Consider the following 277,021-nt stretch of genomic DNA (forward strand, 5'->3'; position numbering starts at 1 on the left):
ATTGGAAAGAAAATAGAAAAATCATTACTACAAACATTTGCAGGGGACATTGCATACGCTTAATGAACAGGAGCCGCCAGAGCAGGGGGGAGGAAAGCGTTTCCAGCCAGCTGGGCGAAGGCGCTCGTGTGCCTGCACAGGGAGCCCGAGGGCCCCGTCCCAGAGAGCAGGAACTCTGCGAGGGATCGCGGCACGCAGGCAGCGAAACGCGGTCCCAGGGCGCTGCTGTACCTGAACAGGCTGCTGCAACCTCTGCACATGCAAGTGGGGGAACAGGAGATGCTATGGAGATCATCATCCTCCTGCCCATCGCCTGCTGCAGCCCTCCTCAGAACGACGTCTCTGTTTCTGCGTGTTGAAGATGTTGAAAACAGGGAGACGGTTTAGAGAAGAGTCTTGAGCCTGATTTAAGGCCTGAAGGCAGAGGGATGGAGATCTAGTTACCCTCGCAGAGACAACTAAAGGTTGAGCTGATGCGCTCGATAAGTCTCCCCACGAGAGAGAGGAAATATTGAATAGACGCTTCTTTGGCTGAGCAGGCAATGACATAAAGAGGCCGGTGCCTGGAAACTGAAATTAAACAAATTGGCTCTTAAATGTTTCCTGTTTTATTCTGGAATCATCGGAACAACTTAACAAGCCTGCGATTGATTCTCTATTGCCAGCGATGGTGAACCAAGCTTGAAAGCCGTTGTGCAGCTGGTCCTATTGGGCCTGAAAGCAGGGAACTGATTTTATTTGGTTCCATAACCAAAAACTCCACGCAGACCCGACGCCTGTGCTCGGAGCCGGCTGGGCCGGTGGCCACGGTGCGTGGGGCTGGCATGCACGAACAGCTTATGCAAAATGATCTGAAAGCGTATTCACGAGCTTGACTGCTGCCCGCCCCGGTACCTTCCTGCCGCCGTGCCCGCTTACCAGATGCTTAATCTGATTAAAAACAAGTCTGTCACTCTCCTGTGGCTGCTGTGAATCTGTCACAGCAAATCCTGTTGCAGTGTGCAACTGAACAACACGTGCCCGGTTTCTGCACTTTTCCCCTGCTGAACTTCAGAAACGGTTTCAGTTCTCGCTGCTGGAAGGCCTGGGGGGAGTTCAAGGGGGTTTGCGTAGTCTCTGCCCGGGCCAGCCCCCTTTACCAGCACGGGCACAAACTGCAGCACTGAGGTAGGAGGCAGGAGACCCAGGTCCTCGCTGTGGCTCTGCAGGAGACTCCGTGCACCAGTCCTTGCGTTTCCTCGGGTGCATCAGTTCACCTTCTGCGCACCTTCACTGTGCCGTGACAGTAATGATGTACATCTGCCCATGAACATGCAATGAAAAACACAGCAGAAATGTGAAGGGTCCCTGCCGGGTCCCTGCATAACCTAGCTCCATTCTGCACCCGAAAACCAGCAAAGTTGCCGAGGGATCATAATGACAAGCAAAACTTTAGCAAGTTTTACACCTGGTGAAACAAGGGATGGTGTCCAGAAGGTCGGGGTGAGAAGTGGGAAAGCGGCAGGGACCCAGCCAGGTGCTGTAACTCAAAGTCGTTCTGCTAACGAACAAATAGCTAATGAGGCTGGGAGTGTGGCAGAGAATTAGGGGGAAAGGGAGGCTCTCCCCTTTGCAAGGAGTTAATTAGAGCCTGAAGGATGGAGAAATGTTTTGGATTGTTTCTGCATCAGAGAATAGGAGGTGCCATGCGGCTGGGTCTGGCTGGGGCGAGCGCTGAAACCTGCAGCACTGCTGGGGCTGAGCCTGGAGGCTGCGGGAAGCGGAGGCTCCTTGTCGTTTCTGTGCTGCAGGTGAGCTGGGCTGGGTGTGCGGCATGCTGGGGTGGCACCGTCCTGCACCGGGAACCTGCCTGGCTCCTGAAAAGTGATGCATGTTCCTGGCTGAGGGTGCAGACCTGGGGGTGGAAAGCCCCACGTGGGGACTGCAAGGACAGTGAACCTGCGCTCACTGCCGTAGCAGCTGCCTGCAAGGTAGCTCCAGTGCAAATCCCCGGATTTGCTCCGGGAACAGGCAGGATAAGCACAGCGTGTGGCTGATGCATTGCAGGGACAGGTAGCGCCATTGCCGGCGAGCGCCAGCTCCCTCCCCTTCCCTCCACGCTGCCGGGGCCGCTGGCGCGCGAGGCCGCTCGTCCTGGGAAAGGCGAGCGGAGCCGGGCCGGCACGAGCGGGCGGAGGGGCACGCGGCGCGTTTAGCCGTGCCATCTGGCGGCCGCAGTGCCAAGTGCCGCGGGAAGCGCCGCGGTGGAGCGGGGCGACCTGGGCTGGGGCCAGGGCAGGCGCCGGCATCACCTTGCCCCGCCGCCGGCCCCACGGGGTGCCCGCCGGGCTTGGCAGGACAGATCCGTGTGGAGGTGCCGCGTTGCCCGCCTGCAGCCCGCGGGAGCTGGGCTCCCTGCCGGCCCCCTCGCTTGCCATGCGTGCCGGCTGGCTTGGCGGGGGTGACGGTGCCGGACCCCGGGATGGTTCCCCGGCTGCCCTGCACCCCTGCTTCATCGGGCAGCTGCAGGAGAAGCTGCTGCACCTCCAGAGCATCCCTGGCCTCGCACCCTCCCGGGGATGGAGGGAGCAGAGTCCGGCCCCCCCCCCCCCCACTGCCGCCAGCTGCCCCGAGCTGCCCGGGGTGCAGTGGCGAGCGGCCGCACTCTCCCCACGGATGCAGGAAAGCCCCTGCTGTGGATGTGCTTCCCGCTGTGGATGTGTCCATCCGGGGGCCGAGCGGCTCTGCAGCCGGCCGCTCTCCCGCAGCAGCGCCCTCCCAGCCAGTCGAGCAGTCTGCCCGGCTCCCTCCCCTGCCTCTGCTAGGGCTCTCCGCAAATCCCTGCCCCCTTGCAGCGTTAATGACTTAGCAGCGTAATTATCCCGGCAGGCTCTGCACACGGCAGGAGCGGGGCTCACCACCGAGGAGCAGCGGAGGTGTGCGGGCAGCTCGGGGCTGCCGCTGCGCCGCTCGTGAAGCCCTCAGGGTTGCTCAGGCACCGGTGCAGCCTGCGGTGCCCTTGCTGCAGATAATCCTGCCTAAGCAGCTAACGCGGGGCTGATCGTCCTGTAACTGGGAAGCATTTGCCCCACGCTGGGTGGGGAGCTAAGTAGCTCAGCTCGCGAGAGCCGTGTCCTGCTGCAGCCGCCTGCGTTGCCTGCCCTGGTTAGAGTTTCACCTGCCGGTCGGGCTCGTTTTCCCTGCTCAAACCAAGTCCCGGGGCTCTTGCATCTCCTTAAACCATTCCTTCGTAGCAGACGCATGAGCGCGTCATCCTTTCCCAAATCTGCTAGTATAGAGACAGGGGAAAAACCATTTCCCCGTGATGGCAAGTAACTAATTCTTTGCTTCTCAAGACTTGGTTATTACATTTTTAGCCCTTCTCTAATTAAGAATTCAGAAGGACAGAAGCCCAAGCTCCCTCTTGGCAGCTCTGCTCCTGCAAGAACCTGCAATACGAATAATAACGCAATGCCCTTGTTCCCCAGGCTAATCCTGCCGGCGCTGGGGATTATGGCCTGGGCGCCTCGGCAGACAGTGTGGGGCGATCCAGCGCCGCGGTCCGGCACCGTCGCGCACCAAGACGCGCCCGAGCTCAGAGCGCCCTGGCTCAGGGGCTGCAGGTCCCAAACTTCGCCTCGGTACCCCACCACGTGGCATCAACGGCTCGTCCGGCCCAGGCTCGGGGGCCCGGCGGGGCAGAGCGGCCAGCGCGCTGCTCCGGGGCTGCCCCGGCGCCGCCCTCCCCAGCCGCTCGAGCCCCCCTCGCCCCGGGACGAGGCCTCCTCGCTGTTTTATTTAGCTCCGTGGCTGTTCCTGCAAGTGTCACATTTAACACCTCATCGAGTCTTTAATTGTTTGTTCGCTGCTGCTTCGCTAGTAAGATGCAATATGAGTTTAATTAGAGAGCAGAAAGTGGCGCACTCCTTGTTCGGAGCCCCAAGTTCAGGGAAGTTTTTAGAGCTGCCTTTGCTCCTTGTGCTTGACGCGGGATGGCCCCGGGAAGAGGCTCCGGACTGAGAGCCGCCCCAGGTGTGGACCACGCGGACAGCAGCACCCCGGACCTGGAGCTCTGCAAACCTGGCAGCTGGGGAGCACAAGCCCGCTTGAGACTTCAGCTTAGAGCAGATAGTGGTGTGTGCCTGCAGCAGTGGCCTGGAGTAGCATGAGCGTGGTGTTCACTCTGAAGCCTAATGAGGGAAAATGTGGAGGGCTATTCCATCTGCATGCGTCACAATGCCACGTGCTCAGGGAAGTGAAGGGGCAGCTTTAGCCTGGATGTGCAGGATGGAAAAAGCCAAATGTTCCCTGACTTGCTCTGAGTGCAGCTAAGGGGAGACGGGGAATGCTGCCTGGAAACGGTGTCCTGCACTGGGGACCGGTGGCAGCCAGGCAGGCACGAAGGAGGCATGTAGGGACCGTGAAGGAGGACAAGCTCGGAGATTTTGCACAAGCCTGGTATAACTTGAGCATGATGGGCTTGTTTGCTGGGAGGTGTTTTTTCTATAGGAAATACTCAAGTGTCTAAAATTTTCCATTGTATTACTGACAAAACTGAAATACAAAAGCATGAAACACAACGTTTCACCCACTGCTTCTGTCTGTCCTGCAGCCGTGTCGTGGGGAACCTCTTCCCTGTCCTGCCGCGTGCTGGCGGCATGCCAGGAAGGAGCACCTGGGAAGTGGCTTTCGTTGGAAAGCCCCAGAAATGTTGGGTTATGCAGGTGAAGCCCGGCTCGCCAACGAAGTGCCCCAGATGGGAAGTGGGGTCTGCCGGGGAGCAGAGGCACAGGCAAGGAGAAAGAACCGGCCTTGCACCTCCTTCTGCGCCCCCGTTGCCTGGGGCCGAGTGCCGTCCCTGCCAGGGGGGACCTCTGGGCAGGGTGCTTTTCCAGGGTGGAGGGTGCTTTTCCAGGGTGGAGGGTGCTTTCCTGGGGATGCAGGGTGCTTTTCCAGGGCGGAGGGTGCTTTCCCGGGGTGCAGGGTGCTGGTGCAGGGCTGGGGTGCCGTGCACAGGGCTGGGCGCCTGCAGCACAGCGCAGCTCCCTCTCCGGCTGTTCGCACAGGGGCTGGAAGTGCTCTGGGTTGCAGCATGGAAATTGCCAGTCAAATGCAGAGTATTAAAGTCGGACACAGGGTGAGGAGGGATGCTTGTACCTGAAAATGCTTTGTACCTGTAGGGATGGCAAATGTCTTCAAAAGTCTGCAGCTGTGATTTTTTCAGGGGAAGTTTTGCTGTTGTTGTGTCTATCATGTGGCAAATATTGCCTGTGACAGCAGGGACCCCTGGCCTGCACTGGATCACACCAATGTATAAAATACATTGGAGCGGTAATGCATTCAGGGAGGCTTGTAAAACACTGCAGCTTTTCTCAGAAATGCCTAAAAATAACGTTTGGTTACCAAATCGCTGCTGCATATGCACCAGGCGAGCCTTTCCGCGATGCTCGGGAAGCAGCGGCAGAGCTCGCGTCCCTGCGGCGAGGCCCGAGCGCACCCAGCCGCCCCGTGCTGGCGTGCGGTCCAGTGGTGCTGGCTTTCCCAGGGAAACAAGCCGCGGCTTCGAGCGCAGCAGCGGGAATATTGGTTAGAAGAGGCAGAGCAGGTCTTTCTGCCCCGTCCAACCCCTTGGCGGCGGTGAGGATGAGGAGGTCTGCAGACCCCGCGGGAACGCGCCCGGCGCCACACACGCTGCTGCGGGGACATTGCCTCCCCAGGCTCGTCCCCCCTGCGCGGGGCTAAAACCAGTTAAAAAGCCCCAATCTAGGGAAAAGGTGGACGGAGGCGCAGGGAGGCAGCCTGGCTCCGGGGACCGGCTGCAAGGGGGCCGGTGCACCAGAGCAGCCCCCTCCTTTTGCCGCATCCACCCCGAGAGCGCAGGAGCCCCGGGGCCGTCGCGGTGGCGCGGCGGGGGCTGCGCTGAGCCGAGCCGCGCGCCTCGGTTACCCGAAAGAAGCTGCGGGTCCCTGGGTCAGCGAGGAGATCTGTGGAGAAAGCAAATCCACGGAGCCCTTGAGCTGGGGGCGAGACAATTATCCCGGTAATCTGGTTATCGCTGCCCTTGGCAGCCTGCGGCGCGGTGCAGAGCCCTGCCTGGCTGTGCGGCACGAGCGAGGGCGAAGTGGCACACGCGGCGCCGGGAAAGCCCGTCGAGGTGCCCGAGCCTTCTCTCCAGGGCTGTCCAGCCGGCAGGTCTGCCGCCGTGCTGCAATCCCCACTGCAAAGCCTGATTGCCGGAGCTGCCGCCCGGGCTGCGAGGCCGCCGCGGCGCGGGAGCTGCAGGCGCTGCAGTCGCTGCGGGCGCTGCAGTCGCAGTCCCTGGCTGCCTGGGGGCTCCAAGGGGCTCGGTGGCCTCGGGGCAGCTCCTTGCAAATGCAGGTCCCCCCGTGCAAGCACCGCTGCCGTGCTCGAGGCTGCTCATCTCCCAGCTCCCTTCCAGGAGGCAAATGGCCCCAAACAGGCGTCATTTGGTGAAATACGAGCAGGCGACTCTTTTCCCCCCCATTCTTCAGGCGAAGATGCGGACACCCAGGCCTTGCGCAAGGAGGAGCGCGGAGCCGTGCCAGCAGCCCTCCCCGCGTGCTCCGCGAGCGAGAGATGCTGGCATAAATTACCACGTTGTCATCCCCGGCGCTGCGATTCCCAGAGAATAGCTTCGCGGTTCAAAGGGCTGCTGAAATAATTTTGCACAGCATAATAACAGTTCTTAAGCGCCCCATTTAAAAAAAAAAAAAAAAAAAAAAAAGCCGGCAAATGCAAGATTTGCGCAGTGTGGATGACTCGCTGGCACCAGGGTCACGCGCAGCCAGCCCCTTTCTGACACCCAGTCGAGCGAGCTTGGTTGCAAGTGACAAATTAGCCTAATGAACTCGCAGCATCTTCGTTCTGGTGAGGAGCCCTGATTTATACCTCCCTCTCCCCTGCAGCGCTTCACGCAAATGTCACTTCTCCGTCTGCTCAGCTCTGGCGCCGTTGGCTGGGTGCTGGCAGCGGGAGCCAGGCTCAGCAGCACCCGCGGTGGCGCGGCGAGAGCTGGTCAGAGGGATGGCAGCGCTCGCGGGCCCGGCGCAGCCGTCGCAGCAATGCAAACATGGGCTGAGCCGCTGGCCCGGCGAGCACGTGTCGCCCTGCCCAGCCACCTGCACCAACAGTTTTTATTTTAACCACTAGATGGGAGAAAACTTTGCCTCCGTAAGGAGCCCCTGCAGCCGGGCATGCCACGGCAGCTCCTGGAGCATCCTGAGTTTCCTCCTTTAGCCAGTTATTTCAGGCTCCTGCGTGATGAAAGCCGAGCCCCGCTGGGGCGACGGCCGCGCGCCCGGCGCTGTTGCACGCGTCGCCGCACCGTTTCCAAGACAGTGATGCCAGCCACGGCGCCGGCTGCGCACCGCTCCTGGCCACCGGGAACGATCTTGCGCGGGCAGCAGGGAAGTCTCCGGCTTGCGGCGAGGTGGAGAAGTGCCCGCGCGGCTGAGCAAGGGCCGGGGCCGGGCCGCGGCTGCCTACTCCCACCCCGCAAGCTGCCTGGGCAGAGCTGGTGCCTTGGGTTCGGGGTTTTTTTTTTGCACCAGCGTGCAAACGCCCCCGCAGCCCCGCTGCGCTCCAGCTGCCACCGGTGCCCTGAGCATCCCAAGCTCTGTGGCGGGGTGTCCCTGCCCCTCTCCTGCTTGGCATCCCCAAAGCTTTAACACGCTGCGCGGCTGCACCGAGCGGCAGCCCCTTGCGCGCTCCGGGAGGGCGACGAGCTCGGAACATCCTCCGGGTTCCTTCAGCAAAGGAGTCGATGGGCATCTCCTACCAGCGTTTAAGTTTTGCGAAGCCTTTAAGCACTCTCGAGCAGCGGGTGAAATTGCTGCGGGTTGCCTCGATGGCACCGCGTTCACTAGCGCAGCGCAGACCCGGCGTAAAGGGCCCTTTGGGGCCGCTGAGCGCACGTCGCGCTGGAAAGGCTGGTAAGCCGAGCTGCTCGTGTCTGGGACTCGCATGTCCGTAAGCAGCGGGTTGTTCCTCGCTGGGGCTCTGTTCTGGGCACTTAAGCGTCTACATCTTTGCATGTACGTTATTTGCATTTTTACATAATATTATGAGATGCCTTGCAAAAGAGGTAGGAGGTTGCTTCTCACTCCACCATGTTTGTGGAGGATCTCTCTCTACAGTGACTTTCCTGGTTTCTTGGCTATTGAATTGGTAACGTTCAAACTGAAGTACCTGGTAGGTTTCCAGAACCATTTTCTTTTTGAACCCAGTAACTCCTGATGGATTCGTAACACATGTGGAAATGAGGCATTTCCCAAGTAAATCACCTGGCGAATCTGCGTTCATCCTAGCGTTTATTTGCAGGCGTCGTGTGTATTACAGATTCAAAGTCAGCAGTGAGTAGGGGTGCCCTCTGCTGCGGTCTGCTCATCAGCTGCCGGCTTCAGGAGCCGATAAACCAAGCCGTGGGCATGCCGAGGGTTACACAGCCGGCAGCGGCGAAGGAGGAGGGAAACCCGTGTGCAAAGAGGAGGAACGGCCGCACGGGGCTGCCTGCGGCTGCAGCACGCTTGGAGCGTCTGGCCGGCGTCCCCACAAACGCTTCGTGCCGGCTCCTTCGCAAGGAGGCTGCTCGTCCCTGCAGAGCAGCCCCGTCGGGAAGCTGCAGCCTTCCGCATTCGCGTTTGCAGCCCGGGGGAGCCGGACTGGAGGAGCCCGGTGGGCAGAGACCGGGGACCCCGGGGGCAGCCTGCGCCGCCACCGCCCGGCCGGGTGCTCGTCCCCAGCAGTGACAGCAGGAGGGCAGGGGGTGGCCCCGAGCCTCAGCAGGGCAAGGCCTGTTCCCATTCCCGGTCCCATTCCCGTTCCCGCCAAGCAGGGCGCTGGGAGCAGCGCTGCCTCCGGGAGGAGCTGCTGCCTGCGGATCTGCTCTGGCTGATTGAGCCCAGGAGCCGGGTTCCAGCTCTGCCCTGCAGCCGCCTCTGTCAGGCAGGGTTAAACGCATGATGCTAGCGAGGTGAATCCTGTCTGCCAGAATGAGGAACTGGATGGGGCCAATTAGCAGAGAACTGTCTGTGCAATAAAGTGCTGAGTCCATCTCTCATGATACTCGTGTATCGGAGAGAGCATTGCTTACCAGCCCGTGGCACTGACGTTTTGTGTGAACATAAGAGAGATCTCCTTACGCTTTGAACATCTCCCCTCTGTCCTCCCATCACCCTAGCAATATTGCCGAGGACACAAAGGGTAGAGCTTTGGAGCAGTGCTGAGGAATCTGATAAAATCAAGGGCGCGCTCGAGAGCAGCTCTAAATGAGGGTGCATCTCGGATCAGGTTGCTTTGTCCTGGCCTCAAATGAGCCGGTGCAGTACCAACTCCACCAAGGCACCAGCGTGCCTTGGAAGTAAATGCAAATTTATTGTTCCAGATCCCTCAAAATTTGCTGCTGAACTAAGAATTGACAAACTTTTCTTCGCTTTGCTCTATAAATTGTTTTGCTTTGCTCCCTGCTCCCAAACAGCCATGCTTTTGCACCTGCAGAACTGCGCTCTGCGCCCTCGGTTCTCTCTGCTCAGCCTAATCCTGGCTCAGGCACGGGCATGGTAAACAGAACGAAGCATCTGCAAGATGAACCAGAATCTCCTTTATATTGCACGTGAAGCATTTTGAAAGTTTACCTGGTGTATATCTTTTGCAGCTAAATCTTGCTTTTATAACCAAGGCACCCGTTCTCTGAGTGGTTTAAGTGGTGGTTTAACTTCCTTAACCTAGGATGGGACTTTCCAGCTTGCATATGTGATTTAGGAGCCCATGTCCATGGACTCAACTTTGAATACAGCTTGTGGTAACTGCTTTTGGAAACGCCACTAACCTTGTGCAGGCCAACGTACTCTGCGTCCTTTATAAGAACTGACGTTTGCTGTGTGCGCACTAGCACGGCAACTGGGATGTAAGCGAGCTCTCCGGAGGCAGGAAACGAGCACCCACTTTCGGGATTGCGAGTGAAGGTGAGCCTGGCCGTCAGCAGCACGGGACAGCGCTGCGTCCCGGGAAAACACACTCTAATGACACCAGCGTCAACGCCTGTCCTGTTTCTTCTGCCACTTCGGAGCCCCGGGCTGGCGCCGCTGAGCCCGTCTGTGCAAAACTGCCTGTTCTGCTTCCAGCTGCAGACCAAGGAAATGAGGTTGTCGCTAGATGTACAACCTGCCATTTTCGGGCTCGGTGCTGTCAGGTTTCGAGCTCATCACGCACCGTCTCAGTGGTGACTTAGCGGCGTCGTGCCGCCTGCCCGGGAGCAGCACCGCGGCGCGGCTCAGCCCCAGTGCAGCTGTTTGCAACGCCGCCGTTTGCTCAGGGGTGTCGCGTGCCGGCAACGGGTGGGAAGCAGCCTGGTGACCAGCCCGTGCGGGCTGCGTCTCGAGGGTGCCTCACCCCGACCCGCCAGGCAAGGCGGGTGCCCCCCAGGCCGGCCCCGACGGGAGCATCTGCACACAGCGCTGGGAACGTGCTAGCGTTACTGAGCAAGTGTGTCAGCCCGTGGATATCGAGCCATCTGGCACCCCATCTCCTATACCCCCGCTCGAGCTGGAGGTACAGAGTGACAAATTATTTCTCCTACCCAAGCTTGAAAGAGGGAGGAGACTGTGCAGGAACTGAATTGATTAGAAAGACGCCGGCGTATGAAAGATCGCCTGCCGTCAGTGGAGCCAACACGAGCCCAGCTAATGCAAGAGGTTGAAGCACTGGCTAAAACCACCAAGCGCCATGTTTCACCCAGCTGGTCCTTTCGGCATGGGAATAACGGCATGTGTGTTCCCCGGAGAGCCGATACCCGGCAGCAGCAATTGCACCCACCCGGATAACGATAGCAGGACGCGTGGGAGCAAGCGGACCCCGGCATTGCGGTGCAGCCTCCGGGGAGCCTCCGTCCTTCACCACAGCCCTGCCCTGCTCCGCAAGAGCGGCTGCAGCCCGCGCTCCCCAGAGTGCTGCCCTTCTCCCCCTCCATCCCCTTCCTCGAGTCCTTGCGAGGTTTGTCGGACAAGGAAAATGCAGGTACGCTGGCGGCCCCCATGCTGAGTTATTCTGAGTGCGTGCATTGGTGCCAGGGTGGACGATCTGTGGGCACGCTGTCTGCACGGGGGTACCACCATTTCCCCGTGTACGTGTCTGGAGCTTGGCAGAGCGGGCCCTGGCCTTCCCCTATTGCCACAAATAATTATGTTTAGGCTCAAGCCTTGGCTTCGAGCAGGAAGCCCATAGGAACTGCCTCAATGTTTATTAAACACTTAAACGGAGAGAGAAGCAGCCATTGCAATTAAAATACTTGGAAACTATGGGAAACCTTAACTCTGGAAGAACTCCCTGTCTCAGCACAGCCCCCAGGAGCGGGGCTGGCTCTTCATGTGCAGCTTCTCCTCAGGAGAAGTGATGAACGCTTCATCTCTCCCTCCCCAAACCAGACAGATCACACTGCAAACGTCTCAGAATCGATCGAAGCATACATCAAACACATAAAAAACGCCTCCCTTTGTTTTTGGAAGTTAAAGTTTCCGTAACTGCTCTAGCCTTGGAAATTTTCAGCTATTCTTTCCATTATCCTCCATACCGTCTAAGTGGAGTCCAAGCTAAATATCACACATCCAGGGGGTGCAGCCTAGCTGTCTCATCCGGTATCAACTCCAGGTTAGCCAAAGGCCGTGTCCCTTTGGGGCTGTCAGCATCACCGGTACGTGGCAGCGCGCTCCAGGCCGCGTGGGGCCCTGGGGGGGGGGGGGCCGGCAGGTCTCACCCCTCATCCTCTGCTCGCAGAGAGGAGCGAGCCCCCGTATCGGCTCCCTCCTGTGCAGCACTAGTCCCTCCCGACCTGCTGGGGCGTTGGGGCTTGCTAACAGGGAGACCCTGTCTTGCATGCGGCTCTGCTGCCAGCCCTGCTGCCCACGCGTTTTCACAGGTGCGTTCCTCCTTTCCTGCACGTTTGCCCAGGGTGGAAATTACTGGCAGTGCCGGCGTCCAAGTTGTCACTTGATCCGGGATCTTGCAAGCTTCCATGACGGATCTTTCCTTGTGTGCCTGCCCAGTTGGATAAGCGGCAGGTCCTGTCTGTCCGTCCCTGCCAGAGAAGTGGGCAGCACCGTCCAGAGCGCAATCTCCGCAACGCGGAGCAGGGAGAGAGCTCGACCCTGCAGCCACCGCCGGCACTGCCCGCTTTGCCACGGCGGCCGCCTGCCTGACCTGACACTAGCCTGCACGGCAAAGAGGGGCGAAAAGTGTCTTGGTGTCTCTTCGCCAGGGTTATTCGGGACGTGGGCTCAGCGGGCAGGGTGCGCAGGCCCGGCGTGGGGCATGCCCATGGCTGCGTGCTTGGAGCCATCGGTTCCCCTCGAGCAGAGGAGGCTGCTGGGGCGAGACGGGATGCGGGAACCGAGTGCCCAGGCTGGGAGCGGAGGAGAGAGAGCCCTGGCCTAGGGGACCGCTGGAAGGGCGGGCGGGCACGGGCACAGAGCGGCAGCGGGCGGCCACCCCGCAGGTGGGCTTGCAGAGCTGCTCCGTGCCCGCCCCGACACCCCGATCCGGCGTGTCCCCCTGCAGCACCCAGCCACGAGCGCCCCCGAGGTGCCCACGCCGGCCAGCCCTCCGCTGCCTGCCAGTGTTAGCACCCTTCCCAGATTCCAGACCATTCCCCGCTGTTACCATGGCAACCTGTGACCTCACTAAATTCCTTGGAGTTCTTCCACCATTTTCAGCCGAAACAAAGCTAATTAACACCGTTTTCCTGACTCCCTCCCGATCCGCAGAGGCTTGGTCTCACTCGGGGCTTGGGGCCTGGCTCCTCTCCGCTCCAGGCAGGCAGCGGGCTCATTCGCAGGGCATCCCTCAGCTCTCGCACGTGCCCATCACTGTGGCCTCTGACCAACTCCCTGCATGGGGCAGGACCCGGCAGCTGCAGACCCTGCAGGTGGGGAGCGCCGGGCCCCTTTCTCCGCCCTGCGGAGAAGGTACAGGCTGTGCGCGGGACCCAGCCAGGCTGAAGGCCATGAGCGGGGATGTCCCATGGTCGGCACCAAGCGCTGGGCCAGGCACAGAGGGAACCTCCCAGGGACAGCAGGGCTGTGGGGGCCCAAGGCAGGAAGGGGATGCCCGGGGCGGCTGGGTGTGCCTGGCCCCTGCACCGCACCGTGCCAAACCAGCGTGGCTGGGAGGTCCCAGCCAGCCCAGGAGTCCCGCCAGGCCCAGGATCTGGCCTGGCCCGGGGGTCCCACTTGGGCTGGGGGTCGTGCCTGGTTCAGGGGTCCCATCTGGCCTGGGGGTCACACTCAGCCTGGGCTCCTGCTTGGCTCAGGGGTCCCTCCTGGCATGGGAGACCTGCTCGACCCAGCAGTCCCGCTCAGTCCAGGGTCTCCCCCAGCCCAGGGGTCCTGCTTAGCCCCGGGTCTCTCCAAGCCTGGTGGTCCTGCTCATCCTGGGGTTCTGCTCGGCCTGGGGGGGTCCCACTCAGCCCGGGGTCCTGCCTGGTGCAGGGGTCCCACTTGGCCCGGGGGTCCTGCTTGGCCCGGGGGTCCCTCTCCTCCCGGGGGTCCCGCTTGGCCCGGGATCCTGCTTGTCCCGGGATCCCTCTCGGCCCGGGGGTCCCCCCGGCTCCCGGAGTGGGCGAGCGGCGCTCGGCGGCAGCCGCGGGGCCGCGTGTCGGCGAGCGGCAGCGCCGACCCCGCCGGCCGCGCGGTGCGGAGCCGCCGCCGCCGCTCGCCGCGGCCCGAGGGGGCGGCCCGGAGGGGGGGGGGAGAGGGTGGCTCGGGGGGGGGGGCGGCCCCGGGGAGCGCGGCGGGGGCCGCCCCCGCAGCCGGCGGCACGGCGAGCCCCGCCGCGGCGCGGTGCGGCGCGGGGCCGGTGCTGACGGGCGCCCGGTGCCGCCGTCCGCGGTGCCGGTATTGGCTCCGGCGGGGCGGCATCACATGACTCGCCGCCGGCGGGGGACGGGGCTCCCGGCCGGCGCCGCTTCCCCGGCAGAGCCGCCGCCGCCGCCGCCGCCGCCGCGCCGCGGGCTCCGCGGGAGGCGAGCGCTGCGCGGGCAGCACCGCGGCGGGCTCGGCCGCGGCATGAGCGGCCGCCGCCGGCTCTCCGGGGGCAGCGGGCGCTGCTGATGCGGGCGCGGGGGCTGCGGCTGCTCGCCAGGTTCCCGCCCGCCGGCTCCCCGGCGGGGACCATGTGAGGCGCTGGCGGTGCCCACCACGATGCAGAAAGGGATGCGGCTCAATGACGGGCACGTCACCTACCTGGGGCTGCTGGCGAAGAAGGACGGCGCCAGGAAGGGCTATCTGAGCAAGAGGAGCTCCGACAACACAAAATGGCACACCAAGTGGTTCGCGCTGCTGCAGAACATGCTCTTCTACTTCGAGACCGACTCCAGCTCCAGGCCCTCCGGGCTCTACCTGCTCGAGGGCTGCGTCTGCGACCGGGCACCCTCTCCCAAGCCCTCCCTCTCGGCCAAGGACTCCCTGGAGAAGCAGGTGGGTGGGACGGGGGCCCGCCGCGCGCAGGGGGGATGCCCTGGCCCCGCTCGGCGCCCCCGCGGCCAGGGGGGCTCCGGCCGAGGGGGCGCCCGCAGCCCCTTTCCCCGCCGCTCGCGGGGTCTCGCTGCAGCCCTGCCCGCCGCCGGCACCTGCCCCACGCGTGACCGGGCGCCAGGGCGAGCCGGGGCCGCGCCGGGAGGATGCCGCGGCCCCGGAGGGGCGATGCCCCCGCCCGCCGGCACCGGGGGGGGGGGTCGCCGTGCCGGCCCGTGCGGCGCGCTCCCCACGCACCCCGCGGCGGCGAGCTCGTTAATTAGCGGGGAGCCGGGCACTGCCCGGGGAGCCCCCCCTTCCCCCCGCGTCCCCATCACGGCTAATTAGCCGCGGTTAATTAGGCGGCTCGCTGCGGCGCGGGGGCGCCCCCCGGCGGCCGCGGGCCGCGCTGTTCCGCAGCGGAGCCCGGCGCCCCACGCGTGTCCGCGGCGCAGCGCCGCGGCCCGGCCGGTTTTGCCCCGCGAGGGTTTGGGGGAGGCGGCCCGGCGCGGAGGGGGCCGCCGGGCCGCAGCTCTCCCCGGCTCCGGCGGGGTGGCCCCGACTGCGCTGCGGCTCGCAAGTTCGGGTTCAGAATTTCACATCTTGATGCAAAGTCCATAAAAACGTGTTTGCGCGTGTGGACACGGGGGTGGGAGCCTTCCCCTCCACGGTAACAGGCTCAAACTCGGGCCCCGGTGTTTATGAAAATGCTGGCAGGGAAATGCGAATCCCCAAACACCGTGCAACGCCTGTAGCTTTGGAAATGGATATACCGGGCGCAGCACAGGGGGAGGCGCAGAGCCTTGTTTTTACACGCATTTCACCCAGGTCCTGCTTCTTGCCCATGCCATTTTGTGCTTCGGTCACAGGCACGGCTGGAAGAGCAGCACATCTGGCTGCCCAGGTCGTGGGGAGAGCAGAGCCAAGGGCTCCACATGCCACATGCAGCGTTTTACTTGTCTGCAGTGTTTATCGCCAGATGCTAATATCTGCAGGTGGAAATAGCACTGAAATATCAAAGGCGTTAGGAGGCCCTTGAAGAACGCAAATGCCCCTGGACCGAGCAGCAGGGAAGGAAATGCGTAACAGGCCTCCAAGCAGGTTTCTGTCACCTGCATGCACCTTTGAGAAGTGTGCGGGGTGGCACCGAGCAGCATTGCATGAAATGCTAGAAACCTCTGGCCAGTCTGTCTAGGTGTCATTTGCTGGAGTTTTGGGTGCATCTAAAAGCTCAGGCAATACAGATATGTATGCCAGGCGACAGTGGGATAGGAAGGACAGGTTTTCAGCCTGGGAATGCAAATAAATCTCTGCCCATCACTGCTGTAGTTTCCAAAATCACCTCCAGTCTAATGAACGTAGACAGGAGCTGGCTTATTGCAGCTGAATTTGCCCCTCAAATGCTGCGCTTTGAGTGCAGCAGCACGCCAAGCTGAATGCCCGTGCCCGAGAAGGTACAGTAAAGCCCGTGGTGAGGATGAGCGAGGGTTGTTTTCTCATTGTTCAAAGCCCAGGCTGCCTGCTTGTAGGAGTCACCACACATTTTGGGTCCAGCTCTGCAGCTCTTGCATAATTTTTGCCTAAGCAGAACTCGCCGTGAAATGCTTGTGAGCACTGTCTGAAGGACTGCAGGACAGGACCCCAGCAAGACTGGTTGGAGTCAAGTGACCCGTTATAAGGATATAAGCCACTTTTATTTAATTGTCTCTGGCTAGCCACGGCACGCTCAGCTCTCCAAAAAGCCCTGCTACGATAGCAAGGCAGGGCAATACCACCAGGATCACTGGACCGTTTCACTATGGAGATTGAAATACCATTTTTTTTGCAACAGCTGTGCCTTCTAGCAGTCCTCATCTTGCACTGGAGCAGCCTCCTGTGTACTACACGGTCCGCTTACCCGAGCAACCCCAGGTGCGTGTCTGCATGGGTGGGGGCACACCGGTGTCCGGTGCCCTCAGATACATGCCTTGAGAGAGCAGCGCAATACACGCTGCTCGGCGTTCCTCGCTGGTCTTAAATCGAGCTCGCTAGCCCCATTCCCACTCTTCGTGTTGAGATCGGAGGAATTTTACATCGCGTAAACATTAAGGGGAAGGTGTCACAGTCTCTTCTGATTTCCAAATGCACCTGGAAGAATGATCCTCAGTGTAAATGAGGGATTGCTATCACAATGCAGTAAGATCCTGCCAGATCTGCCTTCACGCTAAATATTTACAAGGCCACTGATCTGCACTGATTTACAAAGGTTTAGCGTCTGGCTCATAATTTTGTAATTCATTGGGACAAATTTAAATGAAAGTGCTCAAGCACTTGAATGCCCACTGCTTTGCAAACTAATTAATTGCATACCAGATGAGATAAGCAGCAGAATATTTATGGTGCAGATCTGCAACACAGTCTGTTCAGGACAGTGAAAGCAAGAAAATGGCTAGCGAAGCCTGCAGGTTTCTGAAAGAAAGGTGTCACAGTTCTGCAAAACAGATGTAACGTTTTCTTCCAACTCACCTGGTACAGAGCCATGTTTAGCATCGCCGCTCTTTGAAAGGAAGGTTCTGAGGAAATTTCTAGCATTGCCACTGATCACCATTAATTGTTTTCTGAGAACATTTATCCATCTAGACAGTTATAGCTCAATGAGGACAGTATTCCCTTCAGCAGAGGAGTTTCAGATTTAGATTCCTTCTTAACTGGAGTAAAACCTGAAAGGTTTCAAATTCTCCACAAAGGAGAAATTTTTAAAAACAAGTCTTTCAAAAAAACCCCTCTTTTTTAAAGTTCAAATATTTTGCTTTGTCGTGGGTTTCTTTGCTAGGAATGCAGTGTATTTGTAGCATACGGCATATATGAGACTGAGGGAACAAAGTTATTTGAAAAACTGAAACACTGAACGGGGGATTTGGACACCTCTGGAAACTTTCTTTTCCGTTTATGTTCTGCTTTTCCCCAAATCAAATGCTCTTCCGATCAGTTTGATTTTGCAGCCTATTTTAATTTGCGGTGGGGCTTCAGCCCGTGGCCCGGCCGGGCGGATGCCGCAGGTGCTGCGCGCGGGGGGCGAGCGGCGGAGGGAGGCTCTGCTCCTGCGCGGGGACGCGGGGCTGGCGCGGGGGCACGGGCAGAGCTCCGCCGCCAGCCGCGTCCCGGCCGCCGGCTCGGCGCAGGTCTGCCGTGCCGGGTGCTCCGGCCGCTGGTTTTGTGGGCGCGGGAGCCCCAGCGGGCAGCGGCCCCCGAGCGCAGCTTTGCCCTCTGATCCCTTCCCCGGGCTCGGCGCTGGTGCAAATTGAGGTCTGCGCAGGCGCAGAACCCGTCGGGCTTCTCCCCTCTGGGGCCGTCGCCGAGCCCCGCCGCGGTGGGGGATCTCCTCTCAGTGCCCGCGTGGGGCAGCGGGAATCGCTGCTGGCCTCGCCGCGCAGATCCCGATCGAAGGCGGATTTCCAGGCCTGTGCCCAAGTGCATGAGTTATTCTTAACCGCCGGCGCTCTGTGTCTGAGACGAGAGCCAACATGATGCTGAGTCAAGTGGTAGCACTGAGCAAAACCCTTGACTTGAAACTCAGAAGCACTCTGAAGCGACGAGTCTTTTTTTTCCCCACAAAGCCCAGGCTGCTTTTGTGAACACGATAACTGCAGATTTTTTTTCCTCGTCTCTGAAGCTTTAGCCAGTGATAGGCATAACATTTATTGTCTGTGCTCTCGGGGAGGCAGTGGAGACTCAAGGAAACATTTTGGGATACGATGCAAAGCTGAAGATGGGCTGGTCGGTGGGTCGCAGTGCTTGGCCCTGGTTTCCCAGGCTGATGGCTGCAGGGCTTGGAGAAACTGCTCCCACTGCTGGTGGGCATCCAGCCCGGATCCTGCTCGTGCTCCCTGCGTGGGAGCATCTCCCTGCGGGGCCGGTGCGGGACGCAGGTGCGGGAGCCGGCGTGTCCCTGCACAGCAGAGCTCGTGCACGCAGGACTGTGAATCTTGTGGTAGCAGCCAGGTTTCTGCCCAAAACGTGCTGTGCTCGCGGAGGCGCCATGTTCTTCATTTTCTAGAAAACTGTGTGTTGTCTTTGGGGGCATCTGAGCACGCTGCTGGCAGATTCCCCTCTTCCTCTTCGTGTTCTGCTTATCCAGATCTTGACATGACGAGATCTGTGCGACCGATCGCGACGAAGCGGTGTCGCTCGGAGCCCGAGCACCCGACACCTGCCGCTTCGGTCGCTGGCTGTGTCACAGGATGGAAAACTTCCCCGACTTTGTCATGCAAATCCAAATAAGGAGATTTGGGGAAATCATGGCCTTCTTACGGGTGTTCTGTGAGCAAAGAAGCTAAAGTCTTTGCGTAAATTGTTCCCTCGGCAGTAAACATGACGCAGCTGATGGGGACGATGAAGCCCGTTGCCAGCTGAGAGCCAAGCCTGAAGCCCCGTTTATTGCCCCTGTAACTCGGCGGCAGTAGGGACCTCTGGGGGCGGTGCGGCCTGGAGCAGCGCTCGCAGGGCTAAGTAGAGCAAGGTATGTTAAACACACTAATCCCCACTAGTGTTCAGGGCTGTGGTTTTTTTTAAAATGTTCACAGGTAGTTTTTTTAAAAGGCTCAGATCCACCATAATTGATGCCTCCCTTTTGTCCATCACCAGAAATGCAGATTCCCAGTCTTTGCACGGCTGCCCTTGTCTATGGATGTCGTTCCAGGTATAGGTTGCTGTTGGATGGTCAATAGTAAGTATTTAGATGTCCCAAGCACCAGAGAGGTGCTTCTGTTAACCGCTTTTCTGAGATTCTGCAGATCCAGAGTCCTTAAAGTTAAACATGGATGTCTCAAGGTCAGATACTTAATCTCCAATTTCCGAAGTTTCTGCAGCTGGATGCTTCATTAATGCTTAATTTGGGGTAGGGAGAATATTATCAGATAAGCTGTCAGGTTGTTGGACTGTTGAGAAAAAGTGTAGCGTTTTTGCATCAAAACCCTTAGTTGAAGTAATTACAAAATATTTGTTGGAATATTTGGGTTGCCAAAGCTTGGCAGTCAATGAGCTTGGTTTCTGATAAATGAAAAAGGCTGAGTGTTTTCATGTATGAGAGATGAACAAAAGCCTGAAAAATGAAACAGCATTCAAAAGTCAAGAGAGACTTTTCTCAAAATGAATTATTTGGGGAAAAATTTATGGACCATTTCTGACTAAGAGATCTCTTGGCTTAAAGAATGCTGTTTGGCTCTTCCCATCAGCTTAATTCCCCTTGATTTGTTCATTTGGGTCTCTGCCTTGACAGCCTGCCCATTTTTCTGTTGGAACTTTATAACCTTTAAATTAAAACTTTTTCTAGGCTCCGGTACTTTTAGCCAGGCTTTCTGCAAGGAGATGAATGTGGCAGTAGCTCAGCCTTCACACCAGGAGCACTGGAAACCTAAATGTGTCCACGGGAAATCTGAATTTTTGAACATAAATCGCAATTTGTGAACTTAAACCTACGCCACCCGCAAATTCACATATTTTCCACTAGTTTTTGAGGTTTAAACCTGATGCCAGGCCTTTCCTTTTCATCAGACGTTCTTATCCAACAGATTTGTGGAACTGGCCGAAGTAGTAGGGTGAAAGAAAAACCTTCCTCCCCGTAGAACCCCATCAGCTGGGGAGGCTGAGATCAAGTTTCTCAGCTGCACACGCACAGTTTGCAGCTTTCCTGCGAATACGGAGACGCTGTAGCAACGGCAATATCCACATGCAAAGTTTGGCGGAGGTGTGGATGTCAAACATAGCCGGGTTTACGAGATGGGTGCGACACCGTCTCCTTCATTAACTACTGTGGGGAATAGCAGGAACGCAGCGTTTTGGGGTGGCGCGGGGTCCCCTGCGTGCCCGGCTCGCGGCAGGGGCGAGCGCCGCGCTTCCCGCTTGCCGGGGCGCGGGGAGGCTCTCGCCTGGCGTTCCCGTTCATGGGAGCCCGCGGCCGGGCGTCTCCCCGCACGTGGGAACGGGGGATCGCAGCCCCTCGGACGTGGCTTGTGCTCAGCTCTAGAGCCCAGCTGCGAGCGATGTTGGGGCACGTCCCGAGGCAGAGGAGAGAGACTGCTGCCCCTGGGATTTCTTACCGTCGTCCGTAAGCAAACGAGCTGCCAGCCGCTCCCGTCCTCCCGTCCGAGCCACAGGTCCTGCCTCGCCAGTGCACGCGGTATTTAGGTCAATGAAGTTAAAGGCTGCCGTTGCCGGCTGTGGATTTTGAGGCTCGTCCACCCAAAGCGGGGAAGTTCTCCTGCCTCGCGCTTCGTGGCCGTCAGGAGCAGCGGCTGGGGTGCAGCGGGGCGGCGGAGCAGAGCCGCTGCCCACGCCGCAGCGAGGGGTTGCGGCTTGCTGCTCCTGCGCGGCCGTCCTGGCTGGGGGGGTTTCCGCAGCCGCTGAGGTCGGGGCCAGGGACAGACCCCCGGAGCCTGCAGCCCCCACCACCTCGGCAGAGGCCCCGAAGGGCCGGGCGGGCACACGGGGGGGCTGTCGGGTTGCAGCTGGTAGTTAAAGCTGTGCTCGCGCTCGAGGTGCCGACGTCAGCCGGGATCCCCGGCCGCTTTGCAGCCGGAGCCTCCGTGCTTGGGCACCGCTGCAGCCGGGCAAGCGAGAGCAACGGGTCCTGGTCCCACGAGCGGTGGTCTCCCCGAGGCGGTGGAGCGTCTCGTAGCTCGGGGAGCTCCCTTTTGGGTGGCTCGCCGGATGCACGGCGTGATCGCTCTGGTCCTCGCGCGGGGCCGCGAGCGCGGGCGTTCGCTAGCCGGAGCGTCTGCAAACGGGCCCCGGATAGGTGCGCCACTCCCTTGCGTGCGCAGCTCGGTGCAGGGGCGCTGGAAGCGGGTTGGGAGGAAACCCTGGCCGAGGGGAGCGGCGGGGCCGTGCCGTGCAGTGCCGTGCCGGGAAGCGGGGCCGGGCTGGGCTGCGGCAGCGGCGCAGCCGGGGAGCGTTGGAGGGAGGCTGCTGGCGCGGCGCGCTGTAAATCAAGCGGAGAGCAAGCCTGCGTTTGGACGCGGAGCCCTGCTGGAGCTCACCTGGAATGCTTAAACACCTCTGCGGACGCGCGCCGGGGCACACTGTCCTTGCAGAGAACCAGGGCGCCGTGTCCCAGAACTGCCGCAAGGAAAGGAAATATCCCAGCAGGAGCCCGGTGCAGGAGCCCCCCAGTGCCGCGGCAAACCCGCGCTCTCCGTAATGATCGCGTTGCCTTGCATTTGAGAAGTGGAGGATGGAGGAGCCCGGGTGTCCCTGCCCCCAGGGCTGGGAATGCCGGTGCTGAGCGGACATGGGCATGGAGATGTGCACAGCTGGGACGGGCCCGCTCGCGCCGCCCCCGTGCTGTGGGGGGGGACGCCAGGCTGCCGGGCTTGTGGCTGAGCCCCACGGAGAGCCAGAGCGGGGGTCGCAGGGTGGGCTCCAGGGAGGCACCGCGTCTACCAGAACCTGCCGGAGCCGTGAGCCACGGCATCTCGGGGTTGGCGGGGACCCATGTCTTGGCGTGTACAGCAGGGACCCATGTCTTGGGGTTGGTGAGGACCCACATCTTGGGGTCAGCAGGGACCTGTGTCTTGGGATCTACAGGGATCCTCAATTCAGGGTCAGCAGGGACCCATGTCTTAGGGTAAACAGGGAACCAAGTTTTGGGGTCAGCAAGGACCTACATCTTGGGGTCAGCAGGGACCCATGTCTTGGGGTCTACAGGGATGCTCAGCTCGGGGTCAGTGGGGACCCATGTCTTGGGGTCAGCAGGGACCCATGTCTTGGGGTCTACAGGGATGCTCAGCTCAGGGTCAGTGGGAACCCACGTCTCTGGGTCAGTGGGGACCTGTGTCGGCTCCCTGCTGGGTCGGCTCCCGGGGAGCTGTGTCTCCTGGAGCCCGGCTGGCCGCTGGAGCAGGACACCTCCCACTGGGCCCCCGGCGCTGCCCCCGTGCAGGGTGGCGGCGCAAAGAGGGAGAGCCGCGGGGCTGGAGGCAGAGGGGCTTTTCCTCCCCCCAGGAACGCCGGCACCCAGCGGGTCCGTGGCGCCCCGCGGCCCCGTCCCTCGGCGCGGCCCTCCGACCCGGCGTCGCGGGTGTCGAGGAGGTTTTCGTGCCGCGGCACCTCGCGCGGCAGAAGGGCAGAGCCGTCGGCGGCGCTGGCAGCGGCAGCCGGGGGACATCAGCCACGAGGGAGGACATTTCCGTGGAGATAGTCCCTGCACATTAATCACTCGCGTAGTCTCCTTCATTAATTCAAAGTCGATGGTTGAGGTTCTGGAAGCAGAAATAGCTCCCGAGCAGCGTTTTGCTATTGTACTCCCTTGTCTCGGTAAAAATAGCCAAACTGATGCTGTGGTTTTTTCTTAAACAGGAAAAGCGATAGAGCAAAAGGGGTTTCGAGAGGGGGGTGCCAGGGTCCCCACGGGCGCCTGGCCGGTCCCGTGCTGGCGGTGCCTGCGAGCTGCCCTCGGAGCCGGCCCGCAGCAGCTTCGCTCTGGCCGTGGCCGTGGGAGCCGTGGCCGGGAGAGCCGGCTCCGATTTATCCCCCCAAGGGGGTTTCTGCTGCGACCGCAGCCTCTGACAGCAGCGGCGCGGCCGGACAGGGCCGTTTGCGCCGCGGGACGGGGCTGCGGCTCGGCTCCGCGCGCGTGCGGCGGCTGCGGTTAGCAGGGCTGTGCCAGCGCCCGGCGGTCTCGCTTGCTGGTGTCGTCTGCAAGCACGAGGACGCAGGGGCCCCGCTCGGAGACCGGTGCTTGAGATCCGCAGGGGAGCTCCGCAGACACCGAGTGCAAGCTCCAATTTTTATGCTTTTATGTCGATTATCAATTTAAAAGCTTGACGGGGGAGAAGAAGTGCAAACAGAGACCCGGAGCTGGAAAATCGTGGAGAACCAGGGCGCATCTCGCAGGCTTCAGGCATCGCCGGCTTTGGTAGCTGCCCGCCGCGATGCCCAACTCCTCCTGCGGCGCAGGAGCCAGGGCGCTGGGAAAACGGGATAGCGGTCACAGAGCCGGCACTGCCCTTGGTGCAAGCGCGAAGGGGCTGGGGCCGTTTCCTGTTGGTTTGGCTTTTTTTTTTTTTAATTTTCACCTTGCAACCTTAAGCGTTTCCTTGCCGTTCTTTTGGGCAGAATTGCTAATCTGCTGGGCGTTTCCTGAAATAACGTTTCCGCAGCGCAGGGGGGGGATGCGTGCGTCGCAGCGCCTGGGCGTCCGGCGGCCGCGGGTTGGCAGCAGCGGAGGGAGGGCTGGGAAACGCCGCGGAACGAGGGGCTTCGGGAGCCGCGTCTGCTGAGCTCCTCCGAGGGAGGAGAGAGAGGTGGTTTGGTTAAGGGGCGCGAGTGCCTGCGTGGCCATGGGTTAACGAGGCCTTTGAAGGAGTGGAGAAGGGCGCGAGAAGCAGCGGGCTGAAGCGGCGCAGATAATTCGCGCTCAGCTGTGCAGTGGCGGGGGATGCTGGAGGTCGGGGGGATGCTGGAGGTCGGGGGGACGATCCTGCCCCTCTCCGCCTCCGGTCGGGAGCTCCCGGCGCCGCTGTGGATGGAGGCGCTCCCACGGCGGGATGGGGGGCTTCACCCCATCCCTGGCCTCCAGGACCGCGGCCCCAGCGCGGGCAGAGCCCCAGGAGCCATTCCCGGGCTGTCGCGGCTGATGTGTCAGCGTGGTAACGGAGCAGGATCGTAATTTAGGAGGAGATAAAAGCTGGTGGGAGTTTTATTATTCAAATATAGGATAACTTCCTCCTCCCGAATGCGCCGCGCTTCCTGCGTATTCTATGGGGATAAATCGGAGCGACACAGTGAGCTGTGACGCGTGTGCGCTCCCGGGACCTCGCTTTTACTTGCGTACGGGGCTGCCTGTGGGCGCCGGGCCATCGTCCCCGGTGTCCCCGGCCTCGGGCTCTGCGCCGCGGCAGCGCTTAAGCTGCGTTTTGCAAAGCCTTTAGGAGGGAGCAGCAAAGCAGAAGCCTTCCCAGAGCAGCCGTCCGCTCAGGGCACGCTGCTAAGAAGGATGGGTTTTACGCCGGTCCTGGTGTGATCTTGCTCAGCCTGGCTGTGCCGTGCTTCCAGGTTAAAATTAGACCAGCCGGGAACCATCTGGGAAAATACTTCTTGTCAGAAAAGGCCGGTCTGTCGGGAAGGTGCTTTGGATGGAGCGGCAGCGGAGAGCAGCGGCGCGGGGGCCGCGGGAGCGGGGCCGTTCTGGCCATCCCGGCGCCGGGGGGCTCCGGCAGCCCTCGCCGTGCTCTCAGCCCCGTTTCGGAGCGGAACGGAAACGGGCCCCAAACCTCTGCAATGTCCTGGTTTTCCAGATGGCCCTAGGCGAAGTCAGAGCGCTCTAAAGCGAGCAAAGCGGATGCGTTACGGCCCCGGGCTGGGCGCGCTGCCCCGCGCGGGTGATGCCGCCCCGGTCCGGGGTCGCTCGCCGGGAGCCCTGGGGATGGGGCTGGCGTGAGCACGCGGCCGCGTTTCCAGGCGGCTCCGGGGCGTCTCGCAAAGAGCCGGTACGTGGATGTGCTCCAAGACCGGCGTGTCCGGAAGGGCCGGAGCGGGAGCAGCCTTCGTCCCCCCCCCGGCAGGTTGCTGTTTGGAGGGACCAGCGCAGGCGGAGATGCCTCTTCGCTCGGGGCCGTGCTCAACTCGACGGGAGAGGGGAGGCTGGTGGCACGACGCGCCTTTGCCAGCGGCTTTCTGCCTGGTCCGGCTGTTCGCGGCGGTGTCTGACATTGCAGCGTTTCACCCGTTTCCTAGGAGACGAGAGGGAAGCGCAGGAACGGCACAAACCCCCAGCCGGTGCCGGCTGCCACCGCGATTACAATTAGCACAAATACTGCAAATGTCAAGGGAGGCTAAATATAGCCCCCGCGCCGCGCGGCCCCGCGCCGGGAATCCGCAGCACCCCCAGCGCCCCCGCCGGGGACGAGGTTCCCGTGGGACCGGCCAGGGCGGCTCCGCGCTCCCGGCCCCCGCAGCGGCCTCCTGCCCCGACGTTCCTCCGAAAAACGGGGTTTGCCCAGGGAGTCTCGGCTCCGCGCCTCTATTCCCGTCCTCGCTCGCGGCCTCTGCAGCCAAGGCAGCTCTTCCCCCAGGCCCTCGGCACCGGGATGCTCCGGGTGCTCCTGAAGCCGCGTTTCGGCACGCTTTGGTACCGCTTGGGCTATTTCCGATGGCGAGCGAGTGAGTGACGCTGCGTCGCGTTTGCTCCTGCAGCATTACTTCACCGTGAACTTCAACCACGAGAACCAGAAGACGCTGGAACTGAGGACGGAGGACGCCAAGGACTGCGACGAGTGGGTCGCCGCCATCGCCCACGCCAGGTATCGCCCTCCGCGGGGCAGCGCCGGGGGGTCCCGCGGCCGCCGGAGCCGGGGGCAGGGAGCGGGTCCCGCGTCCCCGCGTTTCTCGCCGGGCGCTGCGGGTCCCACGAGAGGCCGTGGCCAACCCCCCCCCCCCCATGTCCTGTGCAAGTTTCGTCCAAAACAACAAAAACAGTCAGAAACAGCCTTTCAAAGCTCGTGTTTTCCCATGCGGAAATGTTCGCGCAGCCCCATGCACGCTGGCGGGAGCGTCCCAGCGGCAGCAGCTCCCACCGCCGGGAGAAGCTCCCGGGCTGGAGCACGGCGGTGGGGGCGCGCGAACGTTGCACGGGGGAAACCGGCTCAATGAAACCCGCTGCAGGCCCTGGGCACGAGCAGGCGTTGGTGGGACGACCTGTGCTGCAGGTGTCCTGCTGCTCGCTAAACTCTTGCGAGGGGATAGGCGAGAAAAATTCGGCCTTTCTATTTTTTTTAAGCATCCTGCCAGTTCCTGAAAATTTGTGTTCGGTTTCTGTTTTAATCCTCACGTGCCATCCGAGCCCTTTCCAAATCGATCGGGTCCGAGTCGCGTTACGGCCGTTCCTGAGCTCCCCGAGCCGCCAACGGGTTCCGGGTGCCCCGAGCGCGCAGGGGGCTTCGGAGCGCGGGGGGTTTGTGGGACGAGGCGCCGGCGGAACTCGGGGAGCGCCGAGCTCGGGGACAGCGGGGCCGAAGCGCGCTGACGGCGCCGCCGGCCGAACAGTTACAGGAATCTGGCTACGGAGCACGAAGCTTTGATGCAGAAGTACCTCCATTTACTTCAGATCGTGGAAACGGAGAAAACTGTTGCCAAGCAACTTAGACAACAGATTGAGGATGGGGAAATCGAGATCGAGCGCCTGAAAGCGGAGGTAAAGAGCGCGACTTGGCGCCGCTGATGCCCAGAGGCCACGGGCGAGGGGCTGGCGGCGCCGCGGCGGGAGGGCGCCCGCGCCGGCACAGGCCGCGCACCCTGCGCACGGGGGACGTTCGGTCTGCACATGGGGCTCCTGGGCTGCACTGCAAAGGGGGGGGTGAGGGCATCGTGAAGAGGCTTCGCTTTATCCCGTTTCTGGCAGAATTTAAGGTTTCCCGCGTGCAAACCGCGGCCGCGAGCAGCCGGTGCTGGGGCGCAGCTCGCGCGGGCTCCCCGGGTCCCGCAGCGTTTTGCACCGCGGTGCGGGGGGCTCGTGCGGGGCTCAGGCGCTGGCTGGGAAGCGCTGCCGCCGCCGGGACGGGGCCAAGGGCGGACGGCGTGCCGCCACCTCGCTTTGGGGGGTTTTGGCCGCTGCGGGGCTTTTGGGGCCAGGACCGGCTCCTGGAGCCCGGCGTTTTCTGCGGTCTGGGGTTTCTGCAGCCGTTTGGTGTGAGAGGTGGCGGCAGGTGGGTTTTGTGCCCTTCAGAGCTTTCTGAGGCACCGCGCGTTTTTCCATCTCAAATCGGGACTGAAAATTCCCACAAACGGCAAACTGAGGAGAGAGGGGCCATGGGGGCAGGAGCCGCTCGCAATATTTCGGTTTCATAGCTCCCTATTTTAACCTTCTGAATTAAACAAAAAAAAGGGCACGTTAATACCAAATTCAGCCCAAGAGTCAGGCTAGCGGTGAGCTGCGAGGTTTGCTCCTCTGGGTCTCCCCAGGCTGAAGGACGCTTTCCGGAAGGGCTCGGTGCTGCCGACCGACCGCTCTCCGGCCGAGCGGCATCGCCCCAAAACTTCTCCAGGCCCCCGGGGCCCGCTGGCAGCGTGAGCCGTACTGTGCCGGCTCGTTCGGGTTATTAGACAAAAATACAGTTGTTTCCCTGTTCCGCTACGGTGCGTGCTGTGAGCTGACCTGATTACATCCCTTTTCTGCTCTTAATCCACCCTGGGTCAAATTTTCCAATCACGCTTCTCCACCGGGATTAAGGCATCGGTGCTGCCTATTGACATTTTTCCCATCAAGGGAGAAGGGGAGACGTGTGCCAACCTGAAACCGGCTCAGGGAGCCGGGATTAAAAATGCTTGGCAACCGCTAATCTAGGGACTGGCAAGGAGTTGCAGTTAATTAGCATTTTCCTGCGCTCAAATACATTTGACTTCACCTTGAGTTGTTGTTTTTTTTTTTTTTTTTTACTCTTCTGCATTCTTTGAAGTAGAGATCAAATAATCAGCTTCTCTTTTAAAGTACAAATTTTGATTACTCGATTTAAAAAAAACAAAAACAAAGAAAACATAGAACAATACAAACAAAAAAATCCCCAAACCCAGTCCTTTTCCCCTGCTGCCTATTTATCAGCCACTGTCGAAGCCTCACTCCCGGCCCTGAGAAGAGTCGTTCCCAGCCATTAATTGATAGGGAATCTGCAATAATTTCATTTAGTCTTTAATAAGCTGTGTTTGACAAGCCCTAATCGTTAATTAATGAGGGCCTCGCGGCTGGCGCCGCGGGGTGGGGGCACGGAGCCACGACCGCGACTCCGCACCCATGCGCGCTCCCGGCTCCCGGCTCCGTGCTCCCGGCTCCGCAGGAAAGGTGGGTGCTGAGCGCCGCTGAAACGCAGCGATCGCATTGACCCCAAGCGTTTTCTACCTCGTTATTTCAGGGTGGGAAGAAAAAAAAAAGTGTTTTTTTCATTACAGTTTGGAAGAGAGACATTTCATAGAAAATGCTGAGAATTTTGTGGAAATAATTTCTCGTTTGCGGGCTGTGACCGTGCAATAGGAGCAGTTTCTACCTCTGTCCGCCTTTTCCAGGCAATCATGCCTTGGCCTCATTTATTTTTCTTTCCTTTCCAATAGTTCAGATACCAAAGAAAACAGCACGCACTTTACTTGTATTACAATTATTATTGCTTTCAATTCCCAGCTTAACTTAAAAGCAGGGTTCACTGACTGAAAAATGTCTTAATTAAAACCTTCCTTTTTTTTTCTTCCCTTCTCTCCAAAGCTGGACTTTTTTTTCCCCAGGAAAATACTCTTTGCGAGTTGTTTTTATTATTTTCTATCAAATCAAAGTTCACACTTTTCCTGTTTTTTTTTTTTTCCAAATAGTACATTTTCTTTTTTCCCCTTTCTTCCCCTTTCCTGTAGCTTTTGAAATGGTTAAAGTAGGGCAGAGGGAGAGAGAAGGAAGTGAGCAGAGGAGGGAGGAAAAAGGACAAGCGCGGTGCAGGGAGAATTCAGATGCTTCATACGGAAAGGATTCAATCACACCTGCGCTGGAAAGCTAAAGTTTGTCCCTGTCTGCAAGTGTAGGGTATAAACGACTTCAGATTTTCCTGCTGTTTTCTTTCCAACTCATTTTTTAATCAACTCACACGTGCAGACTCTTAGAAAATAGTGGTGTGGCTTGCATTTGGTACCGGCAGGATTTCTGGCTATAACTATTAATTCTGTGTTTCCCGTGGGGTGCTCAGGGAGCGTGCTGAGCACCGGGGGTACGGAAAAGTCGAGGGTTAACTGATATTTCCGATACAATTTTTTTTTATTATTTGGTTCATCTAGTGATGTCTCCTTAAAGACAGAATCGGCACAATATGTGGTTATACGTGTAATTTAATACGGAACAGGCACCGTTTTTCAGTGCTGTACGGGAACGTGCTCTGTGTCTGCAGATCGCCGCCCTGCTCAAGGACAACGAGCGCATCCAGTCGGGCCAGAGCAGCGCGCCCAGCGACGACGACAGCGACATCAAGAAGATCAAAAAGGTTTGTCGTAGGCAAGACCGGGGCCGAGAGCGAGCGCTTGCCCCAGGGAGCCCGGCGTGACCGTCTGCCCTAACGCTCGTTTCGAGAACGAGACGTGGTCCTTGTTACGCTGGTGGAGTGGTTTTTTGGGTGGGGGGGGGGCTACTTGGGGAGTTATCTCCGCTTGCAGATTTTTTGCAAGAAAACGTGCTCTGCAAAACTAAAAATCTTTGTTTGCTGTACGGGCTCCTCCGGGTCCTCCCTGCTTTCCCCCGCTGGCCGAGGCATCTTTGCCCGTGCCAGCTCGCACACGAACGGTGCCTCTTACATCTCGCTTTTCCAAAGGTTGTTGTTAAGACTTTTGTTTTCAAGAAGAAAACACACCACCCAGGCAGAATTCCCTGCAGGGAGCAATAGACCCCGTGAGATCCTGCGAGGAAATCTTCTCAGAATGAACCGTTCTCTGGGAGAACAAATCGTGCTTCGTGCCAGACGCTGTTTGCTCTAATATTCCTAAAGCTACCAGCAGAAAATTAGCTGAGCATGACAAGTGCCCGGTGCAGCCCAGGCTGTGCTGCGGCTGCTGCTGATTTATGTGAGCAAGGATTGGATGTTTTTTTTTTTCTAGCTATCTTAATATATCTCTGTCCGTTACTGTCCGGGTGTTTGGGTGCGCCAGGTAATTGGCGGATGGATGGCCAGGCTTAAGCACCAGCATTTTCATGCCCTCGCGGTCCTGCTGGCAGGAAAGTGCCCGGAATTGTGCTGTGCAGCGGGGAGGTCAGAAGTTAATGCAGGAGCCTTTCTTCTCGTAGGAGACTTGCTTTCATCTCTGTAAAAGGGAAAAGAGGACGCTGTCTGCAATAAGAAAGTGCATTTAAATGAGTTATTGTTCGTTTCCCAGCCAGGAGGATTCAGGGAAGTACAACTAGCAGAAACCGTTACGCACGCTTCAGCACGGAGCCGGTGAAACCTCATTAGACGTTGCTGCCTCGCAGATGCAATGCAGCGGAGGCTCCTCGGCAATACCGTGAACCGACGAGCTGCGCGGTCTCTGCACCGTGCCGGGCGCCGAGCGCCAGCCCGGCTCGTCGGCCCAATCCCCTAACGAGGTCGTTAATCTCTCCGCAGGTGCAGAGCTTCTTGCGCGGCTGGCTGTGCCGGCGGAAGTGGAAGACGATCATCCAGGACTACATCAGGTCGCCCCACGCTGACAGCATGCGCAAGAGGAACCAGGTGGTGTTCAGCATGCTGGAGGCCGAGGCCGAGTACGTCCAGCAGCTGCACATCCTGGTCAACAACTTCCTGCGGCCCCTGCGCATGGCCGCCAGCTCCAAGAAGCCGCCCATCACGCACGACGACGTCAGCAGCATCTTCCTCAACAGGTGAGCGCGTGCGGGGCTGCTGCGCTCGGCGCCGGCGGCGAGCGGGGAGCAGGCAAGCGCCGCGGGAAGCGCCCCGGGTCCCGGGCTCTCCGTGTCGCTCCGTCCCACTTCCTTCCGCTGGCAAGGCGACGCGCCGTTCCCTTCCCACGTGCGCAGCCGTCGACAGAGGTTCTCCATCCCTGTGGGCCGGGGTGGCCCACTGCATGCATAGCACCGGTACGCGGTGCCTCGGGGTGCATCGCCTGCGCGGGAGCGTTGCAGGGCAGAGCCGGCTGCCGTGGCCCCGGGTGCACGGCGCTGCACCGCCGCGGGGTGCAGGACCCATTGCTGCATGGGAGCGTCGCGGGGCAGAGCTGGCGGCTGTGGCCCTGGGTGCACAGCGCTGCACTGCTGCAGGGCGCAGGACCCATTGCTGCATGGGAGCGTCGCGGGGCAGAGCTGGTGGCTGTGGCCCTGGGTGCAGGGCGCTGCACTGCTGCAGGGTGCAGGACCCATTGCTGCATGGGAGCGTCACGGGGCAGAGCCGGCTGCCGCAGCCCTGGGTGCACAGTGCTGCACCGCCGCGGGGTGCAGGACCCATTGCTGCATGGGAGCGTCGCGGGGCAGAGCTGGCTGCCGCAGCGCTGGGTGCACAGCGCTGCACTGCTGCAGGGCGCAGGACCCATTGCTGCATGGGAGCGTCGCGGGGCAGAGCTGGCGGCCGCGGCCCCGGATGCACGGTGCTGCACCGCCGTGGGGTGCAGGACTCATCACCACGCGGCGGTGCAGCTCCTGCCCTGGCCTCTGCCCGCAGCGCGCCGGTGCAAGCGTGCCACGGGCCGGCTTTCGGCGCTCCGCCGGCCCCGCAGGTCCTTGTGCAAAGCGTTTGGCCAATCCTTACTGCGCTGGCCCAAACAGCATGCGTCTGGCATCAGAGGACAGCAAAGAGCAATGCAAATAGGCGTCTGCAGGGTCCCAAAGCGTTTGCCGGGGTCTGAAAAATCCCTGTAAAGACGCCGGGGGAGCAGACGGAGCGGGAGCAGGGAGGGCAGCACGGCCGCCTGCGCCGGGGCGGCAGCAGCGATGGGCAGGTCTTGAGCGCGCCGGGAGCACGAGGGCACGGGAGGCCCCGAGCCGCCTGGCCGGGGGAACGCGGCGGTGATTTATCGACTGCTGGAAATTAAACAAATCCATTTGCCTTGCTGTCGGCAAACGGAGGTGAGCGGCAGTTAGCAGCAAAAGCCATAAATTCCCCTGAGGGAGGAGATGCTGAAGGGGAAAGCACGGTTGGTTTCCAGCCTGCAGCGAGGGGGAACGGGGACTTGCAAAGCGGCCGGCGCTGGGCGCCGAGGAGCTGGTGGTGCCTTGCCAGCCTTCGCGGAGGAGGACGGGGCCGGTGGGCGATGGCTCTTCCGCAGGCGGCGAGGCGGCGCTGGGATTTAGGGGCTGGAAGCCTGGAGGAGAGGAGCTGGTGCGAGCCTGCGGGTTTAGCGGTGAGGCAGGGCATCGCTGGCGGGCATCGCGCCCGGAGCGGCGCAGCGGAGGAACGGCCGGAGCTCGGCCCCGTGCCAACCCCCCCCCGGCCCCACGCTGGCGGCCGGTCCTTGCCGCACGGGTTTCCGCCGCTCCAGGCCCAAAGCGGGGAGACGTGGGCAGGAAAAGCAGCTCCCTCTGGGGGCTTGTGCGCCCGTGGGGCGGCGCGGTGCCTCCCTCTGCTCCTCTGCCCTCCGCTCCCTGCGCGTCCCCCGCGGAGCCGCTCGGCATCCTTCCCGTGCCGGACTCTCCCCGGCCCGTCCGCGGGCTCTCCTCCGCGCTCCTCGGCTCTCCTCCCCCTCTGAGGGGATAATCCGATTCATTTGTTCATGATTTGCTTCTTGTTCATCTGCCTTTTCACCCCCTGGTTTTTCTTTTCAGTGAAACAATCATGTTTTTGCACCAAATCTTTTACCAAGGCCTGAAAGCAAGAATATCCAGCTGGCCGACGCTTGTGCTGGGTGAGTGCGCGACACCTCTCCGTTGCATTTCGTTCTCCGCCCTCTGCTCAAAATCCTGCCCGTGCTGTTCCTCCTGATGCCGCTTTGCAGGCCTCCTTGCTGGTCGGCTGCAGCCACGGCACGCGTTGCGCTGTGCGTCGCCGCCAGCCTCTGCGAGGCTGAGCCACGTCGCTCGCAGATGCAAGGACCTGACCGAAAAAAGAGAGGGAGAAAAACAATTCCCCGGGTGTCCTAACTCTGCACGTTAGCGAAGGGAATGGACCCTGCCGTGCGCCCGGGAAACCGTTCTGGTGCTAAAGAGCATCGATACGTTGCGAGGCAGATCCTGCTTCGACTGATCCCTAAATCTTAAGGAGATTTCTGCTGGAGGAACGTGTGCTGAACGCAGACGCGGCACGCGCAGGCCCCCGGTGTGCCCAGCTTGTCCCTGCGGGAGCCGAGCTCCAAGCCGGGGGTCTCGGGAGCAGCGAGGGTCGGGCGTCCCGCGGAGCCGGGGACAGCCCCGAGCGGTGCGGACGCGGGGCTCGTACGGCCGCCCCGGCGGGAGAGGGAGGTCTCCGACCCGCGCCCTAACCTCCGCGCCGCGGCCTGTCTGCTCGCAGCCGACCTCTTTGACATCCTGCTGCCCATGCTGAACATCTACCAGGAGTTCGTGAGGAACCACCAGTACAGCCTGCAGATCCTGGCGCACTGCAAGCAGAACCGCGACTTCGACAAGCTGCTGAAGCACTACGAGGCCAAGCCGGACTGCGAGGAGAGGACCCTGGAGACCTTCCTCACCTACCCCATGTTCCAGGTGATCGCCACCCTCCCGGCGTTGGACCCTCCCCCCCCCCCCCCGCACCCCGGGATGCAAACCGGAGCGTGGGCTCCGAGGGAGGGAGCAAGCCTGCATCCCTGCGGGAGGCTGGGAGGCGAAGACCCCGCACGGCGCCTGCGCTCCCGGTGGTCCTGCTCCGGCCGCTGCCGGGCTCGGTTTCCGAATGCAACCTCTTAACGAAGCTGCTGGTTGCGGGTGGCTGGTGGCTCCCGGCACCCACGGTGCCGCCCCGAAGGAGCTGTGGCGGGGGGACGCGGTTGTCCCAGCACGGGCGGGATGGAGATGGGGCACAGCAGGGTCCCGGGCAAAACCTGGGACCGTTCCCACTCTTCAGCGCGTTTGAGCACGAGGCCTGGAGCTCCTGGAGCCTCCCCGGCCGGCGACGGGGCCACCGGGCTGGTGGTGCCCCGTGCCACCCGCGTCCCCGCGTTCCCGCGCCGCAGCTGACGCCCGGCTCTCCGCCGGCCGTGGCGCAGATCCCCAGGTACATCCTGACGCTGCACGAGCTGCTGGCTCACACCCCGCACGAGCACGTGGAGAGGAACAGCCTGGATTACGCCAAGTCCAAGCTGGAGGAGCTGTCCAGGTGAGACGGCGGCCGAACGCGGCACGGGCTGCGGAGGCTCCAAAAGCCCTTTTTCCTCGTGAAAACGTGTTGCTTGGCGCTGGCGCGGCAGCCCCGTGGGCAGGGTCGGAGCCCGTCCTGCCGCCGCTCCGGCTCTAAGCACGGCCCCCCCGCACCGCCGTCCCGGAGATGAGCCCTCGGGGGCCATCCGAGATTCCCCGTTTCCGGTGCTTTCTCCATCAGACCAAGAAACGAGGCAGAGTGTCTGTGAGGGAGCAAAGTTCACCGAGGCTCCTCAGCCCCGAGACCGTTCGCGAGAAGAATCCCCTCCTTCCTCTGTTCCCCGAGGAGCAGGGACATGGGAGGTGTTTTGGTGAAAAGGGGGAATTTATCCACCTGGAATCCACGTTCTGTGATTTCCCAGCAAGCATGGAAATGCGAGACGCATATGCGTCTCAATGCTTAGAAACCTAGGAGCGTAGTCCAGCCTGATTTGCAGGTTATCCGCTGAGCTCCAGCATGTCCCGTTATTTATACGGATGAATACTGTAATTCTCTTGATATTCCTTCATTTTCAATCTTGCCCAATGCAGCGCCTCCAGCGTGTCAGAGGGGATCTGCTGGGAAGGCTCCTGCAGATTTCCTGCAGGCTCCAATTTTCTCTCCCCGCTCCTTTAGGATAATGCACGACGAAGTGAGCGAGACGGAAAATATTCGAAAAAACCTGGCGATAGAGAGGATGATTATCGAAGGGTGCGAAATCCTGCTGGACACCAGCCAGACCTTTGTAAGACAAGGTGCGGTGCTCGTGCCGATGGCTCTCCCCGCCGGGCCCCGGGAGCGCGGCATCGTCCCCCCCCCCCCCCCCGCCGCGAGGGCTTGGGACGCCCCGCGGCAGCGCGGCCGGATCCGGGACGGGTGCTGCTCTCTCGCAGGGTCGCTCATCCAGGTGCCGATGTCGGAGAAGGGGAAGATCACGCGGGGGCGGCTGGGGTCCCTGTCGCTGAGGAAGGAGGGCGAGAGGCAGTGCTTCCTCTTCTCCAAGCACCTCATCATCTGCACCCGCGGCTCCGGGGGCAAGCTGCACTTGACCAAGGTGCGGGGGGCGCGGGGCGCGCGGGGAGCCGGGAGCCTCTCCCGGGGTCTGCGCCTTCCCCGCTCCAGGGCGTTAGGTAATCCCTTCGAACCTCCGGGTTTAATTCGGGCTGCCTTCCGAAAGGCAATCCGATTCTGAAGGTAATCGACGGTTTTGGCCGTTTTCGAGCTTTCTCGCCTTAATTCGGGGCTGAAACTCGCCCCCTGAGCTCACCTCCATTTGTCAGCTGCTGTTTATGTGCCCCGTGGGCCTGAAAAACGTGCCGGGCTCTGTTATTATTCGCCTGCGAATCCCGCGGTGCCGCTTGCCCTCGCCTGGCCGCCGGCGCCTGCCGGTGTCGGAGCGCAAAGCGGCGGGCGGGCGAATTCGTCCCCGGTGGCCCGGGCGCCCTGTCGCCGCCGCGCGGCGCTGCGAGTCACGTGCAAGCCCAGAAGCTGCAAGGTCTCGATAAAAGACGCGATCCCGGTCTGCAGCAGAAACGTTGACGATCTCTTCAGCGAGAAACTTAAATTACAGCGCAGATTTGTACGTAACGCTCACGGTCTTCTCCAGTCCGTTCCCAAGACTCACGCTTTTGTTGGTGGAAGTTTTGCGGTTAATTGAGCAAGAATCTTAGAGAAATTGCTCATTACTGGCATTAAATTACCAGTTGGAAAAATTACGGTCCATGGCGAGGAGTCGATAATTACAACAACAGACTTTGGGGAAATTTAATTTAAAGCTCATATTAAATAATTTATAAACAAATTAGTCGATCGGTTATACAAGGGAAATTGCAATATCCTGGCACTTAGTAACTGCTTTTCCGCCCGTCGGAGCGCCGGCTGCGCTGCCGGGGGCGCGTGCAGCAGCGCCAAACCCTCGCAGAGAGTCGCCCCCTTCCCGCACATGGGAACGGGAGCCGGCGCGGGAACGGGAGCCGGTATGGGAATGGGAGCTGGTGCGGCCGTGGGCACCTGTGGTCGGGCCGTGGTGGCCTGGCTGGAGGAGCCGGGAGGCTGCATCCTTCCTCCTCCTCCTCCTCCTCCTGGGTGCGCGCGGGGTGCACGCGTTGGTGCATGTTTGGGGCTTGCCTTTCCGCCGCCGTGACCCCGGCTCCCGTCCCCCCAGAACGGCGTCATCTCCCTCATCGACTGCACCCTGATAGAGGAGCAGGAGAGCACCGACGAGGACGGTAGGTGCCGCGGGCGTTAGCAAACACCTGCAGCGCGGTCGTGCCGCTGCCGCCAGGGCGAAATCGGAGGTGGGGGAGCGCGGCGCTGGCGCGCGAAGCAGACAGGTGCCGGAGGGGGGGTGTCGCGTTGCAGGTTGCGCCTGCAAGCGGACCGAGGCCGCCGGAGCGGGCGAAGTCCGCGGCCAGCGCGAGTCGGCACCCTCGCGGTCACTGCAAGCTCGCCGGGCTGCGCGGCGGCTCGGGCATCCCGGGCGGCCGGCGTTTCCGTAGCCTGCTCCTTCCCGTCTCCCTGCTGGTTTTGAGAGCCGCGTCTCCGTGGCTGGAGGCAGCAGCCGTATCTCGTGCCTGGGGACCGATCACAGCGAGGCCACGCTGCGGGCATTTTCTGTAACTGATGCTGCGTCCTCGTTGGAAACTCTTGCAATTAATCCGTAGGGCATAAAAGCAACGGCAGAACAGCTCACGGAGCCAATTCAAATACCAAATAGATTCAAGGAAGTCATGATCTACTGGCTGGATTTAATTAAGTAAATTATTTACTGTGAGCAAAACAGATGCACATCTGTGCAAATAAAATCTTCCTCAGGCAGCCGGCGAATGTCACGCAGCGCAGTGCTAACAAGCTGAAAAAGGCTGGGATGCAGGACGTTTTTCAGCCAGTCCTGCTTCGTTACAGCTTTTGTTGCAAAAAAGTGCAGGTTCCTGTTTTTTGTCCTCATTGAAAGTTTTTGAGCAAAAATAATCCGGAGCCGGCTTCTCCCCAGCATGAGCTGGGTGCTCCGGTGCGTGGAGCTGCTGCGGTCCTGGCAGTGCCGCTGCTCCGCTCTTGCCGTGGGCATGCCCCAGGCTTTGCCCTGCAAACCTGTCGTGTCCTTGCCACGAACAACCTGCAAAACGCGACAAGCTCATTAAACCCAAACTCAAAGCTCTTCCAGGGGAGGAGGCGGGTGGGAAAATCTTTTCAGAATCACTGTGCCTGTTTTTTCTGTTCCAAAGCAAAAGCATCCGGGCAAGATATAGACCACCTTGATTTCAAAATTGTGGTGGAGCCAAAAGATTCCTCGTCCTTTACGGTTATCCTGGTGGCGTCGTCCAGGCAGGAGAAGGCTGCGTGGACCAGCGACATCAGCCAGGTAGGACGGACGGATGGACGGAGCGGCGGGCGGCCGGAGCAGAGGTCTGCCCCCTCCGAGCTCCGTACACGTATATATTACATAGGAAGGACGTAAATGGTCGCCGGTGGGCAGAGGGGGTGCAAGCGGGCACCCGCGTGGGGCGAGCAAGCGGCGAAGCGGGGGGGAGCGGGGCAGCGCTCCTGCGCGTGGCCGGGCTCCGGAGGTGATCCAGCAGCGCGGGCTCGGAGGAAGGCTCAGGACGGGAAAGGACGGGAGCGGCTTTCTGGGAGCTCCTTTGCGTCTGCCGGCATGCGTTTAGTTGGAGCCGGGACAGGGATTGGAGGAGCTGGGAGAGCGAGCGGCGCCGGGCGGCAGTTTCACCGGGAAGCGGGGACGGGAGAGCAGTTATGGAAGTTCCCTCCGTCTTGGCGTAGAAGCTCTCGCCTCTCCCAGCGGGGCGCTTGCAGCCTCGGTCTCCGGTCGGACGGGCAGGGCAGATGCCCTCAGCGAGAATGCGTCCTGTCCGGATGGGACCGAGAGCCGTGCGGAGAGCAGCTCCCGGCGCCCCGAGCCGAGGCCGCCGGCGTGCCGCCCCTGCCCGGAAGGACGGGCCGGTCGCGCGCAGCCGGCCTCCCCCCCCCCGACCCCCATCCCTTGCGTTCCCAGTGCGTGGATAACATTCGCTGCAACGGCCTCATGATGAACGCCTTCGAGGAGAACTCCAAGGTCACCGTTCCCCAGATGATCAAGTAAGTGCTGCCGCCCCGGTGCCGGCGCGGGCTCTGCCCCAAGCGCCGTGGAGCCGGCTTCCCCCCGACCCCGCGCGACTCCCGCCGGCCCCGAGCGCCCAAACCTTGCTCGCATCGCTGCCCCCGCCTCCGTTCCCGAGCGGCGGGAGGAGGGAAGCGGGAAGGGGAGACTGGAAAGGGGGGGAGCGCGAAGCCCCGGGGCTGGGCTGCCCCGGCCCAGGGAAGGATGCGGCCGGGCTGGGAGCGGCGGCATCGCTGCGGCCGGGTCGTATCGCCACCAGGATGCTGCCGCGGGGCTGGTTTCCAAACACGGGGAGAAGCATCTTTGTGCACGGATGTCCCCCGGGACACGGGTGGAGGGGGGAACGGGATCGGTCTGTCACGTCACATCTTTTCCACAAACACCTGCCTGTCGAGCACGGGGGATATTTCCACCCGTTCAGGGGTGCTGATTTCCTCGCTTTCCCCGCACATGTTCCCCCTGGGCTTTGCGCCGGGGCGGCTCCATACGAAGCAGCCTCCTGCAGCGCGGAGGAGCCTCTGCCCCTTCCCTGGTCCCCGCAGGCGTTTCGGGGGAAGCCGCTCGTACTGAGCGGCGCTCGCTTTCGTTCCAGGCTGGAACCACAGATGTCTTGTTTCTCTGCAGGTCTGATGCCAGCTTGTATTGTGATGATGTTGACATTAGGTTCAGTAAAACGATGAATTCCTGCAAGGTGCTGCAGATCCGCTATGCAAGCGTGGAGCGGCTCTTGGAGAGGCTGACGGACCTGCGGTTCCTGAGCATTGACTTTCTGAACACGTTTCTGCACTCGTACCGCGTGTTCACCACCGCCCTGGTCGTCCTCGACAAGCTCATCACGATCTACAAGAAGCCGATCAGCGCCATCCCCGCACGGTGAGGCTGCGCCCGGGGCCGCGGGCTTTGCGCTGGGCTGGGAGCTGCTGCTCTGCTCTCCGGCTCCGTGTCCTGTCCTGCGTCGGACCTGCGTTTCCCCCCCACCTCCCCGGCCCCTGGTGCCCCCAAGTTGCTTCCCTGGCCCCCCCCCCCCCGAGTTGTGATACTAGCGCACAGCCGAGCTCGGGGGCCGGGGCGGCAGAGGCTGGCCCGGTGGCATGATGCCTGCTCCTGGCTCCCCAACCCTTGCTGGAGCGGCACGGGATGCCTCGGAGAGCCGGAGCCGGCGCAGAAGCGAGGGACCTCTGCAATCCCCGCCGCAGAGCGGCCGATAACTCGCCCCCGCTTCTGCCTCCCCGCCAAGGTCCCTGGAGCTCCTCTTTGCGAACAGCCAGAACAGCAAGCTGCTCTACGGCGAGCCGCCCAAGTCCCCGAGGGCCAACCGCAAGTTCTCCTCTCCGCCGCCGCTCTCCATCAGCAAGTCCTCGTCGCCCAGCAGGAGGAGGAAGCTCTCCCTGAACATCCCCATCATCACGGGCGGGAAGGCGCTGGACCTCGCTGCGCTCAGCTGCTCCTCCAACGGCTATGCAAGCATGTACTCTTCCATGGCGCCCTTCAGTAAGACCACGCTGGACATAAACAAACTGTACGTGTCCAGTAACTATCCCAATAAAATCACCGACGAGGGAGAAGCGGCCTCGGACAAGCAGGAGGAGTCGCCGGTGAACAAGCAAAGTAAGCCGCTGCGGGGCTGAGCGTCTCGGCGGGTTGCGGTCGGTGCCGCCGCCGAGGGTGCCGGGATGCGCGGGCTGGGGGGGGGGTCCGGCACGCTGCCCTGCGGGACGGCACGCGCGGGTGATCCCGAGCCCCGGGGAGAAAGCAGCACCCGGTGCCATGCCGGGGGAGCGGGGTGTCGCTCCGCGGGGCGCCCCTCTGCTTTCCGCCCGCGCCGGCGTGCCCGACGCCACCGCGAGCATGCAAAAGGACGCGGTTTGCACGCCTGCCGCAGCCCCGCGGCGCAGAGCCAGGGGATCTCCGAGCCTCGCCGCAGCCTGGCCTGGCCCTTCCAGCGCCCGGGACTGCAACTGTGCTTTCCCGCGGCACCGGTGAGCCGAGAGCTGGCCGGAGGGGCCGTCCGGCTCCAGGGGTTTGCACTGCGAGCGGTCGCGCTGGCAGTGCCCTGTGCCCGGCTGCAGGCAGTGCCCACTCCTGCCCGTCCCCAGCCCTTCCCCACGGCCAGGCATGTGCACGGATCCCTGGAAATCCCGGGAATCAGCCCTGCCCGTGTCCCTGCTCGCAGCCGCCCTGCTCCTGGCTGTGCAGGGACGTTCAGCGCTGCCGCCTGCTCCGTGGGCGCTTCCTGGTCCTTGGAGGCCAGAGCACGGCTCTGGATGCGGCTTGGGCGCCACTAGCCGGATTTCCAGTCTTCGGCAAGAGCAGGAGCACGCTGCAGCCGCCCTGCTGTCCCGGGAGCAGCCTTGTCCTGCCCTCGCTGCAGGTCCTGCCGTGCACCTTCCGCGTGCCGGGGACCCCCCTGCATGTGCAAAGCCTCTCAGGAAGGGGTGACCCGCTCCGGGAGGTGGCCCGGGAGCGGGCAGGGGATGGAGAAACCGGCGGCGTTTGGACACAGCGGGCCCCGTTGCTGCTGGTCTGTGCCAGAGCCGTGCAGCGCGTGGCTTTTCCCAGCCGGCGCGTGCTGCCTGGCCGGCAGGATGGTCCCTCCGGCTGCTCCGGGCGCCGCTTCACTCCGCCGTTTGCGTCTGCTCCTGCTCTCGCCAGCGCCGGAGCCTCCGGCTTCGGGCGAGCGGCAGGAGCGCAGGCAGCACCCGCTTCCCCCGGGTAGTGCGGTACCTGAAGGCTGAACAGGTGATAATAATAATAATAAAAAAAGTAATGGCAGGGCACGATTCTTGCATGTCCGCTTGGAGTAGGCTGCGATCCCAGCTTTGGGGAAATGTGGAAGAGCTAAAACGTGGCTACAAAATGCACTTTTCCAGTGGCGATTTTAAACCGGTTCCTTGTTTCTCGCAGGTTCAGATGTGTCTGTTCGGGAAGAGTCTGACACCGACCCGAACCAGAGCGATGAAGCAGAAGCCGAAACCTCCCCAACAAAATCTCCGACTACTCCGAAGTCCGTCAAGTGCAAAAATTCATCAGGTATCCGGTGCTCCGGAGCGCCTCCGGCTCCGGCGTTGTTCCCAGAGCGGCGCCCTTCGAGCCTGTCGGCGTAGCGCTGCCGCGACAGGCGGGTTTAAAACCGAAGCACGTGCGAAAAGGAGCAGGGTTTTGCCCTTTATTTTCCTCCGGGGGGACGGGGAAAATAGCAAACTCCTCCAGGGCTTTATTGCAGAGCTGCTGTGCGGTTCCTCGCGCCGCCGTCCGAGTCCTGCGGGACAGGATGGGACGGGTCGGGGGGCCACGCTCCGTGTTAACCCGCGGCGAGGGGAGCGAGCCGGCCGGGGTGATGCCCCCTTCTCGCCTCCCGCAGATTTCTCCTTGTTCTCCTACAACAACGGCGTCGTCGTCACGTCCTGCCGAGAGCTGGACGGCAGCCGCAGCGCCCTGTCGGCCGCCTCCGCCTTCGCCATCGCCACGGCCGGCGCCAACGAGGGCACCCCCACCAAGGAGAAGTACCGGCGGATGTCGCTCGCCAGCGCAGGTGGGACGCGCTGCCCGCAGCCCCCGTCTCCCCGGCGCGCGGCCGCTCTTCTCCTCCCCGTCAGCAGCCGGCGGCGCCCGCGGGGCTCCCGCAGCCGGGCGCCGGTGCAGCGGCGGGCGCTGAGCGCGGCACTGCCGCTGCTCCGTGCGTGCGTGCGGGCACCGGGGTGCCGAGCCCCCGCCATGCGGGCGGCTCGGGGCTCCTTGGGAAGGCCGTCGGCATCCCCGAGCAGCTCCCGCGGGAGCCCCGGCCGTGCTATGCACCCTGTGACACTTGCAGGCTTTCCGACCGACCAGCGCAACGGCGACAAGGAGTTCGTGATTCGGAGAGCGGCCACCAACAGGGTCCTCAACGTGCTGCGGCACTGGGTCTCCAAGCACTCGCAGGTGTGCGTGGGTGCGTGCGGGAGCCGCGGGAACCGGCCACCGCCGAGGCTGGAGCGGTGCCAGGGTGGGAGCCACTCCCGCGGGAGCGTCCCCTCGGCCGCAGGCGCCGGGGATCTCCTGCCGGCGTGGATTCGGCCGAGCTCTTTGCGGCTCAGCCAGGCTCCAGCTGGAAGCCCAATTTAGCAGTTTTTTTAATTAAGCAAATGAGCGGTCGCAGGGAGGAGATGGACTCTGCCGCGCCGGGGAGCCAGGGTCTCCTCACGCTAGGTGATCTGATTGCAATGCTCACGCATTCGGCGTGCAAGCCAGGACCGCTGGGACCCACGGTCATTTCTGCAGCGGTGTGCATGGCCCTGGGAATGGCAGATTGCCGAGTTTTATTCCTGTTAGGAGCCGCGCTGCATGTCGGCAACGTTCCCCCGCGCTGCCCGCGGCGCAGGTGGAGCAAGTGCCCCGGTGCAACACGAGCGCGGTGCCCGGCCGGCCGCCTGCAACGAGCATGGAGCCTCCGCAGAGACGTGTGCGGCTGGGGCTCGGTGGGAACACGCAGCCCCCGGCCGGGTTCCCTGCTCCACCGGCAGCACGAACGGGCTCATCCGTCGTGTCGGGGTTTTAAACAGGCCGCGAGCGGAGCTGCTGGAAATGCACGATAACGTGAGTAACGTGGATTAAAACTGTGAGTGCCCATTTTGGCAGGACTTTGAAACCAATGAAGAGCTGAAGTTCAGGGTGATCAGCTTCCTGGAAGAGGTCATTCACGATCCCGAGCTCCTAACGCAGGAGCGGAAAGCGGCGGCCAACATTATCAGGTAAAGGGCTGTTGGTGCGCGTGGGATTTTCCCGGACACCGCGCCAGGCTCTTGGCTGCGCCCGGCTCTCGCCCGGGATTAAAGCAGGCGCGAAATCTCTCCGATGAGTTTACTGGCCGTTAGGGCCCACGGTTCGGGAAGCAGGTGCCTGTGCAGGGCTGCGTGGCCTGGCCGGGCTGCGTGCGCTCGCCCCTCACCGCAGCGTCGGGGCGGCACACGCGGGGCCGGCTGTGGCCGCCGTGCAAGGGTTTTTTTTCTCTCTCTTTAAAACTTAATGGTGTTTCTTCCACGCTATGAGCTCCTGATATGGGAAAAAAGTGCGAGGATGCTGCAACCCTCCTGGCACATGCAAATCTCTTGCTTTCCCACCTAAAGCAGCTCTGTCTTTTCCTGCCGTAGGACTCTGACGCAGGAGGATCCGGGAGACAACCAGATCACCCTGGAGGAGGTAGTGCAGATGGTAAATACCCCTGCCCTTCGTTCGCCTCTCTGGGGCGCTTGTCGCGGTGGCGGGGGAATAAGCGAGCCGCTGGCGGGGTGCGTCTAGAAACGCCGGGGCAGCACCGCGCGGCGGCAGCTTTCCATGTTCAACAAGCTACGTCTGCTCCCAGGAAAACACGAGAGCCGCTGCAGGTGGAGCCAGTGCAGCTGAAATAACAGCGGTTCTGCCACCAGGTTCCCGAGGCCTTTCAGTTCCCTCATTTTTCCAGTCGGTTATCACTGGCACTGGAAAATCCCTCCGAAGAGCGGGATGCAGATGAGGGGTTCGCGGTCTGCCGCTTGATTTGAGCAGCCGAGCGTTGCTAAAAGCGGCAGAGAAGGGAAGCGCCCTGCAGGCGGAGGGGTAGCGAGGGCGCGCGCGGGGTTTTGGGGCAGCAGGTCCCCGGCCACTAGCCACGGGCAAGCGCCGCGCCAGGGGGGGATGCTCGCCTGGGGGGATGCTCACCCTCCACTGCAGAGCGGAGCCGGACCTGTGCGCGGGATGCACCCGGCTCTGCTCCCCAGCAGCCCCTCTGCCCCTGGCCCGGGGGGGGCTGAAGCAGCCTCTTTGCTCGGGCTCTGCCGGGCTGGTAATGTGGCACCGGGAGGAGGCGATGCTCAGGGAGGAGGCGATGCTCCAGGAGGTTGCAATGCTCGTCCTGAGGGTGAAGAGCCCCCACCCCGGCCAGGAAAGGGGGTTGCCCATCCTGGCATCGCCCGCTCTGCCACCGCGAGCCCCCCCGTGCCCTGCCATCCAGGAGCACGCACACACACACGCACGGCCGGGAGAAGCCGTAAAGCGGCAGCTCGTGCCGGAGCGCGACGTTCCCCAGCCAAGCAGGGACTCGCGGGTGCAGCGTGCTCCGTCGGTGCTCCCCGCAGGCTGCGCTGGGACGGGCAGGAGCAGCGCGAGGAGGGGGTTCGGCATCTCCGCTCCACCTGGGATTCCCTGGTGCTTTATTAATTAAACGGATGCGGAGCGAAAAGGCAGCGGCTAGAGAAACCAGCGTGCCTGGATCTGTTTCAGAGCTGACACCTAATTACTGAAATGGGAAAGATTAGCTAATTTTCTGTTCGTGCATGCACACAGATGATAACGTAATTAAAACCGTCGGGTCCTCGGCGCTTTGTGAAGGCGCCAGGTCTCAGGCTCCCCGCCGGCATCGGGGGACCCAGCGCGGCGCGGCGGCCCCGGGCGCGATGGGCTCGGCAGCCGGCCTCCCCGGCACGGCTCCCGCGGCCCGAGCGGAGGTGTCGCGTTCCCGTCGCCAGCTCTGCCCCGGCTGCTCCCCGCAGCAGAGCTGTTACGCTTTGCGGATTGCTTGGTAACGGCGATGACTTTGGCTTTATTTTTATGTGTATGAGATGTAAAAAACAAAAACAAACACAAAACAAAACAAAACCAAACAAAACAAACAAAAGAACAAAGCAAACAAACAAAAAATATCAAAACCACCCCCCCAAAAAAAACCCAAAACCAAAAAAAAAAACCCCCCAAAAAACAAAAAAAAACCCCCAAACTTTCTATGCTCTTAACTAACGAGCCCTAAACCCTGCCGGTGTCCTTTAGGCCGAGGGAGTCAAAGCCGAACCGTTCGAGAACCACTCGGCTCTGGAAATAGCGGAGCAGCTGACGTTGCTGGATCACCTGGTCTTTAAGAAGATCCCCTACGAGTAAGTGCAATGCCGCCGGAGCCTGGGCCCCTTCCCGGCCGTGCGGGCTCCGGCGCTGAGCCGCTCCGGCGTCGCCCCCGCGGTCGCCCTGGGCTCGGCCAACAACCCCCGGGCGAGGTTTGGCAACCGGCCCCGTGGTTTGTCCGCGGGCACGTCCGGTTCAGGGGGCGCCTTGCCCGCGCGCTGCCCCCCCCCACGGCTTCCTAAGCCGAATCCGCCGCGGCTGCACGAGGACGGAGAACTTGGCGGCTGCAGAGCAGTCGGCAACGGATGTTGAACTGGATATTGTCGCTTGCAGGGAGTTTTTTGGGCAAGGCTGGATGAAGCTGGAAAAGAACGAAAGGACCCCTTACATCATGAAAAACACGAAACACTTCAATGACGTAAGTGCAGCCGCAGGCAGGGACAGGGAGAGGGGCCGGGGCACGGCCAGCGCCGCCGCGGCCGCAGCCGCCCCGGGTCAGCCGCCGCTTGGGCTTTGCCAACGGTGTTTCACGCGCTTCTCTGCTGAACATTTTAATGCTGCTTTGGGGAAATGCAAAGCGCCAGCAGACAGAGCTGGTGCGGATAAACCTGCTCCTTCCCAGAGCTATTGCAGCAAAGGGAATTTTTAAAAAATTATTTGAGGATGGAAAGTATGCGCCTAGCTCCTGAAGGCGTTATGCAGACGTGCTCCTACCATGCGGACGGCACCTGTTATCTTCCCCAAGGTCAGTAACTTGATAGCGTCCGAAATCCTGCGGAACGAGGAGATCAACGCCAGGGTGAGCGCCATAGAGAAGTGGGTGGCGGTGGCGGACATCTGCAGGTGCCTGCACAACTACAACGCGGTGCTGGAGATCACCTCCTCCCTGAACCGCAGCGCGATCTTCCGCCTGAAGAAAACGTGGCTCAAGGTCTCCAAGCAGGTAGGGTCGCGGGGACCGGACCCCTTGGAGGAGGCCGGCACAAGGGCGGCTCGGAAGGCCACGTGTGGATGGCGTGCGGATGATGCAAGAAACATGCACTGAAAAAGCAGTTAGAAAATGGAAAAAAGACTTCTATAGGTCTTTTGTGGGAGGGAGATGGTTTGCAAATCGTCCAGGTCCTGCATTGCTGTCAGGTTTATTCACCCTAAAGGCTGGATGTGCAGCAAAAGAAACTCTGAAGAGAGACTGTTGCCACACACACACACACACACACACACACACACACACGCTATTCTTTAAACTTGGCTTTGGGGCTATTCGGACCAATTATGGACAAGCAAGATTAGTTCATGCGTTGATTTATCTGGCACAGAAATAGCTCGTATCCGCGCAGTAGCAGAGCCTAGCGGTGGGTCCGAGGGCTGCTGCAGCCGGAATGGCTGTGCGGGCTCCTCGCTGAACCTAAACACAGGTGGTTTGGTGCGGTTGGGTTTTTTTTCCTTCTCTCTGCAAAGTGATAAACCTCTAAATTAAAGCAGACACTGGGCAAAGGGGAAGGTGGGAGGCAGGGGAAGGAAACCAGTCTGCAGATGATCTTTTGACGTGCTGGAGGAGGTTGGCTCGTAAGCGCTCGCCCAGCTCCTGCGGGCATCCCCAGGAGCCGCGCCGACCTCTGGGCAGAATTTGCACCCGCAGAGCATCCGAGCGCAGGGCAGGAGGCGTCGCGGGCTGGTGGCAAGCGGCGCCAGCAGCCGGGGTGCGAATCGGGGTGCGAAAGGGAGCAAAAGCCCCTTTGCTGCTGCAGCCGTGTGCAGGGACCTCTGCTCAGCACCCGAAATGCAGCGCATCCCGCCCCTGTGCAGGGACCTCTGCTCAGCACCCGAAATGCAGCGCATCCCGCCCCTGTGCAGGGACCTCTGCTCAGCACCCGAAATGCAGCGCATCCCGCCCCTGTGCAGGGACCTCTGCTCAGCACCCGAAATGCAGCGCATCCCGCCCCTGTGCAGGGACCTCTGCTCAGCACCCGAAATGCAGCGCATCCTGCCCCTGTGCAGGGACCTCTGCTCAGCACCCGAAATGCAGCGCATCCTGCCCCTGTGCAGGGACCTCTGCTCAGCACCCGAAATGCAGCGCATCCCGCCCCTGTGCAGGGACCTCTGCTCAGCACCCGAAATGCAGCGCATCCCGCCCCTGTGCAGGGACCTCTGCTCAGCACCCGAAATGCAGTGCATCCCGCCCCCGTGCAGGGACCTCTGCTCAGCACCCGAAATGCAGCGCATCCCGCCCCTGTGCAGGGACCTCTGCTCAGCACCCGAAATGCAGCGCATCCCGCCCCTGTGCAGGGACCTCTGCTCAGCACCCGAAATGCAGCACATCCTGCCCCTGTGCAGGGACCTCTGCTCAGCACCCGAAATGCAGCGCATCCCGCCCCTGTGCAGGGACCTCTGCTCAGCACCCGAAATGCAGTGCATCCTGCCCCTGTGCAGGGACCTCTGCTCAGCACCCGAAATGCAGCGCATCCCGCCCCTGTGCAGGGACCTCTGCTCAGCACCCGAAATGCAGCGCATCCTGCCCCTGTGCAGGGACCTCTGCTCAGCACCCGAAATGCAGCGCATCCCGCCCCTGTGCAGGGACCTCTGCTCAGCACCCGAAATGCAGCGCATCCCGCCCACGTGTGGGGAGCTGCATGCAGGACCCGAAACACGGTGCATCCTACCTGTGTGTGGGACCCAGGTGCACGAGGTGGTGTTTGCAGGACTGGTCGGCTCCGCTGCTCCTCCGGCTTTTGCAGGAGCAGCGATGATTCCGGGCGGGAGGGCTGGATGAGGGGCGGCCGCCAGGGCTGCCCCAGCCGAAGGACTCGCCAGGCCCTTCCGCGTCAGAGGCTTTGCAAGCTCCACACCCCGCCTGGGAGCAGGGCCGTGATTTTCTTTTTTCTCCCCCGGTGCCTTCTCCTAACGACGCTTTGCTCTGGGTTTCTTGCAGACGAAGGCTCTGATCGACAAGCTGCAAAAGCTGGTGTCCTCCGAGGGCAGGTTCAAGAACCTGCGGGAAGCGCTGAAGAAGTAAGCGAGGGCCGGTGCCGTCCCGCAGTGGCTGCGGGGAGGCAGCGCTCCGAGGGGCAGCTGCCCGGCGCCGGCAGCGCCCGCCACGTCCCGTCCCGTCCCGGTAGCGAGGGGAAAGCCAGGCCGGGCGGGTGCCGGGGCTTTGGCCGCGGGATCCTCGCCGGAGCCCGTGTCGATGTGGTTCTTGGTTCAGGCCGATGGTTTTCAAAGCAATCCTGAGGAAGGAACTAATCCCGTGAGCAGCGGGGTGTAAGGATGTGAACAAAAGGGGCTCTAAAGGAGGGAAATTGCTGCCGGACACCGGTAAACTTCCCGCTCCTCTGGCAGCTCCGTAGCGTCAGACCCAAAGCAAACCCTCCCGATGGTTCCCCAGTCCGAGCGCCGCGTGGTACCAGGCTGAGCGCCTTACGCGCGGCTCAGACCTCCTGGGAGTTGCTGCTGTGCGCCTGCGGCGGCGCTGGGCTCTGGGTTTCAGCGCCGTCGCTTTGCAGAGGCTGTTGGAGAGGAGGCTCTGAAAGGTCTTTCTCGCCCGCCGGCAGCCCGCGGGGCCGCGCGCACGTCCTGCACGCGGGGACGGCGTCTGCGGCACGTGGCCCAGGAGGACACAAGCTGCAGCCCGGGGAGCGGCTCTTCTCCTAGAGCCTCTGCACGCTGGCAGGGAACAGTCCAGTTTTCCTAATTGCAGAGTCCAACCCGCCTCCCTCCCCTCGAAAACCCCCGGCGAGCTCCAAGCAACGCCTCTTTCTTGCTTTCTCTCTGCCCCGCTGCTGCAGTTGCGACCCGCCTTGCGTCCCTTACCTGGGCATGTACCTGACCGACCTGGCGTTCATCGAGGAGGGGACGCCGAATTACACTGAGGACGGGCTGGTGAACTTCTCCAAGATGAGGATGGTGAGTTCCTGAGCGCCGCGGGTTGCCCAACTCTTGCTACCGGCTGCACGAGAGCCGCGTTCCCGCTCTGAGCCTGGGGGATCCCGGCGCCCCGTCGAAACCTGCCACTGTTCCGCCAAGGTCCGCGGCGGCTTCGGTTTATGCCGCGTTGCAGCCGGCCCCTACGCGGCCTGTGAAGTTGGTGCTCCAAAACCCCTGGGGCACAGACCAAACTTGACGCAGGGAGCTCCAGGCTCGCCCCGGGCCTCCCCGGAGGAGGTGGCCCCTTGCCGGAGCTGCGCAGGGGTGGCCGTGCCGCGGTTCGGAGACGCAGACGGGGCGCTGGAGCCGCTGCTCGCTCCGAGCCGCCCGCCCCGGCGCGAGGACGTTGCGACGGTGGCGGTGGCTGTGCCGTAAATAGCATCTTTTGTTTGATCCCCGGGCAGATTTCGCACATCATCAGAGAGATCCGCCAGTTCCAGCAAACCTCCTACAAGATCGAGCACCAGGCGAAGGTAGGGCCCGCTCGCGGGAGCCAGGCTGCCTGCTCCGGTGCTCCGCTTGGGCTGCGGCGTCCCGGCCCCGGATTTCTGACCCCTCCACGGCGCTGGGGGCAGGGACGGAGCCGGGCTGGCGTGGGAGATGCCCCCCTGGCCCAGTGCCCGGCCGTGCAAGCCAAAGCAAGGAGGAGACGGCGTTGCTGGCACGGCCGGATAATCCGGCTGCCATTCCTGCGCCGGCAGCAGACCGGTGGGGGGGGGGGGGGGGCGAGCGCTGGAGCATCGTCCCCGTGCTGCAGAGTGCAAGGGGGGAGCAGCCTGCGGCGGTGTCCCCGAGCGCCGGCGGAGAGCTGCCCGCCGCCTTGCCCGGGGCGGAGGGGACGCTGTGCACCACCTTCCCTGCAAACCTCAGCCGAGGATGCCGCGGTTTTGCGCAGCGAGTGCGCCGGCCGGGGACTCGCCGCCGAGGTTTCCGTCGTGCCGGAGGACAGCTCCGGGGCCCGAGTGGAGCCCGGGCTCCGCTTTTGCCTGTGGGTGAACAAGAAATCGCACGTTTCCCCATCCATTCCCCTTCCATCAGGACGGGTACGGAGCGGCGGCGGCTCTCCGAGATCGCTGCCCTGCGCCGCATCCGCCCTCAGCCTCGCACTCGCGGAGGAGCGCGGGCTGCAACGGGATGCACTGCCGCAACCAGAGAGCCTTTGCCGAAGAGCGTCCGTCGGGGTGCAGGAAACCGCAGCCGTCCTCGGCCGGCTTCCCGGCGTTTGCCCCGCAGGACAAACCAAACGCATGCCGGCCGCGGATGCAGCGGACGTCCCGGGCGTCCCCGTGTGGTGTCGGTCCTGCCCACGCCAAGGACCAGCCCGGCCCTTCGCGAGGACCTTCCCTGGGGAGGAGGAGAGCGCTGTGCCGGGGCAGCCCCACGTCCCCGGCCGACCACGTCCCCCACCCACGCAGCCCAGCGCCGGATGGCCTCGGCCTTGGGGCGGCCCCACACGTGTGATGAGATGGAAGGTCTCAGCCGCCCTCGCACTTCCTCTTCCGCGGTGCCACGCGGAAAGCAGAGCTCTCCTCGCGTTGCGGGCTGGGGGCAGGATTCCCCCAGGAGCTCCAAACTCGCCTCCAAACAGTTCTTCTCTCACAGGCGCGTGTCGAACCTGCCGGATGCTCCGGGCAGCCGCGTTACTAGCGGCTCCGAGAGCAGGCGCCTGCTCTTCCTGGCGCTCTCCCGCTGTCCCTGCCCGCCTCTGCCCCCCGCTCCAGCGCGGCCAGGCCGAGCTGCGCCCGCTCTCGTGCCCCACCGCCTCCCTGTGGCTTTGCTGCCGCAGGGCTGCTCGCCCTGGCGCTTCCCGGCGAGCACGGCTCCGGGGCGGAGATGCCCCTCCGCTGCCACCCTCCCTCCTCTGCTCCGGGCTGGCGTCACGCTGCAGCCTCTTCCCAGCAGGAGCACCGGTAAAATCCTGCTCCTCCATGGCCAGAACGCGCGGGAAGAAGATAAATGCCTGCGAAAGCACCGCGCCACTGAGAAATGGGCCTGGAAACAGCCAATTGCAGGCGTAACGGGGAAGAACGACGCGCTGCCGCGCACGGCTGCATTTAGCCTTATTTCCCTGGAAAGGCAGGATAAAACCACCCAAAAGCTCTTGAAGAGGCTCGTTACTGCTTTGGGCAGAGGCCGCAGCCGGAGGTTGGGGCTGGAATGCGGTTTGCTGAGCGCGTCGCGGCCGGCGGCTGCTCCCGAAGCGCAGGTGCCCGCGCCACGACGTGCCGCCCTGGCCGGACCCGCTGCAGGTCTGCGGCCGCTCGAGCGGAAAGCTCATCCGCTCCCAGGGCACAGGGTCAATCTGATGCATCCTGTGCCGCCGTGGAGCTTCGGTTTTGCCCCCCTAGAGCAGGGAATGGCAGCACGGGAGTAACGGCCTGAGAGCAGCACCGGCTCCGTGCCCACCTCTGCAGTTCGGCCGGGCTCCTCTTCCCCCTGTTACAGTCACGCTGCTGAGAACCGCTCTGAAAGCGGCTTGAAACGGGACAGCGAGGACGGGGGTCGCTCGCGTGGTTTAGGACGAGAGATGCCCCGGTGGGCGATGGGCCGAGGCGCTGGCCCGGGAGGCGAAGGCTGCCGGCAGGCAATGCTGTGAACGACCCAAACGGGCATCTGGAAAAAAAATCTCCCGGGAAGTGTTAGCTCATGTCGTTGCGATGAATGCGAGCAGCTTTCCTGACTCCGCAGCAGCATTCCTGCAGGACGAGGAACGTACATTCCCCACCAAAAGGATGATAACTTAATTAGCAGGATTTTGTGTTCTCACAGGAGAGAGCTTTGCGGCTGATAAAACAGTAACAGAGAGGAAAACTAGGCAAGAAAAACAGAAGAGCAACCGAGTACTATGCGAAAATTTGCAATCTTTGGATGAGATAAGCATGTGCAATTGCTGTGTCCGTTGACAGGAACTGCAGGCACTTCTCCACGGTTCAGCTATTACGCTCTCCTTGCTGCCAGAGGCTTCATCGTTTCCTAATTTCAGCGTTTATCATTGGCTTCAAAGAGAAGCAAAGGTGAGTCCTCACTGTTAACGCTTTGACTCTGTAATTTTTCCAGGTGACGCAGTATTTGTTGGACCAGTCGTTTGTGATGGACGAGGAAACTCTCTACGAAGCTTCTCTGCGAATAGAACCCAAACTGCCCTCCTGAGCCCGGGCCGGAGGCCGGCGGATGCTGCTGTACACACGCTATATCATACTGTACATACCTGTTCGTTTATGTTGGGCGCCCTAGAGTGACTTCCAAGTATGTGCTCCTCCAAGAAAACCGAACCTCTCGTTATTAGACCACAGTAGAACTTGCATAGAATTTCCTGCATTGTTTAAGGTTTCATGCATAGACGACACTTTAGCTGGAGTCCCGGTTTCTTTCAACTGATGTTATTTTTGTCATTTGTTCTCGAGGGGCGGGGGCTGGGGACAGCTGGGGTAGCAGGATTTACCCAAACCGTGTGCACAGCGCGAATCACTTTCCCTCCCCCCCCCGCCCGCGGCACTCCGGTGTCCGGCACGCAGTACGTGTGCCGCTTCAGCATGTTCCATGTACTTGCCACAACCGAACCACCCGCGTTCTGGGGTCAAGCAAATAAAGAAATGTATTTCCGCTTGACTATAATGTCGTATGAAACAACTTTTGCTCACAAGGATGATATCAACAGTTATGTCACCGGTCAAACTTTGTAAAGCAGTAGAACAGTATAAATTAAAGTTTACCCCGTTGTATGAAGCTGCCCTCTCTTTCTGTGCCACCAAACCCTCTGTTCTGGTAGCACCACGTGGGCCGGGTAAGAGAACGGCCGACGATGCGCTCTACCCGTGCGAGGAAAGACTGCTGCGTGTGAACTGCGCAGCTCCTATCTCTGTTGCTGCCCGGAGTTCACTGTAAGTAGGGAAAATGAAAATGTATCTTTTACTATTTTAGCTGCATAATGCTCATTGCAAGCTTCTGTTGATATGCTATAAATCTGTATACCTTGTGACGACTATTAGTAACATGATGTAGAATTAGAAAAAAATGACCAAGTGTTTTTATTACATATACTGTAATCCTGTCTAACCACCTTCTAGCAGGAATATAGTAATGTAGTGCTTATTCTGTGAATATTACCATGTATTTTTTACATTGTACAGTATATAAACACAGTTTAACTTTAAAGTGGCAGGCATGCTCCACTATAACGAACAGAAAACTTTTGCTGTAAGCAATACCTTGTGGTATGAGAATTCTATTTCAAGCCCTAAAATATTTCAACTTACAGCTTGTTTGGAAAAATATTTCCATTTTTGTAAAAATATATGTTTCCTGATTACCTCTTGCTAATAAATCTATTCTATCTCAGGGTGAACAAGGACTTGTGACATTTTTATCAACCTGACTTAAGTGATTATAAATGTCGGCTCTGCAGATGCTCTTATCTTAGATGTTTTGGGTCTTGGGGACAAATCAGGGCCTGGACGCTCGCTCTTCTTGGGTTGCTCGTACTGCCGGCAGGGTCTGGGTTCGGGGAATGGGTCGCTGTGTCTCCGCTAAGCGGAGGGCGAAACTCTGAGCGTTTTCAATGTCAGGTGCAACGGTGGCAGGTGCAATGGTGGCGTTTGAGGGATCCCGCAACCACCCGCAAAGCGCGAGCGGAACCGGAGCTCAGCTGTGCCGGGGGGGGGGCTTGCTGCCGAGAGGCGGAACAGGCTGTTTCGGCAAACCCGGCTGTTCCAAAAAGACGCGTTTCGATACATTTCTGATACATTGGCAGAAGCGTTCTTTCCTCGGGGCCGCCTTGCCGCTCGTCTGCTTCCGCCGGGGCGCGCTGCGGTGCGGTGCGGTGCGGTGCGGTGCGGCGCGGTGCGGGCAGGCGGCAGCTGCCTGCGCGCTGCCTGCGCGCCGCCCGCCCGGGGCGCGGGGCCGGGGGAGGGCGCAGGGCGCGGCGCCGCCGCCGCAGGGCTGGTCCGGGCCCCGGGACCGCCCCGGTGCCGCCCCGGCGCGGCGCGGCTCGGTTCGGCTCGGCTCGGCTCGGCGCGGCTCGGACATGCGCTGGGCCCTGCTGCTGGCCGCGGCCGCGCTGCTGGCGCCCGCCGCCGCCGCGGCTCCCGCCGCCCGAGGTAAGGGGCAGCGGGACGGGGCGGCTCGGATCGGATCGGCGCGGTGCGGGGCCCTGCCCGAGCTCCGGTCCTGCGGCTCCGGCCCGCCCGGGAGGCGGCGGGGCCGGGCCGGGGCGGCCGCTGACATATCCCCCCTCTCTCCCCGCAGAGGAGCAGCTCTTCAAGGCCTGGATGCTGCAGGTAAAGCTCCGCTCGCCGCCGGGGCCGGGGCCTCCCCGCCGGGCCGGGGAGCGAGTGTGCGGCCCCGCGGTGCGGCGGAGCATCCCGGGGCTCCGGGGCGGCTCGGTGCCTGCGAGGGCGCGGGGCTCCCGCCGGGGCGCCGGGATTTCGGTGTGGATCTGCGCGGGGAATGTTTGGGGGGGGGGGGGGAGGAAGTTGCCGGCGGTGGGGTTTGTGCCATGCACCGGCTAGCAGTGATGAAGCAGGTCGCCGCGATGCCGGTGCCGCCGCCGCCGGGCCCCTGCTCCCCACCGGGAGCTCGGCGCGGTTCCCCCGCCCCGGGAGAGCGCTCAGCCTGCGTGTGCTGCGTGTGCTCTGGGCCCGTCCCCAAACCCCAGCGGGGTTTGGGCTGAAGCCAGAGGATTTCAGCTGCAGCCGCGGTTCTCCGCTCTCTTGAGCGTTTGCCGAGCGCAAGGACCGCGGCGGTGGAAGTTTGAATTGCGCAATTAGGCCATAGGCAAGTCGGGGGCTGGGAAGAGCTGGTGCCCTGGCTGGGGGAAGCGGGTTTTGGGAGGCGCCCCGGGGCGAAAAGCTGATGGGATTAAACTGTGCCTTGGGGATTTCTCTGAACTGCTCCTATATACGTTTGGATTTTTTTTTTTTTTTTTGGGGGGGGGGGAAATCCTGCCTAGTTTCAGTATGATGCAGCAGTTGCTGCTTTTTCACTTCTGTTTTGTCAGTGTCTTTCACTGTTGTATCTGTCTTGCTAGAATAACAAGAAGTATGGTTTGGAGGAGTATTACCACAGGCTGCAGATCTTCGTCGACAATAAAAGGCAAATCGATAAACACAATGCTGGGAATCACACGTTTGAAAGTAGGAACTAATTTTTTTTTTAATTTGCCAGTCTGATCTTTTGGTTTTGTTCTGACTCAGTTCCTCAGTGAGTAAAGCGTTTTTTTTCTCCTTTTTTAGTGGGTCTGAACCAATTTTCAGATATGACGTTCGCAGAATTTAAAAAAATGTACCTGTGGAGTGAACCTCAGGTAAATCTTTGTCTGCCTCCCTCGTGAGCATTGCAGACTCCGCGTGTGCTGAGGGCAGGGAGGCCACTTATCCAAGAGGACTTTAGACCCCGAGCTACCAGTCTGGCGGGCGCCGTGTAGGATTCTGCACCACGTTGTACCCACGCGTAGGTCAGCATCCGACTGCTCCTGCCCTGCCATAAACACCCTTTCCTAAGCCAGACCGTGGCGGTGGCCATGCTGGGTCGGACCAAAGGTCCATCGGGGAAGTGCCCTGTCCCCCCGGCCGTGGCCGTAGTGGATGCATGGGAGAGAGTAAACGAGAGGTGAATTCCCTCCCCGTGCCGTGCCTTTCCAGCTTTCAGCCGTCCCTGGCTCTTGATGAATTGTCCTCTGGCATCTGCTTTTAGTTTTGCAGGTTTGTCTATGTTTTTATGGCTAGACATCCTGACTGTCCTGGGCTTTGGGATTGCATTGAGCAACTCCATCATCCTCAGGCTTTAGCATGGGTCGTTAATGCTTGTCCTGGGTCTACCCGGTGCTTTGCAGACCTGCTATAGTGGCTGGTTTGTGGCAGCCCAGGGCGGCACGCAGGACACGGTGCTGCCTCCGCCCCAGGGAGAGCGGTCGCCTTCAGGCCGCCCCCCCCAGCCCGCGCAGCTGCTTATCACAACCCTCTCGCCTGGCTTGCAGAACTGCTCCGCCACGAAGGGGAACTTCCTGCGCAGCTCCGGGCCGTATCCTGACTCTATTGACTGGAGGAAGAAGGGGAATTACGTGACTCCTGTGAAAAACCAGGTAAGGCGCTCGTCTCCTCTGCAGCGCAGCCTCCTCGGCTGGCTGCTGCATCCCGGCGGGACGGGAGAGGATAAGGCTCCGAGGGTGCAGAGTGGCAAGGGGCGAGCCGTGTCCGGGCCTGGTTTGGCGCTGGGGGGTCTGCGTGCCCGCGGAGGAAGCGGGACCTCCCAGGAGGTGGCCGGGCAGCGCCGGGCTCGGGGGGGAAGCGGGCGCCCGCAGGGACCGGAGGAGGCTGAGGGACCCAGAGGATGCAGCTGAGCCGCAGGTGGGAAGGAAAGCGCCGCACCGGAGGCGGGCTGCTGCCGGCTCTGCGGGCTGCGCGCGTCCTGCCGCGGCCTTCGAGGAGGCTGGCGGAGCTCCGCTGCACGCCGCGGACCGGTTCCTCTCCGATTCCTGACTCAGGGCCCCTGCGGGAGCTGCTGGACCTTTTCTACCACGGGCTGCCTGGAGTCCACTATTGCTATAGCCACAGGAAAGCTCCTCTCTCTGGTAAGGGATTTTCCTCGCTGGCCTCTCAGGGTGCCTCTGCCGCCGCGCGCTCGCGGGGCTCTGGGTGTCCCGTTGCCCCAGGCTCGGGCAGAGCCCTGGGGGCAGGAGGAGAAGGAGGCCGGAGGGGCTGAGCGTCGCAGGCTGGCAAATCCCTGCCGCCGTGAGCAGGCGTCGTTAGAGCCCTGCCTGTCGCTGCCACCCAGCGTGCGAACGGCCTCCGGGAACTCCTTGCTGCCAAACGGATTCCTAAAAGCAAAATGCTGCGATGCTCTTTACTAACAGACTTTCACAATGATTTATGTTCTTGAAGAACCAGAAAGGGAGGGGCCATTTACATGACTTGCCAGGATATCTGAGGTTTGGGTATAAATGTTAAAAATAGACTTGACCTTTTGAAGGGGATCTCACTCCTGTTCGTGTGGGTGTGAGGCAACCTCCAACCAAACTTGGGAGGAACGCGTCTTGCAGACAGAGCGTGCTGTAACTGCCTGCTCCGAGTTAACTGCGTCTTCCTCGGATACCTTTCCTCGGGGAGGAGCGATATGGATCTGTTCAGTCCCATGATTCCTAATTGCACAAGGTGAACGGCCGTTTGTACGGACGAGACCGGCACCCCGTGTTGTACTGTCTGCCACGCGCGTTGTATTCCGTCTCTCGTATCCTGAATGCAGTTGTTTGAATACGTACTGACTCAAAAACTTTTCTGTAGGCGGAACAGCAATTAGTTGATTGCGCTCAGGCTTTTAACAACCACGGCTGCAGTGGGTAAGTGATATAAAGTAGTGAAGTCTAGAAGTAAGAATAGCTTATGCTCCATGATTGACAGCCTTTCTCAAGATCTAGTATTAAGATCCTTCCAGATCTTGGAATGTTTTTTTGTTTCCCCTCAGCTGAGAAGTGTCAGGGAAAACATTTTTTTTGAGTTTTGTTTTGTTTTGTTTTGTCGTGTTTGCTTGTTTTGATTTCACCCTCCTAGAGGTTAAAATGTTTCACTAAATCTCAAACATTTCCTAGTCCCTATTGTTCCTCTTGTTTATTACATTTTTCTTCCTGATATTCATTTTGTTACAATATCTTCTGATATTACAGTCATGGATAGCTGCACAGCTAGTCTTTAACACTCAAGAAAAGCAAGGAAAGTTCTATCAGTTGCTGTACTCATGGGTCAGGCACATCTCGTGGTGCTTTAAGGAACCCACAGAAACTTCTGCTTCCTCTTTGGTAAATTCCTACTAGCATTGCTAAAAGAAAAAGAAAATGAAGCTTTCCGAAATCTTCTGTTTTCTGTAAGATAAGTGGTCCCTGAGGAATGCTCAGAGCGCCATGCAAACCCACTCTTGGCGCTTTTTTTTTAGTGACTCCTCACTTTCTCAGTGCTCTCCTTGTGAGAGCACCCTCATCACGCTCCCCTTCTATTGCCTCTGCAAGATCCGCTCCCTGGAGATGGCAGAGGAGGGAAGCAGCTTCTTGCTGAAGGCTGTGGGTCTCTTGTCATCCCCCTTGCTGAGTGGCCGGGGACCTTGGCCATAGCATCCAGGCTGCAGGCTGGGCACAGATCACGAAAAAAGGTCTTTGGTGCGAGAGGCCGAACTCCTCGCTCTGGAGCCGAGCTGGCACAGTTAGCAGTGCTGTGTGGGCAAGGTGGCCTCGTGCCTTTAGGCTTCTGCACTGGTGTTTGCCCCTGGGCACTAGAGTCCCCTGCAGAATGAGGGATTCCCATGCCTGTGTAGGACCATGCCAGACAGCGTGGTGGATTAGGCCAGGAGGTCCCAGGTAGGAAGACAGTGAGGGAGCAGGCTGGAATTCGTGTTTTTAGGGGGCCCATCCTTCCCCTTCTTCCCGCTTTGGTGGGAGGGGAAGAGGGGGCCGCAGTAGGTGTGGTGAAGGCTTATGGGTTTGCTCCGCAGCAGCTGCCGTGTTCCTGTCCTCATTAATGTACGTGCTGGCTGTGCTGTTTTGCAGGGGCCTGCCAAGCCAAGCCTTTGAATACATACTGTACAACAGAGGGCTCATGGGGGAGGACACCTACCCATACCGGGCAAAGGTATTCTCACCAGCGCAGCTCAGACACGTTTCTACATCAGCTGAGTAGGCTCCAGAGCAGGATCTTAACTCGTTCCTTTGTGTTTGCGCAGAACGGCACGTGCAAGTTCCAGCCGGACAAGGCTATTGCTTTTGTCAAAGATGTTGTCAACATCACGGAGGTAAGTCCCGGCGGGTTAAACTTCCAAGCTTCCAGGGTGTTAACGCTGTGCCAGGCCTGATCTTGGATGTGTTCAGAGGCCCCAAGACGTGCTGGTCTCTGCAGCACGAGCTGCAGCCTGCTTGCTCTTCAGAGAGGAGTGACCTGCCGACATCCGTGCTCTTCCTCATTCCTGTACGCTGACTTACTGCTGTCCTGCGTGTTCAAGTTATCTGTGATGTGCGTGGATTGCCCTGCCTGCTGGTATCTGCCGTGCCAGGGTTCAGCTCTGTATATCCGTGCCAAGCATCAGAGAAGCAACGCCGAGGGCTGCTTGGGCAGTCTCACTGCACCGCTCTTTTCAGCCCGGAGCGGCTCTGTTCTGCTCTTTGGAAGAGCTCTCGTGCTGACAGAGGGTGGGCTAAGCCAACGGTGGGGAAGGCTGTGCTTGTGGTTTTGTCCCTGAGTCACAGGGGGGTCTGCTCCCACCTTTCTGCGGCATGTCGCTCCCACGCTAGGTTTGCAGTGAGCTCTGCCAAACCTAGAGGCACCCCTAAAGCACACGACCGTCTCACCGCCTCCAAGGAGGCGTCTGCACAGCGCAGCGCAGCGCAGGACAGCGTAGCGATGCTGGCTAGCTCTCAAAGCTGTTCTCAGCTGGTTTGTATCGCTCGGCAGGAGCGCTTTGCATTCCTACTGCTCTGGTCGCGCCATGTGGGCTAGCCTGCTTCTCTCGCCTCGGGTACTCGGAGTGCTACTGCTCCCCTTTCTGAAGGTGGCACCAACGAAGTGCTGTGGACAAAATACAGGCCCTAGGGCCTTTGCTGCCAGCTTTCTCCAGACCTTAAAAAATTCTTGGTTCTTGTCCTTCAGTGCCTGTGAGATGCACCTGTGTCCTTGCAAGCAGAAGGCCAGGATTAGCCTGACTGGTGGTCTGGGGGTTCCTGACTGCTCCCAGTGTGACTGGGAGATAAGTGACGCTGGAATCCTCTTCTTGCAGTATGATGAGGCTGGCATGGTCGAAGCGGTGGGGAAGCACAACCCGGTGAGCTTTGCATTTGAGGTGACGGGTGACTTCATGCACTACAGAAAAGGAGTCTATTCAAAGTGAGTATTTCTGAACCTGGGAGATGGGATAAAGCGTAGGCCTGGAATCACTGGCATCTCTCTTTCTCCTTGTGTGGATTTTCTTTGTGGCACTGGACACAGGGGCTCGACCATGTTCTACTACTTCCTTTTAAACAGAAAACAGAAAATATAAGTAAATTGGGCCTTAAAATAATGATTTCACAGGGAGACGAGAGGGCAGCACAGGGAAGAGAGTACATTGTACTTGCTAGCAGTTTACTGCTAGGAGCCAGTCCAAACTCAGGACCAGACTCTGTATGTGGAACTGCCACAGGCTGGTTCTGGAAGCTCAGCGTGTCGGTATATGAGCTTCGGAGAACCTTCTGCAGCCCTGTAGCAAAGCTGGGGGGGACTTACCCCAGTGCTTACATACGCGTTTGAGCTATGGAGAGGTGAGTGGCAGGGTTCATCGGGTCAGCCCAGGGGCTGCAGCTGAACACGTCTGCTTTACCTAAGGAAGACCCTAGATAAAGTGAGCTTTACATGGGACCCACGCAGCTCTTCTCGTGCTAGACCTAGGCAGGGTGTATTTGAGCTGCGTGGCTGCATTCCTGCAGCATTGCACCTGAGCTCGTACGCTCGCAGAACGCGCTTCCAGGTCAGCATTGATGCAGGGGTCTCTCTGCAGGGCAGGCAGGTCTGTGGGTGCCTCACGCAAATCCCAGGAGGTGCTTACCTGCTTTTGTGCATCTGGACCTGTACGTAAAGCAGCAGAGATGAAAAATTTGTTTGAGACATGAAGTGACCTAGTAGGAAAATGTCTCCAGAGTGTTGTGTCAGTTCTATAGCCAAGGCCAAAAGCTACTTTAAAGGCTGATTGGTACATTTTGGAAAGGCTTTGGAAATGACTGTGACAAGATAGATTGATTTCTATTAGGCAAGAACTGGGAAAAATGCATGTTTGGAGAGAACCAGAAAAATACTTTAGAGTAATGAGTCCTCCGTCACGTAGAACTGCAGGGAGAATTAAACGAAGAGTCTAAGCATGAGTGATCTGCCCCAGGGAGCTGCAAGGGAAAGAGCAGGCAGCACTGTGAATTCAAGTGGCTTTCCTGTTGCAATAAACAAAGTAATCTCAAAGTTAACTGCCAACAACAGGCAGCTGCAGAGGATCAAGATATTTTGTAATAGGATTCCAGTCTGAGGAACACATCAAGTAAAGTTATCATGTAGATTTATTGTCAAAGATAGATTTATAGTAAAAACATATAAAATAACGCTCAGCCTATGTTCCACAGACCAACTATTAACAGATTCAAGAAAAGTAAATGTGTTGTATGGATTATTGATCTTTTTAGTGATCTGCAAACTGAAAATGTTTAAAAACAGCTGATCTAGAGATGGAAGCTTGTACCTTGTGTCATCTTGCTTTATATCACAGGCAGCAGCTTTCATCAAGTGAAATTTAAAAGCTGGAAATTCAGAGGAAATACAGGGAAGTGTGTATCTAGACTCAGAAACTCACTGTTCAGTATGTCAGAGACCAAAAACATTTAACAGTTAAAAGTTTATTGAACGTTCTTGTGGATAACAAATGAAACCAAAGTTGCAGTTGGGCCCCAAAGTTGGACCCTGAACTTTGGGGCAGAATAAGCCATTACCGGATACACTAAGAGCTTTTTTCACTGCAAAAATTTCCTCTGCTTGTTTTTTTTCATTTTAGCTTGTTCTTGTGTGTGACAAAATTGGTATTAATTCAGAACAAAAGACCTGACTGGGTGTGCAGATCAAACATCTTTATAGCCCAATGCCCTGACTTCAGATATGGCCAATAGTTATTTTTTAGTGAGAAAACAGAGCAGTGGATGCTTTTCTTGGCATCTCTCTCTAGTTTCCACAATTAGAAGTTAAGATTATATATTAGTTCTTTACATAATCAGAGTGCAGTCAGAAACGCTAGCTAATCCATGATTAATTATAGGCTAGTTTTTCACATAATAATTCTGCATTATTTTTCCCTTTGTTTGCAGTGCAAGATGTGAGCACACTCCTGACAAGGTGAACCATGCTGTCCTAGCTGTGGGGTATGGAGAAGAAAATGGGACTCCTTACTGGATTGTCAAGAACTCTTGGGGCCCACTATGGGGCATGGATGGGTAAGCAGACCGCCAGCTCTACTGGACGCATCGTGGTCTCTGTGTATCTAGTAAAAAAAATAATGTCATATGCATAGGTTTCCAGATCAGCCACCCTCATCAGCCTCCTTTTATTCTCAAGCTGAAATTTGGCAGCGGTGTTTTATGATCTGTGAAGAGGCCAGTGAGATTACCTGAGCCTTGGCAGTGAGCGACACAGCTCTAAAAACTGGCCCGAGCGTGACTGGTTAGATCAGAACCTTAGAGCAATAGATCTGCTAATGTCACCAGGGACGTGGCCTGCAAGCGCAGGGCTGCTGGATAGTTGATTCACCTGGCCGTCAAGGGAAGCGGCACAATAGAGCAAGTGCCACTTCTGTGGGTTACAAGAACAGAGAAGGAGGGTGTGCCTGGGGAGAGTTTTCACGCCAGCTATCCAGTAGCTTGCATATTTCCAGCTGCAGTGAAATTTTATAGAGCTGGATACTAACTTTGGTAGCTTTGGATCTAAGGGGGACAGGGAATGGCATTTCCTGGTTAACTAATTTACAAATGAGATCACTGTACCTAATAATTGTGATGCATATTTGCTCCTTGCACTGGCATGAGAATTTACTTGTACATAATGACAGCACTTGCCTTATGCCTGTATCAGTTGTATTAATTCTGCTGAAGAAGGAGCAGGGAATGTTCACTCATAGGTGTTTGCTTCTTTTTTTAGGTACTTCCTTATTGAACGTGGCAAGAATATGTGTGGTCTTGCTGCTTGTGCATCTTATCCAATTCCTCAGGTGTAAGAGGGGAAGCACAGGCTGGGGAAAGTGGCCACAGAGAAGGGAAAGATTCATTGTATATGAATTTCTAAATGCTAAAATAAATAAAGTGAGGAAAACCAAGAAAGAACAAAATCTGTTGAAATTTGTTCCATGCAGGCAGAGAGATTCCTTTGCTTGCACAAAGCTGCTTACAACAGGTAGAGCTATGCCATCTGCTGTATTCCCCAGCCCAAAGCAAGTGTGCAATCCTGAACGGATCCTCCAGGTCTGAGAGCCAGAAGCTCCTGTCTTCTCATCCCAGTTGTGATGCCCTTATTGCGTGCCTCGCTCTCCCCGCACTAAAACGGGGCACGAAACATCTACTGAGACTGGATGTTGGCGAGGGGAGGGTGGCTGATCAGATCAAAGAGCACTTTGAATATGAAAATACCAAGCAGTTGTTATCAGACAAACTTTGCCAGTCCAATTTTAAGATTCTGTGGCAACAACATTTACCCCATTTCTAAGGTGGCTGTTCCCACTCACCAGATTTAAAATTATAGGGATTTTTCTAATTTCTTCAAAGACAATTTTTCCTTTCACTAAAGAAAGATAAGTGCTGTGATTTATAAGTTTTATCTATTTTCATTGAATCTGTTTTAGTATTTTTGTAAAAATTTTGGGTATTTTAATGAAAATATTGAAGAAACGGGTGATTTTTCTTTTATGAATCAATGAAAAGGCATGAGCCTTAATACTAATAATTAAAAAACACACGATTTTGAGAGAAGCCCTGACATCAGTAGGGGGCATTTCTGTACTGTATTATTTCATGTCAAGGTATTGCTACTGACTTATTACTGTATACTGTCGAGTGTACTGTCGAAGAAAATAAAAATGACTTGTCACTTGTGCTGCAGCTTTCTTTCCCCTCCCACCCGCCTCACAGACGTGTTAATCAGTCGCACTACCAAGCGCAGAAGACGCTGCGTTAGCATGTGAAGTCCTCGCTTTCCGATTACGAACCAGCATTGACTCCTTCGTCAGGAAAAGCGCGCGCGCAGCGGCCCCGCCGACCCGACTCCCACGGGCTCCCCAAGCAGGGCTTGGAGGGGCTGTAAAGAACTAAAATCCCCTCCGGGGTCGCGCAGCGATGTTTTAAAACGCGCTTCGGGCTATGGGGGTGTCACAGCAGCAGTTCCGGGCGGCTGGCGGCCTGCCGCGCTCCCGGGCTCTTCCCTCCTCGGAAAATGCCGGCGGCGGGTGCCATTTTGCGAGGAGGGGTGGGCCGGGCCGCCCCGCCCCGCCGCGGAAGCGGAAGCGCCACGCCGTGACGCCACTTCCGCTCTCGCGGCCCCCGGCCAATGGGGAGGCGCGCGGCGGCGGCTTGGCGCCGAATGCGAAGGCGCCGGCGGGTGCAGGGCGTCTCGGGGCGTCGCGGAGGGCGCCCCCCGGCGGCGGGGCGGGGGCGGCGCGGCGCGCCATGGCCGCCGTGCCCCAGAACAACCTGCGCGAGCAGCTGCGGCTCCACTCGGCCCGCGGCGGCCTCCGCGCGACGCCCGCCGCGCGGCACCGGCCCGCGTGAGTGTCACCCCCACACACACCCCCACCCCCTGCTCTGAGGTACCGCGGCCTCGGCCCGGCCCGGCCCGCTGCCCCCGGCAGGGGCGGAGGCCGCCGGGAAAGCGCCGCCATCGGCGGCGGTGGCGGTTCGCGCGGGGGAGGGGCCGGCCCGGTCCCTGACCGTGGTCCTGGCCCTGGCCCCGGCCCCGGTCTTGGGCCCTGGTCCTGGTCCTGTCCCTGGCCCCGGCCTTGGTCCCTGGCCCTGGCCCTGGCCCTGGCCCTGGCCCTGGTTTGGTCCTGGTCCCGGTCCTGGCCCAGTCCCTAGCCCCGGTCCTGGGCCCTGGCCCTTGTCCGGTCCTGGGCCCTGGCCCTGGTCTGGTCTCATTGCTGTCGGTCTCTCTCACGGTCGTGGTCCATAGTGTGCGCAGCCTCCTTGCCGCAGTGCTGCTCTCCTGCCTGGTTACAGTGGTTGTGGCTTTAAATGAAAAATACCCAGGAGTGTGGAGACACTCAAAAAAATAACAAAATGATCTCTTCTTTCCAGAGGTTTTACATTCAAGAAAAGAGCCTTGCCAGCCAGTGCCACCTCCAGAGAGTGCCTCAGCGCGCCGAGCGTTTCAGCGCTGAAGGATAAGGATGTTAATACTTCACTAGCCAAACCCTTTTCATCCCTTATTGCATCCAAGGATAAGAAAATAAAAATCCAAGACTTCTTTCCAAGGGCCTCCAATGGAGAGGAGTTAAGGCCGTCCTGTGCAAGCCAGGCACTTGCAGATTCCTTGGAATGTGTCCAGCAAGTTTTGAAAGACGTACCTACGTCTGGAAGGAGGACTGGCCGTGCCCCCTCGCAGGAAACTGACCCCCGTCGTTTGGCTGATTCTGTTATTACCATAGAAGATGAATGGGATGATATAGATGACTTTGATTTATCAGGAATTGATAAGAAGTATTCCAGACCAATTTTATCCCCCAAAGGTCAGACAAGTGGCAAGAATCCCCAGAGATCCCTTTCCTCTGTGAACAAGCTACCAAGGTCACCCGTGACCGTGACGAATGACACGGCACCTCTAAAACATAGCACTTCTGAGCGTAATGAAACACCCCTTGATGATGAGCAACAGTGCTTATCTCAGGGGTCTTTGATTTGTCTTGGGGATGCAGTTCCCTGCAACAGTAGCAGGACTGCAGGTGAGGATCTTCAAGAGAATTTATCTGCAGAAGTGATTTCACATGATGAAGAGGCTCATGCAGGTAATGATTTATTTTAAAGTACTGCTGAACTAGGAGAAAATATATTCATGTTTGCTCACTGAGGACTTGATTTTTCAGAAACGTGGACTTTGCGTAGCTCTTAGTGAAGTCGGAGGGAGTTGCACTCTCATATCTGAAAAGTGGTCTTTGGTACATGGATTTTGTTTCAGTAAACACCGTTTGCCAAAGTGCAGCAGCTCATAGTGGAGCACTTTCCCTGTGGCAGAAGAAGGTGCAGTAGTAGGCTTGTGTGGTGCTATGGGAGTTGCAAGACTTTCCAGGTGATGTTCCAGAAATAAATAGCAATAACCTGTAGGGATGTTATAGGAAGAATGGCACTTCTATAATTCATGCAAATGAGACCTAAAATCATCTTATGCTTAAAGGTAATGATGAGAAATATTAAACAACAAAAAGAGATTTATAGTCATTTAAAAATAGATTATTACTGAAAAGCTCAAAAACATCCGTCAGAGTGCTTTCTTCGCAGCTGTTTCACTTAGTTTTTCTATTTCATATGTCTCACCTGTTAAGTTTTTGAAGCTTTTGATCACTGCTTGTGTTAATATGTGTTTATACAACTGAATAATACTGAACAACGTTTTCTGACACTACTGTTACACTAAATGGGGAACAGAGGAAAGGATTTCTGAAATCCATGTATTTTTCTTCTTAAGGCTATCCTGTTACTTTTTTTGCTGTTTCTGTGAAATACATTAAAATAGGTTAATGATATTGGTCTTACTTAGTAGGGCTTGTTTTACAAGATGTTATATATGTAGATTTATCTTCTAATTCCAGTAGAGGGTCTGTGCTACTTAGTGAAGCTTTCTAGTGTTGTAACTACACTCTTCTTAGTATAACTTAGTATTTAATGTAACAGTAGTTTTCTATAAAATTTCTCATAGGAAAGTAAACCTCAAAAAAGTTTGAAGAAGCTATTTTTTTCTCTTTTGACAGGGAAAGGTAATTATAGGCAAGCTATATAAGTTTTACACTTAAAGGGTTTTGTGCTTGTTTGTTTTTTTTGTTCACTTATTTACTTGGGGGTTTTTTTGAAGGGGGAGAAAAGGGGAACAGTAACTGTATCCTTGTCCTTTAAATTTTAGAAACTGCCTTAAGTTACTGTTTTGAAATCTAGGTAGTATTTTTTTTCTGCTATTTAGCTGCATTTTATTTGTACCAGAATGAGTTTACAGTGTTACCAGCAATATTAATACACTTCTTTCAGCTGCTGATGTTCAAAACAAGAATGGTGAAAGCCAGAAGCTAAGCAATGGTGAGAAGAACAGCCAACCAGAACTGGATAAGATTGGCAATGAGCCTTTTGCCAGCATTGAACTTGAAGATGATGATTACTGCGATATCATTCCACCCTCCCCAGAGGAAGAGTTGCCTTCCTTCTCATCTTCCATAAAAAACGTTAGGTAAAACGAAGTTCACTGATAAAACTGTTTATCATTTGGAATGATTTAAAAAAACTTATCAAAACAGACATAAGATCTAGTGCTTGTTGAAAAATTACTGATGGAGTTGATAGCCTGTGACTGTTGCTTTTCAGGTTAGCAGTTGACAGCTGCTGTTACTGTCTTATGAAATGCATTTTTTTTATGGCCAATGTTTAAGGTGGCTTTTGCTTGAGAAGAAGCAGGGTTATTTTGCCTTTTGTAGTGGGGGAAAAATGTTTAATGAAACAAGTCTCTACAAGTTGGCATGCAGGAGGAGTGACTAACTTTGCTCAGCTACTTACTTGGATTTTAACTGCCTTTTGAGAAATTTGTTTGTTGATCTATTACACATGCTTCAAATGCTGTTGTACTGAAAGATAAATGTCTCTTATGGAAATGCTTTGATTTATAGATACCCATATGTTAATGACTTTTCATTTTAATATCAGCAGTATTTTCAAAGACTCTCCTACTGGTGGAATATCAACAACTCCTAGCGTTGAGTCTAAGCCTGAGAAGATTGCCACAAAGCAGCCTATTGCTGAAACTAGTACTGAGGATGCAGGTATCTGAAAAGTTTTGAAATTTTATGCCTTAGGCTTTGGGGATGACATGAAACTTCTTTTTCTCCTAGGTATTCTTTGTAATTTGAGAGCATTAGCTAACAATGACCAGGACAAGGAAGCAGGGGATTGAGTCAGAATTTTCAGATGTTGTCTTACCATTTAATTTGGATATACATCATGTAGATTCAAAAGTGCTGTCTGATTCTTATTCCTGGATTGTCAGTACCATACAGGGTATATAAGAGACTTCCCTTTCAGAACTTGGAAGCATGGACATGCCAAATAGTTCCTGAAGTCAGCTGTAACACAAAGAAATTTCACTCTAAGTTTGAGCTGTTTTAATTCTTTCATTGATTCATACAGGTACTGACTTTGGGAAATACTGAACTAAAATGTATCCGAGTTTGACTCCCAGAATGAAAAGTTACCAAGTGTAGATGTGAAACATGGTTTTAAGCCTGCAAATTCAGACTTTACTTTCAGTTATACAGAAGATGTACTGTTCTAGGGGATCATTTAAAATTTGTGCTTATGAATGCTCAAAGTAGTGTTAGAAAGAATATGCATAATGTTGCTGTTCCAGAGATCAAGTTAGTTGAGTTCCATCTCTTTATATTTTAGTATACATGTAGCAAATTTTTGATCAATTTTGACCCTTAGCTTGTTGTGAGAGGCAATATTCCTACCACCATGGTAAGTCAGAGTTAGGAAAGTGTAGCAGAGGCCAGAATCTAGCCTGAGGAACCACACTCCTGGTGGCAGTTTGAGGTACAGTGCAATTCATTGTCAAAATCCAAACAGTTTGCAGTGGCACCAAATTTGAAATGAAAGTTAATGAGATGACAAACACTGACTTTCGTGTCTAGGAAGTTTTTTAAGGCATGTCCTAGACTAGAATTGCAACGTAATGTGTTGTGTTTTTATGTTTTTGGGGAGAGGTAATTTGAGATAAGTCAAACATGTAAATTTGAGTGATTTTTTTTTTTGGTAATAAATCTGAAAACACTGTTAAAAGGTTTGGAAATTATATGTAGATGGTTAATTAAAAGGCAAGGACAAAAATACGTAGCCTAATTGAATTTACACACGCAAAACCAGTTAAAGTAAATTATTTAGACTTATGTATTGCAATTTACTCTGTCTTTTGATAGATTGATATCATCTTATTACTGTGTTCTAATAAAAGTTAGTAGTACTATATGCTGAAATACACTACATTTTGCAGATAAAGGCTTGCATTTGGAACAGCAACTCTACAGTGTCATGGATGATATTTGTAAATTGGTAGATGCCATTCCGCTTCATGAGCTTAAGCATCTGTCATGTGCAAAAGAACTTCTTCAGCAGAGAGATCTCAGGTACTTTTTAATAAATAGCCTTTAGTATTTCCATGTTTGTATGAAGCAGTAGCATGCCTGTAGGTGTCTCCATCGCACTGAAAAGATGGTACAGAGTGATTTTTAAAGGCTTAAAATTACTCACCAAATGAGGTTTTAGAAAAAATCCAAAAACGTGCTGAAAGTATTAAGATTTTCAGTATTCTGCCAAAAGAGTTGAAGAAAGAATCCAATTCTGCATTCAAGCTGAGGCACAGATAGTCCTGAATCTTCTTTCTGGGAGGCAGCTAGTGCCAGATGCTTCCAAAGAAGTAGGGTAATGTAGTATAATCTGTCCTCTGTTCTAGGGTTCCTCTTGATTTCTTATACCTGAGGGATTCATTTATTATTCCCTCTGAGACTTGTTATCACTGATTCTAGTGATTATTACGACTCCTAATATCCATATAAATGTCATTTTTCAGTTTGAATATTGCTACCGCAGTCTGCTTCTTTAACTTCTGTATAATCTAATGACACAATATGCAGAGAAAGTATTAAGATTTGAGATTTTGTTTAGTGTTTTTATTGGACTGGGACCATGTGCTTTTATTAAGTGTTCTCTGTAAAATTAACTTATCCTGTTTCCTCTTATTACAGTAGTCAGTCGTAGTCTTTAGAGAGCACATAAAAACATAATTTAGTTCATGCCTTTTTAATTCTTTAAGTTAAGTTTTGTGCCTTTAAAAACTTTTTCATGCTCTACCTTGCCTGCATAAGTTCTTTGCTGTTAGGGATTCTTATATTTTAATATCTGCTGTGAATATATAGTCATTTTCTGATTCTTTTGGTCAGATAAATTCTGGTATTATTCTCTGTTCCCTAGATTTGTTTTAAATATTTTTAAAATATAGTTGCAGAAAATACAACCTAATGGCCAAATACTAGTATTTTGAAGAGGAAAAAAGAGACAAAAATTTTTAATGCATGCTGTAAAACCTGGTTTATCGTTGCTTGTGACTAACGTATTTATTTTCCTTCTTCCTTCACTTTCTGCCCCTCCCAGGAGAAAATTGTTAGCAAATTCTGTCAAGCTGAACAAAAGTAGCATAAATATTGTTTTTGCTAGAACAGGGAAGCCATGTATGGGACAGGGCACTGCTACAGATCATGATACTGCTGTTTGTTCTGGCCCTAATTGTAGTTTAAGTTCTGATGGAAATTCACCAAAATCCACAAAACTTCCATCCATGTTTTCTGGGACTGTTAATTCAAGCAATTTTTCTACAAAACAATTTCAAATATGTGATACCTTGGATACCTCTTATGCTTCAAAGCAAACTGTTTGGAATATCACCTGCCCAGAAAGTACAGAACTTTCTTCTTCCAAGATAAATGCCAAAGAAAGAACTTCGCTCTGCCTTCATTCTGAGACATCTTTCAACAACAGCTGGGGTGAAAAAACAGTGACGAGAAACGATGGAAATTGGCATCGGCCTGAGAGGCCTCTTACAAGCACAGCTTTGAAAGTTCAGAACAAAGCTCCTACTGGCATTAATGTAGAAGATGGTTTAGATATAAGGGATACAGACTTTGATCTTGATCATTTTGATATTGATGATTTTGATGAGAGTTGGGAGAATTCGGTGAATGTTTCGGCACCTGAAAAGCCATCTACACCATTGTATCAGCCGGTCAGGGAAGGGCCACCTGCTAAATCGCTGTTGTCAAAGGTAACTTCAATGGCCAGAGGATCTGCTCTTGTATCAAATCCCACTGTTCCAAAATCAAGCTTCTTGATGGCAGCTAAAAACTCTTCAGGTAAATCATGCTAACTAGGATTACTGTCTTATCCTTTATTAATTTATTTAAAAAGTCTAAAGCTAAATAACTTATCTATAAGTCACACCGATGCATTTTGTTTGTGTGGAACTTTCTCTTGGTGTCTCTTTGCAAAGTCATCGTTGTAGGATGTTCTTTGTCTGAGTGATGTCAAACTTCTCAAATATTTATTTGCCACGGAGGTTTGAGGCTCCTAGGAAGCTGAAACTGCTAAAATTGGCAACTAGAGTTTTCCTGTGTGTTTAAATAATAATGCTGCAATTGTTAATTCAAAGCTGTACAATAGTTTTTTTTCTGTTTATGCAAAATGTTCAGATATGGACACTTGTTGGAACAAACCTAATCCCACTGGTAGACAGGTATAGGTCAGTATTTTCTGCGATTGATATCGGAACAGGGGATGTAAGAGCACTGAAGTCAAGTTCCAGTACAATTTAAAGTAACTGTAAGGGATGTACTGTAAGGGATGTACTGCAATTCAATATTGTAACTTTAAGTAAATTTTCTTTGTCTACTAGATCCACTTGTTAATAATCCAGCACTAGAACGTTTCAGGGGTATTAAATTTTCCCATTCTGAAGAAATGATGAATATATTTCACAAGAAGTTTGGTTTGCACTATTTCCGGACAAACCAGCTGGAGGCCATCAATGCTGCTCTTCTGGGTGAAGATTGTTTCATCTTAATGCCCACTGGTATGTATCTACAAATATCGTGCAGCTGGAGGTTTTTGAGGTCTGGTGCACATTTGAGAAGTGAAGAACTGAAACTCTTTTTGTAAGGCCCACAGGAAGCTTGCTTTCTCTCTGTGCCTTTATGGAGGTAGTATAATATTGTGTTGCTTGAATTTTGTGGATGCAAGACTTCAGGAATTTTGTATGCACCATGGTATTTTGAATGAAGGTGATTTCATGTGTGCCTTCCATAATATTTCACTTGATAACTCTTCTGCAACCTACAGATATCATAATAAACTTTCACAAATAACTTTTTTTTGATGTTCCTGAAAGTGTTGTGAAATGTGAACTAAGAAATAGGACTCCCCTTTTTCACTCCTTCTCCATCCCTGCCTCTCTTTTCCATCTATATCTAATATACATTGCATTCTGTGTAACCCTTACAGGTGGTGGTAAAAGTTTGTGCTACCAGTTGCCAGCATGCGTCTCTACTGGAGTCACTATTGTTATCTCTCCATTGAGGTCGCTGATAATTGATCAAGTTCAGAAACTGAAGACTTTAGATGTAAGTTCAAACAGGTTATTTAATCAGTTAAACTGAGTAAGTGGATTAGGAATCTGAAATTTTATAATGAATCTTATGTCTCTCAGATATGAACTACAAAAAATAATTAGTTGGAAACTGTAAAAGGCATACCTATTAAAGTTTTCTAGGAAGATCTAAATTAGATGAGCTAGAAATTATTGACAGTCTAACTGCTAAATTTATTGATGTATGTATTTGTTATTGGAGTTTTCAAATACAGATGCCTGATTCTTAACTTCTGAGAGTTATATTTAGGTACCTAAATAGGAGTGGTCTGGCTCCAAAAAAGAAAGGAGCATTAAGAATTCCTGACTTAGGAAGGTTCTGGGGATGCTAAGTATTTCTGGAAAAATAGTACACAGAGGAAAGAGCAGCAAGTGCAAAAGGTAAATGCTCCTGAAGTTGTCTGGTTATGAACTGCTTTTGTTTCAGGGAAGTGTCCCTTTTATCAGCAAAGGTAGATAATGCATTTTAGGGGAAAAATACAGAGATGTTTTGGGGTGTGAGAACAAAGGAACTATGATGCAGGCTTTTTGAAGCTGCAACAAATCCTTACCTCATCGAGTATGTCTCTGATAATCTGAGTAGATGTGGCCCTTGAATAGGTGTCTGCCACTTACTGACTGCTCCAGAATTCTGTGCTTTGGCTGAGGTTTTTGCTATTTTTTGTTGTGTTGCGTGGGTGCCAGCGCTGTAAAAGCTAGTTAAACTACCTCTGAGACTCCTGGGAATACGCATGTACCGGAGGAATTGCCTCCGTGGAGCTGTAGCTACCTCTTGCAAGGGGAACGAGAGACAAGCAGGCAAAATTGGCTCTGTTGTTGTGGCTGGTTGTATTCAGTGGACTAGTCTTATGTCATTTTTGTCCTTAGGATCCAATTCCTTTGTTACTATTCATGCTGAATAGTAAGTTATACTTTAAAATTTAATATTAAATTGCTGCTCTGAGTTATATTCAATCTCTTCTGACACAATATTATTGTATGTCTGTGGGCACTGTTATTGAGGGTATTTATCATGGTTTTGTGCTTCCTGGAAACTTAGTTTCTTATCTTAAGATCTCTGTTTGCTTTCTGAATTCAATCTAAACCTTGTAGCATATTGAGCAATAAACAAGCATCATTTCTGTTTTCTTTACTGGAAAGAGTACAAAGAAAATAGATGACTCCCCTACATCAGCAATTGGCGTGTTGGTAAAACTGGGAGCAGAAGAACAGAATTTGGTTTATAGTCTCTTGGCTTTATCAATAGAAAAATTCTGTGATGCCTGTGGTATGCTGGAGGTTTAAATGTTATCTGTAATTAACATTTTCAATGCTTCTTTGTATAGTCTTCACTGATGATAGTAAATACATATGCTTTTCATCTGGTTTATAACTGGATGTGGGACTATATATCTGAGATATTTCTATGTTTAGCACATGTTAAAACTTAATACTTTTTTTGTATTGTATAGATTACTGCAACATACCTGACTGGTGATAGAACAGATGCTGATGCTTCAAAAATATACATGCAGTTGTCAAAAAAAGATCCTGTGATAAAACTTTTGTATGTTACCCCTGAGAAGGTTTGTGCTTAATTTGAATTTTAAAGCAATGGAGGCAAAAATAGGAAGATTACTATAAAGGGTTGAGGGGAAAAAATTGAACTCTCACAGTAGGCTTCTAGCAAAAAAAAAAAAAAAAAAGTGTAAAGCAAACATTTTTGGAGAATTCAGCAAGACTCTGTACAGATGTAACTAATGTCAGTCAAAGAAAAAACAAAAATAATTAACCAAGAATGAAAATTGACTGTAAAGTCTGCAGTGTTTAAAATCAAAACCCCTGTGCCTATCCTTTTCAGTATATCCTAGTACATCTTAGGAACTAATTGCTGTGGAGTAACCGTTAGAATTTAGATTACTCTGGATAGGATGATATGGGGGAAAAAATACCTAACTACCAAGGTAATAGGTGAATATCAAAAGACTGTCCTGTAATTAATTATATTCTGCCTTTAAAAAATAGATATTATTCCAGAAGTGCTTTGTAAAAGGGGACTGTTTAATGTGCTGACTAAATTGCTGTCTTCAGCATTGTCTTTTCCTGTCTTTTGTGACATATAAGTCATTTTAATTTACTCAGACAGGACCTTTGCATAGCTGATCCTAGAATCTCATGGCCATACCACGTCAGCTGCTTCATTGTCAACTAAAATGAGGCTGATCGCCATCACCTCTATGCTTTCAGGCTTACCTATGTAGTCAAAAGTAACGCTGGTGTACAGAACAATTACTTCTGTATTTTTAGAGTGACACTGTGCCTTTTTTTAATGCCATTCTTGAATGTGTACCTAGGTTTGTGCAAGTGGCCGACTGATGTCTGCCCTGGAAAATCTGTATGACAGAAAACTACTATCACGTTTTGTTATTGATGAGGCTCACTGTGTCAGTCAGGTAAACACCTTCATTTTTTTTAAATGGCAAAAAATGTAATTGAAGCATCTTAGTGATATTTAAATTTTTGTTTTTAAACTAGTGGGGTCATGATTTTCGAAAAGACTACAAACGTCTGAATATGCTCCGCAAGAAGTTTCGCTCTGTTCCTATGATGGCTCTTACTGCCACGGCTAATCCCAGAGTACAGAAGGATATTCAGAATCAGCTTGAGATGCTAAAACCACAAGTGTAAGTTGTTCAGCAGTTTCGTGAAACAATTTGTATGAATTGTAGAGCATCTTCGGAATGGAAAATTTAGGAAAGAAAGGAAAGCGTTAAAGATCCGTCTGAAATAGTTTTATAGTTGTATCTGATTTAATAAGAATGTATATGTGGAATTTAACGTGCCTCAAATGCAAAATACTAAATTGAGAGGGAAAAAAACTTGTGAAACTCTTTCTGGCATGGTTAGAGAAACTCCTTAAAAGAAAATAACATCTTGAAATTTTGTCTGTCATCGGCAATCCTGTGCAACGTGCTCTAGGTGATCCTGCTTGAGCAGGGGGGTTGGACTAGATGATCTCCAGAGGTCCCTTCCAACCTCAGCAATTCTGTGATTCTGTGACAAGATGTGAAAGTTGTATTTTAGGGTGCTTTTCATGAGAGTGCTGGAAAACTCCAAAAGCTGGAGGTGCGTTTTTTAACTAACATTGGAAGTAACAGGTAATGAAGATACCATTGGGATCTGGATCGTATTGTAGCATTTTCATTGTATATGATGAAAAGGAACATGCTTCTGTTTTATTAGAATTTTTTTATTTTAGAAATATGTTTCAGGGTAGAAGATACAGGAGGTGACACTGTTCTGCTAATTTAAAAGGTTTGATGTGGATGCAAATATTTAAAAAGGAAAATGAAGGGCAGGCAAATCATTGTGTGCTTGCTAGATTTACAGGCATTTCTTCCTTCATGACTTGCATGGTGCCATGTAGTTTTCTTTTTTCACAACCATAGGAAAAATGCAGGAATGTTTCACTTGATGAAGTAATTTCAGATCCAAAGTCTGTGTGAATGAATCTCAGTGGGGCAAAGTGGAACAATAATTCCTTTGTAAATACACAGAACAAATAGTAGCTACTTGAATTTCAGACATTCCAGTCAGTTCTGAGCTTGTTGAAAGGATTATTGCACCTTAAAATTGACCAGCACCAATGAAATATCATCTTTTAGGTTTACAATGAGCTTCAACAGGCATAACTTGAAATACGATGTACTGCCCAAGAAGCCAAAAAAGGTGGCAATGGATTGCTTAGAATGGATCAGAAAACATCATCCATGTGAGTACTGAGCAACATAGTGTGCTTATATGCATTTTTATCAACTACTTTTTACAACAGGAAAAGCTTTTATAATACTATACCCCCCCTCCCCTCAACTTATGCCTTCTTGAAACTGCTAATATATTTAGAAAAGCAAATGGGAGACAGAATTGTTTTGCTAATAATGGGAATCAGATTTACAGACATCCTAAAGTTAGGATGTCAAGTTAAGATGAAAAAGATGATTATGGTAACACTCTTGAGTAATCTTTCTGGAGGTTGTCAGATCCTTTAGTGTTATGACTTCTGAATATAAAGGTCATCTAATATCCATAAGTTTTTGATTGTTTAATTCTACTGGCCTGCTTAGCTGTGGTTCCTCTTGAAGACATCTCCAGTGACTCCTGTCTGTTTAGACTCACTTGGAATCATACAGCTCCAGCTGCTGGGAGTCAGCTACAAGTTCCCTTCATAGCTTCTTCATTGCTGTAACCCAGTGCATCATTTACTAAACTGCTCTAGCTCTCTATTCATGTAGGTCTTCCTTTATGGATTTTAAATTCTCAGATTGCATAGTACTGAGCAGGAAATCTTCTCCTGATCTCACCCCACAAAAAAACACGGAGTCGAGTGAGGAGAAATTAACAAAAACATCTGGTGTTAATAAAATCACTTCTCTATAAACAGTTGCTCTTACCAACCTCTCCCTATTGGAATAAATGTATTTGTTAAAGCAAGTGAAAAGGAAGAAAACATGAATCTTTTTTATATTTGCAGATGACTCTGGGATAATTTATTGCCTTTCACGGCATGAATGTGACACAACAGCTGCCATTCTGCAGAAGGAAGGTCTTGCTGCACTTTCCTATCATGCTGGCCTCACTGACTCCAATAGAGATCTTGTACAAAAAAAGTGGATTAATCAAGAAGGATGCCAGGTAGAAGAAAAGCAAATGAAAAAAACCATGAATATAATTTAGAGCGCTTTTATCCCTCTTAACCTAGTAAATGAAAACAAAGATTTGTAACATTTTTGCCAAATTAGATGCAATATGAAATAACTGATCAGATCTGTCAAAACATGTTAGCTTTATTTTTATTGAGAATTTTACAAACCAAAGGCTTCAGGACTGCCCTGAGGTATGACACTTAGAGGAAGAAAATGAGCTGTGTGAGGCTTCTGCAACAGCTGTAGACACACTGCTGAAATTTATATTGAGCCTCTAGAATTCTTAGTTTTCAATTTGTCTTGGATAACTTTTCTGAAAGAAGCAGAGGTATTTTTGCTATTTTGTACTCTTCTTGCAATTTAAATTCTACATTGTGCATAGTTTCATAAGCCTGATTACATAGCTATTTTTGGTGTATAGTTCTCCATAAATAGCTTTCAGACCTTTATATAACAAATTATTATTTCTATTGTAGGTTATATGTGCAACAATTGCCTTTGGAATGGGAATTGATAAACCTGATGTACGCTATGTTATCCATGCTTCACTCCCTAAGTCTATAGAAGGTTATTATCAAGAATCTGGCAGAGCTGGACGAGATGGTGAAATGTCTCACTGTCTGCTTTTCTACAGTTATAGTGATGTAACCAGACTTAGAAGGCTAATACTAAGTAAGTGAAATCTTGTGTTTGTAACTTAATAACACAATAGTAAACAAATTACTTAGTCATTGGTCTCTTTCATTTAGATTGTTTTATTTTGTCATTTAGAAGCACCATGTATTGTATTGCAAAGATGGGAGAACCCTGCATCTTCATTTTATTATTTTCTTGAGTCAGTTTCTGTACTGAAACGTTTTTATCACTTGTCCTTAATTTTAGTCAAAACCAGTTGTTTTATACATAGCTGTCTCTTGATTTTTGTCCTTCTAGGTTTCTTTTCCCTTCTCCATTCTTTAAATCTTCAGAGATAAAAATCTATACTAGCTTTATTCTGTACTAACTTGCTGAGACAAAACAAAATGCTCTTTGTTGCTTCAAAAAAGTATGTCTGATAATATTTAAAAGGACAGAAGTGCAGATATAACAAATACAATTGAATTTATTGTGTTTCAGTGGAAAAAGATGGAAACGCTCACACAAGACAGACCCACTTTAACAACCTGTACAGTATGGTTCATTACTGTGAGAATGTAGTTGACTGCCGCAGAATTCAGCTTTTGGCCTACTTTGGGGAAACTAACTTTAATCCTAACTTTTGTAAAGATCACGCAGAAGTAACTTGTGATAACTGCAGTAGAAAGAAGGTAAAAAATGTGGCTCTTATTTATAGGGTCGTTAAACTGATTTTTGTATAGTTGCCTTAAAAATGCTAACATTACATTTGTGAAGGCAAATAGAGAAAATGAATGAGATGTTTTGTATTTTTGTGATGCTGGATGCTTTGAATTATTTCTGGGGTGTAACCTTGAGCAGAATTACACCACCTATCCATGGACTTAAGCTCCCATTTCTGAGACAGAAGTACTGATGAGGTGTAAAGATGTTCCTTTAGTGTGGCTTCTTTGGTAGCAATGTCTACTGGAGGGAGAAGCTAATACAAGATCCACTGGAATAGCTAAAGGAAAACTGTATATTCTGATGTTTTCAAGGCTGCTTTGTAGCCTGTGCATGCCACATTCGGGGTTGGATACTGCTTGGAGGTGGCCCAAAGAGCAGGGTTTGTGTGTCAAGGTTTAAAACAACTTAGTCAGTAGCATGAACAGGAGTGGAACAGAAGAGAGTTGTTGAAGTGGCCATCAAGTAGTTGCTTCATCTTCTCCTGCTGTTCTTACATAGGATTTTAGACCATCTTTGATTATCTGATCTTTTCAGAAAAAAAAAATATATTCAACAACAAAGGTTCAATAATTTTAGGTATGGAATTGGGTATTCTAGGTATTTTAAGTTTTGGGGGTGGCCGGGGTGTGTTTGTGTGTGTGTTTGTTTGTTTTTTAAGGCATTGCGCTCCAGTACTTCAAAAGCTTCATACTTCGGTCTGATATTTAAACTGAGTAGAGCTGAAAGGACCCAGATGCTAAAGGTCCTAGTATCATCACAGGGCTAGTATGATCCTATTTTTACACATGGGGAAAACTATGGGGAAGGCTACCAGTCTCTAAAAACCAGATCAGTATTATTATAGCTGAGGATGTTGCTTCTCAGTCCTGTGTTTGAAGCATGACCCCACACATCTGTGATTATAATAAAAATTGGCTAGGATAATGTATATTCAGTCTAATCTCCTCATTTTAATGTGTTTTGGAAGTGTAAATTCTAGTGCATTGCAGCAGAATACTTATAGGAATGCTTTAAAAACAATTAACCATGATTACTAGTACTCACTCAGCAATCTTGCAGCTCACTGTATAAAATTAACATAATAGAGATTGTATGCAATCAGTTGGTATGTCTTTATCTTGCATTTTCAGAATATTATCTAATCCAGAATTCCTGTGACTATGTGATATCACTGCACATGTACTAACTAGGAAATAGCTATTTCTGTTTGGAACAAAATTAATTCATGCCTAGAAAAAGCTTAATAATGAAACAAGTCAGTAGCAACTTGCATTAGAATAGAACCAAATCACTTTTTTCCTAATCAAGTCTATTTAAATAGGATTACAAATCAAGAAATGTAACGGATGAAGTGAAAAGCATTATAAGATTTGTACAGGAGCATTGTAGACAAATGGGAGGAATCAATGGGAGAAATACAGGTGCTGGAAGATACACATTGAATATGATGGTTGACATTTTCCTAGGTAAGTACTGCTAGACTTGCTGCATCAGATCTTGATTAAGCATCAGAAGGTCCATATAACATCAACAATGGTTTAAAAACAAGATACATTTGGCAAAGTTATTCTTCTGGGGAAGCTCTAGGTGGTAAATGATCCAAAATAAATGAGACTAAAGTTTCAATTGCTTTCAGGTGGCTGTAGTGTTAGTATTAGCTTTCTGGTGGCACTTGGAGTTTCTGATGCTTATGTTTTTTTTGTTGTTGTTTTTGGAGGGGGGTTGGGGAGGATTGTGTTTTGGGGGGAGTTTTGTGGGTTGTTGTTGTTGTTTGGGTTTTTTGTTTTCGTGTGTGTGTGAGTGTGCCCAGTCTATGGAATGTCACTTGGGAATCTTTCACAAGTCTGTAAGTATATATGTATGTAGGCTTTCTTATTGCAGGCTAACCCTGTTACTCCTATTGCACAGGTACAAAGAGCGCGAAGATTCAGTCTGGAATATTTGGGAAGGGTGCTGCCTACTCAAGGCATAATGTTGAAAGACTGTTCAGAAAACTGGTCCTGGACAAGATTCTGGATGAAGACTTGTATATCACAGCCAATGACCAAGCTGTAGCATATGTAATTCTAGGAGAGAAAGCACAGGCTGTGCTAGATGGATTACTACAGGTAAGGAACATGCTGCAGGATTTATACACCATATAGTCTAGTTACACTATATAGTTTAAACATAATTTGCCTACAAATTGATGTACTGGAGCTAATCTTTAGCAGATGCAGGGAACGGAATCCAACAAGCATAATTTCTACTCCAGTATTCTAATAATGCCATGAGGCAAAAGGTCGATTTCAGAGGATAGGAGAGGCTTGAATCTTTCTTTTCTTCTCCCTTCCACCTGATTCCATCTTAACAAGAAAAGGTTATGACCAACACATAAAGAGCTAGCTAAGAAGAGAAAAAGAACAGCACTACCTTCTCCTGCATTTTCTGTGCTATTTTTTCTAGTAACTGGTGAGCTCTGGAGGCAAATGCACTTCAAGAAGGTTCATGGAAACAGTCCCAGAGTTGCTTGAAGCAGTGTCTCCTCCACACTAGTGCTGTATTTGGAGAAGAGAAGAGCCCTCACCATTAGACCTAGTGACCTCTACTCAAAGCTAGCTGTGTTGGGTTTTCAGTTTTGTTTTCATTCCCCCCTGTCCTCTCCCATCCTGTATATACTCATTCTACTAGTTCTTTGTAGAAGACACTTAAGGGCAGTTGAGAATTACTGCTTTATGAAGTAGCCCATAAAAAGGATCATTTAAAAAAATATGTACTTCGTAAATAGCATTTTTTGGTTCAGTTGAACAATATGTTTTGTTTTTTTCACTGTTTTCCTGTGTAATCAATCAGTCTTCTAATGATGGTTCTGCAGTAACTGCCCTGACGGAAGCTGTTGATGGTTTATTTTAACAGGTGGAGTTCCATGAAACTGAAAGTGCCAGTACCATTAGAAAGCAAAGGGCTTCTGTGACAAAAATGTCACAGCGGGAAGAGATGGTTAAAAAGTGCCTTGGGGAACTTACAGACACATGCAAAACTCTTGGGAAAGTGTTTGATGTGCATTACTTCAACATTTTCAGTACTTCAACTCTCAAGAAAATAGCAGGTAAGGTCAGCTTTTCACTACTTGGAACCTCTACAGGTAGTAGACTGCCTGTGCAGTTGTAGCCTTTTCTGAAAGAAAATCTACAATTTCGAACATCTTCAGAGGACTGGCTTAAATGTACATAACTGAGTGAGTCCTGTGAAAATGGCTGATGCAGCATAGATGCCACGGAGATGTATTTTGTGCTGTAGCAGGTCCTGCTGCTTAGGTAGAGTAGACAACCCAGTAATCATACTGCAAAACAAACTTTGAAGCAGTTTTAGAGCAATCTTCTTCATTAGTTTTTGTGCTAACCAGCTAGAAGTAAATCTGCTAGAATAAAGCTTCCTTTCTTGAGGGCTTAGTGCATATCATGGCACTAAAAGGAATGAATTTCCTCCAGAATGTTCTACTATGATCTCTCTTAAAACCTGTGGCAGAGGTCATAAGTAATGCTCAAGTCACTATTGCTTATTGAATACCTGAAACGAGTTTTAAAGCATTTGAGACTTTGTTCACTTAGTCTGCAGATGTGAACTTCTAACTCCATTGTTCCTAATGGAACACCTATGTTCTTATTTTAACAAAATTCCAAAAATGCATCTCTGAACACTGCTTTTTAATTTATCTGTGCTCTTACCTGAATTTTCTTATTTCATTTGGTGTTATCTCATCTTAAACAGTTTTGTTTGCTGTATCTAATTTGTATTTTGTTACCCTGTACTTATTTATAGAAACCTTGTCTTCTGATGTGGAGGTTTTGCTGCAGATTGATGGTGTCACAGAAGATAAACTGGAAAAATATGGTGCAGAAATAATTAAAGTGATGAATAAGTACTCTGAGTGGACGCTACCAGGTTTAGTATCCTTTGTGCCTATATGTGTGTTTTCCTATTTAATACCCTCCCTCCTTCTCTGTAAGAAGCTCCACTAAGAAGTTATCTTGTTTTAAACACAAATCACTAACTCTTGCAATTTAGTAATTACAAAGAGGGAACAATTGCATGTTTTTGAAGCATACGAAGGTCTTTAGTGAGGAAATAGCAGAGAAAATTTGGCATAGCCGTAAAAGGCTAAGGAGAGGTAAACAAAAACTAAACAGGCTGCTGCTTTGCTCATTACCTGTCAGTTGTTGGGATTTGTATAATAACCTTAATTATACCGAGACTTCTAACCTTGAAGTTAAAAGTCTAGCACCTTCTTTATATGCTTCCACTTGTGTAAACTGCATACAGCGTAGTGTTGTAGCATGACAGGTAATCTGTAACTACTGCCTTTTAGTTTTCACAGGAATTGAGGTCAGCAAGTCCAGGTCTGCACTGACTAGTCTTTACTCAAATGTAAAGAACTTCCACAAATAGGTGTAAAAAAAGCTATTAAGTCAGAATGATTGTGTGTTACAGTGCTTTTGCACAGTTATAACCTAAAACACAAAGTGCAGCTCAGTGGAGAATTTAGCCCTGAGATTAATGCATCTAGTAACTTAATGCGAGCATAGTGTTGTAGCCTGTGTTGTAATTCAAATATTTAATACAGCTTGGCTATCAGATTTGACATTGTGGCCTGCAATATTAAGGTGATTTATGGTTACATTTAAGGAGGCCATTCTTTCTTATTGCAATATTAATAACTGCAGGTGTTAAATGCATGTCTACAATCCTGACTTTTTTAAAAAAGTATTTTATTTTACTGTTTGTGCAAAGAATCACTTCCCTCTTGATCATGACTGATTGAGAAGGAGCTCTTAGCTGTCTATCTGAGCCCTGCAGTGTCTTCTGCTGCTTTTCTTAAAAAGAAGTGCCATATTTGACAGTAGTATTATGGTATATTACCTAATTCTTGTCTGGCTGATGCAGGGAAGAGAGTATAAAGGCAGAAAGCCCAGTGTTACAACGTAGTTTAGACAAGAAACCAAGCATGAGAAACTAGGGCTTGCCATCATTCTTGTATGTGATGATGAGCTAAACCAAAACAGCCTGTTGTCTTTACTTTACACCAGCCTAAGAAAGGTCTTTATATGAGCCCAGAGCATCACTAGGATAAAAGCAGTGCAAAAAGGTTTTGAACAGCAAGGACAGAAGTTTGGTAAAATTAGTGTGTCCTGGCTGAGAGTTCTGACTGGCCCAGGCAATGTCTTGTTTTCATTGGTTTTAATTCATTGTCTATCTGTAGATGATGCTGCCTGCCAAAGTGGAGAGACAGCTACAGGAAGCACTGGAACACTTGAGAGTGATGAGGAAGCAGAAGATGTAGTTACAACTTCAAGTTATTTCTGCAATAATTCAAACCAAGGAAAGAAAAGGAAAAGGCTGCCAAACTTCAGAGAATCCAAGAGGAAAAAGTCAAGTAATGGTGGTAGCCAGCAGTTTCATTCCAAAGGGTACGTTGCTTGTGGTTAGTTCTAGTTCATTAAATGTTAATTTGGGGCTTTTCAGTATGGTGCACCACCACACCAGTTCTACTAATGCCAGTGTTTACCTTTGTCACTCTGCTGCAATGCAAAATCTTTATTTCCCAGAAGCTAACATATTAAACATACAGCTTCTCAATCTATATCAGGAGTAGAAGCTGCTGCAGAAATAAGCCATGATTTTATGATGTACCTTTCCACTGGTTAAATATTTGGTATGCAAGGCAAGTTAGAGGTGTACTGTCAGTGTACTTCCATACTCCTCACTCACCTGGAATTAGATTACAAGATAATCTTTGAAGTTTGATTGCAGTGGATTGTTTTTTCTTATTTGGCGTGTCCTCTTTGCCATCTGTAGGCATCTAGGTTTTTCTTCTCACTCCTGCTGGGCTGTTTGTGAAGCATAACTATGCTTATGTTATTGCTCTTAAATCTATGCAAATTTACACTGACAATGCAGTTTATGGCATCGTGCACAAAAGGAAGCATAGTCAACAGCTTTGCAGGTTCTGTACGAAGGGTAGCTGTTCAGTATTGTTTTTGCACTTCTGCTGTGAAGAAGTATTTTAAGGTATTTTACAGTTTGGAAGCAGGGACTATGTTGCTTAAATTAGAATAAACCACAATATAATCGTGGTTCCTTTAAAACTTCTACTAAAATAGAGTCAGTGGCAAAATGAACCTATATAAGTGTTGGTATAGTTGATTACTCGTAATAATCTGAATTTTGTTCTGATATTGGATGATGATTTACCATCTAATGCTCACACATAACTATTTTAAAAGAATATAAATTAGAAATTAGAAAATTAAATATAGGGAAATGTTAATTTTTAAAAAATAAGGAAGCTGGAAAGCATAGATGTTATCTGGACAACCTTAACTCTACCCTAATTATGTCAGCCAGTGTGTAGCTTTCTTAACAGAAGTTTTATTCACAGTTCCTTTCAGCAGCATTGCTATCCTTTCCCTAAAATAATGATTTGAATAATGCAGTTCCCAATTCCTTTTGGCAACACATGTGGTTTCTATTCTTGTGCTGACAATTGTTTCCCAAAGACTACACTCAAGTTATAAAGAGCTAGTGCATAGCCATAAATATCCTAGCCTAGCTCGTGTGAAAGAAGCATAATTTGGCAGATGATCACATTTTTACTTTTTGACTGAACTTGAAAAGATATTTGTGCTTACCCTCTAAAATTTACCTTTATCCAAGTACAAGACATTGCATACATCAGCTGAGAACAAGAACAAGGAATGGCATTAAAATTATCCAGGCAGCTGGGCGTAATTTCTCTACTTTGGTTTTCCAGCACTTTCTGTTTCAAATGCTTCTGGTGAAAAAGGATATTTAGAAGTTGTCCTTCTTTTGTCTTTCCTGACTGCCACAGATTAAGCAGTCACATTAAATTTCAGGGTGCTGGTATTGTACTGCCACAATCATTATTAGCAAACTGACTGGATCCTGTACTTGGAAATGCAGACAGCTTAAAACTTCCAAGATTGGATGGAATATTTGAGCTTCAGTGCACTGTCGCTTGCTAATTCAGAGCTTCTCCCTCTGATTGTACCATGCAAGGCAAAACCTGCATCAAGGCTGTAAAGTCTGGGTCCAGGAGCCTTGTCTTACTTGAGCTTCTAGGGCAGATCTATCACCAAACGGTCACAGGGTAATGAAAGAGCCAGGCTGGGCCTCGTCCTTTGAGACGAAGTCCTTATTTTATATATGTGCAGTTTTATATAAAACTGTATAGTTTTGTAACTCAAATAGTAACAGTCTGCGCTGAAGGTTCATACTCTGAAACATAATGATTCTTCACTGAGAAGGAAGCAAAAGAAAAAAGGATAATGGTTGAGGAATTTCCACCCTCCCTAAATGCCCTTTAAAAATGGGGGGGGGGGGGGGAAATGACATCAGAAAACACCAGCAAAAATTTCTTATTTGGCTTTTATAGTTATGCCTTTTGAACATATGTCATGCTTATAGCTTTCTTTGCACAAAAACGAAGCAAGTTAGAGTTGCTAATACTGTGGTAGTCAAGCTGCACAACTGTAACCCTTTCTCCCCTGCGCCTGGAAAGTCTACCTCACTTGCTATATGAGACAGAGAACATGAGGTGCAGAAGAGTGGTTATGCTGGCAACCTGAAATCTTGCATTTCTTAAGTCATTCTTTTAGTGGGGTTTTATGCAGTCTATACATATCACAGAAATTGCATTATATTTCAGCATAGAAGAGTTCAGGTCATTCACAAGAGCAACACAGTGTGCTCTCCAAAATATGCAGCAAAAGCCCCAGTTGAAGTTGTGCCTAACTCTAAAGACTATTACGTTTTCGTAATATATTAATGACTTTTTATAGCTTTAATGTTGTGTTCATTATCAAAGAGAACTTATTTCAAGCTCATTTTTTCTGCTGCTGTTTGTTTTTTTTCCCAAGTGTGTCTCTTTGTATGCCCCGTTTTTCCTCATTCCAGTCTTTGATTTTGCAGTAAATAACAGCTCCCAGCTCAGTAGGTTTTACTCCCACCCTTTTCACCTTCCCATCTACTAAAATTTTAGTCGTTAAATGCTGTTGACCCTGAAGTGTCATTTAAAGTTGATACTCTAATTGGATTAATGGGAGTCAGGTTGGTTCAGCATTCTGTGTCCATGTTTCAGGCTGCTTTTTGCCCTTAGGCAGATGTCAGAGTAACAACTACACTTGATTTACATTTCAAAGGTATTTATGCAGCCATGTGTATTAGAAGACTTCTTTTAATGAAAATATAGTCTTCTGGAAAATCTAACTGTGGTATGCAACTATGTAAATACACCATGGGCAGGGAATGTGGCAAGTACCCAGACATTTGACACGTACAAATTTACAGTGCATAACATACTATAAATACTGTAACAGTGTACTTTCTCTCTGAATTTTGTAGCGGTTACAGCAAGTACAGAAGGTCCAAAAAGACATCCAACTCCAAGGCTCCAGCTTCATCTGGCTATAGTTCAGCATCATCCAGCATTAGTGTCATGCAAGGAACTGGTGGAAAACTGGGGATTATGGCACCCCCAAAGCCCAAAAACAGACAATTCCTTCAGCCTTCATATTCAATATTGTAATATTGTACATTTACTAGAAAATGTAAATACTGTATAAAAGTGTACCATTAAGATGTAATCATTTTTATTAACCTTTTTCATTTGCGAAACCTTCTGAAATAGATGTGTACATTTTGTTAAATACAAAAGTTTGTGTTAAATAAATGTTTTTAGACTCAGAAGTTTATCTGGAACTTCCTTCTTACTGAGTATGTGCATTATAAACAAACATGAGTTCTGATTAGTTTTAGAAGCCCTAGTGTTTCAATTAAAATAATCATTGTAAGCCTGCTTTACAGCTAACTTGGGTACACTTGAGATCACAAATCAAAAGCAGTTAATGGAGCTGTGAATCGTAAAGACGTGCTCATAGACGATGTTGCTGGTTGCCCTGTTCTCCCTTGCCAGTTGCAGAAGTACTTCAGAGCTAGAAAGCTGAACCACTGCTATGAAAATTTAAGTCTGGGGCCGCTAAGCTTACGTATCCAGTGTAGGTTGCAATTTTTGCCCCAGATACTGGGGCTACAGGGAGCCTGCTGGGAAGCTAGGTGTGGACAAAAGCTGTGGAGCTCTGTGGTCGTGTCGCAGACGTGCAGCGACTGCTTGCCGAAGGGCATCTGATTCGCTCCTGGCTTCCCGTTCCCTGTCTTGCACAAGGTAATCCTCACGCCTGCTGAGCAGGGGTTCAGATATGCATCTGTTTCTACAGGCGCGTTTGTTTAAATGCAGAGCGGAGCAGGTCCTGAAATGTTGGCTTGATTGCCTGTGAAACGCAGGAGCAGAGGATTTCCTCAGCTCATCTGAGCAATGAGTCTGTGATGACTAGTCTTATGGCCCATCTTGTGAGTCTTTGGTGTACCCAAGACTGTTTCAATTAACCTTACTGTTAAAAAATACACACTTTTTCTCTCCTGAGCGTGTCAAGCTGTAGTTTTGCCCTACTATGTACTTGTAGACTGTAATTACGTCACTTAACCCCCCCCCCAAAATCATGCCAAGACTGCACTGACGCAGCAGTCCTGGGCCGGTTGCCTGAGTGCAGTTTGGGTTTTGAGTGGAAAGGGAGGAGAAGGTGACAGGGGCTCGGTGAGGAGCGAGCAGGGCGCTGAGGAGGCGCGGGATGGAGGCTGGGCCTCTGCTCGGCCTTCCCCGCGCTGCGAGGCGGTGCCGGGGGCGAGGGGCGGCCTCCGCCCGCCGGACGCAGGTGATTGCGGCCGGCTCCGTTATCGCGGGTGCCCAGCGGGGGCGATAGGGGCCGGGAGGGAGGGGGCGAGGCCTCCGCCAGGCCCCCGGCGGGAGGCGGGCTGTGGGCGGGAGCCCGCCCGCCCGCGCCGAAGCGGGAAGCGGCCGCTCCGCCCCGCCGAGCCCCGTCCCGCCGCGCGACATGGCGCTCTCGCAGGCCGCCACCGTGGAGGCCGAGGAGCCGTCGCCGCGCAGCCGCCAGCGGATGCAGGTCGAGCCCGGGACAGGCCCTGCCGCGGCCGGCAGCGCCGAGCACGCGGCGCCCGGGACCGGGCCTGGGCGCCGCTGGGGGAGCAGCCCGCCCTCGGCGGCGGGCCGGGAGGGAGGGAGCGGGCCGTGAGGAGAAGGCGGGAATGGGGGGAGCGGGGCTGTGAGGAGAGGGGCGGGATGGAAGGACCCGGGCCGTGAGGAGAGGGCGGCGGGTGGGAATGGAGGGAGCGGGCTGTGAGGGGAGGCCGACGGGCGGGAAGGAGGGACTCTGGCCGTGAGGAGGGGAGCGGGATGGAGGGAGCGGGCTGTGAGGAGAGGAGCGGGATGGAGGGACCCGGGCTGTGAGGAGAGGAGCGGGATGGAGGGACCCGGGCTGTGAGGAGAGGAGCGGGATGGAGGGACCCGGGCTGTGAGGAGAGGAGCGGGATGGAGGGACCCGGGCTGTGAGGAGAGGAGCGGGATGGAGGGACCCGGGCTGTGAGGAGAGGAGCGGGATGGAGGGACCCGGGCTGTGAGGAGAGGAGCGGGATGGAGGGACCCGGGCTGTGAGGAGAGGAGCGGGATGGAGGGAGCGGGCTGTGAGGAGAGGAGCGGGATGGAGGGAGCGGGCTGTGAGGAGAGGAGCGGGATGGAGGGACCCGGGCTGTGAGGAGAGGAGCGGGATGGAGAGGGCGGGAATGGGGGGACCCGGGCTGTGAAGAGAGGGCGGGAATGAAGGGAGCGGGCTGTGAGGAGAGGAGCGGGATGGAGGGACCCGGGCTGTGAGGAAAGGAGCGGGATGGAGAGGGCGGGAATGGGGGGACCCGGGCTGTGAAGAGAGGGCGGGAATGAAGGGAGCGGGCTGTGAGGAGAGGAGCGGGATGGAGGGACCCGGGCCGTGAGGAGAGGAGCGGGATGGAGGGAGCGGAGCTGTGAGGGAGGGAGCGGGATGGAGGGAGCGGGAATGGGGGGACCCGGGCTGCGCGGGGAGGCCGGCGGGCGTGACGGGGGGGGTGTCAGCCGGGGGCGCGGAGGCGCCGGGGGAAGGGCCGGGCCGGGCCGGGGAGCCCCGCCGAGCTCGCCGTCTCCCGCCGCAGGAGCGCACCCCGCCGGGCAGCCCCGAGCCCCGGCTGAGCCCGGCGCGGGCCGAGCGTCGCGCCACCGCGGCCCGGCAGCTGCGCGTCCTCCTCACGCCGCTCTCCGTCGCGGGCCGCCGCCTGCCCCAGAAGCGCCTGCTGGGGGCCTACGCGGGCGGCGGCGGCGCGGGCAAGAGGCTCTGCCCGGGCCCGCCGAGCCCCCCCGCGCCCGGCGCGGCCTCCGGGGCCCTGCCCAGCCCGCGGAAACCCGCCCCCGCCTCGCCCCCCGCCGCCGAGGCCGGCAACGGCCTGGAGGGCCAGTGGGATGCGGACAGCGACGGGAGCGACGCGGGAGACGCTGCCCCGGTGAGTACCGGGCGCCCGTGCGGGGCTCGCCCACCCCGGGGCGCTTTCCTGAAGCCGCAGCGGGCTTGAAATCGGTTGTTTGCTCTTCGGCTGCGGCGGAAGAAAGAGTTATTCCACAGTTCTCGAGGCACGTGTTTGTTGTGCTTATAAAAGTAGAGTTGGAAGGTGTTTTTCCTCCTCGTGGAATCTTTTTAACTACACTGACAGAGGCTATGAGACTTTGTTTTACCCTTCCAGAATGTCTGAAGGATGAGAAAATGCTCTTGCTATCAAAGTGTATAAAATCCTAGCAGCAAAAACACAGATGATGTGCTGCTGATAGCCACCTTCCAGGGTTCTTTATGGATGGATGCAGTCATAGGAGCTGAATGTTTTTTCAGTGTTCATTTATATAAAATCATCTTTTCAGGTCGTCTAATCCACCTTATCACCTGTAAGATATAAAAATGATCTAAGACTATATTCTGTTTATGTACTATATGTGTCTTATTGGTAAAGTTTTTTTTATTGAATAGCTTCACTTTAATATATAACTTTGTTTTAGTTCTAGCAAAATTTGAGGAACTAGTCCTTTCTGTATAATTTATGCTAATAATAACTTCTGTAATGCAAGCTAGTACCTACACAGACAGAGGTTTTGGTATTGATGTGGGGTTACTCCAGTTTGTTTTTTGTTGTTGTTGATTATTAATATATTGAACCACTTCTAAGTAATTTAGACACTCATAGTTTAGAAACTCACTTCTCAGAAGTCTGGGAAATCTCTAGCATGCTACCTAACAGTATAGTAATTAGCTTTTTTTTTTTTTTGGTAGGATGGATCTTCGCAGTTATCAGCCTATGAGAGGAAAAGACTAAAGAACATTACAGAAAATGCTAAATTCTTTGCTTCTCTAAAGCTGCATGAGGTTTGTATAGATTCTGACTACAGTCAATATTCTCTCTCTCTCTCAGTAATTGTTATATAGGAAGTGACCCATCGTTCTTTTTGTGAAATCCTTCGCTAACAGTGATAAGCGTGTGAGGAAAGCCATGAAAACTTCCTAAGACATCAGGACTACTCTGCCTGAATTAGTCTCTAAAGAATTGTTTTCTATGTCGCTAGTTAGATTTTTTTTAAAGAGGGGAAATCATTAATTGGATTTATAAGAAGTTGGGGAAAAAATTCCATTCATGCAGTATTCTGTAAACCCAACCATGCTAGTATGTGTGAACCCCGTAGGACCAGATGAGGTGGCTCTTAGGTAACCAAACACACACACAATCCTCTTTCACATGAGGGTGCTTGTGTTTGTGTTCTGGGCAAGGTGACTGGCTGTACATGCACCATCCTGCTTGCTTGCCTAACGCGTGTTCCTGCCTCTCCCAAGTGCACTGACATTCTCCATCCAGGTGACTGAGCGCTTGCATTTTAGTCTCAACACCTGTACGTTACCTGGTTGTCTAACCAAAAGACTGCAGAGCCTTAAAGACACCAGGTGTGGCAGGTTTCAGGTTGTCAGGACAGTTTGGCTCATGGCTCTGTGTCTGAGAGGCTCTTGGGAAAGAAGCTTGCACGACTTGGGCAGCTGGAATCTTTCCCTCATGTAAGATCCAGTCTGGGTCATAGGGTGGCCACGTGTGTTGTAATTCTGTCTGTTTTGGAAAGGTAGTTTAGAAAGTTAAAGTAATGGAATTTTAAATGTTATCTGCATGAGTGTATCCAGTTCTTTGCCCTTCTTTCTGCACTGCTTCTCTCTTCTAGTTTTTTTTAATTCATAATCTATTCCTTTTCTGGCAGCAGTGAGTGAATTCCTTCCTTGAATGGCTGCACATTTGCTTGCTTATTACCAGATTGCAAGACATGGTTGGGCCTGTCTAGGAGGCAGTAAGACTTTTTTACCAGCAAAACTCAGACCTGAGTAAAAGTAACACCTTTTCTTCCAGTTATCCTCAGAGAGGACAGTAAAGACCAGGAATATCTGACTGCAGTCACAGCAGTGACTGCAGAGTGGTGAAGAATAGCAAAGGGAGCTGTAGCCAGCCCAGTTACTAGTAGCATTCTGGTTGTGATGGTGTCATGTACTGTATGGGCTGCCAAAACCAAGAAGCAGGTAAATCATTTCATGCCAGGTTTCATGTTGCTTTGGATAGAGCAGTGTTGGAGCAGTGGTTTTACTGGTGGGCTGGATATGTCTCGACTGCAGCATAGGCATTCCTGCCCAGCACCTTAGGCCCCTTCCTGTCTGTGTGCATGCACAGATGCTGAAGTGAGATTTCAAGCTTTTCCTTCAGAGCTGCCTGTGAAGAAGCAGCGTTTTGGACAAAAGCCTGTTTGTCCTGGATGTGGGTTTTTATCTGTTGGTTTCAGTGTATGACTGCCTGTAGTGTTTGTGATTTGGTTCTTCTGACATTGCAACATACATGCATCTTTCTTGGAGTCTAAATGAGCTAAATAATGCATGTCTTTAAAATGTAATAGAGAAAAAATTGTGGATGGAGGCCTCTGTGGTTACAGATTCTACTCTAAATGTCATTGTCTGGTGCATATCATTTAGAGTATTTTCTTTGCTTCATAAAGAAAACACCTACAGAACATCCAGACAGGCTGTGCTGTTTTCCTATACACCGTTCACAGAAATTCAGGAATTCTTGCTGGTATGTGAAAAACCAGTGCAAAGCAGAAACAGCACAGCTTGATATTTAAAAATCCCTTTTTATTATTACATTATAAATAATATAGTTTATTACAGCCTTTAGATAATTTTATTTTGTACAGGCTGTTCTTTTATGCTTGTTAGGTACTTTTCTTAATTGTTTTTTTCTGCTTTTTAAGTCAGCTGCAAGACTTCACAAAATTGCAACTAAAGTACAATCTCACGTCACCAAAAGGTAAAAATAACTGTATATGAGATTTGTATCGTTGTTCCTTTGTTGTGTTTTAGCTGGTGAGAAGTCCCTCTCTAAAGCTGTATCTGAGTAACTGATTATTTTAAACTCTATGAATTCATGAAAAGCTAGATCTCTAGCTCTCCCTGCTATCCTTTGAAAAAAAATGGCAGTATGAATATTTGATCAAATTACAGAAGTTATTCTTTTTGTGATATGTGTATTAAGGTATTTCAAGTACAGTTTTTTTCTTACAATATTTTGCATGATGGCTAAAGGAAATGTTAAATAATAAAAATGAATAATAAGAAAGGGAGTGGGAAAGAAGGAGAGGGAAGGAATAAATACAGGGGAGAAAGGATAACTAGTAGGTATAGAAGAACAGACTTGCAATGTCAAGCAAAGCAGAAGAAAGAGCTTAAGTACAGAATAAAGTTACACGATGAAAAAAAGTGGAAAAAGAAGACTAGACTAATGAATAGAAACATGATGGAGAGGGCTGGGAAGAAAAGCAGCAGTGGCAGGATGCATTAAAAGTGAAACAAAAAATGTAATGTATGTTCATTGCTAAGTAAAAAAACTTTCTTTTTTTTGCTGTTTGTTGCTATCATTGAAGGAAAAATTAATCAGAACATTCATAGGGTGAATCAGAACTGTTTAGGTTATAAATCTGGGCAAGGTATTCGAACTGTACATCTGAACCTGCTTTGTGGTCTTTTACTTAACTGTAGAGGGCTTATTTTAATTGTGTGTGTACTTTTGAAATGTTTCAATTCTTCTAGGGCTAAGCCTAAAAAGGTAGAAGATGAAACAGTACGTCGAAGATCTATGCGTTTACAAAGAGTAGAGCCATCAGGAGTTCCAGTGCCAGAAATACCTGCCCAGCCAGAAGCAGAGGAATATGTAAGATGGGGAAGGGTTAAAGGGGACATGCATGTACAGAAAGCTTCATAGAAACAGGATAGCCATATGAAGTGCTTTGAAGTGCTGGTGAAATTGACTGATGCTGCTCGTCATTACTAGGCTTTTTCTAAAACCTATAGCCACTTGGGAAGCTGTGTTACACAGTATTAGTAATAAAAGGTAAATTCTTTCACCTCAAGCATCTCGAATAGGAGGCTTCTCATGTCCTCTCTGAAATTGATGAAATAGTATATTTTTGGATGATCTGTAGGATCTTGAGGTAAAACGTTATGCATTTTTCAACAGTCCATGCATTGTGAGCAGCTGTAAATTCCAAGTTTTATTACTCTGTTTTAATGTTACTTCACTGTAACTTTTGATATGCAATTTGATATTTTCCTTTGAAATATTTACTACCTTATTTGAAGTAGTTATATAGCAACAAGTAAAAATTCTATTGCTCTGAGAGATGGAAATTTAAATCTTCCACATTGCTGCAGAATAAAGGTATCTCCCTTTAGTACAGTTCTTGAAGATAAAGCTTGTGGAGTATCAAGAAGGAGAGGAAAAATGATGGGGCAGCTATTTGTCTTTGCTGTTGTGTGTAACAAAGTTCTGTTTATCTTTTCAATAAGAGATTTTGATACAAACTTTTCTTTTTATTGTTTGTTTCTTGTAGTCTACTAGATGTGTTCTCAGAATATCTCAGGTGTGGAGAGTTAACAATTCACCCTATAGTCTTAGTTGATTTAAGCTATGAAAATTACTAATATCATTCCAGCCTCGAGTTCCAGCTGGACCTCTGTCAATGGTTCCAGAAAATCAGATGGAGAACAGTAAGTTGACGGAGGAATTCTTGACTATGTGGACAAGGATAAGTGAGGTATTACTAGTTTTAAATAATTATTTTTGGATAACATAATTTAGCTTGAGTTCTAAGTAATCTAATTCTAATATCTATGTATTTTCCTTTCTATCTGTAGACGAAACCTAATGATACCGAAAAGCGTACATGTGATGTGGAAAGGTAATCTGAAAACAACAGCTAAAAACTAGGTACTGTCTAGTTCTTTCTTTCTTGTCTTGAGTAACTAATATCTTAATGACATCTAGATACCGAGCCAGCCTGAACAGTATGACCCTCAGTGAAGATAACGTTAAAAAGGTTGTGAAAAATCGAATATATTCTATGGCTATCCATCCTTCTGAAAGCACCATCTTTGTGGCAGCTGGAGACAAGTTTGGGCAGATTGGTCTCTGGAATGTTGTAAGTTGCTTGTGTGCTCTTTACCTGGCATAGCTGTTCCTTGCAGGATGGGGCAACACACAGATGGGGCACAGCCCGCAACAGCATTTTGTCAGGCTTGCAATGGTGTTGCGTGCTTTTCCCACTCTTATGGGTAACACCAGCGGGTCTATTAATTTGAGGCTCACTGAAGCTGTTTGAGAAGTCTGTCTGGTCCTTGGCAAGCCCTGGTTTAATGGAAGGAAAAGGTTGCACTTAATTTTATGGGGGAGAAGGGAAGAAGACAAGTCTCTAGCAGAAAGAATATTATCAGCAAGCACTAAAATTACAATTCACTGTTGAAAGGTTCAGGGTCTGATTACAGTACCCATGTAACAATACCATAATTGATTTTTGGAGAATGAGGGGAGATGGATGCACATGTATTTGTTTTTTTTGAGTTTGTATGAGTTTTGGATAGTTTCAGAAAGTCAATGTTGTTCCAGAAAGCAGAAATAAAATTGTTATGCCAATACATGTTGGCACATATTTACATATATTGTTTCTGAAAAATAGCTTAATATTTGGGGCTTTGAAAATTTTGGGGAGCTTTGCAGATAGTCTTACCATGGTTTTTGAATTGTCTTAGTCCTGCAGCAAGAATTTTTGTCCCTGTCTTACAGCTTTGTAACTTCCTCCCAGTCTTCTTCTATGGTCCCCTGTCATCCGAACCAGCTGCTTGCAGTCCACACAAATGCAAATTTTCTTTTAATTTCTTGCAATGCCATTAACCTTTCCTTTGGAATCTGTCCTGAGTCATTTCTGCTTTGACAGCTTCAGGAAATTGGTTGACTAACTTTAGCTATGAGACTTTTATTCAGTTCTAAAAAAGTTTAAAATGCTCTTTACAATTTAGAAAGCTCAGATTGTGCAGACGCTGTTACTGGCTGCAAAGGACTGTGATCTGGTGACTGGTAAATTCAGATCTCTGAATGCTACGAGCTCTCTTTGTGGCCTTGGGATGACATTTCAGGTGGTAGCCTAGCTATGTTAAAGCTACCTTTTTCCCTCTTGCTTTCCCTTTTTTATTTTCCTGAAGTGAGTTGGACTTTACCACGTTTGGGAGCAGAGTAACCTTTGTGGAAATAATTAGTACTTGTTCCAAAATGAACTATTCCACTTCTTTTAAAATGTCACAGATGTAATGGTATCAGTATTAGAAGAGAAGATACAGGTTATTTATAACTTGCATTCAATTTTGGATAACATAATTTAGCTTGAATTCTAAGTAACCTAATTCTAATATATATGTATTCTGATATGAATGGCATATGTACATCTGTTTGGTCTTCAGCGAGGAATTCAGATGTGGTAATTGAGAAACCAATTCTGTCAGTTAAAAAAAAAAAAAAGTGAAATATTGATACCAGATGTTCGTAGCCAGGTACAGTATTGATGGCTGTAATGACATAGAACTGCACTTAGATGACAGCAAGAAGTTGCAGCTTTTCCTGTTTAAGAAATAGAATTCTGAAATTGAGTGAAAGTTCTTAGTGGTCTTTTGAGCTAAAGTAATTGCATAGTGGTGAAAATGGTACCGGAAGGAAAACCCAAGCCTAGCAATAGTGTGTTGAGCGGTGCATGTGAGGACAGTTCTCTCTTCCACGCAGAGGTGGAGCTCCTTTTGTTACAGATGTTAGCCTGGGCAAGCTGTGTTGGTTTGCACTGCTGGTCCTACAGAAGCAGTCTTGCTGCCTGTGTTAGCTATTCTGATTCCCAGCTTCTTCACACACCCTACTGCTTCCTCTCTGCAGTTATTCAGAATAGACTGAGAACACTTGCAAAATAAAGACTTTAATTTGAAAATTGTACTAATTAGGAGAAATAACCATAATGGTTAGCATCTGTGTCCATCAAATCTCAATTGTTTTTCAGAACTGTAAGACTGAAGAAGGAGCACATGTCTTTATTCCACATAATTATCCAGTCAGCTGCATGTATTTTTCTCCATTTAATCCTGCTCACTTGCTGTCTCTGAGCTATGATAGTCTACGATGTGGTGATGTTACTAGAGCTGTCTTTGATGAGGTAAGTGTTCCCTTGGTTATACTGCAGATTCCTTAGAAATCTCTCAGTATGTGCTCCTGTGAGGTCTTAATCTCACTGTACCCAAATTATTATTTGGCAGTTGTTTTGTTAACAAGAAAGTTGAAAATTCCATTTCTACAAGGACACATGAAGTAAACTTTAATTAACATTATAAAATGTGGAGAGGTTTCCTAGTCAATAAACCATAGTCACAGCTTGGGCACTCCCAATTTCCTTCCTGCAGAGGCAGCTGCAATTTCATACTGAAATTAATTTCATATCTCCTTACTTAAGGAATATGTGCCTCTTTCCTTTTTGAAAAGAGTACCTTTTAAAGACAGCAAATGAAAACAATTTGAAGAACTAAATCTTACAAAAAGCCACCATAAAACACATGAATTGACTTTGCTTTTCTCAGGCTTGAAGTGAGCAAATTCTATGACTAACTCTGTTGTGTGTTGGACAGAGTAATTGAGGAGCTTCTTGATGCTTGCTTGCTTTGTTTATTTTTTGACAGATATGTCTGCATTGATCAGATCTCCAACATTAGAAAATTAACAGGCTACAACAATTTAAAGCTTTTTTCCAAACCCCTTACAAGCCCTGTAATCTTGTGGGGGTCTGCAGGCCGGCCAGCTGCTTAGGGAATACCTGCAATTGGTTATTCAGGAAGCCAGGAAGGTCCGGGGGTTTCTTACAGACAAAGACTTGCAAGAGTGTGTGTTGAGGGGTCTTGGGAGAGAACGGCAGTTTTCCTGCTCTGCTTGCCTTATGCCAAATTACATGGCCGTGTGAGACCTGTAGGAGTATTACTGCCATTGGAAAGAACAAAACTGTTAATGGGGAGAGTCTCTGCTCACCTAGAGAGAGCTGAAACATGGAAGTTCTCCTGCAGCGTTACTATAGTTCTGGCGAATCACTGATTTGAGAGGAAGCCGCTGTGGGATAAGGTGGCTTGACGTGCTGAATCTGACCCCCCCACCCCCCAAATTATAGGAAGCCAAATTCATATTTGTGCACTCAGAGGTTTCTGTAGCATTGGAGAAAGGAGCGTGGTCATTCCTCTTCGTTCAGTATGGACTTGAGGATAAGAGTCACTGGATTATTGAAATGCAGAGATGATGGGATCTTGTAAAAGTTTTACAGAATTCAGAGTATGTTGTTTTCCATTTGCTTTGTTTCGGATGGTTAATTATCTCCTCTGTGAAAAGCATACTAGTTTTATGGAAAGGTTACCTAAACGAAGAGCTAAGGCTGGAGCTATCAAATTAGGTAGTCTTCATTAGTATTTTTAGTATATTAAAAAGTGAAAGCATGAAACTTACATCCCACAGAGTATTCTGGTTATTATGAATAACAGTGTATTTAGTAGCGTAATGCCAGTTTCATTTTGACCTTTTCTGTGCTCAGATATGCAGAAGTGAAGAAAGCTTTTCTTCCTTTGATTTCTTGGAAGATAATGCCTCCACTGTAATAGTAGGACACTGGGATGGTAATGTCACTGTTGTGGACAGACGGACCCCAGGAACATCTTCAGAGCTTTCTGCAGACATTGGCTTCAAAAGAACAAGGACAGTCCATGTTCACCCAGTGAATAAACAATATTTCATTGCTGCTGGCTCAGTGTATGTACTTCAAAACAAACTGCAGTTATTCTGTGCTTTAAGTGTTCCATTTGCATTGGTTTTTGCAAGTCAGCTAAAAAAGGCATGTTTGGAGAGCAGGATCAGCTGCTGATGAGGAAGACAATTTGTCGGCCTCAGAGTATATTCAAGACTTTCTGATCTTTTTAAAAAACAAGTTTTTATTTCTAACCAGAAATAAAATGTGGTATACTTTGACTTTCCTTCACCTTTTGATAGTGGGTTTGAAATGGTCTTATGAGTTGCTGGGTGTTTTGAGAGAAGATCACAGCGGAGGGGGTGGTTGCTGTGTTGTTGGTTTGGGATATTTTTGCTGCTCTCATCCTTTGAAGCAACTGGCCTTTGTAGTTGAGTTTGTTAATATGCACTGCTGAAATCAGGTTCTAAACACAACTCGCATAAAACCTATGCTGATCTCTTGAGGGTTTTTTGATAAATAGAAGATAAAAATATAAGTTGTTTTCTTTGCCTGTCACCTTGTAAAGTGTTCTTTGTGGTGTGTGTTACAGGGATGTTTGTATTTATGATGTTCGATACCTGAAGTCTAGTGGGAACAAGCCGGTGAGCTCTCTTGATGGACACACAAAAAGTGTTGCTTCTGCCTATTTCTCACCTGTAACTGGAAACAGAGTAGTGACAGTGTGTGCTGATGATAAGTTGAGGTAAGAAGGTGTGGGAAGGAATAATCTTTATGGAAAATACCAACTAGTGTGTTTTTTGTTTTTTTTTTTTTTTCCAGCCTGCAGTACACATCATTGAGAACATTTTGTCTTATCATTTCTTTTATTAGACTTTCTTGTATAGACATTTTTAATGTTGCATGATTTTTCTTTGATTTTTTTTCTTTAGTTTTCATTTTGCTTTAGAATATTTAACAGTGAACAGTAATATATTCAGGTGCTGTTAGACTTAAATGAATGGCTAATGAATACGAACACAGTTTATAAGCATTTTAACTGAATTTATTTTTGACTGTTGTCCCTTTGCAAAAGAGCTACTGTTTTCATGCTTTTTAAGTTTCCTCCCATTTGGTAATTAAAACTGCATTGGTGCTGTGAGCTGTATTTTTAGAGACCTATTTTTTCTTTCTACCTTGTCATTTTGTGACCACAGTTTAGGTTATCTAGCTATGTAAATATGTGGTCACCTCTGTGTACTGGCTATATAGATGTTTAAAAGTCCTAAATTGCGCCAAAGAATAGTAGGTACAAAATGGGAGGCCCAGTTAATGCCAGGCTGAAAGTCAGGCACTATACAGGTTGCATGTGTTTTTTAAAGATGGGGTAATTACATGCATTCTGAAGAGAATGTGCATATGGTATAATCATCATAGCACTATGTTTTGTCTGGAAATTTGGTTTCTTTTTTCCCTTTCACATATACAGGAAAAAGTTCTTCTACATGAGTGTAATGCTGTTGTTTTTTTTCCTGTGGTGTATTTATAATAGCTATTTGAAGATTTGTTCTCAAAATTATGATCCATAGTGGCCCTGGTTAAGAAAAGTGTAAATCCTCGATGCTAAAACAGAACAAATATAAGAGTACAAAACGGATATGAGTAAACCAGAATATTTGTGCTCAACAGAATGGAGAAAATGGGTAGAGGGTCATTTATTCACTACCTCTTTCGGGGTGGGAGGAGGGAAGGGAAAAAAGAAAAAGCAGCTTTTAACTTAGCAGCTTTTGACTTGCTGAATTCCTTGCCTTAGGGTGCTGGGGACCTAAAAGTTTATAGGGGCTGAAGGAGACCCCGCAGTGAGAGATCTGTTGATGCTTTCTCTGTAAATAGAGCTCACACCTGGCTCAGGAAGTCCTGACACTGGAAACTCTTAATGGTGGGACTTTACTGCTGTGCATGTTTGCCCTTCTCTCGCATTCTTCCCTAGGCATTCTTTCTGTGCAGTGACAAAATAGACAAGATACTGGGCTAGAGGAACCTTTGATACGTCTTAGTAAGCCGTTCTTGTTCTTGTCTTACAATAGCTTTCAGATAGGATGACATTCAATTCTAGTTAAAAGCAAGTCCATTCAAAAAAGAATATTTAATAATTGCAGTTAGAATGTGAATGCTTATATCTGAACTAGATGTCTGTGTGCTTTTTATTACTATATTTCAGAATCTTGTGTTGTCTGGTATGAGCTGATTTGTGCATATTGTTTTTTGAGGAAAAGTCTGCCTTTTTTAACATACATGTACATTTTATTAATATACTACTTTATTTTAAAGGACCTATGACACCAGCTGTTTATCATCTACTGTTGCAGTTCTCAGTACTGTCAGGTAAGCTAAACACCCTGGGACCAAAGATTTAGCCCTCTATGAGAGTTCTTCACAAGTGTAGTTGTGGCACGTGTGATAGGTAGAAAGCATGGCGTTGCGTTCCCAAACAGCCCCAGCGTCACAGTCCGCTGTTCAAGTGAGAGCAGCCACAGTACTCTTACACTGATAATTTGCTCTGGTCCTCACAATTGCCTAAAATGGCTTTTGTTCTTAAAGCACAACTTGGACATAGCCTGATTTGAGTCTATAAAGTGTATAGGGAAGCTTTAATATCTTCCAGTGTAACTGAACAGACCATTTTGTGATTTTTGAAATGTGTTTTGTTTCAGAATGCTTTTTTTTTTTTAAATGCATTTTTTAAATATCACAAGGTTACTTTTTAATGGTAAAGAGCATGTTTTTGAGTAGAGTCTCAACATTCGTAAAACAATTTTGTGCTCTAGAAGGTGAATCATGTTAGGCTTGGATCACTAAGGAATTAGAACTAGATTAGTGACTGGTTTGAAAATTCTTGATTTGCTGTTTATGAAGCCACTTGATGCATTCTTTGTCCTATTTTTACTATAATATGCAACCATCATGTTTAAATACTTTGACAAATAATCATTTTTTGTCAAAGTATGCTTTGCTATACCTTCTTGCTTTATTATGTCTTTGTCCCATCCCACTGAATGGATCCGAGTGGCACCATCGGTCCAGTGCTGATGGTTTAGAAGGTGAGAAAGATGGGTTTAAGCAAATGTGACGTAAATGACAATTTAAAAAACACTGAATTCTATAAGAAAAATATTTATCTCTTTATTTTTCTTCCTTTTTATTTTTCTGAAGGCATAACAATAACACGGGACGCTGGTTAACTAGGTTCAGAGCAATATGGGACCCTAAACAGGAAGACTGCTTTGTGGTGGGCAGTATGGCACGTCCAAGACAAATAGAAATCTTCCGGGATACTGGAAAATTGTTGCACTCTCTTTATAATGTTGATTACCTTGGCTCTGTGTGTTCCATTAATGTTGTTCATCCCACTAAGAATATCTTAGTGGGTGGCAACTCCAGTGGTCGCCTTCATGTGTTTAAAGAATGAAAAAAGTTGCTCAGATTTTTTTTTTCTTTTTGCATGAAATGTGTTTAATCTGTATTAAACTGTTCTTAAACTAACTGTATTCTCTCAGGATGAAAGTGTATTTTAAAAGCTTTAAAATAAAACTTATAAACTATATCTAGCCTTTTCTTTAATTAAAAAAGATATTAATCCCACTATGACAACCAGTGATCAATGGTTTGTATCAAAATAGATGTTTTTTTCCCAAATACATAACTTTTTTCTTTTTTGAAATATGGTTTATCTGTAGGATGCTTGTTAAACCTATAAGACACTTCTTTTTAATCACCTGGAGCACTCATTCTTTACCAGGTTTTATGTGTCACTCCTATAATCTCTCTTAAGGTCAGTAAGTATTTGGTACAATGTCTTCAATAAAACTTGTCAGTTAAGGTGTCCAATATCTCATTAAATCCTTCCTGGAGTTAATAGGAAGATCGTCTTTGTGGGTTGATGCTGTTAGGCTAAAGAAGCTATATGGTTATGAGTTGAGCACAGCAATTGTCAGGGTGTGTGCAAGAACAGAGCATGACTGCCTCTGATATTCAGAGCAATGTTAGAGAGCAGAGGTAGCCTGGGGCCGTCGTAGCAGAGCACGTGCCTCTAAGCTGCCATTTCTCCACCTGTGAGCCCCTGTGAGAGGGAGGACCCTGTTATACCAGTAGAGCTTTTGGTCAAAATTGTGTCATGGACATGTGTCAGCGTCACTGACAACAAATGCACTTTTAAACATAAAATACTTACAAGAAGCTACTGCTTTTATAAGCCCATGTTTAACGCGCTCCTGGCATTGACAAATGGGTCCTGCAAGAATCTGATGCTATTAGGTCACTTTGAGGCCAGAGTTTTGCAGAAAGTGCAACAGCTAACGTAGTTTTCCTCTGCTCTAAAAGAAGCAATTCAGCTGCAGTAAATCTAGATGTATCGGTATCATTTTGGCAACATAGCTTACTGCTCTCAGCTGCGCACCGACACTTGCAGCAGGAAGCTCATGCTGCTGCTTTGTAATGGGCATAACCTTATTTCCTGGAGTCAGAACCAAGAGAGGCTCTCGGTCCTCTGCCGCTGCTGTTAGTTTCAGCAGCAATTAGATTCGTTTCCTGTGACGTGCAGGCCCTGCTTAATGGCATCCTCAGCAGAAGAGGCTGCAGGGATCACGGGGATCACAGGGAGACGGGTGTTTGTGCTTCTAATCTGCGAGATGCATCTTCATGCCATGCAGTGTCAGCTTGCATCGCAGCAGCAATGCGTGTTTACAAAGAAGCCTGCAACACCCTTCGGGCCAGCTGAACATGGTAAAGCAGAGCAGGTTTTAGAATACAAGTAACTGAGGGAAGACTCTTTCAGAGGCAGGTAGAGCCTGAATTGCTGCAATGAAACTTGCTCCCATGTCATGCTTCTGAATGTTTGAGATTTCTTGTAACTTCGATGAGTGGGATGCTAAAAGGCCAAATTCTTCACAGATTTTTTTTTGAACTGAGGTACAGTTTTTACTGAAGTAAAAAATTAATACTGACACCATAAATACTAAAAAAATTTCGTGATTTACCTAAGACAAAAATACCAACTCTTGTTTTCATGATATTTAAATATTTATTTAAATTTAAAAATACTTTTCATGGCACCAATGATTTTATGCTAACTAAGATATTGAATATGTAGAAAAAGGTACATTTTGAAGGAAAATGTAACTTACAGTATTTGGCACATGAAAGGTTAATTTCTAGATTTTTTTATGAAAACTAAGAAATTCACATTTTCAGGTATTTTACTGTCTACTGCTTAAAGATGCAGTATGCTATTAAGAGATTTCTTCTGATATAAGAATCTGTGGAAACAACATTTTAATATAAAGACAGGTAAAACTAACAGGTAGTGAAACACAAGACATAACGTGGAACATACAGGAAAAACACAACAAAAAAGTTATCAGTTCTCATGGTTTTACAGTAAAATGCTGGGTGAAAACTGCAGAGGTAAACTAGGTTTGGCATTTATAACTATTCTAAAAGGAAGCTGATGTAAAAGATTTTTCAAGGTTGATACTTCCTATGTCATATTTTGTTTTAAAGGAAGATGTCTAACGTACAAAGTATTTAGAGCTGAATGTGTCACTGAATGACAATGCTGTGCTGTTATGACGTTACACCAGTAGCATTAGCACTTAAACAACGGAATACTGCATCTTTAACCGGGATGAAAAATGCCAAGTTTGAGACTATCACTCACTGCATAGAAACACCATTTACTACAGACTGAGGTAGGAACACTACACTAAAAGTTAATTTTGCGATGTTGCATAAAACAGTATATCATGTAAAAATCTATCCTTCGTCTCCTGGCAGCATTCATAACATAATCTGTCTTTTAAAGAGTTATTAGTTGTATGCAAAATCCTTTTCAGCTTTTGTGATAATCAGATGGCTATGGCTAGGTCTTCAGTGGTGCGACACAACTGCTTTATTTTTTTTTCCCTGACAGTCAGTAGTTAAAATGGACTTTATTTATTGCAGTGACAAGCTATCAAAGTCCAGCTGACCTTTCGTAATTACCCCTCAAGTTTCAGTGCCGTGCTCTTTTGCCAGGTGTCAATTCGCTAGGTTGGGACAGGACTCCAGACCGACCTCGGTGCGGAGCGGGCGCTCGCCTTTCGCGCTCGCGCCCCCTCGCAGCAGGGCTTGCACGGGCGCACGGGGATGGATGGTGGCGTGCTCACAGACAAGAACATGAAATCAGGCTTTTAAAACTGCAGTTATGGCCCCAGCTTACATAAATCTCTCCCTGAGATGAAATAAAACTTGCTCATCTGTTTTCATTTGCTTTGTTAAGTATGTCCAACTTCTCAGTAAAAACTTAATAGAACTTGCTTTTATTGCTCCCTTTGTAAATAGATTGTTATGCTTCCCAGATAACTAAAGATTCTGGTGTTTATGTTGCAAGTAAAATGAATTAGTTTTATTTATGTATTTTTGCTTAAATAGATTGATGGTTTCCCATTGGCTTCTTTTTTCAGTGTTACCTCTACTTCTGTAGTTCTGTCCTTTTTACCTTCAGCAGTCATAAAATCATAGCTCCGTTCGTCATTATTCCAAAACTAGTTACGGGTTAATCTGATGCTAGGAGTCCAGTCTACAAAAATGTTTATTCTCAAACTATTTGCTCAACTTGAATCACTTTGTACAGCGCACTATGTTCACCCAATCCATAAAGTAAAAAAAGACTTGATTAGATTCAATAACAAAATAGCATTTTGTTGTTAAAATATACGTTGAAACAGTCTCTTTTTTTGTACAAAACAAGTACAACTTTCTGAGGCTAAATGTCTTTCTAATAAATCCAATATGGTTACTACTGGCTACGCACTCAGACTTTGTCGAACGTAATTGAGTACATATGTCTGTTAACTATGGGTACTAGCGCCCTCCTCACGCGGGGGTCGACACCTCTATGAGAAAGCTCCACACCGCCGGAGCACTAAAAGTTCAAGGTTTAGAAAAAGTCACAAAAGGCTGTGTTTGGAGAGTAGGCTAAATAGTCACGTTCACTTTGCTATGCTATGTAAAGGAATAGACTTACACCACTGCTTCTCTCTGTCATTTGTGCCAAAACCAACTCTCACGGGACTAAATTGAATCAGGCTATTCTCCAATTAAAATTAAACCATGAATTGCCACTTACGAAACGCTGATTAGTAAGGAGTAAGCTCTGTAAAGCAATACCTTTAAGGTGGTAGTGTTGTGCACAGTGGCAGATTTAATAAAGTAACAATACACGAGTGTTTAAATTACAACTCAGTAGCACCATTACTGAAGCTCCTGCATAATACAATATCTCTAGAATCTCAGCTGCTGGCTGATGCTAATACAATAATCAGTAGTAATAGTAAAATAAATTCCTCTCTTTATTTGATACTTCCAAAGTAATACACGCATCTATGAAAATCAAAATTAAAAACTAAAATTTTTCTGCGGGCTCCAAGGTAGGAAACGGAACAGCTGAGTATGTTAGGAAAGAGGGTCTGTAAAGAAATGTGTCTGATCTGGTATGAGTCTATCCCTTTCTTCGTCTTGGAAAGAAACGTCCTAGGTCGCATTGTACTTTGAGTCATGAAAGAAGGACTTATTGTATGTGCCGATGGTGCCACAAGGGGTCCCATTTGCTGGGAACAGGTAGCAGGTCTCTTCTGAGTCCACCTGGCTAGTTATTTGGAGACTCCTGCCTTCAGGTGTCAATGAGCAGGTTTACCACGGAGCGGATTTTGCAGGCAAACCATCGCCTGAGGGGACAAAAGTATTGATAATGGAACTGTTCAAACTCGGGGGTCTGGCGAATATCACGGAAAAAGGCAGTGTCAAGGTCAGACTCGGTAAGGATGATCAGGAGAAGGAGCAAAACAAAGAGGAGTCCAACTGTCACAAGGAGCAAACGGAGGACACTTAAAACAAACTTATTCACCTGTTCCGCTTGTGTCCCGCCAAGGCCGCCAACACCCTGGCACAAGGCCTTGAACTCGCCGCCCAGCTCCTCCGCCTCGGCCGCGGTGGGCGTGCTGGCTTCAGACTCCTTCTCCTCCTCGATGCTGCACGGGGCCCCATTGATCTGCCGGGAGAGCAGCATCAGCTCCAGGCTGTGCTCCGCCACCGGCGTGGGCAGCACGCTGTCCGCCGGGCTGTAGTTCTCATCCGAGATGACGGCCACGCGCTCGCTGCTCTCGGCGCGGCTTGTCCTCGCGTGGGGCGCGAAGGCGTCGCCGTGGGAGGCCGTGCGCACCGGGGTCGAGTGGGCACTGTCTCGCAGCGACTCCAGGCCTGGCGAGGGGAAACAACAGCAAGGGGAGGGGGGGAGGGAGGAGAAGGGTGGGCGACGTTCGGGACGAGAGGGCCGGGGGCGGCCGGCTCCCGGCCGGGTGCTGCTGCGCGGCGCAGCCCGCCCCGGCTCGCCAGCCCTTGCTCCGGGCACTGTCCCTCGTGCGGGACAGTTGCAATCCTGCCTAGTGCCCCCGGCCGGAGCAGGTGGGGAAACACGGCACAAATTGGGATAAAGCATCGTGGGTGCGAAGCACTGGCCAATTCCTGGTGCCCCAAACAGCCCACAGTGTCTGGTTTTTAAGGAAGCATCAGGTGCTGCACATGTAGCTCTAAATGAATTGGTGGGGGGGGCAGGGGGGGGAATAATAGCTTTATTCCCACTGAGAGGATGAGCAACTATGGGACTAACTTGTTACTTGTAGCTCAGTACAATACGATTGCTGCTACTCCTTGTCCCCTTGCACTCTGACCAGCTACGACCCATGCAAACTCTCGTGCCGATTGCTGCGAGCGCACCGCAGCTCCCGGCAGCATCCGCGCTGGGTTGCCCGGGCCCCGGAGAGCCTGGGTCTGGCTTTGTTTTCAATCAATCACAGACACTTCCGAGTGCTGTAATGACTTTGAGGGTGACAGCTTCCAGCGGTCCGGCTGCAGCTACTGCAAAGGCATCTCCGGCATCCGCGCTGCCCGCGCACAGATAACCTTTAACTGTGAACGAAACGCAGAGCCTCTGCCCCGTCCAAACCCGGCGAAGGCCGAACGCTGTTCGCCCTGAACCCTGCAGGACTAAGTTTGTGCTAACTTCTGACTGTCCTTTCTCACAGCACCGGAGAGCGCGTGGCGCCCCGAGCAAGGCTGTTGCTACCTTCGCCCTTCGAGCCACAAGCAGCCTCATTTTTGCAGTGGCAAAGGCTGTCGGTGCCTCTGCAGGGCCGCACAGACACTGCTACCGGCCTGCAAACACTGCTGCAGCTCCACCGTGCCGGGGCTGAGATGCTGCCACACAGCCACCAGCACTTCTGACTCAGTCCACAAAAGCCCTGCGACAAGCATCTCCCTGCTGTGGATTTATGCATCAAACGTAAAAGGCGGCTCCCGGAGAACATCTGTGTACAGGCAGTAAAGCGAGCGTTAGGGCTTCCCAACAGCAGAGGAAATAAATAAATAGCAAATCTGCAGAGCTGGTGACAGCTGTGGCCGCCCGGGCGTTAGGACTATGCTGGAATTAGCACCGCGGTCCCTTAGCACACAGACGAGCCGGTGCGCGCTGGCATCGGGCCGCGGGTCCTTGCGATGGCGCCCGCCGGGGAACATGAACCCCCGTGAAACACGGACCTGGCAAACCTGCGCCAAACCACTGCCGCCAGCCCCAGCCCGTGCGGGGATTCACCCGGAGAGCAAGCGGCTCCCAGGCTGGGAGTAGGGCACGAGTTACTAACAGCTTTAATTTCTACTGATTTGCTACAAAAAAGGTTACCCCCCCCACCACCACCACAGAGGGTGCGTGCAAGAGCTGAATAAATGTCACCGTACAAACCAGGCTGCCCAGCCGAATACCCGGCTGAGCTGGCGTTACAGCGGCGCTGAAGCTGCCCTTTTTGAAACACAGCTGCACGTTGCAGTGCAGAAAAAGGAGAATTGATTTTCCCCACTACCCCACCCAAAACACCCCCCAAACTCCCCAAGTGCTGCAGCTGTGGGGCTTCTCGCAGTCTTAGCGCCGAGACCGGCAGGGCTGCCGGGGAGGTGGGAGCAGCTCTGCCGCCGCCGGGCGCCCTGCGGTGGGGACTCGTTTGACAGCGGCAGCTGGGATGGATGCAGCAGCGGGGCGAGCTCATGCCAGCAGCGCGGAGAGTGCAGACCGCTGCGGCTGCTAAAGATATAGGGGAAATTTTCCCGGGGGGCAGGATCCTTCCGACACCCTGCAAACCACTGCAGCCTGGCAGGGCAGGGCTGAGCTCACTCTCTCGGCCGGCTAGCACCAAAAGAAAAAAAATCCACTAATTATTTTTCCCCAGTGACGCAGGACAGCGAGGGTGGGCAGGGCGCCTGCGGCGATGGCCGGTGTGGCCTGGTGCCGGCGGCGGGTGACGCCGAGCTGCCGCCACGCACGTGCGGAACCACTCCCGCCCGGATGGCTGCTCCGGCACGAGAGGCACCACGCGTACAGCGGTGCGGGTGATGAGCGCAGTCGGCGAACAAAAACGCTCTCACCCCGGCTGCTACGTTTTCTGGCATGTCGAGAGGTTTATAGGAACGTTCCCTCACTGCTCCCTTCGCCTCTCCGGCGAGTCCCTGGCGCCGGGGCGGCAGCCAAGTGGCGCTGCCGGAGACGCGTCCCAGGGCACTGCAGCGCTGAGCCCCTGCCAGCGTCGGCGCTGTGCACGGCGCTGCAGCCCTCATCGCCCAAACCTCCCCGCCGTCTCCTTGCTCCGAGCGGCCGAACTAAAACGCTAGGAAATCCGGGGAAAGCAGGACCGAGGCTGCCGGGGCCCGGCCAGCGCAAGCCGGCGGTGCCGTTACCTGGGTTGGGCGCATCCCGGGGAGCCCGCAGAGCACTGCGGCCGGCGCCGGGCAGCGGCGGGGAGAGCGGCAGCGCCCCGAGGGCCGGCGCCAGCAGCCGGGGCCCCAGGCGCAGCACGCGGACCCGCACGTCCCGGCAGCAGTGGTTGACGAGCTGCAGGCAGACGCTGACCTTGGTCTTCATCATCACCAGGCACTTCACCATGGCGGTGCACGGTGCGGGCCGCCCGCCCGCCACGGCTCCTCTCGGCTCCGCTGATGTCAAGGGCTCCGGTGCTGCCGGCTCAGGCGCCAGGGCTATTCTGGGCTCCCGCTTTGCTGCGGCACCAGCTGAAGTGCGAGCGAAGAAGAGCAGCTGCCGGGCGGGGAGGAGCGGCGGGGACGTGCCAGCGCGAGGGTCATGCACCGGGTGACGCTATTCAGTGCCCTCCGTCTCGCGGCTGCCCCGCGGCGGCGGGGAGGGTGGTCGCATTCAAAAGCAGCGCAGAGGTGATCCGCATCCTGCTAGGCTCTGCTCCAGCCCCAGGAATCCAGCGGACGTCAGCCCTGGGCTCCCTCGGCTGAATAAGCACCTTCCTTCCCCGCGGAAGCCGCCACGCTGCTGCTTGCGCCGGGCAGTGTTTCTGCGCCGTCGCTGGAAAGACCGGCTGCAATCCCACGGGAGCAGGATCTGTGCGTCCGCGTCCGCAGAGGGTCTGCGCCCACAGAGAGGCCGCAGGGGCAGGACCCTGCCCTGAACGCGTGTCCGGGAGCTTCACGCTCCTGGCACCTGCCCGTCTAGCAAGGAAACTGTGGCCAGCCCTGGCTGGGCTCCCTGCAACGGAGCTGCTCCCCCGCGCGACACCGGGCAGCGGGAACGGGCGCTGCGGGGGCGAAACTGGCTCTGGAGCAGCAGGCTCCGCGCTGGGCTGGCTGCATCCTCCACGCGACAATTTTCCAAATGGCTTGGGAGCGCGGCTGGCCCTGCCTGTGCTGGCGCCATGCGGCGAGCCGCCAGCACCAGCGTGGGCACACAAGCGAGCGAAGCCCCGGGAGCGCAGGCGTTCCCTGTCCCTGGCTCCTGCCCCCCCCTCAAGCCCGGGGATTTCGATGTCTGCACATCCCCGGTGCCCCGTGAAGCGCCTCCGCGGGCCGCGCGCCAGCAGCCGGGGCCACCGCAGCGGCAGCCTGCCGGGGAGGTGCCGGGTGAAGCCTCTGCGCTGCTCCGAGCGCGGCAGACCGGCAGAAAACACACGTTCCCGAAGCCCAGACATCAAAGGCTGCTCATCAGCCCGCACCAAACAGCGCCCAAGTGGCCGGCAATCTTTTATTTTGTAAAAAATCCCGCCTGGTTTATGTGCCCGGTCAGAAGTCAGACCTGTAGCACTCCGGCTCCTTCTGGTCTGCCGGGACCCAGCTTGCTTGAGTATTTTTTCAAGCAGGTTTTATTTGCTTTCAAATCAATACAGTATTTTGAAGTGGAGAACAAGGCACGCTGGCTTGCTTGGGACGGGCGCTACAGGGGTAATTTCAAAGCAGGGCACATTCAGCTCCTGCCTGGCTTAGAGACATTAATATAACCCAGAGTCTTCTCTGCTATATTTCAAAATTAATATAAATCACACTGCTAAGAAAATCTCCTCTGTTCTCCTTCTGCACTGGAAACATCTGTTCTATAACTTCCACTTTGCCTTTGCTCAGCTGTTAATGCCATATTAGCCCTGAGCAGCAAAATCAGCATTCAGAGCTGTCAAACATTTCTTTAAGAACCTGAAAACATATTTCAGGAAATTTTCCTGCCCCTTCTTCCACACATAAGTATGAGGGGTACAAAAATCCGATTTTGAGCCAGTTCTTTGATTATAGATTAATAGTCCTTTGCTATGGTCCTTATTCTTTGATAAGGCCTGTTCTGAAGGAAAACACTCATTTCAGAGGGATTCTGTCTGCGCAATGCTAATGTATCAGTGAAGACTCCAGCTTTCCAGGGCTGAGAGTATAATCAGAGTGGAAAGATCAGATCTTTCCTGCAAATATTTGATCAAATAAAACTTAAATCATTTGGTGGTGTCTCTATTTCCTTTTCTTTAAATATTTTAGCAAGTGAGTTTACTGGCAAGACTCTCTAAATTCAGAGAAACATAAGGGAACATTAAGTAAAAACGTGTTTTCAGCTGTGAAGAGCGAGGGACCGCAAGGGCAGCGTTTTTGCCATTATCTGCACCCAGCCGGGACGCAGGGAACGGCGCAGGCAGCTCTGCGCTTGCAGGCCAGGGCGGCCGCTCCTGCATACCCGCAGCAAACTCTGCACGGGGCACATGCTGAACGACTTGGGTGCATATTTTGAATAGCAAATAAATCTGAGAAATTTAGATGGGGTTCACAGGAAATTTCCAACGGGAAGGGGAGAATACACAAGGCAGCTGCAGTGTTTGGCATCAATTAATAGCTCAGCTTACGATAAATTATAAACTAAATTCTAGGGAGAAGTCAAAATGATAACATTAAAACTCTGGTTTCGGCCACACGCAAGTGTCTGCCAGAAAACTCAGTCACTTTGGGCCATGACCACTGCCATGAACTTCACCGGGTCTTTGCTAGCAAATCCATATGTCACTTGTAACGCGCCGAGATCCACAGCTGGATGTGGCTAAGAAGGTGGGAATGGTTTGCATTTTCAAAACAGGGCTTTACCCACATTTGGGATGCTGGATTTATACGAACTCACACCTACATCTCAGCTACGCGTGTATGGGTGCGCGGCTCATTGCACGTCGCTGTCGGGCCGCGCGTCACCCCGGGCACCCTCCCGCTTGCCCCGCACGCCCCAGCCCTCCTCTGGCCGCGTGCCCCGCGGCCCCCTCGCCCAGCACGAGCCGGGGAGGTGCCTCCGCCGTGCGGGGCCACCCTCGTCCCGGCGGGATGCCCGCAGCGCCGGCCGGTCCGGGACCCGGGCTGCGCGGGGACGGCAGCGTGGCGGGCACGGGGGCTTTGCCACGGCAGCCCCGGGGTCTCAGCACAGGGATGGGGAGCACCGTGGCGGCCAAAACGCCCCCGGAGGAGCGAGAAGGGCACCCCGAGGCGGGACGCTGCCCCTTATCTTACCTTCCATGATGGATATGTGAACGGCTCTCCTCCGCGTCCGGGGCACGCTGCTCAGCCGGGGCCCGTGGGTGATGGAGGGGCAGCTGCGGCTGGGCACCAGCCCGGCCCTGCAGGCAGAGAGAAGGGGAAGGTGAGTCAAGAGGGGACACAAAGCTGGGGCCAGGCTGCCCGGCTGGGAAATCCCACGGCGGGCTTGCCGGCTGCGTGCGTGCGAAGCCGGGGGGCCGCTGGCGCAGCACCCCGCTGGATTAGGTCGGTGGCGTCTGGGGAGCTACAAGCTCAGAGGGAAAGGGGCAGCGGTGGGAACAGCTGCAGATAGCCGTAGCAGCGGCTGGACGGACACGCTGACAATAAATCAATGACTTCCCTTGACACGATGACTTTGAGCTAAGTCCCAGAGCCTCTGGGCAGGCTGAACTCCTTGCGGACTGGGATCGAGCCCTGCAAGGCTGTCACTGGCTGGGTGTTTCAGGGGCAAGGGAAGACCCTGGGGACCCCCTTTGCTCGGTGCAGGCATCACGGCGCGAGCCAGCACCGGCCCCCGCTGCAGGCAGGAGAGAAGCGACACCGGACGGGACTCGCAGGTGTCCAGCCCCTGCCTGAGCCGAGGGCAGCTGTGGATGCAAACCTCATCCACTGGTGCAAGAACAGGGAAGGGTGTGCACGAGTCTCAGGGTCTCGCTGCTTCTCTAGCCCAACGTCACTCCCCAGGGAGCTCAGAGGTGGCACCTGCCAGCTAAAGGTTAAGTGAGCAGCTGACAGCAGTACGGTGAGACAGGCAGGAGGGTCCAAAGCCCCCTCGGGAGGAATGGGAGGCTGGAGGTCAGCCCTGGCTCCCCGCAACCACCAGCACAGGGTTTTCTCCTAGGGCGGGTTTTCGTCTTGCAGGCAGGCTGCGGAGCGTTTCGCCCCGGGGCAGCGATCCGCAGCGGGTCCCGAGCTGCTCCCGCTGCGGGGCGCCGGCACTGCGAGGCTGGCATGTCCCTCCCGCGCCGCGGGGAGCCCGGGGCCAGTCCTGCCCTGCGGAGAGGGCTAAGCGCGGCCCGGGCAAAGCGACTGCTCTCCGATCCGCTCCCCTCGGCTTCGGCGAGGCCAGGGTTTCGCGCAGCAAAGTTTACTGCCGCTGTGGTTAAAGCCCCCTCACCAGCACCGGCTCCTGCTTAGGCATCCAGCCGCACTTCAGCGTAAGCAACCGGTCACCGTATTGGGCTGCTTCCTTAGACATATCTGAACTCACGTCCTGTGCAGCTAATGGTATCCCGTATCACTAGCTCCGCTGCAGCTTGGAGAAGGTAAGCAAGAAAGAGCTTGCGTATAATCCCACCTGAACTGTCCTCTCAAGGCTCAGGCTGATGAAATGTGACTGACTGGCGCACACGTGCCCAGATCCTCAAAGGCATTTAGGTTCCCCCTGCCTTCCTCCGAAGCCCGAGGGTCCCCAAACCCCTCCGAGGTGACGTGCCGAGAGGCTGCTAGCGGGCTCTTACCTGTGTATTTCTGGAGGTTCCCGCTTGATCTTGGCACTGGACTCCATCACTTCTTTTGCAACCCGGCCACTGCAGGTAGTTCAAGAACAGCAGCAGTGACAACGGGAAATAACGCACCGGCAATGTAAGAGATCTACCCGCCTCGCTAAGAAGCAGCTCCCAAATTGCACGCTTGACCCTGAGCATGGCCCCCTCCTTACTTCATCCCGAAGTGCACAGCAGTTTGGGGGCTGCTCCCCAGATGCTCTGGAATAACTCATTCTACTCCTTGTTATTATCAAAAGAAAACCCTAAACAAACAGAGCAACGCCAAATCCTCTCTCCCTCCTTCTCCATCCCTGCCCCCACGAAGAGCCACAATTCAGGGGGCTGGAGAGAGGAACATCAGTGTGAAACAGAGAAAACAAAGATGATGGCCTTATCCAGCTGGCAACGCTGCGATGGAAGAACCTTCCACAACAGGAGGATCTTTAGCAAGTCTAATTAATGCAGCCACAAACTGCTTCCCAAGCCCAAGGAGCATCCAAAAATATATCCAGTAACTGCTACTTACTGTCATTATTTACCTGTATCGGAACCGGCTTCCTTTAAAGAACAAGTTGCTGCTGGATACTGTTCGGACCTGGCTTGACTTCTCCAACCTGGAATGGCATCAAAAGCGGCCTGAATGCGCTGCGGGCTGCGCAGCCTGCCAGGCGCTCGCGGCGGCTGCCTTCGCTGGACGCGCTGCCGCTAGCTGGCCCCAGTTCACTGCAAAGCAGCAGCCCCGGCCTTCGGGTGGTTCTATTTTTAACATACTTTGCCAGCGATCAGTATTGATTGTTTCACTGATTCTATTAAAGTATTGACCACTGTGGCTTCAAGTGGCGTGAGTGATAGATTAGATAGATTGGTACGGCTTCCCTCAGTGGACTCTGTGAATCGCTTGCAGCCGCTGCGCCGACACATTTTTCAGCTCCCAAGCTCAGATGTTAGGAGAAAGGGCAGGGAAGCTGAACGGCTTAAAAATACGCACGTGTGCCTTCAATCCGTGCACGCCCGCACGGCCAGCGCCAGACCCTGCTGAGCCCCGAGCAGCCCTGGGGTCTGCAGCCCTTGGCAAACGACCCCTAACCAAGGAGTTTGCTGGCCTAAGCCCCAGCCAAGAGAGAGAGGCTGATCCGCTGGAGGAATACAAGGCTAAATTCAAGATTTAACTGCTTCGGCAAGGCCCAAGAACACCATCAGGGCTAGGGGCTGGCGTTGGAGGGTGCCTCCCCCTGCTCTGGTGGCCGGGCATTGCCCTGGGAAGCCCCCCCCAGCCGCCGGTGCCAGCTCGGGGGCAGCGACAGCCTCTTTGGGCATCGCTTCTGCCTCACACAGAGGGAGGCTCTGGAGTCCCCGAATCCTTCTCAGCCTCCCAGCTCTGGGTCCAGCAAGACCCAGGGGACGACAGACAGCAGCCCCTGGCCGGCCCGACACGATGGAAATCCCCTGAGCACCGATCCCTCCTGGGGGAGACTGCAGCCCAAACAAGGGCAAGGATCACCGCTGCCTTCAGCCAAGGTGCTCCACTCCCTGAGGTCCCGCACGCCCGTTCCCGTACCCTGCCTGGAAGCGTTCACTGGTGAGCGTGTTGCTTATTACTAAGGTCCGTCGTGCTCAGCCTGTCACTGCTCTTACAAGAAGTCTCTGCTAATGCAACTGCTTCAGGAGGCAGCAGATTTTGCACTGGCACGTGCAGAATGAGACCCCCACGAATGCAAGCAGGGCCTGTTAGCCCCATCCCAGTGACCGCGCTTATGAGGACAGGAGACCGCTGGCAAGGGGCATCCTCCCCACAGGGAGCTGGCACAGCGGAGAGATAGCACTTCCCCACGGATCGCAGAACCAGCTCCCTTTATTAATGAGTTATCCTTATGCAACAGGAACTAATGAGAGGAGGACGGCAAAGAGCCAGCGCTAGCTGGCAGCCACATCACGCTCTACGGCTGCTCTCCTGAGCGGCTCTCGCAGGGGTCACGCAGGCCCTGCCAGATGTGACTCTGAGCAACAGAAGGTAGGAGCTGGACGGTGCCTGGAAATGGTAATGAGGCAAAATGACAAGAGCAAACCCTCAGAGATGCATAACAATCAGGAATAAAATAAGCAGCTTACGGAGACGGGGTGGCACTGGCTGGGGGGGGTGCAAGCACTTGAACTGTCGTGTTACCACGCTGCAGCCCTGCTCCCTCAGCACTGCCTCCCCGCTGAGAACTGGAGCAGACACATTTCTCAGCTGTCTCCCAAGCTCCCAGACGGACCCGTTACAAAATGCTTCCCTTCAAACGCAACGGCTGCAGCGGCTGCAGGAGAGCTCCAGCTCTGGCTACCGCTCAAACACCGCCAGAGCTCGGGGAAGGGAGAGCGGGCGGTGCGAGTTTGTTCTGCAGCCTGGTGAGATAAGGCTATTTAAGGATAGGTGCTGTGACTAGGAACTGCTGATGAAGGCTGGCCTGGTCCTTGCCCAAGGAGAGCAGGGACACGGGGACATGGAGTCCGGCTCTGCAGCCACGAATGGTGCAGGAGGGGACGCAGGCACTGCACGTCAGCCCGCGATTTGGGGCTGCAGTGGGCTGAAGCTATCAAGTGTACTGAAATCCTTCCCACAACCTTTAGCTCAACGGGAAGAAGGAGTCTAGATGCACAAATCACCCCCCCATCAGCCTGCAGGCTCGCACGCTTCTGGATGCAGCTTTGGTGAGAAATATATGCAAAACACAGGTGGTGACAGCACTTTGTCCTCCCCATCCCAGGAGAATCAACCCATTATCCCATAGAGCAAGAAATACGCAGCGCTTTGACTGAGTCCACAGTCCATTTTACCAGGTGCATAATCCAGTGGTAACTTACCAACATTATTAATCATAAAAAGATTTGTAAAGCAATATTGCAATTTCATGTTAATATAATGAGAAATGAAACCTGCTGATTGCAGCTGCTGATTGCAGTATTCCCAAAGAGAATACATTACACACTTTATCTTACATCCTGCTGATTAAAATAAAACTCATTATAAAATACAAAGCAGTCTATTTTTAAGCAAAACACAGAGCAGTATGGTAAAATCAAAATGTTCCACCTGATGATAGCTCCCTGATTTTTAGGTAGACAGTCTAGTCCACAAGCTACTCTGCAACCTGCTCTACTCTGTAATCTGACCCTTTCGAGGCAGCCTAATTAGTCAAACAGGAACAGAACAGAAAACTGACTTGATTATCACAAGCAATGGAGCCACAATTTTCCATCTTTTGAGAAAGAATAGTGACTGCACTCTAAAATCTTCCCTGCTCCTAGTTCTTCGCAGATACTCGCTTTCTGTTACTTTGAGCTATTTAGAAATCGGAGACTAGAGAGTATGAATGTAGGTAGTTTATTCAAGGACTGACGTCCTTGGGGCTTTAGAGACACAAGCCAAGCCCCGTTCATGGGATTATTCCCTCTCCATGCCGGGGGAAGCCAGGACTTGCTCCGGCAGCCCCTGGCTCGGAGTAGTGCCTACCTGAGCTGCGTTTGCACCATGAGAGCTCCGCTTATTAGTGGCTCAGCATACAGAAAAATGGGAATTCCTCAGATCCAATGCTCTACACATGGGAACAGGGATGGTGCCTCGACTGTGGAGGCATCTGCAGGAACTGTTCAGTAACACAGCTACAACCCAGATTAACTGTCTGCAGTAAATTCACCTCCCCAATCCTTTTAGCATTTTACATAAATAATTAATCTGTTTCCAAACAGATTAGATTATTTCTGGAGGTTTTGAGTGTTTACAATTAAAAGCTTGTAGGACAGGCTTTTCAAAAGCACTCCAGGGCACTGGTTTGGCTTCAGTGGGAATATCAGATCCATGCTAAGCCATTTTGAAAATCCACCCTCGAATATTAGGTCAGAAAATATTCCCTGAGCTTTAACACCAGCCTCCTCTGCTTCCCTCACAGACCCTCACTGCCACCAGCACGGGCAGCTTCCAGAACTGCAGCTGTAACAGGGAGCTGAGCACCTTCGCACACGGACTAGCTCTTCCAAGAAGCTGCAATTAACAGAGAACATGCTAAAATATATCTGTCGTTGTGCACAGAACACATGCCAGTTTTGGCATTAAAGTCTTAATCTGCAGATTAAAGTTTGTTGTGAATGGAACAGCACCACATGGTTTAAGGGCTGGGCAGTGCCCGGCCTGCTGGAGCCAGGGCAGGGTAGGAAGGGGCCTGGCAGGAGCAGCGGCTCCCAGTGCTGGTGTAGGGCACTTTTGGGAGCTGGTGAATCCACCAAGGCCACCAGGATGGAGGTCCCACGCTGCAGGCCACGGCAGAGCGAGCTGCAGGTGGGAGCAGAAGAACTGAGGTCTGAGCCCCTGCTACCTTGATTTCGCCCTTGGATATTCTGTGGGTGGTTGCTATATGGGGATGATACCAACCCATGGAGAAATATGTAATACAAAATAAAACACACGTCAAAATGTCCTTGCACTTACTTGTAAAAAGCTTGATTTTCTATCCCACACTTCCAGAGATGTTTGCAGGCTTCTGGTGTTGGAGCAAAATATGTAAGAACAATTTTCTTTTCCTACAGAAAAAAAAGAGGAAGTCCATACAGAAACAAGTGAGTGGTGACCAACAGGCAGTATGTTGAAGATGTGGATGGATGCCAGGGCTGCTAGAGCTGAAAAACTGCATTTATAAGGTGAAAACCCTCCTCCGGAACCACTTACAAGACATGGAAGACTTTCAAAAACTGGCTGACGCCCTTGGAGAAGCACCTAATGCAACGCACATCAGTAACCTGCTAACCACTTTATTCACTGACACCCAGCTTATCTGCATTTCCGAATGTCCAGAAATACATTTTAAAAAAGAATGATGATTGCTTAACTGCTGCATACATGCTAACCATTTTCAGCCAGAAGTTTTCAGAATGATTTAGCTAACCTGATCTGATGGAGCTGGATGGTGATAACAAATAAGTATAAGTATAAAATCCTACATCCAACACATAACTCTGCTCTGCAGACCTCTTGAGTGCTTGAGAGAGATGCAAGGCTTCTGTCCACTGTAGACTATCATGACACCAGAGCACTGATCACATCATTGTTTTAAACCTAGAATTTGTATGCTTTAACATCCAGATCAAGGCTGCAAAGTTAGCAGGGCGCTGACCCCAGCAGCGCGTGGTGACAGCACAGGTCTGTTATGCCACTGCTCTCCAAACCAGCAAGATTAAAGCTATGGGGAAGCAGAGGCATGGGACATAGCACGGGCCACTGGCACTGGGTACAGAGCAAGGCCCTGGGTACCTGTTCATGTTGATGGCCTGAGCTGCAGCCCATGTCACTGCGCCTGTGTCCCGGCAACTGTGACTCCAGACCTTTAATTCAGAAGCTGACACCACTGGAGGCTGCCTTCCTACTAGATACGTCGAAAAACTTCTAATATGTTGAAGCAAAGATAAAGACTGTGTTCAGTAAGCCCCAAGATAAGAAAATGCACTCACCTCTTTCTGACTTACATATAAATAGAATGTCTTTCCTTCAAATTTCATTTTGGTCACCTCATTCCTGAAAGGAGAAGAACATGCATGTACCAGGCTGCCTTGCCCATCACCCCCAGCAGATCACCGCTAATGCACGACCCCCGCACAGTGGAACTGGATCAGGTAATATGCACAATTTTAGCCAAATTGTTTGTCGGAAGCTCAAAGTTAATAGGTATTTTAAGGATGGTAGTTGGAGCAGTTTCAAAACCACATTTTTTCAATTCATCAAAAGTGTAACATGGTGATAAGTGGACTCCTGGCTAGGAAACCAGCAGCTGTAAAAGGGGATGAAGCGTGATTCTCAGTGGGGTGTCCAAGAGTCACTGAAGAACTTTGCTTATAACATATGTGCACTATCTGGATGAGAATATCAAATGTGAGATACCACACTTAGCTGATGAGGCCAAAATTTGAGATACAGCAAAGAATGAGGAACAATGCAACCAGATTCAGAGGGGTTGGGGGGCGGCTTTCAGGTGACTCTGCCAATACACGGACGATGCGGTTTAATGTAGACAAATGTAGAAAATAATAAGTCTGGGGGCAACAAACCGAATATAGAGAGTACATATTACATGGAACAGTCATGCAGCGTACTGACCAGGAAAGGGGCTTAGGGGTTATTGTAGAAAAATCCTTGGAGCCATCAGCCCAGTGTATGGCTGCAGTAAAAAAGGCAAACAGGATACTGGGATACACCAACAGCGGGATAGAGTACAAAGCAAGAGAAGTGAGACTGTAACTGCACATCACCCGCTACGCTCAGCCTGGGCCACCCTTTCTAAGGAGAGCCCCACTGCCCTGGAGAGGGCACAGCGACAGCCAGCACACAGGCAGCGCCCAAGGGGACCTGGCTTCTCTGCTGCAGGGGAAATAATAGCAATCTCTTTTTTTGCGTCTCAGAAAATTCTCCGAGTTTAACGTACTTCGTGTACTCCTAGGATGGGAGTTGTTTCTTTCCTTTACATGGTACTGCCGTTTCTGTTTGTACACAGAGCAATTTCCAGAGTGCTCAACAAATTACTGCTGAAGAGCACTTGTATTCTATAGCTGTGACACACTTCCAGCAGCTCATGCAACATAACAGTCAGGCAAAGTGCACGCTGTGCAACAGCAAACTACGGACGTGTGCACCCCGGGCACTGCATGCTCACACACAGCGCCTGTCCCGGGTTGCAGGGACCCACTTGCACACGCCAACAAAGAGCTTGGCAAATGCAAAACAAATGCACACCATGTGAGCGTCATCCATTCCTGGAAACTCTGAAATGTGGTTTTACAACACACGTACACACAACAGAGCACGGACCCAACTTTGTGCCTACAACTCCCCCTAAGGCAGAAGCAGTGGGAGGCTTTCAAGGAGCATAAGATAACATTAAAGGGCTGGGATGGCAAGAAACCTGATTTTTTTTTTGAGAACGGCTGTATTTTATGATCAATGCCATCAGCTATACTGAGCAATTCTGTGAAAACTGACAACTGGGTACAATGAGTTTGGGAGCTAAGAAAATGTCTCGTAATGACCTGGCCAGAAAGACGGGGCCTGTCTTCGTTACAGAGTGGACTGTGTCCAGTTGACCTGCTGCAGCTCCACAAACCATGGAGAGCTCTGACATGGCCCAGCGACCACGACGGAAGGGACAGTTTAACTCACAGGAAGTTAAATTTGTTCAATCAAATTCCCTCTAGTCCCAGGTCAGCTAAACAGAACAGGAATATAATGATTTTATCCTTGCCTAGGATCATTTGACACCACCATGCTGGCTTCTACCCCAATTTTAAATCTAATAAGCCCAAACCAGACAAAACAGTCTCTAAATCAGTTAAGCAAACATGCCTGGCAGGGTAGGGCTAAAGAGGAAAGGACCCGATCCAGTGGGGCATTGCCAACAGAGGTGGCAATCTAAAAGGAAGTAATAAATTGCAGTTAATTTATTTGCCAGAAAGCCACAAATTCTGTCCTTCTGGCCACTATTGTGACGTTTACATGAGATATGCTGTGCCCTGGCCCCATCTTTTGGGGCTACACTAGGCAAGAGAAGATCTCATATGCACATCCTTCTTGGAAGGGGTGGAAACTCTGGAAAAGGAGAGAGACAGATGGAAGTGGCCCAGAAACCAGGTTATAACAAGTCTGTGTCGTACAGAGGCAAATCACACGGCCGTGAAAACGGCGACGGCAGCCCGGGAAAGTGTCTCGGAGCTGCAGGCTGCCGCTGCCCGGGTGTAACCACTCGCTGGAGAACTGTGATCTCTTCCCTGTGGTTCAGACCATGCAGGAGCCCCTCCTTACTGATTAACAGCACAGTTTTGCAGTCTTTGAAGACATCTCCCTGAGCCCCCTCAAAATGGCTTCATGTTATTATTAACACATGCAGTCATCTTTTATAAATATTTGAAGGAAGATGACGCTAATAACGCTATCAAAGATTTCTACATGAATGAGCTGTGGCTCACAGGATCACTTCATCAGTCCGCTTCAGACCCAAAGGACTGCTGCTCCGTAGCTACTTCATCATGCAGGAGTGACGAATCATGCAGGAAAGAACAGCGCAATCAGGCTAACGCACGGTGGGTCTGCGGCCCTGACGAGGAGCCGCTCGTTAGTGTCCTGAAAGCATTCACCTCTCATACGTACTGTCATGCTCAGTTCACCCCCGTTCAGATGACCTGCACGTAGCTATCTGTGTCATTAAGGAACAGATTTTAAAAGCGTTTTTCAGCCTCAAAATGCAATTTGCCAAAGCGCCAGGCACCTTATTCTCCAGGCCTCTGAGCTGACTTTCTGAGCTTCTAAATACCTATAAAAAGCCATTCCTTAAGTGGTAGCTCAACCTTTTCCCAAAGAGGAAATCTCCTCATGGCACAAACTACTCTGCAGGGTGTGATGAGCCCATGCAGGGGAAGGAGAAGGACACAGCTCCCTGCAGGGCCGTAGCCTCGCTCGGACTTGGCTCGGCAGCGCTACGGAGGGAGGCTCGTGCCCCCGGACAGCCTCCGAAGGCCGGCGCGTCCATCCGGAGCGGCGTTGCATTTCCGCTGCTGCTCGGAGCCGGCAGCACCCGCGCGCTGCCGAGCCGGGGCGGGTTGCACTGGGGGACTCCCTCTGCGGGGCTCATTTCAGCGCCATGCAGGGAGCTTTGACAGTGGGGCGTCTTGGCACAGACCTGATATTGTTTGCTGTCCCCCTTCCACATGCTCCTACAAAAGAGCCACAAAATTGTGCGCTGCTAACACATCGGTTGGGTGGAAAGGGCCAGGAGGTGGGACACCAGCGTCAGGACACACACGTCTTAGCACTGGGACTGGGAACGGCCTGGAGAACTGCAAACAGACGGGATGGCACCTACGCGGCCATCGAAGCAGGAGGTACACCCGAATACAAGACAGACACTTCCAGGGGAAGAAACACCAAGGTTCGAGGGGCAAAGCAGGGAGGCGAGAGCGAGGAGAGCCAAAAGGCCTTCACCAAGCAGACTACGATGCCCTTGCGAGGTGTTCGTTGGGGCAGGAACCCAGCCGAGAAAGGAGAAGCTACGGCTGAGAAACGCCTGCCGTGGATAACCCTCCCCAGCGTCCCTTGCTTGTCCCGGCTGGCAGCGCCGGCTCAGAGGGGCTTTCTGCAGTGTCACTGCTGGGGGTGCGCAGCGATGCTCAGGGTGAGGGTGGTTTAAATGAACCGTTTCGGATTGGCGCAGGCGTCCCTGGGCTCAGCGTCCGTCTAACCTAACGCGGTGCATTTGAGGAACGGGCGCGTGAGCTCGAGGGCGCGCTGGTGCAAACGCGTGCTGGGCACAGAACGGCTTTTCCAGCTACCTGCAGCATCAGGTCCCTCCATTCCTTCTCCTCCAACCCCTTCCCAGCCGGGGACTGAGCCCTGCACCCCCAGCTAGGACACGGGGACCCGGCTGCGCTTGCCACCGTCCCTCACTGGGCCACGTAGCCTCTTCCCCACCGCTGCCTGTTAATGCCCCAAGGAAGGCGCCCAGCGCTGGCACCACCCATGCACCTTGCCACCGGCAGGAGCTCTACCAGAGTGTCCCTGGGGCACCACGGGGGCAACGCGGGGCACCAGCGCCCCGGGAGCACCAGGCGCTCTGCGAGGGGCCCCGGCCAGCGCCGAGTGCAACGCTCATCCCTCCACCACTGTCCTCTCCTGAACCTTGCAAGTGAGAGAGGACAAATGAGCTGGTGGGAGCTGCTTAAAACAAGCCAGACAGACTAGAGCGCGACGGCAAGTCAGGAGAACTCACCATTTGATGAAGTGAACTCTCTTGTTTCCCTGCAGAACAACAAAACCGAAGGGAGTGAAGGCCAAAAACGCCGCGTTTCCTGACACGTCCTGGAACACAATAACAGCTTCTCATCACAACGTTGCAGAGCTGGCAAAGTTTACAAGTCAATAGCAACCCTCAGTCCTAAATTAGGTGGCATTAATGAATCCTCAGTTTTAATTTTGCCAACAGAACAGTTCTTGACAGTTTTATTTAGACCATGATATCTTGCATATATATAGGAATCTGCAGCAGCATAAAAGAAGAGGCTGGTTCAGCAGACTTAATGAGGAAAAACTGCAATATAACTCCCAGCTCCAGCAGTCCTATCGATTTACTAGTACGTAATAAACAATGAGGATAGTGCCCTGCACACCACCAATTCTTTCACTAATAAATAAACTGTAAAACGGTAAAAACCTGTTAAACTTTTGACTCCCTCAGATCTCTGCACGGCATTTATAGCTAGTGCAGCTGGCCAGCATCGGGACAGTTTAAAACCAGTAATTAGTGTCATGTACAGAGCAAGCCAGCAGTTTAATTTAATCATAACATCTAGACTCCAGGGAAGCTATCGCTAACTGTATGGGTGTTCATGGAAAAAACAGATATACACTGAATTTCAAAAGTATTATGGAGCAATTGGGGCTGCTCAACAGCTGTTCAGATTCACTCTGGCTTTCGTTTAGATGCTAGATGCTTGACCCACACTCGGATTTCTCTAGAAGGATGCTGAGCTGAATGAAATCTGCACATCACGGGGCAGCACAAGACATGGTGTTTCCGGTGCATTTGGCAAAAAAGCAGACAAAGAATTTTACAACCGATGTTACGGAAGCAGGATTTTTGCTTGGTGCCTGCACGCCTTCTCCAGCAACGCTTTGCTGGCGGTGGCAAGCGCAGCACGAAGGAGCGCTAGGGGCGAGCAGGGCTGGCCCGGCGCTCGCTGTCGGGCCACAAACAGCAGGATTGCCCAGGGCTGCCGTGCTGGGACGCTCGTGCTGGCTGGGGGCAGGCCCCCCCGGACAGCTGGGGCACGTCCTAGCCCCGCTCAGAGATTCCTCGCCCAGAGCCGCAGTGGGCTGGATGCGTCAGACCAGCGCACGATGGCGCGGGTGTCTCTGCTGGGTGTCCACGGGCTGCTGTGCTCTGCCTGTCCCGCACCTCCGAAGCCACCGCGGCGCCAGCTCAGCTCGTGACCCGGGGGGGGGGGTCCGAGGCCCGGTCCCACTCCCTGCAGAGCCTCGACTGCTGGCCAAAACCAGCCTTTTCACGCTAACCTGGGTCATGCAGATCGCTTATGATTTACATCTAAAATAACAGCGTCTTGGTGCAAGTGGAAACTTAGAAAGTATTAGTTACCTACTAAAATGATCGCATAGAAACAAGGTCAATTCTTTCGCGTTAAACTGCTTTCTACTGTGGAGCTATAGCCACCATCTGTCATCTCTCCCGCAGCAAAGTCCCATTTCAGACCAAAAAGTCGTGGATTTCCTTTATCTCCCTTAGTTCAGGGTTACAGTTCTCCCACTCGGCATCCCCGATGCAGCATTCACTGATCTAACCAGGCGGCAAGAGACATTTGCTTTGATTTTTGATTTCCGCGTTTGTAGCACAGTGCTCCAGGTGGCAGTTGCCCTCTTTGTGCTCCAGGCTCGCTACGGAGAGAGACAGTTACCTGAAATACATGTCAAGCTGTGCAGGCAGCTAGTTTTCCTGATTAGATCTTCAGAATTGGAACAGTGAGCAAATTGGTTTCAAATCCAGATTAGATCAAAATCCATCTTAATCTGTCAAGGGTAACTGGCCAAAAGCAGAGAGCCCTGAAACTCAATCCAATATCCTGCATAAAGCAAGACATAAATCCCCAAACTAATCATGTCTGAGATGCAACAGGCACGTCTTGAGGAAGAAGAAAGATTTCCATGTGTCTTTGCAGAAACCAGGTTATTGCTTTAACCAGTGACAGCACTGCTGTCTACAGTGCACAGAAAAGGGGCCAGAGCAGACCACGGTCAACCTTGGCAGCTCAAGTCTTGGCTGGCCAAAGCACTTTTTACCACCTCGGCTCCTTCCCAAGCCTGCGGTGCGGGCTGGTCGTGCGGCTCCACGTGCCTGCAGGGACGGGAGCCGGCCCCGACCTCCCCTGCTGCAGAGACACCATCCTGCAGAGCTGCTCGAGGGCCTCGAACGTGGCATCAAGACCGAAAGGTGAAGAACATAAACAAAATTTTGATAAGCTAAAAAGAACAAAAGGGAAGCTAAACATAGAAGTCACTGAAAGGAAATGGTCTGCATTAACATGAATTCAGTCCAGCATTTTTGAAATGTTTTAAATATTAAATACACCATCTGTGGGTTAGCACCATTTCTGTCAGTCACCAAATCTCTGGGCAGCTCAGAATGACACACACTTTTGTGCAGCACAGCCTGATTTTAATGTTTCTCTGATTCACATCCAATGTTTAAGGCAGCTGGAAAACTTCCAGGAAAGAGAAAAGTAGAGGAACTCCAGAGCAGTGATACGCTCCTTCCAGAGCATTGAATTTGGGTGCCATCAGGACCAGGCTGGGTCGCAAAGAGATCCGGGATTGTGGGGCTATCGTTTAGCGCAACAAACATGATTTCCACGGCTGGGCGCCCTGCTGCCTGCTCCGATGGCTGACCCCCACCGAGAGTCGACAGACAAACTCGGCACAGGGAGCACCGCGGACTGCTCCCAGATTTCTGCCTGTCCATAAAATGCTTTTGCCAGTTAACAGTCGGCACCTTTCCAATGGGCTTTGTTGCGAGTGACAAGATGCATAGGTTTAATTTTCACTTTTCTTCTATTATCAGCTCTTGACTCTCCAAGTAACCTGGTCCCAGGTAGCTACAAACAAGCTGCAGCCCCACTAGCCCACCAGAGCAAGGTGCTGCAGCAGCGCCTCTCTCCCCGCAGCACCAGGGATGCGGGGTGCAGCAGGGACGCGGGGTGCAGCAGGGATGCAGGGTGCAGCAGGGATGCGGGGCACACCAGAGGTGCGGGGTGCAGCAGGGATGTGGGGCGCACCGGAGATGCGGGGTGCAGCAGGGATGTGGGATGCAGCAGGGATGCAGCAGGGACGCAGGGTGCAGCAGGGATGCAGGGTGCAGCAGGGATGTGGGGCGCACCGGGATGCGGGGCACCGCCACCCGCGCACCTGCACAGGGCCCGCCGCCAGCCCAGGAGCACACAACCCTCCCCCCATCAGGGGCACTCTGCTTCAGGAAATGAAATCCTGAACGAAAACTCAAAACCCGAGGCAAAGACTTCAGCAAAGAGGCTTCCCTGGGCATCTTTCAGAGCCCCCCCACGCTGGTCCAATTAGGTTTTTCCTGGTTGGTTGACACATTGACAAAACCAAGGCGAAACCTGCTGAGATCAGCAGTAGGTGGAAAGGACTGAGGTAGGTGTGCTCAGTCCAAGACTTCTTGTTAACACACTTAGCCAAGCATAACCAAGTCTAGCCAGCATGCTAAAAAGGAGATAATTTTTAACCCATGAGGTAACTTCTCCTTTCTGTCTCCAAATTCACAATGTCTCTGTAAAGGGAAAGCAACTTTGCAGCTTCCTCCCAGCAGCAGCTTCCTCCTCCCAGCAGCCCATTTCTGCCCAACACGTGGCCACGTCTGCGGAGCGAGTGACGGGGCCGGAGCCCCCCAGCCGGCACAGGTGGCTCCCGCTGCTGGCCAGGGCCTTCGCGCGATTATACCTGCATCGCTGCCCTGGGCCTCCTACAGCAGGTCGTCCCAGAGCCTCCCGGCCTGGTAAAAGTCTCCGAGATAAGAGCTGAACTTTATTTATTATATTGCATCTCCCTTGCTGTTTCCATCCCTCTTAAGAGGAACATTAATGTGGGTTCTGGTCAGAAAATAGAAAGCACCCTGAGTGAACTTCATTAGCTAATAAGAAAATGTAACAGCAACTCTCCTAATGCCCTTTCCCAACGCTACTGTCACACACCCAGCATCAGGGTATCAGCACAGCTGACTTTAGTGTTTTCTCTGCCGTGACTACAGCCATGGACCCAAGGCCTTAAACAGAATTTGAAATAGCAGCAGGGTGCAGAATTTTACTCTCTTTTGAGTATTTGTGAGCCTGAGCGCTAAGCAGCCGCCTTCTGCTGGCATCTGCGTGCAAGGCAGTAAGACGCCTTGCCAAGGAGCAAGCGAGCCGGGGGCTGCAGAGTGAGTGGCAGAGCTGTTTGCCGGCTTCTTGCAGGATTTTGATTTTGCTCCTGTTTGACCCAGCTCCCTCGGCCCCCCAGCGGGTACGAAGTCTGCTTGCCCTTGTATACCACAGAGAGGATCGAATAAATTCATTCCTGCTCTCACGGCCGCTAAGGCTGCTGCCCTTCCCTCACCGGCAGCAAACACGGGAGCTCTGAGATCAACAAGGCGTCAGGCAGCTTGTCAGATTTTGCACGCCGGGTAGGGAAAGTCTGCTCCGAGCTGGCCTATTGGTATTTAAAATGCTGGTGAGCCGACGTGCTGCCGGCGCCTGTTCCTCTGTGCAAGAGGAGGCAGCGCTGCTCCGGGGCCGGGCGAGTGCCGAGCTCGGCTTTGCCTCCAGGGTTTCTTCCCTCCAGAGGCCAGGGAGCAGGCTACAGCATTGAGGGATGGCTAAGTCCGAAGACCACCCCTTAACCTCTTTTATGAGCCGGGGGTGGAAGTGGATGGCTCAAACGCACAGCTAGACGCCAGGCAGCCGCTGCAGCCTGGCCGTGTGCCGCCAGCCAGCTGTGAGCAGCTTCCAGGGGTGGCCGGAGTGCAAAGGGCCAGCCGGGCTTGCAGAGGCCGGCGAGCTGGCAGGAGACAGCTTCCTTTGGGAGTTGTGGTGCAAGGTGGAGATCTGCACTTCGGGGTGCCGCAGCAGAGATCGGAGGGTCTGGGGGGCCAGAGAGGGGCCAGCGGGGCAGGAGCATCCGGGAAGAGCAGCCGGAGCAGGGAGAGGGGTCGGTAGCAGACACGAGCGGGATGGAGGGGGCTGGAAGCAGCGGTGGGCACGGGAGGCAGAGGTGTTGAAGAGGGATCGGGGCAAGAATAGCGTGGGGCGGGCGGCGGCGAGGGCCAGACGAGCAGGACGCGGGGCAGCAAGGAGCAGAGGGACACCGCTTGTGGGGCAAGGGGGCTCCTGGCCAGCGGGGTGGAGCGGGAGCGCAGGAGCAGGGGGCCCCCGCGGAGCAAGGGCTTGGGGGAGCAGCCGGAGCGTGTCCCCCAGGCACGGGGGCACGGCAGGGCACAGCGCCCCTCGGCACGGCCAGCACGGCTCCCTGCCCTCTCCCTTCCCCGCGCGTGGGGCGGGAAGTGCCGTTATCCTCGTGTCGCTGGTGGGGAGCCAAGGCGCAGCAGCCTGCCCCCGTCGCGATCGCAGGCTCGGCACCGCTCCTAGGTCAGCACGGCCCGGGCCGACAGGCAACCCAGGAAAACTGAGCTGGCAAGGTATTGCAGCCCTTCCGCCTCCGCCCTGGCTTTTCGGGGCGGTAAAGGCAACCACTTCATAAATCACAGAACGCCAGGAAATGGGACAGGTCTCCTCCGGCCAGATGTATTTACTGTGACTGTGTATTTATGCTGCATAATTCACTTAAAAACCCTGGATGACCACAGAGTAGACACTTCCTTTATAGTAAAATTCTCTGTCTGCTTTGCATCCCACATCCATCTGCATGCGACGGGATTATAAGGGACCACACAGAGCCAAATGCAATGACATATGCAGTCAATAAAGAGCATTTCAAACAGAAAACTAGATTACTGGCTGGGAAAGAATATACAGTTAGACTGTCTCTGGAGATTAATAGTTGTTGGTTTCTCAGACACATTACTGACCTTGTTATTGCCTCAAAATTACATGCTTTTGCAAAAGATGATTGGCTACTGTCTTTTACAGTTGTCTGCATACGAAAACACTTTCCTATAGCTTCCTTAAATACTCTTATGGATGAATTTCAGAGTAATTATCTCCTTGCTTCCCTCAATGCACATATTTGCGTTTTAAGCTATTTAAGTCTAGACAAAGAACTGCTGGCTCTGTTGGAGAGGGCAGCATCCACAGAGCTGCACTCAGCACATGCCACATAGTACAGCTCTGTCAGTGCCAAAATCTGCTGGCAGATGATAAATTGCTGCACTTGGAACCAATCAATGGTACCTTTGCAACTTGCTGCCGGCTAGAGTGAAAAATCTAACAAAAAAAATAGCTTTCTGAAAACAGTTTTACCTTGCAAGGGTGTGGGTCAACTCCATAGGTCTCCAGAGTCTGGGCTTTCCGTAGAAAATTTAACTCCGAAGTAGCTGGTGTCTGACCACTAGCAGAGGGAAAAGAAGAAAAAAATAAAAAATAAAGAAAGTATTGCACGAAAGACACGAATGTGAAAGTCACTCATTAGCTTCACGGTTTCCATTAACGACAAGAGGCATCGGTCATGCCATATTTCAGTTACATTAGTTAGCACAATCAATATGAAGCAGGAAACAAGCACTGAAAGCCCATCCTTTTTTCTTTCCTGCCGGCTTGATTTAGCAGGAGATATGCCAAGCTAGCAGCACTAGAAAGGACCAGAATCAAGGAGCATCTGCAAAATTTAGGGCCGAATTAAATACATGCAGCACAGGCATCTACCAACATTTCTTCAGCTAGGGAGGAGAGGGGAATTTTATAGGAAGAAGGCAGCACAACCACGTCACGTAACAGCGGGGTCTGCTGGGTTTCTGCGGAGCGAAAGCACAAGGAGACGGGCCACCTGCCAGGACCAGGAGCAGCAAATTACAGCCCGGCCTTGGCCAGGGCAGGACTGCTGCCAAGACACCGCAGCTCAGTCTCACGCCTCGGCCTCTCGGGATGCCCCGTCCAGCCCTTCCCGCGGGCACACCGGCAGCTCTCCTTGCCTGGCTCGCGCTCTCCGTTACGGATGGGTTTGGGGACCAGTAGCCCGGCCTGGCGCGCAGCCTAAGACCAACGCAGCCAGCACGGTGGGAACATTGCCATATCCCAACGGTATCTCGCTTAGAGCACACCTGCCATCCCCCAACAGAACGTGAAGGAATCAAGGGGAGGATCCTAAGAGTACATTTATCAAGGGTGGATTTTGGTTATTGTCCATGTCCTGCTGGAGAAAACTGGAGATCCCGGTCAAGGGCTGGACCCAACTGAACTAAACAGCCTGAGAAGGGGGGGGAAAGGGAGACTTCAACGAGAACAAGCCCCACAGCCCCCCTCAAAAGGTTGGGAGTGAGGAGAAATTAGAAGCGGTGTTGGACAACCACCCTCCCCAGGAGCCTCGGAGACGGCGCTGGGCGCTGCCTTCGGCGACTGCCCCGCGCCAGCCCCCGAGGGCAGCAGAGGGGCGAGGGGGGGGTGAGCAGGCGCAGGGGAGGCTCGCCGCTGTCTGACTGCCCGCATGTCTTTTTTATTTATGTGCGCTTTCTGTACCTTTCCTCGGCAGTTCGATTACATCGCTCTTCAGTGACCAGCGGTCTGACAGGATATGCTGTTTACTACTCGCTTTATCGGTGATTTGTTGCAATGCCTCTAACTGGGTACAACAAAATGATCTACCTTTTTAAAGGCATTCTTTAAAGACTATCTTTCTTATTACATGTGAACAATGCTACCAAGAGAACTTCTGACTTTCAGCTTTATCTTGCATACAAAAGCTATGAAAGTACTCATCCCGCAGCCTGACTGAAAACCCGAAATAGGAACACGAACACCACATCAATAACCCTAATATCAGTCAATGCTTCTATCCCCTTGAAACAACACTCCAGGTTATGCTGCAGTGCTGACTTTACCTCAGTTCTGTTTTGTGAATCTCTGCAATTTTCCTTTCCAGCTTTTCTGAATGCTTAGGGAAAAACTGGAACTTGGAGCTGTAGCCTTCTGGATGCTTGCCCGGGTCATAGTCCCCAATCTCCGCTGGTAAAAGAAAGAACAAATGAATAACAAAGCAACCACTTCTAACGCTGTGAACACGCTCGTTTGCTGAGATGCAGTTTTTGATAAACGGGAGCAAGGAGTTTGCTGTTCTGCCCTGCGGTGGCTCCTCAGAGACCAGCTGGGGGTCGAGACGTGGGACACGGGGAAGCAGCCGGGATGCCGGCGCTGGGCACCCCGCTCCCAGTGCCCACAGCAGCTCCAAAGGCAGGAGAAGGCGACTGCGGCGCCCGTGAGAGCGGGGAGGGAAGAGCATCTCCCCATCCTGCCAGTCGCCCGGGGGCACCCCGGGAATGCTGGCAGCGCAGGAAGCCAGGCCGGCAGCAGAGCTCAGCGCGGGTGGGCACAGGAACAGGGTCCAACCTCCGCCGGAGCACGAGGCCAAGGCGAGGCAGCCTGGGAAAACCCGCGCCGCCTGCGTCTGGGCTTAACATCAGGATGAATCATTTGTAAGGCATTAACTGTGCCCAATTAATTTCACTGCTTGCTTGGGAATCACCCGCGAGCAGATGGTCACCATCCCAAACTTATTAATTCCTCAAATTATTTGCCAAATATTTCCCATGAGCTGTTCCGGCCCCACAGCAAGCTCGAGAGCAGCTCGCCACGGCTACTCTGCGCGAGCGCTGCCGAGCGGCCGGGCAGCGGGACAGCGGCACGAGGTCCTGCTCCCACGGGCGCACCGCAGAGCTCAGCTTGCTCCATCGTGGCCCCCAAAACCCCCTCTGCAGTAGAAAAGTGCTCAAAACCAGCAGCTAAAGAGGCATGGGTTCAGTGGGAGAGCATTTACCGAGAAGTTTTTTCTGCAGTGTTAGTGCAGATATACTGTGTTCAGCCTGCTGTTGAGAAAAATACAGGCACTGACTCTGCATGATTGCAAAACTTGGGATCTTTCACCGGCTGTAACAAAAATATTGCCAAAATAAAAATTGCATTCCTGCACCTCCTGCAGCACAGCCACGAGACGGCCTGCAGGAAAGGAAACGGCTCTCGAACTTGCCCCTGGACTCACACAGCTTCTGCTGTTCTTTTAACATTACGTAAAATAAAGCAGTGATTAATGCTACGAAAACTATACTAATGTCACCCCAGGAGTCCAGGGCACTCAGGGAACACTATCTGTAGCCACCAATGCCTAGAAAAAAATGCAAGAGGCACCTCGCTCAGTCAAACTCATCTTCTTCCAAACCCAGAAGCGCAAAACTAGCCTGGCCTGTTTAGAAACAAAGCAGCAAATGAATTCTGCTCACCCAGTGGATGTAATTGTGCCTGGAAAAAATTTAATTAGTTGGAAACCTCTAAACTGACATTGAGAAAAGGTCCTTTGGCTTTTTAGCTACCAGGGGGAAATGTTGACTGGATGATCGTAATGATAAGGTTCATAATCGCAGTCCCCACCGCGTGGGAAAAGCGGTTCAGAGGGCTCGCGGGGAGCAGGGCTGGTGGCATGATTTCCATACAGGGCTTGATCCCTGCTCACGGAAAACCTGTTTCGACCCTTGGCAGATGGCTTACGTTCAGCAGGTGACAGGAGGTCGGTGCCTCTCAGAGCGGCCCCGGCTGGACCACGAGCCTCCAACAAACTGCCCTTGTCGCTTACTTTGAGAGGAAAGAAAACCCCAGCCGCCGCAGCGAGGGCAGGCGAAGCGCCCGGCGCATCCCGGTCCACGCTCAAAAACCAGCTCGCGCGCGCAGGGCAAGGCGCCCAGCAAAGCCGACAAAAACCCCAGGCAAAATTGATTTTTCCTTGAAGCGGGCTGAAGGTGAGCAAGCAGCTCCTCCTCTCTCCTTCCACTGCCCTCTGGGACCCAGCCAGTAATTACATCTGAATTTGACTCAAGCTGTGGTAAAAGGGGAGAGAAAAAAGAAGACGGGGGAAAAAGAATGGCCCTCTTCCAGCTGAAGAAGGCTGTATTTCACGTTGGAGTAGCATGCTCTTTAGCCGCATATCTCCTTCCGTGATTTACAGTAATACTGAAGCTGCAGTGTCTCACCGCTGGGAATGAAAGGACCTTGCTCTGATTTAATTCCCTCCAGCCTCAGGTCCAGAGTGAAATGTAGACGTTTTACATTAATTTTTATGCCTCCTGCTTAAAACACTAAAAGAGGGGAAATAAGCTGGTGCTATGAAATAACTCAAAAATGCTTTGGAGAACTGAAACTCATCTTTTTTGATTCCTCAGGTGCAACTACCTAACTCATCCCAGGATTATGACTACACATATCAGGGGACCTCCGAAAGGAGTATGAGTAAAGCCTGAAGTCCAGTGCTCATGAGTTAGGAAGTCTGTGCGACCGAGGCCAGGCAGGGGCCCAGTGGCACGGCCACCTCTGCAGCCAGCACAGCCAGAGTCACCAGCTCCATTGGCCCCCAGCGCTGTGATTCTTCAACCGGGAGCACTGGGGAACGCTGTGCAAAGACCTGATGGGCCAAGGGACCGGCATGGCTTGGCAGCTATAGCTCAGCATGTGTCCTGCCACCTTTAAACTGCCCCCATGCCGCTGCTCTGGTGCCAGGGTGGCACACGGGCCCACGGCGAGCACCTGGAGGAGGCTCAGACCAGCGCCATGTCCCAGCCAAGAAGCCCCCAGCTGCGGGAGCTGGGGCAATACGGGACCAGACCCCGAGGCGGGTCTCCAGGCAGCAGCCTGGATCTGGCTGGGTCTCCTCCATCACCCGGCACTGTGCCATGTTTGCCCTGGTGTGAAGCCCGAGGTGTCTCCGCAGCCCGTGCTCCAGACGGGAACGACCGGGGCTTTTCCATGGTGGGGGGCGCCGGGCGCTGTCGGCCCCCGATGGATACCTGGCCGCACACATGGCGCTAATGCAGCAAGTTCCCAGCCTCTGAACGCCTGATGTTGCAACGCTAACGACGTTCAACGGGCTTCTTTGCCATGCCAGTGGCACTAAGCTTTTCCAAAAAGCCTGAAACCCCCATGCTCAGTGCTACGGATGTTTCAGCATACCAAGCAGACACCGGCCACCTCTGTGCTCTCTGCGGCATGGATCGGACAGCCGAGGCAAAAGCAGTCAGAGCCACTTTGGCAGTAGAAATACGAGGGACAGCAGACCACGCAGATGGTTTTCAGAATTTTTTCCCATCTCCTGTTCGGAACTCAACCAGCGCCTGTACAGACTTGCTGACAAAAGCACTTTCTTTCCTAAGGCACTCAGCAGCAAGAAATGAGCTTATACAAGGATGTGTTCATCCGCTCCAGAAGTCAGCAAAACTGCACTTAACTCCGGATCCCTCTTTATAACTGCAAACTGCTGGGGCTTGCCAGAATTACCGTAGGCCTTGTACAGTCCCAGAAAATAAAAGTGCTTTGTCATAGGTCTCCTTTTGTGTGTCTGTTTGGCCTTAAAGCAGTAGAGCATCCAGCACAGGATCAGAGCATGCACATGATAGGTTACCCTGAAATAGCCCAAAGCACTATAAATCCACACTGCACCTGAGTTTGCAGCTGCAGCTGATGGCACAGGTCCCAGGAAGGCAGCTGCTTTTGACCAGCTGGCTTCAAGAGAGGGTACTGAGAGAGCCGTTCACTGTAACTGCAGCTGCAGTCATGCAAGTGGGTGGGCTGGACAGGGCAAACTGGATTCCCGTCGTATTTCTCAGGTTGGGAGAGTATTTTCTCTGTGACAAATAGTCTAGATCTAGGGAGGTTTCTCTGAATTGTACTGAATTCCTTTGCAGTCTGCCCACTGGAAATGCTGAATATTTTAGCTTTCTGACTATACCAACATTGTACAGCTGGTAAATGTGGGTATTTGTGGTTATAGCAAATGACCTGGAAGTCCTGAGTCATCTTCCCCCCAGTCATGAGGTGCCCCACCGAATGCATAGTACCTGCTTCAGTGAGGTGATGTGCTTTTGTGAAGTGCTTTGTGATCCTTGGATGAAAGCCACCGGACAAGCACAAAATTAGAAAACGTGCACTAGATTAGCCAAGGGGCCTTTTACTGAGATGCTGCTGACCTGAATCCAGGTAGAATAACTCTGAGAGAACAGATGGCAGAGTGGTTGCTTCTGGTGCAATTTAGATCACAATATCAATTCTAATTCTCTTTTAGACCAGCACAGTACGACACAAGTACAATCTTGAAGCATGAGCCCTGCACTGGCTAGATGACATTTGTATTCTAAGTGCAGTGATCTGTTGTAAGTGAAATAATGTAATCAGTACTTAGCATGAAAAGCAAATTTATCTTGTCAAAAAGCATTACCTTGAAGGATATAGGCGGCTAACAAAGCAGCATCCGAAGTCTTGCAGAGAAGACGGCCATGATAGAGGTCTCTTTTGATCTGCAGGAAGACTAAATACCTGAGGATAAAAGAGATATTCCATTCATTAAGCAAAGTTTAAATTACCTAAACAGGCAATTTAGACGTGGAATATCTGCACAAGACACTTGCACTAACATTTCTCTCCAAGCAGTCCGTTTACAAGATACTACATTTGCTAGGACTTAACTAGTGCTAATTACGAGGCAGCTCCCCGCTGCACGTCAGTTCTCGGCCTCGGATTTAGGTGTTTCACCCCCGGTCGAGCCTGCAAGGGCACAGCGTGCATTTCCGAGGCCAGCCCCTGACCTCGGAGGCCTGATGCAGAGCTGGGTCACCGCTCCTCTGTCACCAACCTGCTTTCGCACTGGCGTAGCCATTAAAAGCAGAGCAAACCTGCAGAGAGATTACGAGCTCCCTTTTACACAGAAGTACTCTAGACAAGCGTTTCCACCAGGGGAAAAACAGAAAAGAGAAATCTCATCAACAAGGAGGTGCTGGTTGTCTCCTGCCCTGCCCCGGAGCGCCCACGGCATCTCGCCCCGTTTGCTGCGGGATCGGGGCCGGGGCTGCCAGCGAGGGCTCAGGGCACGTCTGCAGCCGAGACAAGCAACACCCCTCTTGCATTCTTGCCTTGCAGGTCAGGCTTTCATGTAAAAAGATATTCTTTTTCCCCAACTTTCTGCATATTTCCAGGTCTCTGTGTAAGCATCCGCTTATCTCCTCAGTGTTCGCTGATAATTAATAATAAATCAGCATCCTTTAGAAGCAAGTTGCCTCTTGCACTTGCTATCTCTATCTCCATACCCAGTGAAAAGATAAACAAAATATGCTGGAAAAATTATATATTTGAATAAATTTAAACCTAAGTAACAGTCTGGGCCAAGTCATGTGGCAATGCATTTGGGAAAACCTGATAAAAATGTAAGTCATACAGTTAAGCAGCAAAATGGAAATTGCAGCGCTTAGAAATATGTTTAAATGCTCAGATTTGCTCTCTGCAATATCTCAGTCATGCTTGATTTCTCAAGTCCTTTTTTATGATGACAAAACCCACTAATTTTCACAGATAAAATATATTAAAGATAAATCCAGCCATTAAAGACTACTCTGCCTGTCTCCTGGCACAGGAGGAAAGTGAATTTGCAGCCCAAGCTCCAGCCGCGGTGGCGGGCGCAGCTCCGACGGCAGTGGCAGAGCCCGCTGCGCCTGCGAGGGGGGCCAGCCCACACTGGATTTGGGTCTCGCCCAGTGCTGTACAGACCACTGACTCCAGTGCCCTGGGCAGCCAGCGCAGGGCACCACTTTTATACAGCAAATGCAGGGAACAAAAGGAGCAGAAATTTGCTTTGCAATAATAAAGATGAGCTAATCCCTTATTCATGAAGAGGAGAACAGTCCTCTATTTCTAACTACCCATTTAATCACCTCTGGAGGACTGGCAATCCAGAATGAGTTAGCAGCCAGGACTTTCAGTGGTTGAGGTTTTCTAAATAGTAGCAGCTAACGTAAAAGAAAATAATACACAGCAGTGGCAGCCCTCGGTCCACAGGAACTGATGAAGACAAATGGGTCTGGCAGGGAAACTTGATAAAAGTTCAAACCTGCTGCTGCTGCTGCTGCTGCTGCCCAGTGCTCTGGGAGAAGGAAAAACAAGGGGCGCTCTCATATTTGACCAAAACGTAGACAATAAAACCTGCTGCTGCAGACCAAGCTGTGGTTACACAAGCGTGCATCCAGCACTTGATGGGGGGGGGGAAAGTTCTGCCAGCAAAAATTGCTAACATCCTGATTCAGTAAAACACCTTTGCTGCAAAGAGATGATTTTCAAAACTACACAGTGAGAGGCGAAGGAGCCCAAGCAGCCCCGGAGCGGCTCCGCGCTCCCCGGCTGGGCTGACGCAGCAGGCCCTGGGATGGAGCAGGCTGCGTACTGATGCTAACGATGCTCAGCAGCTTCCTGGGTCACAACCGCCGTCCGGTTCAACGTGGCACAGCCGCTGCAGCACGCTACTGCAGATAACCCACCGTAGAGGAAGCCTTTCCCCTTTCAAGCATCCTACCACCTCAAGCCTCTTTTCAGTATGCATTTTTCCCCTTTAAAACAGTGATGAGGGAAAAAAAAAAAACCACACACACACAGATAAAGTATTTACCAATAAAAGGGAACAGCTAGAACAAGCTTTAAAAACCTTGCAGGGCTTAGACTTCTGCAGTTTTTGCAAATAATTTTTGGATGTGTTGTAGGTTGCTTATACCTTGAAAATATCCACCTTGAAAGGGGAGTTTTCAAGGACAGCCTGGGCCGTGTGACGAGGCTTCCTTTTGAAAGTTCATGAAGGAAAATGATGCAAAATATTCCGAGCTTCAAAATTCCCAGTGTCACAGCTCAGGAATTCCTGCTGCCACTCTTTCTCTTCAGGCAGAATTCCTCAATCTCTTAATTTGCCTAGACTCAGACGTTTTTCCTCCTCCTTTCCCTTTCTTTCCTTCTTTCCGTGTTCTTTCATTTCCCCACTGCAGGGGGACCTGTAACGCTAGCAAAGTGAATTCACTCTCGATGAGCACCCTGTTATGAGCCTAGGAATGGCTTTTCTTCCCTTGAAACCTAAGTTTTGTTAAATTGTCTCTGCAGAGCAGATCTCCTTGGACCACTGGCAGAAGGAACAACAGATTTACATGCCCACACAAGGCAAAGCTCTCATACAGACGTATAACTATTTTATCTCGGTAATAATCTAGAGTCCACCTGGCTCTAGACTCAATGCAGAGTGATACTGCCTCTTTTGTACTGCTGTTTTTGCAAGGGATCTGTCTTTGAAGCTCTTAATTGGTCAAGTTTCCATTCTCCACAAGTGTAAATCTGTGAACTGCATTTCAATTTTCCTTATTGTACTTGACAACTGCAGATGTTTGCTAATCTCTGATTAAAGAAAAGAAATACAATTAACATATTGTATGCATAGTTTAATACTCACGTAATAGCTGTCATTATTCAGAGGAGATGTCTTTGGCCATTTCACATTTAAATTAAGGCCTAATGACTGCACAGTGTTGCAGTTGCTAGGAGTTAACATAAAATCTGCAAACTAAATAGTCTTTAAGAAAAACGAGAAGATGTAGCCATGTGAAATCTATTCCAGGACATTTTTGTGAGTCTCCCAAAAGGTGCCTGTACAAAAAAACAGATCAATCATACCCAAGAAAGCTGATTACAGGGCATGCCCTGGTAGCAGCAGAAATACTTGTGTTCTGGACATGGAGATACTTTTAAGTAGGCTTAGCAAAACAGTATAGGACTCTTTATGAATGCTTGCTTTCCTCCTGACCTGCCTCTACCGCAGGCCTGGCAGTCAGACGTGGGAAGACTTGGCCCTGTACTACTTTCTCAGACTTCCAAACAACCACCTAAGTTTTGGGGGTTTTTTGTTGTTGTTGTTCTTTCTGTGAAGCCCAACTGAAGCTCTCATTAGTTTTGTACACCATCATAAGGAAGGCAAACTCCAGAAAACATTTTTTTTGACACATCTTACCATTCTCTACTTTTTGTTTTCTAACTCATCTGTCCAACAAAAACATAGAGAGAGCTTATTAATGCAAAACTAAAGTGAAAAACTGAGCCTAGGTATATTCTAAATACCCTGTACAAAAGACAGCAAAATCCCAAAGATCTTCTCTCCTTTGCTGCCTGCAAAAATAGACTGAAAATCCAAAGACTGAAATCCTGGAATATATTTAGCTCTTTCTATAAGCCTACTTAATTCTTGATGTGATTAGCAAGGACCTTAACTATTCATTTAGAATATTTAATGGCATACAGAGCATGTGTTCTGTGATTCTTCAAATGCCAATGGAAAAATAACACCTCAACTTTGTGGGGCCTGGATGTTTAGAGAGATTTAGAATTACACATCTTCAAGCTGTTGAATTTAATCAAGTCTGAGTGAATGACACATGATATTTGTCACCATTTGATGGCTATTCGGGGCCAACAGAAGATGATGTTGGTGGTCCTTTAATTTGCAGTAGCTGACTGTCCACAGCACAAAATGACACTTATAGTCTGCTTTGAAGACAGAAGAGAAAGTTTCTGCTTTTTTTTTTTTTTTTTTTTTTTAATACAGAGGGCTTCCTTCCTTAGGAATGTCAATGTACTGCCGCTGACTGCAGCACATGCCATAGGTAAAAGCAAAGGAAGAGGGGAGCATTGCTGCTGCACACAAAAAATAATGGTTTTTAACACATCCTTATTTGCACCCAAACTGATTTGTTTACAAAGACCTGCTCACCTGCATTGCCTGCACCACTTACAGGTCTATTTTTTTGAAGATACGACCTCAGTAGTTTTGTGTCCTTTAACACAGGAAAACTAGATCCAGGGCATAATCAGAGAAAAAAACAATCTATTTTCATTGCTTCACATGTTGTTTCTCTGGATCATCTTACTAGCCTTGACTTTAACTAAATAAACCTGTAAATTAATAAAAACAGACAGGAGAGTGAAATACTTGACTCCTAGATGGCTTGTTATGAGAATCGCCCAGCTCCTGGGCCATGGTGATCCAGCTCCAAATGGACAACAGCCAGCAATTCTTTGCCCCCAAACAGTTTTGGATCCTTTGAACTGATTTGATAAGTTTCTTAGAGGTCTACAAATGGCCACACTCCAGGAGCGAGCAAATGGAGTTTCTAAGGCATAAATCATGCAAGGTCTGTTTTGAAGCCTTTGCTGATTAAGGACATCCTTTGCTTCCTGCCCTGCCTGCCACATCGACCCTGGCACGTCAGCAGACAGGATATGCACATTAGGCATCGTGGCCAGCAGAAAGCAGCCAAATAGTCTTAAAATTATTACCACGGTGAAACTTAGCCTAACAGACCTAAGCAACGGATGCTGCAAAAGCTTTTCAATCAGGCTGCCAGAGCCTTCTCCATCCTTGCGCTTCGTGGTCCCCCCAGCAGGGCGCCAGGACACTGTGAGCAGCTACTGCCTTACAGACGCATTGGATGCACCCAAGCTTACAGCTGCAGAGCTCACGGATGGCAAAAGGTTCCCAGTGCAGCCAGGTGCTGCCCTAAGCCAGAAGCTGCTGCCGTCGGGAACTGGGCCGGGCTCCCCTGGGCGCAGCAGATGTTTTAACATTGAAGGGACATTGCCAGCCCCCTATTGAGCATTTTATTTCACTCTACTTTTCACAGTAAGTTCTTAGAAGCTTGAGAGAAGAAACAAGTTTTCTCCACAATACAACGGACAAAGAATAGGGGGGCATTTAAGCTGTTTGAAGGTACAAAGGCCACATGCTTTGAGAAAACAAGGTATCACAAGCTTGTTTCTATCTTTGTAGCACAAGAAGCGGAGAGGGCTCTATATGAAGATATAAGGTTGTCTCCACGCAGCATTGGAGGAGGAACGTCAGAGAGCAGGAGCTGCTATGCAAAAGGTGATATTCCCTTTAATCGGCCAAAACACCCCGGCCACAGATCCCAAGACTTCTTACGGGGTGCAAAAGAACAGGTAGCAGAGGACAGGGATCTTGGACTTACAACAGTCAGGACCGTGGCAACGCTGACATTGTGCTCAATAGCTGTCAAAAGGCGAACGGAGCACTTGGGACAGAAGGAACAGAGAACAGAACAGAAAGGATCAACAGATAAATCCACAGTGTGTTCACACAGTGAACGCAAGGGGCAATTCTGCTCCTGCCCCCACTTCAGAAAGGACAAAACAAAACTGTAGAAGGTCGAGGAAAGGACGCTGAGATCCCAGGCTTGGGATCATGCCTGTGAGAGAAATGGCAGAGCCTGGAGAAGGTGAAAATAGGACGATGTCTTTGAAATCCTGTGCAAGGAAGGTGTACAGAGAGTGCCTTCAAATGCCAATCTCCCAGAGACAAGTGCAGAAGAAAGCCCAGGAGACGGTGCCGAGTTATGCTGTGGAGTCTGTGCCACAAACCCTGGGAATGTCCAAAGTGTGCATCCATCAAGAAACCCTCTCTGGCTCAGGAAACCCTTGGCCACAGACCACTGGAGACTGGCAAAGCACAGATGGAAAGTATCATGGTATTCTTGTTTCTTCTTTCCTAATTATATCCTGGGCCACTGACAGAGACATGACACAAGGCTATATGCTCATTTGGGCTGACCCATCTGGCCATCTTCATTTTTAGTGTTATAGAGTCATTTAAAACTTCCTTGATCTAGGTGAGAATCCAGATGATAGCAGAACAGTTAAGGTGCCTCCACCATTTGGAAAGGAAGAAGGGAGTCTCTGTTCTGGTTCTGAAGAAAATTTGGAAAATATCTAAGGACAGTTTAAGAACTCACTTCCAGCTTTGCTTTAAAAGGTGACTGCAGCACCAGAGACCCACAACGGATCTCCACATCAGTAGAGTTCACATGCCGGTGCAGCCCACGACAGTGCTTCCCTGCTACCCCAGCCCCTAACCAAGATTTGCACTCCAGCTGCCGCGGGCAAGTGAACAGAGCCAGGTTCAGCTTTCCTCCGCAACATCCCCGCAGACAGCAAGCCAACGTGAAAGCACTTTGTGGTGTCTAACACATCAGCAGTACAATTAACAGGTATGTTCCCTTTTCCTTTTTGTAGCAGAATTTGGGAAAAAATGCATATGCAGTGTCAGACGTCACCTCAGCCCTCCGAGCTCTCCCGGTTCCTGGGGAGCTGGATGCTCCCGCTGCACGTGGAGGCCCCCCCAGGACTAAAGATCCAGGCAAAGTTTGCTCCCTTTTGCTACGCCTTGCTCACACACTGCCCTTCATGCTTGGTCCTTATCTTTCTCTGCAAAATCCCCTACATTCACCTTCCAACAGCGATAACGAATTTTATTTCAGCATTTAATGGAATCTGCCCTCCCGAGACCTGTCACGTCTGGAAATTTAAAGGCAAAGTTGATGTTGCCTAATCAGCAGGCAACAGGCGGTGCCTCAGTTTTAAAAGCAGAGTCACAGTCCAGGCTCCAGCAGGTTTCAGTGTTTAGGATCCACGTGGAAGCTGGCACAATTTGTTTGGAGTCAGCAAGGTTCAGGCAAAGCGTGACTGCCTCTGGACGCCTGCAAACTATCGCAGACGGGCTGCCTGGCAGCCGCAGGGGTAGGCTGGCTGGCTAACGATCATTTACCAAAGAGAACTTGAAAACAATCAGGCCTGAGCCAACTTATTTACAGAAATAAAATCCACGTTCTTGCTGTTGAAGGGAGGCTGTACGGCAGGCTCAGGGACAAGAGCGGACACAGCCCCTTCCCTTCCCAGTGCATCCGAACAGCACGTCAGGAGGCCAAAGCAATTCTCACCCTACCGCACCAACATGCACCAGGTAAAAGGATTCGGTCTGCAGCGCTCGTTCGATACAACAGCAACTGAGTCATCACAACCAAGTGCTGCCAGCACAGCAAGGTGTCCTGCCTTGAAAATAAATGACTACCCTTGTCCCTAGCACGCAGGTAACAGCAGGATGCCCTCACACCATGACAACATCCTGTGTCCTTGACATTTTCCCTTCAACGTGCCTAACCAAGGCCTGGATCCAAGAGGATCCAGGGGATCAGGAGCACACAAGTCCCCTGGGGGCTCTCCTAGCAGATCTCGTATGAGCAGCATTGACGGACACAGCAGCTCCGAGTGCCACGAAACGCTCAGTGACAGCCCACAGCAACTCTGCTGTCCCCCAGAAACAGTCAAAAGCTGCATCTGACCCAACAGACAGAAAAGCCAGAATTAAAACCTTTGTTTCCTTGTATTTTACCACACCAATGTTTTATTAATCTTCTCCCTAACAAACCCCAGAACTTGCAAAGACAGTTATAAAGTATTTGCAGTAATAATGGCAAAAAGATCCCAGAGGGAAATTCAGAAATTTTTACAAAATTTTTAGCACAGCTTTATCATGTAGAAGATACAAATCTCCATGCTAATGCAGGCTGGGAGGAAGCTTGTGCTGTTTTGGTACAGAAATTCACAATCATGTTTTGTTGTCCAAAACTTGCGCGAGTTTCCACCAAGTGCTCTTCCCATCATGCTTATCCGCCCTTCCTTCTGAAAGGAAGAGCGGCATGAAGAGTCCCTAAAGATAGAAACTGCATAGAAGCAGTGTCAAATTTTTGAATCACAGTTTATCATTCATTTCCTCTAACGCATTCACTCCCTTACTTAGAAAGGGATGTAACTAATTACTTGCAGGGGACTTCAAGAAAACTAGAGACACTCAGACCCTTGAAAACAGATTTAGCACATGTAGTAATAGTCTGAGCTACAGATGTATTCAAGCAGCTGCATTAATAACATCGTTAGAATGTGGAAAGAATATTAGAAGTAAAAATGGACTATCACAGGTGAATCGCTGTTCCTGCTTGAACCTCAAAGCAGTAAGATCACTTTCCTGCACTGCCCAAGACTGGGGAATTCCAACTGGAGAGACGGAGACTTTGGAAAGTTACTGGGAATGGCAATATGCATGGTGCAGAACAGGAATCAGTCTGCCTTGGCAGGAAGCTACAGAAGTCATTATGGCCCTGGACATTATTATGGAATATACTGCACTCCGAGTACTTTGCTCTGGAAACTTGGTCTTCACAGCCATAGCTGAAGATCAAGTCAGTGGAAATAAATCAATACCTAATGATTCATACCAGGCATAGTGACTCTAGAAGCTACTAAAACACATGTAGAGTATTTTATATTTTTTCCCAGTTGTGACAATTCAGACACATACAAGCTTGTTTAGAAATATCTAACACTATACGGCTGTTGCACTAACTTGAATATAAAATAAAACTTTGCAGGGTTTGGTCCTGCAAACAACCTTAACCTCCACCAGATCCCTTTGGGAACTCTGTGCCTCTCGGCACGCAGCCAGTTCCGCGGCTGGCCAGTTCAGCTACGGGGCAGTGCTCCATCTTACCTGGTTATTTCCTCCTTCAGAGCAGCAGGGTCAGTGGGATAAAACTTCACACGAAAACACATGGTGAACGGAGGCTGGGCTGCAGTGAAAACAGTGATGCCACAGTCAAACTATAGATTTTGTCTGCTTTGTCCTCCAGTACTAACCCCATCGGAGCCAGACAGCGCTGGGAAGAGGCAGAGGTCCTGCCCTGGGGAATGCTGCTGGTGGGGACGGGCCCTGCAAACCCCGGGGCTGCTTGCTGCCGCCTCGTGCCCGGGCGCTGCTGGGGCTAGCCGGGCTGCAGCCCCACGGGCGTCTCGGCCCCGCCATGCCGACCTCCGGAGCCCCGCGGGAGGCAGGAGAAGAGCAGAGGGCAGTCTGTGAGCTAAGTATATTGCGGATATGAGAGAGAACAGATGCTCCCTGGGTCTCCTTGAACGGGCCCACAGCATCGTCTGCTGGACACGCAGCAAAGCCCTCACTTGCTAAATGGACCACTGTGCTTGCAAAGTCTCGTTTTGCTCATTCAGATCATTTACTTACTGGTCTCATGCAGGCGACCTGCAGGGTTTCTGCAGGTTTCCCATATGCAGAATGGAGTATTTACAGCTGTGATTACTGTGTGACCTATGGAGAGTTATTTCACTTTCAACCAGACAGAATAGCTTTACAGATAATCAAAAAGGCCAGTTTTCTAAATGATGTGCAGGGAATTCACCCCAGAACCGAATGAGTGGAGAAAATGGAAATGTGTGTAAAATTAAGGGACCATGCACCATCTCCACAGGACATGGGCATGTTTTGATACACACTAAAAGCCATACTTACCCCTCATCTGCTTCACAACTGACTTTGTAAATTCCAACCAATGCTGAAACAAAAAAGAAGGGAATTAAAATAACTCACTAGCCAATATTTTTAATTAATAACATTGCCTCTTCAGGGCAAAATTAAAGAAACAAAAAACCCTGCTTGAAACAAAAGCATATTTTATGGAAGAATCCCTAAGCTGTATGAAAGTAGAAGGGCTCATAAAGCAAAGGGGAAGGGAGACTATGCGCAGGCAGCAGCTGCAACCCATGTCCGTCCATCCCAGACACATGAGGAAGGATCCCCGGGAGGATCTGCATTTTAGAGGCATTGCCCTCTGCAGTGGGCCAGGCCACGGATCCTCACCGGTTGTGGCAAGGATGACAGGAGACCATCTGAAACTGCTCCCCCCAGCAGCAATGTCACCTTGTGGCTGAAAAGCTTTTGAAGACATTCCCTTCCCTCTGTCTTTGTGACAAGCAGAGAGGAGGAGGAGGAGAAGGAGGAGGAGGAGGAGGAGGAGGAGGAGGAGGAGGAGGAGTGGAAATGCCCCCTTCTCCCCAGGATCTGCACAACGGCGATCCTGGGGGTGGTGGGAGAGCACCCCAACGTCCCATGTGCAACACGGCCACAGCGGTCCTTTCCCTGCCCCTCCCCAGGGAACGCTGGGTCCCCTCTGAGGGCCCCATTAGGTCTGACGTGGTGCCGCAGCCGAACGCGGTGACACGGGGGTGAGCGATTGCTGTTGCTCAGCGCTGAACAAGAACTCCTTTGTCAGCCCCAGACAGAAGCTGCTTCTGCTGGCGAAGCACCGTGCAAAGCGGGAGCTTTCTGGGAGGCATTTTCCCTTGCTCAACAAGACACAGTGTCCCAAGGTCAAGTGTAGTTTTCTATTAGTGACGGCAAATTGGACGAGTTACACGCCAAGAGCATCCTTCTTCATCCTGAGCACCCTCCTGCTATCCATTAGCCTGTCTGAATACCTTTGCATAGCAGCTAGCTGAATAAGAAATCACAGAGAGGAGTTAAAAATTTTTTTGCCAAGGGGTCTAATCCCCATGTGTTGAAATCATCTTTGACTGGTGTCACATCCTTGCACATATGTACGCCATGGTGTACAGGAAAGAGTGCATGACCTGGTCACTTCAATATGCAACTTTTAAAGCTTAAATCAAAACCGTGCAGGCCTTGTATGCAAAAAAAGCATAAAGCAAACTCTCCACTTGCTAATCACCCTGGAGAATGTGGAGCTACCCCAGGGTTTTGCCCAATTTCTTGCTGATATCCAAACAGCAGTCTTTCAGATGAGTGTTGTTCTCAATGATTTGCTCTTATTTTGTGCCACTGAAGTGCTGTACGGACTGGAGTGTGCAATTAGCCTGATTCTGCAGGGGAATGGTGTCTGCTACGCAACAGACTCTGGAACAATTGATCGAAATCATCCAACCTAACCTCAACAAAAACCAGGATCTATAATTATAACAGGACGTGGGAAAGGTTAAGTTTGAGCCCCTATTTCTGAAATTATACTTTTATGCCTTCAAAAAGAAACCATTAAGTTCTGCCTGCAGCAAAGTCTTTGCAATAGTCACTACTTTGATTTGACAGCATTTGAGAAGGCACTTTTAAGAAAATAAAAGTACTTCTTCAATCAATAAGCGGCTTCATATGCCTGCAAGTTGGGAAGAGGTAACCCCAAAATGCCAAAGCAAAATGACTGACTACAATTAAGGCAAAGGCTAGCTAGCATAAAGGTTTACAGACCTACAAAGATATATCATTTAAAATCTGGGATTGCCATACAAAGCTCTAAATATATGTCCACCATTGAGACAAAACCAATAAGTAAACAACATCACGCAATAGGTAAAGCCAGAATGGGCATGCCCATAGCATATAATGAAACACAGTGCAAATATGCCAAAACTGGCTGCAACCTTGCTAGAGGAGTCCTAGAAGTCACCAATCTGCGCTGCCCTGGCATGACTTACTGCCTCCAACGCAGAACTAGCGTCTCACGTGGATGGATGTACTAACTGGGTTTGGCTCCACTCCAGCATTTGTGGGGTGCATTTTGTCACCCGATACAGATGTGCTGTTGTCAGCACTGGGAAAATCACCGGTAATGGTTGATGAGGACGAGGCATTCCCCGTTACCTGGAGTCTCCTCTCTCACGTCTAGCTCCTGTGACTTGGAAGACGACGAACACCACGGAGGCAGAATTCCTTTATCACGGGGTTTACTGGGAAGTCTGAAATCAAAGTAACTGAAGGGAAAATTCGTAGGAACTGACATGTGGTGTCAGGCCAAAGACCACGCAAGGTTGTGCCCTGTCTCCAGCAGTGACTGGTCCTCAATGTTCAGGTAAAGGGCGTCAGAAAGAGGGGAGACTACAGACGACTCCTGCCCAGAATACCTGCCCCTTTTCCAGGAACCCACAGGTTAGGGACCAAGGTTACCTCCAGATCATGATGGGCCTGGTTATGTTATGAAGAAGCAGCGCTGTCTTTTGCACTGAATGGAAACAGTTTTAGTCCCAGCACGAGGGATCTCTGACAGAGGCAAAAGAGAACACCAGGGAAATAACTGATACGGAGGAAGGATTTTTTTCTCTTTTTCTTCACTTTTCAAACATTTCTCCTGTCCACAGCCTTGCGCTCTCTAAAGACACCTCTCACTTGTAGCAGTCCCTAGGACAGTGCATGGCCACAGTGAAAAATTAACAAGTTTTCAGGAACCATTGCGTGCTCTTCTGGCACAAACCCTAGCTGTGCCGGGGGCACGCTGCAGGCCGGGTGACCCTATTTCCTGCATCGCAGGAGCGCTCTTCCTCCCTCCCCCAGGCCACCAGAGCAGGGCCAGGATACGGCCCCACTCCATGTGGGTTCTACCATCCACGCTTCAAAGCACACAAATGAAGTGCACAGGCACTTCATTTCCAAATAAGAAATATTTAGTTGTGCACCAAAAATAACAGACTGAAGAGACAGCTTAATTCATCACTGGCTTAAATGCAGCACTTTTAACTGAGAAAATTTAAAATGTGGGCAGCTCTTTGACAGGAAAAGTGCCCCATGAACTGCAGGGACAGGGCTGGTTCTCACGTTAGAGGGATCTCCCTAGCATCAGTGCCAAACAAGCATATCCTGCAGTGTTGCTCAAAACCCAAGTGATGGCCTTTGCCTTAACTCTCATGGCCTGAACAGAATCGGCTTATTTACAGGACAAGTAAAGCACCGATAAAAGGACTCTCCCCAGCATCGCACAGGGTGCCAGCTCGGCCTCCGTGGCCCCTCTCTTCCTTTCCTAGGGTGGCTTTCACACGTCTGTTGGAGGCAGTCACTGCCCGTTGGTACACTTGGTACCTAGAGTGTCCCAGGAGCAATGGGCAGGATCCTAGCCCTGAATTTCTAACACCTCTGCACATGGCAGCAGAGCTAAGCATTCTCTCCTTGCACCAAATGACATAATATTTCAGATCGGACAAAACATGGACCTTGTGTTCTCCATCTATCCATTTGCTTGCTTCAAGACAAGACACTCTGAGGAAAAAACCAAGTCTCACCTACTCCATGTAGCAACTGTACGGAGAGAGTTTCATGAACACTGTGTAGCTCTTGGTGAATGCAGATTTCAGTGCAAAGCTCTCTTTTCAGTGACCATGCCCATAGAGACAATGCATAATAATGCAATATGTACAGTGTTTTATTTGTACATCTATTTAAAGAGGCTATTCACCAAAAAGCACAAAGAGTCAACAGAAGTGGAGTGGCAGTTAAAGATCAGTCAGTATCACTGCAAGAAAAATGCTGCTCTCCAGCATTTAAGAGCCACCACTTTACAGTCTATTACAAATTCAGCAGCCCCCTCAAATGAGGTTATTCATCAGTGTCAACAACAAATTCAAGGAGGCAATTCTGGAAAGACTGGAGAAAGAAGACGGAAAGGGAGAGAGCGCAGAAAACACAAGTCGGAGAGCGCAGGCAGCTCTGGGAGCCTGCTGGCCAGGAGAGCCCACGACAGGCAGGGAGATTACCCAGTCGCTGACGGCCAGCGGTTTAGCAATGTGGGGAACAGGAGGAAGAAAGGCTGCCACACTAAGAGCAAGGGAAGCCATGTGAGTGTCAGTGTGCAGCTCTAGAAGGGGAGGAGGAGGGAAGCGGCAGCGCTGAGGCTCTGCCCGGAGCCCGCTCTGCAAGCAGCTACCTGGTACCTGGCCCTTTGCTATGCAGCAGCTGCTCCTTATCAGACACACCAAAAGGCGCCTTGAGGAGCAGAAATTACCTGTTATGGTGGCTTATAGTGATCAGCAGGAAATTCAACACAAGATTGGTATTAATAGTTGTGTCTGCGAGTACTTTCGGAATGCTTTTCATTCACAAATTTCAGGCGCTCCAATGGCAAACAGTGGTTTAACGTATGTTTGTCTAGAGCTTGCATTCTGTGTGCATTTTGAAAGATTAATCTAAAGTGGAAAGTTAACCTTGAAGAAGTGGCAGAACTCATTCATATCTATTGCATGTAAATTCAATACTGTGATGACTGTGATGCACACAGGACGGACTCATCAGCTTCTGTTCCTGCAACAGGGTCAGCTACCATCCTCCTCCACAGACCTCGTGCAGTTTCTCATGAACTCAAATGGGACTTTACGTATGGGGACAGATCAATGTTGGGAGACTGCACTGCAAGATCAGACCAGTTTTTAACACGAAACCTTTCAGTGCCACGTACTGTAATGTTTTGTTTCATTCTTCATTGCCGAAGGCAACATACGCAAGCATTAACACTGTTGGAACAAAGGCAGCATGGTTGCGTGGCCTAATCTCCGTGTTAAAATGTGGCTCTGCTCCAGAAATAATCCTGCAAAACCAGTGTCAGGAGATTTCACTACTCTGCCTCGCTATAGTATCAGATCTTCTCACTTTACAAACGCAAGACACTTTTACCACCTCGCGCAGGAATCGGAGCCATGCCGAGCTCCTCCTGGCTCACACCTCACTACCAGTGAGGAGGACTCATCAGCTGGAGGTAGGGCACTAGTGCTGCTGACGCATGAGTCAGGGTAGATCCTGGTCCCCGTCTTGGAGCTGCGTGGTCTCTGGGATGCCAGTGACAGAGACACCCCACACCTTGTTCTTGGGAGCAATGCAGGGGTCTCCCCCAGGGCACAACAGAGCAGAAACGAATAGCTGGTCCTAGACGGGCAAGGCTACTTACCCCACAGGGCACAGATAACAGCTCTGGCTTGTCCCTTTGCTGAACAGCAGAGGCAGGAGGAATCTCTGGGAAAGTTTCCTTCATCAATAGCTGAGCTGAATTCTATTTTAGCCATTTATCTACTCCTTTGCTTCACATGCTAGTTCTTAGTCATAGTGGCAAGAACAATTCTGACAACATTTGATTGCTAAGAAACCAAAACACACAGCCCTCTGGCAGGAAGGGGATTTCATCCTTCAGTCCCAGTGATGCACGAGTGCAGCCCCGCGTGCGCCTGCTCCAGGGACGACACTTACCCTTTGCTTGTCAGGATCCACAAACCGAATTCCAAAGTAATCCTTCTCCAGCAGGTTTAGGTGGTGGCAGAGAAGGTCAAACAGGTACTGACCCTTGGCATCTCTCTGCAAGACAAAGAAATTGCATTCACAAACTGACATGAGCACAGTGGCCGAGCAGAGGAGAGCTGGGGGGCACCGAAACGCCCAGCAGCAGCACATGCCGCAGTCCCGCGGCCACTGCTGCAAAGGGATGCACGCCAGACTTGTGAGGACACACCAAGGAAGGTGCAAACCCCATCACCTTCCCTTGAGTTTCACCAGTGATATTTTTATTTCAGCAGACCATATCCTGAGCAAAAGCAGCCGAGAGCAGGACCTAACCCTCGGTCGGTTTAACTCACTCGTCCCCGCTCTGCATACAGAAACCTGAAACGTCGCGCTCAGGCAAGCGTGTTGAGACTGACCGGGGATCATCAGAAGATCATTACTTTGGCTGAAAAATACTGACACTTTTACAACAAATCTGCTTTCAAGGGGTAAAAACAAGACAGCTCTGAAGACTGCTATGAACACGAAGCCGCCTGGGGTGCACAGTAAGAGCATCCGTCGCTGAGCAGCCATGCGAGCACAGGAGAAGAAAAACAACCGCCCAAAATAACAAAACACTCAAATTATTTTAAGAGCATAAGCGAAAACTATGAGCAAGGCCAGAGGTCTTCCTGAAAATTACACTGCAGCTCTAATAGTAGTGAAGAGCTCGATATGGAAGCTGTAAAGTGAGATTTTCTGGTCCATTTTTCCGGTCCATGTTATTAGGGGGTCAGATAAGCAAGGTCACAGTATTTTACATTTCCTGTCACTTAGAACCTCTTTCCAGCATACATCTCATGGATCACGGTCAACTCATTTCTTCTGTATTCTTTTGGCTATGTTAAGTAGTCTTTCCTTAGCCTTGCACCATTATACGATTCCAGTGCTAACCTGCTTATTTTTAGCACATTTCTTCTGTGCCCTTTTCTTCTATTGAGTGGCTAGGAAAAATACTTCTCTTTTCCTTGTCCCTGGTGGTTTTGCATTACAGTGTGCGGTGGGATAATGACTCTACATTTATATGTTTTTTCCAGGGCCAGCTTGTGCTACCAGAACTTCATTCGGGAGAAACCAAGAACTCCAAGTCCTAGAAGAAATAGCTAATCTGCATTCTGCCACTCAATTAAGCGCCCCTGAATTACTGCAGAACTGCTCTGGAGGCCTGGGATGCACACCATGCCTAATTACCACTGTGGAAAGGACAGGACATCTACAGAAAAGTCCTGGAGCTTCAATCTCACCTCCATAATGGCACTTAGTAGCTTTGCTCCCTGGCACATCTAAAATTGTACATTCCCTGCAGACCTGTCCATGGGAATAAGTGACACCGTGTATTAATTCTGGATTTTACTATCCAGTCCCCTGCCCTGAGTCACATCTGCTAGACTGTCTCAGGAAATTAGTACTGTTTTTGGCCAGCTTCTTTAATCAGCTCCAAAGAAGCACAGCCCTTTCACTCCCCGACTGCTGCAGCATATACATCAAACACACTACAGCGGTTTTAGTGAAAAGCTGGGGCAGCGACTGTGAAAAGAAAAATGTGTCTGAGCAATGAAAATTACACAGCTTTACAAGGGCCTATGTGCCAGTGCAATTTATAGATAGAACCAGACCAAACATTGGAGAGGAATTTTAAAGTATTATGGATATAAAATTTGAGATATCTCAAATTATTGAAAACTGAATTTCCAGTCCTGCACAGACTGAAGCACACACGTAATTCAGCACACTCTGAGCTATTCCAGTGCATTACCGTGCCCAGGACACTTCGGTGTATCATGTACTCGGTAAGGGAAATGCGGCACTCGGCAGAACCACGAGCCCCGAGGACCACGGTAAAAGGCCACTCGCAGCCTCTCCGGCAGCTGAGGTCACTGCTGGCGATGGGCTGTGTATCCACTGCTGAAAAGATGATCACCATTTTTTCCAGAAATGGTTTACTCGCCTACTAAAGCTTTGAAGTCAAGAAGCTGAGAAGAATAAGGAGTTACACAGATATTTTTTGGTTCCATACTTCCTTTGCTCTCCAGAATCACGTACGTAAGCGATGTTGAGCTCACAAATGAGAGCTGGTTTATCAGCAATGATGTGTTTTACACAGATTAATTGTAAAGCAGTGCAACTTTGAATATAAAACCCCTATATTAAACCAGTTTAACTACTCCAAAGTTTTAAATCCAATTTATAATCAACCACTAATTTTTAAGCGCATGGACAAGACCTAAAATACACCCTCACGACTCCTGCACCTCTGTTCCCTCCATCAGGCCAGGCACACAGCTCTGAAGCAGGTGCCTGCAGCACCAGGATTTGGTTGAGTGCTTCTCTGTTTCTACTAATACTGGTGTAAGAACCAAAAGGAAGAGACATAGGTAATTTCAAGCTCTTTCGAATATCATGGGGGGAAATCCCCCCCCACACCCTTTACCAAAAGGGAAAACAATTAAGAATTTGTACCCTCTACAGAATTTGTACCCTCACGAGAATAGGCATTAAAGAGGAATTCTAAACTATTCTAGAAATAAAACATGCTGTATCTTAATAGGCTGCAAGAAGGAAGCTGTCACTGTGCACGGACTAAAACACGCGCTCCATCCCACCCGCTGCCAGCAGCCCCAGTGCGCTCCGACACCTTCTCCTGGTGCACACTCAGAGGAGGAGGGCGACGGAGCCCGAGGCCCCGGGAGCCCCGTTGCACGGGGTGTCGCACCGGGATGCATCCCCGCTCACCTCTGCCTGAGCAGTCGCAGAGACGCAGATCGCTGATTTACGCACTTATTTTCTTGGATAACATCAAAGCACTGTAGCACCCCAATAGCGTTCATCAATCAAAGTCAAGAGCAAAGATGGAGCCATACTGTCAGCTTCGCACCTTATCTAATTAACACTAGAATCTAAAGACCCAATCCTAAGATGTGGTAAGTGCCCTCAAGGCTCAGAGAAGTTGCCGACATGATCTGTCTCCAGAGACGCTGATGCGCCATTTGGAGCCCTGTTTCCAGAGCAGTCCCACCTTCAGAGGCAGGTGTTCAGCACTCACTGAGAATGAGGTCATTTTAGTATTCAGCTTTAGTATCAAAATCACTATTTATTTCTGAAAAGCTTAAAGCATCTTACCCAGCCTTGCAAAAATTTCAGATGTGAACATTTCTTGCTCAGGACCAGAGAAGAAGGGTGAAAACAGTTCAACTCCTGCTGTCTCTGGCTACTTAACAGCAGGGCAAATCTGAAGGAACTGCACCAAAGTCCCTGGGCTGCCATGGATACACGGAAGAAACCAAGAGGATCTGTCCATCAGCCTGACAGCCTTTCTTGGCTAGTTTGGAGCCGTTTGGTTTGCCGTGCAAGCAGAGTAACCTACGTGCTTGCATGTTCTGAAGTCAGTGTGAAACCTGCTTTAAAGTGTCTCATCTTATGCAGATCAAATGTTGCTCCTGACAGCTAACAGTGCTTCCTTAAGATAACACAGGTTTCTGTTTTCCTACAAATACATTTAACGCATACATTATCTGATCAAATAATCACTCAACAGAAATAGACCATGCAATCAGGGAACCCCTGCAGGTATAGCATTAACCCATTTTTGGAGTTTGATATATTATGATGAATGTCACTGCATTTTAAATAAATGGTTCTTCGTTTAGAGTCAGGAAGTTCAGGCTGAAATTATGCAAATGCTAAAATGACTTGCTTACTTCACATAAGCCTTCAGTACTGAGGTGTCTGACCTTTACAAACAGCAAAGCAGTCTCCGGGGCTAGCAACAAGTCTTCCACAAATCCATCTGGCGTGCTACTGCAGGAGTGGGAGGGCTGGTCCAGCGCCCTGCAAGAAAAGCCCTGCATTTATAAGAGCAAATGCAAGCAGAGGTCTGTCCTGTTTGCAAGGCTGCTGCATTGAGCTGGCACTCAGCCAGCGGTAACAGTTTGATCGAGTATTTTGGGCAGTCGCAAACAGAAGTCAGCAGTGAGAAACGACTATGCAGCAAAGAGGAAAGGGCTCCGTCTGAGACAGGGGGTGTGAAACATCAGATCCAGCTACAATTAAAACAGCGGAAGTGGAAAAATCAGCCCCTGCATCAGGCCAAGTGACAGGGAGGAATGTCCGTGCTGCCTGGGCGAAGCACAGCGGTGGGCTCAGCCGCCGAGGGAATCGGTGCTCGCGCTGTTCTGCTGCTCTGCAACGCTGATGACCTTGAAGCGACTGCTGACTCGAAGCCTCCTTTGGAAACTCGTGCTGGGAAGCTGGTGACCCTCCTGCCTCGCCACCGTGCCATCTCATCGAGGCTTTCAGCCCTCGCTGCGCAGCCTTTCCTCCTCCTCTGATCCTTGCATTTTCTTCAAAGCTCCAGGGAGACGATTCTCCCCGGAGCCAGGCTCTGCGCTCGCAGCATGCGTCTGACAGCATCAGTGAAATATTCCGAGGCACTGGAGCGGCTCCTTTGTTCACCTCCAAGGCGAATCTCTGCAGTCCCAGGCCTTCCCCCAGGTCTGTCTCCAAGCCATCAGCCCCCAAGGCACAGTCTGATCTGCTGATCTGAGCAATCCACCGCCGCGCGCAGAGCAAGCACTGTCGAGGCATCTTCCTGCTTGCCTCCTTCACCCTTTACTCGCCTGCAGAACAGCCTGGGATTTACACAGTCATTAGCTAAGTTCAAATGAAGTCTTAAAAAGCCTCGTCTTGCAAGTATGTTTGATTTGATCCGTTTGTGATGTTGTCAAGGACAGCTTTTTATGTAACGACTGATGCACTGTAAAATACACAGTGTTAAAAGAGTGTTTCAAAACATAGCTGAAGCCCAAATCCTCAGAGATTTAGGCATCTAACTCTCACTGTGCTGAGGGGGACAAGCAAGTTCACTACTTTTCAGAAGCGCGCATCTCTCTGCTGGTTTAATAGAGCCACCCCATTAGGTTGATAGCTGTGTTTCTACAGGGTGTGTGTACAGGGGAGAGAGAAAAAAACCAACACAAGAGCGAGCGAGCTTCGTTTGAGCAGACAAGACTATTCCAACTAAAGCAGCGACAGCCAGGTCCTCCCTGCGAGATCAGTCAAGCGCGGGCCGCCGGCAGGCTGCGCTTAGCAGCACCATACGCCGTCCGTTACGTGCCAGCTACGTAGTGACCCAGGCGGTGGTGTGCAAAGCTCATGTTTTATGCAGTTTAAAAAAGCACCTATGTACCAATAAACAGGTTTTCAGCTTTGTGCTCAACCACGCACAGGATAAAATTGAGGTTTTCCACCCTTGCAAGCAGATGTCGGGGGCCCTCCCCAGGCAAACGCATCCCTGCACCCCTCCAAGAGGGGCGGGCGGCTGCCGCAGGGCCCCGTCGGACGGCACGGCCCTGGAGAGCATGCCGAGCCGCTCCTTCCCTCTTTGCCATAAACCCGAGCTGCAGGATCCATCCTGGGGTCGAGCCCTCCGGCTGCCAAGAGCTCCGCGGGGCACGAACCGGGCCCGGGGCAGGGAGACAGCCTCAGCTGGTCTTCGGCACGCGGAGTTGCAAACCTCGCTCGGCGTACGTTCGTCCGAGATGGACCGCGCCTGGGAGAAAACAGCCTTTCTGGCACGATAAAAACTCCCGTTCAGCAGCGCATCAAAGGCGCGGCTCCGCGCGAAGCCGCCTCCGCGGCCAGGGATGCCGCAGAAATCCCAGCGCGGGCGCTAGCTGCCGGGGCAGGTGACGGAGCCGCCGGCGGCAGGGAGCACGCTAGACGCCGGTCCCGGCAACTGCCGCTTTCTCATTTCTTCCTGCAGGCGTCTGCGAAAGGCACGCGGGGCCGCGGCCCACCGCCAGCACAGGCTGCTCAGCCAGCATTCATCCTCGCCCTCACATCAGAGGCGCCGCGCGCTGAAACCCGGGCTCAGACGCCGTTCAGCATTTTGCTCTATCTACAGGCACTACAGAAATGTAGTAGGCAAGTTAAATATTTATAAATCTCCCTCCATTGTCTCCTGTTCCCACATCTTTTACCTTAAAGCATGGTGTTTCTGATGTCCTCTGGACAGCACTGGTACCCAGGCGCCCGTCACGCCAGGCCTGCCAGCAGCCAGGGCTGCAGACCTCCAAGGTCAGGCTCAGATTTGGGCGCACCCCAACTTCCCGGAGCTGAAAAGCGGGACCCAGGGCTCTCCTCCGAGAGCATCTCCACCAGGAGCCAGAGGTCCCTTCCCGGGCAGGTTTCCACCGCGTCCCTCTGGAACGGGGGTGGCGATCCTCTCCCGGCTGCGGACCCCTCGACGCCCCCCGCTCCACGGGCGGAAACGGTGCCTCCTCCCACAGGCTCTGAGGTTGGTTAATTACAGGAACATAAAAATAGCCAGGAACAACACCGGGGTCTGAGGGGGTCTTTGGACAGAGTCACCGGATTCACAGTTTCTTGGCTTGGTTCCGACATCGCCAAAAGCGATGCCAAAGCCCAGAGCGTTTCAGGCTCCAGGGCAAGGTAGTTGGGCAGGTTCACGGTAGCTCCACGGAATGATCCAGGCTTTCCGAGAATATCAGTGAATTAGGCTCCCCGACGGTGAATTCTCTAGACACGAGCATCCGGCTCCCCATCCTCACCCTTTCCCCTCGGGCTACGCTCCATGGGGAGAGGAGACACGTATATACTAAAAAACGTTTCCAACCAAGACGCCGTTTCAGGAGCAGGGATAACAAGTCCACAAAACCTGTACTCATCAAAAGAGCAAATGAAGTTTCACCTCCGGCCGTACCTGGGCACACCAACGTTGGAATCCACCCAAACCACGAACCGCTGCCACCATGGTGACCCTCCGCCTGCTCCTGACCGACCGCAAGGCTGAGGCCCGACACCGCTCGGACCAGTGGTCGGGGGTCCCGCCCGAGTCCCGCGGGCGGGAAGAGGCTGGCCTGATCCGCACGGGATCGCGGCAGCGGGGCGCAGCCTCTCCCTCGACCAGCAAAACTGCGTCGCCCGGCCGGGAGCCGCCGAGCGCGGCCTGGCGCGTGCCCCAAGGCCGCCACGGGCCCCAAGGCCGCCATGGGCCCCAAGGCCGCCATGGGCCCTGCCGCCCCCGCGGGCCCCAAGGCCGCCCCCGTGCCTCGGGCCGGGCAGCTCCCCGAGCCCCGTCCAGGCCCCGTTTATCCCAGACGGGTTAAAACCCCACTCGCTCCAAGGACACACGGCCTTTCCGTGCCCCAACGGCCCTCTCGTGCCCCCAGCGCGCGGCCTGCGCCGAGGAAGCCAGGCCCGGCCCCGCGTAAACCAGGACCGTTCCCCATTTTCCATGAGTTTTGGCTTTGTCTTACAGGGCTCGGTTCAGCGCCTTTCCGTCCGTCTTTCCACCCCAAACTGGCGACGAGTCAGTCGAGGGGGTTTGGGGGGAACTGGAGGTTCGTGCCCCTCCGCGAGCCGCCACGCGGAGCCCGCCGGCAGGGAGGCAGCAAAGTGCCGCCACCCGAGCCGAGAACCGGCCGCGGTTCCCACACGGATGCGGGAATTCGCTCCTGCAACGTCGGGAATATCACCCGCCTCCCGCTCCGGGGGCACTAGCGCGGCCGGAGGAACAACGCTGGGTTTAACGGGGAGCGGAAGCGGCTTTTCCTCCGAGGAGGGGAGCCTGGGGGAGAGCGGCCGCGCCGGAGCGCTCGTGCCCAGCCCGCCCGTTCGGGAAGGCGCACGGAAAGCAAAAGCCCTTCCAGGGCTGACGACGCTTTCGCGACGACCAAACGCGGACACGCGAAGCTGCGTGCCGTCCAAGGACATGTATGCGGAGCAATACTACACCCATTCATATCAGCTAAAAAAAATTCCATTTTCTTTGAAGAGAGTGATCTCGCTGCTGTAATGATGTTCTGTTCATACATCCTCAAAAAAACCTAAAACCAACCAACCAAACAAAAAAAACCCCAATGGCCTAGAGGACAAAGTTTCCAATCTAATAAAATATTCAAATAACCTGCAATTCCTGTTCAGCGGGTGAACCACAGGTTTGCCACTGCCAAGCGCTCATGCTTCCAGGGTGATCAGCAACGCAGCGGGTTGAGCGAGCAAAGAGTTCTCCCGTTGCGGCAGCCGCAGCTAGGGACGGCGCTCGCATCCTGCACTGCGTTACCCAGGCTGGTCTCACCCATCCGTCCCCGTATCGTTATAATTCCCTTGTACTCCTGGGGTGCACAGGCCTCTGCCAGCACGGACACTACCTTGGCCACTAGAGTCTCTCACCCGAACGGTACCACATATGGACAAGATGCATAAAGGAGCCCCAGCACAAAGAGCGAGAAGACAAGAAAATCGGTCCAGGGACCTCGCTTTCCCCTCTCCGGCTCTATGGTGCAGAGGTCACTGAAAACTGAAGGTGAGGAGACGAAGGATATCAACGTATCACTCGAGGCCAAATACGCAACCGATGGAACTCAGGGCTGGGAATAGATTCTTATTTACACGCATGTAATTTAAGACTGCTTAATATGTTTTCAAAATCACTGTAATTAGTAAATGATAATTACTTAACAAAAGTGATAAGGTGCGCAGAGGGTACAGAGAGCAACATAAATATCTGAATGCATAAATTAATCAGTGCATAATCTGCAGAAGCAGGAGACCCCTAGCACAGATGAGGTTTGGGACAGGCAGACGATGCTGTTCTCATCCATTTCACTGACACCGTGCGGGAGCTCAGCCTGGAAAGCCCTTCCACTCCTTGGCTGGTGAGCCACACGCTCCTAAAACACCCTCCTGCCACGCAAGCAGGGATGAAGTCCTCCCGGATGCTGACCCCACCATGCTGGTGCACACACCACCATGCAACAGCGTGGTATTTTCCACTACCGTCCTCTCCCTCGCAGCCCCTCGCTGCCTGTCCCTCTGCCTTTCTTTGCAGCCAAGGCTCAGTGATGGCTGCGCTGATCCATGTTCGTGGGACCGTGAGGTTACCTGGCACACGATCAGACAACTATCCTCACGCTGTCTAGGCTGCCACGGTACCACTGAGCAGCGCGTCGTTCTCACTCTCACCTGGATGAATCTGAACTTGCAGCCTGACGGTAAAAGGACTGATGAGCTTCAGTTGGCTCACACTGAAGTAAAACAGCACTGGGTTTGGGGGGCTCTGCTGTTGAAATTCGGCAGAGAAGCCACAAGCTCGCTTGCAAAACCTGCAGCTGAGAATAGCTGCTCACTGGGCACAGCAGTGAAACAGCAGCTCAGCTCATCTGACTCGCATTTTTCCCCAATTTATTACTGAATTTTTAAGCGATTCTTCTTGCTGTGGAAATGGAGACTTCAGAAGGCTGTTCTTAGCAGAGAGAAGGTGAAATAGTAGAAGAGCTTTGAGAGTGGTATCATGAGAGTTTGATTTGAAACAGCTAAAGCATTTTGCAGCAGAAGCATAGCTGGGGGGAGATTATCTGGAATTGAACGTGCAGTGGTCTTGCCAAAAATCATCCGAGTCCTTGGAAGATCCTGAGCCATAAACAAACAGAACTCCCTGCAGGCAAAAAATTTCCATCTGATGGAAATAAGGCTCCAACAGCACGGGGGTTAAAATTTCAAAAATTTTCTCTCCCCACTCTCCTCTCCTGCCCTTCCCAGGCCAAACATCAGAGCCAAATGCTTACCCTGAACAAAGAAATTAAACTGGCACAGTGCAAAACCAAATGGTGCAAGTGTGGAAAAAGCCACTTAACAGGCCAGTTTATACTTATTTCCTGAAAAGATAAATGGGTCTGGGAGGGCTTTCATTAGAGTGCAGACAGCTAAGGTTTTCAAAGGTGCTGAGAAACCCATAAACATATACTGATGCATTTGAAAATCCTGGTGGGTTTCACGTTAAAGGCCAGTGACTTCAGCGGGGATTAGGCTTCTAACCTGCAGAGATGCCTAGTGACACGTTCAGACATCTCAATACCTTACTAAAATATTTACTGGATAGTTGGCTAAATTCTGGTCTCCCTGACATCACTGAGCCTGGTGGAGCTCACATATCTCTCTGAATTTATATCAGTGTGAAAGGCAGAATTTCGCCTCCTGTTATCCATCTACAAAGCAGGGAGAGGAACAGTATTGCTTACCCATGGCAGTAGGAATGCTTGCAACATGCTTTCAGAAAGCAAAGAGTATAAAATACGACTTGTCCCGCATTAAGCTATTAGCCCCCGTAAAAGTGCTAGTAGCAAGTTGTTTGAATTACTGCCGTGCTTGGTTCACCACTTTTGATAACCACCTACCTGCCCATTAGACGTGCAGTAACAAAAACCAGACCGGCTTCGCCCCGAGCAATAACCAGCCCCAAAGGCCCTCAGCAAACAACGCCAGCCGCGGGCTGAAAGGCAGGGGAAAGACAGGTCCAAATGTGTGACGTGGAGGTGTTATTTTCTCCCTGGACTATTGTATTCGCTTCTTTGAAGATAACACGATGGCACCACTGAGAAATAATACAAGGAGCCGTTCCATCGACTATAGAGCACAATTTCCATTTAAAAGAACTCTAAGAAACTGATTGTCAGTCATCATCTTCCTGGGCATATTTATCTCCAACCTTTCCTTCATAGGCAAAACACAACAAAATGACCCAGACATGCATAAAGCACATACAATGGCTGTCTATATTCCCTCTCTCCTCCACTTTGCTGGGTGGCATGAAGACAGGTCGAGATTCTGCTAAGCGTTCAGCCCCCAGCCCATGGTGGCTGCGAGCAGCACAGCTTCGAAGGCAACGGGAATCCGAGTTCAGCAAACTCCTTGGCAGTGCTGGCTGCCAGACAGACTGAGAGGCCGTGCCGGCAGCGCAGGGAGGGCGGCTTCTGCAAGCTGCGCATCCAGGCTGGGTGTCAGGGATTAGCTATCTCAGAAGCGGTTGCTTCAAAGAACCTGCTTCTGAAAAAGAATCTGCTTCTGCGATGAAAAACAAAGGATGACATTGCCAGGTAATTTTTTCCAATTCATTTGTCTGAGGTTAGTTTAATTAATCTAATAGGACTAAGAACAGTTTAAATTAAAGGAGAATTGGAGAAAATGGAGTGCCTATTACACGGTAATAATTCTAAAACTTAACAAAAAAAAGAAGAGCTTTTGCATTCCACTAATTATTGTAATTGTTCTGAGTCTGACAACGCAAGTTCTACTCAGGTGAGTAAATAATCCCTCTCAAGCAAGCTATCTGGGTGAGCAAAGGGGCTGAAAGATGAGCAGTATGGGATGGTAACAGCCATGAATGAAAGCTTAATGGCCCTGACCTATGATACTTCCTCTAAAGTCCAAACGCAACCTGTACTGTGTAAGTCTCCACTCCAAGCAATGGGCATTTACCAAAGGAAATCTAAATAACTACCCTTTGCACTGAAAAGCAATGCACAGAGTTCCTGTGCTGCAGGTAGTCACCAAGAGACTTGAGCCAGGAGACTCCTGTCTCGAGACAGGAGTTTGCATGGCAGAGATGTTTCAAACCCTCACTTAAGGTCCCGTGGTGAGCATGCAGCTCCTGGGTTTTGCATAGCAAATTCGGCTGGACGCACAAGGTGGCCAGTAAATGCAACCAGTCACCTGGCATCACAAACTGCAAGAAGGGCAAAAGACATTCTTTCCAAGAGATTTCACAAAGTTCAGCCACAGATGACCCTCCCGGTCACACAAACACCGGTGACACCAGCCCGAGCAGCCTGTTGGTGCTAAAGTGACCGATGTAACCATAGGCGATGCTAACTTCAACATGAAAATCACGTCTTGTCCACAGGATGCTCCGTCACTGCGTTTGGGATTGCATTACTAAGCAATGCAGCCAATGACTTCTATCGGCGCTCTAACACCAGCACCGCTCCCCTCTAATATTTCCGTGATGAATCAGTCACCTTGTGCGAGCCTCTCGCTGTTGCTGCCGCTGCGCTCTTCCCCCGAGCGTCGCCGCAGAGCCCTCGGCACCGCGAGCGCCCCGTCTCCGGCTGCCAGCGCCGTCACGCCGCCGAAACGCTCAGCGCCATCGGCTGGCCCGTCACTCACAGAGTCACTCGGCAGAAAGAGTCACATTTCCATATCCAGATACCGAGATTAATATTTCAGCTAACGCCAGGAGGAGCCTGCCCCTCTCACTGGATAGTCACGGGGCGGCATTAATTATGCTAGTCAGCCTCTCCAGTCTTGCAATTAAGCCATTTCTTAATTACGCCCCTGCAGCCATGGCAGCCCAGCACAGGAGTCGCTCACGAGGCCACAGGCTGGGCACCATCGCGGGTTTGGGCACGGCCGGAGCGCTGCTCCCAGGGCTCAGCCGGCCGTGGCTCTGCGGGATGGAGCAGCAGCTCCCTCGCATCCACCCCCGGCCCAGGTAGCACCTCTTGGCTGGGGGGAAACCCTTCTTCCAAGGAAAGGCCTCTCCCACGTTACGAGTATCTTGGTGTATCTTTTACAATAATTTGGCGTTCTCTTCCTGCTCCTTTCCTCTCCTCCATGGAGCAGGGCCGAACGCTCGCTTTGCGCTCTTGCGTTATGCCAGCAGTTCGCTGGTGCATCACTGTTTAGTGTTTTCCTTAGCCGCTGCTCCGGCTGGGAAAGCAGGCATGAGCATCCTGGGCTGCTCCACACTGCTGCGCTACCTGCCAGCTCCTACTTCCCATGAAGCCAGCGTGAACCGCGTCGACTCAGTTCTGTCTCCCACCGAAACCCACCTCCCTCCTGGAGCTGCGCTCCAGAAATTGGAGCAAGAAGGTGCCGGCGAAGACGCGCGAGGCGGCGCGGCCGGGTTTCTATCGCACGTGAGCGCTCACCGGCCCACCACGGTCCGTGGGAAACGTGGTCTGTCCGTAGCTGCTCTGGAAACGAGGCCACTTATTTATGAGCCTAAATATGGATTTAGGTGCCTAACTCGGAAAACTGTGGCCTAGATTTTGCTTTATTAATAGACTAATCGAGTCTCTGAGTATATCATTCATCATTGTCAAACACGAGCACCTCCCGGTACAGGCTGTTCGCACAGCTCAGACACAAGGGCACAAAACGGAAAGGAATAACAAAACCTTCCAGAATCTAAATTCCTTCTGCCTGGGTTAGAGCAAGTTACTGTTCTTTACTTAAATAATATTTATGTTTTCAGTGAATGAACCGCAGGAACAACATGGAGTTTGAGAAGAGAAAAACTCCAGCAACATCTTCCGAGAAGAAAAACAAACATCAGAGCCTTGCTTAAGTATCACGCATGAAACAACCTTCCAAGATCATGTGTGTTGTATATGTTAGGAAGACTGGACCTCCTCCCAGCAGCGTATGGGAGCATGTAACAGCATGTTACAACCAAAATAGTAAGAAATTAATACTGATTTTAGTTTCTTCTGACGGAAAAGATTATTTTGCAGTCTGAATTAAAGGCGCATTTGACACAGCCACAGAAGTTAAAACAATTGATCATATAATAGAAATTATAGCAGCATAAATAAAGACATACTTGTAAATTCTTCCAAATTAGACCTGAAGGGCTGTTAAAATAGAAGCAGCTCATCCAAAAAATGTAATTTCCGTTCCCACTTTGCTGCTAGTGGTGCAGAACACATCTAGTAGCTCTGCTTGGAAACCTGTGCTAAAGCGAGGCAGACACTGGGATCTGGAGCCGTGTATGCTATTGATTGCTTTACAGCAATTTTAAATCTGTCATATTAATGTTAATTTATCTTTCACACTCAGAAAAGTCTGTTACAGAAAACAGACATGAAAAACGCCAGGGGAAACTGCAAAGAGTATTAATATTTCCAGCTAGACAAGAACAGCATTGGAGCTGGTTTCCCCACCACCAGCATCACTCCCCTCCTCACCTCCCCAAGCCATCTTTTGCAGGAATTTATTAGAGGCTCTTCTCTTTCTCTAACCCTGCCCCAAATAGCACTAACATCTGCATATCGCTTTCCTTTGCAATTTTTACATGTAAAGAAATTACAGTGAAGTACAAATCAGACATTTTTCCCCTAGTCCAATGAAATACGGTTAAAGTATAAAAAAGTAAATGGCATTACAGGGGGAAGATGTTTTCTCTTGGATTTCTTTAACTTGAATTAAGCATATACTAAATTAATCATTATGGGTATGTCTTTTAGGAAATTATCTGAACTGTCTTTAGAAATTAGAACTTAAAAGAGCTGTCTATTGCATAACATCAGCTTAAAAATTCTCTGTTCTGATCTTTATATGTTCTTATAAAGTAAGACTTATATCTGTCTTAATATTTGCTAGCTTTTCTGAGGTCAGCCTTTCAGGGTGCAGTAGTCTACTGGAAAGAATACTTCTACCATTACCAAAAAAAATTCAAATAAAAACATGCAGCTTCCCTCTTCCCACCCCCCTCCCCCAAATTACTTTGCCCTGGATCCACAGCAATCCCAGTTTGCACACTTGGAATACCCTAGGCTAAACTGACACGCACCATGCAAAATTTCTTGCTGCTGAATACTAATACTTGCTAATGATTTTTCCCATCTTAAACACGTTACATTCAAAAACTTGAGGAACTACAGACAAACATGGCATGATATCCCAGATACATCTGGAAGCTGTAGGGCAGTGTGTTATTATTAATTTCAATTGTGCAATCACATAAGATAATAAATAGGCCTGTACCGGGAATGCTGTTTACAGATGCAAACAGAGACAGCTGGTGTGCCAAGAGCCCGCACAGCTCTATTAGTTCTATTCTGCTGGCTCTTGGTTTCAGTGTAGAAGCTGCTAAGGATAATACAAATTGCCAATCACTCATGACATACCATACTGAATTGTTCTGATTCATAATAGTTCCTAATTTTGTCTCATTTAACACAAGACTAGGCAAAAATGTGCCACTGTTCTCAAAAGGCTGCATTACAGCACACTAAGTCATAAAATCTGCAAACTTATTTCTCTTAAAAGGGTGGTATAATTTGTCTATTAAAAAGTCCTCATTGGGAATGCTTCTTTGCCTAATACCATCTTGGGAATTTTTCTGTCATGGTTATTGTGGGAGAATCATTCTTTGCTGTTGAATCGAAGTAACAAATTCTGTGTCCAATTAGCTCGCATAACACTTGGCCCCTTTAATTCTTAAATTAAATTTTATGCAACGATTACTTTAAAAAAATGGGGTTTTTTTAAAGTCAAGTGGAACAGGCTCCCTGTCCTCCCCCCCGACAGGGATAAGGAAAGCGAGAAGCAAAGGGAGCTTGGCAGCACACGCTCTTCTCTGCCCTATGGACCTACAGCCAAAACAGACGGTGCGGCCGCGCTCCTCCCCGTGAGACCCACTGAAGGTACGGGGCAGACCGGTCACCTGCAGCTGCTGCAGAGCACCCAAAGCCCACGGCACGCGCACGAGGGCTCCCACACCATGCTGGCGCCCGTGCCCTGCTCCACTCGGCCTCAGCATTTAATAACACTTGTGCCAAACCGAGAAAAGACAAGCCTTGAGGACCACAGCCACACGTGGTAATCCAAAGTGCCACTGCCTTGTCTGTCCTGTCTTTGGTTTGGAGCCTTTCACCAAACTGTATTCGAGTGAGATAAATCCTCAGTGATAACATTCCTGCGCTATGCTGGTGGCTCGCGCAGCAGTTCAGCAAGATGCTTGTCAGTCATTTCCTACCAGCAGGGCATCTGACGAATGATGATTTCATTGCTCTTCCCTTTGTGCCTTTTCCAGGCTCAAGTCACTCTGAGTCTTTAAAATCTCAAAAAATACATATATATATTTACACAACTGTCATAGCTCTTTCCTTTATAAAATAGTGATGAACTGCCCAATACCGCACCCTGCGCGTATGTGGGTGTTTGGGGCGGGAGGGTTTCACGTCTCTGTTCTTTGTTATTCTTTCATTAGGGGATGAAAGCAGAAACAGCAGGATTAGACAACTGCTGTTTGAGCAAGCACTGGTCTTCTATCACGAATCTTACACGGGGTTGAGTAGAGACCCTGAGAGCACAGGGAGCACCTAGCGCAACGACATAGATAATATTTAGCAAAGAAGCAGATGCTTATGCTTCACTTCTACTCCTCCTCTGGAAAAACGTGGGTAGAACCATGTTTCACAGATCTGTCAAACCCACCAAATCAACTGGCAAAGTCCTTCAGGGAGCCCCACGACTGCCCAGTTCGAAGAGGAAATGTCATCTGCCAGACCAAGCTGCCTATGGGCTTTCCTGAGAGATCTCCTGTCCACCAGAGATGGAGCTGAACCCTGTTTTCTCCAGAGCTGCACTGAGATTATAGCCTAGAAATAAAACAGGCTGCAGAGACCATGCAGAAACTTTGCAGCTTCTGTGTAAGCCTCATCTCTTGCAATCTGCAACCAAACTCCCAGGGAGAGGAGATTTCATCAGTGTTTTTATGCTCTGCTGGAAATATTTGTTCTTCTTTCCTGGTTCCTCTACAGGCTCGTGCCAGAGGAGCCGCATGCGGCTCGGTGCTGGCTGAACGCTAGCTAACCTCCTTCCGAGAGCGCAGAGCCGCCACGGGGAGCGATAAGGAAGCGTTTGAGGGAGGCAGATTCTGCTCGCCACATCGCAGAGAAGATAAGACAAGTCTCCTTAAGACTTTCTGAAAAACTAGGTCAATTCAAAATCCTTCTGAGGAAATATCCAAGGGGTTAAGTCAACAGCAGTATGCCAGCAAACACTTCTATTACAGAAAGAAATGGATCCAAAAGCAAAAAGCATGAAATCTGCTTGAAAAAAATCACAGCAATTGAAAAGAGGGAAAGTGGAATGTGAAGATCTCAGCTTTAGTTGCCACAATAAATATAAACAAACCCTTCACAACAGCAAAAGCCCTTTAAAAAGTTTTGCTCCCGCCTGGAGATACAGCAGGCAGCTTACAGACCAGGAGAGGAGCTTGTTTTCCAGCACAGGGCTGACAAACTCGTCTGCTGGACGGTTGCAAAGGGTGTTTGTCGGGCGTCATGCTGGAGCCCTTCCGCACCTAGGACAAAACCGCCCTGTGACTCCTAACGAGCAGGAATCTGCTCAGGACAGGAGGAACAGGTAGCTGACACACAAAAAAAAGCGAAGCATTGCTGGATCTGTGAAAGAAACCCATAGTAATAGCTTACTAGCGCGTCCCATCTTCAAAGCACTTGCAGACACATTCAACCCCTAAACATCTCTGTGAGGTACCGACTAGCATTAAAACGCCAGCAATAGCTCAATACGGTGATTTATTATTCTCCGTATGGGAGAGGAGACGAATATAAATTAGCGACTTCAGGATGACCTCTTCGAGCAGGTTTTACGGTCCCTTTTCACAGAGGAGAAATTAAGACAGAAGTGCGGGGACCTGCGTTTCTGCGGCGCTGCGCCTCCGGCAGCGAGGTCCTCCTGCGATTTCTCAGTCGCAAACGCACCAAGTCAGCGGCTCGGCAGCCCGCGGTTCGCAGGTCCGGGCACCGCTCATGAGCCCGGCTCTTCCGCAGCGGGAGAGGGCCATCCGCCATCCACGGCATCGCCGTGTCAGGTCCAGAGTCATTCTTCCAATCTTACGCATAGGAAGATATTTAAAAAAGTCAAAATAGGTGTTCCGGACATGCCAGCCCAGGCAGCCTACGAGCTGCCGGCAGCTGAGGTCCATCCCCAAGGTCGGGACTGCTCGGGCTCCGAGGGCCACGCTCCTCCCCGGGCTCCGGTGCCGCATCCAGGCAGCCACGGCGCAGGTGCGCTGGGTTGATTCGGCTCATCGCTCCCATTCCTTTAACCGCGGGAGCGATGTTATCGTGCGGATCACACGCAACCAAACTCGAATTAGCATTCCTAACCACAACTCAGTTGTTCTCTCTGCAATTTCTAACGAGATTCACGCTGGTGTCACAGCGGCAGCTTTTGTAATTACTTTCTACAGCGCTGGCGGCTGAAGGCATCGCAAAGCAGGAACGCCGGCCCCACCGCAGCGCTGCTCCCGCAGTCTGCCCGCCCGCAGACCCCCGCCTGCAAAGGGACGGCCCGGCTCGGCAAGACGCCAGCAGCACCACGCCGCGCCGCGCTCGGAGGCTCTTCCCTGCGGTAGCCGTGCAAGGGAACCCACCGCACACACCTTCGCCCTCGCCACTTCCATGAGGAGCCAACGCACCTCGTGGCGCAGCAATTAAGCAATGACAACGTGCCGCATCACGGGCTAACGGGGTAACACTGCGCCCAGGCTGCAACAGCACCTCCAGCTTCCCAAGGGGTGAGATAACACCTTTAGAGACCGTATTGCCTGGACAAAGCCAGAGTATTTGCACAGTCCAAAGTGAGGGGTTTGTTTGGATAACAGAAGCACCAAGAATTTAAGACCAAGTCCACTACAGATTAATAGCTGATCATTAGTTCTGCTATCAGAACCAGCCCGGCCTCAGTTCAAGTGAAATCTAGTTCTCTACCACACATACACCCTGAGGAAACTTTAAATGATTTATGCATTAGAAAAGGCTGTGATGAGGAACTCGTGGTCCATTTCTTAGAAGAGGTCAAAAGACTTCAGCCCTGACCAATCTGGCTACAGGCCTGCAGCAGGAACGGTGTCAGCTCTGGGTCCTGGTTGTCCCTCTCGGCACTGCCGAGAGAATCCCACCAGCGCCTTGTCATAACGACATAAAGTTTCCTTAAGATGAAAACTGCATAAACTGCAAAATTCTGAAACTGGCACTTCTATTACTGTTAACTCATCACAGCAAGAAAGTTTTTCGTGACTTACTACAAAATAGAAGCGAGGTTTCTACAGGGAGATAAACGCCTCAAAGACTATCAAACAGAAGAATCCCAGATGATTTTTAAACTTTAAGAAGATTAAAGTAACCTTGCATTCTTAGTTTTTCTAAGCTCCTTAGCCAATATTAGGGTCATCCACAGCTATAAAAGTGAGAATTAATAATAGCAACTCATCTAAAAATTAATGACATGCCTCATTTTAGAAAGCAGCGTTCCCTGTCCTGCAGAGCGTGGCAGGTCTCCAGCAGCACATCCGTGCACCCAGGAAACGCGGATCTGGAAGCTGTGAACTCGTGCCGTGGGGGATGAAGCTCTTGGGATGCGCGGTCCGCATGCCTGGATGCTGGAGCGCCGCGCTGGCGGGGAGCTCGCCGAATCCTGCGTGCGCGGTGCTGAGCCCTCTCGAGCTAGCCAGAAGGAAACTCCGAGGAAACGGCTATATTTTACTTTCTGCCTCTCTCTCTAGGGCTACTTTTCTACTTTTTAATACAACTTGGAAGGGCATGGGCCAAGTGTTTGCACTTCCCTAAAGATTTTGATTTGAGATCTGGAACAGAAATATAGGATAAGCCTGCTGATAAGGACCAATGGCCATTTAGGTTAAGGAGTTACGCTTTAAATATGATCTCTTTACACAGCATGTTTTCCCCCTTTTTATTACACTGCACAGGTAATATTCAACAGCTCTTATTTTCGCAGTGCCCTGAATGTTCTGCACGGCGGTGAACGGCCCACGAAGGCATTTGCAAAGGATCAGGGGAATTGTCTGAAAGGGAACGAACAGGTCAGACCTAAAGCAGTGTCATTTGCGGGGAGGTTCTGAAATATCTGGGGCGTTTCTGTTAAAATCAGCTAAACTGCAAAACCGAGGAAATTCAGCACTTACACCAGCAAAACACGAAGAACTAAACTGTGCCTGCAGGTCGCCCCGAGCAGCTGCCCCTGTGTGCTGCGGTGGCAGAGACTGGCGCGTTCAGAGAGGTCGAAGACCCCACCTGGGATAGCTCCTTTCTGCTGACCAGACCTACCTGCCCGGTGCTGGCACGGCACCTTTTTCAGAAGAGCTAAAACACGGCAGGTCTGCCGCAGGCGCCGCGGGCGGGCTGACGGAGCCGTGCGGGCAGCGCGGCTGGCCAGAGCATCTCCTCCCAGGAGGAGCGGCCGCGCGCCGCTGCTGCCCTCCATAAAGTCCCAGCATGAACCCCAAATAGGCTGCAGAGCCCCCAGACTCAACCCGCTTCCATCCGGGCTCACGACGGGGCGCGGACGTGGACGCTGGCTGCCGCAAACCCCGCGTGTGCGGGAGAGGGGCACGCCAACCTGGAAGGACGGGGTGCGTTTGCTTTGCGGTTATTTGTGCTCGACCTTGTGCTTCGCCTTTCTCCTCCAGCCCGTACAGCCCTGATCCTTTAAGCTCACTGCTCCAAGGGGGAAGGCTGTGCTCGTTCTCGAATCCTTGGCAAGCCTAACCCCATTTCCTGGGAGAGCCTGGCGTCAGTGTTTGCTGTAGGGACTACTAGAAAAAGACCAAACCTTCGCTGCTGCTGATCAGAACCTGGGATCAGATGAAGCTGTATGGTCTTGGTACCACACACACGTGAAAGCAGATTGTTTAACTGATCCTTGCACGCAAGAAGAATAACTTAGCACCTCGTTGCCCAGTTCGGGCTGACAGAGAGCACTAGAGGAAATAACACGAGCTCACAGCAACTATGTTCAATGCCATCAGCTGCCCAGCGAAGGGCAAAAACAAAACCAGAACCAAACCTCAGACGAGGTCTCCCGTTTCCTCCTGCCCAGAGTTGTACATAATTTCCTGTTTTACACCATTTGTGCATGTAATAGTTTTATTTTTGTTAAATTACTCCCCTGAGTCACCTAAATGTGTTACATTTCATCATTTAATAAATTAGACAAAGCAGTATTACACAGTGTCAGGAAATTGCTCACCCATGCATTTTGTGGCATAGGTTCAATTAAATACCATCACGGAAAAGCCCGTTTAATGCACTCTCCTTCTCTCCTACCAAAAGGTAGGCGGCACCTGGAGCCCCCGACGTACCAGAGCTGCGTACCTGGTGCACTCCGACATTGAGAGCACACTTTTCAACGGGGAATGCACAAAGCCACAGGGACGGTTAGGATGCTTTCAGGCTACTCAATTTGTTATCTGTCAGAATGTTCTTTCGCTTTGCACTATCTTTGGCTCTGAGCTGATAGACCCATTACAAACTTTGCTCAGATACCACAATTAATTTTTCCCATTTGCTCACAAGACAGCCCAGGAACACGATGCGACAGTGATGCAAACTCACAACCAGCCGTACCGCACAGGCACACCGTGATGAGCAGCATTTTGTGTCGCAGGACGGGACCATCCCACTGCCGGCGACGGCTGCAGCGCTAAAAGAGCCGAAATGGTTTGCTACCCTGATGCACTGGCCGGTTGCTTTCTCCCAGCTTCCTGAGCGGTTCTCCCAGGGAAGAAGGAAAAGATGCCGGCAGGAGCGCGGAGGCAGAGCGCAGCTCCCACTGGCACAGGGGAAGAGCAGAGCCCGCCGGCCCGGCGGAGCAACACGCTGCCCCATCCATGCCGAACCCAGCAGCCCTCCATAACCAGACCGCCGGCACTGCAGTCGCTCCCGGCTCTTTCGTCCCCCTCCGCCTCTCCTAATCTAGAGGGAAAGCTGCAGCCTCTGCTGCTTCGCGGTGCTGATACACAAAAGCACAGACGAGTTCAAAGCTCTTCTCTGCAGGCTGGGAAAAGCTGGTGAACAAAGGTACCTGCCTTTCAGCCCAATTAACTACCGGAGAAAGTCATCTAAAATCACTCCAAACGGCATAACAGTGGATTCCCTCTCCCCTCCAAGGTACTAATTTCATGCTTCCTCCCAGGGAAGCTCTCGGCGATCTTTGCACCGTGGCTCCAGCCGGCTCTGGCCCGTCGCACGCTCAACAGCAGGGGCAGAGCGCCGCAGCATGAACTTCTCGGGACAGAAACGAGACCCGGAACAAAGCAGCCCGGATAATTGAGCACACGTCCCTCAGGAGCTGCCGAGGGTTATATATATATATATGTATATATATATATATCCCACAGATGTGGCTAAAAAGGGTTGGGCAAGAGCAAGAACGGGATTTGTTAGGCACGCAAGAGCGTTATAACCTGCCAGGCTCAGCTCAGGCTTCAACACTAACGTGGCTTCGTGCCGTCCACAAAGGCTAGTAGGAAACAGCAGTTTCCATCCAGGTTTCATTCCTGGTCCGTTCACCTCCTGCTCCTCGCCCTCCGGGGTCGGCCGGATTCAGCTCGGCGCGAGGAGGAACAGCGCCAGCGACGCTGCACCCGTTTGCAGCAGGGTTTGCTGCAATCCGGTCACCCGCGTCCCCTCTCTCCCGAAATCAGCCTCCGCGGAGGCACCGAGGCCGCGCGGCACCTCCTGCACCCGCAACCCGGGGGGAGCAACAGCACCCAGAGCCCCACGCGGGTCTGCAAACGCCGCCAACCCCGACAAGCACCAGCCCTATCCTGCCGGCCTCGTGAAACCCGCAGCACCTGCACTCCTCTAGCCAAAATGATGAATTATCCAAACATAAAACTATACGGATTAAGTACAGGATTTACGAAATAAATAGCAGTAGTTGAAAGCAACTCCTTTCTGCACTACTGGGTTTCGAAATCTCATTGTGGGGTTGGCCATTCGTCCCCTGCTTCAAGAGCTTAGGAGATTATTTTTTAAAGGAAACTGTCAAAAAAAGTCTATTTTACAAAGTGAAGTTTAAGCTTAAATCTTTTTGGCAGCAACATCTAAGCTGGAAGAGATCAAAGACCCACCAATTCCACTGCCAGCATGAAGAGATTTTCACTAGCAATTCGATTGCAATACTGGAGTTTAAATGTTTCATTTTCAAAATTCTGTATTGTATTGTAAGAGCCTGGAATTTATTATCCCTAGGACAAAGTTAATGTTGAATTTGCAGGCAGGGCGAAGTCTTCATAACTGACAGCTCTCTTAGCTGGCCCTCAAAGTAAGCTGGTTTCTAATCTGAACTGCAGTATAAGGAGGCAATGGACAAAAATACGCTCGAGAATATTCATTTTCAGATAGGGAAAAGGAAGCTCAGAGGCTTCTTGCCTCAGAAAGAAGAGTTATTATTGGCTATTTTGGTTTCTGCTGAAATTACAACGTCTCAGAAAAAGAACAAGGCTTTTCTTCATGCTTCTCCTCCAACCCGTGCACAGCCAGCACCTACACAAAATCTGCGTGGAGCTGACAAGCAAGAGTCCCCATTTTGAAAGACACTTCTTGACATGGTGCCCATGGAGAAATGGCTGAGGGACATTTGCAATCACATGTCATAACCCGAGAGACAGCCCTGAACCGTGGATGGGAAACAGGGAAACAGGCTTTGTCAGATGCTAGACATCATTAGGCCAGTCTCCAGTCAGCTGTCCTACTGCATCTGCAGGGAAGCAACCAAAAAGCAAAGAAAAATAATTCGCTGCATGTACAGGAGAAAACAAAAAACAAAGATCAAATATGTTCAGTAGGGGGGGGGTTTCAGAGTTAGCTATTCACACTGGTACTTTCATGTTAATCGGATGCACTTGCTCCCTGTAACAGGGTGAAATTCATCCCTCTGCAAAGACCATCGCAGGCCCATGCCCCTCGAGCGACCCACTGCAGTCCCCGAGAGGAGGCGCAGGCGACGTTGCGGCGTGCTCTGCAGGTGCCTACCGTCGTCCGCTCAAGGACGGCGGTTTCCTGCTTTCACTTCTGGGTGCCAATGCACTAGCAGGCAAGGAGAAGGGGCAGCAACTTGTCTTCAGACACCGAGGAAGGATGCGACATCTCCAAAGGCAGAGCATCAAATCTTAACCTAGAGATCCAGGTCTCCACCCTTCGCAGGTACCAGCGATTTTGAAAAGCAGGACTTCCAATTTAAACATGCAGATCACCTGGCCAACAGCGAAAACTAAGCAAAGGGATGACACGTTCAAGCATGCTGTAGCAGGAGCTTAGCCCTGTTTCCAAAAATTGCTTAGAAATACCAGGGAGCCTAAACGTCTTAAAAAGTCAATGGGAAGATGATGTCAAGGCCATTCTTGAAGTCAGGACTCAATGAAAACGAGTGAGCATGTTTCTAGGGATGGCTTCACTGGAGGACAGGCTCTTGTTTTCTGAGAAGACTCAAAAGGAGACGAAACACAACCATGAGCAGTCGGTTGCAGCTGGGAGAAGAGGTACCACGAGCAGGGGCACATTTCCAGACAAACTTCTGAGCCCAGGGCTGGTGCTCATCTGCCTGACCGGCCCTGGCCTCATGCACACCTTGCTGGAGCCAGCAACGAACACAGGGTAGAGAAGGAGAGAGCAACATTTTTTCTCTGCAAACTGCTTAAGCTGCAGCTGCATTTCCTGGTACCTTGTTAAGAAATCCTTAATGCTCACCACCTTCCAGTGACAACCTGTGAATTACCTTCAGCTTCTCCTCTTTTTAATTTCATTGTAGGCAGGTGCAGTTTTAGCAAGTAAAGAGAGAACCCAGGCAGAAGGTTCAGAAATAGAGAGAGCCCTTGTCAGCCCAGAGAACATAATTTGTAGCCGCCTCAGAGCAGCACATCTTCCAGGTGGGTATTAAACGGAGAACGAACTGCTAGATCACCAATCTAGACCTGCTTGCACCCTGAAATACATCTCTAAGAATTTTAACTCACTAGTAATGTATCACCCGATATAAATCATTTTATAAGCCCAAACAAGGAAAAATACATCCTGCTTTAGCTACAGTCGTCGCAGCACCCCAGCGCGGACAGGATTCCCCTTCGGGCCAAGGCTCCCTGCAGGACTCGGCACGTGCCCGGAGGAGCGGGCAGCCCGCGGGGCACCGGCGCTCCTCCGCCACGCTTCGGGCATGTTCCTGGGCCGGCTTACGCACGAGGCGGTACGGGCAACGCTTGCACAGAAGTGACCCCTGCCAGGACATCCAAAGCACAGGCTCGGCAGCTCTGTAGCAAGTCTCCAGGTTTCTCCAGCCGTCATTTCGGAAAGCCTTTTTTTCAGGGCAGGGCAGAGGTAATCACCCAAAGGGACAAAGCCGGCCTATCCTGATACCAGGCCATGTTTGACTTTGCTAGAAATGCAACGCAGCATCTTTGCCAGTTGCTCCAGAACATCCTAAACTCACCTCCGGGCCTATGCCTTGCTCCGGACCCTCCCAACCCAGCCAGAGGCCATCGGTCCAGCCCGGCTGCTCTAATTTCAAGCACCACAGTGGCACTAATTTCCATACATTGCCTGATGGGGATTGAATTCAGCGTCTTGCTGAGCAGCAGCTGTGCAGCAGGGGAACGCGGCTGACAGAGTCCAACCGCAGCCCCAGTGAGCAGCATCCCGCGGGGAAAATGAGGATAAAAGGCACAGAAAAAAATCAGGTGGCTCTTGAGGACTTCAAACAGGGACACACAGACCCAAAGGAGCAAAGGCAGAAGACAATTTTCACTACCATGCCACTTATTAATTCTGACAGCGCTGCAGAGATAAGCAAAAAAAAAAAAAAGGAAAACCAGGGTGCATTCCTGGCCACTGGAAATCTCCTGTTTATCTGACGTGAGTCGATCTGAAATGCAGCCATTTCCGAAGCGTAGCAAAGCACTGCTGAACGTGCACCCGGACGAAAGGCGAGTTCCTCGCCTCGGCAGTGCTGACGGATCAATTCAATCCATGGCCCTGCAGAGAACATTTTAATGGTCTTAACTTCTGAGTCGCACGTAGGCATCTTGCACCGTTGACCTTTCTTAACATCAGCCCCCACCTAATCATGCAAGAGGCTCGTCTCCAGGACTGGCGCCTCTTGCAAAGTCAGTGGAAGAAGCTGGGAGGCAACAGAAATGCCTCCCAGCTGGGACACAAAATCCTGGGGCATCCCAAATGCAGACACTGCCTCTGAAGTAAGGAAAGGAGACTTAGGAAGCCGAAAGCCATGTCTGGGGCAGAGGCGCGTGGCTCAACCACCGCGCGCTGCAGGTACGAACGAGCTCCAGGCAGGAGACTGCGGGAACCGCCAGCCTTTGCGGAGCACCCGGCAGGGCAAGAAGCCCCTGCAGCACGGGCGCACCAGCAGCACCAGGGGTTAGTCTGCGGGAGCTGGACACCCCAGAGCAGCCGTCCACCTGCAGCGTTCAACGAACCGTCATCGTTCGTACGTGCTCCACAAAGAGGCTTCCATGAAACAGGAACAGGAGAAAACAACCTGCCACTCTCAAAGGAAGAAATCTGTTCCCCACTGAAAAGCCATTTCAGCAAAGGTGGTAATAAGAGTAGAGTCACCTGATGAACAAGCGGCAGTTGAAGGCCAAGAAGCTAACCGTGGGCAACGCAGGAGTGGCGTTTTGCTAACCATAAAGCATATTTCCACCATGGCATATTACAACTGCAACTTACAGGAAAGACTTACCATTAGAAGCGACAGGGTTACCTAGCCCACCAAAGTGGATTTAGAGAATGGGAAAAGGGGTTTTACATAACACTTCAAGTGTAATCCTGTTAGAGCATATGCATTTCAAGGTTAATTCCCTGCTATCTGTAATCCTTCTCCCTAACCGACACAATTTCTGTCCTCAAGACTCACCATAGGAGTTTTCTCCAGAAGTTTAGAAATCTTTTGAGAATGAAAGTTAGTAATGAAGTGACTCTTGCTTGGAGTCTTAAACTCCAGATTATAGATTCCTTGTTTTAACTCACAAACAGGTTATTAAAAACCTCTGATATGCTGGTGAATATGAAAGGTCCTTCACGGAGCTCATCACTGTGAATTTCAGTAGCTGGTATTTCTTTACTTATGTCTGAATTTAGAAAAGCATTCCGCTTTGGGACATCAATTAAGCACATTTTAAAATCCTTTCAGAATTAGGGATTTAATTCTCCTAGAACATTCCAGCATCCCAGCAGCAAATCAAGCAAAATGGCACTAAATGTGTCCATATCTCATTGCTTAATCTGATAAGCTTTTACCTTCACTTTTGATGAGAAAATTGTTCTGACAGGTCTACATTCCCAAAGGCTTCTGCAAATTTATTCTCTATCCTCCCCTAATGTTACAAAGCCCCAGTAACAGAGACTGCACCAGAGCAATTGGGGCACAATTGCTATGAAACTGGTATTTTCTCAGCTAGGAAGAATATGCTGCTAGAAACGGGGAGTGGAGAAACAGCAAAACAACTCTGTCCTCCCACTGGTCCATCCTCCCTCGTGCAGTGAGCACGTCCTCGCAGCCTCTGCATTGCAGAGGCACCATTAGACACCCGGAGGCACCGATTCTGCACAACTGGCCACGCTCTTCACAACAGCGTTCCTCAGAAAGCTTGGAAAGACCCTAGATGGACCCATGTTGGCCAAAAGACATCTCACCGCTGAGGCCACTGACCTCTTCCAGGATGGCAGCTCTCCACCCGTTGGAAATCTTGTGCCCACGCGTTCCAGTTCTTTGAAGATGCTCAAACGGAGACATCAGGCCAGCTTCCAAGTCAAATACTGTCATTGCTTTACCAAGAGCTAAGCCTGTCCCCAGCATGCTACCGGGTTTCATTTCAGTTGTGCCTTTCCCAGGTGTTACCAAGTAGAAACGCTCCCTTGCTCTGCACTGCGCAAGCAGAGGGCTACCACCACCAGCCCCACAGAAGACCCCTGAGCAAGACTTGAACGAGGAAAGGTGCCCCCATAGCCCCAGGGAAATAGCTGCTAGCGATCACAGACTACATTTTATGCAAAACAAAATAAACCCGAGTAATTCCATCAGAAATGTCTTTTCTTTAGACTCGAGTCTTGCTTCCCCGATGACTGTAACAGGGCCATCTGTTTGCTATTTCTCACATCAAAACATTCTTCAACGAGTCACAATTAAGGACAAGTATGACACGAGTTTCTGCCAGAATGGTAAACCTAACACCATTCAAATATTTACCATGGATTAAATACAGAGGATTTTTTAAAAGTATTTAAGACAAAAAAATTAAATATAATTAAAAAAATAATTCTAACAAACATACTGCAATCACTTGCAGTTTCCAGATGGCCTGCTGTAAAACAAATAAGGTAAGCAGTGTGGTGCCAGCAAAGCTGGAATTCACGCATGAGGTATGCAAATAAGGAATCAGCCAGTGGGAACAGAAAAGCCCCTCCACTAGCACATTTCACTGAATATCCCCTTTCCTGGATAAGATCACTTTTCCGTAACAAAAGCCTCGCAGTGAAGGCCCGTATTTCTGGTTAGCTCTATTTCACAGTCAATTTTAAAGAACAATGTCAAGAGACGGTGATGAATTTTTCAGAAGAAATCCAAGCTGTACTTCAGATCTTTAGCAGTCTTATTTCTGAAAATGAAACCTAGAGCATGGAAATTTTATTTTTGCTAAAACCCGAGTTGGTAATATATGCAAGAGAAGTGGGAAGTTAATACTGAGTAATGGAAATCTGTGTCCCCTATGACATATCTGAGTCTCAAAGTTGCATTTGATTTTTAAATGAAAACTCCATTGTTATTTTTACTTATTTTTAGCATGATCTGGACAAGCTCCATTAAAGGGTAAAGTATTCAACTAGCTTACTCCGAAAACCTCCATCAGGGTGCTCCCCGGGACTCAGCTCTCCCAGGAGTCAAGAGCGCTGCTTAAGCACACGCTTATCTGCAGCAATGACGCGTAGCAGAAGATGCCTCAAAATCCGCACAGCAAACGAAACAGCACCCAGCGGCTCAGCTCCGGCCTGGCTCCTCCGTGGTTGAGCAGGCAACGGGAAACGCTGCGAAAAGCAGCACGCTCCTCTGCGCCGTCTCCACCACGACGGATCCCAGCTTCATCAAAATCGGCTCTTTCTCTTCCAGACCAGCCACAGCACAAAACTTTGCAGACAGACAACAACGAGGAGCTGAGAGCTCGTACAGGACAGGCGATTCTATCCTACCTGGGGGCTAGGGAAGAAGGGGAGCATCGTGTCCCCCCCAGATGCCACCAGATTGTCTAGGCAGAAGTCCTATCTAAGCCGCTTTCGAGACGAGGACCCTGGCGGTCTGCTGCCTCTGCTACCAACATGTACATATCCCGAGGCACCTGGTAATACGCGCAGTCTGGTGAGAAAGCCAGAAAATAAGAGCCTTCCTGCGCCAGCTGGAAACCCGCAGATGGGAACTTCTCTTGCTCTCCCTTTCTAAAGCAATTACATTCCCCGTGTTTTGTATCACTGGAGGGTGCTTCTGCTGGAGATAGGGTTGGATAAGCGCCTTTCACTGAGGAAAAATAACTTGATGCATCCCATCCGGCTCTGCTATTTCTAATGGCCGTAGGCAGCACAAACTGCAAAGGTAGCCGATTAAAGTACAGATTCCCCACCAGCACCTCCGTGACACTAGCACGTGACTCGAATAAGCCAGTATGCAAGGCTTTACTTAGTCATTACCTAGGAATCTTTCATTACGCCCCAAAGGCTAACGCAGTACTTCTGTGCCAATCTGGAAGTGTCAGATCACATGAGAACAGAACTTCAATCATTAAGATACTATCAAGGGTAAATGGGAGCTATTACAGAGTTTACTTTCCCAATCACTTGCCAACTCATTTGAAAAGCAAGGAATTACTCTCCTGGAAATCTTTGTTTTTACTTGTGCAAACCAACTCTTTATTCACTCCATGTTGTGGAGAGGAGAAGGAAAAGACATAATATAGGAGGTTAGTTGTGAATAACCCGTCTTCATTTTTTAGAGTGTCAAGCAGATACGACCCTGGGAAAGTGGTGAGATTTAGTTCTTGTGTAGGATGTGCACAGCCACCATCGGGACAAGGAGACCCATGCTTTTCTCCACAGCTACAGATCGCAAAGGAGCTGGTGGGCATGGAGGAAACCTTGGCCATTGCAACACCCTGAGGGATAATCATTTTAGTTATCTAGCAGCCAAAGAGCAGGAAACCCAATTAGGGTAAAAGTTAGATGCTAACACGTGAGTTGCTGTGCTTGACTCGCTCACAGGAGATGGGGAACTGTTTTGCGCCAAGATAATGCAAAAATGACAGAGGAGGAGTTCAGACCATCATGTAAAGACAGGCAGTGTCCCTTGGGGCCACCGGAGAAGGTTTCTGAGCAAAGTCTGCTGTGCAGAGAGACCAGCACAAATCACAAATATTACTTAAGACCAGCTTCAGCCAGTGGGACATTCTTGCAGGATCTGTTCCCCGGAGATTTAATCTAGGGATCCTGGTTCCACAGCCCTTGTCCCATGCAAAGCTGCCCCCAAAGTCAGGTGGGGTTGGCGTTCCTTCCCCTTCAATGGCCACTGCAAATCCCGTTCACACCGCCACACACCGCAAATAAGCAATCACTTCGTAACATCATGGTGTGCAACATCATGATGTGTAACATCAGACCTACCCTGACTAATTTAATGTGAGAAATACTTTTCTGTGTTTTCCCTGAACGCTTCTGGGGTTACCTGGAGCCCCTGGATCACTTCAAGAGTTCCAGTGATTTCTTTCATCACTACTACTGTCACTTCCTCCGTCCATCCAGACATCCCTCGGCGCGAGGCAGGACGCACCCGTTTGCTAATCGTGCCCAGGAGTGACAAGATCCATGCTGGCATCAGCACAGGTCCTGCTGCAGCGCCTGCGACAAGATGCACACAGCACTCCGCAGCCCTGCACACGGCTCCGTCGAGCAACTCGGACATTACCTCCCCGTGAATGATGACATGTCGCCTTGCATTTTGCTACTTATTGCTACTGTATAACTTTTATGAATTAAATTTAGAATTTCTAACTCCATAATTTAGAGGCACAGTCAACATCACTCCATAAAAGCAAATTGGTTTCTCCTATAATTCAAACTCACTTTTTTTCATTCCTGAAAGTTTGGAGTGACTTCATGCGTGCTCTTATTTAAATTGGCACTTTTTCCATTAGCATGCAAAATATCTTTGGTGCAACTAATTTTGATATGCATTATTTAGAGGCTGATAAACACATTCATAGTAATCATTTGATGAAAAATACTGTCTTGTCAAAAAGTAAACCCTACTTGCTACATACAAATAAGATATACTTCGAATGCAAGCCATGCTGACTGTTTGTAGCACATTGGGACTAAAAAGGCTTCAGCTACAGCTTCACTTGCAATGGTTGCATGACCAAGTGAATGGCAGTGGTGTCTAGTTTTGCTTCTGCAAACAAAAAATTGGATCGTTGCATATCCAAACTAAAACAAGAGGCAACTGAGACCTCAGTGACCACTCTGTAGGCTTCCACTGATCTCCAAGGCTCTATTAGACTCCCCTGCGGTTGGCGACAAGCAATGCTGTACCTGAACTTCTGCATTTACACCTGGAAGTTACACTGGCTGTAGAGCAGCTAGTATAAACTGATAACAAATTCTTGGATCTGAGTCCCATATTTTCCAGGAGTATCAGCTCTGACTCGGCATCCTCTGATTTCAGCAAAACTGGATTGGACCTTATAAGAGAGAGAAGGCACTTGCAGAAGAAGTGACTACAATCGATCTGTGTTAAGCAGGTAGGCCTGAGTATCTTCTCATTTAAACTGCTGTAAGCCTCAAGTAAGCATAGAGGTGTTGTGAAAAACCCAAAGAAGTCTGGCATAAGCCAGCCTGGAGGTTACTGTTCGCAGGACCAAGGCCCAGAAGGACCATGATTTGCAAAGTCCTCCAGGGAATCTCTGTTTTGAAGCAGTGTCCCTTGCCAGACCTTGCAGGAATGAGCTCAGCACTTTGTGGACAACACTACTGCACACACAATGGATAAAAACAAAATAAAATAAAACCAAAAAATACAAAGTTATGGGTATTACTCACAAGTAGAAAAACAGGCACCTTAGGTTTCTTGGCACCGTTCCTGCCAAGAAGCTTGCTTTTCTGCTAGCAACTAAATTCAGAAAAAAGCTCATGGGAGAAAAGAAAGAAAAGTATAAATGGTTCATAAAAAATTTACTTTTCATGAAAGTGAATTGAGGCTCTAGAAAGAACACAGCAGCAACAGGTACAAAAACACCTTGCAAAGCCAAAACCGAGCAGAGGTCTTCTTCTGGCTTATCCACCATGCCAGCAGCAACAGGACGTGGCAATGTCGGACACCTTCCGGAGCATTTAGCAGCTCCAGTCCACCAGCCCCTGGGCAGTCTCTGCTAAACGAAGCTGCAGTGCTGCTGACCCGTCAGCCTGGGACGAGCAGCGTTCTCACCTACGTGCAGCTTGGTCACGTTTCCTTCTACGTTTCTGAAATATGAGCAAGATCTTCAGTGACACGTCCCGCTCTCCAGCATAGCAATCTTCTTCTGACCCCAACAAACTCGAAGACAAGGAGAACGCCTTAAAAAAGCTCTGTCTTGGTGGGAGCCCTCAGCAATCAGAGAAAACTGCAAGTTCTTGTGTTTTGGTTTTTTTGCAGTAAAAGTCACATCTGATCCCACCCGGTCGCTGGTAATTTTGTGGGTGTTAATCTAGCCCTTGCTGCCGTCGGCAGTAAGCACTTGACCGGAGCAGCGCTAGGGACCACGGCGTCTCCTCCGTCCCGACGCGCCGCGCTCCACGATGACACCCGCCTCCCCCGGCACCAGCTGCTGCGGGACACGGCGAACTCTTCAAACTCACGTCCTGGAGACCGGGCTGCAAACAACCCTAACACCAAAATACGCCCAGAACGATGACACAAGCCGCTTGATTTGTTTGTAATACACCTCGGGTGTCCACAAAGCACCTGCTGTTGTGTTGCATAAGCCTCTGGAATAATCTGATATGAGAAATTAGACTGAACAGCCCTGGGCCAAAAGCTTCTCTAAGACGTATGAGTAAGCAGATAAAAAGCTTGAATTGAAACATTAGCCCTTTTGCACCCTATCCTCTACCAATATTAATGCCAAGGTTTATAACTTCTCCCGGAATTATTTCCCCCTGGAAGAAGATCATTCATGCAGTCTCATGGATAGAGGGGAAAACAGCACCGCTAACGCATCTACAGACCCAAAGAAATAGAAAGGACAAATCCTGAATCCAAACACAAGTTAGAAATTCAAAAACCTGACTCTGAATCAAAATTCAAAGCAAGTTCAAAAGCAACTGATACTGAAATCTTCCTGAATTGCAGTTTATGAATAAAAACTGTCAGAAAAGGGGCTGACAAATGCAAGCCTTGTGGTTATGGCAAAACAGATCTTATTTATGCGTTACAGAACTGACCATATGTAGGAATCCTTCTGGGAGAATGTAATCAGTAGGATTAACATGATAATGAACTCTGATTTACTGAGCAATATGAAGATCTTTGTCCTCAGAGACACCGCATTTCTCGCGGAATATTAACACAGAAGGCTTTTTTTTTTTTTTAAACCAGGGGTATCGGCTGACTGCAAGATTGTTAGTCTTCCCCAAAAGGCAATCCAGGGAAACCGAGTAGAGCAATTTTAAGACTTAAGTAATCCCACTGACAGAGGGGAAGAAATCAGCAACCTTCCAATCAACCCGGCACTGCCTTCAGTGCCTCCCAGTGCCCTGCGGCCCGGAGCAGCCCGGAGCCGTGCTGCCGGATCCCCCTTCTCCCTGCGCCGCGGCGAGGGGCGCTTCGCTCAGCCAGACGCAGCAGCGAGTCCTCCCCGTCCGCTCCGCGCCGCGCTGCCGGTGCCCTCGTCGAGCCCGGCACCGCTTCAGCAGCCAGAAGAGCGGCGGACGGGAACGCGGATGCATCTGAATACGCAAAAGGCGAAGCTGAGCGATCTTTGGCAGCTCCTGCTCCGAAAACGTTATTCCCCGTGCCTCCGTTAACCACCCCGTTCCCATTCTTGCCCGCTCCTTCTTCCCATCTCGTTTTTTCAGTGCTGACTTCGCAGCGACGTCTCCCTCGGCAGCGGCAGCAGCCTGAGCCGAGTTTCGCACCTGCTGGTTCCCGTTCCGGGGGGGCTGCGGGAGGCGGGAGGTGCGTTTGATCACAGCCCTGCTCCTAGACGAAACGCTGTACAAGCTCGTTGAGCAGCTGGGCGTCTGCATCGGAGCGCAGCAAAGAACAGTTGCTTTATTCATCGAAAGTCTGGGATGAAGCCGCGCTCGGCTAAGAACCCGCAGCGGCAGAGGAACCCCGCGACCGCGCGTCCTGCTTTGCAGACGGAGCCGGGCGCGCAACCCCGACACCGGCCGGGACGCGCAGCGCTGTCGGCCGAGGGAGAAGCCCCGCAGCTGCTGCTCCGTCCAGGGCGCTCGACCTCCCGCGGCCACCACGGCCCATTTGCCCCAAAAGCACCCGCGAGATGGGGGGAAAAACTCGGGGAGACTCATGCACACGCTCTGAATATCTTTACTGCTCCGGTTCGAGGAGGACCAAGCCTGCTTGCGACAGGGGTGGGGGGGCTTCGGGCTGCACCCAAATAACTAAGAAAGTCCTTAAGGAAAAGTGAGCAAGGGTGAAGAAGGCTGGAGAGGAAAGAGCCGTGCCCAGCGCGGACGGCCCCAGCCCCACTGCCTGCACAACCCTGTCTGCTTCCCACGCCGCCCGGGCAGAGCCGGGCTTTCGGTTGGGATTTTTAAACACGTTTTTCTCTGTTTGTTAGGATTTTAAGATCAAAGGGAAGCTGACCTGGAGCTGCGGATTGGCTCCGAGATCATCTTCCTGCCCATCGCACAAAGACCTCGCAAAGCCGCTTCTTTTCTTTCACCGTTTCATATTTCGGCAGCTCGGGTCCATGTCAGGAATAAAGCATTTACAATAGGCTATGGATTTCAGTAAATAAAAGGAAGAAAAATTACTTTAGCTGACACGTGGTTTTATTTCTAAAGGCTGGTTGGCATAATATCAGAAAAAGCACACAAAGTGATATATTCGTCATCTCAGCAAGGGCTTTATTTTGCCTGCGGGTTTAACGCTTCAAAATATATATTCATTTAAATGCAAATTTCTGGCTTCACCTGAGACCCAACAAAAGCTTGTGCTGAAATGAACACTGAACTTTCACATTTACTCTCCGTTTCTCCGTGTTTTCTTCTGTAAAGCAAAGCCCTTAAAGATGACGCAGGCGCTCACCCCCCTCCAGGAGGGGAGCAGAACCCCGGGAAACGGCAAAAGCGGGAAGAGACCTGACGCTCCTCCAGCTACCGCCGGTTTCTCCTTCCCTGAAGCCCCATGCCCGTTTAGCGCTATAAAGAAGGCATTTTCCCACCCCAGGCTCCTCCCGAAACCTCACTGCGCTGACACTGGGGAAAGCCAGCGGATGCCGCGTGTCGCCACCAAGCTCCGTTTCTCCCACTGTCCGGCCGCGACCGCGACGGCTTCCCAGTTAACCTGTGCTCAACATCCCTCGCCCACCAGCGGAAAAGACTAGGAAGTCAGTCTGTCTCCGGACTTTTAGCTTCTCCGCCGCTCAGCGGGACCAGTGGGAGCCCCGGGCAGGGTGAAGCCCCCTCGCCGAGGCACCTTTCCTCGGGAAGGGGCGACCGAACCTGGAGACGGCATCGGCTCCACTCGCCCCAAAGCTCCCGCAGCACCGGCAGCAGGACGTTTCCAGCTGCAAACGGGGCTTTGGTTGCTTTTTTTTATTTTTTTAAAGAAAGCCCAACCACGACCTCAACCCTTCCAGCCAGCAGTTACAGGCTAATGTCACACATGACCTTTCAGATTAACCCAAGAGGGCAAAAAAGCCATCTGCTTGATAAAACATGATTTGGGGAATGGTTATGCGGGTTGACATCTTCCCTTGAAAACACCCACAGGAAACCGAGGCTTGATATTTGCAGGAACTCGCCAAAAACATGTCAGGAAACGTCAGGCGCTTTTGAGTTCAAAGCCAGAGAGGGAAATGCAAGAAGCAGCAAGAGTTTTGCAAACAAAAGTGGCACAAAAGGGCTCCCTGCCGCCCGGCAGCGAGGCGAGGCGCAGCCGGTCCGGCCGGTCCGGCCACGGACGCGTCCGGCACCTGCAGCCTTGCCCCGGTACGGGAGGAGAGGGCCGAGGCAAGCGGACGGCAAAGCGGCGGTTATCAACCCCCTTCCCTGCCCGGGTACTTCCAGGTCTCCCACCAAGGTCTCCGCGTGGTGGCACCTTACTGCCTGACGACGCAGAAGCGGTCGGGATTGCACAGCCGGCTCGAGGGCATCCGGACGTGGAAATGCGATAGCTGCAGGGACCGAAACGCAGCCCGGATTAAACCCCAGCTGGAAAAAACCATCCCTTCCGACACAGGCTACAAACACAGATAAGGCGTTTGTTTGATATTCAAAGCTGCGGATTTAGGCTGGATCTGCAGTTAAGATCTGCTTGAAGGATGTGCCACCCTTCATCAGAAACTCTTGGAGAAGTGGAAGGAAAACCGCAGTTCTGTGCATTTTTTCAACCAGCTTCGAGTTCTCCGGCAGGATCCAATTATCCGAGTGCCATAAGCACAATTCCCTTTTTTGTTTGTTTGAACAAATATCTCTATTTCCCTGTTCTGTCTCAAGGGTGGGGGTGGCCCAGGCAGGCGAAAGCAAACACAAAACAGCCTTGATTTCTAGAAGAGCACTTTCCCATATTATATTCTGTAAAGTAAGTGACCTAATCCATGCTAACAACATGGACATATTTCTTCCAGTATACTTTTTTCATCACTACCTATAATAATCTAATTCCATATGTACAGTAGCACCATGCACGCAACACTTCTGAATGCTAAATTTGACAGTGTGGATTCGGATGATGGCTGAGAAGAAAACGAGGCCCAGTCTTGCTGCATATTAAGATCCAAAGTGCATTAGAAAGACGCTTTTGCATTAACTTGTTTACTTCCCAAAACACAAAGAAAAAAAAAGGATTCTTGGCTCCACTCAGAAAAAAACCCATTTGACAAAGCATTGTGTCCAGAGGTGAGCAGCCACCGGCAGAGACGGCGGGCTGACGTTTTAAAGGAGCCGTATTGCTGCGTTTGCACAAGAGACAAGGAAGCAGGCGCGTCTCGGCGCTGCGCTGCAGCACGGGGGAAAACACGCAGAATAGGCAAAAAGCACGGCCACACGCGTAACGGAAAGAGCCGCAAACGGAAAAATGAAATCCAAAGCGCGCGTTTATTTTATATCATGTTCCATTTCGCGCCATTCTGGAAAGCAAATCTGGGCAACGCTTCCTCCAGTGACATTTTAAGGAGAAAACACATGCTTCTGGGGGTACGGCTCGGTGACTTCGCACGGCACCAGGCTGCGCCAGGCTCGAGCGCAGCAAATACTGAAGCCACCGAAGCCGCCTTTGCGCTGCATTGGCAAAAACCAGATGCCCGCGGCAACGCTCGCAGGTGCCCAAGACACATTCCTGCCCCGGGCTGGTGCTTCCCACTGGGCTTTCCGCCGGAAACGTCCCTGGGGCTGCGGGGCGGCCGCGGCTGTCACCGCCGTCGCCCGGCATTCACTGCACGGTGCGGGACACCCCTCGGCCCTCCCAAATCCTTGCGTCCTGCCCCAAAAATGGCTTCTGCCATCGGGAAGACAGCGCGGCTCCCGCGCGCTCCCGTGCCAGTGTCCGCACGTGCATCGCGCCCAGCCAAGGCGGCTTCACGCCCAGGCGGCTCCTGCGAGCGAGCGGGAGGTTTGGACCCTGCTGCGTAGCGGGAAGCGAAGGGAAATGCCCCTCGGCCGCCCGGCAGCAAGGAGAAGCGCCCCGCGCCGGACGGAGCCGAGGAGCCGGTTCCACCCCCCGGAGGGGGCAAGGTCGTCCTTTACGATCATCAGGGCAATTAAACAAAGCAAGTGCGCTGCTAATCGAGCCGGGGCTCCGCGGCGGGGTGCGGAGGGGGCTGCAGGGACGCAGCGCCGTTGCTGCGCCGGGCGCCCCGGGGACGAGCCGGCGCCGGGGATGCTCGGGACCCGCTGCCCCGCTCTGCGCGCTGCCCGCGAGGGATTTGCTGCCACCGCTGGAGCCGCGTGCAAGGGGGGCTCAACGCAGCCCTGCAGGCAGGCGCCGGCCTCACGGGGGCTCCTCACCCTGCCGCCGCCTCCAGAGCACGGAGGGACGGCGCGGGAGAGCTGCGGACAAGCGCAACCATTACCCCAGCCGAATCTGGACAGTTCATTAAACAGAGCCCGGCAAGATAAACCAAATTACTGCATCGCTCGTAAGATCAATTTTTTGCAATCCTGAAAAACAAGCCCTTAAAAAGACAGACTTAACTCAGTTCCCAGAATCCATGCTTTCTGTTTTCACTGCACCGTACCTTGGACAGCCAAAGCAGGCCAGTCTGCTTCCTCACTATTGCAAAGGTAATGTTATTAGCTTTAAGTGCTGCTTAGAGAGAGTTCAATATTTATAGCTAAAAATAATCCACAGAATCATGCTCCTCGGCTGTCCCGTAAGCTCAGCAGAAGCTGGGTTTTTGCAAACCAAATTTTGGGACAGATTTCCGCTGACAGTATCACTTTCTGAGGTCGCAGTCCTGCTATTAAAAAATAAAAATAAAAAGGCATGTGGGCAAATCAGGTGGAATCGTGGGCTGTGGAAAACAGGCTTCGTCTTTGCGCTGCGAAGCATCGTCATCCTCACTGTGCCCTGCTGCATCCCACTGCCCGAGGTGGCTGCCAGCGGAGACGCGCCGGTCCCCAAACGACTGCAGGGGGGAGGATGCCGGAGACCCTCAGGGGTTTTGGCCCCTGCACCGCCACGGCTCGGGCGATGCCGTCCCAGCGCCGTGCCGTGCCGTGCCATGCTGTGCCGTGCCATGCCGGCAGCCCTGGGATGGGGGCTCTCGCTGCTGCCCCGCACGATGCGGACCCGCAGCTCCCATCTCGGAAACGGCTGCGGGGAGCCCAAGCTCGGCCCGCGCCCCTTTGCACTCACTCAGCGTTTTATCTGAATACTTCCTAAATAGTGCTAGGCAGAAAGATTATTCTGACTAATGTAAAAAAGACATTGTTTTAGGCCCGGCTGGCTGTACAAGCTTTACCACAGCCCAGATCAGCAGATGAGCATTGCCCGCCTTAATGGAAGGAAACTTCCGATAAGAGCGTTTGATTGAACTTAATGTAAGCTGAATACCTAAATATGAAACACTAGATTACTTTGCCAGCCACAGCTCAATAGTAAATAGATTTTCTCCTCTTCCCTCCCGGCCCGGTGACTTACGTGCCTCCAGCAGTGCTGCCACAGCCGAGCAGGGCAGCAGCGCCGGTCCCAGCGAGTCCTTAGGGGGTCTGACCGCAACCAGCTCTCCGCAGCCCAGCCCGGCAGCGGATCCTAACCCCAAAATAGCCGCGGGAACCAGTGTGGGAACACGGTGCCGGCGCGGGAACACAGCGTGGGAATGCGGTGCCAGCGTGGGAATGTGGCGCCAGCACGGGAACGCGGTGCGGGAACGTGGCACTGGCGCGGGAACGCGGCACCTTGCTTCCCAGCCTCCAGGACTATCCTCTCCTCGGCTGCTTTCGGGGTCTGTTTAATAAAGTGCGCAAGCTGTTCTTACAAAATTAGCACACAAATGCACGGAGAACTCGGGAACAAAATCAACAGCACGCTCACAGATCCCATTGGCTTATTCAGACTAACGGGGGCACGTGAGTCACTCCCGAAAGCTTGGTCACCTCTGCAAAGCGCTGTCAGCAGAGCCTGAAGGGGCCTCGAAGCCGAACGCTGCCCGGCACAAAGTCCCGACCGCGGGCAGCTCCCGCCGGCTCCGCCGCAGGACTCGGGACCCCAGCGCCGCCTTCGCCGGGCGACGGCTTAGCCCCGCGTGGACGCGCGGGTTTGCCAGCCTACGCGAGAGGACAAGCCCGTCACCTGCAGCAGCTTGGGGCTGGGCGGAAATTCTACTTTTACGCCATTTTTTTGCCCGGCTCTGGGAAGCCGCAAGCAGGGAGAGGAAAGCACAGCGAGGGCAGGAAGGCAGGGGAGCGCAGACGCGCTCGTACAGCGAGCTGGGGAAAAGCACGGCGGCTGCCGAGGAGGAGAGAGCACGGGATGGGAAAGCAGGCTCGCACCGAAAATCCCCTCGCTGGGCATGGAAGGTGATCGCTTCCCCGGGAACGATCCCTGCTCCCCCTCCGCCCCCAGGCACACGCACAGGACAGCCCGTCCCCACCGCAGGCCACTTGCTACAGTCACCCTGAAATACTTCACGCAGCCCGGAAAGTCCTGCATACGGGCACTGACCGTGCTCCCAGGGGCACAACCGAGTCGCAGCCTCTGCAGGAACGTTTCCCACCCCTCGCACCAAACGCAGGTTTAAAAGCCGTGTTGCAACCCTGGAGGGCAGTATCCGAACCCACCCAGTGACAGGGAAAACGCATAAGCAAAGCGGCGTAAGGGCGACGGCTCCGGATTCCCATGCAGCGTGGTTTGCACATCTGGCATCCACAGCAGCAGCTGCAAATTCAGTCCTTTGAGTAAAAGGAAATAAAAGAGAAAGATGCAGCTCAAAGAACGCATTGGCTCCCGAGCTCATCTTCGAACACAGGCCCTGCAGCAGAAATGAAAACAGTTACAGAAATGAAGTCGTCATGCCCGCGCTGCCAAGTCTAATTATTTCAAGGTCCCAGGGAAGAGAGTCTCCCTTCCCGCAGCTCCTTCATTCTCGCAAAGTTTTGCAGTGTGCTATTACTGTTTGGGGCCCTGGTTTTTGTGACTGGTTTTCTAGGGCAAAATCATCCCCTGCGAAAGCCTACCAAGGCTAGCGAGATTACACCTGAATTAAGTTTGATCTGTCTTCTCTATAATTCATTACGAATACACCAAGATCCTCATCACCATGGCAATGAGGCCAAGACCTAGGATCTTAATGCAAGCTTTGACAGTTTCCCTAAAGGTTCCTCCTTTATCCGAATCTATAAAAAAAACGGATCTGAAGTGTTACTGGAATACAAATTAATCTTATTTTCTCCACAACAAAAAAAAAACTGCATGAATACTGAACACCAAAATATATTCCAGAATCCGTGCAATTATGTGCAAACCTGCAATTATACACTGCTGTTTGCATGAAAAACATAAAGTTAAACCCATTAACTTGAATGGAAGTCTCTCTACTTAATGAAACGGGCCTTGGAGAAGTTTTATAATGCAGTAAAACATACCTGAATGCAGAGATCAAGTGCCATTTCAAATACAAGAAAAAAAGAAAGTGTGACGAAACCACTCTTCATAGCAGATATTATTGGATCTACCTTAGAAAAAGTTGATCTTATTTTTTAAACCTAGTCCTTGTAGCTGCTGAACAATACTATTTTCCACTTGCTTTTCTAGCATACAACTCGTCACCTGCAAACCATTTTGAACAAGGACAGTTTTCGGAAACAAAAAGCTCCGTCAATGACAAATGAAAAAACTGGAGGTCGGCACACAGGGAGAAACAACAACGCAGCCCCATCAAGCATCCCGAGGCGTCGAACACCACCATGCTGCACGGGAACCGCTCTGCCGCCGCATTAAGCGTTTTTCCCATTCATTGAATCATTTGCCAGCTCCTGGTTTGCAGAAACGTTATCCCACAGAAAGAAAGAATGATTTAAGGAGACGCGTCATGAAAAAGGGCCCAGCGATATGCTGCACTGGATTTGGGTCTGTTTTCCCCTCTTCCTCCTCCAATTGCGGGTGTGAACATGGAAGACAGAATTACCTAGAAGACTTCCCCAGAGATTAGCAAGGAACAATTTGGAAGAATTCACCAAAAAAATCTGCTACGACCAAAGCGAAAGCAAACTCCTCCTAGACTGCTGCTTTCCACACCCAGGAGTGTGTCCGCGAGACGCAGATCTCAAACTCCGCTCTTTTTTTTCCCCTTTAACTTTCATGCCTCATAATAAAACGGCTCAAAGGGCCACAACACGCGGCTGTTCCTGGGAAGAACTGCAAATGAAAGAAGAGGTTTATAATTAAAGGTGCAAAATCCACGCGTACAGCTGTCTCGGGGCTACCACCCCTTGTGCCCCCGGCCGAGGCAGCAATTTCAAGAGATTCAAAGAACCCAGCGAGAAAAACCACCTTTCGGACAGAACTCTTCATTACTCTTAAAACGTCACCAGCTCCCGGTGCCGAGCCGGTGGCAAAGACCCGCGTCTCTTCCCAGCTGTCCTGCTTCGGTGCAGAAAGAGGCCGCTAATAAAGTCTGACAGCTCCTTTCCCCCTTCTGGTGCATCTTCTGTTACTGAACGCATTTCCGATTATTCATGCTAACCAGGCCCCTCAACTCACATCAGCAATATTTACCTCTCTTAATTAAAGATGACAATAATAAATATGAAATATGGAGAAAAAATAGATTTTAATAAATATCGCCTCCGGGAGTTTGTATATCTTTGTGAGTCAAGCTGGAAACACTTAATATCAGACGTTGCATTGTTATGAAATTAAAACAATATATTGCCACATAAAAGCAATATTAAAAATAATTATCATAAATTAGTCCTGGGTGGGATTGAAACCACCACGCGTGCGAGGAGGAAGAGGCAGGAGAGGAAACAGGCTCCTGCTGCCTCCCGCTCCTCCGCGCGGGAGCCCGACGCGGCTCCGGGGCGGAAAGGGGGACGGCAGGTCAGGTTGATCCCGAGGACGGGCACGATCCCGGCAGCGACCGGAGGGATCCCCACGCTCCATCCCCGAAACGGCGAGCGCCCAACTCCCAGGTTTGCATTCAATCACAGAATTTAAACATCTGAATTCAAAACGCAAACTCTCTTGGCTGATCAAGGATTCAGATTGCCAGTTTTTTGGGACAGGGACAGTCCGTCACCGCAGGCTTATACCACTGCCCCGACAATCACAAACCCATCACATCTTATTCCTCTACACAAGGAAGCTCCAGAAGTCTGCAGGAAAACAGAATTCTGCCAATAGATAAAAAGGATAAAAATGTCCGCACGGGTAATCGTTGTCCTTCCAGCCTGACCCTCATCACGGAAAAAAATAAGGGAAATGCTGATATAAGCCGCTGTTACTAGAGAACTGAAGCTAAATGCAGTTTATGAAAAATGGACCCTGTCAAAACTATTTGATTTTTTTTATGATGAGTATAAAAAATTGGTTAATAAAGGCAACAGTGTTGATTTAATATATTTAGACTTCTGTAAGACATTTAACTTGGTATTGCATGACATTTTGATTAAAAATTAGAATGATACAAAATCAACATGACACACTAAATGGATTAAAAGGTGACTAAATGTCTGAAATGCAATTAGAACACTAAAATAGCAGGCGTCTCTAATACGGATCTTCCACGAAACAGTTCTTACTCCTGAGATTTTTTTCGAAGACATACAAGAAAACAAAACCATTGCTAATAAAACACACAAACAACACAGCAGCAAACGGCAAAGACGCTATGCCACTGATACAGAGCAATCCGGATTGCTCGGTAAACTAAATACGAATTAAAAATAAATATTTTCTCTCTGCCAACGAAGTGCATGCATCCGGGAATGGGAAGTGCATGCACAGATATTCTTCATTAAGACAACGGCGAGTCCCTGTCTTGGGGCAAAGGGAACTGGAGGCCCTCGGGTGGTGGGACCACGGGAGCCTTGGGAGCAGAGCAGGGATCTGCGTCCCTGCTGCCACCTCATACCTGGCACTTGTGAGTGGCACTTGAGACATAATTAGCACTACTTTCTACCCAGCTTTTCCCATCATTCCCACGCTTTCCCTCTCCTACATCCCTTGGCTTTTTAAAGCTGGAAAGACCTACTCCGCACCTTTGCTACGCTTTTGCCTTCCCCAGTTTTACTCTGTTCTTTCGGAGTTTGGGTTGCAGAACCGAACGAAGCTTTTCAGGTCCGTTCCCCAGCACGGCAACAATTCCTCTTTTAACCCCCTTCTCCTTTCCTGGTTCTTATGTTATTTATTATGACAGTCTTTTGGCTGTCATTGAGGACTCGGCTCATATTTTAAGGGCTCCCATGGCAATTCCAACCCTCTTTTACATGTCGTAACAGCTGATTTAGAGCCTGCCACCAATGTACAGACACACTTTCCTCTCTGCGAACCCCAGTCACCTATCGACATTGCTTTGGCTCAAGGCACCGGACAACGTGAGCATCTCCGGGCCGGCCGCTTCCCACGCGCCTCCCGGCAGGACCCTCGCCACGTCCCACCGGCGGCCGCCCTCCCTCCCTCCCTCCCTCCATCCCTCTCTCCCTCCCTCCGTCCCTCGGGAAAACGGCAGCTTCTGTCTTGCCTCCCATCTCACAAGTAGCCGTCAATCCAGAGGAAGCTCCTTCCAGCTTTCCTGTGATGGCTTTGGGGAAAAGTCTCACTGGAAGTGTGCTAAAACACCAAAATGCGGTTTAAATTAAAAATCAGAATGGGGTTTAGAAAAGAGACGCTTTCTGCGCCAAAAGAATTAAAGCCAAGCCAGTTCGACAGTTTAATTCGACAGCACATCGCGAGGGAGGCGAGGCTTCCCAGCACCGTATCTGTGAAAACAACATTAGAATTAAAGGCAAGATGGACAGTGAAGGTGAAGGCGGTGATGCAGAGGCGATGGCCCGGGAAGGCCGTAAGGACGAGCAATGGGAAAGAGAACGGCTGCGATGGGACGGGTCAATGCTGTTGCTGCGAGCGTCGCTAGCAGATTTACCCACCTGCGACGGGAAGGGTTTGACGCACCCACACTGCAGCGCACGTGCGGAAGCCACTGCAGAGACAGGAGCAAGAGCATTAGAAGTCTCTTTTTATGAGCTGATAACTTCCCATCAACATTAGGATTTTATCCCTTTTAATGCAAACCTGAGTTTCAACGTCCTCTGAGGAGCTGCCAGCAGCTATGGACTTCCGTGACATTTACACCCAAGGCACGCTTCCGTTTCGTTTTCAAATTTCCTCTGTTTATTTTCACTAAAATGCATTTATTATGGCTTTTGTCCTGCAGTTTGGGGGAGATTACTCTGAATGATTTCTGTGGTCAAAGTTAGAGCAAAGATTTTAACATCAACAAGGAAAAAATAGCACCGATGAAGCAAGGGCAGGCAGAAACCCGCGGACGGCCGTTGCGGCTGGAGTCGGTCGGGCAGGACCTACAGGACGGCTACGCGGCTCAGGACAGCGGGTACGAAGCAGCGGCCGTGTGCTGTGAACTCCAGCTCCACCTGGCCGAACGCTTTGCCTTTACGGCAGCCGACGCTGTATTTCAGCAGCCTCAGTGGGGCCAGCGCTTCTTCCTGACGCTTAAATCTCGGAGGATTCAGCTCTTTTGCTGTGTTTTTGACTCCTAACCAGCCCGACAAGGTTGCTGAGGGCACCTTCCCAGACCGGCCGCCGTGCTCGGCGGCAGTCGCACCCCAGAGCGAAGCACTGCCGAACCCAAAACCCGGGTGTCTCCGAGGGAGCCGAAGGGCTTCCCACCCCACCGAGCTCGGCGAGGCCGGGACAGCGACGGCACCGCTCGCGTCTCTGTATCCACCGCACGAAGCTCCTGGGGACGCCGCCACCACCACCACCACGGGGCTCCTCGGGCTGCTGCTGCCCTGGGGTAAAGCGGCTGGGCAGGGCGGCCGCGCCGATTTCCCTCCTTTACTTTTGCATTTCACCTCTGATCCCGAATTTCTTCAGTAGCTGCCTTTCAGGTTTCACTGATGAGCAGTCTGAAAGCGGTAAGCATTCAGCAAAGGTCTATCTTGTGTTTCCTTGGGACTCCTGCGGTAGTCACCACGTTGCAACGTCAATTCACGGTTCACCTTGATATATTGCACATCACAGGAAAGCTACTTTGTGCATACAAATGGGAGCCTTTCTTGGGGTAAAACAGAATTTTTCAGCTCCATTAATGACAGAATAGCAAAGAAGCTAATTTCTCAATAGCGTTTCTCCATCTTCTGTGCCATAACGGTGGCATCAGGGCTCCTATAGTCGTCCGCTGCAACTGCCACCTTGAATTTCATGGGGAGCTCGTTCAGGTGTGAACCTCAATGTCAACCTACGTCGTAAAGACGAATGCGATGCTTTCACTAAGTCACACTTTAATAGCATCCGTGGAAATTAAGATAACGCTATCAAATACACAGAGGTAAACTATATTCCCTGTTCAGAAACCAAATGTAGATTATGGCCACAGAGTCTATGCTGAGGTTGTGCATCTGTTCCAAAATCTTCCAGAATGGCTTTACCCTTAAACCAGTGGAAGCGCTTTACCATGTTTCATTCTGGGGTGAAGCACGGTAGTGATTTCACAGTGCAGAGAACACAGATGTTTAGGAGAGAAAGCCAGCGATATATAAGATATCCAGCTGTACTCGAATGAAATCACGGACAGTACAGGGGACGTCCAGCGTTTCCCGCAGACTCCGTCAGCGCTTGTCTCGGTGTGCACTTTCACGTGAAAGCTCAGACGCAAATCAGCAGCGGTTATTCCTTGGCAGGTTCTTGTCGGAGAACCTAGCAGGAGACCTGAGTGCCGGGGGTTTAGGAGTGAACGACGTCTGACTCGTTTCTCCACTCCCCGTGGTCCCGTGACACTATATATACGTATATCGCGTATGGATAATATATAGCCCTCCTCTCGCGAGCCCGCTGCGCCTCCCGTCCCCTCCCTTCCCCTCGGGCTGCTGCTAGCGATGACGGGGCAGGTCAGCCCGGCCGAAAAACGCCGCTTTTGTGCACGCGGGCAGGGTCAGCTTTCGGGGCGGCCGGGAGCTCGTCTCCGCGCCGGCACGGCCCCGCTGCAGCAGCGCGGGGGGAAGCACCGGGGAGGATACGGGACGGGCACGACCGGTCCTCTCCGGCCGCCGGCCGCTGTGAACCCGGCGCGACACGGCTCGCCGCGATGCCAGAGGACCGAGGCGAGAGCCAGGCTGCCCGTTTCTGCTGCTCTCAAGCGAGGATGCCCGTAGCTAGCTGCACAGGGGCCCGTAACGCCTCGGCGGACCGTTAAGCGCTGTTTGCCTTAATAGTCCGTGTTTCGCAGATCTCTGTTTTCTGCACATTTGCCAAGACCGAGATGCGATGCCAGAGGTGCCAAATTGCTGCGCTCCCGCAGCTGAGACGACAGCATCTCCTCATTATTTATACCCGGAATAACATATGGCCACTAGCAATAATTGCATATTGAGCAGTATTTTTAAAACAGTTCTACTCCATCTTGCGCAAACCTTTATCATCCATCAGCAGCACAGATTATTATTTATCTTTTCTGCTCCACCACAGAAGTCCGTTAAATGGGAATGCCGAGAAACGTCGTTCAGCGACGAGCCTATTTTATAGTTACTCTTAACACCCACCATTATTTTATTATTACTAGCAGCTAACGTTAGCGCCTAACACAGAAGTGCCCTGGTGCATCTCGCGGGGGGTCTCAGCTGCGGGAGCCCAGTCCAGAGGGCAACACTGGCTCACGCTGGCGGAGGAGCCGCCTTCGCACCCGGAGGCCAGGATGCTAAAGCACGCTGGTGGGAACAGCCGCACGTATTCCGCCTCTTACCTCCACTTGCACGTGAATATGAAGGAATGCAAATGCAAAGACCTGGCCCCCTTTTGTAGAGGAAAACAAAGCACAAAATGGGGGTTTCGCAGGTAAACGTCATCGTTTGCACGGTTGCACACGGAAAGTCTCCCGCGTTCAGGTGGGGGCCGCGACGAGGCAGGCAGAACAGGAGAGGACGCTGGTGTCCGCGCAGGGGACGGGGCTGCCCGCCGGAGACGGCAGGAGCGTTAAGCCCTCCCGGATTGCTAGGTGTATTTTAGTAAAGAGAAGGGCTCTGCCTCGCCGAAGGCTTTTTTCCCCGACATCAGGGGTGAAATCATCCGTCCTGCCGCGGCTCCAGGACACGGCGCGCTTTGCAGAGCGGATCTGCAGCCCGACTCCGCGAGCATCCCGCAGCGCCTGCACACGCACCGGGTACCAGCTCACCGCTGCTGCGAACCGCGGGTAGCAAATTCCTGAGATGCAAAACCAGGCACAGCTCCACGCAACACAGGAAACATTACACTGGCTGCAGCAAACTGAGTTAATTCCATCTCGGCTTTCTGAAGAAAATCACAGACAACTCAACCCGCATTCAGGCTCATCAGTTTTCAAATCAAGGGCTATCTCTGATCATCTAATTGGACCTTCTGAATAACAAAAGCAAAAAAAAATCACAAAGTGAAACTCATGCATTAACCCAACAGCGTATGGTGAAACTAGGCTCACAGCTTTTATATAACTTGAATTAGAGAGTCTAAGACAAAATCTCCTTCATGTCCTTGGTAAACTCTTTCCATACTTCCACACTTTCCATACTTACTGATGCTTTCTGTTAAAAATAATGCGCTATACACCCAATGCTACACCATCTAATTGCAGCTCCCAGTGACTACATATATTGTATTTTGGGGACTAACTGGGATTAAAAACCCATTTAATATCTGGTATCTTCCCCAAATCCCTCCACATTTGCTGAGCCAGACCGAATTTCTTAGGTTACATTTTCTAGGCTTCAAATCTTTTTTTTTTTTTTTTTTTTTGTTATTTTGTGCAATAACCACTTCTGTGACTGATTAAACAGCCAGGCTCAAAAAGATGTCACGGCATCTCATGTCTTCCTGCCTCTTCAATAAATATTCTAACTTAGATGTCTCTCTAATATTTAAGAGCAGTTAAAAGCACATAGGAAAGGATTTGGAAGCAAAAGTAAATGGCTTAATCTCCAGCAGAAGAAATATTTAACTTCTAACTCCACTTCTTTCCTAAAATCCCTTTTATTCCACAACCTGAGAAGTAACTGAGTTATTTACCTTGCAGGCAGCACTAAGAAACTGCTGGTCACTGTGACCGGAGCTGCAGGAGCTTGGATCGTCTCGGCGCTATTGGTTGTCACTAATCGGTCTAATTCCAAACTCCGGCTAAGAGACATGGATCGGAACGGACGAAGCCTGCAGTTCCGAGGAGCGTTGCGACATTTATAAAACCCATTTAGGAACACCGGCACGAGGCTAACGGAAGGGCAGGCGTCTTCCAGAACGAAAGCAAACCCCGTAATTACCACCTCGGAAAAGCCGTTCCCCTTTTGCCGCAAACCGCCTGGTTGCCGGAGGCGGCGTGCCGCGATTGCCCGCTGCCGGCTCCAGCACCGTGGGGTCCACGGCGCTATTGCACGGGTATTTCGGTACCCGGCCACGGAAACCCTCGCGTGCCGGGATGCAGGCGCCGGGTGCCCCCCCGCCCCTCACTGCAACCCTTAACGGCGGGTTGGTCTTGGAAAGGAGGAGGCCAAATACGCAGACGTGCACGCGGACATGCACGCTCTCATTTTCAGACTACAAAGCATCGCCTCCTCCGTTAGCGGCGGCTCTGTCCACCAGCGAGGCTTCCCAAAGCCCCTGGAAGCTCCAGATACAGCGGGAACGCAAGGGCGCCTGCAGGATCCCTTCCGCCCCGAGCTTTTCACTGGTTATAGCGACAACGCGCTTCATTAAAGTCTTCCCTCCATTGCATTTTCTGGAGATCTACATCAGATGCCAAGAAACGCGAGTGCAACGCTTACGTGGAAAACAAGCCCACGTTTTTGCCCTCTGAAGGAAACGCTTTAGCATATAAATCGCAGAGTATCATTATCCGCCGTTATTGCCCTCCTTAAAGCCTGCGTAGACGCGTTCTTCCTGCGCGATGCAGTGTCACTTGCAATTACCAAATAAGAACCCCAGAGCAGCTCTGCCTAACAGTCATCACTGCGATACTTTTTGACTAATTACTGCTATAAAAAGTCACAGAAAAGAAAAAACTGTCAAAGAGAATTACTCAAATTTTGCAATACTGAAATGGAGACTTTCTGATAGGAAATTGTGCTACTTTACACTCCAGTTCCGCCTGCAATAACTAAATCAACCCTCGCAGCACTTCCGAGGGACGGGGTTTACCGCACCCGTCTTCAAATGCTCAAAATAACGCACAGAAAACTCGGGCGGAAGCGATGCTTACGCCAGGGGAGAAGAGCGCGGGAGAGCAAGACGTGCAGCCAAAGGGATTTGACCCCAAGGCTTCCGCTCTTGCGACTGCAACCCAAATACTACCAAATGCATTGGCACAAAAATGCAAGGGGCTGGAGCCACGGTTCCTTGAGACAGTAAATCCGGTTTTAGGGCGCCTATGATGTTCTCCGAAGTGCCGCAGCCGCTTGACCCAAAGCTCAGCACCGGCACAGCCTAACTCGGTTGCTTCAAATTTGCTCAGAAAAAAGGCCAAGGGGTAAATCTGCCACAGCACCCCAAGTGCCACGCGGGCTTTAACCGCAGTTTGGTCTCTCTGACTTTAACAAAGATATTCCTAATTTGCAAGGGGCTAATGAACGCCTTTTTTAAGTTTTTAACCCGGGATTTCATAGCTGTATGGAGCAAAAGCAGCCCGACCCCTCCTCAGACACCCTGCAGTGAAACAATTCATGGCAAAAAAAAGGGTAAGATTTAAACTCCAAACGTCCGGAAGCAGAAAAGCGCATTTTTTGACATAATCTCCAAGGAGGCAGCAAACTTCCTCGGCCGGCTCCCCGCGTAGCTCCGTGGCACTGCGCTGAGGCCGGGGCCGGGGCAGCCCCATCCAGCCGCTCCGGGCATGGCGCCTCCGGAAAACGGTGTGCGACGAGCGTGCGCCCAGCCCTCTTGCTACACCCTGAAACACCCACGCGTTTTCCTCTTGAAATGCAATTTTCCTGCCGCTGTATCTTGTAATTAGAAAATAAAGTATAATTTCAGATTCCGCGGTGATTTCAAGGAGCAATTACGAAGTTGCCGTCCTGGGTTGTCAGCCCCACTTGCAGCCTTCGCGGGGATCTTCCGCAGGCTCCAGGCTGCCCGTTATCCGTGGGGGGATCCGGCTGTCCGCGCCAGAGGTCCCGGGACCAACCCGCCACGATGCGCAGCCCCGAGGAGCACCGGGAAGGCACCTCTCGGCCGGAGGATCGGAGCCCCCCGTTGGCACGCGGCGTGCCTGAAACCCCCCGGTCCGAAACAGGACCGTTGCAGGCTCCTCCCGCCCTCGTCCTCCAGCGGTGCCATTCCCGTCTCAAACGGTGCGCGTGAGTCTCCCCGGTGGAAGCCGAGGCTTTGCGTCCGACCGTTTTGCTGAAGGATATCGGCTTTCCGTTTGGCCGTATTGCTAAATGATGCTGCTGCCAAAAAATAATCCTCCCGTGATGAATTAAGTCTGAGGCATCGTTGCAAACATGAATTCTGCCATTATTAGCTCTCTTGGTGTGTCAGCAATGAAAAACTATAGAAAATACTGTGGCCTGCACGTTAATATAGATTTTTCTCCTTTCTTTTATAGCTTGTCTGCCCAAGGGCCAGCAAACACGCTATATGTACAGCTCCCTTTAAAAATTCCTATTAGCTTTTGCTGCAGCTGGCACAGCAGCTTGCTTCAGGGTGAAAGTCGGGAACCCAAATCTCCGTTCTTCCGGGCCGCTGCTCTTCTTTGGGAGGGGCTGGTGGTGTCGGCTCCGAAACCACCCTCGGACAACTGCGATAGGGAAAAAGAGAAAGACTTTCCCACGCACATACGTGCACGGTCTCCTTCTGCGCTTCCTCCGGACACCGGGATCCCTCGGCCGTGAGCGGGGGGAGCCCGAGGCGAGCCGCGACGGTGCCGTAACGGAGGTGTCTGGGGGCGCCGGGCAGTTCGCTTGTTTTCCGGGGGTTTCCTTCTCCGGCTGTGAGCGCGCCGAGGCTCCCGAGCGCAGAGCGGGCAACGGTCCCCGGACCGACCTTCCCACCCGGAGCGCCGGGCGAAGAACCCGGGAGGGGAAGAGCTCCGGCCACTAGATAAAAGTGACTTTAAATATCTCAGTATTGCTGTAGCTATATCACAGTTTCCTTTGTTTTGGCTTAGGAAGGGGCTGCATTAGATGAGTAAGAGGAGAGCAAGGAGAAACTAAGGATTTGGGAATGGGCCCGTGTTGCCGGGAGCGCTTCGAATAACGGCCACGTTTCCAGCGACCTGCCCTGGATTCGGGCTGCAAAGCGTGGCTGCTCGCACTCCGTTTCACGGGGGAAAAGGAGGGGAGGGAAGGGCAGGAAGAAGGAGAAAGTTTCCGAATAACCTTTAGGTGTCACCTCAAAGCTTCCCTATTAGCAGCCAGGTCACCTGTAAAGAGCAGCAGGAGCAGCAGGAGCAGTTCATCCCCGCAGGCACTGCCGCAGGTCCCCAAAGGCTGCGCTGCAGAAGGGAATTGCACGGGCTTTTTCCCCGCACCCCGCCAGCACGTCCTCTGCCCACCCCGCTCGGGCAGCTTCGCGCCGGCTCCTCGCCTTCCCGCCAGGCACGACCGCGGCACCCTGCTCCCGCGGTGCCGCAGGCACGCGCCGCCGCCGCATCCCAGCACTGACTGCTTGCTCGCAAACGTGAGCGGTAGGGAGGTACGAAAAGGGACCGAAAGGATATTTGCAGCTCAGCCACCTTGAAAGCGTCCTCTTAATGCATAATTATAATTGATACCGTGACCCCCAGCAGACAACATAACCAAACTGTTCTCATTTATTTTCCCGAACACTCGGACATGCTGCCAGGTCATAAACAATCTGGTGGCGGCGACTGCCCGCTCCCTTAAATCATCGCACCTCTCGGTCCGTATTAATGACTGACAAAACTGAGACCTTGCAATGTGAAAGCCTCCTTTGTCTGCCTCTTGCTCCTGGGGGAAAAGGGCTCGGGATGAATAAAATTATTAACTGCACACGACAACATGGAAATTCACTGCCATGGGCAACACAGCTGCAGATGCCCCAGATTCAGCTCTTGCTGGCTGCTGCTGTACGGATATCTCAGTGGACAGCCACGAGTATTTTTATATGAGCGTGACATCATGCGCAAACGTGTCACATTGCTTTATGTCACCCAGACCTCCCAGGACGAGCCCCCTTCTCGCCAAGGTCAAGCAGCGACGTGTTCCTTCGGCCAGACCAGGGCGTAACGTTGCAAGCAAGCCCACGTGCGGGAGGTGCTGGGCACGCCGGGGACTAGCCAGGCGGCACCAAGACCTGGTGGGAGGTTGCTTTTCCGAAGATTTCCGGGAGCTTCCCTTTTTCGGCGGATTCTCCCGGGCGGGCAGATGCTGGAGGGCAGCTGCTGCGCCGGGGGGGGGTGAAGAGCTGCCGCCGAGCGCCGGGTCTGCGCAGGGGACCCCGGCGCGAGCTGCTCTCTTTCCCTCCTTCGCGCCCGAGGTGGCACCAACGCAGGTTTGCCAAAGCGTAATGCAAGGCAGCCGACCAAAACCCAACCCCGCGACCTGCTAGTCTGGAGTAAAACCCCGGCGCCAGCCCAAAGAAGGGGGCTGCGGGTCACGCGCCACGAAATACCACCGCGTCGCTCAGGTCCGTGTCCATGCAGCCCGTGGTTTGCTCGCCAACGGGAATCTGGAAGAGCCAACGCAATTTTGCTCCTGGTGGCAATTTGGGTTTTGCCCCATAGGACGGCACCGTGCTCGTGGTCGCGCTAACCATTGCTTTTGCCTGTTTTTACAGATTTTTTTCCTTAAGGCATTTAGAGATGCTCAATGAGCCGCACGGAGGAGCGGATAAACAGAGCCCGGCCCCGGGGCGGCCGCACGTGGCACTGGGAGAGAGCTGGCGCCGGAGCCGAGCCCCGGAAATCCCTTGGCACGGCCGCGGGCCCCGTGCCCGAACCCTCCATCCGGGCAGCAGCCGGCGCTCAGACAAGGAGCCTCCCGGGGCTGCTCCCGTGCCGCTCCCGCCGGCTGCCGGGGCGCCGGCCAAACCCGGCGCCCGTTACGCACTTTCTTTTTGCTTTTATGTTTGTTTGGGGCACTTGAACTCGAGCACTTCCCGCTTTCCTAAAGGCAGCGCAAAGGTGCGGTCTATACATCTTCAGTGCACGCGCCTGCTGCACGAGCATCTCCCATGGGACCCAACCCCAGCGCTCGGCTTCGTCCCTGCACTTCGGAAATTGGGCTGCCGGCGGGAAAGGCAATGAACAGGCCGACCTCAAAATGCCGGGACACCAAATCCTCCCCGATTCATCCTGGGCTGCAAGGCTCAGAATAAAGCGCAACGCAACGCAACGCCACGCCGCGGCGGCGCAATGGCTCTGAGCTGCGTTTGAAGAGGTTTCCCAACCCCTAATGTGGGGGACACAGCGGAGCTCCCGCTCCCAGGGCACCGCTGCACGAGCCTGTGACCAAGCGGGCCACTGCTTGGCCAAGCTACGTCCTTCCTCCTTCCCCATCCTCTGCAGCCCTGACTCTTCCCACGTCTCATATTGCAAGCTCTTCTCAGCCGGGACCTCGAACCCAGGACAAGGCTTCGTCTGCGTCTCGAGCATCTGCCCGGGACGCGTGCTGCTATTCCAGACGGTGTTTTGCACAAAGCAGGGAGGAAATTCCAGCTCTGTTTCAACCTCTCTCCACCGAGACGGGGAAGCACAAGCCCAAGGCTGCAAGGAGCTGAGCCGCGAGGCCTCTCAAACAGAGATGCAGCTGGCTCCCGCGAGATCCTTCTGGAGCAACTTTGGAGAAATTAGAGGCTGAAAGAAACCCCCCAAATTAGCGCGTTCGGGATCTTGGGGCTAGCTCGGCTTCTCCACATCACCTCGGCCCCTCACCTGCCCCAAAAACAGACCTTTCTCGGACGTTCAAGATACGGAGCGAGAAGTCTGTCTCCCCACAGGTGCGTGACCCTGTCCCGCGGGATGCTTCCCCGGTGCCAGCAGCCTCGCGGCTCTCGCGTGGACGTGGGGAGGAGCGGAGGAACGTCCCGGCTCACAAGCTCTTCCAAAGGCGCTGGAGGACGTGCCAAGCTTGGAGGCCTTCCAAGGGCTTCCGAAAACACAGTGCCGGCCCCTCCGTAAAATCAGAGGAGCGGTATGGGCAGAGCAACGCAGAAAGGCCCTCAAAAGTACGGGAATTTGGGGAAAAATATTATTGGGGAAAGAAAGTCTTGGGGAAAAAAATGCAACTAGCTGACTTTTTGCTTAGCTCTATTTCTAACCACGCAACTCCTTGTACGTCAGGCGCCGTTTCTCAGCGTTCCACTAAGTTTGTTTTCCATTTGGTTTGCTCTAAACGCTCTCTTGGTGTTTCCTTTTGATTTAAATTTTCACCTTCACTGCTTTCCCGAACAAAACCCTTTGGGCGAGAAATGGCTGGAGGAATATTGCAGGGCACACCGCGACGCGAAGCGCAGCGCTCACAGCTGAAAGAAGAGGGCGGCAGGAAAATCATTGCCTTCGAATTTGAAATCAAATTCCTGACCGAAGAAATATCAGACGTATCAGCAGTCAAAAGCTGATGAGACCATGGCCTGGGATTCTCCGGACGCAGCTCTTCCCTGCTGTGCTGCAGCCGCCAAGGCTACGCCGGTGCCGGGACTGCAGTGCTCTCCGGGGCCAGCACGTCCGCTGCCTCCGAGAGACGCCGTCCCAAACGACTTACGGTCGACATCGAACCACAGACCGCCTCTACCGTTTCAGCACTTGCCGACCTGCAAAGCTCATTTCTGCATCGCACGTTCGCAGGGGCGCTTTGGCGGGACAGCGTATTATCGACTCGTAGTTCCCAGACACACAGCCTGTACATGTGTGAATTTTCCTTCTTTTTTTTTTTTAATCTCTGTTAGCCAAAATCCGGAGTGGTGCAGGCAATGCGGCAACATTTTTGTTCTCATTTTTCATTCTGCAAATGCATCAATAGTCATTTCTACCCCACGCAGAAAATTCCCATCGCAGCGACCCGTTATTAGCTCCCCGGCGGGAGCGAGGTGCCGCACCGCGCGCGGGTCCATCTGCACGCTGCGGGAACGTGCCCGAGCAGGGACGCAGAGGCGGTGGATGCAGGAAGGTGTCCTGGGCAGAGCAGTGCCCGGGCGGCCCGCGTGCTCCGGCGGCTCCGTCAGCTCCAGCGGACCTGAACGGCCGCCTGCCGCGGTGCCCGCTGCCCCGGAATGACCGAGCGCAGCCTCCGGGACTGCCCGCGGGGCGGGAGCAGCTCTCGCCGTCCTCACTGGCAGCTGCTCTCTAATTCCAACAAATTGCACTCAAATCCACTGGCCCTTCCCAAGAACCCGGAGGCCGTGGCTGCGAGCAGTGGCCCCGCGAGCCCGGCCAAGGAGATATCCAAGCATCCCATGGACCCTCCTTGCTACTGCCCCGTCCGTGTTCCCGTCCCTTCCGCCGGGAAGCACTCCCAGCAATAAAGATGTTTCTGACCTGTTTCCATTTTTCATCTTTTCTATTTACCCATTCTATATTTCTCCTTCATGGTCTGAAAGCAAATTATAAGTGCATTTTGTCAAAACAGCCGGTTGCTTGAGCTTTGGTCTGTTCTCTAGCACGGAGAAGATGATAACCACAAGGTTTTGTTCTGAGCCGAGCTCTTCCATTTGGCCACATGCAATTGGAACAGGCCAGAATCAAGAATCGAGCCGGACTACGGGCGACACTGGCACCGAACAGCAAAACGCCGACAGTCAGGAATTGCCCCAAAAGGGCAGCAGTGCAAAAGGGCAGCAGAGCCACAGAACGATGCTGTCAAAACTGGTACGCGGAAAAACCCGCGCCCAGCAACGCAGACGAAGCCCTGGCAAACCTCCGTGCCTAGGACGTAAGTAAATACAGCCTTCTGGCAACAGTCCTCCTTTGGAGAGAGATCTTTTTCTAATCAAAATCCACTACATTTTTATTATTTACCCATTATTCGGGACAACCCTGTCTACCTTTGATGCACAAGAATAGTGGCTGATGGCAATATGCATTTTGGCAGGGAATAGCCATGCATGGGTTTACCCATGGAAATCAAATACGGCCACAGGGAAACATCCCCGTCTGCTCGTACTCCGCTCCACAGCCGCCGTTCACACAGATTCACATTTAATAATAATGACAGTAGCCCTCTCGGCACGGCAATATTAAAACAAAACCCAGCTACAGGGAAAGGGGCTGTTTGGTGCACTGGAGCGCTTGACCCCTACGCTAGTTGTGCTAAAAACGAGGGGGGGAAATTTGAGAAAAATGTGCAAATTGAAGCTGCAGCTCCCCGCGTCAGAGGGCATCTAAATATCTCGTCACCGGACCCTCATGTACCAAATCTGGCAAGAAACACCAAAGCGACGCTGAACAGAAGAGAAAAAGCAGCAAAAGCCCCTGTGCTCTGCTCCGTATTAAAAGGTGTAAAGAAATTCTGAAATATAATTTGCCTTTACAAACACTTCCCTGCAAAATACTGCTGGGGGTCTTTAGCTGCTCTTGGGTTAATGCCAAGCCAAATGCCGGGCTCAGGCGGCTCCGGGAAAGCTGACTGTGTCCCATTAGAGAGGTCTTTGACCTGTTCTTCCTGACCACCTCATTTAAGCGCAGCCAGCAGAAACAGAGGATGCAACAGAGCAAGATCACGCAGGCTGGTGCAGACCAGCGTCCCGACGAGCTTTGCCTCGAGGCAGGCTGTGTCGGTCACCCTGAGTGTGGTATTTGGAAAAGCAGGCAGCAATAAAGCAGCGTTTTTGCAAAATCGATGCAGGTCCAGTGGCTGCCAGCGAAGGCATTCCTGGTGCTTTAAAATGCAAAGGCGCCCAAACACAACAAACACACAAAAGCTACGGATCGGAGCCGCGGCTTCGAGCCGGGGCTTCGTCCGAGCAGCCGCTAACCGCGGGAGCCAGCCGTGCCGGGCGCTCGGCAGCCGTGCGAACGGGCGGCCGCACCTTGCTGCACGAATCGGGGGCACAGTCTCACTGCCTGAGCCTGAGCACCGGAGCTTCGTGGACCGGTTTCTAGGGACTCGGTTAATAATCGTTGCATCCTATTTATCGCGTGTCTTTATTATTGTCTCCTTAATGAGCTCTCTAGGAAAACCTGAAGAGCGTTTCCTGGGAGAACGAATGCCGGAAATGAAACTCCAAGTTAAGTGGTTTGTTTTGCTGGCAATTCCCTTCTATGCCCACATGCTTTCAAATACACAGTAACCTGATTAACTATGAATAACAGGACAGTTACAAACAGCCTGTTATGCCCCATTTTGCGCCATTTTGCTCCGAATGCGTCCGAGGCTTAGCCTTAACGGGCTCTGCCAGAGGGGCCGTGGGACCGAGCGCCCCGGGGAGGGACGGTGCTTTCACCGCGCCGAAGCTCCGGCGTGCGACGCGCTCCCGTGCTCAGCCACGTCCCGCCACGCGCTCCTCCGAGGCCACCGCGCGTTCAGAGGTTTGCAAATACCGCTGCAGTAACGCCGCAGGTTAAACGTTCAGCTGGTTCCCCGGAGCCCTTCAGCTTCTGCCAATTTAAATGCACCGAAACCAGCGCGGTGACACCAGGCAGCATCGCAGCCCAGCGGTTTGTGCAAGGGTCCGTTCAGACGTACGATGATGATGACGATGAAGAGCCATGTGGTTTGGCTCTACAGAAACCCCCCCCCCGGTGCATCCCCGCTATAACGGCAAAATCATGCAAGTAAAACCTGGAATCACTTTCCTACTTATAAATACGGCAATAACTTTTTCTGTACTGCTGAATTATTCCCTGTGTAAAAGGAATTCCAAAACGTTACCGGTGCCGCTAGGGTTCGACTCCAGTGAACGCAATCATCTCTCCCTTACACCAGCACCATCCCCGTGGAAGTCCTGGACCTCCACCACAACCGCTTCCGGAGGAGCCACAACTAATCCTGCCCGGGGCAGAGGCAGCGAGCCAGCTGCTCCCAGCTGCGGTGCTGGGACGCAGCATCCGGCAGAGGGTCCTCACCAGCGAACCGAGTCCGGCGACCAACCAACCCACCCGGCTTCAAGCAAGGAGCCTAACGCAGCTTGCAACAGCATTTGAGTCTACGGAGAGAAAGAAGCCAGGACTTCCCAGAGGATTTGGTGCCGCCTCATACCATGGCCTCCAAGTCTTTTCCTGCCTTAGACTCCAGATAATCAAAATGGGTAAAATGCCAAACGACACGTATTGATTTCACAAGCGTGCAAAAGGAGACGTTGGCCAACCCTCCCGGGACTCTTGCCCCCTTCTTGCCCACCCAAGAGGGCGAGGTGAGTCCTGCTGTCCCAAGGGACCACATGAAAAGCCCCTTTGCTGTATCTAACCCAGCAGCACGTTCCTTTTCTGTTGCCTTTCCTCCTGTTTTGTTGTTGTTCTGTTTTGCCTTTTTAAATGAAGCTAAACAGAACGTTTCTGCAGGCATTTCAAACAAACTGCCCCCCTCCCGCGGGAAGTTGCTGCTCTCCACGCAGGAGCAGATTTCAGCCTAATTCCTAACGCCTTGGAGCGGTCCTGCATCGTTGTCCTCCCAAAGCCCCTCCTTGGCCAGCTCCGACCTGGCTCTCCGGCAAGCTCGCACCAGCCTGTGGAGGGAAACGGCCACGGAAAGGACCGGGAAAGGATGCGTCCCACACAGGCTCCTTGCAGGCACCAAACGGCGCTGGAGGAAAAGTCTCCCGGAGCCCCCAGAAACGGAGCCCGAGCTTTGCACCCTCCGCCGGCCCCAGCGGCGTTTCCCGGGAGCACAACTGCGTTCGGAGCAAAGCAGCCGAGCGACGCTTCGCCCGCTGCCTGCAAGGTTTGCACGACTTCCCTCGAGCTTCTCAGAAGGCAACAGGAACGGCAACGATCATTAATACCGCAGAACTGCTGCAGAAAAGCGCTCCGGAAGCACCAAAACGCTGCCTGCGAGTTACGGCTGCACGTGGGCCGTGCAGTGAAAGCCTGAGCGAGAAGAGCCGGGTTCATCCACACCTTGCCGTGGTAAAGAACGGCTGGCCAGCAAACAGTGCAAAGCGATTTATTTTTTTTTTGCAAACGTGTTCTCCAGCGCTTAAACGCATTGAACATCTTTGAATAAAAGTAACATTCGTGCTACGATGGAGTGTGATTGATTTTAGCTGGTGCACTCTTTCATTTTGCTGGATGAACATCATAAGACCGTTGGCTTTAGAGCCTTCAAGCGGCAGCATAAATTCCACTTTGAAGCCCTGAATGTTGCCCGGCTCTGACAGAGCAATGAAAAGGAAAAATAAACGGCCGGTTGTGATTGCAACTCCGTCAGCGCTGGACACGCTCACGGAGCGGCCGCGCGGCCGGACGGCAGCTCCTCCACCGCCGAGAGCCCCGCCAGCACGCGACGTCTCCAAAACAGGCACTGCCGAGCACTCCCGCTCACTTGCAGAACCCATGGGCTGGCCAAAGCACAGCCCAAAGGCAGCTAAATGCTGCCAAAAACTCGCTCAATGCTGCCAAAATCTCGCTCACCTTGTCCTGGGCTGGAAGAAGGCAGTCGGTGGGGTCTAGAAACACCACCCTGAGGAAGGCTCCAGAGAAACAGCACCTGAAAATGTTTCTTAAAATGTATTTCATCTAATTTATATATTGATATCCTAAGCAGCTCTTAATCACAGCCATTAATACATTCCTATATGATTCTTGCCAGCCTCGGGAATCAGGCACCAGATTTATTTTTGCACCCAGCTTTTCGCCATATTCTGCTACAACTTAGCCCTACGCTTCATTCCCAGCTTCCCACGTCATCACCGGCCAAAACCAAGTGGGGTAAACATCCCAGTCGTTCACACTTCTGAGGAAATTCAGATTTTTGTTTTCTTTTTTAAACCAACAAACACCGTCACTAAGACCCACTCTGCGGTTAATGCAGGTCTGATATGTGAAAACACCTATAATGCAATTCATTTATCTATCTGGCAAACTTCTAAAGCTTGAATTTTCCCAGACGGCACCGCTGCAAGGCTAAAATACCTGCTGCTAAAAGCAGCATTTTATGTGGCAATTAATTCAAATAAATTTTTCAAAAACATGAAATAAACTAAAGACGAAGCTGGTCATATCTAGCGCAATATCTAAACTTCTGAACGCAATGACCAGACATAAAAGCAGCAGCGTGTAACCCGCGGGGCGCAAGCCCACAGACACAGCTAGCCGGGTCTCCTCAGGGAGCTCAGCAGGGGCCGGGCAGGATTAACTAGCTAATGCGTGCAAAGCACTCCGAGAGATAAAAGGAATAGGTTTAAAGATGAAAAAGCTTTCTCATTAATTATTATCGTTATCATCATCATACCGCTGATGTTCTTCCTGCTATTACCATCCAAAGCCCTACTCTGAAAACCGGGGAGCCGAGTCCTCTGATGCATCAAGCAACATCTCCATTAACTCTCCCGCAACCACACTTGCGCCGACGCCGGCACGTCCCCGCCGTCCAGCTGCTTCACGTGTACCATCGCCTTCATGCAGCCTGAACCACCTATTGACCCAAAAAAGAGCTTCCATGGAGACCTGATCGCACAGGTGAGATGGGGAGACCGAGCACCCACGGAGCACGAGGCGGTTGTCCTGGGAGCAGGGACTCCCGGGCTTTGCCGGGAGAGCACTCCATGCAGCCGAGTCCCGTTCCCAGCTCCAGTTGGAATAATATGGCAAAAACATGAGCTTTCTTCCTTTTCTAACCCAGGACAGAAAGGCACATAAGTTGCCTGTATCACCACCTGCACACCTTAAATATTTATTTGGAGACTCAGCCCTGCACCTCTGAGGTCCACGGGAATTTCGCTACGGCTCCCAGGAGAGCGGGGCCCGGCAGCCAGACCCTGCCCGCGGAAAGGACGCGAACATCGGACGGACCCACGGAGGAGGAGGAACCAGCTCTGCACCGCGTCCGCTGGCTGCGTCCCATCACGCAACCACAACGCGCTCCACCGTCATCACCGCAACGGTGCTGGTCTCCTGCATTTCGGCTGCAGGAGACGAGGCTAAGGACATGCTCTGCTTCTTCGCATGCACTCAGGGGAAAAACACAGCCTGAACGCCCAAACGAAGACTAAAGTGACTCTTTGGGAAGCCTCCAATGCCTCCGGTCGCTGCACGGCGCAGGGATGCTCAAAGAAGGCTATGAAAACCCCGGGTCCGTGCTCAGGACCAGCCTGCAGTCCCCAGCCCGGGCGAGGACGACAGCGACCGCGGGGAAGTCCAGCTCGGACACAGAGGGAGATTTTCCTTGCATTGCTTGCGGGGGGGGGAAAAAAAAGTAGCTGGGACAAGGGGACGTGCGTGCTCCGGAGGAAGAAAAGCCGCTTTGTGCCGCGCACACTGTGGGCCTTGTCCGCCGCCCGCTCGCCCTTGCGCAAGGGTTGCCCTGCCGATCTGCCAAGGTCAACGCGAGCTTGAGTCATCCGTCACGTACGAGCCGGCCCCGCTCATGCAATTTGCTTCTCTTTTCTAACATTTCAAAATTATGCTTAGCTCCCTCCCTCTCTGATTTATCTTTCCTTTTCACTGCGTTACCCTGAAGAAGAGGAGAAATGACACAGATTTACTAAGAACAATGCCAAATCATTAGTACTCATGCTGGATCCAGCGCGTGTGCTCCAGAAATCTCAGTCTCATCAAAATTGCCAGAGGAAAATTGATTTGGTAAAAACCAGCACAGGATGACCTAGATTGGGCTCCGGCTTAATCAGAAATTCTGGAATTTGGAGGAAAAGCGAGCAGTTTCTCCTGTTTTTCTGCTTGCGATGCGTCTCTACCTAAGCACAACTAACCCTAACGAAAGGCTAAAGATCAGGACCCTCCTCAATCACCCTGACGAAAACGAGGTGACTTTGACGAAGGCTGCAGACGTACAGGTTTACGACGGTGCCAGGCAGAGCGGAGCGCGGTGGCCCCGCGTGCGGGGAGGCAAACAGGCTGCTTAAGGAAGACCAGAAAACAAGCGTCGATCCAGCGGCCGACGCGCCAATGGCTGTTGGGAGGATTAAAGACCTCACAGCATATGCGGTCGTCTTTGCTCTTCTTACGTGGCTCTGGCAAAATTAAAAGCCATTAAAAATATTCCAGAATAATTATACCTTAACCCTAGATCACGCCGTGCGCCCCGTTGCTGGTGCTGCACCGTGCGAGGGGTCCCGGTGGTGCCCGTCAGCCGTACGGGGAAGCGGCGCCGCCGCTGCCTCCCGTTAGGACCGACGGGACGCGGCACCCTCGCGCGGTTAGCTCTGCCGGGACGCAGCAGCTTCCCTGGCGGCCGCACCGACCGCCGGGCTCGGGAGCCCCCCTGGAGCGCTTTGCCAGACCGAACTCTGGATCCTCCCCGAGCACCCCGGATTCTCAACAGAAACCGGATTGTTTCCGGGTCTGCTCTGATGTTACGTTTCCACAATGAAGCCATTTGCAGCGTGAGAACTGGGATTGCGTAACGACTCATCCTGCAGATAACAGCTTTGGAGGAGCCGCTAACTGGAAGCGTTTGCACTGAATGAAGCTGGCAACGGAAAATCTCAGCCCTGGGAAATTTTTTTTTAATATGTAAGTATTTACCAAAAAAGGTTTTGATTTCAAATTCCAGAAACATAAAGCAGTGGAACAGATTTGCCAGTTCGATTTGGGCTTGCAACGGTACAAAATGGCCTTGAGGTGAGCGCTTCCATTCGGCAGGCTGATTACGCAGTCTCGTCACATCTACTGTTCTGCGGTTGATGGGCAATAATCCAAAATGCAAACCCAGGAAATACTTAATTTCTTCCCTCCACGAGCTGCCTGTCTCCGTCCCCAGAACCTGAACACGCAGAAACGATGCCGCCCAGCAGATAAGGTTCACAGCTGTCTAAAGACGTGTCAGGCACTTACCGGCTATCTGCAGCACCGACATTTATATTGCGACAGTGCTAGAAAACCCGAGCCCGATGCTACCGAGCAGATAGGATAGAAGAGGAGCAAAGACAAGGTGAGACCCGCCTTGCCACGGCAAAGCCACTCAGCTCTAGCTACCGTGCAATTGCTCAGAAAGTATTTTCCAACAAGTAGGTGGTGAAGATGATGCATGTGCGCGCCCTGGCTGCCTCCTCCTCCTCCTCCTCCTCCTCCACTGCCGAGGTGTGCTCAGCTGCTCCGAGCAGCAGGCACGGCTACCGAAGCAGCTGCTGCCCGAGAAACCCACAACACGCACTGGAAAAGCCACGGCTGCACGCTCACGGATCAGCGCGTTTAACGTAAATCCCCGCACGACGCAACCGTGCTCCTGCGGGACGAGCTGCGCCGGGCAGGACGAGCGGTTCAGCGGCTCCCCCGGGCCCCGGCTCCGCTCCAGGGCTCCTGGCCGTGGGGAGGTCAGTCCTCCTCGGAGGTCCCTCGCCGCTCCCTAACGAGATGCTTTCCGCCTCCTGCCACCGCTCCCGGAAGGGATATTTAGCTAAAACGCCTTCTACGCGGGCAGGGAAGGGACTTCGTGCAGAGCCGGGAAGCAGCCCGCTTCTCTCCTCGTCTTGCCTCTCCTCTCCGTTCCTGCCTCTTATTCCACTCATTTACAGGCATTTTACGTCAACTCAGAGCTGGGCCAAGCCAGGGCTTCTCCGGCTTTCACCAGTTAAGGACACACTTCTCAAATTTGCCACGGTTTTAGGGACTCGGTCTGGGATCGATGGCCGGGCTTCCACCGCAGGACCAACCATCCTCTGCTCCTGCCAACGCGGGTCGTCACCAAACGCGCTCGGCACCTGCCAAACCCACGGTGCGGAAAGGTTCGAGCTTCGCTGCCCAAACGCCGAGGCCTGAAATCGGCGGGTTTCTCGGCACCAAGGAGTGGGACAGACGGGCAGAGGAGCCCGACGGCCGGGAGGAGGTTTGCGGCCAAGCAGGGGCGCGTGAGCGCGTACCCCAGCGCTCCCGTGGCCTTTCGCCGGCACGTGAGGGCTAATCCAACCTCAGGGGGCCACACGGAGCTCCTTTCCGGATCAAACTCACAATTATGAGCAAAAACAGGGCTGGAGTCTCCGGGCTGCACAACGAGCGCTGGCGAGCGAGAAGAAAAACCAGCCTCTGGTATCAAGGCTTTAGGAGACTCGGGTCGGTTCAAGCTGCTCCTCGCGGCTCCGGTGCAGTCGGTGTCGTTTTGCTGCCGAGCTGGCACCAGACTCCGAAAAGGGACAAAAAAGCCGCCACGGTGCGGAAAGCTGCAGATGGCCTCGAGCAGAAACGTGCCGGAGCAGCACGGCCGATGAGCCGCGCGCGGGGCCGGGGCTGGTCACGCGCCGGCGGGGACACCGGGCCCGTGGTCTAAGGAACAGGGGAAGGGGGTATTTATGAAAAAGCCGGGGAAAAAGAATAAAGAGGGGCTTAACAAACTGGGGCTGGCACAGTGCAATAAGGAGGAGGGAAAGCGGTGGTCTGGGCTTTGCTTTTGAGACACAAAAAGCCCCGGGCGGTGCCAGAGCCGGCTCGGCAAAGCACCAACGGAGCAGGGAAGCTGCAATGCAGAAATGCTCCCAGCGCCGCGAAGGAAACAGCCCTTCCCTCTCCGTCGACCAAGAGCAGATCATTCGCCACTGGTCAGACTGCTCCAGTCTTCGTTCCCGTGCCCCAATTTCACCTTCCCATGATCATCCGTCCCCGGTGTGAAAAGCCATAAGCAGAAGGAGTTCGGCACTGGTGGAACAGCGCACCGGTGGCACGACGTCTCCGCGGCCGGCTGCGCTCACGGCGGGCAATGACCGATTAAATATTTAAGCACGTCATTAAGCATTTAAATTGCAGGTGACCCAATGGCACTGGCGACGTGCATTGGGGCAAGAAAACGGTGAACGCCGGCAACCAAACGCCCGGCTATAAAGCCCATGCGTGAGACGGTCCTGCCTTAACTCCGAGCCCGGGTTTTGCAGCAGCAGCCAGAGGCGCCGAGCCCGCAGGACGCGGAGGGGACGGCGGCAGGGTGCCACCGCCAGTGCGATTCCCGGTACCTCTCCCTTCGCAGCCCGCGCGCGGCCCCGACTCCCGCCTCCGTGGGGCTCCGGACCCGTCTCCCACGCGTCTGCCGGGCGCTGCGCACGCCGCGGCACTGCACCAACCCCACCGGATTGCAACGACACGGAGGAGCGCTGTGCAAACACCCAGCGCTGTTTGGATACCAGGGGCCTCCTCAAACACAGTTAAACCTCCGACGCTCTCGGGGACTTCGCCGTGCACGTTTACAAATACGCCCCGGATGCCAGCGTGCTGGAAAGCAAACCGCGGACGACCCCGTCGCCACGCAGGGGATCCCTGGCTCCTTCCTCGGCTGCGCCTGCCCCAGGCGCTCCGATGGCGCAAGCTGCCCCTGCGACAGGCTTCTTGCCGGCTGCCCCGCGAGATTTAACTTATCACAGCAAGAAGTATCACCTTGCCGTTCCCAAATCCGCACGTCTGTCAGCGTAGTTTGGTAAATACCTGCCGCCGGGCAGCCGAGCGCCACTAAACCAGCGCTCACGTTTTCCGCTTGTTTTATATCCTGCTGGTTTGTAAGGCGACGGGAAAAATAAGATAGGGACCCTCCATATAATTCCAGCTTTTAATTCCCCTCGCTGCTTATCTGCAGGGATGCAGACGCCCGAACAAGAGACTGCTCCCATCCAAATGACACCGCTTGTCAAGAAAACCAATAAATCCCCCCTGCGGGCGAGCTAGCGGATATCCCCTTCCCGCGCTCGCCCGGGTGCAAACCCCGCTCCCGACACCGCTGCTCGCCGCCGGCTCACCCGCGCGCTGCGGGAACGACAGCCAGAAACCCGCGCTCCGACGGGAGCCGATCCCGGCAAGCCGAGACCGATGCAACGCCGGCGCGTTTGCAAGGCTCCGTCCAGCTCCCCGTCCCGCAGCTCCCCGCCAGGGGCAGGTCAGAAGAACCCAGCTTACACAGGCAACTCTCCCGTGGAAGATGTTTCTCAACGCGAGCAGGACAAAATTTGTTCTATAACGTTTGAAAAGAGCAACAGCTACGGCAAGGAGAAACCCAGCTTGAGTCCCTTTCCTTAAGAGCTACATCTCCAGCTAACACTTACGCTTATTCTATCGAGCTTCGTACTATGGCTTTATTTCTCCAGGTAGAGGAACCACAACCAACTACTGCACAAATATCATTTTGAAAATACATCAGAGGTGTGTGAAATCACAATTTATTTTTTAAGCCGCACGGCATTTCTGGTTTTTCCTACAGTAATTCATCATTGCCTCCACGGTGTGCAGAAGAAGCTAAAGCCCTTCATCACCACTACATGGAGAAAAACTGCATTATGGTCTGCAAATATTCTTGGCCAGTCTATTTAAATGGAATTTTTAATGTTTACTTTTTCCCCCACCTTTCTGTGTCATGAACGCACTGAATCATCTCTGTTTGATTAATGCCTAATTCATTTTAAGCAGTCCATGTACTCTGTAGACACATTAACTGGAAAAGAATATCTGTGTGGGTGAAGTACTGATCTATCTTTCAATTTGCAAAGACAAATGCCTCATTTTTAATTGGGACACACAAAATGCTTAATTGAAATTTTATCTCTTCTGCACATACCTAAACGAATCCCAGAAGGACCGGCAGGTACATCTCCATCACAGATATATATCTTTTTTCCATTGTGAACAGGGCATCAGCAGAGTTTCTCTACAACAAACTGGAGAAACAGTTTCAAGAACTTAAATAAACAGTTTATAGAGTTTTTCAACTGGTGTTCACATATTCCAAAGGAAGCAGAAATATTTATCTCACAATCTTCTGACTAAATGAAAGCAGCTGTAAAAAAAGAACCGCGCGCTGCACTGGAAATAGTAACTTAGGGCCGAGAGGAGCCGCGAAGCGAAGGCGCGCGTCTCCCGTTCCCCACGCTGCGATGGTTGCCATGATATTGGAGAAACGAGTCCAGCTCCATGGCGCCGGGGAAGCAGAGAGGCACGGAAAAAAAAATCCCTGGTGAATTCTGAATCCAATTAAAATTATTTCAGGCTTAATGATTTGAGGCGCTGCCGGCGACAGAGAACTGCAAAAGCTTATTGCAGCGCATAATTCCTATTTTTATGCTCTCCCTCAGAAGCAAAAAAGAAAGGAATCATCCCCTACAGCAACAAACCTCCAGGAGCCAGGGTGGATTTTCCAGCGCCCCCGTGGGAATAAGCCAGGAAGCGCCGGGAAGCTTTTGCGTCCGTCTGACGGGCGCTGCAAAACGCCGAGCCAGACCCGCGCGCTTCGGCCGAGTTCGGCTTTCCGGCTCTGCCTCTAGCGCAGACTACTGTAAACAGGGAAACGGGATGCTTCCCTCTTTAACACAAGTAGAGGAAGTTTTGGAGCTGGCACCCGGCTCTGGGCGCCGAGTTTTCCGCGTGCTGCCACGGAGAGGTGCCGGCATCCCTGCGGGCGCAGGTGCACGACATCCCCTCGCGCGCGAGCTGTCCCTCGTCCCAGGAGCGCTGCCAGACCCCGGAGTATTTCTCCATCGGAAGAGCATTCAGCGCACAAGCTTGCAGGCGTGCTGCTCTGGCACGGCCAGCTGCAAACCCTCCGCCTCCGCTCTCAGGCTCGGACAAGCTCATCCCAGAAATCAGGGTGAGCTGCAAAAGCAGGCAAAAAAGGGTGGAAGCTGCGGGCGTCCGGGTGCGCACAGCGGGGGCCCGGCCGCTCTCCGGCGCGGCAAGCGGGGGGCACCATGAGCCTCCCCCAGACCCGAGCGCCCCGAGGGTTTGCGAGCAGCTCTGCGCTCATCTTTGATGCAGACCGGGCTGAGGTCACCCGCCTAAAGCCAAAAGCCGACCCGGCTGAACCGCAAGCAGCTTCTCATCCCTCCGTAGACACGCGTTAGGCTTGCGAGCTGCTTTAACCTCCCTCGTGCGCGTGCACGTGCCTGGCGGCAGCCTCGCGTGCACTCGGGTCGGGGAAGCAGGAGGAGAACCGCGGCCAAGCCCCAGGACCACGCGTCGCTCCGACATCTCATCACGCTCCGATGCCTTCAGAGAGACCCGCAGGATTTTCTTGTTTAAACACGATCAGCTCTAAACTTACAGCTCTCGGGCACCGTCCCAAGGGCTCCACAAATTGCAGCAATCTCTTTCTCTCTCTCCGTCGTCTTCTTCTTCCCTCTCGCTCCTCTCTCCCCTCCTTGTTCCAGCGCTTCTCCGGGCCGGCTGTCTCGCACCCTCCTGCAAACGCTTTGCCCAGAGCCACGGACCAGCGCGAGCAGTGCCCCAGGACCGGCAGCCACCCCCCCCCCAGCATCGCCCCGCCGGCGCTCGGAAGGGCAGCTGCGGACCCAAACACCAGGGGTGGAAACAACGCGGCTGGTTTCGCTGTTATTTTTCGCTTCGATCGAGGCTTCGTCTCCGTAAAGCTGCTGCTGGATGTCTGCACCAGAGCTGGGCTCTCCCTAAGCGCTCGCGGCTGGTCAGCGCTGGGGACCGGCCCCGGGAAAGGGACCGACGTGGTAGGACCGTGCTGCCCCTCTGCACCACCCCCGGGGAGGCTGGCGAAGGGGGCGGCAGGACCGGGGCAGGGGCACGGCGGTGCAGTCCGGCGACGCAGGGCCGGCTCGGGGCCGCTGCCGAAGGCCACCCGTTCCCAGCGCTGCCCTCGCCACCGTGCACCTGCTCCGCATCTCCAACCCACATCTCCTCCATTGCATCTTTAGCAGGTGATTTGCAGAGTGCAACCCATTTCCTCCTTCTTTGCAACAATTTTTCACCTACTGCAGGAGAAGGAAGGCAGAAAACACCTTTGTTCTGCTCCTACTTATGTTTTTTTTCCCCTGACGCTTTCACAGAGCAACATCTGCAAGACCCATCTTCCGGGGCGTTTTCTGTCCTTTCCCACCCAGGCTTTGAGCAAAGGAGCCGTTTGTGACCTTTATTCATACGACCAGCTAAAAAGGCCAAACCTGCCGCTCTGGCGGGTTATTGCAGCCCCGGAGAGCTCAGGAATGCCGCAGGCGGCGGAGGCGACGGGAAGGCAGGGTGCTTTGGAGAGGAGGAGGGCACGCGAAGCCGCTTCGCCGTCCTCCGCCCAGCACAGGGCATCTCCGACCCGCGGCGCGAGGGCATCTCCCGACCCGCGGCGCTCCTCCGCCGGGCCAACTGCTGCCTTCACGGCCTTGAACGCTTCCCCAAAATAATCTACCCAAATGCGTTTCACTTAAAACGCAGAGCAATCGGGTGGGAAAAGAAACCTAAATTGGACCGAGGGATTAATTCTTTAATGGCCGCAGCAAAGCAAAACCAGGGGATGTTTGTGAGTAGTTTGACCTCCCGACTTCCAGAAGCACCTGGGCTGCAGCGATGCAGGTGGGACAGCGTCTCCTTGGCGCACGCCAAGCCGAGGCACTGCGTCTGCAGACGGCGTCCGTCCTGCCCGGCGCACGCAAAAGCTCAAGTTTACTGGAAAAAAAGGTTCCGCTTCTCTGTTTTGCCTGCTTAGATCAGGCCATGTTTTCACATATGAGTAGAGGGTTTCTCCGCTAAAGGAAACCCAATTTTTGTGAAACCTGCAGGAAGGATAACAAAAGTTCACCTGGAAAACACCCACATGGGCTGGAGGGACCAGCGAAAGCTGCACTAATCTGAACATCATGAGTAAATGTAATTACATTTTCTGTGCTTGATGTTTTGCACACGCTACAAGAATCACAGTGTTCCCAAAACAGTTGCAGTTCACACGTACATACCCACAGACACCCATGCAGACACAGAAAGAAAGGAAAGACGTTTTCGCCCAGGCCCGCGGGCGACCTGCGGTGCTGATAACCGTCACGCAGCTAGGATGCAAACAGCACGGGCATTTGGGGCAAACTACAACACGAGAAAATCCCCGTGAGTTGCGGTTCTTCAAAATGAGATGCTATTTCTGAAAACAGGAGTAAAACACGCAACCACGTGCTGCTCCGTGTGGTCCTACAACGGACCAGACGCATTCCTGCACGGCTGTTCCCCTTCAAGAGCTGCAGGAACCTTTTCAGCTACTTGGATGCATTTCCCGCCTACAGAAGCTCTACAGAAGAATCTGGGCTTAAATAGCTGGGAAAGGGGGCTGAGGGCTTTTTCGCTGCTGTGAAAGGGGGCGGAAAGGCAGCCGTCCACTGCCGACACAGGGGCTCTCACTCATGAAACTATTTGGTGGAATATTTCCAGCAACGCAAACCGAGCGGCACTGGAGTAATGAGAGAAGAATTAAAGCCACAAGGACGCATGAATCTCTAATTCATTAATGGGGAAAACAACCCAGTTAATAAAGCATCCAGATAGACCTGACACCCTGTCTCTGTTTCCCAAGATGAACAGCGCGTTTTCACAACACAAGTGCATAAATATCAGTGTGCCGCTGTACAAATAAATATACAACACCCGCTGGTAGCAGGTGAGGAGACAGAAGTGCTTTTTGTATTATTTATGTGCTAGGGAAAGCGCCCCAGCCAGCAAAGCGATCCCGACACACACCTCCGCAGCCTCCGAGCGGATCCGGCGCGGTCGCGCCTCACGCCGTCTCCTGCGAAGGAGGCACCACCGCCACCTCACTGCAAAGCATTTCGCAAACCCCGGTCCCGCAGGCGGGTGCTGCCTTCGAACGCTCAGCGCTGCTGAATCCTATTAATTTAGGATGTGCTTGAACCGCTTCTTTCGCCTCTTGGGCGGCAGCGGCGGCGGCTCCTTCGCTCCGAGCGCGAGAAGGTCTCACTAAGGAATATCCCGCACGAAGGCTGCGCCCCTAAAACCGGAGCCGAGGCTGCAGCTGCTGACGACGCTTAATGCCGTCATGGCGTGCCAAACGTCATGCAACGCTCAAGCGTTAGGGAAACGCCGAAAACGCAAAGCTTCGGTTCAGGCCGGCTGGGCTGGGGACCGCGATTTTCCGCCAAGTCCCGCCGAGGCTCCCGCCGAGGCACGGACCGGCGGCGCCTCTCGCACGCGCCAAACCTCCCGGGAGGAACGGCGAGAAAAAGTTAAAACATTGCTCACGAGACTTAAGCAGGACTGTTCTCATAGGAATAAAGACCCGGGCAGGGAGAAAAAGCCTAAATGAGGATCCCCGACCCCGTCTGCCTGGCACCCACCGGGCGCGGGCTCCCGCGCGGCCGCTGCCTTCCCGCGCGCCAGGCGTCTCGACGCTGCGACCGCCGCTGTACTCCCCAGGCGCTACCGTACCGTTGCTATTTTCACTAGTATTTATTTCTAAATTACATATACACACACGGGAAACGACTACCCCAAGAAATCAGAGACTCCATCAAAACTGCTCTGCTGCAGAGTTAAAATAATGGCAGAAACCTAGCAGCAAATTACCTGCCAAAAGGCTCGACTAGAGACGCTTCCACAAAACCCTTGATCCCCGACGCAATATTTAAAATTGGAAAACACTTTTTGGAAGCCTTAGTCGATTATATTTAAGCATGGGATGTTCAAGCTGTTTTACTCCATCGAACCTATTCAAATCCAAGCAGTTTCTGTCCGTGCAGTGACGATCCCGCGTTGCCAGCGGTGCTCTGGCGGACGAGGCAGAGCGGACCGTGCGCTCCTCGCCTCTCCCCACGCGGCTCCGTTTAGCCTCGTGGCAGCGTAAAGACCGCTTGAGACAGACCTTGTAAATACTGATCCTTTTGCGGCTGTTGGTTTTCATGCAGAAGCAGGAAAGGTGGAAAAAAAAAAAAAACCCAAAAACCCAAGTGGCCAATCTTGTGACTTCAGCAAAGGCCAACTTAGCATGCATGACTCACACGGCGCTGGTTGCGTATTTCGCATTACTGACCTTTAAAAAACCCTCAAGGACTTTTCAAACTGTGTCAGTCACTTGCCTGATTAGACAACGTAATCACGTTTCACTCAAACACATCGAGCCCTTTTCTGGTCTGAGATTTCATTTCCCTAACTGCAAGACCCGATGCTTGGGCAGCGCGAGCTAAACCGAGCTGCAAAAGGAATCTCTCCTCCGGGCTCAGCACTTGGTTAAATGGGATTTTCAATGGTTTGCTGAAGACTTGCGTTTCGCCGGCCGCCGTGGGGCAGCGGACGCGGGACGTGGCCCGGAGGTGATGCAGGAGCTCCGGCCGCGGGAGCGCTCCCGGGACGCGTCTCGCCAAGGAGCACGTCTGACCTAGCGAGAGCCCCGGTCCGGTGAACTGCAACAGGGTCCAACGTGCATCTTTCTTTTTCTAAGCACAACACGGACGTTTGCAATGGAGACGTTTGCCACAGGCTTGGTGTGGTCCCTGCTCCCACCGAAGGGAGCCCGGCGCCCCAAATCCATAACGGAGCGCTCTCAGCAGACAGGCTGCAAGCGGCCCAGAAGGAAAAGCTCCCCCAAAATACAGCGTGCCGAGAAATGGCTCCTCAGAGCTGTTAGCTCATGGATTATTCACTCAATTACGTCCTTACTCTGCAGAAAGAGACGGATAAAGGGACAGAGGAGGAAGCACCATTCTGTCACTCCGAGCTGCTAAAAAATTGAGGCAGCTGCATGGTCAGTGCAGATTGCACATCGAAAACGCCCGCGCGGGTGGGAGAGGCAAACACAAGCTTTGCCTCCCACTTTCAGGGATTTGGACTCCCGAGATTCAAAGCTGGGCCTTCTCCTGCCAGCAAGTCGGCATCTCGCACCCGATACCGCGACACGTTTTCAAAGCGTTCGCTGTGTCTAAGATCCACCGCTCACTGTCCAGCCCTCGGACAAAGCTCCTGGAGTTTAGAGAAGGAAACAGCGGCTCTGGACTGCCTGTGGTTTAATTTAGAGCCTCTGCCAAGATGCACACATCTAAACCTCCTTCAGAAACGCACCCAGATTTTACAGGGGTGCAAAGGCAGAAGGTTTCGGCACGCCGAGAGGCAGCTTTGCTCAGCCGGTAACGCACGAAAACCCGCCTTCGAAGGGGAGCTGCCTCCCGGGATGCCTTGTTCCTCCCGGGTGGAGGCTTAAACATCTTATTACAGAATAACAACAAAACTGGAAAAAAAAAAAAAAGGATAATAAACCCCATAAATCTTACCCATTTCCAGCTGTTATTTCGTGTTTCCCCCCGGGAGCGGAGACGCATCGCAGCAAGCATCTCCCCGCGCGCAGGGCGGGCGCCGGCGCGGCAGCTCTCGCCCGTTCCCACGCTGCGGGAACGCCCGGGCGCTGCGGCACGCCAGGGAATTCCCAGGGCACCGCCGGGGCTTCCCTGCCCGCTCTCCTGGCTAATTAACTTTACCAAAACATAGGGGCCTAGTTCTGGGTGTCCGAAGACACGGAAGGTCCCTCAGCCCCCCGTGGCGGGCGGCAAGCGCGTCTGCCCCGGGTTGGGCAGCATCGCCCGTGTGACGGTCCGAGCGCCGCTGCAAGCTCCGGCCCAGTGCCTCGCTCCGCAAGGGCGAGGAGGGAGCCGGGGCACCCGCGGTGCGGACGCCTCCCGGGGCCCGGCAGCGCTCAGCATGCAAAACACCTGCAGCAAAACACCCAGGTTTAGGGTCGGGCACGTGCGGCGCGAGGAGCCAGCGCAGCAGCAGAGAGCCGCTTCGGATAAGGTGGGGGAAAGAAAAAACACCCCTACGCAGAGCAGCCCGCGGGTGTAACTTCCGAATCTCTTCCCCGGCTCTGCCCTCCCGATGGTTTGCACCAGCACTGCTCCAGCCCGGGGAAGGTGGCCGGAGGGGGGACCCGCTCCATCCCACCCTCGGTGCCGAGCTGCCTGGGCCACCACGGGGCACGGGACCCGGGAAGAGCCACGGCCACGCTGGGCCAACCTCGTGCAAAGCACAGAAACGGGCACATTGCACTTTTTTTTGGCGTCTGGACTGAAGCAAAGCAGTAAAACCGTGCACAGGATTAAGAGCTTCCCACGATCCGCTCAGACAGGCATGCTCATTAGTATTAATTACTGCTAATGTCCTGCACCAGCCAAGGTGCTGAAACATGGCATTAACCAATTAAAAGATAAAGATTTCACGCCTTGGCCTGTAGCCACTGTATCTTCAGCACTTTGAAAGCGACACGAGCTACCGGCACATCCTCCCGACGGCTCGGACCGCGACGACCGATAACGCAGCGCCTCGTGGCACGTTTGCTGCTGGCAAGCGCTGCAGGATCACCCCGACCGCGCTAACGGCTGATACTCGTGCTCTGCCGGAGTCGCTCCGATTGCGCGACGGCGCCTTCGCCTCGCCTCTGGCGATCGCCGCTGCTCACGGCCACGGGCGCCGCTCCGGCCGCGGGGGGCTCGGCGGCTCCCAAACCTCCCTCCGTTTCGGACTCCGACGTCCTACAACGGGCGAACAGCTCTAACCTGCAGCAAGTCAGCTTGCCGGGGCGGAGCGGGATTTTTTTTTATAGGCCTTTTGCTGGCTATAGCCACACTTGGAAAAAACGGAACTATGGGGAAACAGTGCCTCTATAAAAGCGGAGTTGGGATATTACAAGCTTTTCCCCTTGTAGCAAAGCAGTCCCGACCTGGGGCGGTTACCAAAACCTGCAGCCCGGAGAGGTTTTGTCCCAGCACCACCGCGTGTGAGCGGAGCCGCCGGGGCATTCCCGGGATGGGGAAAGCCTTGCTACCAGGAGATCGGCACTTCCGAAAGGGAAACGGGTCCAGGCGAGAACGCGTTCGAGGGTTTGCGTCCTTAACGCGCGAGCAGATCGCTTGCAAAGGTGCAACGGGGCTACGCGCCGTTCCCCACTTTGCTGTCCGGCTCGGCAAACTGATCTGTGCGGCAAAACGGCAGCGTCAGCGCCGCGGCGGGGCAGTGCCTGGCCCCGGCCCCCCGGCACGCGGGACCCGCGGAGCCATCCGTCCCCCGCCGCCGCGCTCAGCCAAGCGCCGCCCCCTTCAGCTCCTTCCCACCAAAAGGTAATTACCTTAAGAGCTCGTCGTGACTACGGGATGTGCAATTACTGCCTGGAAATAACGCGCTATTTTTAGCGCGCCAGTGTAAAAAGTGGCAGATTGACAAGAATTATCCCTCGAGCAGCAAGACAACCGGCTTATTAGAACTGACTTTTTTGGCTAGAAAACAAGTTCTTTTCCCTGCGCAGAGGCCGAGGCACCGGCGGCAGCGCTCATGCCGGGCGCCGACCGGCGGACCCTGCCCTGCCTCGCGTCTGCACTCCCGCAGGACTCCTGCACGGCGGGAAGGACCTGTCGGAGGGCAGCGGAGCAGGCTGGGATGCTGCCAGGACGATGACGATGCCGGAAGGCAGGCTGTTGGGATTTTCCTGCATGCAAAATTCAGCAGCGGCTGCGGGGTCAGGGGACCGTGTGCGGGAGACGAAGCGTTTGGCGCCCAAGCCTGGGCGCCCCGGCGGCCGTTGCGCTGGGGATGGAGGAGCAAGCAAGGATGCGCGTGCGGCATGGCGCAACTGCTCCGAAACCCAAGTCTTGGGAACAGGAGCATCTTGGGGACACGTCTTGGAGACACGGCCGCACGCACGCCGCATAGATAAACACGCGCTCTACGTACGGTTGAGTGGCCTTCAATAAAGTCACCTCGTACGGCGGGGAAGTACGATAAATGCAACCCGCAACACCTTCACCTCCCGCGACACCGGAGCACGGCGACCCGCTGCCGCGGACCCCGAGCCCTCCAGCGGGTCCCATTGCTCCCCGAGCACCAGCCCCGCGGGGAGGTTTCTCCCTCGACCCCGAAGTCCTGCAGCGACGTCCCACCAGCCGCTGCCACCACGCACGGGGCGGAGGAGCCACGAGACGGCGGGGCAGGAGCAAGGGGCGTTTGCTTCGCCCACTCTGTCTCCCCGATTCTCGGCAGCTTCGTAAACCTTTCCCACAGCGCCGCGAGAAGAGTCACGGCCCGCGGAGCCGAGCGGACAGGCATCGGCCTCGGGGAGCATCCGCTTCCCGCGGTCCGGGCACGATGGGAGGGGAGCGATGGGGAAGAGCCCGCTGCAGCGCACGGGAGAAGGGAAGATGCTGGAGTACGTTTGATGTAATCGGACACAAAAGGCTTTGCTCTGGGCTAGAGAGATGCTTTAAAAAATGTATATATATACTTTACCAGAAGAGAAAAAGATCCAGAATGTTTTTAAATGGAAAAAAAAAGCATCGCTGTGCCACGGCAAGGAGGAAGGCGGCACTGAGATTTCCAGCTCCATTTCTTTTTTTTTTTTTTTCTTTTAAATCTCCTGCCGAGTAATCTTGGCCCAGTTTCTGGCGCATCGCCACCGGTGAGGCCTCATGGACCACCCGCAGGTCCTGCTGCTCCATCCGCGCCTGCCAGACTCCGGTGCTCCCGGCGAGGGCACCGGCAGCCCAAAGCCACCCGACGCTCAGCCGGTCCCGCGGCAGCCGGGTCCTGGCAGCGTTTCCCATGGTGGGAGGCAGGAGCGGCTCCGTCGGCTGCCCGGGACTCGCCGCCGGGGTTCCCAACGCTCGGGAGCACGCGGCTGCTCCGGGGCCGTGCAGACAAACCGCCCGACCACGGAGCCGATCCAGGTGCTGCGCTGGGTTTCGTCGGCCCCAAGCAGCCCGTTGCCCTCCCGGCAGTCGTGCGCAAGCTGGCGCCTTCCCAAGCGCTGGGGCGAAATCCCCCCCTGCGCTCCGAAAAGCCCCGGAGGAGCAGACTTGGCAACTCCTTTCCAAGTCCCGGCTACGAAACCACGCGTGCGGCACGCTGCTACCTGGAGCTGCCTCCTACCACCCTTCCCGTGACGTTCCCTGGAGCCTCTCCATGAGCAATGACACATACAAGAGCAGTGTAGGATGATGTCAAATACACTTAAAACGCGTATGGATTACAACCCCATACATATTTCAAGAGCTTGAGCGAATCTGTCGCTAAGCTTGTCTCAAGCTCCGCTGCCCCTCCGCGGTAGACGCGGTCCACGTTTCACCGCGATGCTATCGCCGTGCCGAACCGACGCGCTAAAAAAGACCGGAATAACTGCAGCACTTGCAGAAGAATCGTGCGCCTTCAGAAGAGTCTCTTTTGGTTTCTGCAGTTTGCAAGATGATTTCATTTTCCTAAACACACCTAAAGGACAGCGTGCCATAAACACTCATCCTCGTCATGCTTGCCTGGCGTATCGAGGGTTTTTTCACGCCAGCTTGCTCTCTTGGAGGAGCGCAACGGCAGCACGTTCCCTCTGCCCCTGCACCGAGCAGCCACCAGCGAAGGACGCTGCAGAGCTATTTCAGCAACGGCATTTTGCTGTCGACACGCCAACACGACCAACACGCGGTACAAGATGCATCAGCACAAGTTGGCCCAGGATCTTGAATAATCCTATTATTTGCAGACAAGCTGTTACAGTCACCAGGAACGATTTGGGCCACGTTCTGGCCAACGCTGAAGACAAACTCACACCTTAGGAACGAGCGCGGCCAAGTACCCATCAAGCGCAAAACGTGCAAATCCTGCTCCAGACGCTCGGCAGGCACCGCACGTCGGGTCCACGCGCCCGTCCTTGCTCAGGTCCTGCCTGCTGGGGAGTTTTGTCCCAGCCGGTGGCCAAGCTGAGGAAGATACGTCCACCCGCCCCTGCCCTGAGACCTTCATCCAGGCATGGTCAGAAGGGCCTCCACGTTTTTCCAAAACAACCCTCGCTGTGTGGTTTGCCCCAGTGCCCTCCTGCTCAGACCCGTGCGCACATGTATATGCACAACCGGCCAAGGAGAACCGGTCCCTTTGCAAACACGGTGGGACACTGAAAGAAATGAAGGCTGTCGCCCCAGCTGCCCCGGGCTCACGAAGGCCACCAGGCAGCAGAGCCGTGCAACAGCAACCAGGCAGCTTGTTAAACGATCGGGACTTGCATAACGCACACACAACACCCAACGCAACACACGGCGGCTTCACTAGCATCGACGTACCCAGAAGAAAACCCCAGCGCCTGCCTCCCGGCCAAGACAACCTCGCTTTCGCGGGCAACGCTGGGGCAGCACTGCAGAAGAAAGGGGGACACCACAGACGCCGCCGATCCTGTTCAGCCCTTGGACATGCAAGTGCAAATCCCAAACTTCCCTTTCCCTGTATAATTTAATAGGTTAAGACAATCCTTTGAACATGCGTTTTGTTTAGTATTACTGTAGCACAAAAAACCTAAGACGCGTGGATACTGTCACAAAAGCGTAAAGAAAAGGCGGAAGAAACATTGACGGCTGCTTGCGCTCCCCGAAGAACCCTACCACTCGACCATTTCAGCAAGGCAGACATGAAAAAAAATCATAAAAAGCACTAATAGTAACTGTCAGGTGACCGTTCAAAACAGGCTCCGCAGGACCTACAGAAAACTGTACTTTGAAGAACGCAGACGATATCTGACATACTTTCCTGCCTGATGCCTCCGTAGGTGCCACCAGCGAGCTCAGACGGCGCCGAGACCTCGACGTGCATTACCGTAGCAAAGCTCTCGCGGCACCCAGACAATTAGCAGTTTAGAGCTGCATATTTAGTTATTCCAAAAGTAAGTGCAAAGGGACTTGCTTATTATTTATTTATTTGCATGTTTATTTTTACCTGCTTCATTTGTTATTGTAATGCAGGCTGGATCCTACCCCGCTTGCCTTAAGGCTGCTGCTCATCAGCTGCGCGTCGGCACCGTCCCCTTCCCCGGCCTCGGCAGAGGCCCCGCTCGCGCCTCCCGGATGCATCCTGCAAGGGACGGGACGTCGAACGCGTTTGGGACGTGCCCTCCGGGGTGAATTTAACCCCTCGTGCTGCAAGTCTTCCCCCCCCGCCAGCCACAGGTCTTTGCATTTTGGGGACCAGAGCAGTGCCCTGTGGGCGCAGCACCTGCACCCGCAGTGCAGCCTCCGGGCACCTGGGAGGAGTTTAGTACCGAGCAGAATCGCTCCTCCCGAAAGCGTTCTGGATGCCTAACCGCGTCAGGACGACAAAGTTTCAAGCAACAACCAACTTGTTTAAGGAGAGGCTTGTCCGCTCTACCCGTTAACCTGATTGCACTGACGAAAGAAATACCGTTTTCAGGCAACGCGTTTGCCTAAACGGTGCTTTCAGCCCAGACGACCCTTTCCAGGCACTAGAAGGCCACGGTCCATGGAAGCGTAGGTCTAACGCCAGGGCTTTGCTAAATCAGGTCCGAACCGCGTGGAAGGCGCGCGGGGTGCAAAGGCGCAGCGCGGCCAACGCGGCGCGACTCAGCGTCGACAGCCAAGGGATGCAAATATTAACGGTGCCCAAAAACCACGTTCCTCCGGAGGAAGCCCGGTGGGGCCGACGGGAATTACACGCCGCCTGCCAAGCTGTAAAACCAAACGATCCCGAAGTGCCTTAGACACGGGTCCCCGCGAAGCTCAACGAGACCTCTGGAACAAAACGCCACTTGTTAATTAAAAAGTCCTATAGAAATAGGAACGGTATCGGCTCAGTGGTATAGGGGGGTGACGGAGGAAAGCTCTCGACCTTATTTCCTTCCTGCAAGCCCCATTGGTTGCGTCTTTATTTAATTCTATGGGACTTTCCCATGTGGTCGATACTGTAACGACGATGGCGGAAAGCATCCAGCAAGGGAAGGCACAAAACACTGTCGGTGCCGGTTAACGCACAGCGCTTCGGAATGAATTTTATATTAGTGCCTTATTTAATGTCTATAACAAAAAACTGGTGTCAAGCTGGAAGACACAGTATCCAATTAATATGAAAGCACTGTTAAGGAAACACGAAAGCTCCGACTTAAACCTAAGGAAGCAAAGGAATCGGGGGGAAGGGAACCCTCCCAAGCCGCCCGCGGCCCCAGGACCCCGCGTTTCGTTCGCAGCCCCCCGATGCAGAGAGCCGTCACGCCGCGGCTCCTGCTGCTCCCAGCCACGATCTCCGGCCCGGAGCAGCTTCACGGAGCATCGGGCCCCCTCCGAGGAAGACGACGTTCCCACGCGCTCCCTCGGTCCCGGACGGTCTCAGCAACGTTCATTGCACCCGTATCGCCCCGATCCTGCCTCGCCATCCACTGCAGCTCCAGCCCTTCCCTCCTCTGCTTCTTCTGCATCTTCCCTTGCCCTCGTGTTTTCTCTTCTCCATTTCCAGCAGCCCCAGGACCTCCTGAATTGCAGATCCCAAATGCGTTCTGTTCTCATCACACATTTCCTTAGGAAATCCATTGTTGTTTGCCAGCCAAAAATATTAGTCAGCATGATATACAGTGCAATATTAATGAGAATTAAATTGATTCACGAAAAGTACCTGCTCAGCATGTTATTATCTGGTTTTCAAAGATAACTGTATTGGATTCCGGCATTTTTTTCAGTCCCAATATACTGTCCTTACTGTGAGTTAACTATATAGATAACATATAGTTAGAATCACTATAAACCACCCACTCTATACATCCTAAAGTCTCTCTCTAGCTCCAGAATGGCTTAATCAATTTTTGTAATTTTTTTATTAAAGAAAATTTCACATAGGCAGCTAGACAGATATTACCTTTGAGATCACAGCTTATGTGCCAAGATAAAAGCCAATGTGATTTGAAACAGCCATGCTATAAACCCTCTGAAAAATAGAAAAACCCCGTAGACACAACAGATACACCACTATAATTAAAGGTTTTGGTAACAGATGTCACGTAGCCAAAATATCCTATTTCCAGCTGCAGCATTGATCACTTGTTGACATCTAAGATTAACCAGTTGAGGTCTCTGCGGACTCACAAAAACACAGTGCCGCAAAGCTTTCGTTAATTATTACTTATAACAGGCCCCATGTATCTGGTGGGATACAGGCAGCTGGCGAGTGCTGAGCCGCGTGTTTTAGTCCCTCCCTCAGCATCCCGAACCCTCCTAAGATTCTTCCCTGTGCTCGGAAATCCGGCGATTATAATCTTTACTGCCTGATATGAAAGACCAAACTAGGTGCCAACCTTGGATTTCCAAGGAGTCGCTAGGTCAGTGCAGGAACCTGGCGCTCTCGGGGCGGAAAAGTGGGTTTTTCCCCGTAACGCTCAGCTCCGGGGATGCCGCCAGCCGGGGCGGAGGAGGCGAATGGAGGCAGCCAAGGGCCAGTGCTGCGGCCGGCTCAGGAGCCGAAGGGAAACACGTGGAAAGGAAACAGCCCCGCGGGCCGTTTGCCTTTGCTCGCACCCACGGGCGACGCTCCCTGCCGGGGCTCCGAGCCCCGCGACGCGCTCCCGCCATCCCAACGGCCTTCCTCATCCCTTTCTTCCCGTTGCCTTTCCCAGCCTCCCTTTGCAGCATCAAGCGCCCTGCTGCTTCCAGGGATGGAGAATTGGTGAAAAACAGCCGGAACATCTAACCCTAAATCCGGACTAGCCCGACTTACCCTTATTCCGCTATGATCTTCCCCCTCCAGAAGCCACTGGGACACTCAGCCAGGAAAGGAAAATACTGCATTTCCACAGCCCAAAGCACGGGCCACACAGAACAGACAGGATTTTCCGTCCGCTCCGTTGCCCACAGAAGACCAGTTTGCGTTTTCATAAATATTATTTCTGCTCTCCTGGTCGGCACCAAAGGGACTGACCCCAGCGGTGGCACAGACCTGCCCCGTTCCCAAGCAGGGGGCTGCCGACATGCCCTAAAGGAAGCAAAAAGTTGCTCCTCAGAGCGGCTAAGAGATCCCGTGGCTTAAAAATACGACTCGGCTCCAAAAAGGGTTTATGCAAAGCTGGCACCATCCCGTTCAGTAGCAGTGCTGGACGCCTATCCGGACAGACAGCTGCTGACTTGATAAAATAATGGTAAAATCTTGTTTTACCTAATCCCTGCTCTCCCTCTGCAGATAACAAGCAAGAGAAAGGATGATGGCATCTCATGTTTGGTGTGTGTGGAATGAGCTCCATTCCCTAGGTGGGACAAGCTCCATTCCCTAGGTGGGACAAGCTCCATTCCCTAGGTGGGACAAGCTCCATTCCTTAGGTGGGACAAGCTCCATTCCCTAGGTGGGACAAGCTCCATTCCCTAGGTGGAACGAGCTCCATTCCCTAGGTGGGACAAGCTCCATTCCTTAGGTGGGACAAGCTCCATTCCCTAGGTGGGACAAGCTCCATTCCCTAGGTGGGACAAGCTCCATTCCTTAGGTGGGACAAGCTCCATTCCCTAGGTGGAACAAGCTCCATTCCCTAGGTGGGACAAGCTCCATTCCCTAGGTGGGACAAGCTCCATTCCCTAGGTGGGACAAGCTCCATTCCTTACCAAAGCTCAGTTACCGAGTCGCCTTTGCAAATCTGCTGCAGGCAGCGGTCACCAGCGAAGGCGCCTACACAGGCTGCAGTCGCCCCCGTGTAACGAAGGGCAAAACACGGTCTGCGTCTCTCAAAACGACCACGTAGAGGGAATGAAGGACCCAGCCGTGCTCCAGGACCACGCGGAGCTCCTACCGCTGGCAGTCAGGACATTCAGGTCTTTGCTTGGAGAAATGAGCAGTTCTGCGCTGGCAGTTTGCAGCGTCTTTCGCGGGACTTCGTTTTGCCCGTGCCCCTCCCCAGCGAAGGGCCAGCTCTAAACACCAGCGATTTTTGCAGGAGCTCGGACGAGTCTTGGCCACAGTCGCACAAGGACACGTAACCTCGGCGCCGCAGCCGGGCCTGAAACCACCATGGAGACCGTGAGCGCGAGGGCTTAAAAATCAAACTTTTTCCTTCGAAGACGGTCAGGCGGGCACGGTTTACGGGCAGGGACTTGGTGCCCTGGCCCAACCCCGGCTGCACCGCTGTGCCTCAAGGGCAGGACGGACGCGACCACCCTCCCGACCGCCTGGGTCCCTCTGCAGCAGCGCCCCGGTCCCCCATGTGCAGAATTGGGGGGGAAAATCGCTTTCTAACGGTTCCCTTTCTGCAGGTTCAGCAACTCGTCTTCTCGATTCGCCCAGAGGAACCTGCCGCCCAGCCCGGCCCATCCCTGCTCCCGCCGTTCCCGCGGCCCCGGCTGCCCGGCCACGTCCCCCATACACGGCCCTGCTTCATTTCAGGTTTAGGTATTCCTTACAAGCAAAACACTTTAAAAATAGATAAAACTGTCCAATATCAACGTTTTTGCTTTCTAGAAGCGCCGGCGCTTCAGCCCAGCTCATTGCGCCGTGGCTGCGGGACGGCGGGACTCGGCACATCGGCAGCCTGCGATGACGCCGTCACGGCGGTCTGCAAACTCGGTAGCTAGCCTGACACACCGGTGTCTCCCGAAGGAAACCTGGCCTTGCATTTCCTGCTCGAAACATACCCCGAGGTCTCCATAGGCCCTAGAAACCCGAGCGTCGACTTTCGCCCCGCGGAGGCTGCGGTCAGCGCGGAGCCGACAGGGTCAGGCGGCACAAGCAAAAACCTCTCTCGGGATGACGGAGGCGCCACGTAAATCCTAGGAGATTTTAAAAAGTCGCAAGCAACCACATGAGTTTTAACCCGTTCGGAACACAAGGGGAAAGACCCACGAGAGGCATCTCATGAAAAAGCAAACGGGGATATTCCTTCCCAAGCTTCTGCGAGGCTGTTATGACCAACAACCACAAAAATAAAATGGAAACCCCACCACAGCCGGGGGGTTATTCCCGTGCTTTCCGGCCATCCCCGCTCTTGGCAGGACGGCTCACATCCGCGTCCGTGTCTGTGCACGCAGCAGCAGCAGCGCCGGGCTGCACCGTCCGCAGGCACCCGTGGGTTCCTCAGCCCTACAGGCAGGTCCAGGGCATCAATATGAAATTGCTTTCATATCGCTGCGCTAATTTACTCTGGAAACTTTTCAAAGAAAAGAATTTGAGCTGAAACCTCCTTATTTGCAGAAATAACTCCAAAGCTCTCTGTAACCAAGCAGTAATGGGTTTTCTTTGACCACAGCCAAATGGCTGATGACAGAAGCACCGCTCAGTTATCGCTGTAACAGCAGCAGCTTCTGACCCTTGCGTTAATGAGGCGCTGTCTATTCCTGACAAAATTGATAGCAAATAAAACACAGCGCTGCTCCTCGAACGGCAAATCCCTGCCTGCTCCCCAGCCCGCTTCGGTAATGTATCGTCATTTATAACAAGTGACAGCGGTGCCACACTTCCTCCGCTGCTCGGAAGCCGCGAGCGGGGCGATTCCGGAGGGTTTTCCACTATAATTGAGTTTCCTCCTCCGAGAGGCCGGCTACCCGCGGGAGCCCCAGGACCGGGATCCCCCGCGCTGCGCTGCCCGGGGACGCTCCCGGCCCGGCCGGCAGCAAAAGCCCCCGAGACGAGGGGCAAACTCCCACGGCCCCGCCGCCGGGGATCGGCTCGAAAATTAACAACAAGCGGCCGCTCGAGGCGCTTTCCGTATCCCCAGACACCCCCAAAACAGCCTCCCGCTGAGCATTACCTAATTCTTGCATGGCAGAAGCAGAAAACACCTTCTTTCGAGATGCCCTGCCTACACCTTTCCACGGCGGCCGTGCCCAGCACGTATACGCGTCTTTGACATCCCGTAGGGGAGAAGTGCCAACCAGAGCGGCTCCTGGGGGAACCAGCTCCCCAGCGGGGACGGCAGGCAGGTAACGTTGTAAAGCAAGGGGGGAAAGTTAGCAGAAAACGCATGTTTCAGCCGCTGAAGAAACAGCAGCTCTAGAAACACTTTCAACGGGTATCCACAAGGATTCGTGTCGCTCCTCCCGTTAAAACGGGAGCAAGCGTGCCACCAAGGCTTCAGCGGACCTTCAGTGGATGTTTTCACCAGCTGCCTTTTGTATCCTTTGTGTTCAAAATTATATACTTGGAAACGAAATAAAAAGGCAAAAGGCGACGAAACCCAAGAAACCCTCAGTTTTGGCTATTACTTTGTCTTCAAACTTGCTGAGCGTTTCATGCCGTTTTCCTCATTTCCCGAGCGCACAGACCGTACGCATCGAAATGCCCGAGGAGGGAATTCAGGCTGTGCCCAGTGCTCAGCTCCGCAGGGGTTTAGCTAGGCAAGAGTGACGGGTTCCTGTTACAAAGACACCTCCAACGCTATAAACACAAACATTACTTTCGAACAGGGTCAACAGAAAACCAGCAGCACAAATCTGCCAGCCCTGGTTTCCTCGGGATTCCTGCGCTCGGAGGGCTGAAATCCCGGGTGCATCCCAGGCCGGCAGGTTTCCCGGGACTCGCGGCGGGTTGGGTTCTCCCACGCGGGCGACGGGGCATTTCGGCGCCGCAGCGGGCTGGGAGACCCCCTGGTCCGCACGCGGAGCCGCGGGAAGGGAAAGCCCCGGGAGCGGAGAGCAGCTCTTCCGCCGGCGCCTCGCGGCCCCGCGCTCTCGGCAGCGGGAGGAAAGTCCGGAACGTGGAGCGACCCCGCCGTGCCGGCAGCGCTCGGCTCACCCACCGCCCGGCAAAAGTGAGTGGAAACTATCAGGAGACAAAAAGATAAAGAACAAATAACCTTCGCAGTAGCTAGCGCTGCAGAAAGAGAGGTTTCTCTAGCGTGGTGACTGCTCGTTATTAATGATCCCGTCAGCTCTTCTAATGAACTTTCTGCCTCATGTGGAAAACGTGGTTTTTGTCCAAGAGCACAGACAAGCGCTCTTTTTCATTATTTCTAATCTTAGGTAGAAAACTCTTACATTTTGAGTCTATGAAACCTTACTTTTATATTTATTTCCCCACATCTCCAGGTTCTTGTAATGCTACTGATTTTTGAAACAAAATGCCACCATCTTCTCAGGAAAATACTTGAAGCATCAAGCAATGGCAAATCATCAATTATTTTAAGCCTTTTATACTGCCACTGACACTGCAGTGAAGAATTTAAAACATTTCCTCAGACGAGTAGCTCAGTCCGACAAAAAAATGCAAGGCAAAAAAAGCCTTTGCCATTTTTTCCAGTGCAAGCTTTATTCCAACTGTGATAAAACTGCATTTCTGGTGAATTATTTCTTGTTTGCGTGTGGAGCCACAGAGCGTAAAGTGGTAAAGACCAGCTAAACGCACTGCTAAGCCGGAGCCTTGCTGGGGAGGCGGCGGGGAGGGAGGCCCCCTCCCGCGCGCCCCCAGGAGCAGAGACCCCCCCGGCACGGCGCCGGGACGGGGTCCTCTGCCCCCGCGGCGGGTAATAAAAAGCAATCGTGTTCGCCAGCGCCTGCCAAGGAGCAGAGCACGGGCGCGCGCTGACACCTCACCATCCCCGCACCGGAAACCCGTGGCAAGCTATGGGCTTTATTGCTTTTAAGAGGTGCCTGGGGGGCAGGTAATGTTATTAAAACATAAGCTTTCCCGAGCCAAGCAAGCACAACGTCCTCACGTGCCGCCACGTAGCTGCCGGGAGAGTCTTGGCGTCCCGCAGCGCAGCGGAGGCAGCAGCAAGGGCAGCACCCTCCTTCTCCTGCCCCCAGCAAGTTGAACCACTAAAAGATATAGATATAGATATACAAATATATAAAAAAAATTATGGCAGCTCAGATCTAGCTCCCCCCAGATTCAGGGCAAATTCTGCCTCAGAGTTCAACAGCCTGGAGTCAAGAACACCGCCACCGAGACGTCCTCGACGGGGAAGGATTTGGGGAAGTGCTTTCGAGGCTACTTGCCCACCTGGACCGGATGCTTGGGAATGAAAATTAGGACAAAAGAGATGAAGGATTCACCTGAGCTCAGGTGATGAACTGTTCATTTAACGTTGGAATATTACCAAAGTAAACTTTGGATAATCAAATAAAAAAAGGCTTTATTTAGGAACAGACTATTCAAAGCCATTATCTGACCGCACACAAATCCTATTCGCATGCCTTTTATCAAGCACAGCCAGAGGTTAATTCTGTTGACAGGTTTAACCACTGCTATTGTTTGAAACCTAAATAAGACCTCTGAAAATCAGATCTGTTTCTTAGTGCTTTTTTTTCCCCCCAGTGTAGAAGCCAGATAACACGTCAGACTGGGCACAGTTCAGAAAAGGGTATAAAGCGCATAGGCACACGCGCCCTTTGTTGATATAAATGACACAAACACATGGGTATAGCAGCAAAAATGTATGCTACAAACTTCCACTGAGCAGCTTCACGCCACAGATGTGCACTGTGATTAACAGTGCCGCATATGAAAATGATGACTTATGTTTTGGATAGTTTCTCCATATTTAAGTAAAAATAGAAATATGTAAATTGGAAACAACAGGCTTCAAAACTGCCTAGATGAAGAAACACTATGGATCCGAGCAAGACATGTGAAATATCTGCACTCGTAAGGGAATGACCTTCAAAACTCATTCACCGCTCCTAGCCTGTATGTTGACAGTGATGGTCTCACTTGCAAGACATTATACATTCCTACTATGTATGCTTTAATTTTGCATGGACTATAAATACTTTGCTTATAAGGCAGCATGAAAGCAAAAGAAAACAAATGTTTAACTGTGGTAACCTTGATTGTGAGGGTAATACAAGGTAATTCTTTATACCTTAAGTCATGCATACTAAGTATCAGGATTCACTATTTACTATGCTAAACATAAAATAAGCCACTGAAATACGTGATCAAGTAGTATTTTCCTCTAAAAAAATGACATGCAAAATGAAGACACCTTATTAAGCTACAGTAAGGACAGAACATCCAGATTTTTCTAAACTGCATTGCCTACACTTTCCCTCCTAAACTACATTTTTCCATTTAATTTGTATTAAAAACAACGTCTGAGAGACAAATTAGTTTTGCTTATGCAAAATAAACTAGGTTGCCATTATAGTTGTTTACTGGGCCACACTTTACAATCTAGGAGGGGGAGGCGAAGGGGGAAGGAGCGGCATTAGCATTCTTCAGCTGTTATTTGCACAAAACACCATATTTATCTATTTTAGACTGTTTAAGCAAAAATGACGGTGCCTCCCATAGCCTGCAGCATTCCTCTGTAACCATGCTCCAACATTATCATTTAAAGCATGTTTCTGCCTGTAATTCAAGGGATGCTCCCTCCTCCGCGGAGTTACCGGACAGCGAGAACGGGGAGAGCCAACGCACCGGGCTGCAAGGTGGGAGCTGTTGCTGTTTGCACGTTGAGTCACCTCCACTCCAAACTCTGCCCTGAATTTTCCATCGCCGACAGGCTGGAGCGGGGCCAGCCGGCAGCAGCAGGCAGGAGCCGCGAGTGCTCCAGCGCGCCGGGTCGCAGCGTGGCAGCAAGCTCCCAGCGCCCGCGCAGGGATCATCGCGGCGGCCCAAACGAGGAGCCAGAGCCGCCCGCGCGAGGGATTCCGCCTCCGCGGCCCCCCGCGCACGAGCTCCCGCTACGCGACTGCTTGCGGCGAAGGCGGCCAGGGAGGCGAGCGGGTTTTGCTAGGTGCTTTTTTTTCTTTTTTTTTTTTTTAATAAAAAATAAAAATAAAAAAACCCACGACGCTCCACAGTCTGCGCGAGCTCCGCGCTGGCCCCACTAAGTCCCGAGCAGCGAAGCGCCCTGCGCGGGCGGCGCCTGGCCCGGCCACGGCGAGACACACGGCGAAAGGCGCCTGACCACCCCCCCCCCCCCCCGCCGGGGGGAGCCGAGCACCGAGGCGGCCACCGCGCTGCGCTCCGCGGGCGCGCACCCGGCTCCCCCTCACCCCCCCCCCGCTCCGCGCTCCGGGGGCCGCAACTTCGCGGAGCCGAGGAGGGGAAGGGGCCGCGCGGCGCCGTTTCCCACGGGCCCCCCCCGGCCGCGGTGCCGCCTTTGTTCGCCGCGGCGGAGCGCGGAGCCGCCCGGCCGGTGCCGCCGCCGCCGCCGCCCGCGGAGCCGCCCCGCCGCCGCGCTCCTTTTGTCCGCGGTCCCCGGCGGGGGTTGGGGCGGGGGGGACCCCGCCGTCCCGCCCCCCCCCCCCGCAACTTCCCCGCCGCCGAGTCCCGCGCGGGATAGCGGCGCCGCCGCGCAGACCTGGATGGTGCAGGTGTACTCGCTGTCGTCCAGCAGCCGCACGGTGCAGTTGTACTCGCGGTCCAGGTTCCTGCTGCTGCCACTCATCCACCTGCTCAGCATCTTCCCGAGCCGGGCGGCGGCGGGGCGCGGAGCAGAGCGGAGCGACCGCGGGCGCGGAGCGGCGGGCAGAGCCGGCGGAGCCTCCGCTCACATCGCCGCTGCCGGCGCGGTGCGGTGCGGTGCAGCGCGGTGCAGCGCGGCGGCGTGCGCGGCCCCCGCCCGGCTCGGCTCCGCTCGGCCCGGCCCGGCCCTGCCCCCGCCGCCGCCGCCGCGCCGAGCCCCGCTGCGGGCCGCGCGGAGCGGAGCGGAGCGGCGCGGAGCGGCAGTGCCGAGCGCGGGCCGCGGCGCACGGCGGGCGGGGGTGGAGGCAGGCCCGGGGGGGCGCCCGGCGGCGGCGGCGGGGGCCGGGGCCAATCTCGGCGCCGCCGCTGTGACAGGCTCCGCCGCAAACCAATGCGGCAGGGGCGGCGCGGCTCCGCGGCCCCGGCCGCCTCCGTGGGGCCGCCCCGCCGCGGGAGGGGCGCGCGGTGCGGTGCGGTGCGGTGCGGCGGTGCACGGCGCTGCGCCGCGCCCGCGGCAGGATGGGACCGGGGGGCGGCAGCGCCCGGGCATCGCCGTCCCGCCGCCTCCGCCCGGCCCGCTCCATCGCCGCGGCTCCCGGGGGGGCTGCTGCTTCCCTGGAGAGGCACTGGGGCAGCGGGGCCCCCCCGTGTGCTGGGCAGCCCCCGCCGAGCGCTCGGCTCCCGTGCGTTGCAAACGGTCTCCAGCATCCCAGCCCCGGACAGCTGGAGTGGAGTCGCAAAGAATCGCCTTAACCCGTCCTGCCAAAGCCGGGCCGCGTCCCGGGGGACGGCGGATGAATAAGCACTCTCCAGCGGGCCGGCGAGTCGCTGCCGAGGCGCAGCTGGCCTGTGTGCCGCGCTCCCGCCAGCAGCACGTTTGGGTTTATGGGTTGGTATTCCAGCAGCGGGGTCAACTGTCCTGACCCCCTGAGCAGAGCGGTGTGCAAACCCGAGCGCTGGGATACTCCCCAGGGCACGGCCTTCCCTGTCAGTGCTTGTTCGCTACAGATGGAAACTTTTAAATCTCGGAGTACTGAGCAAAATGGACTCTAAAAATGATCGATTCGGCATTCAGTCCGAAGCAGCTGGTGCTGCGGTTGGCGCTGCTCTGGAGAAGGGCAACACATGACAGTGGTACTTCAGGGCATCAGGGACGGGAGCCCGGCTGGTAGCACGGCCGATCTCTGCCTCTAGCTCCGGCCATTCTCCCGCTTGGTTGCACACTCAGTCCATGAGCATCCCTGCAAAGGTGGAAGAGAAAGATTCCTGCCTGGAGGATTCAGCAATGCTCCCCACCACCAGCCCCGCTCCACGCAGGCTGACAAATGCCTGAATCAAGCAGGCCCCAGTGAGGGTCCGTGTTAAACTGTCTCCAGTCTACCCACAGCATCGCAGATCCTGTCCCAGCGGTGCCTTCTTGGTTCAGCTCATCTTCACCCAGAGACTTGCGTTCCTCTTCTCCAGCTGCACTTGCAGGCTGCAGTGCAGCTCGCATCGTCTCTGCAGGAGCCCCAGCCTTACGCTGCGCCCATGCAGCTGTCTTACCCGGCCCCGTATTATCCCTGCTCCACTTTGCTCGTTCCCAGCCGGAAGGCTGACCGACAAACTCACGTCAGTAGCCTCTTCCCAGGCCCGGCAGGCTCCGTCGCCCCAGCCCGCTGAGGCTTTCTGCACGGAGGAGCCCAGCCTCGCTCCTCCCGGCTCTGCCCCAAGAACTGCCTGAGGTGCCAGCGGCCCTCCCTGCTCGTGTGTCCCCTGATATCACCTCTGTCACACCGGTGGCGGTTGTGCTCTTGAAGGGACCGCAGAGGAGGACCAGGCTCAGTTATCCTAGCGGCCAGTAGACAATTAATCTAAACGCCCGATTAATGTAAATGACAGAGTGGGAATGAGACGTCACAGGCGATGGTACTGCAAGAGAGTGAGACACAGACAGCGGGCAACGTCTCGGAAAGGACGTTATCCCGCTGGGAAAAATCACGGCAAACCAAGAGTCTCGGCGTCTATGGGATGCCTGCGAGGAGGCTTTCGGTTCCGCAGCCCCCGGGGAAGATGGTTTTGCCCGGCGCGTTGTTAGGAGGCGTGATGCAGCTCCCGAGCAACAATGGCTCTTTCACAAAGAACGGGACTCGCTTCTGCACCATCTGGGCACTTTTACAAAGCTGCTTGTATTCGCTAAAGTAGCTGTTACTTTGTCACATATCCCACTCTGCATAAATTGTTCATCTGCCTCAGACTCCCCTTCTGAACCAGCTGAACTGCTAATGAAGAATGGGCTCGTCAGTGCTGGCAGGTGTTGCTTTCACAGGGAACAGAGGCTTCTGAGCCAGCTGAGCGGCTTAATGAAGAGCAGCATTCATGCCACAGCAGCCGGGGCTTTGTCAGGGATCCGCTCGCCCGTGCCGCTGTTCGGCTATTAACTTGGTTCCTCAAGCAAATTAACAGTTTCGCTGAGATTCCCGTTTTTGACAGAGGAACTGTCATTTTTAAAGACCTTCTCCGAGGCGATGCAGGAGCCCCTAGACCAAGCTCGTTCCCTTCTGCTCTCGTCGGCTCATCTTCAGAACAGGGAAAATTACTGGAGACGTATATCTAAGGACAGCTTTACATTTCCCCTCTCAAACTACTTGAAAAGGTTTTCGCAGAGCGTATCAAATACTGAGAGGTGCCTTTATAAAAATGTTCTCTGTTCCCCAGCTTTGATAGGTGAGAATTCAGTTTTGATGAGCGATACCATTTTTTCCTTTTTAGTAATTAACACAGTCAATCCTACAAATTCTCCATATTTTAATTCTCCGTGACTTGCAGTTTTGAGCTCAAAAATCCAAAATTCAGATTTCCAGATGTGTATTAAAAGTGAATTCTTAGATGCATTTGTTTTCTGGTAGGTTAAGTCTCACTAAGAGATTATGCCCTAAAAATCTGGGGAAGAGACAACACGGTTGTCTTTGCTGCTTAGAAGAGAGTAGCAGAACTCTCCGCACAAGGGCAGAATAAACCCGATCTCGAGAACGGCATGGTAAAATATTGCAAAGCACCCAGCAAACAACAGAAAAGCGTGTGCAAAGCACACACGTGAAAGCTTGTGCGGGCGCAGCGAGGCGGCTCTTTGCCTCCGCCGCGGTGCAGCCCGGCCCCAGGCGCTTCCCGGGCAGGACGCGGCGCGGACGCTCCTGCCATCAGCCCCTTCTCCTCCGGCGGGTTGTGCCGCCCCCGGTGCGGCTCTGAAAGTGAGATTTTACAGGCTGTCTCAGGCTCTGGGTTAAAAGTGCCTGTTTTACCTTCACAGTCAGGCCTGAGGATCTCTGATGCATTTTGAGGTACGAACGGTCTAGCAGCCAGTTTTGTGCATTGCTTTGCATTTGTTCAGTGGCACTAATATACGTGGGATACCAACAAAATCAGCACTGATACCGTCCGGCGGGTTCAGCTGCTGCTTGGAAAGCGCTCGGTTGTCTGATAATTATTGTTAACAAAAACAAAGATCCAATAAGTGACTTAAATTCAAAGCTAATGTATTACTCTTTACCTGTTTCAAAGATTTCTACAGAAAATATCATGCATTATGTATTTATCAGCCATATTAAACAACCAGTTTTAACCTGGCAAGTGGATGCAATCGTACACAAGGCTTGGAAAATAAAACCCATGTGTTTGCAAAGGTAATTCTGGCAGCAGAGAAACCTATCCCTTAGAGGATGGCCACATGCTCGACTCTGGGGATTCATCTAGGGGCCTGCACTTGATCAATAACAGTCTCTGACCCGGCACAGCATTAAGGGATAACTGTTCATCTGAAAATTATGTTAATGTTTGCAAATAATAGCATCTTATTTGGCTCAAGATCACCAAAATGCAGACCTGTGCTTTAATTGGTATTTTTTAAACTGTAACCTGCTCCATTTAGGGACTTTCTGCATTTTCTCCCCCCCCCAAGCAGGGGAAGGAGGCTGCCAGATCTGCTTCTCTTTGCAGCAGGAATTCTGAACCTGAACTCATAGGAGAGCAGCAGCTCTTACCATTTAAGCTCTGAGCACAAGCCCGGCTCCATCCAGACGAGACGTCAAAATGTGGCCCCACTCACAGGTTTTGCCCATAATTTCAATGAATGACCACCAGCACTGCCATTATATCGTTATGCTTCCAGCTGAGCTGAATTCCCTCACCTGCTCTTCCAGGCTGCCTGCAGAGCGAAGCAGGCACCGATTCTCCCCGTTTCCTTTACGCTGAGAAGGGACAGCAACTTAGCATCAAATTCTCTGTTGTGCCTTAATTATTTTTTGTTGACGAGAAGTTTTGGAACAGAAGAATTCCCCCTTCTGGAAAGACGCTCCCCTAGCCATCGTAACCCGGCCGTCGTGACGCCAGAGTCCCTTCTATCCCTGGGCTGGACGTGGGATAAATGCTTGCACGTCCTTCCTAACGTTTAACAGCATTTTTCTACAATAATGAATAAACATTAAGGTAATCAGCAAGGGACCCATCGCTAGCGCTAGGCCGGTATTTTTGATCTGCGTATCGGTTCCAGATGGCAGATTTTTCCCGGGTGACGCAGACGAGGGCTCCGAGGGCCACGGGTGCCTGGGTGCTGCCCCTTCCCTGCGTGCCCGGCGGGTTGCAGCGCTGCTCTTAGGACTAGGGGCAACGCTGCTGGGCAATGGTGTTCTCGCCTCCCAGCTTCCTTAAAAATACCTGTTTATACCAAAAACGGAGTGTGTGTCCTAACCTGAACTGAGACAACGTCTTCACAGTGGGGAAAGAGCGACTTAGGGGCAAAGAAGAATTAAATCTGGAACAAACTGTACGCGACGCGCAGGCCCGCGACGGCAGGGTGCTCCTCCTCGTCCTGGTGCCGACCGGGGCACCGTCACCCCGAGCAGCTCACCGCGCGTTGCACGCTGAAGCGCGGCTCGCAGGCGGCTCCCGGGGCTTCTCGGGAGAAGGGGAGAAAAGGGGACGGCAAGGGCGGCAGTCTGCACGAAGGGGGCCGCAAGGGGAGCGAAGGGGCTGGAACGGGGCCCAGCAACCCCCTGCACGTACCCGCGGGGGACAGGGGGAGCCATCGGGCTTCCCGACTCCCCGGCGGCGGGCATTTTAACCGTAATTTGCAATTGCACCAGGAGGGAAGATCTCAGCCCGTTAGGAGGAGGCGGGAACCCGCAGGCCGATGCAGGTTCATCCCCGCTGGCGTCTCTTGCAAAACACGCGTCTTGCAGCAGAGCGCGGGTGCCGCGCCGCAGCGCCGGTGCAGAAGCGGGGATCTCCCCGGGGACGCGGCCTAGGCGCAGCCAGGGAGAGCTCGCTCCCAGCCCGGGTATCGGCGCCGTGATTTGCTATCATCGAGCAGCCTCCGCTCGGCAGAAACCTGCAATGAGCTTCTATAAACAACCCGGTTTACAACAGTGTAATTTCCATGCCAACAACATTTACAAGTCTCCATCTGATGTCGCGCCATATAACACTCTGCTTCTCGGCTCCTTCTGGCACCCGGAGAGGGAGCGTCTCTCCGGCAAGCGTCTAGTGCCACGCTTCCCCGCAAACCGCACAGCGAGGCAGATTTCTACCCAGGGCGTTTCTGCTGGCTGGAAGATTTCTTGCAGAGACGGACCGCTCTTGCCGGAGATGCGGGGTTGCTCCGGAGCATCTGGTTCGCTCTCCTTTCCTGGGCACGGCCGTGGGGCCGGCGCCTGGCTGCAAGCGCTCGGCAGAGCGGCTCTCTGGGATGCTCCCGACAGCCCCGCGACGCATCGAGCGACGTGCGCTTTGCCAGACCGGTCTTCCCCACCTCCGTTTCTAATCACCTCCAAGGGCGCTCGGGTCTCCTTGGAGAACGGTTTCTTCCCTTCGCGAGGCAGAGCCTGCGTCTTCTATAAAGTTCCCTATGGGCTTGCAATTCCCAGCCTTTTTTTTGGTCCTAAAGATCATTTCTAGACTCTTTGCCCGCGGATGCCTCCGCCTTTCTTCGGGAGATCTTTCTGGCCAAGCCGTGGGTCGTCTGCATCCCCGCTTCCCTCTCCCGGCATCGCGCGCCGGCCGCCGCGCCGCCTCCCCTCGGCGAGGGGGGCGTTTGCGAAGCAGAGGGACGGCGGGGAAGCGCGACTGTTCAAGCCGGCAATTCACAGCAAATAATTGGTTCGACAAATTTTGAGTTTTTTTCTCCTGCTTGCAGAGCTAATCGCAAATAGGTGATAAAACGGTTTGCTCAGCGGGCTCGGGGCAGGCTGCAGTCGGGGGCGCCGCGCCGGCGCTGGCCGCACGGGCCGCGGACCTTCCCCGCCTCGCGGTCCTCGCGAGCGCAGGCGCAGCCTTCAGTCTCCTCGCCTGTTCGGGGAGGTGACGCTGAGAAACGCTCTTGGCAGCCTTTTGCTAGCAAAATATGCTGTTCTATATTTATGGTGTGCAAACGGGAAACAGTTCTGAATCCAGCCCAGAAATCCATTAAAAATTTTCCTATAATTTTGTTTGCAGACTGTTTCTGCAGATGTTGTAACGTGCAGACAGCAGGGCACCTCTGCCTCTGTGTACGGAATCGTTCCTTCGGCTGAAACCGCTAGAGAAGCACCCAGCACCTTGGCTGGGAACCGCTGGAGAGGAGAGGAGTGGCGGGGATGAAGGGCAGAGCATGGCAAAACATGGTCTCTCGCTCGAAGACTCTTAGCCCCGTGCTTAGCTCTCCTTTGAAGCACTGTACTCGCGCAATAGCTGCTGTAAGACTCGTGCTTTGTACGAGACGTGCACATTTGTGCAGGAACGGTACTGCAGATTGCGGGGTTGGTACAAATGCATTCAAGCTGTCAGGTGCAGCCATGTGTGCTCAGACATGTACATGCATCCTGAAGCTGGACACAGGGACTTCTCCAGGCAATGGTCGTCTGATTTTTGAAGGAACACGGTGAGAAGTTGCTTCCACACCGATATATCTAAAGAAATTTTGCCATGACCCACCACTGTGCATCATGGCCGCCTCTTGTGGATTTTTTATTATGATTCTTTGTGATATTTATTTTTCTGAAAGTCCTGGCTCTTGATCTCCTTGACTAAGAAGTAATCACCGTCTCTGTCAAAAAAAAGTCCCTCCTGATGGCAAAAGAAGGCTTAAAAATATGAGACATACATACACCAGCATGTGCTCAGTAGGGGTCATGACACATGCCAACAGCATGACCCACGCCAACAGCATGACCCACGCCAACGGCATGACACATGCCAATGGCATGACCCATGCCAACAGCATGACCCACGCCAACGGCATGACCCACACCAATGGCACAACACATGCCAACGGCATGACCCACACCAATGGCATGACCCATGCCAGTGGCATGACCCACACCAACGGCATGACCCACACCAATGGCACAACACATGCCAACGGCATGACACACGCCAGCGGCACCATGGAGGGGTGGGCAAAGCAACGTGCAGCCCTGGAGAGAGGCAGGGTGTCGGGACAGCAAAGGACGGTTGCTCGAGAGAAATGCTGCGCTTTCTACTGAACACCCTGGCTGTGGCTGCAGTCTCCTGCCCACATCCACAGCAAATGCCCGGCGTGCACCATGGACGTGCACCTGTGTGTACCCCATGTGCATGCCCTGTGCGTGCCCGCTGTGCATGCACGTGTGTGTGTGCCCCGTGTGCATGCCCTGTGCATGTGTACCTGTGCGTGCCCTGTGTGTGTGCCCTATGCATGCCCCGTGTGCATGCCCGGTGTGCACGCACGTGTGTGCGCCTCCTCTCTGAACGCGGCCGGGACGGATACCGTTGGCCGGGGACAAGGTAGCCGGGCAGATGCCAGCTGACACGTCCCAATCGAGACGTGCCCGCACCAGGAGCGACCCGCGTGACCTAGCGGCGGGCAGGCCGCTCCGCAGCTAGACACGGAGGCAAGCCCTCGCGATAACACATCTCCCGTCGCCTGAACGCTGCGTTTCCCACTGCCGCGGAGGAGCCGCCGCCGCCGCCGTCGCAGGCCCCATCTGGCAGAGGGCTGCCAGCCCGCTCCGAGCTGACCCCGCTTGGCGCCGGCTCCCTGGCAGCGCGCGGTCGAGCTGGCATGGTTCCCACCGAAAAAGCAGGGCTCCTTCTGCGGTGTTAAGCGCGTGCTTGTGCCCCCTTCCACGAGGGGGTGGGAGGGGATAAGCCTTCGGGAACCCTCCTAAAATACCTCCCTCCCTGAGCGAGGCGGTGGGAAAGCTGCCCGGAGGTGGAGCAAGTCTGTTCGGCAGCAGCCTGACCCTGCTGACGGCAAAGAGCCGAACCGCTCCGCTCCGTCCGCTTGCGGGAATATCACGAGGTTTGACAAGCGCTGGGTTTGGTCTGGATTTAATCTAAACGGCATTTCTGCTTTGAACTCTGCCTGATTCTTCCAGGGCCGGCGCTAGAGCGAGCAGGCGGAGGGGACGCCGCTCCCGCTCGTGCACCCGCCTGCCCGGCCGGGGAGGTTCAGCGCACGGAGCGACCCGCGCTGCCAGAGCGGGAAGGGGAGGAAGCGAGTCAGCGACGGAGGTTCTAGCGGCTGGAAGGACTAGTGCTTGGGCACGGGGTGAAGAAAAGGCATTTGCACGGCGCCGTGGCCAGCGGGAGGGTTTCGCGCCAAGAGCATTGCTCTTCTTCGCTTAGTTCAGTTTTTCTCTCAACTGTGCTTAAAGTTTCTTTCTGCAAAATATTTCCAGTAGAATGCTGTTGTCTAAAGGAAATGGGACCCTGGGGTGATTCTGCATCTAAAAATTCAACAGCGCGGGCTGGTTATTTACTGCTTGTTGTCGTCATTACCGCTACGGAGTCTTTGGCGAGCGTAACCGCAGGAGAAGGGCAAGGGGAGTCTGTGCGCTCAGACGGGTCTCGAGCTCGTCAGCAGGCAGCGGCCGACCGCTCGCCTTGCGGAGCCCCGGCACGCCGCGGGCGGGAAGAGGCCCCGTCCAACGCCGCGGCGTTCGTCCTGCCGGCGCAGACACGTCCGACCGCTTCCGACTGCACGGAGCTGCGATCGCAACCGTCGGGCTGGGCAAGGCGGGTGACGCAGCCGGGGCTGCAGAGGACGCGTCCAGCCCATCCTTCCCGTGCTTTCGTTTTCCGTCTTCCTTCTGCCCTTCTGGAAAATAAACTATCCGCGGAGCTCCGTTTTTCTATTAGAGTCTAATGAGGTAAATTCAGTGTGTTACTCCACAGCCTCAAGTCTGCTCCGGAGTTACTTAATATTGTTTATATCGATAAGACCCTGGAAAATCAATGTGGTGATAGCATCCACTTGTTATTCACTAAACGGCATTTTCTCCGCAAAACAGATCCCCTTTAGCGGCTAATGAATTTTAAGGAAAAAGGTGCTTTTCAAAAGACTTTACTCATGGGAGAGGATGTGGGTATGCGCGTGGAAAGCTAACATAGCTTTCCTGGAACTGCAGTAGGACTGTTCTCTGGGTGCTATAGCAGCTGTCCTGGGTAACAAATTAGATCTTCCTTTCCACGTCAGGAAACCCTTGGGGTTTTGTTTCTGGTTTGTTTGGATTTTTTTTTTCTTTTTATAAAGTTATCCTTTTATTTAGAGTCAATATGAGACTCCCTTGTCCTTCCAGATTTCTGGATGCTGTCTGAATTCAGAGATTGTGCCTAGCTGTAGAAAAGAAATTAAAGAGGAGGTTATTATGCATAGGAAAAATAAGTAGTTCTCTTAAGAAAAAATATCATAGTGGAAGCATAATTAGGAAAGCAATCGTTGTCCAATTAAACCAGTTCCCAGAATGCAAGAAATGCATTTATCTCTGCCCCGATGCCCAGGGGGTCAGTGTGGGTAACTCCCTTCTGCACGAGCTGTCAGGCAGCGGGGGAGCCCCGCGTCTTGCTGCGCAGGGAGAGTTTCACAGGCTTTAAAGGGCAGCGGATGGGAGAGGTTGTGGGTTTTTTTCATTTGGACAAACTGCAGTAAAATCGGCTTTTTTAATTTCCCAGTCATGTACAGCGGATCACCCTTGGCTGCTAATGCTGGCAGCCGACACAGTATTTCCTCCCCTCTCGGGTCCGGGATACGGGGAGCTTCCCACTCCCACTGCGTCCGCTGGGTGAGCGCCTCTTCCGAGCCCCGCCAGGAGGGGCCACGTCCCGGCTCCGGGGTTCAGCTCACGTCCTGGACCGTGAGCCCGGAAACACACCCCGAAGGCTGCAGCTCTTCTTTGGACCTTACTGGAAGGGGTAAAGAAGAACTGATGAGTGAAGAGGAGGTAAGCGGTTGCCTAGGGAGCAGCAGTCGCGACCTGACTGCCTTTCACGTGAGCAAAAGGGGATGGTCTGGCCCATAACATATATATGGATGCACGGACAGATGCACTTAATGCTTACAAGTTAATTTATGTATAAGTGTAATAAGAATACCATTTGGTACTCAGTCAAAGTTTTGCAAAAATGAAAGTGCATTACATTTACACAGTTACATTTAATATGGTATAAAATACACTTATTAAATATATTTATTAAATGAGCATATTCATTAACTGCTGGAATATTTATTTATATATAATTTATGTTTCTAATGAGTTGAACTAAGAGCAAAGCTGATCGAGAAGAAAACATAGATAGAAAAATATGACTGAAGACTAGCACTGCCCTGAAAAGAGCTCACTGGGCAGTGAATAACCACCACTCTGCAATCAGGAATAAAGTATTTGGGGGTGAAAATGTGTACTTGTGGTAAGTCTTCAGTTAGAAATTTATAACCGATACCTGACAAATGAAAAATGGGGTAGCAGACAGCAACTGATATAAACTAGGAATCATAAAATGTAGAAAAACCATGAAGAGAAGCAAAAATCATCAAGTAGGAAGGATCAGAAACCCCAGGGAGGGTGTTAAATAGCAGCTACCAGCGATGCACGAGTCTGAAAAGAGTTGGTGGCCCAACGTGGTTAATTTTTAAAACGTCTCTGAATACTGGGGAAAATCCAAACACGAGGAAAGTGCTAATGCTGTGCTGATACTGAAGCAGGCTGGCACATTTCTAGACAGGAAAATTAAGGGAAAAATTGAGACAGAATTCAACTGATAAAGAATTAAGGGACGAAAACATGATTATTGCCAAGACAGTTGCATAGACAATAGATTCTGTCACATAAACGTGGTTTCATTCCTCGGTGAGATTGCAAATTTGCAAGGAGGCACGAGGCGCCCCGTGCGTGCAGCTGGGCTCGAAACGCGATAGCAAGAGGATTGGAAAACGAGGCGAAGGCCTCAGAAGCAGGTAGTAATTAACCTTCTTGCTCTGAAAATCGGTTTCACAGCGCCCGGCCGAAGCACTGCGGGAGAGGCAGCGCCGCGTGCTTCTCGGCTCCAGCGCAGCCCTCTTCGGAGCGGCAGGGAAGCGACGCGCCGGACGAGCACGGCGAGGCTCTGACAGCTTGATCTGCACGCAGCCGGCTCGGCTGGGGTGGTTGCTATCGCGATATGCACGTCGGCAGGAGGCAGGGACGCCGCTTCAATCCCCGCGGCGGCACCGAGAACGCGGGATCAGACGGCGCGGTCGGCGCGGTGCAGCCCAGCACGTGCCAGGACACGTGACGCGTCCTGCCGCTCGCGGTGCTAAGGGCACGTACCGAGGGCAGGCGGACGGACGGACGGACGGACGGGGCGCTGCACCCCCGCGACAGTCCCGAAGGGCAGCCTGAGGGTTGGCAAAGCAGAAGGCGAGCGCACCAGAGCGCGGCCCGGAGCCGCCCGCAGCGTCGGCGTCCTCGTGGCCCGGCGTCTTGCCGAACAGCCCCAGCGGCGGATCCCGAGGCTCTGGTTTCGCGTGCGCTTCGGGCTGGCCAAAGCCGAGAAGCGGTCTCGCCCTCCGCAGCGCCTGCGGCTCGCGCCCTCTCCTCGCAGCCTCTTCCCCGGCGCCGGCACGAGCGTTTGCCCAGCTCTGCCCAGCAGACCCGATCCAGACTGAAACCGGCCCTGCACGCTTGGGCTGGCAGGAAGGAGAGGGCAGGACGGGCGGAGAAACGAGCAGCCGGGGCAGGAGAGACGTGGCAGGCCCACGTGTCTCCGATGGGGCTGGTTTCTTCTGCCCTAAGGTGCACGCGAGACCTCCTGCCCTCCTCCACGCACCTCCGCTGCGGCGTCTCTTCGGAGGGGTCAGCTGCCCTTCCCGGGGCCTTCGTCTCTGCACGCATCTCCGCAGCACGCTGGGAATGTTGTATTACGCAGCGCTGCGTTTTATTAGTCGGCCGAAATGATTGTATTACAGCCTTGCATAACGAAACCGTTCCCGTGCCGCGGAAGAAACCCTGCACGAAACCGAGCGCAGCATCGAAGGCGCTTCGGAAGGGAGCACGCGGCAGGGCAGAACGGCCAAGGGCGGCAGCCACAGCGGATGCAGACGGGATCTGGAGAGCCAGGACCTACGGCCGTGCCCTCGGAAGGAGCCTTCGGGAAGGTGATTTAGCAGATATGAAGAAGCTGGAAGTTCAGCACAGGCAGCCTGGCGCGGGGCAGGCATGGCCATGAGCCCCGCGGCACTAAGAGCCGCCGAGCTCTTTCCCCGAGCGCCAGAGACAGAGTTGCTCGTTTGCAGAGCTGTCTCCGAGACAGCACAAATGTAGGCAGCTCTGACAAGCTGCAATTGCATTTTTGCACCTGCCAAACAGTTAGTTAGCTAAAATATGCCCCACTACAGAGTAAGGCTGCAGGGCCAGGCTCCGCCTGTAGCACTCTCCTTGCGAACGGCACCTCTGAGATGGGAGCAAAGGCGACACAGCTTAGCCCTCAGAAAGGTCTCATTCAAAACAAAGGGCACGGAGAGACCCAGACAACTTAAAAAAAAAAAAAGAAAAAAAAAAGTAAAGATTTCCCAGCACACGTTGTGAGCAAGGGGAACTTCCAGCGAAGTCTGCAGGAGCTTTGCCCACGGATAGATGGCAGGCTGAGGCATGAAGTCAGCTGGAAATAGCACGGTCCTGGTGCTGTCTCAGTGCATCTGTGATGGGATTCTGACCTCAGGCCTCGCTTGCCAGGCTCGCACCTCGGCATGCCGCGTGCCCGTGGTTCCCACGATCCAGGATCCGCATGCTGGCCACAACAGGCGTAGCGCCAGATTCACCCTGCCCAGCAGAAGCAGAGGTATAAGCACGCACACCTCGCAGGCCAAGGCACTAGCAATATTTGAAAGAGCAGTCATCATCTTTCGGTGTGGGAATACTCACAATTATGGAGTGAAAAATCAGCTTAGTCAATAGCAACAGCAGCTCTGAACACTGCAATAGCTTTTTACAAAGCCCATTGCCATGGTATCTGTCAGCAGTTCATAGCATTGTTTCACACATCCTACTGATCTGAAAGGATCTTTTTTAAGAAGCAGCATTTTAAAGCAATTAAGATAAACAAGCAATTAAGAGCAATTAATATAAATGTCTTTTAGCCCCGCCTTGGAACCTACAAACCCACTGAACTCAATATTTGTTTGGTGGATTACATTAACTCAATTTAACGTATTACAAAATATAAACCCTGAGAAGTACTGATCAGCTGAACCTCAAAAAATCTATTACTAATATTTAATCACAATATGAATTACTTTAATAGTGAATGGATCCCCCTAACTTGGTTCCAACAAAGTTGGAGAGATTTGTAACAGTACCAGAATCATTTTTTTACTCGAAGAACATGAGGTTCATCATCAGAAAGGTATTTCACCATGGTGCTTACGTATCCACCACGTTTCCCTCTGGAACGGGAAGATCCTGTACTCTCCCACTAAGATCACAGGGAACTTTGAAGAGAGCTTGCACGTAGGCCCATAACTGTTTTCAGTCAGCTTCCGATCCCCTTCTCACAGTTATCGCTTTTGCTAAGCCTTCCTCTGCAAGTTCAAAGCCAGCGGGCTTGAGCTGGGCTGTCTTCTTAGCTGCGCACCGTGGGGATGTCGGACAAGCGGCATGTCTGCGCAAGTCCCCCAGGACCGAGAATTTGACATTCACAGCTCTCTGCTGACCAAGAAGCCAGTGACGGCAGGCACACGCTTCGAGAGAGACCACAGCCCCTCCTGTCCCAGTATCTTTAAATACAACGTGTTGGCAATGGAAAAGATGAGGTTCCCATGGGAACAGAAAGTGCTGACATTTCTAAACTAAAAAAGGAAAGAAGCAGCAACGTATGTGCTTGGCAGGACTACGTGGACATGGATGTGTAGGTACATTTCCCTTTTCCCTCTTCTGTGGCTGAAGATAAGATGCCTTTAAAATAATTCACGTGTTAAGACATGGGCATGGTACAACAGGTACAATGCAAGCACCGTTTCTGTTTATCAATTTTTGGTGTTCTCATTCAGGCCACTTGCCTGGTAAATCGATTTTTATGCAGGACAGTATTGTGCAGGCTTTACCTGTAACTACACTAAAGGAGGCAAAGCGTCCACATAGAATCACACTAAGGCATTTACCTCTCTCATGCAAAATAATTGAGATAAATAAGACAAATTAAACTGACATATTGTTGTAGTTACGTTATTTGTAAGGGCAATTCAGAAATATACTTGCTGCATGGTAATTAAGTGTCTTAGGGTTTCAGATGGGAAGATTTTTAGCTCAGAGAGATGTTTGTCCTTCTGTCAGATCAAAATGACGTTAGAAGTGGATGGTGAGTCAATGGTGATGCTGACGTTGGACACTCATTTCTCTCACAAACCGGCAGGAAATTGCCCCAGATCCATAATGGACTCAGAAATGTGCATGTGACCCTGGCTATTCAGTACAGTACAAATAGCTTCATCATTTGAAAACCGATAACAGTTTTTGCAAGGTGAAGAAAAGATTGGATGAGGAAGAAGTTGGTTGTTAGTTTCTGCTGACGCTAATCCATAATCCAAGGAAAGGAATTGAAGAGAGCAGAGAAGATGTATGTAGCCAGGCAGAGGAGGGGTTTGAGAGTGCCTGGAAAGCATCCTGAACGAGGGAAGAGAAACTACAAGGAATTACCAAAGGCTTCTGACAGAGTGAATAGAGATAACAAAATTACGAATATCATCACTTAGGAATGTCAAAAAAATGCCAGTTACTGTGAGCAGGGACAACTTTCAAAGGGAAAGTCGTGCTGCTGCCGCACTGGGAGGGTTTACGTGCAGGGCTGAAAGGCTCCCACACTGAACAGCTACTTTCAACATTTGAAAATCTGAACATCTGAAAAAGCTGCATCTGATTCCCCAGGGGCCAGAAAGGGATCTTCCCGCACAAGGCAAAGAAACCAACCCCGGTAACATTTTTCTTCAGGACTCACAACACAGGTAAAGCAAAGGCACTGCCTTCTCTCCGGAGACGGAGACTCCAAGCCAAGAGCATCCACAAGTTGAAATGGATCAGAGAATAGAGAAAATCACAGGTTGGCTGGAAAATAACCCCCCCAAATCCTACAAGAAAGCTGTGGGAGCAGGGAGGTGAGCTGGGGTGAAGGAGTTAAGCCCTGGAGGGGGCAACAGATGCGGAGAGACATGGGCACCGAGGAGGAAAACAACCGAGGTAGCAAAACCCAGGGGCTTGGGTCACAAGCGCTGCGAGCGCAAACAACTCAGATGACAGAAGAGATCAGCGGTTTAGAGCACGGTCTTTGCTAGTTAGGAATGGTTTGTGTCTTGCCAAGAACCGCTGAACCTGGAGCCGTTCTGGCACCGGTGAGAGGTGGAGCAGCACCCGCAAGCACCAAGCGCTTTTTTTTTTTATGCAGACCCAAATCTCCGAACGCCGCAGCCGAGCGCCGAGCACCCCGGAGCTAGTGGAATCGGGGTACTTTCCGCAACCCCCAGCCGGGAGCTGGCAGAACGGTTCGACCCGTACGGCAGGTGAGAGGAGCCGCTGTGAAAACGCATCAGTACAAGCCCGAGTCAGTCATCCGAGCGTGCACAGTGGGGATTTATCAGGGAGCAAATCCTGCGCCCCGGCTTGAGGCAACGGGTGGCGGAACGGGGATGGACCCGTACGCCGTTCAGAGCCTCTCCTGAGCGGTTTTCATTATTTTCGCTGCAGCAGGCTCCGCCGTGCGATAGCCGTACCCCGACAAGCGTGCAGCCGCAAGGGACGGGGAAGAGGCACGCGAACGGAGCAGGCGCGAGCAACGGCAACGCGAGCGCGTCGCGCCACGCGCAGGGCTGGCGCGTGCCGGAGCCCGAGCGCCCCAGCAGGTACGGCCAGAGCGGAAGGAGGAACCCGCAGCGCCGCAGGGACGGGAGGAGGCGAAGGCAACGCAGCCTGTCCCGGCCTCAGCGGCAGCTTCCCTGCCTCCCCCGAGCTGCGCGGGAGGGCGAGGGCTGCCCTGCGCGGACAGAGCGCGGCTGCCGCAGGGCTGCGAGTTTAGGGGCGAGCAGAACATTGGGGAAGAGCCTGCGGAACCGTGTCCGGCTGAATATACGAGTCACTGCCCCAATGCCCCAAGGGCTGCTGCTCCCATCAGGACAGAAGCAGCCCGGCGCAGGTTCCCTGTGCACGATGCGGCGCGTTTGCCAGCACCGCGGCCGTTTACTGAAGCGTGCCGTCAAGGCCAGGTTTAATCCCGTATACCCCAGCGCACTTTCCGTCTCCTCCTGGCCCACCAAGGCACACGTCCTCTGGCGCTGGGGCAGCCCTCGCTCCATCCCCGCCTCCCCTTGGCCCCGGGGGAACGAATCAAACCGTAGGGGCCTTGGGGAGGAGAGCGGCCGCTGGTGCTCGGGGATGCAGAGCAGGGACGGCCAGACTCCCGCCCAGCGTCCCAAACGCTGCTGACGTTTTATGACCAGCTCCTTCTGCGTGTTCCTCTCTTTCCCGTCAGCAGCAAGAAGAAACACGTCACTCCAGGAGCAGCCGCCGAGGGAAGCCCGGATGCAGCGTGCACACGGGCCGTTTCACCAAGTCCACTGAGAAAGATTTTTAAACTATTCTATTAGGTAGAAATCATGAATTTTTAAGGAAATACTTGGACTCCTTTCCTGGCAAAGAGGTTTTCTCTTGCAATGAAGAGAGCCCCACAGGCTGCGTAGCTCCGTCACAACAGAGGTGAACCCTTCTGGAGAGGTTTAGTGAGGAAATACAGACCCGTTTTCCGTCGTCGCTCCCGAAGGAGGTGCTTCAGGCAGGTCGCACACGTGTTCTTTATCCCTGCAAGAGCAACAGGAGCAGGCCAGCTCTTCTCATCCTCCACTAGCCGAGGGGAGCCAGGGAGCTCCCCCTACCCCCAGCCGTTGCAGATGCACCTCCACACGTGGCAGGAACCTCTCCTCGCCTTGGCCGGAGCGGACAAGACGGTGCAGGCATCTGGCATCATAAATACATCAATTAACCCCCCCCCCCCCCCCGTCGTGTAAATGTACCTGGAAAATTCCATACGGAATCAGAGAGCAGCAAAGCTAAGCCCCTCTGGTGCTCTTCCTAGTCCTCGAGTGACATCCTGGCCCTAGGAAGTTAATGGAAGGTTGCTACTTGCTTCCGCGGGGCCGAAATTTCACCCCAAAAGCCCAGCAGACCACGCATCCGCACAGCTGCAGGTCCCTTTCCCTCGTGGTGAACGTCGCTGGGTACTTGTTCCCCCAGAGTGCTCGGGGATATCTATCTCCGTCTCTCTCCCGGGCTTGTTTCTTGCACCCGTGCGTTTTTTTTTTTTTCCCCCTAAAGCTGCCCCATCCCGATATTGCCATTTTGGAAGGCAGAATACGGTGTCGAACAAGCGGCTGCCAAGGGAGTGGTTTCCCAAGCAACGGTAACCAGGTGAATGGAGCGTGTGTCCTCCCGGGCTGAGCCGCCGGCGCTAGCAGCCGGGCTGCGGGAGCAGGTATTCTCGTCAGATCCGCGAGCTCCAGCGACTGGAGCTGGAGACGGTGGGGGTGCAAATTACTCATCCCGCTCACTAGCCTGTGGGTGGCATTTGACAGCTTACTGCTGTCACGTAGGTCAGTACACCTCTAATTATAACAGGGCCACTTACAATAACTGTGCGTTATTCAGCTCAAAGGAGAGACAGGCAGTTTCATGTATGCATGCTCCTCCGTGCTGCAGAGCTTATTTTCTAAATCAGCTTATGCCTGGCTCCCACCCTCCTCACATAGCCTGCTTTCCTAAGCCTGTGTCACTTCGTGACTGCTAAATGACGGCAGCAGCTTTATTGATGCCATGCAAAGCTACTCCTAAAATAAGCGTTTGGGATGGGTGTGGGCATCTCCTGACTCCAAGCAAAGGCAGGATGGCCCTCAATGGCTTTGGGTAGGCAGATGCAACCCTGCTCTTGATGGCACAGTGATGAACACCAGTACCTGCACTGAGGCTCTGCAGACACATGCAGACCAAGAGCCTTATGTCCACCCTGAAAAGCACCTTCAGCATGGTGGCCCGTTCCCCAGGATGGACAAAACAGGAAAGACTTCCCAGCTGATGAAAAACCAGTTGGACATTAGGGTTCTCTGCAGCACTTGCACCAGTGCAGCACCAAATGAGGCATGGTGAGCTATGCACCAGGCAGCATTCCTCAGTTGGAAAGACTGTCTCATTGCAATCACCAGGTACCGTGCACTCCCGTCCATCCACGAGACATAGGTGACCTGTCCTTTTAAAAGGGGGAAGCGGGACAGGGAACATTGCTCTTACAATATTTCAGGCTTTTCATTGTAATAAAGAACAGTAAAGGCAAATCCCCTCCTGCCCACTCCAGGGGTAAGTCCATTGCTGGCAGGACTCTGCTGAAATCCAGAGCAAGGAACTACAGAACTGCCATTAACATTTTGAAATAATGTTCATTCAGCTCGCCATGACTAAGAGGCTCCGTGCAAAATCACCAGGCATTTGTACAGGCAGAGGCACTAAACAGCACCCCCGTTTCCTCAGATCCTCACAATAACCACTGGTCATCCCATACACAGCAAGGCTATTTTTTGCTGCTTTCAAGAAGATTTTGTGACAGTCCTGAAATGAGATACTATCAGGTGAGGTAGTGTCTGTCCCACTCATACACTTTTCACAGATTAGAGGACAAAAGCACATCCTGCAGTTCCTGCAGGGTCTCCCTAAATAACCACAACGCTGTCAGAGTCGGCTTTAGGTGCAGGCAAGGCAGGCAGTTGCCTAGAGCATCAGGTCTCTAGAGCAGCCAAAGCAAGTGGCTGTCAGGGACCTCCCGTCTGTTTTGCTTGTGCCGGAGGAGACTGGATGAGTTACTCTGTCCTCATCCTTCGGATGCCAAAATTAACTCTGGTCCATGCTGATGAGAAGCACTGCTTTATTTCTGCACCCGGCAGTTATTGAACGCCCTGCTGATAACATCCCCGAAAGGAGAGTTCTTTGGCTGCTTCACTGTGTCACTCTCTCTTGTTAAGCTAGTGGTCTGATTTGATTGATTGACTTAGGCTATAACCCTCTTTTCTTTCCAGAAGAAGATAGAGAGCTGTCTTCTGCCTTTGCCTTCACGGCTTAGTGGCAGAGTTTCCATTCTGGGGTTAGAGGAGCAAATCCAGACCTTCCTCAGGAAGCAAAAGTGCGGAAGGAAGACAACCTGTTCTTAGAGACATGGCTTTTAAGCAACAAGACTACAATGATTTGCTGACAGACTCTTTGCTTCTCATTGATGGAGCTGGCTTTGCATTTGCTTGTTTGGGGACTGAAGTTGCATGAACCAGTAGCAGGGGACAATAGTGTCGTAATAGCTTTTTGTTTTGTAAGTAGTTAAGAGCCAAATTCTGATCTGGGCTGTCCTGGGACCACCCTGTTGGAGCCTGTCAGGAATCTATTAGGAATTGCTCAACATTACTCGGTCCTAATCTGGGTGTGAATTTGGTCTGAAATTCTTGATTCTCCTCGTTTCAAATTGCTCTTGCAGATGGTGAGGGAATACTCCTCAGTGTCACCTCCTTAGGTGTCAGGGAAAGAAAGGAGACAGGTCATTTGTATTCATGAGGATACATCAAGAGCTGTATTAACCTTAAAAGGGCAGTGCCAGCCCTTAGGAAAAAAAACAATCTCACACCCATAATGTGCTACTGCAATAATGCTGAACACAGTGAAAATGAGAATAGTCCTTTCTGTTGAGATGTCAGTTTGCTGCAGCAGGTACAACTAGATGGAGCTGAGAAAGTGACAATTTAAACTGAGGATTAGAACAGGTTTCCTGTAGGGGAATTAGGTATGGGACAAAGCAATACAAATGGGCTCAGTAACACACTGGAGCATATAAAGCAAAGAACAAATTTACCTCAGTGGAGGTATTTTCCATCTCTCCTTTGTTTCTTATTGCACAGCATTATTCAAATCTAGAAAGAAAATTGCTTCTCGGTCAATGTGGATTATAGTTTTGTAGAAAAAGTGCAAATAATATTTGGCTGTGTGCCTACGCCAAAGCTTCACCCAGGTCTCCAAACTCCAGCCATCATTAGATTGATTCTTTTTCTTAGGAACTTCCTTTTGTCTCCAGGTATCTGTCTCACCCTATCTGTTTCCACCTCAACAGCTGCCCACTGAGATTTAAGACTTAGTTGTCTCTGCACGGGGTAGCAAGTGACAGAAGCCTTGTCAAAAGAGAATAAACGTTCATGAAACAGCAGCCATTGTACAGAGATTTTTGTAACTTCAGAATATTCTAGTGGATATTCAGGGGTTACAAAAATCTCTGTACAATATGTCCTTGAACTGCCATCATGCCAAGCCAGATGCTGGCAATTTTCAGCTCAAAATTTCCGACCCCAAAGAAGGGGCTACTTGGGCACCTACTTGGCTGCTTGGGTAGCCTCTCCATCCTCATATCTGTACTTCATCAGAGGGGCGGACTGCTCCTGCCAGAGTTTGAAATGAAGATAACTAGTGCATTGAATGGGATTTTAAAACAAAACGAAACTCCAAATGGCTCATTGTAACGGAAGGTTTTTGCTCTCGGCCAAACTTTTTTGAATCTAAAGGGGAGCTTGTTACAATAAGTCATATCTGTAATAGCTCACCATCCCTACTCACTCCTAATAGGATAAACAGGCAATAAAGTGACAGTGGAGCCTGCCTGAGCTCTTGACATTCTTCTGGAGATTTACATGTTCAAACAACTGTTTTTGCTTAATGAACAGAGCCACATATTAACATTAAAGACAGCAGACAACCATGGCTATTAGCATATGCATCAGAAGCACCTTTACTGCTGTCCAGAAGGTGGCTAACACCGTAATTTCAATAATTATTAGCACGGCATTGGCATGCCACACTTTTCACTGTCTCTGGTGAGCATCTCGTGAAGGGGTTCCCTACAGAACCATGAAAACACGCAGGGGGCTGATAACAACCCTGTTAAAATACTAATAAAATAAAAAAGAAAGGATCCCAGGAGAATGGGTTTATCATCTCAAGATGGAGTTTTTTGGTAGCTGTAGAGTTCAAATTGAGTGAAAAAAAGGAAGTAGTTTAGGTTCTGGTGTAGTCTAACTGCTTTGGTAGCTTGAAAATAAGTTTAAGATGTAGAACGTTTTATGATGATTTCTAGCATGCACCCAGTTGTCCACATGTGTAATTCTCTGTCAGACCACAGAAGCATTTTTAGAATCAATATGGTCTCCTAGGGAAGTAATCAGTCTTTTAAAATTGTGTAATTTAGTACTGACATTATACATGATGTTTGTTCCAACACTCTTGTTACACTTTATTGAGTAAACAACATACATTTAAAAAAAAGATTAAATATGGTTTATGATGGGCAGCAGGGAAGAGTGAATGACTGAGACAGGATACTTGCAATGGTTGTTCTCTCCATGAAAACACACTCCTACTAATGGGGCCTCCTGTTTCTTCCCAGTCCACTGGTATTTATTTGCCTGTGCTTTCTGTCAACCGAGATTCATAACTCTAAGTGCAAATGGCCTTCATCAGACCCACAAGTTCTCTCTTTTGGTCTCAAAGAAGCACCCATCAGTTGTCCCCAGTAACACAGCTTGCATCCTTCCCATGAGTGAGCCATGCTAGAGAGCCAGAACGTGGACACACACACTCCAGCGGCAGATCCTCATAGAGACCCAACAGTGGTGTCGGGTTTTCCTGCTCCCTGGTGGCAGAACTCAAGCAGGCTGTTCAGGTGAGGATCGCAAGCAGGATTTGGCCCTTAGCCTACATATTGGAACAGAGAGGAATATAGACAGTTCCAAGGCATACATCATGTCAATCACGGAGGAGGACTCAGAAATCATGATTTCAGTTATCTGGAACTACAGTATGAATATTTTATACCCAGGCAAAAAATGACATGCAAAACTACCTACATGTGAAACGCTTCCACATAAAACGGGCCCCAAAGCACAAAGGGGATCATAAAGGGAATCTCACCCTCAACTCCAAACACTCTGCTTTCTCGCAAGTTTGAAGTTAATGAATTGTGCTATTCTAATACACTTTTAAAGTATGTCATCTGTATTCTAATCATTGACCTTTTCCTAATGCCCTTCAGGCTCCCAACAAATAGGTTACATCTGTTACTTCAAAAGCAAGACAAGAAATGGAGGCCAGTATCTCCTGGGGTTTTGAGCAAAGCAGCCATATCTTTGTTCTTTAGCATAACCCGCAAGGCACGAATGTGAGTACCCAGATTCTAGAGCTTGTAGGGAGTCAAAAAGGTGCCCATGTAGAATGCCAGACAGGGCCTTACACTTTCTGTATGTTTTCAAGATTATCTTAAGCTGAGCAACCCATCACAAAGCACAAAATTAGATTTTTGCCTGCCTTTATTATGTTTCATCTTCAGAGTTGAATTGTCTTTCATTTTCTATCATTATTTTATATTCACAAAGTGAAATATTAGAGAACATGATAGTCACAGAGAAAAACCACTCAAATGACCTGCTAAGTGTGAAGATGTTCACAGTGTAGAACAGAGACAGATGCTTTTCATGACATGGACCCACATGCATGCTGCTGAGAGTCAGCAGCCTGCAAATTCAACTCTTGCCTCGGTCAGCTTCTTTTTACACTCCTGTGCACTAACACTGCCCTATTACTGAATAGGACCATACCTGCTCTAGAGTAGACTCAATTAACACGTTTTCACAAGTTCATTAAAATGCTGGACAAGATCATCTTCTGCCTAACAGAGAAACAGACTGTGCTACAAGAGATCACAAACAGATATAGAGGTAAACTGGGTCGCGTTCTCACAGCCTACGAGGCTGACTGTGCTGCTTCACGTGCCTAGTTAATCCATCTCTAGCCACCACATTATTTCTTCCTTGAGCCAAGGAAAGAATTCCCAAGTTGAGTAAGATGTTCTGCTCTTGCCATACCCAAGAAAAGGTATCTGTTTGTTGGGAGCAGAACCACAGAGGTGGTTGTAACTTATTGTCGCCGTCAGCTTTGGCCTTTAATTCACACTGCATGTTTGTGATAGGATCTGAAGAGGCGGAAACCCATCTGATGACCTATCAGAAGGCCTTTAGGGATGCACGCACTGGAAACAGCTTCCTGAGGTGCTGCAAGCTGGTTTAATTCCCATGATGAGAAAAACCTTTTTTAGTTCCGTTTTAGGATTAAAAATCTGTAAAGAATGCCTCCTATGACATGAGATGTAACTAAGCTCTGATGTGTCACTTTTCATCATTCACCATATGCTTTGATGGCTGGAAGTGCGCATGACCAGGAAAAAACCTGAAATGCCCTCTTTCTGTTATGTGGCTTTTTTATGAGAAAGCTCTTTGTAAAGGATTATGATAATTTTTCCACAATTTTGAGAGGGTTTATAGGTTTGCCATGCAGCAGAGCAATAGCTCACCCTTGGTCTCTTCTCATGGCCTAACTCTTGCTGACAAAGACGACAGCTTGCACCACTGAGTCTCATCCCGCATAAAGTGGCTGACATCAGGGAAGGATTCATGGTACCTAGCTGCATCCTCCCTCACAGCTCAGGACAACGCTGTAGCCTTAGAGTGCATTCAGGAAGTAGGTGTGCGTCAAAACAGGAATAACAATCTAACAGAAAGAGTGAATGAGTGATGTTTGGGGCCTTTCATCTGAAAAACTGAAAGCAGGTGGTGCTCTACTAGCAATGGTTCTGTGCTGGACTTTGCTGAATGCCAGCAGGAGTTTTGTAGTTGTTCTATGGATTTCCAAGTGGATCTCTGAGGAGACAGTGGCTGCTAAATACCCCGGACCCCTGCCCCCCAGCTCAAGCTCCAATGCCACCAAGGAGAGGATCTACATATCTGCACTGACACATCAAGTAGGCAGCAGTGACAGCTGAGAGGACTCAACCTGAGTTGCAAGATGTAGGGTTACCCCAGGGGAGTGACCCAAAGTGGAAGAGAGGGAGGGGGATGTTCCCCAGGCAACAAAAAGTCTCTACACTTTCCTCTTCCTCTGAAACCTTCCCAGTCCATCCAACCAGCTGGACAGGACAAACGTGGCTCTCTGCATTTTCTGAGGAATGGAGATACTAGAGAAGCACTGAGGTCCTTAACAGGCAAGACTAAACCCAAGACTTCTGGGGAATTGTGGTTCCAAACTATAAATGCTGGAGCACTTCAAAGGCAGTCTTCTTCCTCTGTGTTGCTAAACTAATGCTGCCCTCATGGGCTCTGGCTACAGCCAGCATCATTCATGCAAAAGTACTTGCACAGCTGTGAGGCACAAGCTGCACACGACAGTGCACTAGCCTTGCCTCATGGGTTTGGGGGCCTTCAAATGCCTTGACTTGGTTTCCATTCCTGTCCATGCCATCGGAGGGAAACTCGGGCCCAGTGTTTAAGCCCTGGCTTTGTCTCATCACCACCTCGTGTTGTCTATTGTGGTCCCAGAAATAAGAAAGTACACAAAGCCCAAGAGGCTGGAACAAATCAAATCTGCAGGTCAAAGATGAGATTGGTGCACAGACTTACTATCAGACACACACAAACCACACATCTCTCAATACTGCCAGATTTCATAAATGTACAGTGACACAATGGTTACATCTGGAAGCTATTTTTGTGAAAAGCACATAGATGATATGATCCTGTCTACTTGAGAAACACTCTGGTTTGATGCGTATGACATTGAACAGTCCATCTTGAAATATTATCTTAAAAAAGAAATCCAGATTTCAAGTTAAATGTTATCATAGTTGCTGGTTTCCCATCTAGGCACCGATGGATACAGAATAGGCTTCTGACTCAGGTTACACACAGGGTATGCGAGGTAGCATCAGGCACTGTTCAGTCTGGTAAGGACTTGGTGTAAGGTAAGCTTAAATGGACACCATGAGGGGAAGCAAGGAGGCAGACGAACAAGCACTCTTTGGGGCACCCAAAGCATCTTCTTATGGGTGCTGCATTGCCACCGTCTCAGGCAGTTAAGTGTCAGAGGCAAAGCCAGTACATAATGAATAAACTTCCCCGAATTAGCAGGGAAATAGAGGGGGTTTGGCACATACTCTGAAACTCACAGTTATCCTTCAGCCTTCCAGGCTCGTATTTATTAACTGCATCACATAGTATTAATATTTGGGATTGGAGATTAGCAAGGCAACAGAAAGAGATGTGGGGCTCACAGGCAGAGGAGCACACTCATGTTCAGAAACAGCTTACACCTTTATTTACAAAGAACTAATGGTCTGGGAGTAATTTTATGGTCTGCTGTGCTTTCAGGACACCATCATAACTGTACCGTTACCAGAAGTTAGGCAGGAAGAGAAAGAGATCCATTCATGCGGAGCTCTGCTGAGGGACCCACGTCCGCGTGGGCGCAGCTCCTCGAGAGATACCAAAGGGAGTGGGAGATGGCCGTGTGACAGACAGACCCACCGCCAAACACACGCCAAGCACGGCTGCGCAAGAGGCGCGCGTCATCTTCCAAATTCCCCCACTTTACTGAAGCAGAAGAAAAACTACCGGAAGCAGGCTGTCTGTGATACCACGTTATTGACCGCAAAATACAGTGAGTCCCATTTACCGATGAACCACAACCTAACCGCATTTCCTTTTTGCAGCTCCAAATATAAATTTTTCAGCATTAAGATTTTCATTTTTTCAAGGTTTCTATGGGAAGCAAACATTTTCATGTAAGAAAATGTTTGCTTGAAAATGGCTTTCTATCAGAAAATAGCTTTAATGGAAATTTTTCAATTACCCTAAAAGGAACACAGGTATAAAGATGTACCAAAAACTCTTTAAAACATAAGACACTCATCTTAGACTAGTCTACATTCATTTACAGAAAAAAATGTATCTCTTTTTGCTCTTTGAATTCATTTGATTTATAATGACCAGGACTTGGCTTCAGTTTTATCCATAACAAACACATTTCCAGCAAAATACCATGAAAAAAAATTCTCCAAGCTAAGGAGCAGTAGAGAGATAAGTCTGATTAGGAAGACAACTATTAATAGCAATTATGCTTTAATTACTGTGCCAAATCTTTTTGTACCAGCAGTTTATAGCATGTCCTTTACGAGAAGAACTTAACACTTCTGATTCTGCGTTCAGTGAGAGGTAGAACGAGACTGAGTGGATATATAACAGTTCCAGTAGATCCCCTAACAGCTAGATTTAAAACTGCTCTCAGAATATTTCCATGAATTATGTAATAAACAATATGGGACAAGAAGGCTCCAGAGAAAGGAAGGAGCTGTACTATATGGATATAACACTGCACACGAGTGTAAAAAAATCTTTAAAATTTTCACCATCTCAATGGCTGTTTCTCCAGTGCAAGGGTATTATGCTCCCATGCTGCTGCCACAAAATTCTGGGCATAATATAGGTACTGAAAAGCTGTCAAGGAAAAAGGACATGAAATAGTCTGGACAGAAGGGAAGCATTTCGATATGGCTAGAAGATGAGGACCGTGGCTTGGAGCCCTGGCTTAGGTGGCATGATGTTCTTACTGCCTGGCAATCCCAGCTCCCAGGAGTCTTGAGCCAAGAAACACATTAAACTTCTTTGTAATATTGACCCTTTTCAGTGACAATGTGGTGGACTGACAGAGCACTTCCCTCAAAACACCTCCCTTTAGCTTAGTCGGAACCAGGATACAACTGCCAAGAAGGCAAGAAAAGCAGCTCCGCTGATCCCTGTGGGCCATGGATCAGGTAACCTTGCAAAGGTTTGCATTTAGTGATTATAAAGTTTTAGCTCTCACACAGGTGGCAACTGAAGGTGAAGATTAGCTTTGTATATAATGATAATTACACTGTGACCATAATAGAATGTACATAAAAGTTCCCACTGAGAAATCATAACATTTTTTGGTATAACTTCATATACTTGATATCATTCTTGTGGGTATCTCACCAGCCTATTCCTATTCTGTCCTATTTCCCCACTGTCTTTGGGGTATATATTTTTAAAAGTAAACTTTAATAGTGTTAACTTTTGAAAAATATTAAAGTACATCAAAAGCAAGTAGACTTGTAAAAAGGATTATATTTGAAAGCATTTCCCAATCTTGCAGGCTGAATAGACTACCTGAATAGACAGTCCTATCAAGAACTGCAGAACAATTGACCTTTACTGTGAAATCATCCATAAATCTAAAGTAAATGGTAAGAGTAGTTGGTCTATCCCAGAAGTTTTTTCTACCAATAATTTGAATGTCTGGCCCAAATTAAAGAAGTCAAACCTGGCACAAAGACATAGAAAGTCAACACAGCGGAATGGTCAAAACAAAAGCCCTGCGGGGTGAGTAAGGTAAAACCGTCAGCGGTATTTCAGCCAGCAGGTAAACAGGCTCTTCTGCAAGCGCAGGGTGCTGTGACACTCTGGAGGCTCATTTTCAGCATAGATGGCAAGATTAGTGCCACCGGAATTTGAACTCAAGGACTCTCTGCAATTGAATACAGCCTTAAAAAGAAAATTAATTAAAAAACCTGCTTGTGAAGTTAAAGGGAGACACGCTGCTCTTCACTTGGCGGTGCAAAGTACAACTGACCTGGCACATGCAGGCGACACCCCACAGCAGAGCGCAGCTACAGAACGACTGCAGGCTTGCAGGGGAGACTCCAGTTCTCTGGCTGCACCTTCAGAGCTGGCTATTGCCTCATCACGGTGCTGAGCAGTGTGGATTGTGGAGAAAGTGTGAAAAATGATACAGGTCAGAAAGGACAGAATGAGAGGCAAAGTGAAGGGACAGTCCTACTTACATGCAAAAATATCTCCAAATAAGCAGCTGAGGTTGTCTAGACCCTCTTACATATTCTCTGGGGAGAAAGAACAGCAGTTCAGTGAACAGCAGAACTAAAGATAGCTGGTTGCCTATGCGTTTGTGTTCTGCCCCCTACATACACTTCCTGATAACTCTTCAGTTCATCCTTCATCCTTCAACTCAATGGAAAAATTAGTTTGGGTATGCCTGACAACAGCTATCAATTTTCTCAGCACTTTGAGGAATGTGAAATTTTGTAGACTTCTATGCTTACACCAAAAGTGGACAAGAGGTACAAAAGTTCTGAGAGAGGGACCTGTAGACAGACAGATGGTGTGACAGTAAAGGTTGAAGAAATCGGGCTAAAAATGTAGATCGTTATAACAGAAGCAGTCTTGAGGAATAGGCCAAAGAAGCTGTATTAAAACCATTTGACAACAACCTTTTTGAAACAGGTCCACAGGTGCAACTACTCATCTCTGGCTGCCTGGAGCAAATGCACTCTCTGTGGTTTGCTCTTCCCTTTACTCAAAACAGGGTCATGTCCTCGCTATCTGTTCTTTCACTGAAGAGGCCTTCAGCCATGCACATATGATGCAGCTGATCATAGCAGCCCTATGCACTTCGGTTTCCCTACCCTCAGCCTGCTGCCCATCTTCATGCATTCTGAGCACTGTGATGCTATTAAACTGAAGAGTTTTATTATTAAATCCCAGTCACTCTGAAGTAACTGAATTATCCAAGTTTTAGTTGAACCAATTAACTGATATAATACATGACTCTTGCTTTCCTAAATGAAGAGGAGCTTCTTGCTTTCTGCTCATGTCTCGATGTGAAGGTGATTTTTTAAACACTTTAATGAATTTTTTGAGACTGAGAATTTGTTGAAGGAGTTCAGGAGATGAGAATTTAATATTGCTGTATGGGGTGCTAACCAAGGAGAAAATTCTCTAGTATTATGAGAATGAGGGGCCTTAGAAAAACAATGTCCCTCTTAGGATACACCAGTTTAATGCCAGGGAGGTCTTGCTAGCTGACCTGCTTGTTCTTTTAAAATACAGCTGGAAGATAAAGCAGCCAGGAGGAACCATGTTCACCGACTAAGGTCCTCCTCCACAGAGTAAAGGCTAAGTAAAAGGGGTGCATTATTTGTATATGTATGAGACTGCAGAAAACTTAAGCTAACACAGGAAAGTCAAGGATGCAATACACATATGCAGACTGACCCCAGCATTTCCTGCTCCCAGGTGCTTCCCCATGGAAATGCAGTGCTCTCTTAATCTGTCAGATGGAGCCTTTAAAGATTTCCCTTCTTTGCTGTGATTTTTGATGCAGCAAGAAAAAGTGTTCTGATCATCAGTTGTGTTGTACAGACAGATACTGTAAACTGAAAATGGAACTTGCCCAACACAGAGCTCGATGCTGCAGAGTTCTGCAAGAGGGGGTAGCAGAGCTTAACATGAGCCATTCACATAGCAATGACCTTGTAAGTATTTGTTACAGGAAATTACAAGAATACAGACTCTGATTAGTTCACTGTGAATTAAATGGTCATTGTATTGTCTTTTATCCGGACCTGAAGGCAGCAGTAGATTGCAAAGTGAAAACAATCATACTGGCCCATACACGCAAGGTGATAAGGAACATGGGTCAAAGTTTGGTATGGGAAAATAATCCCTGTATTTAATGTAAATTATGTATTAGTGTTTCTATGTAGAATTTGAGGGAAGCATCATGGATTAATTCTGATCGGCCCTTGTGATGTTGTTATAAATAAATATTATTAAAAAAAGGATGAGATACTCTAGATGAAAGAATTAAAAACAGGAAGCAGATTAAATAAAACATTTGTTGCTAATGTTTACAAACATGATACTGGATTTAGCACCCCACACACTTCAGCTGATTTTAAATTATGACGATAACAGAGCTTTTCTTCTTTCCTTCTCATATTGTCATCTGAGCTCTTGCAGTTATGCTCTGGGGCACACACTAATGCTGGTCAGACCAGATCAGCCAGGAGTTAGAAGACAAGAAAGTAAAGCAATTGCTGTGAGAAGCTGTTCCATTACTTTTCCTTATCTGAGGAACAAGAACCAAACTTCTAATAAGCCCTCCAAGAAGGGAGAGAACAAGGTTAGAAGACATCAGTGCTGCTCTGCTTTCAGAGCAGTCCCTGCTTCTACTTCGCTTCAGGAAGAGAGAAGCTGGATCCTGAGGAGCCCACTCCTCTCTCCCAATCAGTGAAAGCTGGGATGGGCTGCTCTGCTCCTTGGGTAATTCATGTGCGTGAGATAGGTACTGTAAAGGAAGGTGAGAGGACACAGATGAAGAAAGCACATATGGCAGTTCAAGAAGTTTCTTATGTCCAACTGTCCTCCCTTTTGCTCTCCCACAACAGACTCTGAGGAACTTCCTTTATAACAGCATTCACAAGAACGCCCCTTGTAATGAGCCTGCCCGGCTGTCTGACGAGGCAAATTTTCCTTACTTCATCCCCATGGTGTATAATGGCTTCACACAAGAATCTCCTCATGGTAACGTATTATCTTTAGCGCCCGTCTGATGCTTTGGAGTGTTTTGAATCAGCTCACCCTTGGTGTACATACCATCCGCTGTGCCACTGACTGCGGGAGATGTGAAAAAAATTACCTAGTGTTCTTTTTAATTTCCCTGCTGAGGCAGCTCTCAATAGAGAGCAGATATAGCAGATAGCATATTTGATTTCAGTTCCTTCACTGATACCTGTTCCATGCATTGAAATCTGCAGACTATTGATTTTCAGTGTAATTGCCTTTATTAATGTTCTTTTGCAAAATACAAATAATGGAATTACTTTTTATATCCTTTTTGATTTGTGCAAGTGCAACACTGAATTTGTTAGCTGCCAACCATACTCATTAGGAAAAAAAAAAATTGGGGGGAGGGAGATGTCAGCTATTGTAACTCCTGAAATTCCTCCTGAAACTGATAACTCTTTAAGTGGTACAATGATGAAAACCTGTTTGGCTGTATCACTCTTCTTTATTATATACTGAGCACATAGATTTCATATACTATTCAAAAACAGGAGATGCAACTCTTGCTCCAAGGATGTTACAGTCTAGTCAGACATGTAATACAACTTGGACACAAAAGGCCAAAGGATACATGTACAATTCACAAATGTTCTGCTCGTCTTGCTTTGATACAGAGACTAAGGGAAATTCTATGCACTGCAAGTCCAAAGCAACTCTGCTGAAGATCATGGAAATTCGCTTCAGTGTATTCAGTGGAGTTGCTCCAGGTTCACACCATGGAAGTGGTAGCACAACTGTCCCTCTTGTTCCGCACCTCTTGGCTCAGAGAGTTTAATTAGACTGAACTTTTTAAAAGAATTTGAGTAATATGAAGGAAGCCATTTGGCACCTAAAGAACAAGAAAAAAACTGAAGCAGGTATGTGGCACAGGACAAGAGGCAAAGGCAAGAATAGGAAGAATTCTATTCATGGTGGTGAGGAACCGTGAATTTTCTCTGGAAGTATTATTTAAATAATTTTTATCTGGCACCTCAAAGACGCTTCAGTTTTTCAGTGCCCTGGATGGACATGGTACTTCAGGCTAGCTCTAACTTCCAAGTTAGCAAGCAGTTGCCTAGACTTAATGGAACCATCTGCATTAAAAAATGTCTTGCATTACCTTAATGGCCTACATCAGCTTTTCCTTAACCTGGCTCGATACTCCTTTTGCTTTTGGGAGAGCATCTATATAATGCCTGCTTCTATCTCCTTGAAGGTTAGAGGTCAGGATTTTACTACAGTGATTTATGGAAAACAGATCTGGAAGGGGTTTGGGAAGTCACCTAGTTCACCTCTTGTCCCATTGTTTCAACTCTTTTCTCTTTTTGACATATCTATGTCTCAATCTAGAATTAAAGCTTTAATCTGTAATTAAAGCATGTATCATTAGCACGTTCTGTTAAGGAAGGACTCCAGCTTCTCCAGTCTTTGATGCTGCTGTAAACCATACCTGCCTGCTCTGTGCCTAAACACATCATATGGCTGCTACTTATCACCAAATGAGTGGCAAATAGTAGTAGTCACTCCTGTACAAGTTGGGATAAGTGAAAGACACTGCTGCAAATCCTGCTCTTTCTCCTTTCTTTTCTCCCCTTCACAGGACATCTATACTATACACCATCCACTGGAAGTTTCCCAGACCAGAGAATTCCCAGGGACGACGAGCCCTGTATTATGTGAAGAACACAACAGGAGTAGGGTTGAGTACAGTTCTGTCCTGCAGAGGCAGTAAATGCCAACTGTTGCAATGGTTACTGTTTTACTGACATACAAATTAAATTAGAGATGCACACATTTCATATAACTGAAAATGTTAATGCCTAATGCACATGTACAGCTCTTCTAGGCCTCAGCTCAATAAATTGTCATTTTTCCTATACCGAACTGCCAATTCCTTTTAGAGCAATAAAGAAGATCTGCCAAAATTCTGATCAATAGGTTGTCTTTAAAATCCTGTTTCTTCTACTGTGAAGGAAGAAATAAATATCAGAGATTTTCAAATATGATAATAGATATTTTGCAATCTATGTGTTGCAATAATTTGTTTCATTTTTTATTTAGGACAAATGAAGGTGTTCTTAAAATATGCATGACAGCATGTTTGAAATAAAGGTCATGGTTTGACACACAGAGCAACAATCTATGATGGCTTTCTTAGTCTACAAGAAAAAAATAAATAACCCAGGAATCATAACTGCAAGCTAAATGAGATGCATTAACAGCACAAGGAATTGGTCTATTGAGATAGTGCTATTCCTGCACTCAGAGCCATGAATCCTAATCACCTGTTTGCAAAAAATTACTCTAAATGTTATTGTTCTTCACTTGGAATTGCCATTTGCAATTGTCTTCCAGAGCATGAGTGGTAAATAGTAGCAGCCATTTATGTACAAGTTGGGAAAAGTGAAAGAATTAGCCAGGCTCCAGTACTGCTCCTTACGTCCCAGTGAGCTCTCATTGAATCTCTTAATCCTTAATAAGCATTTGGCCTTAATTGCTGATTTTATCTTAACCTAGTACTTATGCCATAATTGATGAACATTGTTTGCAGTAGAGTTTTATAGCTCTTCAATACAGATGGAAAGCCTTGCTTCAGTGCTCGTGCAATTGGATCTTCTGCTCATACTGCAACGCATTATGGAGCCTGGCACCACCTAGTGCTCAGATGTTAGGCTGCGATATAATCGAGCAAGCACTATAGTAGCGACTCTAAGCTGTTTAAGTCATATTATTTCTATAGGATGTTACTGTTAGCTAGTTCTCATTAGCTGGAGTAAAAAAAAAATCACTTATGGTCAAACTGCCCTGGGTGCGGTATGGAGCCCCTCTGTAAAACAGGAGTTTGGAGAGGGGGCTAGGCAATTTTCACCTTAACCTGACAACCACGTGGTTTAATCCTGTAAAATGCAGTGTGCTCAACTCCTATTGGTTTTCCAGAGAGTTTGTTGTGCTTCTTACAGAATCGGTCCCAGAGATGATAAAAGCAAGAAACAGCAGAGAAGAGCTACTGTCTGAGATCAGAGGTCTTCACTTCCTCAACTTGCATTCTGATGTCCCACTTTATTTATGTTCATATTATTTAGTAGGTGTAAGATCGTTTCATGAAAAATTTATAATAATACATACTCCTATGTTAGGCAGAAAGACAAATTTTATATTAGGTCATAAAACAGAGAGTATATATCCATCTAAATTGCAGCATTTACAATTACACATTGATAAAACTTCAAGTAAAAGAGCTTTACATGTTATCAGTTGAATGTGGCTCTTTCAAATATTACAGATGCTATTGATAGGAGTCATTTAATTGTTTAAGCAATTACAGTTCCAAGAATAGGAAGCCTAACTTGGACAAAGTTGCATTTGCCAGCTAGTTCTGTGGGCTGCTGGAGTGGGACAGCAGGAGTCACGATGCCACACTGGCACTCCAGGAGTTTTGAGTTCTGAGCTCAGCTGTGGCTGTTAAAATCCAGCAGCTACACTCCATCCACCCCATCTCCCATGGCAACATTCGACCTCCCTGAGTAGCACAATCTTCCAGCACCTGATGAGTTTAGACTCCTGTTATTTTAACAAGAGTTTTGTGATATGTCATGTTAAACTTAAAACCTCAGTTCCCTTTTTTGGGAACATGCAGCTCAATACTTGGTGATAGCTCATTAATTGTAGACTGTACTTGTTCTACCAAAGTACAGTTTTATAAACAGCCTGAAACTGAGAATAGCTAAATGAAGCCATTGTTATTATTTTGGCAATACAATACTACTTTGCAAAATACAAAATATTTTCCAAATTTATAGTACATTCTTACCCCAGAAGACAAAGGACATTTGTTCTGAGAAGAACTTCACAGATAGGCCATGGAAATGGGAAACCTAAAAGAGCTGAAGATGGTCTAGGAAATCTTCCTCCTCAGTGCCAGATACACAGTCAGAAAGAATATACCCACCCTGGGCCAGGCTAGTGGAAGTGTTAGGAATCTTTCCCCCTCCTCCAGATGACCTACTGTGAACACTTACGTGCATCTCACCTAACCATTTTTCTACCCTTACAGGGTGCGTTGGTGGGACTACTGCCTCAATCTCTCATTTCCTACACGTGATGCAAATCAAGTTAACTTTATGAGGACTGAGCTATTTCAATCTAACCAAAACCACTGGCTTCCATACAGGGATAGGTAGGTAAAGTTTACATGCCTATAGAGGAGGTCACACTAGACTCTAAAGGTCTCTTCTGCCTTAAATTTATGAAAGTCAAAGATGGGAAAAGCATAATCTGCAAAAAAAGTTAATGTAATATCAACAATTCTACAGGGTTATAGTGAAATACAAACCATTGAAGCTGGAAGAACTAAACTGATCAGCAGTCACACCTGTGAATCCAGTACATAACTAGGGCAGGATCAGATTTTTTTTTATGTTAACCTTTATACATTATGAGGCAAAAGCAGTGGATTTTTTGATGTGTGGAGTACAAGATTCTCTGCTGAAACTGGGGATGCTTCAATGCCTTAAAATCTTGGCCTCAAGCTATTACTAAATTTAGTACAGGCAGTAACAAACATGAACTTGCCACCATCCCAACCGCTTCATAACTCCATTATTTTGGCAGTTTCCATATTATCAAATTATTAGTCTTTTTAAAAAGATACTTCAGGACATTTTAGCGAAACCAACACCCATTTATCAAAATGTATCTCAATGTAATACAGTATACTTCAGCCAGAAGTTTTTTGGAATAAGAAATGCTCACGTAACAGAGAATTGTTTACTATTTTTCTGAATGTCATTTTTTCTTAAAGTCATGCATATGTCAAAATAGACTATTTTGATGAAATAGCACTAATTTAAATGTACTGTGGTTCACCTAATTTTGCAGATGGGGTTGAGGGAGAGTCTTTATTAGAAAGCAGTTTCACTAGGTCTTTTTGAGATAGGACTTCATTGTTCTGGGGAGAGCAAAAATAGAGAGTACTTGTACTAAGAATTTGAATGTATATATTATGACCACAATCATCTGGGAAAAGTGATGTAATACATACATTTTTATATGTTCTTTTCAAACTTTAAGGGCTCAGTTCTGAAACTCATATCATCTTGGACTCTAATTCCCACAAATAAATCCAATAAAAATTAGCAACATGTAGATATACTTGTGCATGACTTCAAGTGCAATCATACACAGTCCTGGAGGCAATGACAGGAACTATATTTAGGTTGCCTAAAGAATTTTGTAAAAGATACTTATGATTTTTAAGATGTTCCAATAATGTTATTGGCTGTACTAAAACCTTTGAAATCTGGCACAGCAATACCCCCTCAAGCTAGGGAAGCTTTTCTTTGTCCCATGAAATCTCATTTATATTTAGCAGAGTTAAATTTAATTATTTCCTTTCTTTACTTGTGTTCCCCAGCAACAAAACACAATAGTAACTGAACATGAATGTTTTGAGAAACCACAACCACATCATAAAACAAAAGAACCACAACAAATCTAGATTAAAATACTTGTCTTCACTCTTGCTGAGCCACAGCTGCTTCTTTACATTGCGTGTAACTTTTTCTATCTAGAAGTAGGGATTCCCACAAATCTTTCTGCACCTAGTCAGGGGCCACAGCTAAACCAATCTCTAAGGGTTTTTTTATTTTCCTTCTCTGGGCTCTCTACTGAATTTACAACCAGCTCTCATCTTCCTGCATTGGGGGTTGAGTGGCTTTCTCTTCTGAAAGCTTCAGTCAAGTCTACAAGGGAGCACTTGGGTTTTCTGCAAGCTCCATTTCCACACGTAGCCTGTAATTTACTCCTTTAGGCACATCTAAACCTCTCTCGTGTCCTTCTCCAGCTGAGTACTACTACACCCCAGACTGCTTTCTTCAAAAACTAGAGACCTCAGTAACACACAGACCTGGCTGAAGCTCTGCTCCTTCAATGTTCATCTTTCCAGAGATATCTGCAGCAATGCTTTCCTCTTTCTGGGACCATTCCCACTCTAGGGAAAAAGCATTTTTGTCTCTCTGCACCTGTTTTGTGCATGCCCAGCTCAGTCTGCATCTCCCAAGAGTTCTTCTGGGAGGTGTGGAAGAGAGAGCAGCTGTCCGGGACTGACAACAAATCAACTTCTCTCCCTGGCCCTGGTGATAAACCCTTTCACAGTGCAACATTCATTCTTCATTTCTTATATAGACATTCCTTCCACGAAATAGCTGTTATATTGCAAACAGTGAGTCTACATCAATGCTTTTCCTTTGCAATAGCTATTCACAATAACCTATAGAAGTTCCTTTCAACCTTTGTGTTTTTTAACCTTGCTGCAAATGTCATTTGTTATTAAAGGAATTTTATG

The 277,021-nt window shown here is 51.8% G+C and overlaps 5 protein-coding genes across 6 annotated transcripts; 4 read left to right on the top strand and 1 right to left on the bottom strand.

Moving 5' to 3' along the window:
• The first annotated feature begins 14,189 nt into the window (after positions 1-14,189).
• Positions 14,190-52,280, top strand: RASGRF1 (Ras protein specific guanine nucleotide releasing factor 1). Its single transcript, XM_067305464.1, has 27 exons — positions 14,190-14,465; positions 25,674-25,780; positions 26,523-26,670; positions 29,393-29,485; positions 30,596-30,849; positions 32,743-32,822; positions 33,425-33,618; positions 34,119-34,228; positions 34,886-35,004; positions 35,143-35,303; positions 36,414-36,477; positions 37,474-37,610; positions 38,259-38,341; positions 38,988-39,236; positions 39,601-39,971; positions 41,268-41,393; positions 41,725-41,895; positions 42,175-42,281; positions 42,978-43,090; positions 43,490-43,550; positions 45,141-45,244; positions 45,543-45,627; positions 45,955-46,152; positions 48,139-48,218; positions 48,992-49,109; positions 49,535-49,603; positions 52,188-52,280. The coding sequence occupies exons 1-27, from the start codon at positions 14,190-14,192 to the stop codon at positions 52,278-52,280; spliced, it is 3,771 nt and encodes a 1,256-aa protein (XP_067161565.1).
• Positions 52,281-54,109: 1,829 nt separating this feature from the next.
• CTSH (cathepsin H) lies at positions 54,110-63,745 on the top strand. The gene is made up of 12 exons (XM_067305695.1): positions 54,110-54,226; positions 54,375-54,406; positions 55,156-55,261; positions 55,361-55,431; positions 56,104-56,208; positions 56,611-56,697; positions 57,407-57,462; positions 58,660-58,741; positions 58,833-58,901; positions 59,880-59,986; positions 61,978-62,103; positions 62,804-63,745. Exons 1-12 carry the CDS (start codon positions 54,154-54,156, stop codon positions 62,877-62,879), a joined length of 990 nt encoding a protein of 329 aa, XP_067161796.1. The 5' UTR covers positions 54,110-54,153; the 3' UTR covers positions 62,880-63,745.
• Positions 63,746-64,320: 575 nt separating this feature from the next.
• BLM (BLM RecQ like helicase) lies at positions 64,321-86,850 on the top strand. 2 transcript variants are annotated; one of them, XM_067305451.1, is made up of 21 exons: positions 64,321-64,418; positions 64,945-65,651; positions 66,883-67,078; positions 67,549-67,664; positions 68,891-69,023; positions 70,048-70,802; positions 71,342-71,518; positions 71,947-72,065; positions 73,543-73,656; positions 74,425-74,523; positions 74,606-74,754; positions 75,736-75,842; positions 76,602-76,762; positions 77,250-77,445; positions 77,890-78,080; positions 79,436-79,580; positions 80,023-80,222; positions 81,010-81,202; positions 81,916-82,038; positions 83,354-83,561; positions 86,515-86,850. In XM_067305451.1, exons 1-21 carry the CDS (start codon positions 64,321-64,323, stop codon positions 86,696-86,698), a joined length of 4,371 nt encoding a protein of 1,456 aa, XP_067161552.1. In that variant the 3' UTR covers positions 86,699-86,850. The 2 variants fall into 2 exon arrangements, with proteins under 2 accessions (XP_067161552.1, XP_067161553.1); XM_067305452.1 differs by having other exon boundaries at positions 67,552-67,664.
• A 1,194-nt stretch (positions 86,851-88,044) lies between these two features.
• WDR76 (WD repeat domain 76) lies at positions 88,045-101,777 on the top strand. The gene is made up of 13 exons (XM_067305622.1): positions 88,045-88,130; positions 89,206-89,550; positions 90,366-90,458; positions 92,366-92,421; positions 93,201-93,321; positions 94,103-94,204; positions 94,305-94,348; positions 94,435-94,588; positions 96,482-96,634; positions 98,045-98,259; positions 98,787-98,939; positions 100,505-100,558; positions 101,387-101,777. The coding sequence occupies exons 1-13, from the start codon at positions 88,062-88,064 to the stop codon at positions 101,640-101,642; spliced, it is 1,815 nt and encodes a 604-aa protein (XP_067161723.1). The 5' UTR covers positions 88,045-88,061; the 3' UTR covers positions 101,643-101,777.
• A 1,508-nt stretch (positions 101,778-103,285) lies between these two features.
• On the bottom strand, positions 103,286-240,072 carry FRMD5 (FERM domain containing 5). Its single transcript, XM_067305328.1, has 15 exons — positions 239,971-240,072; positions 150,860-150,964; positions 145,361-145,403; positions 144,551-144,629; positions 135,578-135,675; positions 131,208-131,331; positions 129,634-129,721; positions 123,369-123,457; positions 119,071-119,134; positions 118,055-118,146; positions 114,129-114,203; positions 113,563-113,631; positions 112,076-112,182; positions 106,116-106,468; positions 103,286-105,936 (listed from the first exon to the last, which is right to left on the bottom strand). The coding sequence occupies exons 1-15, from the start codon at positions 240,070-240,072 to the stop codon at positions 105,889-105,891; spliced, it is 1,536 nt and encodes a 511-aa protein (XP_067161429.1). The 3' UTR covers positions 103,286-105,888.
• Positions 240,073-277,021: the final 36,949 nt, after the last annotated feature.

The sequence above is a fragment of the Apteryx mantelli genome, chromosome 15, assembly GCF_036417845.1.
Source record: "Apteryx mantelli isolate bAptMan1 chromosome 15, bAptMan1.hap1, whole genome shotgun sequence".
Taxonomy (NCBI): Eukaryota; Metazoa; Chordata; class Aves; order Apterygiformes; family Apterygidae; genus Apteryx; species Apteryx mantelli.

Excerpts from the sequence above, each read along its gene's own strand:
- CTSH (XM_067305695.1), top strand. The coding sequence starts at position 54,154 with ATGCGCTGGGCCCTGCTGCTGGCCGCGGCCGCGCTGCTGGCGCCCGCC. Across the intron at positions 55,432-56,103 it reads ACCTGTGGAGTGAACCTCAG|AACTGCTCCGCCACGAAGGG; the intron begins GTAAATCTTTGT and ends CCTGGCTTGCAG. Across the intron at positions 56,209-56,610 it reads TGACTCCTGTGAAAAACCAG|GGCCCCTGCGGGAGCTGCTG; the intron begins GTAAGGCGCTCG and ends TTCCTGACTCAG.
- FRMD5 (XM_067305328.1), bottom strand. The coding sequence starts at position 240,072 with ATGCTGAGCAGGTGGATGAGTGGCAGCAGCAGGAACCTGGACCGCGAG. Across the intron at positions 131,332-135,577 it reads AGCCGCCTATATCCTTCAAG|CGGAGATTGGGGACTATGAC; the intron begins GTAATGCTTTTT and ends TTCTTTTACCAG. Across the intron at positions 112,183-113,562 it reads GAACCTCCAGAAATACACAG|GGCCGGGCTGGTGCCCAGCC; the intron begins GTAAGAGCCCGC and ends CTCTGCCTGCAG.
- BLM (XM_067305451.1), top strand. The coding sequence starts at position 64,321 with ATGGCCGCCGTGCCCCAGAACAACCTGCGCGAGCAGCTGCGGCTCCAC. Across the intron at positions 64,419-64,944 it reads GCCGCGCGGCACCGGCCCGC|AGGTTTTACATTCAAGAAAA; the intron begins GTGAGTGTCACC and ends TCTTCTTTCCAG. Across the intron at positions 77,446-77,889 it reads ACTTAGAAGGCTAATACTAA|TGGAAAAAGATGGAAACGCT; the intron begins GTAAGTGAAATC and ends ATTGTGTTTCAG.
- WDR76 (XM_067305622.1), top strand. The coding sequence starts at position 88,062 with ATGGCGCTCTCGCAGGCCGCCACCGTGGAGGCCGAGGAGCCGTCGCCG. Across the intron at positions 93,322-94,102 it reads AGCCAGAAGCAGAGGAATAT|CCTCGAGTTCCAGCTGGACC; the intron begins GTAAGATGGGGA and ends ATATCATTCCAG. Across the intron at positions 100,559-101,386 it reads GCAGTTCTCAGTACTGTCAG|GCATAACAATAACACGGGAC; the intron begins GTAAGCTAAACA and ends ATTTTTCTGAAG.
- RASGRF1 (XM_067305464.1), top strand. The coding sequence starts at position 14,190 with ATGCAGAAAGGGATGCGGCTCAATGACGGGCACGTCACCTACCTGGGG. Across the intron at positions 37,611-38,258 it reads GGACCAGCGACATCAGCCAG|TGCGTGGATAACATTCGCTG; the intron begins GTAGGACGGACG and ends TTGCGTTCCCAG. Across the intron at positions 45,245-45,542 it reads TTTAAGAAGATCCCCTACGA|GGAGTTTTTTGGGCAAGGCT; the intron begins GTAAGTGCAATG and ends TGTCGCTTGCAG.